We start from the raw sequence: 288,358 nt of genomic DNA on the forward strand, positions 1-288,358 counted from the left end.
AACAAAACATCAGGAGCTTATAGCTGATCTTGTGGGCCAGCTGTCTGTGTGCTAAATCAAGGCAAAGGGGCATCAGTGGTGTGCTTGCAGGAAGATTTGTCAGGGATCTGAGAAAGCAATTTTCTACTAGTGAAAGGGGATTAGTTGAGCCTGTGCCCCATAGTTCTGCCCCATAAACTGCGCCCCCTAAGATTTTTGTGCTGTAGTTTTCGAGGGCTAGCGCTAGCTGCCTTGAAAATGTATTTCTGTGTATTTTAGCCAAGTTTGCAGTCTGGTGTATGAGTTGCATCTTCACCTTTTCAATATGTTGATCCCACTTAACTGTTGGAGTTAGGCGAATGCCCAGGTAGTCAAAGGTGTCGACGTGTTCTAGCTTGCTACTGCCGGCCAGGACATGTCTTTTGTTTAATTCGGCCTTGCCCTTCCTAAAAATCATATGCACTTCTTGTGATACACATCAGATATTAAGACAAACATCTTCACAATTCGAATTCAGCTCTGAATTTCCATATATATCTATACTCAACGCACCACAGCCAGATTCTCAATAGAATAACATTCCAAGATACCCATCACGTTTAAACAAACATCTCCAATCATCACGTCCAACTCTGTATTGAAGTCCATACCATAGCAATACTCCTGCACCACACCAAGATTCCCAATTGATACTACACTCAAAGTTAAAGTTCAAACACACTATACTCCACTCCCAAATGTCAAACCGATGGCAATATTTATCCACACGCATCACCCTAATGTTCAATTCTCATCCATCTCATTCTAAGTCTAACTAATTAGCCCCAGAAATAGGAGCCAGAGTCATTGGTACCCAAAAAACCCACTCAGTACTCTAACCTGTGTGAATGTTGACATCACCACATCGCTGCGAACATGCAAGTCATATGGATATGTATTTGCGCCATACGATCGCCACTGTGGTTGCAAACCATTGACTGAATACCAACATCTCAAACGGCTTGGTGCCTGGTGTCCATACGCAGAGGCGGCGGTCCAAGTGAAGGCTGCATGCTTCCCCCACCTTCACAATCTTCATCAAGTTTTCTTTGTGAATTAAAGCTCCTGTGTCTTCAAGGGACAAAGGATGCAATTTCAACTTGTGGGAAATTCACATGGTGGTCGCTGTCCTTTGCATCGCATCATTTGGAGGCATTCAGCAGGATCTGCAAAGCCATCCTTCCTCGTTATATTGGCCAGGAATTCTGTAGATCCTTCTGATTGTCATGGTTGCATTGTGATCGATTTGTACACCTATTGCAGCATACAGTTGTAGGAGAGTAGGTTCTGCCTCTTATAGTTACCCCCACTTTTTGCTGATCTTTCACTGTTTTTCGACTTTAGTCTGGCTGGGTCCCTGCCAACCAGGACCCCAGCCTAGCTGCTTCCGCTCTAAATTGATTACCAGTAATTTAGGAACACTCCAGATTGGATTCTAGGGTATCCTTATAAGTCCCTAGTATATGGTATACTATGTACCCAGGGCATAGGTACTCCAGAGGCCTACCGGGGGCTGCAGCATGTATTATGCCACCCCTGGGAAGCCTTCCAAGATGACACCACAGGTCTGCTACTGCAGCCTGGGTAAGGTGGTGTATACACCCCTTACTGAGATATAGGTTACCTATATCTCTCCATATCACTGCACATGTAAACCTATCAGTCACCCCTATGGCAGGCCTTAACAATCCTGAAGGCAGGGTGCTGGGTTTCATGTGAGAGGGTGCCCATGCATGAGCAGAGCCCCTCTGCAGCTTTCGTAACCTTTATTCCGGGGTTGTTTGTGATGCAGCCAAACCATATATATAAATGCTAACTTTGGGATGGCGCATGGAAACATGTTGTGTTTGGTGTCAAACACCTTGGAATCATACCTCCACACCAGTAACTGGTGTGGGAGTATGATCCCACCCTTCTAGAGGGAGAGACATGACAGCACCGGTATACCCAGTACCAGCTTAACAGACCCTGGCATCACAAAATGGATGCTGCCAGCCTAAGACACGAGTCTGCCCTCCTGCTGCTGGACAAAACTCCGGCAGGGGAGGCCTGGACAATAAGTTTCCTGTCACAGGGAGGTGTCATCACCTCCCAGACAGGCTTTAGTGTATTGGGACTGGGTGGGTGCACTCCAAGAGTGCTTTGAAGTCTGCACTGGGGGCACATTTGGTGTCCCTGTGCATAGCCCAGCTCAAACCGGTTGCAGGGGCTACCAGCCCCTGCTCTGGCGTGAAACTGGACAAAGAAAATGGGTGTAGCCACCCCTTTTTCCTGACCCTGCCATAGGTGGGTCCCTAGAGTTTGTCCCACTCCTTCCTTGGGTATAAGATAGGAACCCCTAGCTACAGGTCTTTAGATTTACCAGGATGAAACTCTGATACATAATCCTGGAACTTCGCCGATTTACAAGGCGCTAGATGTCTGAAGAATCTCCCTTGGAGTAAAGGAGTTACTCTCCTGCAAGGCAGGCACCTAAGACACATCTGACCGGTTTGCATCTCCAAAGCTCCTGCCGGACTCCGAAGAATTTGCAACACAGGAGGTGGGTTCCCAGACTTCCCAGAGGCCGACCCGAGCTCCCAGCAAAGCTGAGACCTGTAGCCCTTATGGGGACAGTGGAACCGGAACCCATGGACACCATGCACATTTGCAAGTGCATAGGCTTCTCGTCGATCCTTGAGGCTGTGCTTTGGGCTACTTGCAGTCCACACCCTGAGCAGTGTTTCCACCGAAGATTACTGACCTACACTCACCGAGTGTCCCATGGGCTGGTATTGTGTGATTCCTCTTGAGGTCCCTTCGCGATCCCTGGTCAGTCGACTGGTGAGTCCCTGTGAAGGCAACTCAAACTTTAATTGGGTTTACCTGGTTGCTCCAGATGTGCCCTGACTCTCCATTGCTTTGGGAGTCCCCAGGACCTTGCTGGTCTGCACCGAAGCATCTTTTCTCTTCCTGCATGGGTTGCTGTTGCCGAGTCTTGTTGGGTGCAATCCGAGCACTGACACTGCAGCATTCGACATCCTTTGTGGGACACCTCGAATCCAGCTCCTGGTCATTGAGGACGCCTCCTGGTCCTCGTGGCTGCAGAGTCAAGCTTCACCTCTTCGCACCTGAAACACCCGACATCGGTGGGCATTCGTCTATCGTGTCCCTGGTCACTGCTGAGTGACCCAGACTCTGTCCCCTCTGCTTTCAGATTCTTCTGATCTTCGATCCAGGCTTGGATCACCCCGGACACTTTTCTTCTTCCCAGCAGCAGCACTTTGCAGCAGATCGCCATTGAAATCAACCACGATTCCCGACACCATTTGACACCTATGCACCCGGCTTCCCTGGGTGAGGTAACTCGAGTACTCCAGTGCTCCCGTGGGTTTGGCTCTAGAACCCCCTAAGTCTAAAGGGGTTTGCTCAAAGTCCTCTCCTAAGTGTCCTTAACTTCTAAAATTCCAACCGCGTCTTTCCCATAGAATAGTACGGGGCTCTCGCCTGTGTTCTCACACTGCACGCATCCCCCGTGGGTCTCCTGGGTCACTACCTTGGGTGGTTCCTTGGGGTCCCCGCGATCCTACGTGCTCTAGGCACTGTGAAGTTGTGGTTCTTCCACCACTTTCTTAATATATGGTTTGGTCCCCCCTGGGGCCCATTGTATATTGTGCTGTTTACTGTCGTTTTAGAACTGTATTATTGTGTATCTTGGACTCTAATCCCATAAAGAGATTAGTAGTGAGTGTTTAGAAATAAATACATATATTTTATATATACCTTGTGTGGTTCTCCTTTCATTTAGTAATTCAAGAGGTTATAATCTTGTAAACCAAGCTACTTTACATTCCTTCAAGACTTAGCCTGAAGGCTGCTCTCCATAGCTACCACTGGGATAGCTTTCAATAAAGGTTGTCTTTAAACCTATTCATCAATAAGGGTTGTTTGGACTGGTACAAGGTGCCCACTATAACTAGTGGTTAGCATATACCAGGCCAACTTCTCACAACAGTTATTCTCACTTTGTATTGCCGTTGCTTCACAAAACTAGTGTCAGTGCCTTTGATGCAAAGTGCTCATATAATGAGTCGAAACTACCACTGTAACCATGTTGAAGCGCAAAGTTTATTGAGACAAGATAACGCAACGTTGGGCCACCCCAAGCTGTTTGTTGGCATAGCCCCAACTTACCACCTCCCAGCATTCTAACGAATCCCTACGCCCTCATATTCAAATGTGGATCCATTGGTACATTAGAAACTTGGATAACACCAGCATAACATGTCCAAGTATCCTAAGAACACTACATCTTGAAAACTGGGGAGAAATAAACTCTTATCCTGGTCCAGGAATTGTATTCCTGTCTCAGACGCAAACAAGGCGTGAATCCATATCACACAAGGGAATGCCTGTTCCCAAGAGCAGGAGGGGGCTGTGGCATCCACTGGCGGGGGTGGGTGATGGACGGTGTCCCTAGGAGAATAGTGGGCAGGTGTACAAGTGAATTTGTCCTTTTTCTTGTCTTCCATGCACCGCAGTGGCCTAGAGGGTGTCCTCTCTGGTGCACTCCTTCCCTGTAACAGGCACGAGATGCACATGAGGCAAAGGCTAGTATGAATTTAAACTGGTCCTTGGTGAGGCCGGGTTCCTGGATGGAGGAGTAGGCTGCGGGTGAATGGTTGGGGGAGGCATAAGGAAGCCATGAGACTCTCTGAGAGAGAAAGGAAGAGGATAATTGTAAGTAATGAACCAAGGGCAGGGTAGAAGCATAGAGAACACATAGGGGTTTACGATTCTAATTTGTATGTTGGTAAATGGGGCATGTTTAAGGAGGGTGGATACCTTATGTTGATGTATTAGTATGGAGACACATCCGCGTCATGGATAACCTTGAAACCCTACGAACACCACGTGTCATTGCCTAGTCTCTGGTACAATTAAAAAAAAAAATAAAAGCTTTTTGGACCACCTATTGGACAATTTTGACACAGAGTACCGTGTGTTTTTTAATGCTGCTGTGAACACCACCAATAATATGTGTCTCCTTGTGGTGCCTGAGAACCATGACACATCAAGGTATTTTCCTAGTAGATTTTTCGGCACTTCAGTTTGTTTTCTGTGTGCTGTTGTCTCTTTGGTGTATTTGACTACAGAGAACATTCCATGAGTTCACAGATGCTAAAGACAGGAAATGTATGTTGCAATGATGGCAATTCTGGTTTGGACTATTTGCCCACAGCTGGTTGTCTAATTAAGCAGGGAATAAACGGAAGCTGTTTCTTGGTTACCAGTGACCTGATTTCCAGCATTTAGTGTGGCACAGCAGCTATCGTTTGTACTGGAAGATCTAAGCAATAGTAAGCAAGGGGCATCATGCAGGCTTGTGTGAGTTTGTAATGACGGAACCCTTTTGGCTTCTGATGGACTCCATAGAGCTGTGACATAGGCATTAGAATGTAGTGAAGTGAATGCAGGTTTAGAATATTGAGTTTGCAGCGACACGCAGTAGAATAAAAACATGTTATACTAAGCTCTGTGTATGGCATAGTCATTGGTGAGTACCCGGACTGGGGAGGATGTTATAAATGGCGATGAGATAGGGGATAAGTAACCTGAAGAAAGACAGTGCTCTCCCAGAGAGTTTGATGTGGTCCAGAAAACTGCTCATGCATGCCACGTGTGACTCTGTCGAAGAGCAGAATCGACATTTGGCCTATGTGCAGTCAAAGCGTAGCCCTGTCTGTGTAAAGTATTTGCAGTTAACAAAAGCTTCCCTGAGAAGTCTACACATTGTTGGTTAAGACCATAAAGAAAGGTACTGCACTATTATGCAACATAAAGCCATGCATCTAATGGAGTGATAACGCTGAGAGCAGAAGCACTGTGATGCAGAGAACAATCAGGCGTCAGGCAGTACAAAGAGACGCTTCCAAACAAACAAATTCAAATTCAAGAAAGGTCAACTGCTTACCAGAACTGAGCAAAGAGAGTCATTGTGCCACATTGCTGGGAAAAGTGAACCCCAGAGGAAACACCTGGGTTGTGCTTGTGGAGTTATCCATACCTGAAACGCCCCACCACCAAAGCTGATGGGTACCAGCTCAGAACAACTCCAAAGGTCTCCAGAAAGCAAAGAGCTCCCATTGAGAGCTAGAGGGAGGTTAAAGTGTCACGGACTGCTGAAGATGACCCTGGGCATTAGAGATGGTATGGGTTATGTAGGTCCTAATGAACAGCAGATGGTGTCGGACCGATGAATTGCCTTTCACTTACAGAAAGCTGTTGAAAAAGAACTTGAATCCTTACACAAACACAATATAACTGAAGATTCCACTGGTTCACCTCCATGGGTTTCCCCCATAGTGGAAGAAAACAAAAAGGACAGTGAAGGAGCTGTACGCATCTGCGTGGATATGTGTCAAGTGAACAAGGCAATTGAAAGAGAACGACATAAAGGTTCGCACATTGCTGACATGGTAACACAAATTATTGGTGTAAAGGTATTCTTTCGCCTTGATCTGAATAAAGGATATCATCAGTCGGAACTCAAGGAGAATTGCAGGTACATTAGAGCCCTTTCTCCATATGTTGGGCTATTCTGATATAAAAGTCTAAGGGCCTCATTTATGAAGCCCCTTGCACCATCGGAACGTCACTTTTTGTGACGTTCCCTGGCGCAGGAGCATTCTCCATATTTACGAGGCAGCATTAAGCCATTTTTTGGCTTAATGCTGCCTAGTAAATATTGTTCTCTTTAACACAGTTTTCTGCAATAAAGGGGCGTGCCATGGTTGTTGCTGGGTGCGTTCCCCGCAACACCCAGCACAGCAGGAAGGCCTGCGGCGCTACCCTATGGTAAAACCTCATAAATGAGGTCCTAAGTTTTGGTGTGTCATCCTCTGCAGAGCTATTTCAAGATATCTTTCAACGTATCATACAGCCTGTCATGAATTCTTTTAATTATAGTGATGACATAATAGTTTTCAGAGCTACACAGAAGGAACACAACAAGGTTCTCGCTCAAGTGTGTCTTTTGATCGCTGATGCTGGTTTAACTTTGAATGCTGAGAAATGTGAGTTCCATAAAACAAAGTTACAATTATATATCTTTTCTGATCGGGGCATGACACCCAATCCAGCTAAAGTACAAGCGCTGCCAACTGCCAGTCCCCCACAATATATTTCCATGTTACGTTCATTACTTGGCATGGCCAGCTATTGCTCTAGATACATACAAGACTTTACCACTATCTGTGCACCATTATGAGACTTGACAAAAAATAATGTTTCTTTTTTTGTTGGTCACACGAATAAGAGCAAAGCTTCCAGAAATTCAAACAAGCTACTGAGAACGCTCCTGAAATGGCATACTTTGATCCACAGCTTCATACTGAGGTTGTTATTGACGCTAGCCCTGTCGGGTTAAGCGCCATCCTTGCACAGCACAGCGAACACCCAAATGCTCGAAGATGTATGGTGGCATACGCAAGTCGAAGTTTATCCCAAACTGAATGTGCGTTTTCACAACTTGAGAAAGAAAGCTTAGTAGTGGTGTGGGCTTGTAGTGAACATTTCCATTTATTCTTGTATGGGAAGCCCTACACGCTTGTGACAGATAATCAAGCATTGTTGACTATCTTTGAAAATCCAATGGCAAAAATGTCTCCTCGAATTGAACATTGGTGTTGCAATTGCAAGAATACAACTACACCATTGTGCATCGTCCAGGGAAATATCAGAACCCTGCCAACTACTTCTCACGAGTGCATCTCCAGTGCCCTGGCACCCATTCTAAGAAGGCTGAAGCTTGCATAACTTTCAGAGTGAAATCAAGCACCCCAGCTGCCATTTCATTGGAACAAATTGTCACTGCAGCGAGTCAAGATAGTGACATGCTAAAATTGAAAGACATTATGACACATCAGGCTTGGTACCAGCACCCTCGACCTCTTACCAGTGACAGTGAATACCAGAAGTTCAAAAATGTCAAAGATGAACTATCTGTTACTCAGGAAGGTATTATTCTAGGAGGTTCGAGAATTGTCATTCTGGAGAGTATGCAACAACAGAAAATTGAAGTGGCCCATCAAGGACATCGTGAAATTGTTGCCGCCAAACGAGCTCTCCGAGACAGATTCTGGTTTCGACATCTCAACAAGAGAGTTGCAAGAGAATTGAAGGCCTGTCATCTATGCAACTGCCTGTCATTAAAAACAACTCAACACACCTTACGCATGTCAGAGTTGAGAACGCAAGCAAGGAAAAGAATTGCTGTTGACCTATGTGGTCCTCTTGACAATGGACATCACCTGATGGTGATCGTTTATGAATACTCCTGTTTTCCATTGATTGAAGATCTCTCATCTCTCAATCAAGAGAGAGACATCGAGAGATTAGACAGCATCTTTGCAATATGGTAATATAGGGTGTTCCTGCGATCTTAAAATCTGACAACAGCCCACGATTCAGCAGATGACAATTCAGAGACTTTCTCAATCATCTTAATGTGAAGCATCAGAAGAGTACACCTATTTGGCTTCAGGCCAATGGCCTTGTAAAACATTTAATGACTTCTCTTAAAATATCTGTCTAGTGTGCTACACTAGAAAAGCTTGCCCTTAAACTGTCTTAAATGTAACCCTTTGCGCTGACCGTTCGACCCCTCACTCAACCACAGGTGAAAGCTCTGCAGCCTTGATGTTCGGGAGAGCCATGAAGACCAAGTTACCTCAATGGACCAACAGAAGATCAAATACTGAGGAAGAAACTCACAGGAAAGACCTGGATCGTAAGAGGAAAACAAAGGTCTATGCCGACAAGTGTCAACATACAAAAGATAATACATTCACTAGAGGAGATCGAGTCCTTGTTCATCAACATAGAACATGAAAGTCAGGGCGTGGCTAAGACACAGAGTATGGCAGATGTGTGAGCGCAGAGCTCCGTCCCGGCCAACAAGGTATCCTGTCACTGGCGAGGCACCCGCCAGCTCCAGGGGGCTGAACGGAACCCCCCACGGTACCTAACAGTAGGAGGCCAAAACTGGCCCTTATAGGTCACCGGTGCCGCAGCATATCGAAAAGCGGCTGGAAAAGGAGATGCGCCCCTGGAGACCATAGAGGGGAAGGAGCGTCTGCACTGCACGGGCTCGCCCACAGCCTTTGCGCAGAGGGCCCCGGCTGGGCCAGTGGCTGCGGAGACGGCGGAATCCTGGTGTGGACTCTGGCGAGTTAGGCACTTCATTGGCCCATCGATAATCACACAATGCCCAGGCGAGGGTGACGAGGCCGATGAGGCTGGGCATGGCCGTGAGTTGCGGCACTGCTATATCCGGCCGACCTCTGTGGCAGCGGAGGCCTGGGAGGGCCGGTGGAGGAATCGTGCAGGACGCCTCTGCAACATTGCCAGCGTGTGAATTGGTGAGTCTACTAGAATAATTGCGAGGAGGAGATAAGCCAAGGAAAGGTTGGCGGGGGCATTGGGGTCTGGGTGGCTGACCACCAGTGATCCGCCTTGCCTTGAGAAGAAGTGGGCCGTAAAGTGTGTTGTGGCGCCCCGGAGCTGACGTGGGTCTGGCTCAATATGGGCCTTGAATGCTGCAGGGAAGGCCTAGCGGTGGTTCTCTGGTGAAAGGAGGTAAATGCTCCATAAGTGGTAGGCCTCGGGCCGGGAAGCAAAGGGGAGGAAACCCGGGGCTGCTGAAGAGAGGGGCGGCAGAAGAGAGGTCCTGGGGCACATAGTAGCGTAACAGACCGGGAGCCCCCTCCTTCCCCCTCTCATCTATATCGGGGATAGGGGCTCGAAATAGCTGACCTTGACAGAGAGGAGGGGCCCTGAGAACTTACTATCGCACAGGGAAGACCCCCTGGAGGCCCGGCCTTAGCCCTCGATAACCCTCCAGGACTTGTGAGGAAACACATGAACTGCCCAACTAGGGGAAGACAGCATACCCAAAGTCTACCCTACTTCGCATAACGAACGGGCACTGTTACCCGGTGCTTGAGGCTTTTCGGGGCAGTGATTAATGACCTACATACACAGACAGCAAGCACCTGAAGGCAATTCGCCAAAGCACTCACTCTCCTCTGACTGTACTACTTAACGTAGCGCTGATTGCAGACTCTGCCTGGACACGAGATGCCAAAACCAAAACAGAAATCTGACGGCACCCAACCTTCCACTAGGGACCCCTCGCCTGCCCCACACAAAGAGGGGGTGGTGGAGATCATCAGAGGAGATGACTCCCTACATTCACACCTGGACTGGGTGTTGGCTGCTATCTCCAACACCAAAACCGCTTTGCAGCAGGACATTGTGGCGGTCTCAGTCGGCCTGGGCCTGCTGCAGGCGGAACACCGTAACCTTGCGGATAGGGTCCGGGAGGTGGAGTCTGTGGTAACTGAGATGCAACCAGAGCAAAAATCGTTTGCCTCCAGACTGGATGAGCTCGCTTCGAGAGTAGCAATCCTTGAGCGTAGGGCGGAGGATGCAGAAGGCCTCAATCATAGAAACAACGTTAGATTTATCGCAATTCCGAAGAAAATTGAAGGGTCCAACATGGTGGAACACCTGGAATCTTGTCTGTATTCTGTTGTGGCCCCGGAACTTCTCTCTCAATTTTTTGTGCTGGAAAGAGCACACAGCCTACCGGCTCGCCCACCGGACCCGCGATGGCCTCCTCGGCCGGTGATAGCCAAGGTCCTCCATTTTAGGGACTGGGATACAATACTGCAACACGCTCGAACGCATGGACCGTATGTAATTGCAGGTTTGGGCGATTAGCAGTGCACTGTTGCTCTTGGGTTGGGGAGTTGGGGTTGCACATGTTCAAATGAGCACCCAGGAGCCCGTAAATAGACACACCCAGATAAGGCAGGTAAGACAAGACACTACGCACACATGGCAGTTACAAATATGAACATTGGAGGGATAAAAATCCTTTCCTGGAATGTTAGAGGCATGGGTTCTCTGTTGAAGCACCATAACATACATAGCTATATTTGACAGCGGGGTGCGCAAATAGTTATGCTCCAGGAAACCCACCTGTCCCTGGAAGAGGAACAGCGTCTTCTTAGACGGTGAAAAGGCCACTTGTTTACAACTACATACTCCCCTTTTCCCCGGAGGGTGTTGGTGTGGATACGTCCTGGGATCACCTTTAAAGCGATATAAACCCTGATTGACCCGGAGGGTCGATATTTGTTGGTCAAGGGGAGGCTACTAGGCAAGGAGTTAATGATAGGTAGCATCTACGCCCTCAATCAGGATCAATCACAGTTTATGCGTAGACTCTTTAGTCCACTTGCAGGAGTGGCTTCCTAAGACATATTAATGGGGGGAGATTATAACTGTGTTGTGGATGTCCATATGGATAGATCCACCCCACCACTTCACGGCACAGTTGTCGGCTCCAAAGGGAAGGCTCTCCGGGATTGGATGGAACACTGGGAATTAGTTGATGTATGGAGACTGCAACACAATCGTGTTACAGATTATGCGTTCTACTCCTCTCTGTACCAACTACATACTAGGCTAGACATGTCCCTCTGCTCATCACATATTAGCCCACAAATTGTCGACACTGAATATCTTGGATGCACCCTGTCAGATCATAGCCCACTGCTCCTAAGTTTTCTGCTGCATCCGAAACAACAGCTATACCAACCTGTTAGTGCAGCCATGTTAGAGGATACATATTTCCGGCAATCATTACACACCTCCATTACTGATTATTTTTGACAGAATCAAGGTTCTTCAAGCTCCTCCCTAGTCAAGTGGGACACTTTTAAGGTTGTCATTAGGGGTCATTCCTTGGGAAAGACTGTGGGGGCCAGGAGGGAAATAGAGTGCGAACTACGAAAACACGAAACTGAGATTCATGCGCTTGAACTGAGGTTTGGGGCACAGGAAGACATTCTTACTCAACTGTCCAAAGCCAAAAGTACATAATAAAACAAAATATTAGACAGATTACGAACTTTGGATTAAAAAAATTATCAGGAAAAACAACATATTGAAGGTGGGAAATCAGGTAAATTGCTTCCGTGGCTGATTCAGCCCAAACACAGAGGCTCCCCCATAACCAGTTTGCAGGGGGGAGAGGGGTCAAAAACCTACTCCCCTATAGCCATTAACACTTGTTTCTTAAACTACTATACAACACTTTACGAACCTCAACCATAGGATCGCATTTATGGATACTTGGGTAGAATTCAATTTCAGAAAATTGACCCTGCAGCTCAGAAGATTTTAGGGGGCGCTATCAACGCACAGGAGATCAGAACAGCAATAAAAGAGATGGCTAAGGGGAAAACGCCAGGCCCAGACGGCCTGCCTGCAGACTTTTATGCAACCTATAGCACCCAATTGACCGCCCTGTCTTGAGAAGCTGTATGCCGACTCATTAAAATCTGGACACCTACCGACAATGACGAGGGAGGCCCTGGTGGTACCCCTCCCTAAAACTAAGTCGGGCTCCCCTCACCATCACAGAATTCAGACCACTGTCTATGCTAAATACAGATTTTAAAATACTAAGTACAATTCTAGCTTGCAGACTTGCTTCCACACATGTGCACATTGGTGCATGCGGATCAGAATGGGTTTATCCCAACCAGGTCCACATCGGGTAGCCTCCGACGCTTGTTCTATGCAATGGTCACCGAGATCTCCTGAACCTCCCTGAAGCAGTGGTCATGGCAGTTGATCTCGAGAAAGCAGTACTTAATTTGTGCCGGTGCTTTCCGGTGCTTAGCACCGGCACTTATTTCTCAGAGCCGGGTCTATTACGTTTTCTCAAGGACACTGGTTGTGCTTGCCAATGCTTGATGGCAGCTAGTTACACTGTTTTTATTATGGTCTGTTTTCTATTTCGAACATCCCACTTAATTATCTCTGCCTCAGAACGAGAGCGAAAGTTGAGTTAACTTGCAGTTGAACCGAGGGGTGAAGAGGAGTTCTGATGCTTGGTGACAGGGCACGCTTACTAGAAAGGGAGAGCAAAAAACCATTGTACAGTTTCATTGCTATGTTTTGGATGGTAGGAGAGGGGGAAGAGGCACTCCGTGATTGAGGTGGGTGTGATTTTCGATGCCTCCTTGCGCTGTGAGTTCTTGTTTCAAAAGTGGGATCCGCCACTTTTATTATGTGACGCAGTGCAATATACTACAGATCTTGTGTACACAATAGTACAGAGCCGGTGTACAGAATACTATTGAACGAGTGTATCAAGTATTATTCCACTTGTGTATTGAATATTACGGAGCAGTTTGTCTGCAGAGGCTGAAGATCACGGGAAATCAATTTGCTTCATTTTTCGGCTTTCCTAATCAAGATACATATCAACCAGCAATTGTACCAGGACTACTATGGCCACGTGGTTTTTTTGCTGTGCTTGCGTAGTTTTGTTAAACTTTTAAATGTGAACGATTGACTATGTTCGAAGCAAACTCAGGTTGTTTTTTTAATTACAAAAGTAGCAAATACACTGCAATATCACTTTAATCCTGGTTTTTGGAATGGGTTCTTCATTGGCTTTGGTTATCTTGATAAAATCTCTCCAACCTGGACACATCTAAAGCAGATTAATTTTTGCATTGCCGCAGGAAAATGTCTTTGATATAGACAGGAGCACATTTTTTTTACAATTCCTTATGAAGCAGTAACATTATTTGCACTGACATTTTCACATGAGTGCTGTTTATCCAATATGACCCAATGTACAAAATGTTTGAGTTTTAATTTGGTTTGTCAAAAAATGGAACTAGTATTTAGATGTGGAAATGAATTGCATTCTTAAATGCGCGGGTAGTCCTGTGGACCGAACCCCACCAGCCTGCAGGAAAAACTCGTAGCATCCGGATAGGCCTCTTGCAGAGAACATAGACAAGCATTGGCATAGCCAATAGGTCTCGCCTTTGTGACCCTAAAAGTGTTTAGTTATCCTGCGCAATATCCTTTGTGCAACAACATCAACTGTTGCATGGCTAAACACTTATAAGGTCCCAAAGGCGAGACCTATTGGCTATGCCAATGCTTGTTTCAGATGCAGGCAACATCACTGGCATATATGACAATATTTTAGAGCAGGCAAGTGGAAGATTTGTTTAAAATAGTCGGGAGAATCTATTATATTCCACACTGACATATTGAAGCAGAGGCGATCTGCCTGAATCAGGGCTACTTGTATGTGTGATGACAAGCAGCATTTCATTTTTGCAGTTTAATACAAAAGCAGAGTTCTAAACTCTAGCAAACAAAAACAAAAACTCTGTTTTTGTTTGCACTTTGTAAAACTGCCAAAAATAAAAAGTCGAGGCCTGTCACATGCTGTAATGTCCCCCTCCAAAAAATTAATGACAAAGCGTTAGCCTTTGATATCTGGGGGTAATTCTTGGAGGGGGAGATTGGAGTGTGCGTGACAGGCACCAACATTTTATTTTTGGCAGTTTTACAAAACTCCGAATCGGGGTTCTCCCGCTTGAAACGGGAAGTGTGAAACTAGCCCTAAAACTGTTAGTCTCCCGCTTGAATCGGGAGGGTTGAGATCATTGGGTATGACAAGAAAATGCTGTAAGCGAAGGTCATACACCTATCAGACTCTATAAGACTGCAATTTAAGTAAGCATATTTTTCATTCTGATAAAAAATACATATCCTTTGGTAGCAGTACCTTTCAGAAGTTACACGTTTTTATCTTCAAAAAGTAATGGACGATGTGTTTCGAGTATTTGGAAAAATCTGCATTCTCTCAGTTTCTAGTGCATCTTTCATAAATCAATTGGTACCTGTCTGGCAGCTGTGAGAGTACCGTCCACATCAAAGAGACACAAGACGCCATTCCAGGGACTACGGAGATCAGCTGCTGCAGAGATTGGAAGTTTGTAATGGGGCTCAAGCCTAATGACTTGTGTCATGTTTTCTAAGTCAGAAATAAAGTTATACTGTACATACTTTGTACATAATTTGTCTAGCTTTGAGAGCTGCAAGTTAGTCAATCGCTGCCTCTTTTATTCAAGTTAGTCAGACACAAATAAATACGTCAAAATCTTTTTTATTGCAGAGTGTGATAAAATGCCACATTAAGTGTTGCACAGTTTAGGCCTAAAAGAGATTTATTTTTACGTTCTGTCACTAGTAAACATAAAGAACCATTTACTAAACAAGGCTTTGTGAAACAGCACATGCTATGTGCCTGAATAGCAAGCATATACAATTGAAGGTCTGCAGGCAGATCAGCAAACAGCGTGAATGTTACTTCTACAGAACAACAGATTAAATTACAGTCTAGATGTTTAATTCAATCACACGGATTGCTATTTATAAAGGACTGAAATAAAGCATCCCGACAATTAAGTGGGAAGCTCACATCTCCCTTCCGAGAGCAAAAAAATAAAAAAAAATAAACAAGAATACTGAAGGATTTTTGCAACACACAAAAGAAAATGTAAGAAATTCTTCGCTCAAAAAGTAAGCGCCATTGTAAATAATTAGAGTTAACTTACTGAGGCATGTGACTAATATTTGGAAAGCAAAGGACAATAAGCTGTTCACAGTACAGCTGCTGCCAGGAGGCGAGATGAAATTTCATCTCCACATTGTCAACCATGGCTCCTATCGACCTTGATGTCAGGATGGATCACTTGTTGAGGAAGTGATGTTAAAACCACACTCCTCAGTCGTAGGGAGGAGTGAACCTCGTTCTAGCAGTCTAGTGATCTATTCTCGTTTTTCAAACCGTTTTACTGGATCAAAGCGGCATCCTTTGGCCAATATCAACGGCCTCTAATAGGGGTTTATTAAATCGACAGGGGAGATCCTTAGTGAGGCTGACAAGAAGCCTGCGTTTTGAACGCCCAACCAATAATAAGTTATAACGACATTACTGATTTTAAACAAGCATTGGCAAAACCAATAGGTCTTGCCTTTTGGGTCTATTAGCTTTGCCAATGGCTTATGGCGATGCATTTTGGCGATGCTGTACAGCACCCACCAGATGCTGTGTAGCATGGCTAAAGGGGAGGGCAACGATGACACAGCCATGTCATTTTGTACAGGAGGCACATGTGTCATTATACATGTGTGCCCATAAAGTGAAGTGGGTGTGGGACGGGGGTGGTCAGTGGAATGGAAAGCACCACACGAGGAAGAGCAAGATGCTGGGTGGGAGGGGAGAAAACAAGCGAGGAACAAACACAGCTCAGTAGGGAGTTTGGCAGGGGGGGAAGCACGCGCGAGAGAGCTGGCAACACTGAGGAGACTGCAACAGGCAGTGCTGGAGGTTGGTAATTGGTAAGGGGTGGGACAACCACACGAGGGAAAGCACTGAAAAACAAATTCAGCCTGACGGAGAGCTTAAACAACAAGCATTCGGCCGCGTGGCCGTAAAAGTAGCGGCCGAAAACGAAAGTAATAGCGATCGCGATCAAAGCAAAAGTGATCGCGATCGCTTGGACGGGAGCGTTGTGCGGCAAGCACGCGAGTGGTGCGCGCGCAGCAGTGATTGGCAGCTGCGCGCGTGCACGCTCACGTGCACTCAAGCTTTAGGCCACAGGCAGCACTTAAAAAATCCCAACTACAAAATGTCTCTCCGAGCCAGCGCATGCGCTGGGCTCAGCGAGACCTAAAAAAGGACTTTCTTCGTCACACGAAGCCAGGTGACTGCAGAAGAATGCGATGGGATGGGCTATGGACGCAGCAGGGCTCCCAAGCTACAGAGGTCCATCATGCAGGGCCGGCCTTTAGCATGGGCAAACCGAGCACAGGCCCAGGGCGCCGACATGTAGAGGGGCGCATGGAGCTGCCTGTGTACAGGTCATGCAGCAGCCTCTCTTTAAACAGTTTAGCTGCAGCCTGTCAGTGCTTGTTTATCCTGCAGCTCTGCACTAAAGTCTCTATAAGTGAGGGAGTTGTATGACAGTTTCACATGCCAAAGAAGTAGAGGGTACGAGCAATATTTTCAGCAAAAGTTGTGTGGGGGCATCTAAGTGGGTTGCGTACGGGGTGCTAGTGGAGCAAAGGCCTGCCCTGGGCCCATGTGTGAGCAGCTCAGTAAGTCCAGGTATTTTTTGTTTTGCATTGTGGCACTGGAGGTCCTGACTTTTCAAAGGGATAAAAGTGACTACAAATTTCACAATGGAAGGAAACCACTTGCTCTGTACACCCATGGACTCACTGAGGAAGTATTCTGTTTTATTTCTGGCATTAGGGCCCACTTACTATTTCTTTTCTAGGCGTCTCTATTTCCAACTGTGAGCTAACTACGCACTTTTCCAAATCCCCGTTTCCTTGTTTACCTGGACTTGGCTGAAAGATAACGCTGCATTGTCCGAATGCTTTCCGCGCACCTATAAATCTGTAACCACCGAGACCAGCTCCTACCTTATTGAGATCCCAAGAACTGAAGCCTTGTTTGCATATACCAACCAAAGTGGACAATGAGGCCTTGTTTGTTATACAAAGCTGTTCTGCACATGACGAGTTCTCCATATACCATAAACTGAAGTGAGACTGAATAAAATAGCTCAGGAAGTAAATGCACCCTCTGCAGAAATCAGTGTGCAAATTGTAGGTAAACAAAAGTTGAATGCCAGAGAGGGCCGCTTAACTTTTCATCCATTCGAGGCCGATATATTGAGTATCATAATACTTGTTTTTACAGTGCTACAACGCAAAATCTGTGGTGTTTAGAGCTATATAAGAAAGCAAGTTCTAATTCAAGCAGTTAGCTCCTTCAGCAGAAATGCCTAGCTCTAACGGGTAAATTGGTCTAAGTGGTTGATACGGTTTCAAAAGTTCAGTTAGCATAATCACAGTGCAGCATTTTCTTTTGTTATGCACCTGTTACTGACACATGTAGTGTGACTTCAAGAGTCTTTTACATTAAAGGCACATACTTCACAAAGGAGAAATTCACCTTCAGCTCAGACTCCTTTTTAGCCACCGAGTCGAAAGAGAGTTTTTAAGATTAGGCAGAGCCAATGGCTCAAGAATATAAACTGCTGAGAGTTAGACATTGTTTGTTACAAGACAGGTAGGACTGATGTGAATTTTGCGAAGGCAAAATGATATTTTTCTGTTTGGTGTGCTCCCTCTCCCATAACCACAAATCTGTTTTTGTGACCGTTTATTGTAATCTGGCACCCTCTTGCGGCCATTTCTGTTGGCACTGTAATGCAGTAGCCAATAGTGGCCTTATTGCAGCACCAGCCTTGATGGCAGGGGTTCCTGGCACAACTTCAGGAGACCTGGGTGCATGCCAAATTATTAGGATAACCACTATGTAAATGAGTTCCAGGTAGATGCATATGATATATATTTATACTATGTCAATATCTTCAGTATCTGCCCTTCCATGACACCCTATTGTAAGGCTCCTTAGCTCAAGGACAGTGCTTAATTTGAGCCAGTGGTTTCCGGTGTTTAGCACCGGCACTCAATTGTCAACACCGGGCCTGGTACAGTCTGCCAGAAGGTGGCGCTGTCTGGTTAATTTAGAGATGGCCACAACAACAGTTAATATTTGATTATATATACATTAAAAATGGCTATTACCTGCCGCCCAAGCCATTCTCATAGCTTTGGGGGCCTGAAATAGTCCTAAGTGTCACACTTGTAGGAGTGTGAGGCTTAGTAGTTGTGTTGGTACTATCATTGGCAGCATGACAGGGGTAATGTGTGGTGGTTACTGCAGTGGCCTTCTGACGAGAGCCCCGACACTTATTTATTAAGCACTGCGAGAAAGCTTTTGACTCCTGAGGTGGGATTTTCTGATGCAGGTAATGCATGCTATGGGACTGGAGGAGGGATGGATTAAGTGGGTCAAATTACTCTATACATCTCCCTCAGCCTGAGTTAGGACAGGAGGTATAATTTCAGGTCCCTACGAGGTGCATAGAGGAGCCAGCGAGGGCTGCCCCTTGTCCCCTCTCTTGTTCGCTCTAGCTATGGAGCCGCTGAGCATGCAGTTTAGGGAGGAGAGTGGCCGGCTGGGTCTGACACTGTCAGGGAAAGGGTTTATGATGATATCCTCCTTTATTTGCAGAATGGAGACCACAGGGTTAGGGATGGATTGGGAATCTTAAGGGAATATACTACCCTAAACCCCAAAACGCACGTTTTCCCCCTCGACCCTGCAGGTCCCCGCCATACATCGCTCCCAGAGGACACTAACTGGTCCCTCCACTCCTTTAGATACTTAGGGATACAAGTATTCCATGAACAGCGGGACCTCCTGGAGGGCAACCTGGGTCTGGCGCTCCGCTCACTTAAATCGACGGTTGCATTCTGTCGCTCACTTAAGCTCCCCACCATGTCAAGAGTGGCCTTATTCAAAATGGTCATGTTGCCTAGACTACTGTATTATTTTGCAAATTTGCAAGTGGTAATCCCAAAGACCTGGATCAGGGAACTGGACACACTACTGAGGGACCTGATGTGGGACAGGGGCCGAAACCAAGTATCGTTGCCTACAGCTCAGAGGTCACCTGGGGAGGGGGGACTGGGAGTGCCGGATTTTGAATCTTACTATCTGGCTGCTCAATTGTAGTGACTAGCCCAGTGGTTGGAGGGAACGTGGTTGGAGACACTAGATATATCGCCTTGCACAGGTCTGATAGGGAAGTTCCTAGCTAGGCTGTTGCTTCCCAGAAAACAAGACCATCCCCAAGGTACCTTGTTCAAAGTGGCCTCGAGATGCTGGCGCAGAAGCATTATGCGTGTGCCTGGTACTCCTTTATACTTACCGGACCTCACCTTGGTAGGTTTACCATGAGGGAGCTCCTCTTCATTTTTCACCAGGAGCCAACTGAGGGAATGGGGCAATATAGGTTTACAGAGAACTGGACATTGTTATTTGGATGGGGTAATGATTCCATTGGGCGAGCTCATTTCTCAATATGACTTGACTCCAGGGCAATTCCTGAACTATCATGGGCTGCAGAAATCGGTTCAGTCTCTATGGGGAAGTGGAACGCGGGAATCTGATACACACGCCCACTTGTTGGCCATGATTACGATAGGTTCGGCGAGGTACCTCGTTAAATGGTTATATCGGGGCATGAGAGAGATGGTGGAAGTCCCGCTATCCACGCTACAACAGAAATGGGAAACACTCCTTGACCACAGTCAGGGCCGGACAGGCTACCGGGCGTTTTGGCATGCTGCCAAGCTGGGGGCTGATGTCACTGCGGTGGGGGCTAATTTCGTTGATGGAGATCTGCATGTGCTTCGAAATAAACAAAGCAAAACGAATTTCGTTCAGCACACGCAGGTCCCCATCAACTAAATCAGCCCCCAGCTCGGCAGCATGTCAAAACGCCCGGTAGCCAGTCCGGCCCTAACCACAGTATATCAGAGAGAGAATGGGAAAAGGCGCTTAGTTCCCCCAAGATTGTTTCTAGAAATGCCAGTTTTAAATATACCCAATTCAACATCCTTCACATGACTTACCTCACTCCTCATAGGCTCAACATAATGCTAGATAGCAATGATAATCAATGCCCAGGCTGTGCACACCAGGGCGCGGACTTTCAACACATGATGTGCGACTGCCAGACCCTGCATAAGTATTGGCGTCGTGTACTTGAATTATTACATTAGGTCCTTGCACGCACCATCCCCTGCACGATCAAAGCATGCTTGTTGGGCTTGTTCCTGAAGCCTAAAGCCCAAAAAGTAGGAAACCGGTTTATAGACCTAGCATTAATACTGGCAAAAAGAAGAAAAGCATTAAGGTAGAAATCCCCCATGGGTCCTAATAGTTCAAACTGGGAAAACCATGTCACAAGTTGGGCATGGGCAGAGGAGAAATCACTAATAGAAGAAGATAATAGAGGCGCGAGACGCCACCCCATAGCAGACCTCTGGTCGCAAGTGCTATGAGAATGGGAAACAAGGAACTGAGAGAAAAGGCTCAGCTCTCCCAAAAGCATACAATCCAGTATATCACCATGAATGTAAATTCCTCCCCACAGGCCCCCAACTGGAATGTTGCACCAGTGCCCCTCTCCCTCATAACCCCTGGGCAGCCCCTCCACCAACATCAGGACATGCTAAATGTAAGTGTGGATTGCCGGTCAGTGAAGGACAACTAGATTGATACCTGCCTAGGCCTTCTGGCCTTCCTGGGTGTTCTTGTTGCTCATAAGTTTCACAAGTAGCTGTTGTATACTTGCTATGTTACTAGTTTTTGACACAGGAATTTAATCATGGCGTGCTAACCCTGACTATGGCAAGATTGGCATTGGCCTTGACTACTAATGTTATACACACTTGCATGGTCATAATGATATATTTAGCACATGTTAATTTTCCCTTTTTTTGAGCAATTGGTGCATGGATATTGTAATTAAGTAAAGGTCTAACAAGCCATGTATGTTTAATGGCTAAAAAGATAAAGAAAACTTAATAAAAAGATATTTAAAAAAAAACAAAACCATAGAACATGAAAGTCTGATGCTCCTTTCAATGATGAACCATTTCATGTTGTGACCAGCAAAAGACACATGGTGACTGCCCAAAGTCCTGGGAAGTTCATTTCCCGAGATTTGTTGCATTTCCAACATGTGGCTCATTGCTCGTCAGGCACTGATGTCAGTGTAGAGACTGGGTCTGAAAGGACATGTGAAGACCCCCGGACTGCTGCTGTTTCTACATCCCCAACACCTGTCATGGACACTTCTACTGCCTTTCCCAAGTTTCCAAAGACATGGTCAAGATGTGTGATCAGAGCGCCACGAAGGCTGTTTGAAGAGCTATGATTGAGTATATATTTATAAAAATTAAAAAAATGTATTTAGCAGAGGGGGAGATGTAATGTCGTGTGAGTTTGTAATGATGGAACCCTTGTGGCTCCTAATGGATTCCGTAGGACTGTGACATAAGCATTAGAGTGTAGTGAAGTGAAAGCTAGTTTAGAATGTTGAGGTCCCGGTTACACACAGAAGAATAAAGTTGTGTTATACTAAGCTCCATGTGTGGTGTAGTCATTGGCGAGTACCCAGGTTGGGGAGGACGCTACACATCTCATCATGCAGTCTTATATGCCTCAGAAGAAAGGTTCTGTGCAATCCGTCTCCGGTATATTAATGCGTTGAGTACTTTGGGCACTTGGCAAACCAGCTGCAGACGGCAATGAACACGTTTCAAAATCAGCCATCCAGCACCAGAACTCTGTGCTTCAGTAGGTGCAGCACATGGAGCAGGATTCACAGCAGCAGCCGCACTGTAGAGAAGTCCCAAATAAAGTCATATTGTCCTTGTGGACGCCATGTTACCTGAAAGATCACAATATGTACAATCATCTTATTTACCGCTGAGATCTGGTCAACACATGAAAAATAGTGAATAATCTTATTTACAGTTATGCTTGTTTACAGTTTGCGCACTAGCTTTTAATTGTTCTGACTTTTGATGGGGTTTAGTTGGAAGAACTCAAGAAGCTCTTGTTTTATGTAATACCTAGACCAGGCAGGACCACGTCCTCCATCTTCCTAATCCCAGTCATTACTTTACACAAAAAACCTGCACTATATTCCTTAAGATTCTGCATGCAAAATTGACCTTGGATTAACTTTTTACTTATTTTTCCCTTCCTTGTTTATTTTGAATGCACCTCTTCTTCCCTTCTACTTGCTGCTTGTGTACTCTGCAACTACTCTCAATCTAATACTTGTCTGTTTTAAGCTCCTTTTTTTACAAACCATAACAATATCTATTCCAGTAAACATTTGCTTCTCACATGGCCCCCTCTAATGATCACACCTAAGTCACTAATGCACCTCAAAGAAACTGGAATAAATGTATGCATTGGTTTCTTTTAGCATGCAAGACCAACCCCAATAACCCACAGACTGACCACTAACTCTGGGCTCTCAGGTAGCGTGCTAATCACCGTAAAGCACCTCAATGCCTCATCCAGGGTAGTAGGCGCTATATAAATTCAAGTTTAATTTCAACACTTACCAACCCTGCCGACTTAGGACATTTTCAGCAGACTTACTGCGTACCAATTTTAGCCTTTGGTCTTGGCTTTTAATGAGGCCCGAGCATTGCTTAATTTATTTTAAAAAAATATGTGCCGGTCCAATTTTTTCTCACAAGCCACTGCTGAATGTCAGGGCTGCTGAATACTAAGGATGTATGGTCTCGATTCCACCTCATGCCTCTTTCATCCACCACTAGACGTACTCTGGCACTTTATCTCACTCTTGCAGTTTCTCTTTCATCTCTGTTTTCTCTCTTTGCCTCAGGTTTTCCATATTCCCTTTCGTCCTTCGTTCCTCCTTTGCTGCCTTTTTAGGGTCAAGCCTGGGACAGTTTGTGTTCTCACAAGATCAGGATTATTTTATTGCAAAGTGACATTGTTTTTTTCTTGTTTGCGATTTCTGAAATTGTGCATCATTGTGTAGTACCCCTGAATCAACCTGACTCCAATCCGTGCAAATCCACCCCACACCAATCCACCCCACTCAATCCAATCCACACCACACCAGACCAATCCAACCCACCCCACTCCAATCCAAATCACTCACCCCAATCCACTCCAACCCACCACACTCCAATCTCCCCAACCCACCCCACTCCAATCCAAAACAATTTGCCCACTCCAATCTTCCGCACTCCAATCTGCCCCACTCCAACCCCATACAATCTGCCCCTCTTCAACACAATCTGACGCACTCCAATCCAAAACAATCTGCCCCACTACAATCCAAAACAATCTGCCCCACTACAATCCAAAACAATCTGCCCCACTACAATCTAAAACAATCTACCCCACTCCACTCTGTCCCACTTCAATTCACACCACACCAATCCAAATCAATCTGCCCCTTTCCAATCTGCCCCACTCTAATAAGCCCCACTCCAATCTGCCCCACTCCAATCCAAAGCAATCTACCCACTCCAATCTGGTCCATCCCAATCTGCCCCACTCAGTCTAAAAACAATCTGCCCCATTCCAGCCTACCCTGCTCCAATCTGTCCCACTCCACTCCAAAACCGTCTGTCCTAATCTAATCCTCCTCAGTTCAATCTGCCCCACTCCAATCCCAAAAACTGCTCTACTCAAATAATCAAAAACAACCTGTCCCACTCCAGTCCTCCCCACTCCATTCTACCCCTATCAAAAACAAAACAATCTGCCCTACTCCACTCCAATCCAGTCCACCCACTCCATACCAATTCATCCCAATTCACCTCACTTCACCACTTTCCATCTCATTCCAATCTATGCCACCCTACAGTAATCCAATCCACCCCAATCCAATCTACCCAACTCCTATCCAATCCACCTCACCCCAATCCAATCCACCCACTACCTCCCCAATCCACCCCACTCTATACCAAAACAATCTGCCCCAACACCAATCTGCCCAACTCCAATCCAAAACAATCTGCCCCACTCCAAAACAATCTCCCCCACACCAATCCAATCCACCCCACTCCAATCCAATCCACCTCACTGATTCATCCATCCCACTCCAATCCAATCCACGCCACCCCACCCTAATCCAACCCAGCCAAATCCAATCTACCCATTCCAATTCACACCATCCTACCCCACTCCACCCCAATCCAGTCCACCTAATCCAAGTCGTCCAACCCCAATCCAGTTCAACCTGCCCCAATCCATCCCACCCCAATCCAGCCCATCCCATTCAATCCAAAACACCTTACTCCAATCAAATCCATCCTACTGCAATCCAATCTACTCCACTCCACTCCAATCCACCACACCCCGCTCCACCCCACCCCACCCCAATCCAATCTACCCCAGCCCATTTCGATCTATCGCACTCCAGTGTAACCCACCACAACCAGTCTACCCCACTCCAATCCACCCTACTCCACTGCAGTCCAATCCACCCCACTCCATTCCAGCCCATTCATCCCCAATCCAATCCACTCCGCCTCATCCCAGTTCAGTCCACCCCATCCAATCCAATCCATCCAGTCCACCACGCTCCAATCTACCCTCCTCAAATCCAATCCACCCATTTTCAATCCAATCTCCCCCACTGCAATCCAATCCAATCCACCCCACTTCAATCCAATCCATCCCACTCCAATCCATTCCCCCTCCAGTCCAGCCCACCCCTCCACTTCACTCCAATTCACACCACTCCAAACCACCCTAATCTAATCCAATCCACTCCACTCCACACCACTCCACCTCAATCCGATCCACCCCACCCAAATCCACTTATATCCAATCCATATCATCCCATTTCAATCCACCCCATCCAGTCCACTCACTCCAATAAAACCCACTCCACTCAATCCAACGCAGTCTACCCCAATACAATCTACACCAATACAATCCACCCCACTACTAACTCAATCCACTCTCCCCTATTCCTCCCCATTCCATTCTATGGCATTGCATTCTATGACACTGCACTTTACGGCACTCTCTTCCACTGAACTCTACTCCCCTCTACTCAACTCTATGACACTCTACTCCCTCTACGACACACTACTCCAACAGATCCAGTCTACGACACTCTACTCCCCCCACTCCACTCTAGGACACTCCACACCACTAACATTTAGCCATGCTGAACAGCAGCCACACTACACTGGTGTACAACATGGCAAAAACACATTGCCAATGTCAGTAGTTCTTGTTTAGGAGAGACCTATTGGCTTTGCCAATGCTTGTTCTCTCTTGTTCTGAGACAAAGCCTGATGATTAAAAATAAGTCCTGGTCCCCCCAAAAAGAGTGCTGAGGGCCCCACCTGCAACCACCTGCCTAAATGAAGCACTGGCTGTGCAGGCTCAAACACAAGCATTGCCCAGGGAAGGCAGCAAGGGGTTAAATGCATTCCTGGAAAGTGAAACTGGAAGTTCCTTATCAGTGAGTGAGATGAAAGAGCAGAGAGAGGAGGTGTAGTTTCTGCTGGCCTCCATGGGGTGTTTGCCGAAAGAGAAAGAAATGTAAGAGGACAGATTCCTTCCAATACTTGGGACAGAGGAGGAGAGAACAGAGAAGAGGAAAGGGGAGGTGGAAAGGATGGCCATGAAGGAGAGAAGCAAAGAGTAGGCGGAGAGGAGAGTCTTTTTGGAGGCAGCGGATAGGGCACAGGGGTTAAAGTAAGGTGAGTCTGGGCTCCTAGTGTGCCTTTAAACAATTGCTGCTTTGAGGGGGGTTGATGGTCTGCTCTGTTTTTGTACTGGCGGTTGGTGGTACTGCAGGTCAGGATTGAGTTGCATTAGCAGAGATACTTGTAAAATCTATGGTTCTGACCCAGTGGGATGCTGGTGCTGCAGGCCAGGCTTGAGGCCCATTGGCAGCCCCCCAGTACTGCAATAGCAGGGGTCAGGCTTGGTGGCAGCTCAGACCACATATCCCAGCCCTGTGTTTTCTATTTAGAAAACCGCAAATCATTCTGGAAACTCTGCCATTTAATTAGACTAACCCTCCTGAAAAAATAATCTTTAAAATCTCATAACTGGAATAGGTTGTCTCTAGTACCGTGGAGCTTGTAATACAACCATGGTTATATGCAAGGCCACTGTAATTATGCGGTTTTGCGGCTGTGTAGTTTTTACGATAATTGTGGTTTTCCCGCATTTGCCACATAATCCATTCTGTGCTGCATAACCTGCAGATTTCAACAAAATAAATGTTTCTAGCTCAAACAGATCAAAGGTTATTGAAAACATGGCAGCATGTGTTGCTGTGCAGTGTAAGGCCTTTTAACAAAGATTGACTGGTGCCTTTTCAGTGGCTTATTGCTTTATTTGAATGTTAAACTAGTCCTAATGCCCAGACAGTTTTTACCTGTGTAAAAATGGCAAAATAAGGAAGTCATACTATCACAAAATTTACCACAGATGTGCCTTTTTTTGCTGCATAATTCAGTCCACCTTTGCGCATAATTTCGTCCTCCTTGCCACATAATTCCAGTGGCCCCGATTGTAACATTCCTCCTACTTTGAGAAAACAATTTCCCTTTTGTGTTACAATTGACATTGCCCCCATACATGAGGAAAGAGCCATTTTTTGATTAATAGTAACGGTGCATAAGACCTGATTTCACACGCAATCCTTTCCGCTGAGGTGTCTGCGATTTTTATTAACATTAATAGCTATGTCAGCGTGTGTTTATACATCTTCCACCGGCCTCCTCCGGAGACAGGATTGCATCTCTCAGTTGTAATGAATGTGCTCGGGGCCTAGGAGTCTGTGACACTCAAGCACCCGCTCTGGGAGAGGCCCCAGGGCAAGTGAGCCTAATCCTCGACCAATGGCCCGGACCCATCTCTACCCTGCCCCTTGGGCTGTATGTATTGTGTAGTATTCTAATGTAGCAGGCATATAGCGCCTACTACCTCCATTTGGGGCACCGAAGCACTTACACCCATGAGTAGCCTGCTATGCCTTAAGGGGAAGTGGCTGGAAAGAGTGACGTCTTTGTTTGGAGCTTACGTGGGAAGTGCTTTCATGCCGTGCTGTGGTTTACGCCGTGAAACCCGAGACAAGCCGCAGGAATGATCTGCCCACTGAGGGCAATGATCCCTCCCAAGGCCACACCTGGGAAAACCTGCAACAACTGTTTTCTATTCTCTCCTGGTTTGCAATGAGAATGCCGTGGAATCGCCCGATCAAGAGTGCAATCTGCGAACCCTCGCACGATACGACCAACGGATAGAAGGGAGGAGGAGGGGATGTGGCCTAGCAGCTCGATCTGCTGCCTTTGGAACCTGGAACCAGGTTCAAATCCTGGACTCGACGCTAGACCCAACATCGTGTGATTCTGGGCAAATCACTTTATTTCCTTCGGCCTAATTGTGTGTGAAATGTGGCTGCCCGAGGCCCCCCGCAGGGGGCCACCCTAAGCGGGCGGCCACCCTTAGTCGCATTTGGCACTCCCCCACCCTCACTAATACGGGGGACTATAGGAGGAGTCCCCTGGCCAGATACGTCACTTCCGGCACAAAGAGGAGGGGGAGGTATTTATGCCTCCCCCGGCCATCTTGGCGTCCTCTTTGCGCCGGACACGCCGTCTTCCACCCTACCGCTTACCCGGCGTCGGATTGGCAGGCGAATTACTTAGGATGTTGTAATGTTTTTCTTTGTCGTTGCAGGCGGAGTTACAGGGCGATCTGGAAGCATATGGGTACAGAAAGTTTACCTCTGCAAGAGCACAATAGGGGTGCCAGAGCCAAATCACAGGAACCTCGTGTGGAGGGTCCTGGAACAACTACGTCGGCACCCCGTTAGTCCTTCGGGCGGTTGTGGGCCTGAACAACCGGGGGTTTGCCTTGCTACGCTCCGCCCTGAAAAGGGCGTGAGTAATAAGGGACCAATGTGTCACATGATCCAGTAAGGGGATCACCCGTGATCCAGTAAGGGGATCACCCCCCATAAGGGTAGCGCTGATTGGTTTCTCCCCAGTGCGTGGCTCATCAGGCGGGCAGGGCAGCATAGGTTTATACAGCTGCCTGCCCTTGGATCGCCCGTAAGATAACCCACCATATTGCATACTTTTCTATGGAATAAACCTGCAGCAATATTTTTCCCAAACAAAAGTTGTGTTGTGTATTTATTTATGCATGCATACTCTGTTGTGGTAGGGGTGGGGCCTGGTGTCATAATGGGACTATGTATCTGTTAGTCCCACTTGATGTACACTTGTGGTCTTGTAGATCGTCTCCCAACCCCACCATGTAATGTACAGCTCTCTGTTGCTTCACAGCTAGTTTCATGCTATATAAATACAATGCATAAGTAAATACCCTTTTCGAAAACTGGAAATTACAACAAAATCAAAAATCTTCCAAAATATGTTGCATCATTCAATCTCCTAAAACATTTGAGATTGGTTGGTGTGGAAAATCCATGGTAGAAGCCAGTGCCAAGCTACCGTTGGCACACAGTGCATTGATTGTGAGGGCAATTGCGGGAATAAGGAACCGAGATTACCCCAATCCAGGCTTAAGAGCTCTTTCCTGCAGCAATGCCCTGTGACAGCCCCAGGGTCAGGCGTACCCATTCAGTCAATGGGAGCCCATGTACGCGTCGTACGCCCGGCTCCCATTGACTCTATGGGAGTCCGACCGAACTGAGTCCTGCAGCATATGGCCACATCGTACTCGCTCGGTCGGACTGCAGGACTCCGGCTCGGTCGGAAAACACTCCGGATCCGGCTCGGTCGGAGTGCTTTCCGACCCGGATTGGAATCGGCCCCATTGTAGAACAAGACCGAGCAAGTCTTCTGTTTGTCCTTCCTGGGGAGCTGTGCCTAATATCAGAGGTGTTCATTGGTCTGTCGGCCGTCTGTCTGCCTGTGTGACAATATTAGTCATGGCTACTGTTCTATGTGTCATGTTTACTGTTCAACGGTGAAATATTTTATATATATGGTATGGCATGTGCTAATTACCATTAGAACATTGGAATGTCGGGAGCTCCATTGAAGACAATGAAGAGGCTCAGGGCTCATAATGGTTGTTAGAATCTTTCTGCTCCAGCGTGTTAATGTTTGACTTTCAGTTTTTTTCTTTTTAATTTAGAACACTCTACCCTCAGTAGGTTGAATGTTCTAATACTCTTGTAGCCTTTATGCCTCAGGCTATACCGTTTTTAAGAATATTTCCTTTGTTATAGGCACTCGCTGTTCAGGGCCTTTAACAACTGCTATGGCCCTCAGCAATAAGGCTATAATAATGTTATGTGGTCTCTGTCTTTCTGTCTGCGGGAGAGATTTGAGTTTTCCCAGTGATATTCTGGAGTCACTCATGGAAAATTCACAGTAATTGGACTGAACGTGTTAACTGCCAGTATGATGAGGCCACTGCTGCGCAGCTAGAGTAATGGGCACTGGGCCGGTTACACATGAAAACGTGTGCACATGCATGTGCCAATGTGTGCGGGCTGCATGCGTGAGACTTCTTTTATGTGCAGTCTGGTATCTGCGCACAGCTAGCCGGTGGCAGAGGGGACTCTTCAAGGATTGGTGCTGACCTGGGGTGGACCTTTTAATATGAGTGGGTGTTAATAATGTAGATCTGTGGTGCTCACTGGTACATCTGTGGTGTTTCTCTGTATTATACATATAGGAGAAATGTCCCCAAAAGTACAGTTTGGGTGCCACTTGGGCCTATAGTGTGTAGTAAGGTACCAAACAGGAGTAAAACATGCACACCAAGTTTGAATTTACAGTCCCCATTCATCTCAATACACGCCTTACGGGCTATAAGATTTGTTATATTTCTCTGACTCAGTTCAAAAAAGATTCCATGTCTTTGTCCCCCCTACTTACTTACTTATGCCTACTGCCTACTACCCCTACTGGGTTATAGGCTATCAACCAGGAAGCTTCAGCCACCTCTGGCCAGGGCTTTTCTTTCAGTCTGACTCCTTCTCCGTGCGGTCAGCCTCGAGGCCTTGGCACCAGGTATTTCTTGGCCTTCTTCTTTTCCTTTTCCCTTGAGGGTTCCAAGTCAGGGCTTGCCTGGTGGTGTTCGATGCAGGCTTGCGGAGGGTGTGACCTATCCAGCCCCAGTGTGTTTTCATGATTTCTTCATGAGAAGGAAGTTGTAAAGTCTGCTGCCGTAGGTGGTTTTTGCTGATGTGTTTGGCTACCAGATTTGGAGCATTCTCCTCAAATAGGTGTTGATGAAGGTCTGGACTTTGTTGGTGATGGTTACTGTTGTCCTCCAAGTTTCTGCTCCATACAGAAGGACCAATTTTACATTGGTGTTAAAAAGACTGATCTTGGTTTGCAGCGTTAGGACATTGGAGCTCCGGATCTTCTTTAGCTAAATGAAGGCAACCCTTGCTTGGACAAATATTGCCTTGACGTCATTATCTGTGCCAACCTGCGTGTTAATGACCCTGCCCAGGTAGCTGAATGCCTCAACCTTACCTGCAAGAGTGGCTCCAGTTGTGCTGGCTGTGTTAGCCTCCAGGATCTTGTTCTTTCCCCTTTGGATGTTGGGGCCCAGTTGTGCTGATGTAGTTTCTACCTTGTCGGTCTTCTCTTGCATCTGCAGATGGGTAGGGGAGAGTAGGGCCAGGTTGTCTCCAAAGTCCAGGAGGGTGAGCTGCGTCCAAGGTGTCCACTGGATCCCATTTCTTCTCCTTGCTGTGGATGTCTTCATGATCCAGTCTATGGCCAGTAGGAAGAGAAAAGGCGAGAGCAAACAACCCTGGCTGACTCAGGTGCTCAGTTGGAAAACTTCTGGGAGTTGTGCTCCATGGACTATCTTGCAGGTCATTCCCTCATAAGAGTTCCTGATGATTCTTCTCAGTTTATCTGGCACACCGTAGTGGCGAAGGAGTTTCCAAAGGGTCTCTTTGTCCACACTGTTGAATGCCTCCTCATAGTCGATGAAGTTGACTTAGAGGGGGGTGCTCCATTCCTTCGGCTGCTCATTGATCATGTACAGTGTTGCCATCTGGTCGGTGCAGGATCTATCTTTGCGGAAGCCTGCTTGCCCGTCTCACAACTGGTTGTTGACTTGTTCCTTCATTGTGTTCCGGATGACTCTTGAACATTTTTCTTCCTGTGGTTGATAGAAAAGTTATCCCTTTGTAGTTTGAGAAGTTACTCAGGTCTCCTTTCTTGGAGATCTTGATGAGATAGCCCTCCTTCCAGTCTGACGGCACCTTTTCATCTTCCCAGATACTTCCAAATATGGGGTAGAGCATGTCTACTGATGTTTCAATGCCTGCCTTCAGTGCCTCTGCATGAATGTTGCCGGGTACCTCTGCCATCCCATTTCTGAGTTGTTTGATGGTTTGCCGTATTTCTTCCTTCGTTGGTCTGCTGCAGTCGATTGGCAAGTCCTTGTCAGCTGGATGTATGCCTGCTGGAGACTGTGGCACAGGCTGGTTCAGCAGCTCTTTAAAGTGCTTAACCCATCTTTGTTGTTGGCTTTTGTTATCCATGATTGTCTTCCCAGCTTTGCATTTAACAGGTCTTTCTGGCTTGCTCTATCTGCCGGGGAGTTTCCTTGTTATGTTGTAAAGTTCTTTCAAGTTTCCATGGCGTGCTGTTTCCTGGGCTTCTGTGGCAAGATCAACAATGGATTTTCACGTGTCTGCTCTTAAACTTCTCTTTGCTTCCTAGTTGTCTTTGCTGTATTTGCCTTGAGCTTTAGCTTCTTCTGCTCTTGTTCAGCTGGTGTTGACTGCAGCTTTCTTTTCCTTTCTCTCTTGGATTTTGCAGAGAGTCTTGTGGGAGATCCATTCTTTATGCTGGTGTTTCTTGAGACCCAGTGCCTCCAGGCAGGTTGGTGTCACTGTTTCTTTGAGCTTTTCCCACTAACTTTCTACTGGGTCCCTGGTCCCTGCTGTCCTGTAGTTCTTGCAGGACTTGAAACTTTGTTACTGAGGGTCACTGTGTATTCACTCCTTTTCTGTGCATCTTTGAGGAGGGTGGTGTTATATCACTGGCGTTGGTTTCTCAGTTCCATCCATGCTTTCTTCAGCTTTAGCTTTCACCTGGCCATGACAAGGTGAAGGTCCGAAGCCACGTTCGCTCCTCTCATCACTCTCACATCCTGCAGGGGCCTCCAGAACTTTTTGTCAATGCAGACATGGTCGATCTGATTCTCTGTTAAATGGTCTGATGATACCCATGTTGCCCTGCGTATTCTTTTGTGTGAGAATACACTACCCACCTATCACCAGACTATTCAAGACACAGAGATCTACGAGCCTTTGATATTTAATATTAAATACATTTATATGGTGCCTGAATCACCCCGTACGGGGTATCTCCGCGCTTGGACATCGCGCTACAGCCATTCAAACACACCTCAGAATAGGAATGTCTTTAGCGGCTTCCTGAAGTGTAAGAAGTCCGGAGATTCGTGTAAATGGAGGGGCAGTTGGTTCCAGAGAAGAGGGGCAAGGTAAGTAAAACCTCTGCCACCCATGCATTTTTTTTTATTCTTGGGGTGCAGAGAAGTGATTTAGAGCTACACCGAAGGGGCCTAGAGGGTGAATACCTCATCAGTTTGGCAGGCAGGTAATTAGGCCCCAGGTCATTGAGAGCTTTATAAACAATGCAACAAAGTTTGAATTTCACCCTCTTATGCACAGGAAGCCAGTGGAGTTTGTTCAGAAAGGGTATAGAAGCTGTTCTGATATGAGTCGGCAAGCAAGCATGAGAGTTCCAGTACAAAGAAGTTCATTAAACAATGCAAGAACAAAAAGCAGTTCCAGGCAGTAAGCAGCAAGTTCAGGGTTGAGTCATGTTCAGGGCTGCAGAAAACATAGCCACAGATGCCTGTAATCCCATTCTCTCACATGTCCTTGAAGAGAGAGTCCAAGGTTGAGGAACTGCAAACTAGTCATTTTGAAAAAGCATTGGATAATGGATGCTGGGTTTGTGAACAATTGGAAATACATTCTGCGAAATGTGAACCATGGAAACAAGGGTGTATTTCCAGTGTTGCCCAAGATACAAATGACATATAGGCAGAAGTCATACAGGGTTTTGAAAGAGTTGTGGGAGTGATTTCCAGGCTGCAGTTGAACCATGCAAAGTGCATCCCAGAGGCAGAGAGATGGTATAGTAGTACTGCGTTTCTTCAGGACCATTGTGTAAGGTATTAGCAGTTGAGCAAAGTGAGGCTTGGTGCCCCCGCCCCCTATTACTACTCTACAGTAGTGCCCTTAGGAAATGTAGCTGATGGTTTGGGGAACAAAGCTTGACTAGGGGGATTAACAAGCAAAGCAAATCTTATCTCTCAAACCAGAACTACCCGAAAGACGCACTGCGGATGAACAATCAGAGTTCTAGGTTTCTAACTATGCATCTCGCGAAGTCCTGTGCTGAGAAATTTGCCATATTCGTCATGACTTAAACCGTAGCTGAAAAGGGGCCTTTTCAAAGAAGCTTTCACAATCTTCATGGTTCCAGAAAGACCGAATCCATCGTACAAAAGCACTGGGCCCACTTTCCCTCAAACTCGAAGCCCGGTCATGGTATAGATACCGACCTCTTAGGCAAATGATGACTTATTGGAAGAAGTCTTGCAAGTTGCTAAACCTTAACATTTGAGTGATCTGCCACTACAAAGTGGCTCCAAGTCAATCAAATAACTAAATAACTGAGAGGGCAGTGGCACTGAGGGCTCATCTCAATGTTTAGACTCTCCGGTGCCCCTGAACGAGCTCCGCTCTGGGTCCATAGATGGAAGCCTGTGGTGATGGGTTTGCAGATGTAGAAGAGAGTACTGGACCTGCTACAGGGACTCTGGTCCTTGTCCCACGGGAAAAAGTACTTAGCTCACTTCAGCATTTGCTGGGATACGATGAGAAGCGGTAAGGGTACATTCTACTCAAGCTCCTCTCGGGATAGGTCATGCTGGATAATCAAGAGGGCTGCACAGGACCGGTATATGTATCCGAGACAAAGTTGTCCTGCTCCACTCACATCAGGGAGATGCTTCGGAGGAATACGGTGTCAGATCAAGTAGGGGGTACAGAGTGTTGTGGAGCTGAGACCTGAGGGTGATGTAGAATAGGGATCACAGATTGCTATGTTCCAGGTTAGTGGTGTAACATTAGCCCCTACAGCCCCCGTGGTGAAGATGAGCCCCGACTCTTGAGGGGTCCTCCGGCACGGTTCACTGACAGCGGGCCCCTGAGCTGCAGGGGGCCTCTGGCACTGTACAATGGAGGCAGGCCCTTGGCCTGAGAGCTTGTTACTGTGTCTGGATCATGGAGGACCCCTTCCATTTAGTTTGCAGGGGGGGGGGGCTCCAGTTTTGTTACACCGCTGTACTAGGTGGGTACATGGTGATATCAGAGAGAGTACAGGTTTCCTTGCGTCAGATGGGTGAGTCTGATCCAGTCCTGTTGCTTTCTTTGCATTCTAGTTTTTGTATCCCTTTCCATTAAAATACAGGACCACAGTTATCACAATACAAAGAAATCAATCAATCAATCAATCAATCAATCAATCAATCAGGGGAATTATAAGCGCACTACTCACCCGTGAGGGTCTCAAGGTGCTAGGGGGGTCAGCAGTTCCATTTTAGTTGAAGAGCCAGGTCTTCAGCGGGTTCCTGAAGGTGTTCAGGGAGGGGGCACGTCTAATGTCAGTGGAGAGCTCGTTCGAGGTCTTGGCCACGATGTAGGAGAAGGATCTTCCCCCTGCTCTGGCTCTGTGGATGCGCGGGTTTTCGGCGAAGAGGAGGTTGGCGGAGCGGAGGTTTCGTTTGGGTACGTGGAGGGTTATTCTGTGGTTGAGGTATTGGGGTCCAGTGTTGTGTATGCATTTGTAGGCGGAGGTAAGTGCCTTGAAGGTGACTCTCTTCTCGATGGGGAGTCAGTGGAGCTTGCTTAGGTGTTGGCTGATGTGATCGTGTCGGGGGACCCCAAGGACGAGTCTGGCGGCGGTGTTGTGTATTGTCTGGAGCTTGCAGAGTAGCGATTTGTTGATGCCTTCGTAAAGGGCGTTTCTGTAGTCCAGCCTGCTGGACAACGGAAACACAACTGGACAATCTACTAATTTCTGATATTTGAAAACTCGAAAGCACTTTGGAAGTCAAAAGAATGACTTTCAGCTCTCTTTCAAATACATTGTATTGATTTATTTGGGGATATTTAGCAATTTTACAATTACTTGCATTGTTCCCAAACGATACAGACTGAGGTCTTCCACAGGTGGTGTCAAAGAAAGGGTATTCCATTTCTTTCTTTGCATTATATATTCCATTTTTCTGTTCCTTTCATTTTAATTTCCATTCAAGAAAGTGCCAGGGCCTTACATTTATTTTTATTGTTAAAAATAAATAATTTGGCAGTTAGCATATGGGACAGAGGGACTGCATGATAAGTTCCTTTACAATTTTCCATTTCCATGCTATCTTAAGATGGGTGCATTTCTGTTTACAGTGATGAGACTAGTACAGCCACATACATGTAAGCAGTGAATAGCCCAAAATGTGTTTTCCGAGGCTTTACTTATAAAGGTTGTTTGTAGTTCATCAATGATAGTCAGTTCTAGCTGTATCCCAGTTTTCTGTTTTCTTACTATCCCCTCTCAAGCTATTCTTTTGAATAAATGTTTACATTCTCCTGCAATTTTACTTGGATATGAAAAAGACGTGCTGAAACATTAGGAAATTGCTGACCTATTCAATTCAGACAACACAGTCATGCGTGAACAGTATGTAACAACAAAAAATGCCTACACTTGATTGGTTTCTGTGAAGAGAGGATGTATTTTTTAACAGCAGCAGCACCGATGGGAACAAAGCCAACACCCCATCAGTATAATATACCAGCTAAACTCTACATGTCATGGATGGGACTTGCATACCTGTCTTGATCGTTACAAGCAGTAGGGGCAAGGTAGTGCTGTGCCGAAGCTGTATTATTACCAAAGCCCTGGCGCACATCACAGTAGCTTATAGCCAATGCAATCTTTGTATGCTACCATGTTAAGTTGTCATTCCTTGTGATGCCTTCTAACACCCTGGACGTTTTGTTCTGCATTACTCAAATCTCGTTGAGGTAAGAATCCTTCTCCAGCTACAGTCATGAGTGAATGGTATTAATGTGATTGAAGAGGCACTTTTGTTCTTTGCCTTTACAAAATACTAAATTACTACATATTTAAAACAGGTGGAGAGAATGAATTGCCCTTTTAAAATATCAACTTTTTTATTTATATTATATAAATAAAATGTTGATGTTAAAAAGGATGACTATCTGTATCTATAAGTGCACACGTATCACCTGCATTTGCCAGTTATAGATGGATCTTCCATTTTTATCTGTGGCCACTTTAAAATAATTTCTGGTGATGATACAACACTTGTTGCTCCAGTACCCAAGTCTACAATTCTACATTGCACATATAGACTCGTATTCATATTTCTTTAATTCATTTGGAACGAATGGATGTCCCCAAATAAATCCAGAAACAAAAGTGGAGTGGGACAAAAGCAGGGTTCAATCAATCAATCAATCAATCAATCAATCAATCAATCAATCAATCCATTTATATAGCGCACTACTCACCCAGAGGGTCTCAAGGCGCTAGGGGAGGGGGGTCTGCTACTGCTCGAACAGCCAGGTCTTGAGTTGTTTCCTGAAGGCGAGGTTGTCCTGGGTCAGGCGGAGGTGGGTCTGGAGGGAGTTCCATGTCTTGGCGGCGAGGTAGGAGAAGGACCGTCCCCCTGTGGTGGCTCTTCGGATGCGGGGGACGGTGGCGAGGGCGTGGCCGGTCGATCGAAGCTGGCGTTTGGGAGCGTAGAAGTTGAGGCGGCTGTTGAGGTATCCTGGGCCTTGGTTGTGTAGGGCTTTGTGTGCGTGGGTGAGGAGACGGAAGGTGATTCTCTTGTTGACCGGGAGCCAGTGCAGGTCTCTCAGGTGTCCGGAGATGTGGCTGTGACGGGGGATGTCCAGGATGAGTCGTGCTGAGGCGTTCTGGATCCGCTGGAGTCTCTTCTGGAGTTTGGCGGTGGTTCCGGCGTAAAGGGAGTTGCCGTAGTCCAGACGGCTGGTGACGAGGGCCTGGGTGACCGTCTTCCTGGTATCGGTGGGGATCCACCGGAAGATCTTGCGTAGCATGCGCAGGATGTTGAAGCACGACGAGGAGACGGCGTTGACTTGTCTGGTCATGGAGAGGGAGGAGTCCAGGATGAAGCCCAGGTTGCGTGCGTGGTCTGTTGGTTGGGGTGCGCTGCCTAGGGCGGGGGGCCACCAGGAGTCGTCCCAGGCGGAGGGTGAGGATCCCAGGATGAGGACTTCTGTCTTGTCCGAGTTCAGTTTCAGGCGACTGTTCTTCATCCATTCGGCTACCTCTTTCATCCCTTCGTGAAGGTTGGCTCTGGCGGTGGCGGGGTCGTTGGTGAGGGTTCAACAGTAACCAGAAAATGGATACTCAAGAATTGTCTTGGCAGCCTAATTTTGGCCTTTCAAGTGTGCTCCAAGTGTTGTATGTAAACCCAGAAGACATGTCCAGCAGGATATGACACACACCTATTCAAATGCTAATCACTGGCTGGGAGAAGCTGGAAAACAAATGCAAATTAGCTTTCAGGAACTTCAGGCATGGAAAAGGTAACTTTTAGAAGGTACTTTTCCTTAATATTTATCAAAAATCTTACTTCACCATTGAATTGGCTTTTAGTCACTATTAAAAATAGTTGTTTAATTATTTTTCTATCTTCCCATTCCCGAGATACTGTATTAGAAGTTTAGTCTGTACATTGGTTTTCTACAAAGGATAACTAGACCTGCCACAGTGAAGAATAGCTTTTGAGTGGTAGTAACCATAAGGCAGCTTAGCATTACATTTCTACATGACCTACTTTTAAATACAGTGCATCCTCCTTGTGGGCTACAAGACCTACATAGATGCGACATTAATATTTGAATGGGAGGTTTTGACCTTCAAAAGGGTTTATTTCGATAGATCAAATTGCAGGTTTTGGGATATTGGTCACTGTGTGGGACTGAAGTATCAGTGGCTGACCAAACCATCTCTGAGTCTGACTTAGCAGTTTCCTTGACTGCAAACAAAAGGTTCCTGGTTGTGACACCAAGAACAGTTGATGACTTATAAATTCTCTGCAATAATGCAACAGCTGAACTGGACTCAGTGATCCCAAGCACTAAAGACCTCTCATGTGACAATGCTATGGGGATGAGAGCGGTGTAATGGAGAAACAAAACGGTATAGCAAAGGCCCTAATCTAGACCCTTGAATGGACTATGTTCCTTTCTCTGTCCTAGTATATGGAATTCTGTGCTTTGTTTGATGCTCCTCCTACAATTTCAAGCTTGAGAAACAAAGTGGGAGAATGGCAATGCTCAGAGGGAGTGCATGGAAACATGGGTCAGTTGAGGGTGGGTAAGGAGCCCCCCCCACTGCAACACACAAACAATACATATACACAGATGCCCTAGCTGAATAGGTGAATGTTCTTTACATGGAATGCGAAAAGCGGCGATAATATTATCGCATTATCACCAAGGGCACGCTAGCTCGTGATTCCTTGACGTATTGCCCCTTTTTCACACGCCGCGCCTCGCATCGATAATGAGATGCAAAGGAGGCGTGGCTGTGAAAACAACATGGGATAATATTGCGAAGACAGCTTTGCGATATTATCAAGGAGGGTTAGCGATATATAAAATCGCGTTAAGTATGCCTTAACGCAGGAATTTAATGTCTGTTAAATTCCTGACTAAGGCATACCTAACACAGGGGGGGTGGATTGTGTGGCTAAGACCACAGGCCCTATCATCTAGGATATCGCCGTTTTCCACCATGGAAAACGGCGATATCCCAACTATCTCTGGAATTTTTATCACCTCGGCGATACCCGTTGTTGATAACGCGCTAACCGGGCGATAAATTCCAGAGATAGCTGGCAATAAATATGCAAGCGCTAAGCGCTCTTTGCGATATTTATCACCGGCCCTTGATAACATGCCCCTAAATGCCCTAGACACCACTCCACTCAGCCTAGTGCGGGAGAAGGTTCATAACAGCACCAACCAGCATAAACTGTGGCAAGGGAGACATATGCTGCCATGATCGAGAAACTTACATATCTTAATCCCGCCGAATAAGTGTAAAGGACACACATGGCTGGTCACATACTAGGCTGGCTAACTAAACTATAGTGGATGGACACACTGATCACAGAAGTGAGGGACAGACAAGGGTTTAGCACTCACCCATCTATCTGTGGAAATCAACGAGGCCCTGAATTCCTTTATAATTGCTACCCATGTGAAAGTGGCCATTAGAGATTTGGGCAGAGGAAAAACGAGAGGATAGCATGGCTTGCTAATAGAAATGTACAGTGTGTTTGCTCACCCCTGCTGGCCCACCACCTGAAAAATAAGTCTACTGCTGCATATAAAATGGGATGTATTCCAACCAGAACTAAGAAGGCATTGCTGGTGATGGTGATTTATTTTTATAATTAAACATTTTTAATTAATACTGACATTAACATGTAATACACAAATGTATTGGGTGTGTATTTTTCAAGTTTAGATGGACCATAGCTATTGTAGGTCAGACTTTGAAATGCTTAACATCTGGTTGCCCTCTTGTTCCATGTAGTGTGTCTTTTCTTATTTCAGGAAAAACTGGAGCAGCAATCACAAATGATATATCTTTTTTGTTTTCTTCTCCCATGTGAAATGTTTTCTTTACACAATCCTTGTAAAAGGCTCTAAAGAGCACCCGCAGGGTACTGTTCGGACCATGTATGGTGCACATAACTGAAAATCCAAGTGACATGTAGAGTAAGCTCATTCTGCGGTATCTTGTGAAAATAATGAATTCATGGTATCTTCATGTACCTTAACCTTAGTCCTTTGAGTGGAAATCATGTGCAGGTGTAGTGAATGTTAGAACTGTGTGACTTAAGCTAATGCAATGAAGAAGATTCTACAGAAACTTCTTGGCTTGACCTTTAAGCAGATTCCCTTTCACTTGCCTTTAGGGTAGATGCTTTTCAGAAGCCTTAATGGCAGAACCCTTATTTCCTGGTGTGTTAACAAACCTTTTGCCCGACTTACCATAGTAGGGTACTCTCTTTATGGGTGAACCAATTTGACCTAACTTTCTTTTGAGACAGCTTTCTAATAGGTTGTCTTTGCTTTGATGACCTTGAATTGCTTAGAATATTAGCTAACACATACATGTATTGATTACAACGAATTTGATGATTTGAGTTTGTAACTTTGCTTATTCTTTAATAAACCTTCATGGTTTTTAAATGTAACCACTCTCTGTCTTCCTTGTGGACCCTAATGTGCTTCACATTATTGAAATGTAGTGAATTTGGATGTTAGCCTCGGTCAGACCTGAAGATTCATCCGAGAGGGCTTCCTGAACCAGTATTTTCACCAGAATTAGCATGGAGCAGAGTGTTCAAACACTCGTCTTTCTTCCGAAGCCCCTCCAAGTCTAAAGGAACATGGCCTCTTATAGGCCATTATTAACCCTGGGCGTAGTTCGCAAAGTAGCGCTACGCGTAACTACGCAAAGTGCACTTCGCACTACGCGAGCTACGCGTAGCACTTTGCGAACTGCGTAGTACCCTGTTCGCACTGTGCAAGATGTCGTTTTCAATGATTGCACAGTGCGAACAAGCATCCGGCACTGTGCAATCATTGAAAACGGCATCTTGCACAGTGCGAGCTGTAGTTTTCTGCCGCTCGAGTAGATTTTTACTCGAGCGGCAGCTTTCTCAACGCGGACTGGTAGTTTCTCATCGCGAGCGGCCGCGAGCATACGCGACCACTCGCAATGAGAAACCTGACGCGACCACTCGCAATGAGAAACCTGACCTCCCCGCATTGAGAATCTCGCCGGGAGGTTTATTTTCCACGCTCGCGATCGCCAACTTGATGTTGCTGATCGCGAACGAGGAAAAAGTCTCGCCGGGATGTCATTTTGCTTGCTCGCGGTCACCAACTTGACCTTGAGGACCGCGAGCAAGCAAAAAATGACCGCTGCACTACGCAACGCTACGCTACGCGTGTTTGCACTGTGCTACGTGCAATTCGCGAAGTAGCGCAAACTTCGCAAACTACGCGAGCGTAGCGTAGTGCTTTGCCCAGGCTTAGGCATTATCCATGCTCCATACAAGTTATAAAATATTGAGCAAAAACATTGCTGAGAGACTATGGGCCATATTATCAAGAACGGCGATAACATTATCGCCGCTTTAGCGGCAGGAAACTGCAGCTAAGCGGCAATAATGAGCTTGATAATATGTCCTAGAGAATTCCAATAAAAGCCCAGGTTTGTGGTCCTTCACACCAGAACCTGGGCTTCTATTGGCATTCTCTAGGGCATATTATCAAGCCCCTTATTGCCGCTTTAGCGGCAGTTTCCTGCCGCTAAAGCGGCTATAATGTTATCGCCGTTCTTGATAATATGGCCCTATACCGCTTATTGCGTGGTTCACCCTGACCATAACGGGCTTGTGCCCAAGTGCAGCACTTCACAGAACCTTAGGCACCCATTACATGACATAGAGGATTCCAGGAGGAAGCCCCAGATAAAAACCCATAGGCAGTGCTCACTTTGTAAATAAAAAAGTGCTGGTGCCCAAAGCTCTCATCTGGAACACGCGGCGGAGGTGCGAGCACAGAATACTGCGTTTGCATAATCCTAAAGCCACCTCAGGCCTCTTTAATCCATTGACAACCACTCCCTTCCCCTTTGGATCACTCTTGCAGCTTCCTGCTTTGTCATTTTGTGACGCTTTTCTGTCTTCCTCCTTTTTACCCTTTGTGCGTTTATCCCTCTTTTGCTTGCAGTGAATGTCTGATGCAGAAAAATAAGTACCGGTCCAAAAAACGTAAGTGCAGGTGCCCCCCATCAGCAACCACCAGCTCAAATTAAGCACTGCCCACCGGTGCTGGTCATCTCCATTGACTTTGAAAAGACGTTTGACACGCTGAGCTGGCGATACCTATTTGTGGTGCTCTGATCCATGGGATTCCAGTGAAACATAACCCAATAGGCCTTGCTCTTGTACGCTCTTCCTACTGCCAAAGTAAGGATGGCACAAGATAGTGGTGTCTCCTATACCATTGTTATTTGCACTGACACTACAAACGTCCTCAGATATTATATGCATGGAGGGGAGTGAATGGGGCATGTGGGCATTGGGAAGCCAACAACGGTTATGTCACCAGGGATCTTGCCACAAAAGGTCTGCAGTAGTGATACCAACACACGTGAGGAAATACAGCAGCACAACGTGTGATCCCACCTTTGCCAGCCATGGAGTAACTGCCGCTGGTGGAATCCCGCAACTGTGACATTCCAGAGGAATAGAACTCTAGAGAAAAATACATTAAAGCACTGCACAATGCAAGTGCAACATTACAACACCCCTTCCCCTACTTAGGAGCAAAGTACCAGTACTGAGAATAAAGGGAAAACCCTTCTCATGTTTGGACATAATCCTCCAAATAGCGAGGCGGTCTACGAGACCTGGGAGAACGTGCATCTCTGGCACCCAAATGAGAAGGAAGGTCACAGGGAAAGGAAGTGGAAGCATCCCCAGAGCCACCATCTCTTCTGGCCTCAGACCCACTGATGGTCAACTCCGCATCACTCATCAACATGAACCCATTCAAACTGTCACCAAAACGAACACACCCAGGTTCGGTCGCTTTAGAACTCACGCCCTCCCCCTTGCGATACAAGGCAACCTTGTGTTTGTTCCATTTGTTACCACTGTCGAGAAACACATCATTGTCAAAGACCTGCCTCACTCTGAAGGGACCCCAGAACTTAGACAAGCCCTTGCCATGTTTAATTTTGACCCAGTCACCGACACACACACCTCTGCCGTTATACTTGACACCATCCACCTGGTTGGATACCCGAAAAGGAGAGACGAGCCTTGCAAGTAAAAGTTTGGTGCCAGGCTTTCTTCCACGCATCTTCCCAAACAGGGTAAACCCAGTCACACTGTGGGCGGTCGTGCGACGGGCCCAAACCATCTCACTCACCATCTGCCTGACATCCTTCCCACTCTGTAAAGCCATGGAAATGGTAACCTTCACCAGGCGATTAGCCTGCTCCACCATGCCATTGGCTTTAGGGTTGTAAAGGACCGTGCAGTGGTGGATAATTCCACATTTACCAAGAAAGTCCCTCATCTCATGTGAAACAAGTTGAGTGCCATTGCCAGTGACGAGGATGCAAGGTAAGCCCTCTTCTTGAAAAATGGCCTTCAACTGGTCAATGGTCCTCTTCATCGTAACATCAGACATGAATCTGACAACAAGCTACTTAGAATATGCATCAATCAGCTCCAAGGCATTCCTCAATCTCTCCTCCACATCCTGCATGGGCCCAATAAAATCAAACCAAACAGTACTCCAGGGTACACCAGGGTCTTCTATGTGACCCAGAACAGCATAACTACCCATCTTGATTCTCTTTTCACTCTCCCTGCAAACGTCACAATCCACAACCCAGGACAGGATCTGTTCATCCATGCAGGGCCACCAAACATTCTCTCGCACTCGTTTCTTGGTTATGGTTTGACCGAGGTGCCCTTCATGGGCGAGCTTGATAATCTTGGGCCTCAAACCGGGTGGCACAAACCTATTATTCCTCATGAGGACTTTAGACTTTAGAGTCAATCCCACTCAATTAATCTCATCTGCTGAGAAGGCACAACCAATGCATTCTTCCACATCCCCCAAAGAAACCACAGCACCATCTTGCTCCCAAGACGAACAATGACCATCAGTGGCCAATAATGACAAGCAAGTCAAACAATCGGCTTGTGCATTTTTCCACCCCGGAGCCACACGTTACCGGTAATCCTGAAGCCTAGAAGCAAGTCTGGGCAGTCATGCAGAGCCCTTACCCGTACCGCCAGGACTCAACACCTTCACCAAGGGTTTGTGGTCAGTTTGAATACAAAAATCAACGCCCCACAAGAAGGTCCTGAAATGCCACGCTGCTGCCAAGCTTCACGCTCGATGACCAAATAGTTACTCTCACATTTAGACAACACCCGCATGCACTTGGGAAAGCACAGCCCCCAAACCACAAGCACTCCCATCAATGGTCAGCAAGGTTTTAAGACAAGTAACAAAGGGTGCGAGAATCCCTGCCTCGCAAATGTCCTTCCTAATCAGATAAAAAGCACGTTGTTGGACATCGCTTCACAAAAAAGAGCAACCTTTCCTCAACAGCATCCTTAGGGCCTCGGTATTCGCAGCAAAGCACTTTACAAATTTGGCATTTGACCCATGAACGACCGTAATTGATCCTTGTCATGGGGAATGGGGGCATCCCTGACCGCTTCTAGGAGGTACACTCTGCCGAAAAAATGGTATGGCCAAGCTATTCTATTTCTTCCACTAGAAACTTGCACTTATCCTTCCTCGGGGTAAGACCCGCCTCCCTCAGTCTGGCGAGGACCTCCCTCAACATGTTGTAGTGCTCTTCAACAGAACCCCCTTGAATACAAGGATGTCATCCTGGAAAGATTTCACGCTGTCCAAACCCCTGAAAATTTCGGACATGATTTGTTGAAAAACGCTGGCCGCAGAGGACAAACCAAAGGGCAACCTAGTGAAGCGAAAAGTGCCCTCCATGGTAATGAAGGCCGGGAGGTTTTTTGACTCCTCATGTAACTTAACCTGGTGGTAAGTACTTTTCAGATCGAGTTTAGAAAAGTACTTACCACCCTTAAGCAATAACAGCAGTTCATTGATGTTGGGGAGGGTAAAGGTATCAGTAACCACATGTTGGTTTAAACTTCGAAGGTCCACACAGAACCTGAGCTTTCCATCATTCTTTTTAGTAATAACTACCAGAGAGACCCATTCTGAGGCCTCAACTGGTTCGATAATGCCTTCCTTGAGCATGTCCTCTAAAACATTTTGACCTCATCCCTCACAATTACCGGAACCCTTCTCAACTTATGCTTGACAGGAATAGTGCCTTCCTCCAAAACAATTCCATGTGTGTACCCCTTCATTTCTCCAAGTTTCCCACTAAAGACATCTTCCATTTCACCCAAAACGTGTTCCGTGGTGACATCGGCCAAGCACAGGACCTGACCAGGGGCATGGGGATTGATGATAATGTGAAGGTCAAATTGGGGTTCCCAACCCAATATTGGAGGACCGTCCTCTGCTACTTAGATCTTACCTACCACCTGCCTTGACTTAAACACAATAGGAGATGAAAAGTAGCCTAAAACATTGATTCTCGTTCCCTGGTACCCCCTAGGATCAACGTCCTTTGGTAATAGTGAAACCAGAGACCACTCTTTCTCCCACACCACTTCAGCACAATGGTATAGAATGAACCACAATCCACCACCAGTTCCACTTGTTTGCCCAGGATCCCAAAAGATGCCTTCAGACAATGCTTTCTCTTGGTTTCTCCACCGCCAGGAAGAACCATCAACACGCGGTCTTCATTGTCTCCATCCACACTGAATTCCTCAGTAACAGCAATCCTGGATCTGTTGAAGTCTTTGCACATGCTGGCGTAATGACCTCTCCGACCACACTTCCTGCAGTCTTGCTTCAAGGAAAGCACCATTTTGAGTCACTAGCAGGGTAAGCGTTACCACACCAGAACAGCCCTTAGACTTAGCAGACCTCTGTGCTTTGATATTGAACTTGCCAACAGCGCCTTTGGTGATTCATCTTTTTTCCCAATAGCCACTACATCCCCTTTGACACCCTCCTTCTTGCTCATCTCCTTCATGCAACGTTTGGATTCTTCAATGACTTTGGCAATGGAAATAGCATCCTTCAAGGTGGGGTTCTTTGCAGTCCAAATCCGGTCCTGTGTTTCCTTACTATGACATTGGACTATCAGCTGATTTCTGATAAGTTCATCAGTCATTTGTCCAAATTTGCACTTTATTGAAAGCTCCTATAGACTAGAGACAAATTCATCCAGAGATTCACAAGCTTTTTGTGGCCTGGTGTAAAACTTGTAGCGAGATATAAAAATGTTCTCTTTCTTGGCAAACCTTTTCTACAGGCATACCTTGGAAGGGCCGGCTTTAGGGCAGTGCGACTGGTGCGGCCGCACTGGGCGCTGACTTGGGGAGGGAGTGCCGACCTGGGGGGGGTTGTCACTTGGGTCCGGAGGGGAGCGCTGTGTTTGGCAATAACTTACAATTTAAAAACACCTGAAGCAGAGTTCCTTGTGCGTCCATTTTTCAGGCAGCATTTAAATGTCAAGATAACTCTTGTGACTAATGTTCCTGCAAGAGAGAAAGAGTTTTGTCTATGGGGCACTTTTGACACACTATATAGTAGGGCAGAGGGTTAATATGCCTGCTGCAAAGAACGCATACCGTGCAGATCACAGATCTGTATTTTATGTGGATAGCTGAGTGGATTACTGCTTTTGTCTCAGAGATCCTTTTGTCACAGCAGTTCATAAGATAACCGTAATATAGAACAGTGACTGTTATGAACTGTCATCAAAGAACTGCATGCACACTGCATAAAATAGGTTAGGACATATTGTGTTTTCTACCCCCAGTCTTTCATTATCTATTCCTAAAGTTACTGAAAATTGTTTGTTTGGTGAGATTTACATTCTTATTAGTAAAAGCAGCCTTTACTAGTGATTTAAAATAAATGAAATGATTGTGAGAGATGGACTATGGAGAGATGAAGGACATGTTTGCCCGGTGGTAGTGAGGGAATCAGAGGAGGTGGTCATGAGGGGAGGAGGAGCGCAAAAAATGATTGTCACACCAGCTCTAAAGCAGGCCCTGTATCTTGGCCTCCTTGAACACATCCTCCACCGGCTGATTGTCATTGCCTAACATCTGAGATGAGTATTTTAAAATGCGATATGCTTCTTTACCAATTGTACATAACAATAACGCTTTCTTCCTCTCAGGCAAAACTCAGACCATCAAGAGCTATCATGTAATTGTCAAACAAGACAATCCACTCCTCCCACTGCATGGATGGATGGCCTGGTTGCGCAAGAAATGGGGGTGGAATTACTATTGAGGAAACAGTCATTTCTTAATGCAGGAGAAAAAGTACAAGTAATGTAGACTTGTTGCTCGGAATGAAAGCAATAATAATAAGTATGTGTAGAATTGGGAGCTAAACCCGAGTGCTCTTCAGTTCCCGTTCTCCCCCGACCTTCTCAGGGACCCCACACTCAATAAGGGACTGCCAGTACTTCGGCTTTCATTCCTCCTGAAGAGGCTGTCAGTTTCAAGGTTGAAAAGCGTCGACATTTTCAATAGTAGGAGTCTATCCAAACCTTGATCTTGTTTGAAAGACATGTTTTTTAAACACGCCAAGGATACAGAGGGCAAAACTGCCCCTCACGTGTGTACATTCCACAGATTATCTCCTATATGGACTGTGTAAGAAGCAAAGAACACAGACGTATCTGTTTAAAACAACTGGAAGACTGAAGAAGGAAATGTTCTAGTTGGCAAATTTATTGTTTGTGCAACTCGGTGCGATTATTGTCCTTTTTATATGTTTTTTTATTTTTTTTATTTCCGTATGCTTAATGTGTTTTACATCCTTTACGCACCCGAGGTACCTACTCTAGGAGTGAACAATTGTAGGCTCAGATAAAAGGGCTAACATAAATCTGTATACATTTTGAATATATCTCCATTGACTAATGTATGTAATCACTGAAAAAACTATGTGTGTATGTCCAGGTCAAGTGGAATTACTAGGGCTAACCCCTATACATTTTGTTGCCGTGCGCCACAGAGACACCTTTGCGCCTTAGTGCAAGGGTGCCCCTGTGAGTCTAGCATAGGTTTTGTACTGGAAGGGTGCCCTTCCAGTACAATATACTATGCAACGACTGACTCTAACCATTTTCCCTCTTTGTATGTGTGCTGTAAAGGGCAGCACATATACCAAGTCGGAAAAGGAAGAAGAAATGAAAGCATTTCTCCTTCCTTGCGCCTACTTCAAAAGGACGCAGTTTTGTGGTGCTATACCCTTTCTACTTTATTTAGTAAATAAACTTTAGCTTCACAAACCTTGGGTGGTTGCATGGGAATGCCCATACTCCACCCATGGAACGTCCCGTTGGGGCTAAGTAATAAAAAGCAGCACTATGCGCTGCTTTGCGTTACTTTCACGTTATTTCCAGCGCTAGCCAAGTTTAGCGCTGGAAAGTACATTAAAAAAAAAGATTTTGTGCCGATTTGTATCACCTTTGTGACGCAAACACAGTGTAAAATTTTAGTAAATGTCTCACTGGGAGTGCGGACTAGTAGGACAATAACTTTGGTAAAAAGGTTGGGTGAGTTAGCATCTCTTTTGATTCCTTACCCGTATTTAACGTTTTTTTCCATTCGAGCAATCCCAATAGAGTGACCTGGTTAGTGTGGCTGCTCTCCCGACACGCAGCTTCACCACTAAGTGCTGCCATGAGAGACCTGTGCTCTCCGTTCTGCTGCTGCAGGTTCGAGGCCCTCCTCCACCCACAGGCTCCAGCCTGCGCCTCATCCCTGGTGGTCCAGTGGGAGAGCACTCTGCTCTTCTGCTGTTCCGTCTCTCTTGGCTTTTTTTCTGTGCACTCTTTTCTCTTTTTGCTCTCTTTTCTCGTTTTTTAGGTCTCGGCTTGAAGGCTGCGCTTGCGCAGTCTCGATCCGAGATTTAATGACTTGGAGAAGAGGGGCTTGAACCCGCCCCTCTTCTCCCCTGTTCTCCATTGGCTGGCCTCTTGAATGCTGGCCAGCCATTGGAGAAGAGGTCCGTCATTCCGATTAGGCCCCGTCCTTTTCGGATTCGGGGGCGTGTTTTTTTCAAGAAGTCTAATTATCTCCTCCAGCCAATGGCAAGAGGAGAGTAAAGGAAAACACGCCCCCGAATTCGAAACCGCCACTGCGTTTCTCCGAGGCATTTCTGCTCTGCCTCGGAGAAAGGCAGTGGTGTGCTTGCCTTTTGCTCTGCCTTGTTTCCTTTCTACTCTAGTCTTCACCGGTTCTTCTCCCCCCTCAGATCCCTCCTGTCCAGCTTCTCTCCCCTCAGCTCCGCGGGACTGGCACCTCAGTGTACCCCTCTTTCCTCTCCGTTCCTAGGGCTCGGATGCCGCCTGTTCTCCCCCACTACTCTCGGTGTCTTTGGCTTGTGCCCCTCAGGTCTCCCTTCCTTTCAGTCCCTCGGGCTTGGCTCCCCTCGGTTAACTTCTCTCCCCTCGGTTCTCCCAGGGCCGGCCTCTCCCATCAGCTCTCCGCGTGCCCGGCCTTTCGCCCCTCTGAGGATCTTCGTGCGCCCGGTGTTTTGCTTTCTGTCCTTTTCCTAAGCCGCCTCCTCCGACCTCCCCGCGTCTTTCTCGGTCGCGCTTTGCCTCGCACTGGCTCCTTCCCTTAAGCTCCTCTCACTCCGGCTCTCTCCCTTAAGCTCCTCTCACTACGGCTCTCCTCCGCACCCTCGGCCTGTTCTCTCAGCCCTTCCTGGTCCAGCACTGGTCCCCATCCTCTCCTCAGCTCCCTTCTGCCTATCCCGCCGCCACCATCTTGTCTGCAGCCATGGGCTAGGATAGTGCGCTGCGCACCGAGAGAGGACGGACCGTTGGCAGGCTCAGTCCCTAGCTACCCCCGCACTACAGCCACTGTTTATTAATAATATTTGTTTGCCCTCGGCCGACGCCACGAGGTCTCCTCGAACCGGAGCTACGCCTGCGCACCGGGAGGCGGGTGCCGGGATATTGTCAGCGAACGCCGCCATGACAGGAGGGGAGAGCAGGGGGCTGGGGGTGGGGGAGGAAGGGAGAGAGGGGGTGGGGTGTACAGGGCAAGTCCCAGGCAATAAATGGCAACTCATCATTTGCCAGAGATGTTAACATTAATCGTTTTCCTTTTCTCCCTCTTTAAAAGCAGCGATCAAACCCACGCAAGCACATATATGTCTCCTTGCCACAACATTTCCCTTTAAGGTGTTGTCCAGTGTATATGTCGATGTATGGGAGCAGATACCCTAGGCCTGACTGGGGAGGAAGGGGGATGGATCAGGGCTTTAGAGAGAATAGAAGGTCCCTGGCATAGTTTATAAGGTGGCGTGGGAAGGAGGGGGAGCGTCGTTGTGACAGAAGGGGAGAGGAGAGGCAATTGGTAGGGACATGAGGCGCAGAGCCTGGAAAAGGAGGAGGCATGAGGGAGTCTACATTTTTTAAAAACAAAAACATAAACTAAAATAATGTCATGAGCAATGCCAATAGCTCTAACTTTAACAATGCCGAGACCGTTGCATTGTAAATGCTTGTCTCTCTTTTCTCTTTTTGCTCTTTTTTCTTGTTTTGCTCTCTTTTCTCTTCTTGCTATCTTTTATCGTTTTGCTCTCTTTTCTCCTTTTGCTCTCTTTTCTACTTTTGCTCTCTCTTTTTCTTCCTTTTGCTCTCTCTTTTCTCTGCTTGCTCTCTCTTTTCCATTTTCTCGCACTCTCCGCTGCTGCTTCCCTTGCAGCCCCTCCAATGTGTCCTTCCTGCTCCTATCTCCCAGCTGACCACCCTCCCCCACCCCTACTTATTGGTGACCGCTGCGTGGCAAGAAGAGCTAGGCCACTGACCTAGTCAGTGTGACTGCTCTCCCCACACGCAGCTCCACCACTAAGTGCTGTCATGAGAGACCTGTGCTCTCCTTTCTGCTGCTGCAGGTTCGAGGCCCTCCTCCACCCGCAGGCTCCTGCCTGCGCCTTATCCCTGGTGGTCCAGTGGGAGAGCACTCTGCTCTTCTGCTGTTCCGCCTCTCTTGGCTTTTTTTCTATGCCCTCTTTTCTCTTTTTGCTCTCTTTTCTCTTTTTTGCTCTCTTTTCTCTTCTTTTCTCCTTTTGTTCCCTTTTCTCGATTGCTCTCTCTATTTCTTCCTTTTGCTCTCTTTTTTCTCTGATTGCTCTCTCTTTTCCATTTTTTCGCGCTCCCTGCCACTGCAGCCCCTGCGGACCCTCCAGCGTGTCCTTCCAGCTCTTGCCTCCCAGCTGACTGCCCTCCCCCAACCCTTACTTAATAGCGACCGCTGCGTGACAAGAAGAGCTAGGCCACTGACCTGGTTTAGTGTGACTGCTCTCCCCCCGCACAGCTCCACCACTACATGCAATCCTGGTAGACCTGTCCTCTCCATTCTGCTGCTGCAGATTCGAGACCCTCCTCCAACCGCAGGCTCATGCCTGCACCTCATCCCTTTTAGTCCAGTGGGAGAGCACTCTGCTCTTCTGCTTTTCCGCCTCTCTTGGCTTTTTCTGTGGCCTCATTTCTCTTTTTGCTCTCTTTTCTGGTTTTTCTCTCTTTTCTCTTTTTGCTCTCTTTTCTCCTTTTGTTCTCTTTTCTCCTTTTGCTCTCTTTTCCTTTTTGCTCTCTTTTGTCTTTTTGCTCTCTTTTCTCGTTTTGTTCTCTTCTCTCATTTTGCTCTCTTTTCTCCTTTTGCTCTCTTTTCTCTTTTGCTCTCTCTTTTTCTTCCTTTTCCTCTCTTTTCTCTGCTTGCTCTCTTTTCCATTTTCTCATGCTCCCCGACGCTGCTGCCCCCGCCGCCCCTCCCCCCTCCAGCGTGTCCTTCCTGCTCCCGCCTCCCAGCTGACCACCCTCCCCCCAACACCTACTTAATGGCGGTGGCTGCAGGGCACAAAGAGCTAGGCCACTGACCTGCTCAGTGTTACTGCTCTCCCCCGCGCAGCTCCACCACTAAGTGCTGTCCGGAGAGACCTGTGCTCTCCATTCTGCTGCTGCAGGTTCATGGCCTTCCTCCACCCGCAAGCACCTGCCTGCGCCTCTTCCCTGGTGGTCCAGTGGGAGAGGACTCTGCCGTTCTGCCTCTCTTGGCTTTTTTCTGTGCCCTCTTTTCTCGTTTTGCTCTCTTTTCTCGTTTTGCTCTCATTTCGCTTTTGATTTCTCTTTTTCTTCCTTTTGCTCTCTCTTTTCTCTGCTTGCTCTCTCTTTTCCATTATCTCGCACTCCCCGCGGTTGCTGACCCCGTTATTGACCGCCCTCCCCCAAGGCCAACTTAATGGGGGCCGCTGCACGGCTGTGCCGCTGGCGTGCCAAAGACAAGCCCATCTGCGCCTGTCCACAACCTGACCGCAACCAGCGCCAGGGACCCTGGTCCCCGACCCGCCTCTGTTACGACCCCAGCACCCTCCGTGCTCTCAAACCGAGATGCAGCAACAACTGCTAGCTTTCGACGCAGAGCCACACCCAAAGCCCAATCTCCTGCAGACACTGCTGCTGCACCTTCACCCACCTCTGGACCCCAGTATCAGCCCCCAGCCTACCGGACGCCACTGCACACAAACCACTGAACTGCATACTCCTCAACTTGCGCTCCCTACACAGACACGTCATTGAAATTTGGGACCTCCTCAACACCCACACCCCCTATGTTGCCTTCCTCACAGAAACCTGGATCAACGCCAACTCCATGCCCGACATCGCAACTGCCATTCCAGACGGATACAAGATCCTGAGAAAAGACAGCCCCACCCGCCCAGGAGGAGGCTTCGCCATCGTGCACCAAAGCTCCCTCCGCATGACAACCACTGCCCCGGACGACACCACGACCCCCATGGAACATCTCCACTTCCAGATCCAGACCAATCCCAAAACGACTCTCCGTGGATCCCTCATCTACTGGCCACTTGGCCCCGTGCTCCTTACACCGACACCATCAATGACCTCATCGCACCCCACACCCTCACCTCCTCAGATTACATACTACTCTGAGACCTAAACTTCCACCTGGACAACCACGACTAACCCCAACACCACCTCCCTCCAAGAGAACCTTGCCAACATAGGACTGAAGCTACTTGTCACCGCCCCCACGCACACAACGGGACACACACTCGACCCCACCCCATTTCCTACAGCCACACAACTGATTTTCTTTGGATGGACCACCACTTCATCCATTTCTCCTTCAGAAACCCACCTGTACACAAGCATGCGCTCCGCCTCCCCTGCAGAAGCTGGACAAAGTCTATGAAGATCAGCTCTCCTCTGCCCTCACCAGCACTCCACCTCCAACGACGCCAGATGCCAACACCGCGGGAAGCAACCTCCTGGATCACTAGCTGCGCAGACATACCCGCCCCCCTCAAGAATTCTACAGGACGTCACAACAAGAAAGCAATCTGGTTTACCACTGCACTCCAAGAATCTAAGCGTTCCTGCCAACAACTAGAAAAAACATGGAGGAACAGCAAAACCCCGGAAGCACGCACCACCTACAGAACACCCACCACAGCACACCACCAACTCATCAAATCCACAAAGAAGAACTTTCTCCAAGACAGAATCCTCACCAATGCCCACAACTCCAAAGAACTCTTCTCCTTCATCCAGGAATTTGGCAAACCCGGCAGCGCAACAACAGACATCCCACCCTCCCAAGACCTCTGCAACAGACTCAACACCTTTTTTCACCACAGATTAAGACAAATTCTACAACCAAGCCCTCAGCACCGCTTCAGCCCCCAGCAACGCCACCCAACAGATCCTACTCACTTGGACCCTGCTCACGAGAGAAGACAACTTCAAGACGATGAAGAGCATCCACTCTGGAGCACCCTCAAACCCCTGTCCCCCCCACATCTTCCACAGAGCTGCCCTGGCCATCACACCCGAACTATGTCAGAGGATCAACTACTCCCTCGAGACCACCACATTCCCCGATGACTGGAAAAACACAGGTCAACACTGTCCTGAAAAAACCCTTTGCAGACCCGACAGACCTCAAGAACTTCAGGCCCATCTCACTGCTTCCTTTCACAGCCAAGGTCATCGAAAAGACCCTCAACACCCAGCTAGCAAACTTCATTAAAGCCAACAACATCCTGGACATCTCCCAATCCGGATTCGGCAGCAACCACAGCACTGAGACTGCCCTGCTCACCGACAACATCCGTGCCCTCCTAGGCAGGTCCAAATGGCAGCCCTAATCCTCCTGGACCTCTCAGCTGCCTTCGACACCTTCTCCCACCACACACTAGCCACCAGACTCTACGATGCTGGCATCTGAGAAAACGCCCTTGACTAGACATGCTCATTTCTCACAGGCAGAACTCAGCGATTTAGACTCCCCCCTAACCTCTCAGAACTGACAGAGACTAAATGTGGAGTACCCTAGGGATGTTCCCTCAGCCCCACCCTCTTCAACATCTACATGGCCCCCCTTGCAACAATCGTCAGAAACCACGGGCTCAACATCGCCCCCTACACCGACGACACCCAGCTTATCCTCTCCCTCACCAAGGAACCCAACATCACAAGACACAACTTCCAAGAAGGGATGAAAGCCGTCCCCACCTGGATGAAGAAGAGTTGCCTGAAACTCAACTCTGAGAAAACAGAAGTCCTCATCCTGGGCTCCACCACCTCAGCATGGGACGACAGCTGGTGGGCCCCTGCCCTCGGAAACCAACCCACCCCGACAGACCATGCACAAAACCTCGGCATCATACTGGTCTCATCACTCACTATGAATCCCCAGATCAATGCTGCATCCTACTCCTGCTTCAACACCCTACGCATACTCCAAAAAATGTTCAGATGGATGCCATCCAAATCCAGAAAAACAGTCACACACACCCACATCACTAGCAGACTGGACTACGGCAATGCCCTCTATGCTTTTGGAAGCTCTAGACTATCCAGAGCGCTGCAGCCAGACTGATCCCAGACATCCCCCGTCACAACCACATCACCCAACACCTTTGCGATCTCCACTGGCTCCCCATCGAAAGTAGAATAACCTTCAAGCTCCTCGCACATGCATACAAGGCCCTCAACAACATCGGACCAGAATACATAAACAACCGCCTCTCCTTCCACACACCCAAGAGAAACCTCCCATCAGCCAACCTCTCTCTGGCCACCATCCCACGCATCTACAAGACCAGACCGGGTGGAAAGTCCTTCTCCTACCTCGCAGCCAAGACCTCCAAACCCCTACACTGCTCCAGTTCAGGAAGGACCTCAAGACCTGGCTCTTCAGGTGACCCCAGCAACCAACAGAGCTGACCCCCCCCCCACCCCCAGCACCTTGAGATCCTCACAGGTGAGTACCTGCACTTTACAAACCCCTGATTAATTAACTCAGACCCAAGGTTTAAGCCCAAGGTACAACCATGTTTTCATTTACCTCAAGAAATCATAGTTCCAGTGTTCCAAGGCTCAGATAATGTTCCCTCTTCTCTAGATATCACAAGGTTTTTTATGACTAATTAGGGTGGTTGAAAGATTTTAGAAAATATCAGTCTCTCTATTTCTCTTATGAGTCACGGAAGAAAGGAAAGATATCAGCTCTGGCTACTATTAGCAGATGAATCAAACAGGCAATTTCTCTGGCTTACGTGGCAATGGGGGAGACTGTACCTGATTATGTGTTGGCTAGAGCCTGGGAAGAAATGGCAGAAGTATCCCTAGAGGAGATATGCAGGGCTGCCACTTGGGCAAAGCCAAGTATTTCCCTTACACACTACAGGTTGGATTTATCTCTAGATGATGATACTAATTTTGAAGCTTCAGTACTAAAGGGGCAATAAAGTAATTGTTCAATAGAAAGATATTTTTTTTGATCAGCATAAAATTGCGTCTGTCTTCCTTCTGGCTTTGTTACAGCCTCATATGAAAGGCCCATGACAAGGAGGACTAGGCGTGGAGGAACTGAACCTGTTACTTACTGGTAAACTTTGTTACCCTTAGGATAGTTCTCCTCTTCATAGTAGGTTACCTCAAGCCCTCCCACGTTCTGTGACACAATGTTTCAGGCTTGGTTACTTAACAGGAAGTGGGTAGGAGGTAGCCTTATACACCAATTACATTTGGTGTAGCAAGCAACTTTGGTAGTGATCACTATCGGAGACGCAGCGGCCTCATGTGTAAGGACTATGATGAGGAGGATTATTCTAAGGGTAATGAAGATTACCAGTAAGTAACTTGCCCATTGCTGTGGAATGGTGAGCTGGCCTGGACTCCGCAATGAACTCCGTTGAAATGTTAAAGTGAATTGGGCTAAGACACGTTCTTGCTTAATTGGGATAGAACTGCAGAGGGAGCCACCTCAACTGCAGATCTTGAGCATCTGCTGAGAAGAGACCTCAGACTTTGATCTCTATTTCCTTGCTGGACAACTCCACTGGGTAGCATGATGGCTGGGTGCGGTGCATCTTGTATAAACTGGGGTGGCTCACAAGAAAATATGTGACGGTGCCCTAACCAATCTTTTCGAAGCATAGGAAATGATAGATTGAAGTAATTCATGTCTACTCGAAGCAGCCCTTGGATACTGGAGGAGATGCAGAATTAGGACCAGTTCAATGTGACCCTCCCCAACTGTGCCATTGGTGGGTTTCCCAAAGCCCTCGAGTAATTTCACGCCTATGTGGATGAGATCATCTACTGAAGTGTGATGGAAACCGTGGACATGCTTTCAGCCAAGGATCTGAAAACTCTAACAGACTTTACAGAGGATGATGGGCTTCTAACAGGGTGGTTCCTTCTTTATGGCACAGTTAGGCTTTCTATACATGACAGGTGAGGAACTGTACATACCAACCCCCCTTCCACATGAGCAAATTGTTATTCATCATGGGTGAGGGCTTGAGTCAAGTGGCTTGGCTAAACACAACCCTACAATCCATGACTGAAGTGGACCCGACTGATGTGTGACTGAAGTGGGAAACTGCCCTGGGAAAGGTACTTGATTATAAATACGGGGGAAACAATAGAGTATGTACACAGGTTCTTTAGAAACTCCCAAGTTAAGTATATCCAGTTCAGTTTTCTACATAAAGTTTAACTGACATTCAAGAGAACCAATAAGATACCTAGGACTGATGCAAGGAGCTGCCCCACAGCAGCGAGTGGGAATGTCCCCCATCTTAATCAATTGTGGAAAGGGGTCACAGATCGCCCACCTCGAGTCCTTGGGAGAGAAAACCTGTGAGCCACAAATCCCGCAGATTCTACCCATGGGGTGCCAACTACCAGGTTACTGGAATGTCCCGCTGAACACACAGGCTTCACTGCTGCACTGAGGGGTCCATCCTCAAGGTGAGTCCAGTGGTCTGACCACTCCAGATCACAACATGGCCTGAAGGCGAATGTTATGTTTCTCACAGCATCATATCACAGCTTAGCCTGAGCTGAATTCAGGGTTCTGACTGCTCATGATCTCTTGACCTGAAGGTGAGTAGAGGGTCCATTGGTCTTGTTTTTCAATTTTGGAGACTTACAATCCAGTTATTATTGTCACCAAGCTGCGCCTCTCATTGATTGTAGTTTTTTATTTACCTGTGCTTTTCTTCACATTTGTTTTGGTTTATGTAGTCATATGTTGCCATTTTCTTTTTTTTCCAAATATATTTTTTTTGTTTTGTTTAAGGTACTAAAACATACAAGCATGACTGTGAGACAAACAGACAGTAAGTCTGCAGACATTATGGAGAATCCTTGTAGGGTATAAGATAATGAAACATACTTTTCAGGATACTTAACAACAGGGTAGAGAAAAAGGAAAAACACCGTAGCATCATTAAGATAAGTCCAAAGGAGCCTCAGCTTCATCAGCGAGTCCATAGTAGTCTATCCATCATACCCAAATTTTCTGAAATTTGCGTGGGCAGCCCTGATATATATAGGTCACCCTCTCAGCAGCCATGAGCAGGTCCATACCCCTCTACCAATCCGTGAGGGTTGGTGTCACGGAAAACCCCCAGTTCTGGGCCAAATCTTGATTAGCAAATACCAGTCCTAAATTGCATAGGAGCAGTTTCATGCGAGGTAAGTGTACATCATTAGGTATCCCCAGTAGGACATATTTGGGATCGTCAGGGATTGGTGATTCTAGGATCGTACCTAATTTCTTCTGTATCTGTTCCCAATAGGTCCATATGTTTGGACACGTCCACAGAGTGTGGATGAAGTCACCCCAGTCCCTCGCACAACGTTGGCATTCGGGTGAGGATGCTCTGCCCATGTGAAATAGGCAGGCCCTTTCGTAGTACACCCTGTGAAGGATTATCAGTTGTATAAGGCGCAGTTGCCACCTCCCAATCAATGTCTTCGAGTGAGCCTATTTCTGCTTCCCATGTTTCCAGAAGAGATCTGGCGTGTTGTTATTGATGTTTTTCGTAAGTGTATGAGACTGCTTTTTCAGACAGTTCGTCTAGTAGGAGTCTACCTTCCAAAGGTGCATATTCTGGGAGGTTTTGGGGATTTTTTTCAGCCTTCCATGCATGTGCCAATTGTAGGTATTTGTACCACAGGTGGTCTTGTAGCTGGAATTCATGTTGTAATGACGTAAAGGGCACGAGGGTACCACTTTCTAGTAAATCCCCCACTTTAGAAATATCTATAGCATCCCAGGGTGCAAAGCCCTGGAGCTGGGCGATTTCTTTTAAGGTCCTACCCAGCCATAATGGTGTAACCCGCGTGATTTTGCCTTTCCAAACAATATAGGAATTTGCCCTGTCCCATGCATCAATTGTAAGTTGAGTAGCTGGTAGGGGGTGGAATTCCCCCTGCTGTAGGGGAAGTGGTGAAATGCATGTTTTTGGGGCTGAAATCACCATTTTCCCAGCTTTTAGGGGATACCAGACTTTTGTCAGAAACCCAACATTTTTTAAACAGTTTTGGCATTTTTCTGGGACATGGCCTATTTTTGCTATTTTTTGTGCTTTCGACCTCCTTCCAGTTAATGGAAATGGGTACAAAAGCAATAATGGATCCTGGAAAGCTATACATTTTGGAGAAGTAGACAAAATTCTGAATTCAGCAAGGGGTCATTTGTGTAGATCCATCAAGGTTTCTTTATAGAAACTAACAGTTAAATATAGGATAAATTGAATTTTATTTTTAAAAAAGCGCCTTTTGTGTCAACGTTTTCACCTGTAACTTCTTCTAATTTTGACAGCTCTTTGAAAGCAATATACCGTTACATACGCTGGACATTTCTGGTTGTGGGGATATATAGGACTTGTAGGTTCACCGAGAACCCGACGAACCCAGAGCCAAAAACTGAGCAGCAACTTGCAATGGTTTTTTATTATGTACCGGGTATATAGTAATTATTCTGTAAAAATGTGTACATGGAAAAATCGGTATGAAAGACACCTATGTATTTCTGAAATGGGAACAAAATATAGAGTTTAGAAACAGTAGATATTTGCACATTTCCGAAATTGGGAATACTCATACTAGCATGAGAATTATCAGTCATTTTTTAAAATGACTTCTTTTTTACACAATGCCTTTCATTTGGGAGGCAGAAATGCATCGAAAGTCAATAGGTAATAACAGTTCCTTTACAAATCTGAATTACCCTAAGTCTCCCGATAAAAATGGCACCTCACTTGTAGGGGTAGGCATAGTGCCCACGACAGGAAATGGCTCAAAACCCAACGTGAACACACCACATTTTCACAATGCAAAATTACCCTTTTTTAGCAAAGTGCCTAGCTGTAGTTTTTGAACCATAGCTCTGCTGGCACCTAGGGAAACCTAGCAAACCTATACATTTTTGAAAACTAGACACCCAGGGGAATCCAGGATGGGGTGACTTGACTGCCTCCCACCAGGTTCTGCTACCCAGAATCCCTTGCAAACCTAAAAAGTTGCCAAAAAAACACATTTTCCCCACATTTCTGTGGTGGAAAGTTCTGGAATCTGCGTGGATCCACATATTTCCACCCACCCCGTGTTCCCCAAAGTCTTCCGATAAAAATGGTACCTCACTTGTGTGGGTCGGCCAAGTGCCCGCGAACGGAAACGGCGCAAAACGCATCATGGACACACCTCAATTTCGCAGTGAAAAATGAACCTTTTTTGGCAAAGTGCCTAGCTGTAGTTTTTGAACCATAGCTCTGCCGGCACCTAGGGAAACCTAGCAAACCTATACATTTTTGAAAACTAGACACCCAGGGGAATCCTGGATGGGGTGACTTGACTGCCTCCCACCAGGTTCTGTTACCCAGAATCCCTTGTAAACCTAAAAAATTGCCAAAAAACCCACATTTTCCCCACATTTCTGTGGTGGAAAGTTCTGGAATCTGCGTGGATCCACAAATTTCCACCCACCCCGTGTTCCCAAAAGTCTTCCGATAAAAATGGTACCTCACTTGTGTGGGTCGGCCTAGTGCCCGCGACATGAAATGGCGCAAAACGCATCGTGGACACACCTCAATTTCGCAGTGAAAAATGAACCTTTTTTGGCAAAGTGCCTAGCTGTAGTTTTTTAAACCTAGCTCTGCCGGCATCTAGGGAAACCTACCAAACCCACACATTTCTGAAAACTAAACACCCGGGGATTCCAGGGAGGTATGGCTTGCGTGGATCCCCCAACGTTTCCTTACCCACAATGCCCTGCAAACCTCAAATTTAGCTGAAAAAATCACCTTTTTCACACATTTTTGTGTGGGAAAGTTGTGGCATCACCGGGCTGACACAAATTTCCTACCACCCAGCGTTCCCCCGGGTCTCCCGATAAAAACGGTGCCTCACTCGTGTGGGAGGCCCAAGTACCCGCGACAGGCAAGGGCCCAAAACGTATTGAGGCGGCATGAAAATTGCCTACCTCAAAACGACCTAGTTTTGCAAGGGGGGTCACCTGGGTTTTTGGCCCGGTGCTCGGCGGCCACCTAGGGGAACCTACCAAACCCACACATTTCTGAAAACTAAACACCCGGGGGATTCCAGGGAGATATGGATTGCATGGATCCCCCAACGTTTCCTTACCCAGAATGCCCTGCAAACCTCAAATTTAGCTGAAAAAATCACCTTTTTCACACATTTTTGTGTGGGAAAGTTGTGGCAATTTCCGGGCTGACACAAATTTCCTACCACCCAGCATTCCCCCGGGTCTCCCGATAAAAACGGTGCCTCACTCGTGTGGGAGGCCCAAGTACCCGCGACAGGCAAGGGCCCAAAACGTATTGAGGCGACATGAAAATTGCCTACCTCAAAACAACCTGGTTTTGCATGGGGGGTCACCTGGGTTTTTGGCCCGGTGCTCGGCGGCCACCTAGGGGAACCTACCAAACCCACACATTTCTGAAAACTAGACACCCGGAGGATTCCAGGGAGGTATGGCTTGCGTGGATACCCCAACGTTTCCTTACCCAGAATGCCCTGCAAACCTCAAATTTAGCTGAAAAAATCACCTTTTTCACACATTTTTGTGTGCGAAAGTTGTGGCATCACCGGGCTGACACAAATTTCCTACCACCCAGCGTTCCCCCGGGTCTCCCGATAAAAACGGTGCCTCACTCGTGTGGGAGGCCCAAGTACCCGCGACAGGCAAGGGCCCAAAACGTATTGAGGCGACATGAAAATTGCCTACCTCAAAACGACCTGGTTTTGCAAGGGGGGTCACCTGGGTTTTTGGCCCGGTGCTCGGCGGCCACCTAGGGGAACCTACCAAACCCACACATTTCTGAAAACTAGACACCCGGGGGATTCCAGGGAAGTATGGCTTGCGTGGATCCCCCAACGTTTCCTTACCCAGAATGCCCTGCAAACCTCAAATTTAGCTGAAAAAATCACCTTTTTCACACATTTTTGTGTGGGAAAGTTGTGGCATCACCGGGCTGACACAAATTTCCTACCACCCAGCGTTCCCCCGGGTCTCCCGATAAAAACGGTGCCTCACTCGTGTGGGAGGCCCAAGTACCCGCGACAGGCAAGGGCCCAAAACGTATTGAGGCGACATGAAAATTGCCTACCTCAAAACGACCTGGTTTTGCAAGGGGGGTCACCTGGGTTTTTGGCCCGGTGCTCGGCGGCCTCCTAGGGGAACCTACCAAACCCACACATTTCTGAAAACTAGACACCCGGGGGAATCCAGGGAGGTATGGCTTGCGTGGATCCCCCAACGTTTCCTTACCCACAATGCCCTGCAAACCTAAAATTTAGCTGAAAAAATCACCTTTTTCACACATTTTTGTGTGGGAAAGTTGTGGCATCACTGGGCTGACACAAATTTCCTACCACCCAGCGTTCCCCCGGGTCTCCCGATAAAAACGGGGCCTCACTCGTGTGGAAGGCCCAAGTACCAGCGGCAGAAAGACTGTGATTATTGGGGGGTAGGGTGGGGGCATGGGCCTGCCCGTTTTGGGCAGCCCCCACCCCTATTGGTATTTTTTATAAAATTCCCTGGTGTCTAGTGGGCTTTTTGCCCCCCTGGGGGAGGCAGATTGAGGGCTGCTGCCCCCATCTACCCCCCAGGGGGGGCAAAAAGACTAAATAATGCCCAAAATATTTGGGGGGAGCGAAGGCCCTTGCCCAAGGGGCCGCTCCCCCCTCCCTGGTGTCTAGTGGGTGGATCTCTGCTTGGGGATCGCCCTCCTGTGGCGATCCCCAAGCAGGGATCCACTGGGGAGGGGTACCATTGGAAAGGGGAGATTCTCCCCTTTCCAATGATACCTCTCCCGTCTTTCTACGTGCTCAGGGGGCTGAGATGCCTCTTGGCTCATTTCAGTTTTACTTTCAGGAGAGCGGACAGGATGCATGGCCCCCTTACAGGGAAGAGCCTGGATTTATCCCAGTTTATGGTCTATCTAGAGTGAGAACAATAGTCCTCAAGCACCTGGAAGACCATTGGTAACAAGACCATGGGTTTAGTCAAGTAAAGCAGAATATCATCTGCATATAAGGCAATCTTCTCTTTCGGAATAGAAGAGCCTTGCATTCGGAAGCCTAGCACCCCTGGGTGGGCTCGGATCAGACAGGCCAGTGGCTCCAATGTCAGGGCAAAAAGAAGTGGAGAGAGTGGGCATCCCTGGAAGGTACCTCTCTTAATCAGGAAATCCATGGATAATAGATTATTAACTTTGGCCGCGGCCGTTGGTTTTGTGTAGAGCATGCTCATCCCAGTACCTGCAGGGTTTGCGTCATAAAAGGCCAATGAATTGCATCGAAGGCCTTCTCAGCATCCACGGAGAGATAAATGTGAGGGTCTGGTCTATGTTGGACTTGTACGATCCAGTTGTGAAGCCTACGCAGGTTCTCTCTTGTGGAACACCTTGGCATAAAGCCGGACTGGTCACGATGCACCAATGTAGTAATTATGCGTAGGAGTCGGGTAGCAAGGATGGTGGCTAGGACCTTGGTATCGACATTGGGGAAAAGGGATTATAGGAGTCACATGAGGTGGAGGGCTTCCCTAGTTTGTGGATTACAGTAATGGTGGCCCAGCGTAGATCTGACGGGAGGGAACCATCTTCTCGTGCCTTAAGAAAGAGTTGGAGCATATGAGGAACTATTAGAGTCGCTTGTTTTTTTTTAAACTCAGCTGGTAGCCCGTTGGGGACAGGGGTTTTCCCCGAGTTTAAATGGAGGATAGCTGCGGGAACTTCCTCCAAAGAGATCTTAGCCTCGAGAGATAACCTGTCATCGCTGGATAGAGTCACGAGTGTAGTTCCCGCAAGATAAGTGGTGATCTGTGCCGAATGCTCCAGGAGATGATTTTCATAAAGATCAGTATAGTATCTTGTGAATTACCCCAATATTTTGGCATCTGTGGAGAAGAGGGAGCCGTCCCCACTCTGTATCTGGGGAACCCATCGAGCCTCTGCCTCCTGTTGGCTCAACCACCCTAGCAGTTTGGCAGCCCTATCACCAAATTCATAAAAGCGATGCTGTGTTACAAGCATATGGTGGTGAACCTCGTTAGTGGCCAGTTCAATATATTCAGATCGCAGGGTATTGATCTTACGTCTAAGGGACGGTTGAGGTTGGGGGGTGTGTCTTGCTTCCGCTCTCAGCAGACAAGATTCGATGCACACTATTTCATGATTAGCCTTTTTCTCGGTTCTCCTAGAAGTAAAGTTCAGTTTCGACACAGATTGCATGCGTCATATTTGTGTCTCTAAGTTCCCAGGTGTTTAGTCTCCATGTGGTAGTGGCCAGGCGGGGTTTCTGACCTATAGTTACCCAGAATGGGGAGCGGTTTGAGAGGCCTCTCACCAAGTATTTTGCCCCGTATATCTGCCCCGTTTCACCCGCTGGTGTAAAGTCGGGTTGCATACTTTGTGGGCCCCTATGTATTAGGAGTAGTGTTGCAGTAGTGGGTGGTGCTTTCTCCACAGACCTGTAAAACCCAGGGAGCTAAGAAATGGGGCCAACGGAATGACCCCATCGATGTGTGACGTCTCACATGTTCTATCTAGTCAGGGAGTTACTACATCTTTAAAATCGCCCCCTAAGATGTGTCTAGAGGAGGGAATTTCTAGTAAGATGTCTCTAAGTTCGGACAGGGTATAGCCTTGGAGTCGGAGTGTGGGCACTAATACTAGTGACATCACATCTCTCCCAGAGGCCCTGGAGTGCCGCATATGTGCCCAGTGGGTGTAACCAAGTTTTCAATGTTCTTAAGGGGGGTGTTTTCCAGATCAGCACCGCTACCCCTCAGGATCCAGAGGTGAATCCTGCATGTACCAGGATAGTATATGCACCCCTGGCTAAGAATTACCATTGTTTGCCTTTAAGGTGCATCTCCTGGAGAAGGACCGCATCTGGTTTGAGACGTTTGATGGAATCGGCCACTAATCCTTGTTTCACTGTGATACCCATCCCAATGATGTTCCAGGTGAGGATAGAGTGTTGTCTAGATTCCTACTCGACTGTGCTCATTAATCTGGGAAAGCATCAGGGAGGTAGCAGCCCCTCTGGGACCAAGATCAGTTTGGTACCATCTTGTCTCTTTAGTCATGCAATGTAGAACCATCATTTGAGCAAACATGTTTTATGCTTGGTACCCCCACCCCATCTCCCCATCACCGACTCTGTGTCTCCCCGCAACATGCCAAGACAACACATTGCTGACTTGGCAGAAGATCTGCTGACCTCCCCATATTGAACAGTTAAACAGCAATGATCAACTCAACAGGAAATTGAAGTTGAACGCTGAACAGATAGTGTTGGAGAGGGGAAACGAGGGGGTGACAGGGAGAGATAGCAGAGGGGGAAAGAACGGAAAAGAGAAAGGGGAGGAGGCAAATGGGAAAAGGAGAATAAAAAGTGAATCAGGAAAGGGTATCATGTGAAACCACTCCCAGTCATCAGAGGAGCGTGTCTTATTGAGGGACTGGTCTTTCTTGGGGGGCAAAATGCGGTGTCGCTGGGATGTCATTGTGAGGTTCACCGATCAATTAAGTGTCACTCCCGCGGTCTGATGGTCAGCGGCCATGGAGGATGTCTATGCCATTGGCGTTGTCAGGGTAGAGTCTTGCTCCAGGGCCATGATAACTCTGGCCAATGGGTGTACACTCTCCGTGTCTGACGAGGATCTGGGTTCTTCCTGTGGTGTCCGTGAGGAGGCGAACGGTGAGGGATCCTGAGTTTGGCGAGCATTCAGAGCCATAGCAATTTTGGTTTCTGACAATGAGCCGAAGTTTTCCTCTTGGCTTCGTTAGAGAAGGGCTCCCCGATTTGGTCCTCTGTTGTGTCCAAGACCGTCGCCTGGTGAACCAAGGCTTACCCCTGGTTCCATTGTCTTGGGGCCATGGAGGTCAATGGTTCGCCGGTCCTCAGAGCCTGAAGCAAGGATTGGTCTTTCCTCTATACATGCCCAGGCCTCTTCTGGGGAGTGGGAACAAAATGACTTGCCCTGATAGAGGACTTTCAGCTTAGCCAGGAAGAGGAGCATACATTGGAGGTGTAGAGCGCAGAGTTTTGAGTTTGCTGATTCAAACAACCTGCGTTGGCATTGAATCTCAAAACTATAGTCTGGGTTGATTATGATCTTGAACCCTCATATCTCAGTTTAACCAGTTTGTATGCTTCCCGTAGGATGGTGTCTCTGTCTAGAAAAATTAAAGAATTTTGCAATGATTGCCTTAGGGCAGTCCCTAGGGAGGGGGGCTTTCCTCTCAGGGTTCAGGGCTCGCTCTATTACGAAACATGTGGAGAAGAGCTCACTAGAGAAGGTGGTTCCCAACCATGAGGTAAGAAACTCACTGGTGGTGTCGCCTTCCACTCCTTCGGGTAATCCTACGAACCAAAGATGATTGCATTGGGCCCTATTTTCTGCATCTTCGATCTGCCATAGGACATCAGAGTTTATTTTGCGCTGGTCCTCTGAGTCCTTATTCAGTCCCTGGACTATGTCTTCAACTTCAGAATTTCTTGCTTCCTCCATTGTCACTCTGTTTGTGACATTCCGGAGGTCTTGACGCAGGAGAGAGACCTCCAATCTCACTTCGCCAATTTTATTTTTAAGAGCTGATGTCTAGCAGTGTATGGCTTGCAGCATATCCACATTGCTCGGGCCAGGGGCGGCACTCTCCTCCAGATTCCCCTTGAAGCGGACTCTTGCATAGTGGTCTAGTTTGCCAAGTCTGACGTTCTTGGGGTCTTTGTCTATGATCATTTTGCTGGAAGTCTCTCCACACTTAAGGAACCACAGAGCAATGACTCACTAGGGACCAGGGGACAGTGAAAGGAGGAGAGGGCTCCAAGCAGTAGTGCAGAGCCTCATGTCATGTAGGGGCAGCTGGGATATAGTGTTGTTCGTTCTGTCATTCCCAGTACGTAGCAGCAAGTAGGGGCCCAGATGAGTACAGGAGCCAGTCGATCAGTGGGCCTGTTTTCACGTTGCTCCATAATTTATTGGCTCCCCGATCCCCCAGACAACAGAAAATGGTTGAGCGGAGCAGGAGAAAGTGGGGACCCACCATAGGCAGATCAAAGCAGACCAAGGTCCGGGTGGAGGAGATGGTACAGAGGAAGCGAGGATTCCTAAGTCCGTTCACCCGAGGCAGTGGCGTATAGGGGGGCCTCGTTAGAGGCACCAGGCCATCGGTCCTACTATGGGGCCAGCTGGTCAGTCCTCACCTCATGGGCACCGGGGCCACTCCCACACAGAGAAAGGGTTTCAGGGTAAAGGCACTCTCTCAATTACCTGCCCCAGAGTCTCAGTATGCCTGTGGAGGGACCAAGAAGGGAGGGATTCCTCTCTTCCCCCAGGGCGAGTCAACATCCGGCCAGCGGACTCTCCTGCTGCAGCGCTTGTCCGAGCCCCCGTTACTTCCAGCCGCACCCACCGGGAGATGGCCACCATCCAAAGGGGAACCGGCCACCACCTCACCTACCGCGTCCACCAGCAGAGTCCACGTTCAGGGCTCTCCTCCAAGGGCTAGGGAGGGCTCCACCGCAAACCGGGTCATTGCTGACAATATGAGCTCAGCCACAGCATCACCTTTTGCTCAAGGCCCAAAGCCCCAGGCCAATCACAGTGGCCCTCGGGGCTCAGATCTCAAGTCATGAGCTGTGGATGCCCAGGATCGTCTCAGCGCCGGTCCGTTGCAGTGGGCCCACGGATCTGAACCTCCGCTCCATCTGCAGCCACCGCCGCATCCAAGGAGCAGCTCGGAGACAGGGTAGGGGCGCAACTGCAGGAATTCCTCGCCGGCCCAGCTCGCTGCTCCCGGAGGCCTCAAAGATCAAGTCAGTCTGTATAGGCTACAGGGTCTCCGAACACTTCTCTTGGGGTATCGGGCCGCAATCCGCAGTCAGACGCCGTTTCTCTGCTTTGGCTCCATAGCAATGCACCGTATCTCAGCCCATTGCTCTCGCCCCAGACAGCTTACTCCCCAGTCGCCATTTTGTCCTCGGGTGCCGACGGGTTCATCTTAGCCAGTTACGGGCACCGTGGATCAGCCCTCCAACCGTAACAGCTGGAGCGGTGGAGCAGGAGTGCTGAAGAGTATAAGTGGTGTAAGGACAGGCCACGGGGTGATCGGATTGTTGTCAGAATCAGGTCCGGTGACTGGAGCTCACAGTAAGTATGTCCTACGCGGTCGTGTTGCTGGCCACGCCCCCATATTTTGTAATTTTCGAGCTTTTTGCTGGAAGATTTTGCAAAACACTGAATTGTTCTTCCTTCAAAATCTGCATTGGTTGGCATGGTAACTATATTGACTTTCTTCTTTGTGATCAGTAAACAAATACCTGGTTAAAGCAGTGTCATTGCCGATACCCAGCAGAACGCTTTCGGTTTTGCCTTTTTCTGTTTGTTTGACCTTTCTTGTGTTCTACTGTATTCTTTGAAACCAGGCTGTGCAGGAAAATAAAATGTGTGCCTCTCCTTTGGGGCACGGACAAAGTCACCGCTGCTTCGTGTTCTTCATATGACTTTATTGTCTCTGCATGTTTAGCAACACAACAGTTGCAATCACAGCAGTTGCAATCACAGCAGTCGCAAACACAGCAGTCACAATCACAGCAATTTCTAGGCAGTTGTGACTTATGCATGACATTGCAGCCCACCAGCCCCAGTTCTGAGATTTTTAAAGTAATTTTTATTAATATATACGATGCACATGAGGTGTATCTGTAGGACTGTACCCCACTGTAACAACCAGAACATTTGTGATTTAAAAACAAATTATTCATGTTGCACCTCTGGATTGTGTAATTGACAAACCAACCCCACATGCCTGTACCAGAATGTAAATGTCTTTTCTTGGCTGCTCCTCAGACACAGCCTTTGGGTAGGGATGGCCCCTTACAGGAGGGTGGTCTCCTGCCTGGAGCATCCACAATAACGGGTGCTGACTCTGCATCTGCTGTGCTGAAGACAGACAAAAGGCTGGGCTTCTCCGAAAGAGTCCCCTTCGCCTTGCACATACAGATTCTGTAGTCCCAACCCTTCCCCCACCCTTTTACAAAGGGGCAGTGTTTCAGAAGTTTAAGAAGCAACCGCTTGCTAACAAAGACTTTATTTAATTTCTAAAGGGAGCCTAGTCACCAATCTTCTCACCTCAGTCTCTGGATCTCCACCCACCACCCGCATGAATAAAGGTGATACACTTCCTCTGTGTGTCATGCCACAATCAGGGGCATCCAAAACAGGCCCCTTTTTGCTTTATAATGAATACTCTGAGTCAAACTTGAGCATCATCAGACACCCACTCCAGCATTTGCAGAATCCCCTTCTCAAGGTTTGCATTTTCTCACATTGCTATGATCTTGAGGTTACTGCTACCATCGAGCACACCCTAAAGCTCTCCATATTTCTCTACTTATGAGTCCAGGTATTACTTTATGCTTTCCAGCTAGGGCGCTAGTCAGCTGTCCTTGCTGTTTGCTTGATTCAAATGCTCCTAATATATCACGGTCTTCACATACAAAGGATGCCGTTTCTTGCACAATCGTGCATCCTCAGATTGCATACTATCTCAAAAAAGCAACTTCTACATTTCTAATTTTTACAAGAAAAACTGAACTTTACTTAAAAATTCAGATTGTCGACTCTCCTTTTCCTTTCAAATGCCCCTCTCCATCCCTTCCATCCTCTGCATGCCTACTCCTGAGCACAACCTTCTCAAAGTCACATGCATGTTTGCCTTAATCTCTCTGACTGTATTTCTGAAAATTGCCCACACCTCTTATCAATGATCACAACCACTCCTTCTTTGAAAGTCATACCCCTACAACCTAAGAATACCTAATGCCTTCAAGCTCATCCACTAACCTCACCAACCACCTGCATGACTCACATACCGCCCCAGTAATGATCCCACCTAACTCCCGTTAATGTGGAACTGGAATAAATGCACGGGATGGTTTACTTGAGTGCAGAAGACTAATCCTAATAACCAATAACACTGGACTAACCTCTAACCTTGGGTTCCGGAGCAGTGGGCTGTCCAGCATAAAGAGCTTCAATGCCTCATCAGGAGTAGTAAGTGCTATATAAATACGATTACAATGCCTACTGGGGATATTCTCGAAACCAACAAATATATGGGTCGGCAACAAAAGTTTGGACCTGGCACTGTTGCTTGCCAAGAGGATGATAAAGATGCAGGAAATCCCCAAGGGCCCCCACAAAATTCCACCCAGAAAGGAGGAATATGCGAAAGGATAGCGCTTCTTGCCCAATTGCATCACTATGGGCTGAAGTAGCGGCCATCTTTATAATTGATACACAGACAGGTCTTTTATTCCACCAGGCATTTCCCTAGTAGGCTGGAGCCCTTGAGGCCAGTTTTGAAAGTTCAGGGCCGCTCCTGGTGCTCCTGTCATATGCCCCTCAGATTACTTGTTGGAGGCACAAGAAGGTTTAAAGGGGGAGAGGAAGAGAGGGGGGGACAGTGCTTTAAATGGGCTGCTACTGTCCAGTAATCAGTACCTGCACTTCTTTGATTTGAGGGGGAGAGTACCTGCACTTCTCAGCACAACTGCTATACATTTAATGGGAGAGTACCGACACTTCTCAGGACCAAACAGGTGCTCTAAATAGTGAGTACCTGAACTTCTAGATTTCCATTTAAAACACTAGGAAGGCAGAATAAATGTGATTAGAGAGGGAGAACAGAGAGAGGAGAGAAGCATGGATGGATGGAAAGATAAAGATTGCCAGGCTAAAGGGAGGGGCTGTTTTAAGCAAGGGGGACCTGACGTCTCGATCTTTCCCGGACAGTGCCGGTTTTCAGAGTCCTGTACTGGCGTGCCAACCCTTTTCTTACGCTCAAAAAACTTTACTCATTAACAATTAATGTCAGCAACCATATTGCAGAATAAAATGTATTTGCCAAATACAACAATTATGACAGGAAGATGAGTGACTAGAAAAGGATAAAGATTAGCCAACGATACGAAAAATTTTAACCTGTAAAACAGAAGCTTTTAAACATTGTCATGTGTAAAGGGGAGGAGGGAGGTGGAAAAGTAAGGAATAGAAGTAAAAAAATATACAGTATTTAGCATATGCAAGAAAATTAAGACCAATAAACTGTAACATATAACAATGTAATAACTTTCTATAGTAAAATACTAATAATAAATAAACGCTGAAGGATAGAGAATTCAACATTTCATGGCGGTTTCAAATATCCTGCTGTTATAGAATTCGTATTTGAAAAATGTGTACAGCACTTATTCAGAAAAGGCTTCAATGGTACCCAAAATAAATCTTCAATTTCTTGGTGAAATAGAGTGAGAGATAAAGACTGTATCAAGTCTATGGTGGTGACAAACAGTATACCACCAAGCTTTATAACAAATATTTGAAGAACATTTCCAATTAACAGCAATTTGTTGAAAAACTAATGTCAATAATACATTTAATAACGTATTCTTGTGTGTGGCAGTGCAAGTATTATCAAACAACATCCTAGAAAAGCATGTAATATGGAAAAAGAGTCTTGAATATGAAGAATGTTTGTCATTTGAGACCAGACTTTATGCAAAAAAGTAAGATTAATTGGACAACAAAATAATATATGCATACGGTCACCATTGGGGTGTTGACAAGACGAAAATTTAGTGTTATCTATAGAGAATTTAGCAGTGAGAGATGGAGTAATGTACAGCCTAATGTAAAGAAAATAAAAGGATTTTGTCCTAAAACGCAATAGCCCAGGAGCTGTTCAGGTCGGATGCCCATAGAAGTTCTACTTTGGATTTAGAACAAGAAAGATATTTAGAGAAAAAGGATTTGTATGTAAGGGAGGTTTAGGGCGATAAATCTAATATAGATAAAGATACTGAGGAGGGTGAAAAGGGCGAAGGAGATTTTGCTATTGAATAAAAAGCATCTAATACAATAGTGATTAGAAGAAAGAATTTCTTTTGAAAGTGATTTAGACAATAACATGTTTTTGAAAAAGTGTGAACGATATAACAATTTAGAATTTGTTTAAAAAAAGTTATTTTACCATAGAAATGAGTTAAGAAACGTGGTACGATTAGGTACAATTGGAATATAGTAAGGCTACAACAATCAACAAGTGTTTAAAAAGTGGTGCAGAAATAAAATAGGACGAGGAGGAGAAAGAGGTCACCTCTTGGGTGGAGAATGGTTGAAGGAGTGATTTTTCATGTCAAGCAATAATGGAAGGGAGTGTCAGAACAGACAAGCAGTCTTACCTGTAGGGTGCTTGATTGGAGTTTCGCAGAGACACTATGAGCCAACTTCCCAGTACCCTACCTTATAACCTGTGTTTGCTTTAAATCCACTACGGCTATGTGATAAGGTTTAGGGAGGAGGGCCGGATACTGGACGTTGGCGTCTTCTTGCGGTCGACCTGCGATGCAAAAAGTTGAGATTAAACACTGTTTTTGTATATATCAAAGGGAATTACTACAACTCTACAAATCTCTTTTCCTTAATGAGTGATATACTACAAGTAATAGTCGTACCTGTGATCTTAAGAATTGTGGCATAGCGCCCTTGTAGTCTTGTGATTGCATCAAGTCTTACTTGGGGGATGTTGTTAGTCGTGGTCTTCGAGGGGTGCAGTCTGATACCTTGTTCTGTAATTTCTTCTGTGAGTCAATAATAAATAACACGATATAAGGTACTTAATTTCTTTTACACGCCTTGTATTCATTTTACACTATTAATTGCTCTATACTGTATTGACTTTCATTACTTACTTGCACTTTCCCCAATTAGCTTGTTCCATCACGTACTTCTGTGGAAAATATACTATGACAAACAACAACTAGAACATTTCTCTAATATACTTTTGCTAAGTCTTTCGAGTGCTTTTCTTTTAATAAAAAAGTGTTCCAAAATTGTCTTTAACTTTCAATATGCAGCTTTCTTGCGATGGGCGCCTTAAGTTAAAAGAAATTGTTCACTTAGCTTTCGCAATGTTTTTTCTTTCCAGGAACGGCAGGGAGGCTTCTGAACAGCCCACCATGATGTTTCCAGCAGAGCACCAAAGCCGAGAAGAATCCAGGCGGGAGTCGCGTTGAAAACAGGTAAGCGTTTCAGTGACTGGTTGTTTCCCTGAGCGCCGATGGAAGACTAAGCGCCTTGTAGAACTTGGGTGTGGCTATTTATAGCATGGCCACACCAAAGATGGTTGTTGCACGTAGAGCGCAATCAACATGCAGCGTCCCATAGTACCTATCCTTATTTGGCCAGCAAACAGAGACAAACTGAGTGCTGCTGTATTTTTTTTTTCAAGCGCACATTATTATTTTACTAAATAATCATGTACAGAAGTTACCAAGGCGATAACGGTTAAGATAAATAATACAATACAAATGATTCCAACGATGCATGGCATGATTCAAATAAAGATATAACATACTTTTCACACGTACACTTATGGCGTGCAGGATGAACGGGACAGGGATGGGTTTTAACAAGAGAATCAAAGCATGGTGCCAGTCTGCCTGACTGCACGTAGCGTGCAGGGGTAGTTGGAAGTTGCGTGTGTTGACTGTGTAGCACTGTCATGACGAGGGAACTTTGGAGATCCACTGAGAAGCTTGGAATAAACAAAAAGGCTATGTGATATAGAGGAAAGTCCGGAAAGTTAGTACCACCATTATTCTTAAATTGCTTCAGTTTTTCAAGATAAATCCTGGATTCTTTCTGTCTCTATAGAAATTTCAAGAGAATAGAGTCTATCTTCTTGAAATAAAGAGAAGGTACGGGTACAAGAATCATTGATAGGACATATAATTATATATATAATAATATATATATGGGAATAACTATCATTTTAATAGAGTCAATATGTTCCCACCAAGAGAGAAACAAAGGATTGCAGGAAAATAATAAGGACTCAACTTTAGCCAGACTTTCCTTGATATTAAGAGTAACAGATTCCCTAGTAGACGAGGTAAACCAAAGTCCCAGGTATTCCATTTTAAAAGAGTTCCATTGAAAACCAGAGGATTCAAATGCACAATTCAAAGTGAATTTATTGAGGGGTAGAATTTCGGTCCTATCTGAATTAATTTTGAACCTGAGACCAGGATGAAATTAAAATTGTCTGTGAGTAAAGCCAGTATCAAAGCATCAGGATTCTATATGAAGAAGAGGATGTCATTAGCATAATCTGTTAATATCAATTTATTGGCCCTGTACTGAAAGCCTGAAATTAAGAATTTACTACATATATGGGACAGGAAGGGTTCCAGGGCTAAAACAAAAAGTAACAGGGATAGGGCAACCTTGTCGAACTCCCCACTGAAGAAATAAGGAAAGGTCACCTCATTGGCTAAATCTGAGGCTTTTTGGGAAACATTTATTAAAGAGATTAAGGATTTAATCTTTGTGCCAAGACCATGCCATACTAAAGTCTTGAACATAAAATTTCAGTCAATCCTATGAAAAGCCTTATATAGCTTCTAAGGGATACGAAAGAAGGGAGGCTTTATTTAGGACATTAAATTTAATCGAGGACTATCCGAAGTAAGGCATACTTTTAAAAATCCTGACTGTTCCCTGCCTAATAACGTGGGATGAAAAGGTTCTATGCCTAAAGCTAAATGTTTAGCTAAGATTTTGTAATCTACATTTACAAGAGAAACATGCCTATAGTTTTTGCAACATAAGGATCTTTCCCCTCTTTGAATAAGTCAAACAGTGGCTTCCCGGAATGTGCCAAGAGTCAACCCAGTTATGGAGAAAAAATAATAATTGTAATAGTCGTGGTAAGAGAATATTGGGTAAAATAGAGGAACAATTCCACTGTGCAACCATCAGGGCCAGGGGGGTTTCCCTTTCTTAAGTGTTCTAAGAGCATTGGAGATTTCTTTTAGAGAGATATCTGTCTCAAGGGGAGAAAAGTCAAGATTTTTGTGAACGTGTTTGGGAGCAGTGTCTTAGTAAGAATGTATATTGGAAGAAAGTGGAGGAGCTTCAGAAGTACAAAGAGATTGATAGTATGTGGCAAATTCATTCAGTATGTCCTTATTCTTATATAAATGAGATCCATAGAAGTCACATATGGAGTCGATATTGATGGAGCGTAAATGTTATCATGCAGCCATCTTCACCAATTCCTACCTATGAAAATCGATTTACGATACCTTTTTTTTCTCTTTTCAAATGGATGAGACAAAATGATATGTTTACCTGCTGAGAGAAATTTTGTCTGTACACGTTTTAGATACTGCATCGTAACAGCATGCAGAATGATATAATATATTATATATGTAACAATGAGAAACTATGCTAAGAAACAATAAGGTTATGCTGACGCATTTATGTATTATTAGATGAAAAGATAAAAATTAAACTGCACCTTTAGAAAACTTACATTGGCAAATAATAATGTGCATTGAATAGTTTATTTCCATTTGATTTACTTTAGAAAACTCATGTATTGACAGTATTTGAGTGTAAAGAATGCATATAACTAAGAAAACTGACGTAGAATGTTATAAGGGTCCTGTAATGTAACGTATGTATTTGCACGCATTGAAGAGTGAAACGTTGAAATGTAATTATGCCTACTCATGTATATGTAAATGACTTCGAAAAATAACATTTTTAGTAGCGCTTAATACTGACATGTATTTCATAAGGATATTAAATTTGAATTAATAAGAATAGCTAAATGCATTGAGAAACGTGTGCTCTTTATTATTTAATAATTTAACTGTTTTCTGCTTTGGCCTCAAAGGATTTCTTTGCTTAGCTAATGCTAAGTAATGTGAAACTGATACCCAAGCCCTAAGAGAACTTTCTGTAAGATGTCCAACTGTATTCTCATTTGCAATGGACTAATTTCTCATATCTAACACGTTTTAGTGAATTGTAATAATTGTGTTGCATCCCAGTTGAAAAGCGCCTGGGACGGACTGATGACAGATGCCGAAAAACTGTCTACTTCCAGGATGTTACTAGACACTAACTAAAATGAATATAATGATTTTAAAGAAAAATGTGGGAAAAGGATTACTGAATTCTGCCAGATTTGTATATGTTACTGATCACCATATAACAGCCCATCATGAACGACCAATAAAACCCCATGGACTGATGAAATCAATACTTTTAGGGGTGTAAACTTGGAGGCATTGGAGTATAGTTGTCCAAATTAAGGAGGAGTCTGGTGGCTGACTGGCTGGCTGTCTGATTTCCGTGCTTGACATGCTGTCGGGTTTTCTTTGATCCACGCATTTTTCTTACCACAAGTTTTCTTTTACCTCGCCCATTTGCTGGTTCTGAGTGACACAGACTCTAATGAACAGAACTTTAAGCGAACTAAGACCTTATACTGTGCTATTGCCGGCTGGCAAGTGGGTGCAGGCAGATAACCTTTCTCATCTGATGGTTTATCCTGACTCCGGATGTGGCAAATAGAAGCTGCACAACGGACACAAACTGATTTCTTGAGGACAGAACCTGAGACAACATTGATTGTTTTGTATGAACATCACTGAACTTGAAATTTCATGTACTGAGTGGTTTTTATTTTGCAGTCTTTAATTGTCATAAAATCTGATCTTTAGATGTATTTCTGATTTTACTGCATTCTTGAGGCATTAGATAAATGTTTATACTAAATTACCTTTAGCGGTTCTGTCTCGTTCTTTTGGTGATATTCTTTGTCTCTAGAAATCTATATTCATGGCTGATAAAAGTGTTAAGGTATGGTGAAACGTCAGTTTGAAATACCAATTATCTGTTCCAGGTCCTCATAGAATAATTGTTAATTATTATAGCTCAACGCAAGATCCACGGGAGGACCTATGTGATGTTGGTAGCAGTTGTTAGAAGCTAGTAATGGTTGAGAGTATGATGAAGAGGAAATGGGCCCGATGAATTGAGTCTTAGCTATACCAGAAAGGATTAGTTGTAATAAAAGGGGGTTCACTCTGAAACAACCTGCTTCCGCTGTATCAATATATTTATGTTGTTTCCTAATTTTTAGATAATTAGATAACAGTTTGCCAACTCTGTCATGACCTCCATTGAAATGAGCACTTTGTTTAAGTAAGATTGAAGATGCATTATTCATAGAATGTTCATTAAATTGTATTTTGGCTCTGATAAGTTCCTTTAGGGCAGAGCCAGACTTCATTGTATAGAATTTATGTTCTAGTGTTTTTATAGTGGATAAAAGGGACTTGTACTCTTTATTGAAATGTCTCTTCTTTTTAGCTACAAAATCAATTATAAAACCAAGTGAAGATGCTATTAAAGTGTCCCGAAAAAGTTAAGGGGAGATTACTGTATCATTATGAATTGTAAAGAATTCCATAGCAGAAGAAGAGAAAGATGAAGAGAAGTTAGGGTCTCGTAAAAGAGAATGATTAAATCTCCACCAACTGGATTTGGGCTGAGGTGGAATAAAGTCAAAGTCTTTTATTACTGATGCATGGTCAGAGATTAATATAGGAATTAGTGAAGAACCAATAATATTTTGGGATAGAGATTTACCTATAAATATATGATCAAGCCAAGAGAGGGAACCATGAATAGGAGAATGGAAGGAGTAATCTGAGGAAGCAGGATTGCAAAGCCTCCATGAATCAGTTAATTGTCTTTGTGTAATAGGTGAGTGAAATTGTTTGTACATTTCAGATGGTAGACATTTTATTGTGGATCACTGATCAAGGAAAGAATCAATATTCTAATTGCAGTCACCTCCTAGCATAAACTAATCATCATCCTTTTGCAAGCATTGTTTGATATATCTGGCCAGAAATTGAAATCTGATTGAGTGGGACCATAAACATTATTAATAAGGAATTACACAACAATCTATCTCCCATCAGTATCAGTTGTTTGAGAAACAATTGTCACATGCAATTTTTTTATGATATAAAATTTCATTTAGAAGGGATCAGGATGTTAGACCTGTAACCACCCAACTACGTTTGAGCTTTAAGGCTTCAGGTTCTGTGAGGTAAGTTTCTTGAAGGAGAATCAAATCTGGGTCATCCTTGGCCACATGAGACAGAGTTGTCTGTCGTTTTATAGGATTAATAAAGCATTTGACATTCCATGAGAGTACACTGAATGTTATAAACAAACACTAAATAAAATAAATTCATGAGGTCTTCATTAGCTGTAAAGCAGAAAAAAGTCTTGGAAAAGGTTAAAGGAAAGAAGGTCATGCAAAAGATAGAGCATATAAAGGAGAACTCAAATGAAGATTGAATAAGAAAGGGATAGAAAGAAGGGAAAGAATGGGAAGAGGATCTGAGCAAAAGAGACAGTACATGTCAATGTAATGACAACTAAAACATACCTTGGTAAAGGGCATACATGAGGATGGGAGTGGTGACAGCACAAGAAGACGATGGCATAGCAGGCGGAACATGATGCAACGGTGACAGGGTATATTGTCAAAAAAATCTGACTGGACAAGGACAGGGAAGAAACCTGTAATGAGAAAAAATATAATAAAGTTCAGTACAAAGACAGAACAAAGCTGGAACTCAACAAGAGTAATACCATTGAAATACATGTAACCACCAATAAGATAGAAGAAGACAGCAATGTCTCATATGGTGAATATATATTATTAACTCTTAGAAGGAGTATCAGAGGAAAAACATTTTAGGAAATGCTTACGGTCTGCAGGATTTTCATAGGTGGAAGTCTTATCTTGGATGGTGACCTTAAAAAAGCATGGATGAAGCAGACCATATCTAGCACCCATGGATCGCAGTTATGGATAAAGGTGAAGGAATTCCCTTCTTCTGGTAGCTGTAGCTCTGGAAACACAAAGGGCCTCATGTAGGTAGCGAAATACCGGTCGGTAACGGCCTATTTTCGGTAAATATGCCGTTACCGACCGGTATACAGACAAGTGAGATGTAGGAGTCCAAAAACCACTTTTCGGTAAATATGAGGCGGTAAATACCGATTCATAGTTACCGAATTCTAAAATACCGATTCATACTTACCGAATACAGAATTAACGAATCGGTAAACATGAAGTGGTAAATATGAAGTGGTAAAAATTTAAAATGACATGTAGGAGCAGTCGGTAATTAAGAAATCCATTAAAATCGGTAATTAAGAGTCGGTAATTAACACGGACTAAAAGCAGGTGGTAACCATCAACAATGGATAAAAGCAAACCCAAAATTCAACAGCGTGGACAACATGGCCGCTATGTACGTCATTGCAAGGCGCCTACGTCTACAGGCAGCAGGACTGAGGGTGTGGCGACGGGAGGAACAAATCTACAGACAGCGCATCACACTATTCCAGCTGACTGATGCAGAGATACATGAGAGGTACAGGCTACACCCCGAAACCATCATGGACTTAATCAGGGACCTACACCCACTCCTGGACCAGCCAGTTAGAAGGGCGCACGCCATACCCCCACATGTGCAGGTGCTCTGCAGCCTACATCTGTTGGCATCCGGCAGTTATCAGGTGGTGATAGCTGCGGTGGGTGGGGTATCCCAAAGTTGCCTGTCCCGTTTCTTCAGGAAGTTCCTGGATGCCATGATGCAGAGAATGCACCACTACATAAGCTTCCCGAACTCACAGGCTGCACTGCAGAAAACAAAAACTGACTTTTATCACATGGCACAGTTCCCCCATGTCCTCGGCTGTATTGATGGTACCCACATCCCAATCTGTCCACCAGCAGATACAGAGCACATCTACAGGAACAGGAAGTCCACCCACTCCATCAACGTGCAGGTGATCTGTGATGCAGGGAACATCATCACAGATATTGTTGCAAAGTTTCCTGGGAGCACCCACGACTCTTACATCTTCCAGAATAGTGGGATTTACACACGACTGAGTGCCGGAGAATTCGGAGAGGGATACCTGCTAGGTAAGTAACAGTGACGCCCCTTGAAACATGCAAACATAGTGTATAGAGGCATGTTACTGATGGTTCCCTTTCACCCATCCAGGCGACAGTGCATATGCATGCCGGTCATTCATCCTCACTCCCTACCTACACCCAGCTACCCAGAGTGAGAGACGATACAACGTGGCACACAAAACAACACGCAATGTGGTGGAGCGCACGTTTGGACTACTGAAGAGCAGGTTCCGCTGCCTGCACAAGAGCGGAGGCGCACGCCAGTACAAACCCATCACCTGCTGCAAGATCATTGCCACTTGTGCAATGCTGCACAACCTTGCCACGAAAAAAGGTACAGATGTGGAACTAACATATTTTGAGGACAACGAGGATGAGTCAGGCCAGCCAGAGGGCAACGCAGCTAGAGTGCCAACTGCAATCGATGGGAGAGAGAGACGGGCAGAGATCACATCCAACTATTTCTGAGTAAGTAAGGGGACACAGCGAGTTGTGAGCAGTCATGACGTAGTTTAATGTGGCACCACGCCATGAACACATGATCAGGCCAATCTGGCAATATATCATCTATACAAGGAGTATGTCCAGGGTTACGTCACCCATTGTGAAGTGGCTAGGCAGGGCGACATCAATGTTTGCGCATACGCGCTGCAGTGGTGGATTGCACGGCCTGTGCATCCTCACTAGAGCCAACCCCAAGCCGCCTGCTGCTCCTGCGTGTTTCTGGGACGGGGGGTGTGATGCTGCTGGTGGTGTCGATGCTCTCTGCAGGATCCCCTGCAGCAGTTGTCGACGCCTGACTCGTCAATAGCACCCCTAGTGCACTTGTCACCTGCACCATCCCCCGAGACAGGTCGCTGCAGCACTGTGTTAGGCCCTCCTGCATCGTCACAGAGCGCCGGCACAGTAGGGAAGTGGCAGTTGCCAGACGGTTGAGTGCCCTGCTGGTAGTGTCCCTTCTCTGGCGTTCCCGGCGCCGTGCTTCGATGTCAGCATCTAATTTGCTGCACAACTGCTGGATAGACTGGGACATGTCCCGAATGCCCGCAGCTATGCCGCCAATGTTTGTGTCCATGTTGACTATGCTTGTCTTCATCACCCGCATGTGCCTCTGGACTGACATGACTGCCTTTGATTGCAGGCGCTGTTGCTTTAACATTTGGCCCTCGAGCCCCAAGAAGACACCATGGCCGTCAGTGGGTGCTGGTGGACTCTGGACACGCGACCTGCGGCGCCCTCTTGTTTCCGTCTGTGCTGCCTGTGAGGTGTGGGGCACAGTGGCATGGCTCCCTTCCTGGGGCCCGGTGCGGTCTTCAGGGCCCATGCTGTCGTCTGACGAGGTGTCCAAGGCTCGTAGCCTGGCTGCTGGACGCCTCCTCTGTCTCACGCATGCAAGCGGAGATGTGGCCGGTGAATCGAACATGAGTGGCGAGGCTGGCTCTGGTGGTGGTGATGCTGGCTCACGGTGAGGTGATGCTGGCTCTGTGTGCGGCGATGCTGGCTGTGTTGGTGGTGCGGCTGCCAGTGGGCCTGCTCCCCGGTCTGTACTTGTGCTGGCTGGAGGTGTTTGATGTTGCCGTGGTGCCGTCTCTCCTGCAGCATGCCCTGTCCTGCATGATGTCACATCTGTGGACAGAAATACAACATTGGCTCAGTGTCCCCGAAGGGCTGCATTGCAAGCGGCACAATAAATAATTTCACATTCCAACATGTCCCCTGTCTCCTTGTGCCTCGAGTGCGTGACATGCCTTGTTGCCCTGTAACATTTACGTCATGGTTAGTGTTGCCCTGACTACATCTCCCGAAATGCATTGCCTGTCTGCACTGACACGTGTGGACTGCAGTGTGATTCTCGTTTCACATTTGGGGGATGTGGGATGGGGTAGGGGGGGATACATTGCTGTGCTTTCGTCTTACCTTGGTGTGTTGCGGCTCTGGCAGAGCTGTCGGCGTCCCCAAGACCCACGACGCTCTCTTGCTCGATTGTGGCCGCCACCAGCTCCTCCAGTTCGGTGAGGGCAGGTGCCCTGTTGGTTCCACCTCCGGTCTGGCTGGCCTCCTTCTGGATGTCGCCCATCTTCCTCTTGGTTACAATCCTCAGGTCATACCAGCGCTTTTTGAGGACCTCAATGTCCCTGTGGGTCACTCCCACAGCATTGACCTGCGCCTGGATGGCCAGCCATATGTTGCGCTTTTCCACCTCAGGCACTTGCAGGGATTGCCTGCCGAACAGCTTCTGGTGCTGCTTCACGACCTCCTCCACCAGCACCTGGAGTTCCTTGGGGCTAAATTTCAGCTTCCTCCTCCTTTCCCCTCCGTCTTTCTGTGTTCTCTGGCTGGACATGCTGTTCGTTTACCCGCTCGCACATGCAACTGCTCCCTGCCTCTCCTCTGCACTCCAAGCCTCTCCAGGGTCGGCTAATTATGTCCACCTGCCTGGGTGTGGCCACTTCGGCTAATTGAGTACACCTGCCTGGGTGTGGGCAGTTCCAGGTTGGGTGGGCTGTCGTTGCACTGGATTCGCTGTTTCGTCAAGTCATGTGATTTTCTTTACCGACTCCGTACATACCGAATCGGTATTTTCCGAATCGGTAACTACCACCTCGGTATTTTGCGATTCGGTAACTTCCACCTCGGTATTTTCCGATTCGGTAAATACCACCTCGGTATTTACCGATTCGGTGAATTCCGATTCGTGATTACCGAATGTTACCGAATCGGTAACTGTTACCGAATTTTTACCTACATATAACTTACCGATTCTAATTTACCGATTCGGTACGGCTCGGTATTTTAGAACCGGTAAAATTTATTTACCTACATGAGGCCCTCAGTGAGGAAGAGTTTATTTCCTGAACAAAACAATTGTTTTTTCGATTTTGCAGCATCAAGGATTTTCAGAAGGTTCATGAATTCCAGAAATAAATGAAGAACTCCACTTGGTTTAGGCCGATGTGCCGTGTGAAGATGTGGACAAAGCTGATGTACACGATGAATATTAATGACTGTGGAAGATGGTAAGTCCACTAGTTGAGATAAAAAAAAAGATGAGAAGTTACTGGATTCGTGCCTTCAATGCCTTCCGGAACACCATAAAGGCAAAGATTGTTCTTCCTAGTTCTATTGTACAAATCTTCTGTCTGAAGTTTTAGTTGCGCCAACTCCTTCTCTAACTAAGTGATTTTATGAGTGTCATCCTGAACGTTGCTAATATTTTGTTCCATCATTGATATTTGCACTTCAATATTAGACCATTTGTCATCCGAGTGCTGCATGTGAGCATTCGTTTCAGTAGCGGCCCGTGGAGGGAGTTCCGTGGGGAGGGGAGGCAGGGCGGGAGAGGGGCAGGTTGGGGGGTAGTAAACACCGAAATATGAAAGAACCAAGGTAAGTAAACAATTAAATAGCGCACGCACGAAATTCATTTTATTTATTTAATTGTTTACTTACCTCCGTTCATCCATATTCTGGGGTTTACTACCCCCCCTTCCTCTCCCCCGCCCCGCCTCACCGCCCCACGGAACTCCCTCCACCGACCGCTACTATTTGTTTCTTCTACAAAGGGACGTATTGCTCTGATTTCATCAAGCAAGAGTTCCAATGAACTCGGTTCAACCGAGTCCCAAGATGAATCCAATCCTTCCTGGTTTGAAGTGTTGGCCAGCCAATCAGATCTCAGCACAAGATCGGGAGGGGTCGCAGAGCCTTCACATCATTATATATGCATATTTGGATTTAGGTTAATAGCTCTAAAACTACTGGACGGATTTACAACAAATCACAAAAAGGCACTTCCCTGGACCAATATCTACCTTTCTGCCGAATTTAGTGTAATTCCGTTCAGCAGTTCAGGCTGTAGCCATGTCTAAAGTTCCTATGGGAATTAACATGGGGAAAACGCGTTTTGGGAGCCCCCCTTTTTCTCGGCACCCGCTTGACGTAGCACCCCAAAACTTTCAGGATAGAAGCTGAAGTGAGCTTCATATTAGTTTTGAACATTTTGCGAGGATTCGTCAAACAAAGCCAAAGTTATTGGCAAAGGAAAATCGCTCTTCCTATGGAAACTAGGTCTTAACTATCGCTACACACACAGACATATATATATGTTACCTATCGGTAGTCACCAGTAGGTAGTTATAGCTAGGACCTAATTCCCCATAGACAAATCGCTTTTTGTTTTGCTAATAACTTTGGTGCCTTTTAAGGAATCTTCAGAAAATTTTCAAAACTAGTACGCCAAACACTTCAACTGCTGTCAAGAGTTTAGGGATGATTTGTCAAGCAGGGGCCGAGAAGAAAGAGGGGGGGGGGGGGGTCCCAAAACATGCTTTACTCATGTAATTTCCCATAGGAATTTTAGACATGACTACAGCCCAAACTGATGGACGGAATTACACCAAATTCAGCAGAAAGCTAGCTCTTGGTGCAGAAAGGGACCTATTTGTGATTTGGCATAAATCCATTCAGTACTTATGCTGTTATTAAAGAAAAAAGAAAAATGTATATCTAGGGCCGCAAATCCTCCGCTGATCTGACATATCTCATGCTGATGTCTGATTGGCTGCCAACACTTAAACGAGGAAGTGTTGGCAGCCATCTTAGGACTCGGATTCAGACGAGTCCCAAGAAAGAACGTAAAAAAAGACAAAGGGGCAGGGTAGTAATACCCTGACCCCCTGGGACTCGTAGTCGGGTCCCAATCCGCCGGGGGCAAAAAAAGTTTTGTTTTTTTAGTCTTGCTGCGGAATCGTGGTGAATCCATGAATCCACAGCAGAAATAGAGAAAAAAACAACCGTGGGCTCCCTCACATGTTTGGTATTTGTATATATATATATATATATATATATATATATATATATATATATATATTTCATTGTTAAAAAGTAGTAAGAAGTGGAAGAGGCCAGGTAGAACTGACCATGACAGAGCCACCTCGCGTTGCCACAAGTTCAAAGGTTAAAGACTATTGATTGTAATAAAAGCTCCTCCCCTTATCTCCTGTGAAAGACAGATCTTGATGCCTGAAACCTGTGCGCATAATGAAGCACAGTCGAGAGCACCTCTCCAGGCAGAAAATGTCTATGAAATCAGCTCCATTAAGCTTCGATATTATTTAATGTAGGGAAAGAAGTTATTATTTTCATTGCCATATACATATGCTATATATATATATAATCAGCGATGTCTGGTTTATCTTCCCTGTGCCGAGAAATAAAACGCTGATAGCAGCATAGATTAACACCAACAGAAAATAATGGCTCAACCTCCCCAGCGAAACAGGAGAGACAGCTGAGCCTGCGTTGCAGCCAGGAGGTGATTATGGAGAGGCGAGCAGCGCCTGCGAGCGGAGGGAATGGCAGAGGGTAATTGTTAAGAGCACCTCCTAATGAGAGAAATTAACGAAATGCGCGAAAGTGGCTCTTTAGGGAATTGGGCCTCACCTGCTTGGCTTTCGAGGAACATAATAGTCTGTTTATGTTGTCGTATGTCCCGAGCAGTCTGTCATTTCCCGTGCTCGGAGTCCGAGAGAGATCAGAGCGACTCGTAACTGAGCTTGGTGAAAGAATAAAAGTGAAGGATGCGGTGAATGTGTTATGTGTGTGTCTTTCAGAGTTAAGTCTGATTCCTGGGCATGCCAAGGCCGCGAGACTGCGCGCGCCCTCCCCTCGGCTCCTTTGCTCTGACCTAAGCCTCGTTTCTCAGTTCATCTCTCTAAGCCTGCTGTGTCCTACCTTGAACACCGTTTGGCTTCAGCCACGCAGGCTTTTGCATTCTCAAGCCGTCCTCCAGCAGGGGCTGCTGCCAAACTACAATGGTAGGGCAGTTCAGGGGCAAATAATAAAAAAAACACACACACTTACCTGCTTCTTGCGCTGCCTCCCTCTGCCTTTTTTCAGTGAGTCACCAGCAGGGGCGCAACTAGGTCTTAACTTGGGGTGGGTGCAGGGGGGGCTAACAAGGCAAACAAAGGGGCGTGGTTAACATGTTAATCAATAGGGGCGGGGCTAACATGGCAGACAATGAGGCTTGGGTAATGCTCAGGCCAAGCTGAGAAAAATAAGTGGCAAATTCTGCATTCGAGACTGGACAACAATCAGTTTTATGAGAATTAAATTGGAGAACAGAGGGTAATGTGAACAATTTATATAACAACAGACAAGGGATTTGTTCATCTTGCAATAAAGTGTCACTCAAATACATTATATTGTCTTACAACGATATTATGTAGACGGTTAAAATTGCACCCTTTTTTCTAATGGAATGCCCATGAAACTGGGTCAAAAGAGCCCAGAACAACATGCTACTCTCTGAAAAACCTAGACTGTTCACAGATATAATTCACACAAAAAAAGGTGTCTCTGTCCACCCCCAAAGACACAGAAGGAATTTCAGATTTTGCATTGTGTCCATTTGCAGTGTTACAAACTATAGCACCAACAAACATTAATTTATTGGCAGTCCAGACATTAAAGCATGGTGCTTTAATGTATAGGCAGTGGAAGTAGGGGTGGGTGGGGTGCTGTGCACCAGCACCCCCATAATAACCATGCTGGAATTCAGAGGGTGCATGAGAAATAATAAAGCATTTACATTTTGATAATATGTTACATTTGCTGTTCTTCAAAAGACAGGTCAAATGCCAGGCTGCGAAAAACACAGAACTTGGGGGCATATCAGCAAGGCGAGGCGATAGAATTATCGTCACTTTTGCGGCCGTTTTCGGCCGAAAAGCGGCGATAATTTTATCGCCTAATTAGCAAGCTCACGCTAACGCGTGAAAACTTGCGTTAGCGTAGGAATTTCTAACGCCCAGCTTTGCATCTCTAATGAGATGCAAAGTGGGCGTTCCTGACCTGACATGACAGGAGAAATGTCACTAAGCGACATTTCTCCTATCATCAAGCCCCACGCTATGAAGCATAGCGGTAAGAAAAGTAGCGATAACCCCTGTTATCGCTACTTTCCTTACGCCTGCTTCAGGACTGACTTAGCCATGATATCCTATGGAAGGTGGATATCATGGCTAAGTTTGTGAGTCCCTATCATCAAGCTAACGCCACATTGTGTGAGATTATCGCTGGGTTTCCAGCGATAATCTCACGTTAGGCAGTTAGCGTGAGGAATTTTATCGCTTTTGAGATCAGCGTTGCTGATAGCACGCTATCTCAGCGATAAAAATCCACGCTAGCCGGCGATAATTATCCTAGCGCTAAGAGCGCTTAGCGATAATTATCGCCGGTTGTTGCTGATATGCCCCTTGGTCATTATATCCCTGTCAAAGTTCCAATCCTCACCTCTTCAGCTGGTGCAGCTCCTATTGTAATTGCATTTATATAGCGCTCACTAACCCTGACGAGGCGATTAAGCGCTTTTTCGGTGAGTAGCACACTACTCTGGAACCCATAGAGGATCAGTGGTGAATTAGTATAGTGAAATTTGAAAGTAATTTGAGTGGTGGGCATGAGCGTCTGTTATTTGGATTGAGAAGGATAGTGGAGGGATAGAAGAGGGAAAAGGATCGCATTTATATAGCACTTACTATTCCATACGAGATGTTGAAGCTCTTTTTGGCGAGTAGCACGCTACTCTGGAACCCAAACAGGACTAGTGGGGAACTGGTATAGGGAAATACGAAATTAACCTGAGTGGAGGACATGTTAGTCTGTTATTTGTATTGAAAAGGGATAGTGGAGGGATAGAAGAAGGAAGGGTCTAGAATGTGTTTTTTGGGGGCGGGGTTCATAGCAGTAGGAGAGGGTTTGGGATGGAGGGGGAAGAGTCAGAGGGAAGGGTTTAGAAAGGCTTGTTTGGGAGATCTGAATAGTAAAAGAGGTATGAGATGATAGAAGGAGGGGTAGAGGAGGGAAGAGTATGGGGGTTTAGGATGAATGAAAGAGTGGAGACAGAGAATATACTGATAGAGGTATAGGGTTAGAAATAGGGCAGTGCATTGGAGAGAGTAGTAGAGTGAGGCTTGAGATGAGTCAGAGTGGAAGTAGAGAATATATTGCAAGAGATATATGGTGAGATCTAGGGTAGTGCAAAGTAATAAATATAAAGATACATAAGTACATGAAAGGTATCTAAATGCATAAGGAAGGTAATCTATGTAGAATAAAGTTGCATTTAATAAACTAAGACTTTCAAGTGTTTTTGTACTTGTGTGTTTGTGTTAGATCATTCCATACCATTACAGACCACTATCCCACCTGAGATAAAGGAAAAAGCGAAAAACCTGTATTTTCACACTATAATCCCTTCCATCAAGCTGAATCTGTTATCAGTTTCATATCTATAGCACCAAGAGGCACTTAGCGTACACGTTTAACAAATGGCCAAATAATACTAAAGAATGAAGAAAATAACAAAATGAGACCACACCAAAGCCAAATTGTGTACTAAACGAAATATGAAATGAACCTAAGAAAAAGTAATTATCCTAGGCTAGACCCATGGCCTGGGAACAAGCCTGGTGTTATATATCAGCTTCACACATTGGGCCTGGCTTCAGACGGAGGAAATTCTTACAAAGAACTGCCGGTTACTTGCAAGAGGCATCTTAAAATGTGTATTATGATGGTGTAACAATTGAATTACAGCACAGTGAATGTTTAAGATTGGCAGGTTTTATCAGTCTTTATTGAGATAGAGGGTGAATTGAAGAAAAACTTGAAAATAAACTAAAAATCCACAAATAAACTTACGAAACTGTCTGCAATACACATACTACCAATCCAAACTTAGGACATGGTAGACATATTCGGCCATCATCTGTTGTTACAGTCCTGCAGACTACTTTAGAAAGGCCAACCTACCCCTTGACTGGATGTATTAGAAATGGGCCCCATCTGCTTCAAACAACATCAGAGACAGGGACCCCACCCACCCGTGGCACCACCGGCCGGGGCCACTCAGCAGATAAAGGGGCTTGTTCTGCTTCACATCAGCATCTCATCTCTTGCAAGGACATGCCAGGGGCACTACTGCCTCAAGGCCACTTGCTGAAAATGAGGCTGCGATCTGCTTCGCAACAGCATCACTTGCAAGTACCACCCGTCCATAGTACGCTGTCCGTTCCACTCAGCAGACACGGGGGCAGGTATCTGTGGCATCACTGCCCCAAGCCCACACAGCTGAAATGAGGCCTAGCACGCGCCCCTGACCACCACTTCCATCACACTTGTGGTGTAAGGTGAGGACACACCAGGTGTCGCACAACTTCATAGCCATCATTCTCAACACAGGATCTCTGCTCTCACTTCAGCATGTTACCCTACAGCCCACCGCGGAGTGCAGAAACCGAATCCAAGCCCCTACATCCATCGATGAACAAGCATTGTGGAGAACCAGGGTCTAACATGTTATTTACAACCAAGTAACGCTATTCAGTGGCAAGATTTGTTAAAAATGATAAAAACGGATTGATCATAGAACGGACCAGTCAAGCATTACATTAAAGAGTTGCTTTCAGCTCGGCTGCTACCGCCTTCCTATTTAAAGATGGGCCACTGTTGCCAGCTTCTGGCGACAGCGCCTCCCCAGGCACCAACTGTAGGTGCTTCCATGCTTCCTACCTCAATGTGTCACTTTCATAGCCAGCACGAGCACTGCCACCAGTGCCAAAACCCACTAGGAGCTATATCCGTGCTTACTCACATTCACAGCTCCTCTCCACCCCAACAACCACTTCCAACCACTAAAGGGGCCATAGGACGCAATGAGCAGCACTATTGCGCGCCCCTATTCACTGTGTTCAGTCAGGAAACTGATAATGCGTGTAAACCTGGAATGTACTGTGCGCACAGCAGCGGGTCACACGAAGGCCAGTACAGTACCCACAGGAAGCGCGTGTGGTGCGCTTGACACAGCCCTCTAACAATTACCATTGAAATGTGTCTCCTCCCCTCGTGCAGATCTGCGGATTGAGTGCGTGCTGCATCAATCTCATGTGTAGCCTACGCATCACAAGCTTGATTCCCTGCACAGCCACTCAACTTTTTGTTCTCCCAACAACAAAACGAATCTAACAACGCTCCACATACAGACTGGATACAAGTAAGGGCAGCTCCTGAGAAAAAATCAGTTGAGGTGCTCCTTGAAAAAGTGCGCCAAAAATGCCCAGGGCAGGCGGGGCCTCACTTGAGAGGTCAGTCATGAAACTCAAGCTCACACAACAGGACTCTTGGCGCAGGGAGTGGGAAGATGTGCACAGCAGAGGTAAAGGGATGGCCAGTGCAGGTGACGCTTTTCCTTTATAAAGGAATTTCTGCTGGCGTCATATCCCCCTGCTGAGCACATCTTTACGCTCCATGCTGCACAGCACATCAAACGTGCTTAGGTGAAATCCCTGCTTCAGGCAAGGATATCACCTCAGTGGCACCCTTCTCAAAGAAAACAAAAGGTGGGGGGCAGGGAGGGTTGCTGAAACCTTCAGAGGCTGGCTGCCTCTGGCTGGTTCTGGGCCTCTCAGAAGGGGTCATTAAAATCCCATTCTCATATCCAAAAGCATCCGAGAATAAAAGTGGAGCCTTAATACAAATGAAAGTGGGGAAACGGTTTTCATACTTTTATTATTTTAGATCATTGTAAATCAGGAAAGTGAACCTTGGCAGCCCTGGCTGAAGATGACGTCGGGGGGGGGGGGGGGGGAGGCAGGGGGGGCTGAAGCCCGTTCAGCCCCATGGGTGTTGCGCGCTTGGTCACCAGTTATTTCACCAAACCCATATTTGATTTCCTTTCATCATCCTTTCAGACCGTGACACTTTATAACCACGGTGCACATTTTTTAACTCATCCATTCTTTGGCTGTTAATGAGCAATCTAGTAAAAGACAAAGTCCAAGTCGCCTTGCTCATTTGTGCATCACCAACAACCACCAACAGCGCTGATTCCAGAACCTGTATACGCTTTTATAAAAATCATGTAATGCACTGTTTAGCATCAGTACGAGAAGGATGCTTACATGAATGCCACGTGAACAATGCCACCACATCACAGCCTTATCATATCAAGAGAAACCTAGTCAGGTTCAGATTTTGCACACATAAAACCATAGAAATTCAGCAGTTACAGTTATACTTATCTGAAGAAACTATAACTCGTGCCCTCAGGTAACCATATCTCGAACCCCCACCGCGCAGTTTTCTCATCAATAATTTTATTGCAAATGTTGCAGTGATATTATCGATGATGTTATAGAAGATGTGGACAATCCGCTCCCATTAGTAAACTCTCTTGATTGTGAACCACCCCCAGGTCATGATGACTTTGGGCCAGTCCATGTTTTGCAATAAGCACTAGGCACTCTGGGACTCCTGGGCTCATATTAATAAGGGAAGCGTTGAAACTAGGGAGCTTATTTACAATCCCCTTGCGCCGCTGTATGTCACTTTTTCCCAGTGCTTCCCAGTGCTTGAAATGGAAAAATAAAAGTGCAGGTACTCTGTACCAGAGTACCTGCTTGTTTCTAAGAAGTGCCGGTACTCTGCAATTGAAAGTATTACATTTCTCTTGAGAAGTACAGGTACTCTCCCTCTCAAAATAAAAAAAAAGTGCCAGTACTCAGTACCGGACAGTACCCACCCATTTAAAGCACTGCTTTTCCCCATATTAAAAGTGACGCACTGGCGGCGCGAGAGGCTTGTAGATAACCCCCCTAGATGTGCCAAAATGCTTAATGCTACCGGCTTAAGATCAGCAGTGGCTGAAAGTCGCCCTGGTGACACGGGGCCAACCGAGAGAGCTCTGTGCTCTGGGCGTGGGATCTCTTTTGGGCAGAGACCAAGCATTGTTGTCCTTTTTCGTTCAGAAGCACGAGTTGTGCAACATCGCTTTGTTTTGCCAACTGAATTGCTTTTTCTAGTTCTTCCGGTCTGTTAGTCCCCCGGTGCAGCTATTTCAGCCTTGCACCAGGAGCTCTGGGTGGCACAAGGAAATGAGCTGGTGAACTTAGATCAGCAGAGGTGCCAGCATAGCTATAGTCAATTATGTCAAGATCTGCAGACACATTATTACATTTCTATGGAAGAAAAGGTCAAATCTGTGCGAAAAAAGCCCCAAGAAATATATGTTGGGGGACTTCCTTTGAGAAGTTTGGTACATATGTGCCAATGGGTGGTGCCATCCATGTTTAGGGTGACCAGACGTCCCAGATTTCCCCGGACAGTCCCGGTTTTGAGAGGTCAGTCCCTGTGTCCCAACCCTTTTAACAATTTTAAATACATGCCCCGGTTCTTAGAAGAAAGTGGAGTGAGCTTTGCAATTACTACACAGGCTCTCGCTTCCACATGTGCCTCTGTAGTATGAAGTAGAGGTAATGAACCCTGACACTGCTCTGCATCAGCCACATTCAAGCAGCACAGCTGGAGCTCAGCTGGACCCTCAACTCCTGGTCCCAGCAGAGGGGGCAGGGAGGAGATCCTGTGCCGTTAAGTGTTTTAAAATCAGTGGCACACATTGTCCGTGCATGTGTGTACATATCATATCTATGGACATGTAAAGCATGTAGAAGTAGAGGACTGAAAACATGTGTGTGTGTGCGTGCGTGCGTGCGTGCGTGCATGTGTGTGTGTACATATATATATATATATATATATATATATATATATATATATATATATATGGCCTTTCAGTCCTTCTTCTATGCTTGGCCTGTCCCTGTTTTGAATTTCAAACTCTGGTCACCCTATCCATCCAAGCATCACACAAACACACGAAGAATGATTATAGGGGATAAGCCACACCCATTCAGCAGGAGAATGGTAAAGGTGTGGTACGTAGCTGGCGGTGCACTCTGGAGTGCACTTTCACAAATATATTACGAAAGCATGGTGTGGTTTGCACAGTGTCATTTATAGACAGCATATTTTCCATTGAAATGGCCACAACATTTGCACTGACACGGTTTTACTGATAAAACTATACATATGACGCTCAAAATATGTGGAAATCGGGTTCCAGCAAATAGTTATCATATGCACAAAACCAGGTAAAGTGTCTTGAATTATCTGATCTGACTAAAATCTTTGTTTCTATCGCACTCAGAATTACAAAAAATGAGCTTCATTTGAGCTTTCCTGACTGCTATATTTTGAAATATGTGTACAGTTCATTTACAGGTATTTAAATGCTGTTGTTTGTTAGAAAATAAAACTGACATCCTGCAGCCTTTCCTTTTACACTCCCTGTATTGTATACTGACGGTACATAAATACCACCAAAATAGAACTCGGCCCTAAGTTCCTTCATGTAGAAAGGTGTTTGTTGCAAAAAAAACACTAGTTGAAGGTTACAATCATGAAATAGGGCAGATCCTTTGAAGGTATTTATGTGTTTTGTTTCAGACAGAATCGGGACGGATCTTATTGACCAATCAGAGGGCTTCAAATAGTAGATATGCAATGACATCTGCCCTACAGTAGGACAGAGTTTGCATGGAGTGTTCACTGAGACTAGATCGCGTGCTTGGTAGCCCTGGAGTGCGATACTGGGCACCTGAACAGCAATTCTAGGAATGCCAAAGGCAAAGTGCCCCAGGAAACCCGGAAGTACACTGCATCCTGTTTGTCAAGAAGGATGGATGAGGTCACCAGTTATGCAAGGCTGGGTGAGTGGCAGTGCCTGCAGGTGCACGAGGAGGTGAGATCTTGCAGGGTAATGCATGAGTGTGAACCTGATGAGTGCTGCGGAAGAATCCATCTCAAGTCTCAGGGGGAGGCAGGGCTTGCAAATCGTCTGTTTGCAGGGCGGCCAAGTGACCTACACATGGCGAGCAGGGAAAGAACCATCTATTTCCAAGGATCGTGGATGGTGCCTTCTGATGACAGACGATGGACTGCGATGCGGCCCAGAGTAATTACCAGTGACTGAGAGTAATTCAAGCATTCCATCCATCACTTGCTTGTAAACATGTCTGAGGACAGACAGCACCGCTGGCGACCCGAGGTCTAGGCAGCCTAGCTAGAAGTTAGTGTCAAGCCACCAGTGTGAGGAGAGTCCTCACAGACATCCTGGCGCCCAGACTGTTTACACAAGGCACAGCGATGCAAAGGACAAAGGGGAGAGGCCCAAACCTAAAGATTTCTAAATGGTAGTGAGGGTGGAATGCACTGAGGTTCCCTTGCTAGGACAACCAGCCCTGATGAGTGAGAGAGGCCACTGGGTGGAGCCCCACACCACTTCCCAGGGCACAGCTTTACTGCAGAGTTTGCCCTCTGCTAAGCAGTGGGCACATGCTTCCAGGAAAATGACTCTAGGCACGCCTGACAGCCGGTGGTCCTGCAGTGGATGGGGAAGAACCTCCCATTGCCTCACTTGTCCCCGCTAACAAATCTCTGGTTATAGGTTGTGACGAAGAGAGAATGTGGAAGACACTCCTGGGTTCCTGCTAGGGAGGATGCAGGTTGCCCCACTCCCAAAGCGAGCAACACAGGCATCAGTAAAATACCTTAGTGTGTCAGAAGCAAGAATGTATGAAATTTACTCTATATATCCCAGAATTAGTGATATGTGTCTTATTTCTTCACCCAATCTGATTCAGCTTTTTCCCCCTGTAGTCATTGTGGTGGCATAAAAGATCCCTGTGTATTAGGGGACTCCTTCTGGGAATAAAAATCAGAGAATGGCATCCAGCCAACTGAATGTGAGTCGTTATTGAAGCAAAGTGTTGTGTACCTCATTTCCAGCCAGCAGGTGGAGGCACCTGTATTATAATTAGGCTGTCCGGTTTTAGGTTTAAACCTATAATAACTGATAAAACCCCACTGAAAGAGAAATAGCCCTCACCAGTGAAAACATATAAACACTGAAAAAACACCTGCACAACCACAAACTAAATGCCATTCAAGAGAGTGAAAGAGTCATTTTTTTTCTTCCTGAAGGGGCCAATACAATGTAACTTTGTTATACAAGCTAGCAGTAAGAAAGCCTAGGCTAACATTGTTCTGCTTGAGTTTTGTTGTTTAGGGATGCAACTAAAATATTGTTTCTTCTTCTTTTTGCTTTTATTTCAGTCTTGTGGTCGTTGGTCTAAAGATGCAGGGTTTAGAAGCATGTTTTAGGTCTTGTTTAATTATTTTATAAACTGTAGAGAATCAAGAAATATCAAAATCATATTTGATATTTTGGCTGCCTTTGATTCTTTCACTGATAGGTAAAATGGCTGGTTTCATAAGGCTCTTTCCTAATATGTGTCATCACATTTACCCACAGAGAATGGGTAAAAACCTTTAATACATTATCCCCCAGTATCTAGTGAATCAGTATTGATAGTAGGTAAATTGCCAACACCTCAGGCTTTAAACATTCAATGCAAGGTATAGTAACAAGTATATGTGAAAAGAGCACTATCACCAAGCATCTCGAGTAGTGTTGAAAACATGACACCAGACATTTGGAAAACACGGAACGCAGTATCACTTGGAATGCTCTGTAAAAAAGGTTCTTTCCAAGTTCAACAAAGATTGGAGTGATATTGTTCGTATTTGCAGTGATTCAGCTATATATGTGAAAAGTTTCTGTGATGACCTGTCAAAATTGATACCTGATCTGAAGTGCTTCCCTGTAAGATATCCTTGCCACTTGTTAGATGGTATGCTGAAATCATCTTTACAGTCTTCAGAGTTAATGAGGAATGCTATTGACTTTTTAGTCCATTCTGGTGCACTGATTTCTTATGCACAGGAACTAAAACGCAAATATTTATCATTTCATGCTTTGTGTGGCATCAAAGAAAGAGTCATGCCAACTGTGTCCCTTAGCTGATGGTTCTCAGTCCAAGGGGCTATGAATGCTATATTATCCATGTGGCAATGATTTACAGAATTTTTGCTGAGTGATGATGCCAAAGGCAAGAAATGTTAGGATCTTTGGTCGCATATTGATAGTGATGTGAAAAAAGTACACTCTACTGCATTCTTAGATTTTTACAGGGAAACATAACTGCTGTAGTGGAAATAATAAAAAAAACTAGAGTCTGAAAACACCCTTGTCTGCCAAGTGTTCAGCATAATTGGTGTAGACGTGAAACATCTCCTGGAGAGTAGGCTGGGCGACACCTTTAGTGACTTTGGCACTGCAACATGTTCCATGTTAGAGTGCTTGCTACTTGCTAAGCAAAGCAAAGATGAAGAGCGATTCAGGAACATTTATTTTACAATGTATGAGAAATGGCTTGCAATGATGCATAGAAATGTCTCATCACCACCAATGGCAATGAAACCTCACTGCGGTACTCTGTACAAGTTCTAGATCCCTTCCATAAAGGGGAATTCCCTCTGTAGTTTCAAAAGTGCTGCTTCATTTTTTACCACTACCATAACTCTGAGGGCATAAGCGCCCATCTCAATGCAATTGTTGCAGAACCTGCCCTGAGAATTGCAATCTTCAAGTGCACCAATATTGTAATGGAAAGCTATGTCAGTAGCCAGAGTTAACACATTGTTTTGATGTTGCCCTTCTCAAGTGCCAATGTTGAGAGGGCCTTTTCACAGAAGTTTACATGGGAAAGAAAGAGCGAGCACACATGACCAAAGACTCACTGAAGAAGTATTGTATGGTGTACTACAATAAGTGTAATTTTCAAAAATCTATTTGGACCTCATATACACTATACATACACTGTCTATATACCATGCACTATCAGTGCAGAAAGCAAGCGATAATAAAACAAAATGTTCCATAAACACCGGAAAAACACTGTTTCTGTTGTTTATAATGATTCAAAAATGTGTAACCACTGATAACTACTGTTTTTTAACGTATTGAAATCACTTGAAAACACTGAAAAAAAACCACCAGAATTTACCAAAAATAGAAACTGAAAACAGGAAAGCCTAATTATAATGAGAAAGGGCATAGGTTGAGATGTTCATGCCAGCAGCGTGTTCACATGAAGGGGGCCTGTGAAAGGGTGCCCATCTACACCGTGAACAAGGATGTGTGCCCATTCATGTACAGGTAAAAGACACACAATTGATGGACGGAATGTTTGCGCACTTAGGGCGAGAAAGCAAAAGAGGCACAGGGTCAAGACTGATTTGCATAAGCTGGGTTCAAACTGGAATGACATGGTGAGCAAAAAAACGATGGATTTAGGCCCAGATCTATGTACTGGGGTGAATGTATGACATTGTTCTGCATTCTTTCCATCAACTGTTGTTTTTCCATTCATGTACAGGTTAGCATCACAAACGCATGTGCCACGCTGGTGTGTGCACATCTCCGAAGTGAGTTAACTGGACTTCGCATATATACAAAAACAAGACTATGGGTGTCTGGGATTTGCATAACTGGTTCTTGTGCAAATAAGCAACATTCCACAATAAATTTGCAAACGATGAAACAGTGTTGGAATGGAAAAGTCCTCTGCATGTTAAAATTAGTGTATCCTTGGCTTGAGTGCCCAACTGTACTCTTATCTGGATCGCTAATTCAGAACACAGATCATGCGTCTGCGCCATGACAAAGGCCTGTCTCACGGATTGGGGTTTTGTTGGACCGGGAGGGGTCCTCAAAGCTGTACCCTCTTAGTAGTGGAAGGCTGCCACCTTCACCATGTGTTAAAAGCACAAGCGCGGGGTGCCAACATGCTGTGTAATGATCAGTCCTTTTTACCCTTTGTCACTAGGAGCGATGACTTGTAGACCTTTTAAAAATTCCGCTTCTGTGTGCTTACCTGACTCTTGACCTGCATCAGGGAGATGTGGAGTGCTGCACAGTGAAGGAGTAGTGATTAGTGCGCTGGATGTATGTGTGCCTGGGAAGGGTACAGTACAGGGTTAGAGCAGTGCTGTGCAGTACATGTATGGTTAGTGCATGTACTGTATGTATGTGTACCTGCTGGGAATACATGACATGAAAAATGTAGAGCTGTGCAGTGCACGTACAATAGAAGCAAGTGCTGGGTGTATGTGTTCTTGCATGAAGTACAATACATGAAGGGTGAAGTGATGTGCAGCTCGCAGATGGTGAGTGTGTGTGTGCTGGCAGTGGTGTGTTTGTAAATAGCAAACCCTGGTACAATGCAGCCAGGCTACAGTACTGAGCAGTGCGTGCAGACTGAATGTGTGTGCTGAGTGCATGTGTATCTGTAGTGGCACAATGCATGGAGATGACAGTCCTGGAGAGCAGTGTGCTGTGAAGGTTACTGAGTGCAAGTGGGCCTGGAACAGTACATTACATGGAGAAGTCTGGGTTCCATTTTGGGAAGCCCAGGCCTGCCTGGTGAAGACATGAGGAGTACAGAAATTCCCCTAGACAGGTTTGTGTATTGCTGCATTTCCATGAGTTTGGAGGGACACACACTAGAGGCAGGGCAGGGCCGGACTGGGAACCAAAACAGGCTTTGGCAAAGTGCTCGGCCAGCCCCCGGGGGGTTGGGGTACAGCCAAGCTGTTTGCCACCGCTGGTTTCAGCCGATTTTGTAACAGGGGCCGATTTTGCAGCTAAGCTGTGAAACGGCCCTGTAACAAAAACGGGCCCAGGGGCCCAAAACCAGTCCCCACCTTGGCGACCCACCCGGGAAATGCCCGGTGCCCGCTACGGCCAGTCCGGCCCTGGCTGGAGGAAGAGACGTTCCCTTTACACTTCAAAACGTTGCTCATTGATTCAGTGATAGATCACAAGGAAGGGGCCTGGACACATCTCAGGAAGGAGATGGGGCTGATATGGAAGCCTCAAGAGCATAGCTGGGAGCCCAGGATTAAGATTTGGATACAAATATCACTGTAACTGACATCCAGATGTGAACTCTGTTAACTCCCATGAACTGTGTTGTGGCACAAGCAGCTTCGGAGTTATTCCTGCTGTGACAGACAGCCTTTCAAGAGGGAAGATGGAGAATGGGCCGGCAACAGAGACCCAGTTCGGCCCACTGAACATAGTACCTTCAGAACTAGTTTGTGGAGCGTTGTGAGGATAAGGTCAAAGATGTGTCGCGCAGCCAAAGAGTGCCGTTGGTTGCAAGATGCGGTGAGGCTGAGATGCGAGGTCCTGCATGGTTGTCGAGGATCCCGTCAACCAGTGCTTGCGATACGAAATCTGGCATCCAGGATGCGTTGTGTATTCAGAGCAAGGCGTTGGTTCTGAGGAATTGCGAAGCTGCTGTGCGGAGTCCGGCATCGTCAGAGGATGCGTTGCGCATCTGCTGTTCCAATGGGGCAAGGGGCTGCAATGCGATGCGTTTTTTTGCTGCAATTTCGATCCATGCAGCAGTGGTAGAGCACCCTAGGCCTAAGCACCCTAGGCCTACTTCCAAGGGGCCAGGGCTAGGGTGAAGCTTCTAGATGTTTCTCTTTGATTTCTACAGGCATCCTTTCTTCCCTGTCCTGGCTCTAGAATAACTATGGGGTATTCAGCTCTTTGTGTCGAGGCAGGACACAACCTTTTCAAGTGTAAGAAGGGCTGTGCTCAGCTACGCCTTCCCATCCTGCCAGTGAGGGCACATTCAGGTACACCTAAGCTCTGTATTGTGTGTGGCTGTCTAGGATGAATACACATTGCCCAACTGTCAGCTACACACAGTCACAGAGGCAGGCTACAGGCACCAAATGGCTAAGGCAGGAAAATGTCACCTTCCTAAAAGTTCAAATTTCAAAATTGTAATTTCAAATCCGACATCACCATAAGTTAAGATTTTTCATTACAATTCCAAAGACACCAAACATGACCTGGTGATCTGTTCCCATTTGGAAATTACAGCCTATTAAATGTAATAAGGTAACTCCAATATTATCTTCTGGAAAAGGTAGGCCTTGCAGTAGTGCAAAACGATTTTAAGAGTAAAGAATAAAACTTCAAAGTATATGTCCTAATTTTTAAATACACTGCACACTGCCCTGTGGGCTGTCCAGGGTCTACCCCAGGGGTGACCTATGTGGATTCAAATGGAAGGTTTGAGCCTGGCAAATGTTTGTTTTAAGGTAAGTGATAGAATGCACACCGTCTTTGTTTTCCCTTTATTCTGAATTGTTCTAGGTACAAGTAATTTCCTCATGCGTGCAAACTTGGCCAGTGCCCTGCCCCATTGGCACAAAAATGTCGATCTAAGGAAAGTGGAGTGTGGATCCGCCCCGATATCAATCGCACTGCAAACTCCTTCTGTACTCAAGGGACTTCTTTCTTAACTAAATAATCCCTTATTTTTCAATTTAATTCAATTTTTTGTCAAATATTTCTTCTTTCTTTTCTCCAACCACATGTCAAGCTTTATGCTTTCCCATAACTTCTAATGCTTCAGATATGCCTATCCAGGCCTTTTTCTGAAGCTCGAGGGAATACAACGTTTATCCTTGACAGACTGATTGGCATAAACCCAATGCATTTCGTACTCAAAAGCCCTTCGTCAGGGGAAACTACAAGATTAAAATTAAAACCACTATGCAATTATTCTGCTTTAAGTATACAATGTAAAATGTAAACATTCACTTCATGCATTTTAAACATAAAAATAATTGACTTTTTCTTCAATAATAAGTGACAGCATAGTGCCCCAACTCAAATTATATTATCCTATACTTGTCCCAAATCACCCCATGTGGCCTCTTTGGACTCCATGTGTTCCAGATTATTGCTTCCACATTTCTCATTCCCACCACGAAACGAAAAATAACTCCAATGTGTAGCTACGAAATCTTCTTTCAGTGCTTCACCTAAAAAGTTTGTTTTACCAGGTCGAAATGGCAGTTTAAACCTGCACACACAGCCTGCAACAACAGGTCTGAGACAAGTTTAAAGGGCTACTTACGTGGGTGGCCCAAAAAATGCTGCAGGCCAACTTGTAGCATTTAATTTACAGGCCCTGAGTACATGTAGTACCACTTTACCAGGGACTTTTAAGTAAATTACATATGTCAATTGTGGATAGGCCAATGTTACTATGTTTTAAGGAGTGAGCGCACTAGTAAGCAGTGGTAAAGTGTGCATGCAGAGTCCTAAGGCCAGCAAAAAGGAGATCACCAAAAGGTGGAGGATGAAGGAAAAAAAGTTTGGGGGAAGACCAACCTAAGGGTGACATGTCTAGCAGTCACCTTTTACAGCCCCGTTTACTAAGTGCAAGTTGCAAATAGAGGAGGATGCACTTCCAAATTAATATTGCGGGCTGAGCCATGAGTCCGAGAGTCCATGCACGAGCCGAGCCATGAAAATGCTTGGCATGTTTATTGTGCAACAAACATAATGTAAAAATACAATACAATCCCTTCAAAATTCAATTTTTTTTATTTCTTTAACAGGTAGATGTGTTTCACCTTATTACATCAGATTATATCACTGTATAGACAAACATTTATTAAAACTAATACTATTTAACAACATTCAAGGCTCACCCCCAGTGACAATACCATTAGTAAACTAAGAGGCAACTCAGTAGTCACGTAAACCTTAAATGACCTACATTCTTACCATAAATGGAGCAACATTGCAGCCTACTGAATCAAAGAGAAGAGATGCTTGTGCAGCGCACATCCTGAACTTTAAAGCATTTAAAAGCCTGCTCAGATGTGATAATAAAGAAAAAGGAGGCTTTGAAATAAAATATTTGCCTAGGATGACACACTTTGGCCAAGCAGGGATGTCGGTATTGATTCCTGGCTATCTAGTCTAACATTTAAAAATTCAGCCACCACATGAGTAGCTCTGTCACTCTCTCCTGTTCACAAATAAAAGGTCACTGTTTTGTCTTTCATTCTTGGTTTATGAAATCTGACTCAGACATAGCAGACTCGACTCAGGTCCCCCAGACCCAACTACCAAGCAACAAATGCATTTGTTTGGAAGGGTGTCACACCCCAAACACCACCGCTGAAGCTACGCCTCTGCACGCTGTTCCAGGGCTCCCGCACTCATATTTTTCCGTACATGGCGTCATTTTGGAAATTCTGGTAACAAGCCTAATGCAAAATTACATGAGATTACACCGGCTTAACAGAAAGTTTGACAGGGTTTAGACATGACACAATAATCACATATTGTAATTTGGATAGATAAGGTGTCATTCCCCCAATTAATAATGCAATTTCTTACACCTGCCATCCACATGGTGCTGCGTGGGGATCGCCCTCCAGAGTCTTTAACGTCGTATTCCAGGAATCTCACCCTTTCACTGAGGTGCTTGACTTGTTTTTGGAGGGTACTGGTGTTTGGTTGCCCGTCTGTCACCGTGTCATCTGCTGGCTTCACCTGGTCAGAAATCAGTCTTTGATGGTAACACAGTTGACCAATATCAACCACAACCGTGTCTATCTTTGCTTCCAGGGCTTCCCTTGTGAGTCTAAGCGTTTGTCGAATTTATCCCGCTGTGGAAGCAGCCATGCGTTTTCATTTTTGGTTGGTAGTGGTGCTGGTGTAGGCGCTGCATGGCCCAATGACAGGGTTGTATTTTATGCTGTATGTTCACCTTCTTCTGGCCCTTTGTTTGTCCATATGCTTCCCATTCTGCAAGTTAATTTTTATATCTGATGGTCTGGAGGCTGGGACTAGGCCGTGGGTCCAGTTGACGCCAGGAGGCCGACATTGTGCTATTGATGTTCAATCAATGGGATTCTTTTTGGTTGAGCCCAACCGTGGTGACTGCAATGCCGCTCAATGTTCCTCCAGTTCATGGTTAGGTCCAATCAAAGTGGGTGGTGCAGAGCGAGCAATCCCTGAATCGCCGTACTCTGCTCTCTTGGCCATCTCAACTCAAAGCGAATGTGTCCAAGATCCATCACTTCATCTTACTAGCCTGCCCCCCAACCCCCACCCCCTCTTGCTATGCCACTGGCTGGGTTAGCAGTACATCCAGCCGAGACGGGGATCCTTGACAGTTAACTTTAATGCCTTGTAGTGCCCTATCCCTAGTTCACCCTTCAATCTCTGTGCCTGCTTCTTGCAGATTGCATCTGTGCTACCTCTCAATTCACATGCCTCGTTCTCTCTCGCGCAGGGGGCCACCAGTCTCTTGCGTTGGGGGGAAGGGACTCCCTGTGCTTGTGTCCTGCTCACATTTAGACTCACTGGACGTGCAATCGAGCCCCTGTTTACCCTGCATGCACATCTTCATCTCTGGGGAGTCGGTGTACCATTCAACAATACTTCTGTGCTAATATAGCTCCATTGATGTTTGCTATATTTCATAACCCACATGGGTGAATCCTTGCAAAGCAAACAGTGAAATAGGGTTTATAATCCTAATAGAAGACGGTGAAACAAGGGCTATCGAGTTTGTAAACCCTGTGAATGACTTTATGAAAACAACAAGCCCAAATCTATTGCATGCAAGATGTTTCTCTTGTTCCTAGATGTTTTTAGTCGACTTCAGAGAAGAACAGATGACAAGATTGCAACATTGAGTCCTTGTTGCAGCAACTATGGATCACAATTGCCTTGCAAAGATGTGATGGGCTGACCTAGTCAGTGAACTGCTTCTGCCTGGTAGCTGCTGCCCCTGACCCTTGCAGGTCTGCGAGTTCGAGGCCCTCCACCACCCGCAGGCACCCGCCTGTGGCTCACACCGGGTGGTCCAGTGGGGAGCATCTCTGCTCTGCTGCTGCTCTGCCCTCTGTCTCTCTGCTTTCTGCCTTGTCTCCTCTCATCTTTTTTTTCCTTTAATCTTTTCTGCTCTTTTGTCACTTTCTTTCACTTTCTGCATTTCTGCACTTTTCCACTTTTTCACTTTTGCGTATTTTCCTTGCCATGTCCCCGCTGCTGCTTGTCGTCCGCGGCCTGTCCCTCTCCAGCACCGCTTCCCGCTTTCTTGCCTCCCAGCTGTCCAGGCCTCCCCATCTCACTACTAAACGGCGGCTGCAGTGAAAGGAGCGATCTCACTGACCTTGTCAGTGAACTGCTTCCCTTCCTGCACAGCTCCGCTTGGTAGCTGCTTCCCCTGACCCTTGCAGGTCTGCGAGTTTGAGGCCCTCCTCCACCCACAGGCATCCATCTGCGACTCATGCATTGGGGAGCATCTCTGCTCCGCAGCACACAGAGAAGGAGCAAAACACTATTAATGATTGTTTTTGTGCAGGAAGGTGCCACTCGGTCAATCCTCACTCAGGGCCATATGTAGGTAGGCTAACATTTACCACTTCATAAATACCGAATTTTACCGATTCGGTATTTATGAAGTGGTAAATGATATGTAGGTAATGAGTCGGTAATTATTACCGATTCGGTAAAATTCGGTAATTACCGAATCGGTATTTACCGATTCGGTAATGAGGCATACCTTCCCATTGATGGGAAGGTATGCCTCATTACCGATTCGGTAAATACCGATTCGGTAATGGGGGGAACACATGCAAGGGTGACAGGGTGTCACAATGACACCCTGTTGCACCCCTGAAACGGCCATGTGTGCACATGTGGCACACATACATGCCCTAAGGGCATGTATGTCTGCCACATTGCACACTTGTAGGCGCTTTGTAATGCATTTCCACATCCATTCTTCATTTACCACCAACTATTAGTTGGTGGTAAATACCGACTCTAAACATCACCCACACACTCCCCCTACATCTCATTTCTGTATTCAGAATTTACCGATTCGGTAAAATTACCGATTCGGTAATTTTACCGATTCGGTAAATTCCGAATACAGAAATTGTCCCCCTACATACCAAAAGCCTAAATACCGGTCGGTAACGGTATAATTACCGAAAATCGGCCGTTACCGACCGGTATTTGGCTACCTACATGAGGCCCTCAGTCTTCAGGACAAGAACTTTGTTAGTGCATATTTCACTTATGCAGCCTGTTTAGCGGGCGGGGTCGGCCTCTTTGCGGCTTCCGCACTGTCCACACATTGTGGAGGCAAAGGGGCCATTAGAGCTCCCCGTGTTGTCACACGTCACGGTTTGGGAATGGTTGGATGCATGCTCTGCCCCTTGGGGAGGCCTCGTGCGTTTTGATTCACAGTGCATGCATGGTTGTGCCAGTGCAACATATTCTATGCGGAACACAGAGCTGTAGATTTACTTGTTCGGTTCCGAAGAGCAAGCGCCTTGACAAATCTGCCCGGGATGATTTATTAATGAGGCCGGGCCTCGAGGCATTTGCCCCTCCGGTTATCAGCACAGAGGGGAAGCTGCTGCGTGCTGGACCTGAATTTGCTTCTCTTGTGATGGCGCCTGGGGGTGTCAGTGTGACCAGGAATTAGTGGCGCCAGCCCGGTGTGTGCTGAACAGACCGGATTATGGAGTTGCACTTGGCAGGGGTGGACTTTCCCGTGGGCGTTTTCTCCATGAAACCACTTAATTAATTTGGTGAAGGAATTAAAAGGTTTCTAGAAATGTGAGACAGCAAGGGATTTTAACTATTGCAGAGGTCTTTGGTTTAAGGCTACCAGTAATTAAGGTGACAGTTCTACAAGTTGCTTCATGGAAGTTTGCATTGCACTGAAAATTGATGCACTTGAGGGGACAAAGAATAAATTAAATACGCAGCATGCACGTTCCAGTTGTCCCGCGATTTGGCAGAGCTCGAAAACCCCCACACCCCCAATAGTGGCTAGTTGCCCAAGGGATCCGGCGCAGTTTCGGAGGGGTGCACACGAGCGGGCGGAGCATCATGGGGCAGGTGAGCGGCACTGGGCCCCTTTTGTGGGTAGTGGTGGCCTAGGTTTGACCTGGTTTTGCGCCCTGGAAGGTATCCCTATGCCTGGAAGCGGAGGAGGAGCTTCCCCCCATTTCATATTTGTTTATCCTGCGCATCGCTAGGGGGAGGGGTCCCGTGGGGGTCGCCTTGCAGGCCAGGCCTCGGTTCAGGTCTCTACAAGCACAGGCCCCTTCAATGCACAGTGTTTGGTGCACCCGCCGGCTGTAGACTCAAAGGTGCCGATTAGGATCCTGGAAAAAATTTCCCCAACCGAATTGAATCTGGACTTTTTTCCGTACAAATGGTAAAAGCGCCGTACAAACTGCCAATTACGATTCGTATGGGAAAAAGTCCATACAAATCGCATTGGGAAAATTCCCCCACACGTCCTCGGGTCGGGACAAGTCTCCGACACGCACGTCCCCGGACATTTTTACGTACAAATGGGAAAACTGAAGTCCCAATGCGCAATTACGATCCGTCCCATCCGTCCGATTGTACAACTGTATGGAAAAAAGACCGTCCGGAGCGAACTCCCATAGCAACCATGGAGATGTCCAAACAAGTGCCTGGTACGCGCCGTACCCCCCCCCCGCCACCCGTATGTTCGCGCCGTACCCCCAGCCCCCCCCGCGGATGGGCGCGCTGTACCCCCAGCCCCCCGTATGTACGGAGCGTACCCCCGTACCCCCAGCCCCCCGTATGTATGGAGCGTACCCCCACCCCCATATGTACGGAGCGTACCCCCCAGCCCCCCGTATGTACGGAGCGTACCCCCATACCCCCCAGCCCCCCGTATGTACGGAGCGTACCCCCGTACCCCCAGCCCCCCGTATGTACGGAGCGTACCCCCACCCCCATATGTACGGAGCGTACCCCCCAGCCCCCCATATGTACGGAGCGTACCCCCGTGCCCCCCAGCCCCCCATATGTACGGAGCGTACCCCCACCCCCGTACATACGGGGGTGGGGGTACGCTCCGTACATACGGGGGGCTGGGGGGTACGGGGGTACGCTCCGTACATACGGGGGGCTGGGGGGTACGCTCCGTACATACGGGGGGCTGGGGGGTATGGGGTACGCTCCGTACATACGGGGGTGGGGGTACGCTCCGTACATACGGGGGGCTGGAGGGTACGGGGGTACGCGCCGTACATATGGGTGGGCTGGGGGGTACGCTCCGTACATACGGGGGGCTGGGGGGTACGCTCCGTACATACGGGGGGCTGGGGGTACGGGGGTACGCTCCGTACATACGGGGGGCGGGGGGGGGGTACGGCGCGTACCGGGCCCCCTGATCAGCTCGCATCGCTGCGTACTTAGCTTTTCCGGTACTTTTTAGGTGCCGTAAAATTTTTCCCATCCGGACTGCAGTCGGTGCGAATCGTAATTGCTGGTACGTAAAAACATGCCTAACTCCGTCCGGACGTCACATCCGCGGTGTCCCGGATCACATTTGTATGTATTTTTCTGTCGGTTGGTCTTTTTTCCGATTCGTACGGGAATGGTGTTTCCGAACGAATCGTAATTGCATGTTTGTAAAGTTTTACAACCCGGTACGAGTCGGACGGAGAAAAAGCTCCGACCCACGGTTTGTACCGGGTTTTTCCAGGATCGTAATCGGCCCCAAAATCTTCACTGATCGTCTCCATTCACTGCAGTGAGCCGATCGGTCGTCTGCTCACTCCCCTGAGTACTCTTCCACCCGGGTTTGGGATGCCGGATGGGAGGGTGGGGGTATTAGAGGAAGCGGGGGAGCGAGACGATCCTTCCCCCGCCCTAGCTTACCCTTGTTGGTGCGCAGGACAGCAGAAAACTGCTTGCCCTTTCTTTTCCTGGGTGTTTAAATCCACGCTGCGGGTTGCAGGATACATCATTACGGTCACGTAGCTTGGAACGATCAAAAGATGGTCTCTTCTTCGGTGAAGGTGAATCTGGCTTTACCAACAACTGATCAGTGGTAATAGCTTGCCCTTTGGAGTCTGCCCGATGGCGTGGGGAGGAATAATCTGTCCGGTCGATGGCGAATTCAGCGTTCAGTTAACGCTCAGAGTTCATCATAATTTTAAGCCTTATGGGGCAGTTCTTCAGTGGAACACACTCTTGTCGGGCCCGGCACTTAAATGTGGGCACCGGCACTTTATAATCCAACACATTTTCAAAACAATTAATACCTGACAAACAATTCTTAAAGCTTGGGGGGGCTCGACCAGTCTGAATTGTCACACTTGTGCAGTGTGGTGGTTAGTAGTTGGAAACGGTCAGGCACTGGCAGCGCTGGCAGTGGCAAGGTGTGGCGCAAATTGCGGTGGCCTCATCACAAGGACAAAGCCCCAGTCCTGACTTGCATCGAGAGTACTGCTTATTTACATTATGCAACTAGCAACCATTGACAAAGCTAATAGTCATGACTTGCTGCAGGCATGTTACTTGTCATTCATATATCCGAAGGCAATGAAGGAAACAGACACTGGAAAGTCGGGCGGCTCGCTAGTCTAGGCACAAATGCTTAGTGTACGTGTGTTATGCCACGCCCTTATTTACATTGGCCACGCCCCCTTTTCTCATCCTACCTAAAACATGGGCTTGTACATAATACATACTTGATATTGCATGCTTGCAGATTGGATACTGTTGACTGTGACCTCAAGCAGGCCTGCTCCGGGGCACGTCTCCTCGAGCTGCGAGTGCAGGTTCGAACCTGGCGAGGATTCGTGATGCAGTGTAGGTGCCTTGACTATGCGGACTGCGGACGTGCCTCGACTGCCTATCGTTTGCGGGGTTGAATGGGGGCGAAGGCCACTCTCCTCCATCGTTCTACAGGTGGACTTAAATTAATGTAAAAATTGTTGCGACATGTAAAGTTACGTGAGCTCACTAAATATGATTGACTCAGTCAGCTGCCCATGGCCTGGAAGATTTAAGGTTGGTTTGGACAAAAGGATCACAACCCCTATCACATTCCCTGTGTCAGGTTGGCAAGTTTTACATGGCCCCCACACCAGCGGCAGCGGGAGGTTCGTACATGGTCCTTGGTGACTTCCACCAAAGGGTTGCTAAGTACTTCAGGGTCACACTGTGTAGAATTTAGCACAGCTTACGGTGCACAATTGTGCTGGAACCAGTAGATGGCATCGCAGGTCCAGCGGCATTAGAGGGCCCATCCCGCATAGTGCATGAGGTGCATGGTCTGGGGGGGTGACACAGGGAAAGGCATGTAACAAGAGAGTGAGCTCCCAACGACATCCCGAGATCTCACACAGCACAGCACAACACCAATTTTACGGGCAATACTCACTGGTATTGTACGGGCAGGGGCCTGTGTTTGATCTCACAGTCACAGGTTCAGAGCTCGGCAGGCACACTCAGCCATTATCCTCCTATGGTCGATAATGAGTACCAGTAAGTTGGGTTTCAATACACACCTGTAAGCTGGTTTTGGCTGAAAGTTGAAAATGAGGGTCATTTATGTCCTAGCGCGGGGACACTCCTGTTGGAGTAACCATAGCGCTCTATAAGCTTTCCAATAATAATAATAATAAATGCTTCATGTGTATGGGTCCATATTGGCCAGGCAAGATGCCAGTTAAAGGTTTTAATCCAAGGCAATGGAAGCCCCACGGTGCGGGCCCGAATCATTGGGACAAGGGCTGGCTTTATTAAGTATTTCAGCGTGCATGTGGCACATTTGATAATAGAGCAGGACACCTACTGTTTACTTTAGGAAACGGGGATCTTATGCCCAAGTTTGTCTTTCTTTGCCATCGGTCACCAGCCCAAGGGGGGGAAGTTCAATTCTACACTTCCCCCGGAATGTTTGCCAGGTGGCCCTTCAGGGTGAGGGTTTCCATATTCTGTTTAGATGACGGTAGATTGTTGGAGAGGTCCCCAGGCCCCACCCCTATCACAAACTGATGGAAGGCAACCATCCCTTTAGGATTTCTCACTTAATTTGTTACTCTGTCGAAATAGTGGACCCAGTTACACCCGATATGCCAGGGAGCAAAGCCATATGGGGGCTTAGTGGTCTTAGGCAATTAAACAGAAGCCTTGAAGCCAGTAGTACTAGCTTACAGGTATAGGTATTTTGTGGATACATATGGACAATTTCTCACCACGCAGTCACTAGCTATGGCTTTTCCCTTAAGCAACTTACAACCATTACAAGGTCAACAGCCATTGGCATGCTGTGGAAGTAATGTTTAGGGTGGATTACAATATAGGGACACATATTCACAAGGGACAGAACCATTCATGCTATAATCGTCAGGCCACATGGTGGCATGACGAACTACTTTTATAGGGCACTGCTGAATATACCATGGCACCTAGTAGCAGTCAATTGGTGGATGACTTGTACAACAGACAAGTTGGCTGGCTCGAATCATCTTGTTTCACTTAGAATGGATGTATTGCTTAAGTCATAGTTGCCCCTGACAATTGTGCTGCAGCTTATAATTGGTTATTTAAACAGAGCTGGGGGCAGGTTAGCTATCTCGCCTTGTCTCTGCAGGATGGAGGTGTCTTTTGGGGTTGTTATGACCAGGTAGAGCATTATCGCTTTGTATAGCTGGGCATAAACGAATGCCAGGCAAGAATACAGGGGACTATAAGGCAAGGTTTGCCTGTCCCGAGCATAGTATATGCAGGCGTGAGCAACATTAATGGCCACCAGGTCAACTGTGCATCATTCTCCCTCAAGAGAGCAGGCATTCCTTGAATCCGTCATCCATTGAAGGCGTATAATTAATTTTATGACTTTTCTTGATCTGATAAAGTATCACGGATAGGGGGCATAGTAGTCTGACAGTGGTTGTGGCTTCACACACAAATCATAGCCGGGCACGCAGTGGAAGATGCACGATAGACATACAGTCACACAAACCAGAGGGACGCCATTCATTTGTTCGACACAATTCAACAACAGAATTGCCTGTGCAAATGTCTGGTCGATGCAGCAGAGCAGGTGCACTCTGTACACAAGGGCATGCTACCAGTTGCCCATGTGAGACAAAAACACCCACCCTATACCCAGGGCAGCCAGGCATTTGCAGAAGTTGCCATCTAACTAATGGGTTGTGGTGCAATAAGTTGGGGGGGACATGGGGTCGGAGCACAATTTGGCTACAATGATTGAAGAATGATTGATTTGACGTTCCCAACGCTCAAGAAAGGGCAGGTATTCGTACATGTTGTTCCCCCTCTCATATGTCAGGTACACGAGGACACCCGTGCTTAATGACACATATCCCAGGGCAGGACTGGGCATCTCTGACCAGTTGAAGGTTCAGCAAGCAGGGTGGGCTGAGTAAGTTGTCACTCCACGAAAGGGTGCAGTGTCTAATAACGGGCACCATACACATATTTCCTCAAACCTGTTTTGACACCATTACCATGTTCTCCAGGGAGCAATCGAAAAGAACTGTGAAAATTGTCTGGTCAATGTGGCGAAGTAATGCACCCTAGAAGAAGACCATGAAGACCACAATGTGCAAAGTAGCAACCAGTTGGGGACAGGTGAACTTTAGTGGTCTGAAATCACCCCCCAGCTCCCGTGGCATGGAGCTCGGTCGGGTGAGGCGATGGAGCCTGCGCGCAGGAGGGTCATCTGCGCTATGCGTAAATTCACTGAGCAGAGGGGATTTGGCTTCATTAGACATGGGTTGCTACAAGCCAAATACACAGGGTGTTTCGTGGATGATGGGGTACATCTGTCCAGAATAGGCATGGACCTGTTCTTGCTGGGTCTCGGAGAGGCCCTAGAAATAGCAGGATGTAAGTAGGAATGCCGGCCTTGGTGGGGGGCCCTGGCTGCGATGGTCGCCACACACAGGGCTGTGGCGGAGTTACAGGGCGATCCAGAGGTGGAAAGGTATTCAGAGGTACCCTCTTCAGGAGCACAAAGGGTGCTGCGGCCTAATATCCCCAGGAAGTCTTCGCAGTGGACCCTGAGGTGCGACGTCGCCCCGTCTGTCCTACGGGCGGTTGGAAACCTGTACAACCGGAGGTCGCTTGTACGCTCCGCCCCTCGTAGGGGGGGTGAGTAATGGGGTAGACCGACGGTTCACCGGAAGTGGGAGGGGCTATCCCCTCACCATAACCGCTAAGCACCGATTGGCTAAGGCCACGATGCAAGTTGGCCCATCAGGTGGTAGGCCGCGAGGGGCGTTTTGCCTTTGGATCACCTGTAAGATAACCCACCATGTTGGCATATTTGGTTTTTTAATAAACCTGCAGCAATTTTCTCCACGAAAACAGCTGTCTTGTCTGTTTATTTATTGGGTATGATGCAGCATGAGGGGTGATGAGTGTTGCCAATATTGGCACTATGTGGGCTGCCCGACGTCCACGAAGGGAACCTCCTAAGAGGGGGGCCCCTTTAGTGCCACAGGATGGCACACAACACAGCCCAGCGTCACGAGACCCCTTTGGGGTCCCGCTTGTCATTTCCGGCCCAGGTGGGGGAAGGGGAGAGGTGTAAATTCCTCCCCCGCCCAACTAGCGGCCTCTTTGTTCCTCACCACAACGCAGTTTCCCTCCCTACCGCTCACCCGGCGTAATCAGGGTTGGGGGGGGGGAAGGAATTTCTAATCTGTTATTTGTGTTGCAGGCGGAGTTACAGGGCGATCCAGAGGCGGAAAGGTACTCAGGGGTACCCTATTCAGGAGCACAAAGGGTGCTGAGGCCTAATATCCCAAAGAAGTCTTCGCGGTGGACCCTGAGGTGCGACGGCGCCCCGTCTGTCCTACGGGCGGTTGGACACCTGTACAACCGGGGGTTGCTTGAACGCTCCGCCCCTCGTAGGGGGGGGCGTGAGTAATGGGGTGGACCGACGGTTCACTGGTAGTGGGAGGGGCTATCCCCTCACCATAACCGCTAAGCACCGATTGGCTAAGGCCACGATGCAAGTTGGCCCATCAGGTGGTAGGCCGCGAGGGGCGGCTTGCCTTTGGATCGCTTGTAAGATAACCCACCATGTTGGCATAGTTGGTATGCTAATAAACCTGCAGCAATTTTCTCCACGAAAACAGTTGTCTTGTCTGTTTATTTATTGGGTATGATGCTGCATGAGGGGTGATGAGTGTTGCCGATATTGGCACTCAAGCAGTTGCTTCTCTGAAGATGCCACACATGTCATGGGGTCCACTTGAAGCTCCAATCCTTGCTTCCTGCAGTTCTGGCTACGTGTGTCATTTGTTGCTGAAATAGTGTGGTTTAATTAGGGCCTCTGGGATATAGGGCAAGACACAGAAGAGCCATCTATTTTTGAAACGAGTGATTAGCAAAACTGTGCAAATGTATTCATGGTGGTTTTATGCTTAACGTTGTAAAGTTTTTACATGACAGCAATAAAACTCTCCACAAAACGAGCTTCAGTGGGAACTAAGGTTGTTTACACAATGCTTGTGGTTGAACATATAAGCTCCTGGCAACGAGCCGTGCGGCGTGATTGGTGGAGGCAAGCCACTTTTTTAGCAAATCACAGAAAGATAAAAAGTTCAGAGACTCGAAACTAATCTGATTTATGTTGCGTCTTCGATCTTTGCTGGAGATTTTACTTCACCAGTTGCAAATGGCTTCCACTATATACAACAGTCACACATTTATTTTTGGCCACTGGGCATTGATTGGTCCAACAGAAAGGAAGGGATGTTCTGCTGGCTTAATAAATATAATCACCAACTAGGATCTATGTGCAATGTTAGACAGCCGTAAACAGTGCCAAGGTACCGCTAGAATGAATGAGATGTGTCTCCATAGCAACCCAGTGGATGTCCAAAACCACATGAGACCACTTGGATGCAGTTCAGATCTTTAGAAACTGGTCAGCTGGAATTCCCACCAGTGTGTGATGACGGAGAATATGCAGGAGAGACTGCAGAACGGTTGTTTCAAACTATGGAGCGGACCTTGCACGGGTGGACGAGGATTTGTCAAAGATGAGATCATTCAACTTTTACCTGTGCATTAAAAAATAGCATTTTAAATAAATAACAGAAAAGAGGACCAGGCAATAAATCAAGAAAAGTAAGAACAAAAATAAAATGGTAACAAATGTATAATTCAAAATAATGTAAGTAATCAAAAATGAAATAAGAAGTATTTTCATCATTAAAGGAGAACCAAGCAAACTTTTTTCTAACTTGGAGATGCTCAGCCTATAAAATATAAATACTGTTGCATTTGATGCAGAAAGCTGCACAGAATAAGAACTCTAACGAGCACTTTCTTGGAACTGGATGTGATTCTTTACCTATGGTGTGGACTGTTAAAACATCAGTCACTCTACAAACATAGACATCAATTACACACAATGCCAGGGGTAGAAAAAATGGCACCGCACACCATTTTATGCCTGAATACATCACAAGGTTGACCCTTAATCTAATCTTTAGCCCTGCAAAAAACTAGGATTTGCTTGTTAGAGATTCGAGAAAGGGCAAGAGATAACATTTCTGTCATGGGCCTGTTTGCTAACTGTTCCTGCCATTGCCTTTGTGACTTCTGAGACCTGGGGGCAGCAAAAACTATGCCAGTCCCAGTATCCAAAGATAAGACTAGAACCTATTGCCCCTTGCTAGCCCTAACTGATTTTTATGACCATAAACTGCCACTGGCACTTTAAAGAACCACCTTTGTTATACAACCTAATGATTTCATTTGATCCTGAAAGGATGAATTGCTGAACTTGGCCCACTCGGTATGAACCTGTGATCTCACAGTTGCATGCGACAGAGGTAGCAGGCACTTACTGCACTAAGGGGCCGATTCCGATCTCGGCCGGAAGGGCACCGAATCGGGTTAGGCCGTAGCGGATCCGATTCCGATGCTTCTTTTCCGACCAATCCGTACACAGGTCCGGACGATAAAGTACGATGCGAAGACGCGCGAATTCTCCGACCAACTCGTTCCCGGCTCCGATCCGTCCGACTCGGTCGCACGCAAACCGACGCGCGCAATGGAGACGATTCTCGACCTAACGAGTACGATGCTCGAATCGGACAGCTTGACCGAGTCAGAGCGTCCGGCTCGCAAAAGCTCCCGGAGTCGGACTTCGGGGGTCCACGTCGGACCCCCCGACACCCGCAGCTGTACGACTCGCACACAGGGGGAGACCCTTGGGTCTCCCCCTCACAGGCATGTACGGCGCGGATGGCACCGACGCGTACCCACTGTAGGGGGTGCACTTGTTCGAGACGTACCTATTCAGTCAATGGGAGCGCATGTACGCGTCGTACAACTGGCTCCCATTGACTTCTATGGGAGTCCGACCGAACCGAGTCCGACAGCATACATGCGCATCGTACTCGCTCGGTCGGACTGTAGGGGTCCGGCTCAGTCGGAAAACACTCCGGATCCAAACCAGATTCGGTGCCCTTCCGACCGAGATCGGAATCGGCCCGTAAGTAGTAAAATCACATGGTGAAAGCATTATGCTTTTGAATTAATTGTTGTTCATTAAATAAAAGGTAGAGTTCTGAATGATAGAAGCCAGGATTCCATAGGAAAGTAAGTGCAGTGGTGATTTCAGAATTTAGAGTTAGTGAAGGGAAAGCCATTAATAAATGGAAAGACATTATGGATATCTTTGGGATCTGATTTTCCTCAAGGCACTCAGACTGGAGAAGCTGGCACACGTAGAAGTCACAATAGATGGACTTAGTGTTTTCTGAGGCTCAGGAGGGAGCACTTGGTATACATGGTCATAAGAAACACATCCTTGGCCTGGGTTCCAGGACCATGAGGCATTTAACGTCATTCAACCTGCCCCGTGTTCAAGGGGTCTGGAGTTGCCTTTGGTTGGATGAAGCGGTACAAAAGGGGGTGGTCAGTTCAGTTGACTGGGGGTGAGTGCTTGCAATGTTCAACACTCCGTCCATCATTTCCTTTGGTTTTTGCTTTGTTCGCCATAAGTTGGCAGGGTATGCTCAGACGTGAGTCCCTTGTTCACTTTGCCACTGGATTCAAGCAAGCCTGGCTGAAGACGGCTGAAATGCCAGAAACCGGTCCTAGGAAGCTTGTTTCCGGTCCAGGGAAGACATGGCTTGGCAGTTCGGGCTGGACTGTTCCCATGAGGCACAGGGTCAGACTGATTTGCATATGGCCATGTCTGAACTGGGGTGGCAGAGTGGGCTAAAGAACGGTGATGGATTAAACCCAGATCAGTTGACTGGGGGTGAGTGCTTGCAATGTTCAACACTCCGTCCATCATTTCCTTTGGTTTTTGCTTTGTTCGCCATAAGTTGGCAGGGTATGCTCAGACGTGAGTCCCTTGCTCACTTTGCCACTGGATTCAAGCAAGCCTGGCTGAAGACGGCTAAAATGCCAGAAACCGGTCCTAGGAAGCATGTTTCCGGTCCAGGGAAGACATGGCTTGGCAGTTCAGGCTGGACTGTTCCCATGAGGCACAGGGTCAGACTGATTTGCATATGGCCATGTCTGAACTGGGGTGGCAGAGTGGGCTAAAGAACGGTGATGGATTAAACCCAGATCAGTTGACTGGGGGTGAGTGCTTGCAATGTTCAACACTCCGTCCATCATTTCCTTTGGTTTTTGCTTTGTTCGCCATAAGTTGGCAGGGTATGCTCAGACGTGAGTCCCTTGCTCACTTTGCCACTGGATTCAAGCAAGCCTGGCTGAAGACGGCTGAAATGCTAGAAACCGGTCCTAGGAAGCTTGTTTCCGGTCCAGGGAAGACATGGCTTGGCAGTTCGGGCTGGACTGTTCCCATGAGGCACAGGGTCAGACTGATTTGCATATGGCCATGTCTGAACTGGGGTGGCAGAGTGGGCTAAAGAACGGTGATGGATTAAACCCAGATCAGTTGACTGGGGGTGAGTGCTTGCAATGTTCAACACTCCGTCCATCATTTCCTTTGGTTTTTGCTTTGTTTGCCATAAGTTGGCAGGGTATGCTCAGACGTGAGTCCCTTGCTCACTTTGCCACTGGATTCAAGCAAGCCTGGCTGATGACGGCTGAAATGCCAGAAACCGGTCCTAGGAAGCTTGTTTCCGGTCCAGGGAAGACATGGCTTGGCAGTTCGGGCTGGACTGTTCCCATGAGGCACAGGGTCAGACTGATTTGCATATGGCCATGTCTGAACTGGGGTGGCAGAGTGGGCTAAAGAACGGTGATGGATTAAACCCAGATCAGTTGACTGGGGGTGAGTGCTTGCAATGTTCAACACTCCGTCCATCATTTCCTTTGGTTTTTGCTTTGTTCGCCATAAGTTGGCAGGGTATGCTCAGACGTGAGTCCCTTGCTCACTTTGCCACTGGATTCAAGCAAGCCTGGCTGAAGACGGCTGAAATGCCAGAAACCGGTCCTAGGAAGCTTGTTTCCGGTCCCGGGAAGACATGGCTTGGCAGTTCGGGCTGGACTGTTCCCATGAGGCACAGGGTCAGACTGATTTGCATATGGCCATGTCTGAACTGGGGTGGCAGAGTGGGCTAAAGAAAGCTGATGGATTAAACCCAGATCAGTTGACTGGGGGTGAGTGCTTGCAATGTTCAACACTCCGTCCATCATTTCCTTTGGTTTTTGCTTTGTTCGCCATAAGTTGGCAGGGTATGCTCAGACGTGAGTCCCTTGCTCACTTTGCCACTGGATTCAAGCAAGCCTGGCTGAAGACGGCTGAAATGCTAGAAACCGGTCCTAGGAAGCTTGTTTCCGGTCCAGGGAAGACATGGCTTGGCAGTTCGGGCTGGACTGTTCCCATGAGGCACAGGGTCAGACTGATTTGCATATGGCCATGTCTGAACTGGGGTGGCAGAGTGGGCTAAAGAACGGTGATGGATTAAACCCAGATCAGTTGACTGGGGGTGAGTGCTTGCAATGTTCAACACTCCGTCCATCATTTCCTTTGGTTTTTGCTTTGTTTGCCATAAGTTGGCAGGGTATGCTCAGACGTGAGTCCCTTGCTCACTTTGCCACTGGATTCAAGCAAGCCTGGCTGATGACGGCTGAAATGCCAGAAACCGGTCCTAGGAAGCTTGTTTCCGGTCCAGGGAAGACATGGCTTGGCAGTTCGGGCTCGACTGTTCCCATGAGGCACAGGGTCAGACTGATTTGCATATGGCCATGTCTGAACTGGGGTGGCAGAGTGGGCTAAAGAACGGTGATGGATTAAACCCAGATCAGTTGACTGGGGGTGAGTGCTTGCAATGTTCAACACTCCGTCCATCATTTCCTTTGGTTTTTGCTTTGTTCGCCATAAGTTGGCAGGGTATGCTCAGACGTGAGTCCCTTGCTCACTTTGCCACTGGATTCAAGCAAGCCTGGCTGAAGACGGCTGAAATGCCAGAAACCGGTCCTAGGAAGCTTGTTTCCGGCCCCGGGAAGACATGGCTTGGCAGTTCGGGCTGGACTGTTCCCATGAGGCACAGGGTCAGACTGATTTGCATATGGCCATGTCTGAACTGGGGTGGCAGAGTGGGCTAAAGAAAGCTGATGGATTAAACCCAGATCAGTTGACTGGGGGTGAGTGCTTGCAATGTTCAACACTCCGTCCATCATTTCCTTTGGTTTTTGCTTTGTTCGCCATAAGTTGGCAGGGTATGCTCAGACGTGATTCCCTTGCTCACTTTGCCACTGGATTCAAGCAAGCCTGGCTGAAGACGGCTGAAATGCTAGAAACCGGTCCTAGGAAGCTTGTTTCCGGTCCAGGGAAGACATGGCTTGGCAGTTCGGGCTGGACTGTTCCCATGAGGCACAGGGTCAGACTGATTTGCATATGGCCATGTCTGAACTGGGGTGGCAGAGTGGGCTAAAGAACGGTGATGGATTAAACCCAGATCAGTTGACTGGGGGTGAGTGCTTGCAATGTTCAACACTCCGTCCATCATTTCCTTTGGTTTTTGCTTTGGTTGGATGAAGGCTGGGATCGGCCTGCGATGTATTGTTAAATGTTGTTACTGTTGTACTGAGTGTGCTGCTCCAAGGATTTACAAGGTCGTGTGCAGCACAGATCAAGCCCACATGAGCCGCAGAGACCTAGACTGGTGAAACATAAACAAAGGATCTCCATGTTTCTAGGACATCATTAACAGACAAATGCCCTTCACACTTACAGCGCATATTCAAATGCAGACACTTTCCAGATTTCCAGGAACAGGATCAGACCGCCAAAGCAGCCGAAACAGTGCAAAGATTTTCAGAGCCCGATCCAAATAGAGATATATCTGCTCCCTATTCAATTTCCAAGCCCATTTTTCGGGTCATTTGCATAGTTTGGTGCCACCACTGGATGGTGTCCTAAGGCTGCAGCTTTACTATGCCTTGTAGAAGTTCTGACCCTGCTGCATATGCATATAATGGGAGCATTGTAATCCAGGGAATGTAAGCTGGTGTTAAGGAATGGAGAAGACGTCCGTTGAGTTCCTATCCTGAGTGCTCGAAGAAAGTGCAACTCCTTCCAGTCGCCACAGTGCAACGCTGCACAAAACAAATATATGTGAAAGCAGCAAAATCTTTGCTTAATAGGATTTCTTGTAGGAGGTAAAAACACAGATGATAAAAAACCTCCTTCAGCAAACCTATAGTTCTTGAACGGAGATGAAAATAATAGTGGAGCAATTAGCAAGGCGGCAAACTCCTCCTGACATCAGGAAGGCAAAAAGAGGCAGGTAAATCCAGAAGTGGATTCTAGAATAAATGAGGGAGAGGTGTGGCTCAGCGGCCAGATCGGCTGACTCCGGAATGCGGGGCTCGCGGTTCTAACCCCGGCTGCAGCTCAGCTCAGCACCATGTGACCATGTGACTCTGGGCAATAGCCGACTTGGGGCCATATGTAGGTAGCATCACATTTACCGATTCAAAAATACCGAATTTTACCGATTCGGTATTTATGAATCGGTAAATGTGATGTAGGTAATAATTCGGTAAATTTTACCGAATCGGAAAAATTTGGTAATTATGAATCGGTATTTACCGATTCGGTAATGAGGCATACCTTCCCATTGATTCCTATGGGCCTGAAGGCCCATAGGAATCAATGGGAAGGTATCCCTCATTACCGATTCGGTAAATACCGATTCGGTAATGGGGGGTGCATATTCAAGGGTGGCAGGGTGTCACATTGACACCCTGTTGCACCCCTGAATCTTGCATGTGTGCACATGTGGCGCACATACATGCCCTAAGGGCATGTATGTCTGCCACATGGCACTCTTTAATCTGCAAAATATTGCTTTTTGCAAGGTATTCGTTATTTATCACCAACCTATATTTGGTGGTAAATAACGAATTCCTAATACTAATTTTCACTCTTCAGAGTGCTCCCTACATCTGATTTCTGGATTCGGTATTTACCGAATCGGTATTTTACCGATTTCTTAATTTCCGATTCGGTAAATACCGAATCCAGAAATCAGCCCCCTACATAGCAAATGCCTAAATACCGGTCGGTAACGGGATATTTACCGAATTTCGGCCGTTACCGACCGGTATTTGGCTTCCTACATGAGGCCCTTGATCTTTCCGGACGGCCCCCAGTACCTGAAACCCTTAAGGGGGAGATATGTTCATGCTTTACAAATAAGAATTATTATCCAGTCTGTTAGATTCAAATATCAGGGACAAAAATAGAAGCAAGAGGTAAAGACAGCAAAGAAAAATCAGGAAAGGAATGTGTTGAGGTGCATTTTCCTTTCATAACTGCTTCCTTAATATATACTTCAAACACTAACTGACATCACATAAAAATACTCTCCTGCTTCTTGGACTGGGAACCTCAAACATCCTCCTATGCATGGACCACCATCTTTGAAATTTTCGCTTATAAGATTTGTTTCTGCCTGTTTTCAGGATCTCATGGAGTTTGTTCAGCAATGAAGCAGCCACAATGTAGCATCCTTCACAGCAAGCTGGTGTGTGAAGCCTCACCGCTGGGCTCCACGCTCTGCTTCTGACGCAACCCACAGAACCCTCCAATCCTGTATGTTCCCCGGACCACAGAAGCTCAGAATTATCCAGACATCAAGGATACCCAGAAATAGATCATGCACAACATCTGGCAACGCACTAATGGAGAGGCCTTGGGGTGCTCCTTCCTCCTCTGAACCCCAGTGGCTTCTGAAAAGCTCTTGGTACTGCCCTCAGAACAGGTCTCCCCACGCATGTCACTGGACTCCCCTTCTGAGGCTGTGGGTTTAGCAGGGTGCCTTTGACACCAAAGATAGTAAAGGAGCATGAACAGAAGAACCATTCTCTGGAAATCACAACTCTCTTTAACCCATGTACCATGAATGGTACCTTTCAGCAAAAATGAGCAGGGGGCAGGATCTTCCCTAAATACATATGATGTCTTTATGTTTTCACAACCCTCAGCTGTAGGCCCTGGATCCGCAAATGAAATAAGATGACCTTGTTGCTGGTGGCACTTATGGAACAACAGACCACTGGGTGGACGGTACCTAAAAAGAAGTTGTTCAAAAGGAATATTTTATGTTCTCTAACAGAAACTCTGGAGACATTTGCTTCTCTATTATCTCTAATAAAGCATTTCAAGGTGAGCCACATCTGTCATGTTCCTGGTCAGAGGATTGTTAAACTTTTCAAGCGGTAGGGGAGATTCTGACCCACACTGGCATTAGGTCCAGATTGTGGAAAAGATGAAAGTATCATTATAAATGACGGGCGCTCCGAGCAAAGGGATGCCACCACCCACATCAACCAAGATGTGCCCATTCCCAAAGGCATTTTGAAGTACAAAAAGTAACACTCCTGTAGAACTCCTTTATGTACTCTTAGAAGCCTTCATAAATTGGCCCTAAACTATCTAAAATTGGAATAAAATTATACCTTTATTTTTATCTTCATGAAGAAAGACAGTTGAGAAGGCCAGATATTGGTCTACTTAGCTCTTCCTATAAATCATAGTCAATATGCTGGCAAGTTTGCAGACTTGTATTATTCAATGAGAAGAGTTGTTCCAACACGTTTTATTTTTAACTGTAATGTTTGCTGTACATCAACCTTTTTTTGTATAGATGATGGTTAAAATCAAGTGTTTGAATTCTTTTAGAAAATTCTTACCCTGATGAAGGGCCACACGCGATACGAAACGCATTGGGATTGATACATATAGTGTGAACTTGACCCGAAGTGCTTTACACGAGCACCAGTTACATTGCTTACACAAGCAGGCATTTTTCTTTTTTGGTAGGCACAGAGATTAAGTGATTTGCCCAGAATCACAAGATGTTGAGCTGAATCTGAGACTGAACCTTGTTCCCCAGCTCCAAAGTCGGTATCTCTGCCCGTTAGTCCACATCCTCTCCCCTGACGTAAAACATCAGGTTGCAGGTCTCCTTTAGCTCCCTCTTGTGCACAAGGCCTGGTTTAGGAAGGCACGATCAGTGCAGCAGCACCTGGTGCTGAGAACAGGGTACTGTGCTTAGAAATAACTCATGGGTTTAAAAGGACCTGGTCAGAGTTCCTTGTGTGTCCAGCAGTTTTCAGGCATCAACAAAAATTTCAAGATAACTCTAGTGATTAAGGTTCCTGCCGAAGGGGAGTTTTGTTTCGTGGCAGTTCTGACTCATCATGAAGCAGGCAGTGGGTTAATATGCCTGCTGCAAAGAATGTGTAGCATGCATATCACAGAACTGTATTTTATGTGGATAGCTCAGTGGGTTACTGCCTTTGTCACAGAGATCGTTTTGTTACCTGCAGTTCTCAAGTTACAATTCCAATATTGCACCGTGACCAAAAACTGTCATCAAAAAGCTGCATGCAAACTGCATGGTATAGGTTAGAACATTATGTTTATTTCTCCAGTCGTTCATTAACCTAATGTTGCTAAAAAAGGGTTTGTTTGTACAGAAATACATAGTTATCCCTGCTATGAAAACCGCGCTGGCGCGACCGCGCAGCGTGTGTGACAAGGTGATGTGCGTCTGATAATAGTGCACGTCTGTTTTGGGATTTAATTTGCACATTGCACTTTAATAGAACAGATTTTAGGTGTCTCTAGAATCCACATTGTTCTTAAAAGATCATTGTTTTAAACCTTTTGCCGACCCGCGGTGCCCGTCGGTTAGAGCGGGCCTGCCATGTCTAGGGTCAGCGCTCTAGCTTTAATCATTCCTGCTATAAAAACCGCATTTGTGCGACCGTGCAGAGAACGCGGGCAGTGGGCACGCCAAAGGCGTGCCAAAGGCAAACCCGTCTGCGGCAGTCGCGCGACCAGCGCCAGAACCGCTGGTCCTTTTGTGTCCCAGAGTCTTACGAAAAGTCAGCTATTTGCATTCAGGAGAGGTGAGTGCAGCACACCTGCGGTCTGTCATAAGTGGGAAACATACTGTGATTTCAAATGCTCTAGCTGTGATTTTCGCCTCCGTATGGCACCAGGCACAGACCACGTCACTGCGGATGCCGCTATGTCAGGGGCCAGCGGACGGGAGGGAGAGACTGCTGCCCCGCCTACGAATGGCTCAGACACTTCAACCAGTGGTGTCACCCATCCTGGCAGAACTGCTAGGGCGCTTCAAGATCAGTCCCTTCAGTGTCTATTGCTCAACACTCGCTCACTGGTCAAACACAAATACCAGTGTGCATGTCTGCTACAGCACTCTTATCCTGGTCTAGTGTTCCTGACTGAGACCTGGACTAATCTGGCTTCTGACCCTGGCTGGAATATTGCACTTCCGGCAGGCTACTCGGCAACTAGCCAAGACAGGGGAGGGAACAAAGGTGGGGGGATAGCTATAATCCATCGGGCCCACATAAATGTGTGAGTTGAATCAATCTCACTGCTCCCGGCGGAGGCAATGCGTTTTACGCTTACATTTTATAACATTTCCAATTTCCAAGGCTTACTCCTGTATCGGCCAATGGGTCATATAGCTGCCTTCACTCAAGCCCTTCAGACCTTACTTGAATCTTGCTTAGAATCCCATTTCCTTACCATTTTGGGTGATTTAAATTTCCATCTGGAGCTAAATAATAACTCAGACACTAGCAGGCTGGTTGATAACCTAGCAGCCTTTGGTCTAACTCAAATAGTATCTGAACCTACCCATATTGCCGGCCATACGCTTGACGGCACATTCACTAATAACCCTGATATTACGCTGACTAAAATCTCCCCACTACCATGGACAGACCACAGGGCTATATATTTTAATATCAAGCTGAAACAGCCTAACCATGCTATCCCAAGCAAGCCATCCATGGTAAAAACTCGTTAATGGAATAAAATTCAAGGGAACGAATTAGAACAGGCCCTAAACATCAGCCCTCCCCTACTGGTTACTATAGTAATGATGCAGTCTACCAGTTTGATAAATGGATTCAAACAGCGGTCAATCATGTAGAGCTTGAAAAAACTGTTAGAATAAGAAGATCTCAGGCAACCTCGCTATGGTATGGCCCAGATCTTAAAAACATAAAGGCCAGATCTAGGAGAATTGAACGAACATGGAGATCGGATTATAGTAAGGAGCACAAAATAGTATATAATTTAGCCCTAGAAGAATACAAGGAGGCCATTATAAAAGCCAAATCTGCATATTTCACAGTAAAAATTGAGGCGGTGAACAACTCCTCTAGGGAGTTACTAAAATCTATCCAGTCACTATCTAAGCCGCAGCAGACTAATCAGTTTAAGCCCGACCTAGCCTTTTGTAATAACTTGGCTAATTTCTTCCAGACTAAGGTACAACTGTCTGGAGCGACCGACTAGCTTGTGTCGGGACGACCGTAACAGGCCACCACTGGAGGAGAAGGCATCTCAGTGCCAACTAACCAGTTTTCGGTTCTTCACTCACGAGGAAGTGAACAATATTCTTCTTACCATTAAATCAGGATCTCCGAATGATCCTTGTCCACCGGCCATTATGCTCCTGGTCTCTAGGAAGATTAGTTTACATCTTACCCTATTATTAAACAAAGTGTTAGAGACAGGCATTTATCCGTGTGCCTGGAAAAAAGCGTGTATCCAGACGATTCTGAAAAAGCCTACCCTTGACCCTACTGAGGCTAAAAATCACCGACCTATTTCATGCCTGCCAATAGAAGCCAATATCCTTGAGAAATCAGCCAACAGGTTAATAACCCAATACCTAGACTTCAATAATCTGCTGGACACAAGTCAGCATGGATTTCGGTCATGTCACTCTACTGAGACTGCTTTGATTATGGCTACGGAGGAGATTCGCAGACAGGTGGATGGGGAGGCGGAGCTGTCCTTATCCTCTTAGACCTATCAGTAGCTTTCGACACCGTAAATCATACGGTGTTAGTGCGACGGAAGAAAGCTATGGGGATTGAGAACACGGCTCTGGCCCTTCTCTCTTCTTTTCCAGCCGGTAGGGAGCAAAACATATACTGGGAAAATCTACAATCCGACACATTTCATCTTCCATGAGGAGTGCCACAGGGATCTGCCTTGTCACCGACTCTATTTAATATCTATGTTACTCCACTGGCCAGACTCATCAGAGAGCATGGCTTTATTTTGGTCTCATATGCGTATGATTCGCAGCTTATCATTTCCGTATCCAAGCAGCCAGAGACCACCGCCATGAGCTTTCATACCTGCTTGACGGGAATCATGAGCTGGATGAGTCAAAATTTTCTTAAGATCAACACTGATAAAACGGAGGTAGTGGAGTTCGGCAATGGCCAAGCCCTGGGGAATCAAATCTGGTGGCCGACTGAGGCCGGTGAATGTCCTCGTCCAACAGCTAAGGCCAAGAACCTAGGAGTGATCTTTGATGATCAGCTCAACTTCGCAGCTCAGATCAATCGTCTAACCCCCACCTGTTTCTTCTTATTGAAGACCTTATGGAAGATTTTCCAATTTATTCCTCAGGAACTTCGGTGAAAGTAGCCCTTATTTTTTTCAAAAATAGACTACTGCAATGCACTCTATGGGCATTGACAAGGCACAGAGGACGAAATTGCAATCATTACAAAAAGCTGCGGCACAATTGCTACTAAACATTCCGAAAGGCCATTTCACCTCGGCTGGTATAAGATTGCTACATTGGCTCCCTATCCAGCAACGAGTAGAATTTCAGGCCCTCTGTTTGGGGCACACAGCACTATATGGAGGTGCATCCGTGGATATCCAGAAACTGTTCTTGTGGTACACCCCTACCAGAATTCTTAGATCCACAAATGTGGGCCTCATTCATGTCCCCAAAATTCGTAAAGCAAGATGGGGAGGTGGGAGTCTGTCACATTGTGCAGCTAGACTGTGGAATCAGTAGTCCATCCCGATGAGACCGCAACCCAACAGGCTGCTTTTTAGAAAACTGCTAAAATCCTGTTTATTCCCCACGAACTAAGTCACCGCTGTCAACGTTATAGTCCCTTCGTCACACTCTCAGCGCCAAGACTCCGCGGCATTCGAGCGCTTTATAAAATGTATCTTATCTTATTAGTAAAGCCAACCCTAACTTCTGTGGTACGTTCTAAATCCTGACGTTGTGCTTCTCCAGACCAAATACTCTTAAAATATATGACCTACTTTTATGGACGACGTGATTCCTACACCTTGAAATTCTCATTGCCCTGAGTAACATTTCCTATAAACGGATTTATACACTAATGATTAATTTTCCCTGGTTAATGTGTGTGTGATGTAGAGTGCTCTGACACCCTACATTGGTATGCACAGCGCTATAACGCAAATGAAATGAGTGTGAGAGAAGGGCTTTGGAGAGATGAGGGGCACTGTTGGAGGGTGGTAGTGAGGGAATCCGTGGGGAGGGAGGTCATTGGTGGGGGCGCCAATAAAGATGTTGGCACCGGGAGCCACCAGCGCTAAAGACGGCCCTGCGCGTGCCTGAGTGGGCAAATAATCTATTGGAGATGGGAGGGCGGCTGGGGAGGAGAGGGGAGGAGAGGGGATGTGTGCTTCCGCAGTGAGGTCTGGATGGGACACTTGTCCAATAGTTGGAACAACAAAAAGAGGCTGAGTGAGTTGTGTGTATTTGGCGTGAGGTCGTGAGTGCCCCCGGGCGGCGTCCGGTACGCCTGGCCCTCGGGCGGGGTCTGCCTCGTGTGAATTGAGAGGGGACGCGAAGGAAGTGCTTTCTTGGGTCGTCTGACCCTAATCCACATCTGACCCAGACTCTTCCACGTCCACTCCCAGCACAGTCCTGACATTGACACAATATGCACCATTGTAGTGCATTTTCCAAAGTATTTCGGGACAGAATGTTACGCTGTAGCGCCTCGAAGTCCAGAAGAAGAGCACTTTTTAAATAATATCCAATTCGTTATGCTTTTTACGATGTCTTTCTTGTGCGCAAACTTGCACCCAAAGGACATCGACTGCACCACATGTACTGGAGATCACTGGCTCATTGGCATTAACTGGGCATCCAAATGGCACCACAATGGAATTCCAGAATTCATCTGGGCTTCTAGGGACGTCTCAAAAAAGGGGTTTTTCATGGTGAGATGGGAGTCCTTTCATTTCAGATGAACGCACAGATTGTAATGGATTTAGTTGTGAAATGTGAATGACTATCAGGAAACGTCTAGCTAACATTGTGAATACAATCCTCGAGACAAATAAAAGCTAAGATAATACAATTATAGAGCATTTACCCCCTCCCCCCGCCCCTTTCATCGTATCATCTAGATTGCTGGTGAACAGTGGAGGGAGTGAGTAGAATGTCCTTCACGTTAGCAGCCTCAGAAGGATTAAAGGCTGTGTCACCTGCAGGACTATTTTTATCGACCTCGGAAAGATGACATGCCTAATTTGAATTATGATATTTATTATCTCCTAGGCCACACGAATGACGCAGAAAGGGAGGACCAAACTATGAGGCAAGAAAGGCAAACATGCAGTATAATGAGGCACTTTTTTATGGTATTGCTTCATTATTTTGTGTTTTTTTTATACTTGCTAACACTTTCTGGCCAAAGATTTTACCTCATTGGTACCAGTTTAACAACCAAATACGGTCATAAACAACTGAAGGATGGATGACCAGTCAACCTTTGCGGGTGGCATTCCATTGTGCGGAAACAGGGGTCGCCACATATTTAGTAATGCTCGATCCGATTCAGGTAGACGCATTGTTTGGTTAACATCTGCAGATACAGCAGTGGATGGATCAAGAGGCAAATGCGGCAAATCTATAATTATGTGGAAAACGCTGCGGCTGCAGAATCGTATAATTCAAGTGGCCCTGATTATATCGACCTCCGAAGGATAACAGGTTGAGTTTCACATATGGCTGTAAATATATCGACCTCGTAAGGATTGCGGCCTGTATCTGCCCAATCATGACAGCATGGGTTTAACGGTATTCTTTGCAGTAGGGTCCCAACACACTGAGCTGCCTTTAGAGGGGTGACCTATAGCGCCTTGCCCATCACACACGGGCACTGTAGGAGGTGCCAAGACTTGAAGGCTCGCCACCGCAGCGCCTCATGAATAAGGCACGTCCTCCCAGCCTGGCAGAGTCTGGCGGCTCTTAAATTGCATCAGAAGCTTGTTAGCAAACAATAGAGCACACAAGGGGCTGGGAGGGCCCGCGGGGGGTGGAAATGACACTGTAATTGGATAGGGCGGATGCACTGTACTTAAAGGTAGGGGGGAGGATCCGTGTCAAGCACCGGTACTGTGCCATAGCTGAGAGCTACGTAAGGCTAACTGCAGGGGAAGAAGGGTGCACCTGTGGCACCCCACACACTCACCTCGCACTCCCAGCTGGACCCGTGTGGACCCGGGGGTGCCAGGGCACCGCGCCCACTCTTCAGCGGAGCCTTCGTTCTCTACCCACTGCCGCTGAGGGTGCACAGAGGAGGCAAGGGCGCATAAGGAGCGGCGCGGCAGGGACGGACCCTAGGCTGTGACCGCCTTTCTGCAGCTCTGCCAGCACCAAGGACATTCTGGGGGTACGGGGGACCCCAACAGTGCGGCTCCAGTGCAGGAGGATGCAGTCTTCCAAGATAAGGCTTAATATTGGAGCTTAGACTGTTCCCGGGGAATCCGGAACTTTGCACCGGGAGTTAAAGTGGTTTTGCGCAAGATCACACGGTTGGTGTAGAGTGGAGAAACCAGGATTTAAACGTGTTATGGTTTGTGACCTGAGTTGGAAACGTAAACATCAGAGCACACCTCACCACAAGCTCCAGGTTGCAGTGACTGTAAGACGTGTACCTGCCAGTGAGCTCCTAGGCTTCTCGAAGTCTGCTCCGGGGCAGGAGGCGCTGCTAACACCCCCAGTAACTCATAGCGCACTGTCCTGGACAGAGTGCAGTGTGAGCGTCTTTCTAGTGCTTGAGGCCAGTGGCCCTCTGCAGAGCCCCTGTTCATCGCCCACTTACACCTGTCGCAAGAGGAGAATGGGGGATCCGGAACAGCCGCGCCTGAACACCGTGAGCACCACGTCCAGCACCCCGAGTGAGACCTTCTCCACAACCGCCAGCATCGCTTACGACCGGGGTTTCTTGAAGACACCCCAGGGCATCCTCCTGCTCGCCGAAATAGTGAGTACCAGCACACACCTCTGCTGCACGCGTCTGTCTTTATAGCGCTGCGCGGAGAACGTCTCTTGTTACAGTGCTTGCAAACCATGTCGTTTCGTGCCCTTGTGAAAAGTATATATGTGTTTCCTGTTCAAAAGGGAAGATACAAGGAGGAGTCAACCGGCCGGTATTGTATTTGCGACCTGTTGATTGCAAACTGATCTTTGTATCTGCAGCAGTTTATAGAGCTTTGAAGTCTTACTGCACAGGCGCTAACACACTGACACTGATATACTATACATAGGTGTCAGTGTGTATATATATTTGCGCGGGACTTTCATTTGGGTACACAATGTGGGAGAGGGGTTCTCTAAAAGGGACGTGTGATTAAGGGTATGGTTTAAACATGTCAACTATATTTCTGTGATTGCCATACTCTGCCACCACCCATCATTTTTGTTCCTCTCTGAGCTTTCTAACATCGCATCAAGCTATATAAAAACACTGAAATATACCGAACACCAGCCAGGACTATTTGCTTTGTCAGTGGTTGTTAGCTGTTTCAGATAAATGAGTAGCAACAACGATTTTACTGTACATCATATTGAAAATGTTTCTATTGTGAAACTGAGACTGACTTAAACATGACTGAGGCCTGTGGAAGGGATCGCGGTCTTTAGAGGGCCTCGGTCCCTCACTCCTGTTATGTTCACTCTGTGTCAGACGTGTACGCCCTGCTGTCCTCACATCTCGTCTTCTACATATCTTGCCCCACATCTCTTTCCTTTTCAGGACCCTCTTTTCACTGTCTCCTGAATGCACCTCCTCACACCCCCTTCTTACACCACCACCAAACACACAACACACCCAATCACCTGTAAACACGACATTTTCTTTTACTTTTGCTTGTGAATATTGTGATAACTGTGTACCTCCTTAACACACAGAAGCACAAATGCAGCCAGAATGCAGAACTATTGCTCTGTAGAGGGGCCCAGGAGTGAATGACCATGTAGTCTGAAAACCTTTTGGGCTCACTCCCAGGCACGGTGAGAAACTCGCACTGCCTTCATAGAACCCGGACACCCCCCATCTCGCCCCTGCTCCCCCTCCATCCCATGTACCCACAAAGTAACCTCACTCCTGATGTGGGAAAAACAGGCCATGTTTAATACAATACATCTTCACAAACATGACAGTCAAAATACCATTTGACAATTCTTAGGTCATGAAGTTCAAGAACATCACACAATTAAACCAAGTGTTCATATTTCACAACCTAACTAATACCCTCCAGCACTAAGGGGCCTCCCGGCTCGCGTCTCCGCCGATTGAGAACCACGCAAGGCGCAACCCACCTGCGTCCATGAGTGGTGAGCCCCCAATGCCCTAGATCCTTGTCCGTGTATTACCGGGGGCCCACCCCCTCGCCACCAGGCTGTTCAAGGAGGCCCGTGTGACCTGTCGCCCTTGCCTCCCCAACAGCCGGTGTCCCTGTTCTCCCTGCGGAGAGCTTACCATCTCTCCCCTCAATGCTGGGTTCAGGAGTATGCCAACAGGCCTCCCGTTGTCTCAAATCACAACCCTGTGACCTCTATTCCGCAACCCACTAGCCCCAACCAACCAGCTGAAGCTCTAACTCAAGGGACGGGTGGGTGGGAGATTCCGAGGTCGTCGTTATCCCCGTAGGAAGAGAGGATGAGTGAGGGTGCAAAGCGGGCCTAAATAGCCCCTACGCCCCACCTCCACTCATCACGACCGGAAATTCACGTTCGCTCGACGTAGCTCTGACCCGGAAGGACACCCGCCGCCCGGCAACCAATTAGGCTGCCGGCCAGGCTGACGCCCCCTAAGGGGGTGTGTCGCACGGGGCGGGGGGGAGCCGGGTCCTAAGGGCGCGCTTCCGGATGGTCGCGCTTGGCATAGAACCCGGACACCCCCCATCTCGCCCCTGCTCCCCCGCCATCCCATGTACCCACAAAGTAACCTCACTCCTGATGTGGGAAAAACAGGCCATGTTTAATACAATACATCTTCACAAACATGACAATCAAAATACCATTTGACAATTCTTAGGTCATGAAGTTCAAGAACATCACACAATTAAACCAAGTGTTCATATTTCACAACCTAACTAATACCCTCCAGCACTAAGGGGCCTCCCGGCTCGCGTCTCCGCCGATTGAGAACCACGCAAGGCGCAACCCACCTGCGTCCATGAGTGGTGAGCCCCCAATGCCCTAGATCCTTGTCCGTGTATTACCGGGGGCCCACCCCCTCGCCACCAGGCTGTTCAAGGAGGCCCGTGTGACCTGTCGCCCTTGCCTCCCCAACAGCCGGTGTCCCTGTTCTCCCTGCGGAGAGCTTACCATCTCTCCCCTCAATGCTGGGTTCAGGAGTATGCCAACAGGCCTCCCGTTGTCTCAAATCACAACCCTGTGACCTCTATTCCGCCACTAGGGTGACCAGGGGCCATAGGTCCTTCACCCTCCCCACCAAAGAAAAGGTTCTGCACAAAAGACCAAATCCCTTTGATCCATAAGTCCGTGCCGATGTCCGATAAGTGCACCCCATCAGAGTGAAACATCTGCTCACCAGAAATCAGTCTATGAGGGATGTGACATAGACGGCCCGATACTGAGCACAGCCTAGCCAACTCCCCATTCAGGCGTCTCACCGAAACGTTCAGGGCACGGGATCTGACCCCTCCCGACCATACCCGTCGGGGGATCATGCACGACCAAGCGATCCTGGCCTGTGGGAATGTCCTCCCTAGCCAAGCAAATTCCGTCAGTAAGTCCTCTCTGACCGCCATGCGACCCAAATCCACCATGTCGTTGCCACCCACGTGCAAAATGATCAAATCCGGGGACGGAAGTCCCTCGCTTTTTTGAATCTCCAAAACCAACTGGCGCAACTGCCGGATCTTCAAGCCACCGACGCCTCGCCACAAAAAGGATGCCCTCTTCAAACCGGCTGGTTTCACCACTCGCCTCTGCCGCAGCCGAACCGTGGCGCGCCGCACGAATGAATGCCCCAGCACCCAGACCACCTTCGTCGACATACTAATAAATGGGGGGAAAGAAAGCCATGTCAGCGTAAGACAGTCCTGAATCAAACAAACCGTCACAGCAACTCAGGTCGCACATAGCGTTTGAAGCATGATGAAGACCAGCGCCCCACCTTCTTAACTGCCTCAGTCGTTAGACCAGCCCCCGCTGCGAGAGTTGCTGCCCCTATCCTGAAAGAATGTGAAGAATAACCTGTGGGTTCCCGCCCCAGAGCGCTCAACGCCTGTTTAAAAACTGCCTTGAACTGAAATTTCGACAAACAGGCGCCCTGCTCATGAATAAACAGCGCCTGCCCAACCCCGCTGGGGCGTAATGACAGATAAACTTCCATATTGGCTACCGGACAGGCCACGTCCCCTGAGGCTGGAGATAAATAGATAATGGATCCCTTCCCCAGAGGGTCAGTTTTTGAACGCCTCAGAACCACCTCCAACCCGCCGGAGACTAATTTTGTGTCTTGCCATTGCAGTCCCCCTGTCTGATCCTCCTTAGAGGCTCCCACCAACTCCCCTAAGCGGAAGGCCCCATAAAAGGCTAAAGAAAAAGCTGCCCCGAACAAGGCGCACTCATACCGTGATGTGCAAACAGTCTGCAGTATTCCCAGAATGTCCCTTAACAACTGCACGTTAAGAGGCCTGCGTGTATCCCTCCTAGACCCCTCAAGTCTGGCCCATCCTGACAATGCCCTCCTCACCATGAAGCTAGCCCCAGGGTCCTGGATCCCCGCCAACTTTGCAAAGAAGCCTATCGCTGTTACGCGCGCCCTGGCATAAGACGCTGCTTTGCCCTGGTTCCTCAATACCATTAAATATTCACAAAGCGTCACAGCTGAAAAAAGGAGGGGGCGATTTGGGCTTGCATGCCCCACAAAATTCCTGTAATCCCTGAAATGCTGCTGATAAGTTCGACTCGTGTTTCTGCTCAGAGATGCTCCCACCAGCCCTGCTAATCCGGCACTCCAATCCTCCATAGCGAAGCTGGAAAAGCCGTCATCTGCTCGTCCGCCAGCGGATGGTACTTCCTGAAATCCTGCAACTTGAGGCGAGACAAAGCATCAGCGGCCTGGTTATGTACACCAGGAATATGTGCGGCCCTGAACACCAAATTCAATTTCAAACAGGCCAAAACCAGATGCTTCAATAGCCGCAGCACATGCTTACATGAAGCCCCCTGCCTATTAATAGCTTCCACCACCGACATATTGTCAGACCAGAAGACCACAGTTTTGTTCCTGAAAAAGGGGGCCCAAATTTCCACTGCCACCACAATCGGGAACATTTCCAAAAAGGCAATATTTCTGGCCACCCCGTTCTCATGCCATGCCAATGGCCAATCGCCTCTGCACCACTGGGTTCCCAAGATCGCCCCAAAACCAATGCTGCCCGCTGAATCCGTAATTAAGCCCAATTCAGCGCAAGACCGCGCCGGTTCAGGCCATATTACCTTACCATTGAATCCCTTCAGGAAATCACGCCATACCCTCAGGTCCTCCTTGACCTCCGCCCGTAATCTTACATGATGGTGCTTCTGCGTGAGCCCAGTCATGGCCCGAGCAATGGACCTTGAGAATGGGCGGCCCATTGGAATAATACGCAGAGCAAAATTCAACTGACCCACCAAAACCTGGAGTTGATGTAGGGTTACCTTGGGGCCCGCCAAGGCGGTGTCAATGGCCTGAGAGAATGTCCTTACTTTGTCCAATGGCAGTCTGCACTCCCCCGCCACGGTATCTATTTCGATCCCCAGAAAGGACAGGCTAGTCACAGGACCTACAGTCTTCCCCGGGGCCAAGGGCACTCCCATTTCGGTCAACAAAGATACCAGCTGACCCAAAGCCCGCCCACAACTCTCAGACCCAGGCGGGCCCATGATCATGAAATCATCTAAGTAATGCACTATCTCCTTATGCCCAGTTTTTTCCACAAACAGCCAGTGTAGCATCGTGCTGAACGTCTCAAAATATTTGCAAGACACAGCGCACCCCATAGGCATGCATTTATCAAAGTAATAGCGGGAGTCAACCTGAAAACCCAAGAGGTGATAGTCCTCCGGATGCACCGGCAGGAGCCGGAATGCAGACTCAATATCAGTCTTTGCCAACAAAGCGTGTGGCCCCAGGGCCCGCAGTTTCAGTAATGCTGCATCAAAGGAAGCATATGTCACCGAGCACAATGCTGGGTCTATTGCATCATTTACTGATGCCCCCTGGGGGGCTGATAAGTTATGAATCATCCTGAACTGCCCAGGCTCCTTTTTAGGTACTACCCCCAAGGGAGAGCACACAACCCCGGGCAAAGGAGGCAAACCAAAGGGACCCGCCACCCGCCCCAGTGCCAATTCCTTGCCCACCTTACTTGTCACCACATCTGAGTGCATCCGTGCTGACATTAGATTCTTACAGTAACCCACCGGTGGGACCCCAGCGGCAGGAATGCGGAACCCCACTGAAAAACCTTCAAACAACATTCTGGCTGCCTTCCTGTCAGGGTACCGATTTAGCCAGAGCATCAGTTTCCCTACGTTGACCGGCGTCGGTAACTCATTGTGCAGGTGGGGGCTTAGCTTCTCTCCCTTTTTCCTTGGACTTTTTGATACATTTGAACTCGGGATGGGAGGGGTGGCCACAGTAACCACATGCATGCCTGAACTTGCATGTCCCTGGAGCCCATGAGCATGTTTTCCTGTTGAACGCCCAACATGTGCCCTTCTTTTCACCCGGGCCTCCTTGGGAAGTCCGAAAGGGCTGCCTCACATGCAATTTGTTCACACTTTCTAGCCACACGTTCACCTCCGTCTGGTCCCACCCCATATCCGGATCTTCAACCTTCGCCCACCTAAAGTCCCTGTCGTAATCTAACCAAGCGCCACCCCCGTATGTCACCTGTACCTTCAAGATTTTATTTGCATAGCAAATCAATGGCACTGCCAACTCTGGCCTTTTTTCAAGCAGTATGATTGAAAACACGTTAAAACCAAACAGCCAGTTAGAGATGGATTCCTCCACCTTTGGCTTTCTATCCTTAAAGGACCCTTCCTTCTTGTCTTTCTCTCCAGGGGCCTCATCCCTTCGCTTTGGTCTGATCAGAGAAAATATGTCCACAAAGTCACCCTTCCAAATCTTTTCTTTCACATCCTGCGCCACATGCGCCGCCAAGTTCCCTCTCTTTGACAGCACCGTTTCAACACCCCTTGGCATTTTAGGGTCATTGCCTCCCCCACTAATTGAGCCTTCCCCTGCCTTACCTGCAGAGGTCACCTCGGGCACTGCATGCGCGGGGGCCGCTTGACCCACCGCTGGTCCAGGCGCATTCGTCGCTGTCTCTTGTGCCTTACTTAATAGCGCCACCTGTTTGCCCAGCTCTGCTAGGACCGCACCCCCCGCCTGTGGAACCCATGGCGCTGTCGCTGTATTGGTTGTTGCCGGGGCTCCCAGCTGTGACAACAATGTTGCCACGGTTGCCAGAATACTGGAGTGAGCAGTCTGACCGCCTCCCCCCAACGCACTAGGCACTTGCGCCCCCACTACCTCAGCTTGTCCAACTGGTATCACTGCTGGTGGTGAACACACCACCGGAACTTCCGGCACGGGGGGGGCAAGGGTACTCGCGGGCGGCGCTAAGGTCTTGAGAGCTCCCCTAATTTCCGCCAAAATCAAGCCAATATCATCCCTAGCTAGCCCTGCCCCCTCTTGTGTGGCCCCTACGGGCTCAGGAGTGACCGGAGGTGGCGCAGGTGGTAGTAGAGGAGCCAGGGAGGGTACCACAGGAGCGGGGGGCGCAGGTGCGGGCAGGGGGGCTAACGGGGTAGGGAGCACGGCTGGCGCAGGTTCTACTGGCAGCTGCGGCGCATCTGGCTGCAAATCTATCCTCTCTGGAACAGCCCCCTCACTCCCCTTCGTCACCTTCCTCCTCTTGCCCCCTTTTGCCTTCTTCACCAATGGCGGGAAGGCCGCCTTCGGTGGAACCATCGTCCTTCGTGGGCGCTCGGGCGCTACTGGCGCTGCCTCCCCTTCGCTATCTGACTCGGGAGCCACACCCCCTTCATCATCCGCCTCGCTGTCCTCATCCCTACTCATCTTTGCTAGCACCAATTTCAACAATTGTGCTATCTCTGAATCCCCCCCTTTTCTCTTCTGGTTCCTCTTGGGGGGCATATTGCAGCAAGTGGATCTGGCTGGCTCAACCCCTGGCAGCTCGACGACGCTAGCCCCCTCACACGGCCCAGAGGATATGGATGCACAATAGCCGACCTCCCCCAGCGCCCTGTAGCAATTTGAATGTGTCGTGCCTACGCCCCCCGAGCTCGCAGTGACCTTTATCTCACTGTGCTGATATCACCCCCGGGCTTCGCGTGCGCACGCCGACCAAGGTCTTAAATCACCAGGCCCTCAAGTCCACGAGTCCACCTTCCCACCTGGTAACCAGCCCACTCGCCGCCAACACCCTCACTTCAGCGTTTACAAAAAGGCAGCTCTCCCCCGGTCAAACAGCAGGCGCGGGTAAAACACCACCTATACCCCCGCTCGCACAGCCAGCAATACTGTAATACCCTACAGTACGGTCAGTAGCGGAAACCGGACAATACTATTCACGACCTAACCACACAATGCGCAACACGAATCGCCCGCGAATTCTTCGCGCCCCAAATTACCGCCGTTTTCGAGACAGGCAGATACGCTGCCCCTCACTGCACAGTTAACCCCCAACCTCTCCTCATACGTTGCACGAACGCACGCGCCTCGATCCGCACACAGATGCTCAGGGGAGCAGGCCCGCAAGACGCCCAGAGCCCCGTGGGAGCAGCAAACAAATATACGCTGCCACCCGCAGAACCCCGGCGGCCGAGCCCGAGTCCACACCCCCCCAAGCACCTTACCTGGCAACAGCCCTTCGAAACGAACGCCGGACACAGACACCGTCGAAGCTCCGAGTCCCCACCAGCATGCACCCAGCAGCACAGCAACCGACGAACAGCAGTCCCGACGACCGGCAAAGTTCCAGACCCAGCCCCAACGTCTCGCCAACGAACGCCTACACCGCTGCAAATCAATAGATCCCGAAGAAGATTCCGAAGAGATTCCGAGGTCGTCGTTATCCCCGTAGGAAGAGAGGATGAGTGAGGGTGCAAAGCGGGCCTAAATAGCCCCTACGCCCCACCTCCACTCATCACGACCGGAAATTCACGTTCGCTCGACGTAGCTCTGACCCGGAAGGACACCCGCCGCCCGGCAACCAATTAGGCTGCCGGCCAGGCTGACGCCCCCTAAGTCAGCCATGACTCAAGAGCTCTCCATTGCGGTCTATTTTACACATACATAGGCAGGGCCACTGGAATTATGCGATTGTATGGCCGTGGCGATTTTTGCATTGTTATAGATTTGCCACATAACCCATCATCTGCTGCACAATCTGCAGATTTTAACAACAAAAAATATTTTCTAGCTCAAACGTTTTACTAAACGCAGCAATGTGTGTTGCCGCACAGTGGGAGGCCCTTTGCAAAGCTTGACTGGTTACCTTTCTGTTGCTCATTGCAATATTTGGGTGTTAAACTGGTACTAATGAGGTGCAAGCAATGCCCAGACAGTGTTCACAAATGCGAAAAGTACAAAATAATGAGGCAATACTTTAAAACAAGTGCCACATTACTACGCATAATTTGGCTTTTCTTGACGCATAATTTACTCAACCCTGCCACATAATTTGGTTCTCCCCTGCTGCATAAGTTAAGACGCCCTGCATATATGGCGCTCACCTCATTGCATCTACGCGGCACTATGTGCAATACGGCCCCTAGAGGTTAAATAAATGCCCTCGTTCTGCAATCAGCAGTCATTTCCTCCGCTTGGAAGGAAGCCATTGTTACTCCACTGCTGAAAAAACCGAATGCGGACCCGGAGGATCTTAAAAACTTCCGTCCTATATCCTTTCTTCCAGCGTCGGACAAGATTCTTGAAAAATGTGTTAACCAAGAACTTATCAAATTCATGGAGGCTCATGATATACCCGATCCTTCGCAGAATGGCTTCAGGAGCGGCCACAGTACAGAATCTGCTCTTCTTGTGGCTGCTGACAGCATTCACCGCAGGAAGATCGGAGGGGGGGGTGAGGGGGGCAGCCATTCTTGTGCTGCTTGATTTATCAGCAGTATTCGATACCGTTCCTCCGTTACGGATGCTTGAACGGCTGCAGCAAATGGGTGGCGACGGGTCTGCTCTCAAGCTGCTCCGCTCTTTTCTCACCAACTGGTTAACTATGGAGGCTTCAAGGCGGAGTGCCTCAGTCTACCATGAGGAGTCCCTCAGGGCTCTTCCCTGAGTCCGATTGTTCAATATTTATGTTGTTCCTATGGCTGAATCGCTGCGCTCGTTTGGGTTCCAAATACTGTCGGACGCGGATGTCACCCACATCATGGTGTCTATTTCCAACGACCTGACTTCTGTAGCCGCGAAGTTCAATCACTGTATGCCTAGCATTAGCAGGTGGATGAAAGACAACGCCCTTAAACTTAATGCTGACAAGACAGAGGTCTTCGTCTTTGGCACTCAGGAGTCTATTTGGTCTAACATCTGATGGGCGGAGGATTGGCGACCGCTTCCCACCCAGGTCAGAGCCTCCAAAAACCTGGGCGTCATGTTTGACAATACCCTGAGCTTTGGGTCTCAGGTCAGCCGTAGCACGAGTACTTGCATTCTCATTATAAGGGCTCTGAGAAAGACTTTTCCCTATATTCAAATTGACTTGCGCCAATCAGCTATTATCGCCCTTATCACCTCACGATTGGATTATTCCAACTCTTTGTACCTCAATATCAATGTTTATTGTGTTAACAAACTGCAAGTTACTCAGAACGCGGCTGCCCGACTTATCTCGTACATCCATTGGCAGCTTTCTATAAGAGAAGGGATTCGAACCCTTCACTGGCTTCCAGTAAAAAAAAGATTATGTTTAAGTGTCTCTGTATTATTTTTAGTTTTATATAGCGCGAACCAGACCCGAAGGTATTAGAGAGCTTTACATGAGCACCAGTTGTTTTATAAACAGATGCATTCATTTTGTTAGGCACAGGTAAATTAAGTGATTTGCCCAGAATCACAGGACGTTGAGCGTCCCTGCCGAGATTCAAACCAGATTCCCCAGCTTCGACGTCGACCCTCTAGCCGTTAGGCCACATCCTCCCTCTTTGCATCAGAAAGGCTCTTGCCAGCCTAATTCCCTTTTTCAGTAGTATTCCCCCGAGTAGGTCTCTTAGATCTTCCTCTCGCAGGCAGGTGCTAGTTCCCAGATTCCACAAGGCCAGACGGGGAGGTCAGTCCATCTCAGCGGCTGCTGCCGCAACTGTGGAATATCCTGCCCACCTACATCCCAGAAGCGAATTCTTTTGTTGCATTTAAAAAACTGCTGAAAACGTTGCTTTTCTCTCTCCATCTTCCTTAGTCATGGGGTCCTTTTCTTTCTGTTTGGCACTGGGTGCTCTCCGCCAGTGCATTGACCCCGTAGGGTACAGTGTGCTCTATAAGTTCCAATAACATAACATAACAAATGCACTAAATAAGAGCAGTACAGAAAAAAAAGAAACACAGCATCCTAGAAACAGCTAACGCTCTTAGCGAATACAAGATGAAATAAAACGTGAAATAGGATCAGAAACTAAATTGCTGACACAGATTAATTTACATTTTGTTTTACATTCATTGCTCAGAAATTGCTCAGTGTTTCTGCCAGTAATGTTAAGGACAGTGATAAAGGGCCCAATGCGGACCTGTTTCAATGTCCATTTTCAAATTACTACCGGGTCTGACATTCGGGAGGACCCGGCCCACTTAAAGCACTATATTTCAAAGTTAGGTTTAGCAACTTTTTAGTTAGGGACACACTGTGTGGGTCAGTGAGCTTGTGAAGCATGTGAGTGAGAGAGTATGTGGGCTGTGTGGGCTCCTGGAGTGTGCGGGTGAGAGGGTACGGGGAAGGTGTGGGTGAATAGGCTCATGGAGTGTGCGGGTGAGAGGGTACGTGGATAGTGTGGGTGAGTGGGCTCACGGAGTGTGCGGGTGAGAGGTAGATGGACAGTGTGGGTGAGTGGGCTCATGGAGTGTGTGGGTGAGTGGGCTTGTGAAGTGTGGGGGTTAGAGGGTACATGGACTGTGTGGGTGAGTCGGCTTGTGAAGTGTGTTGGGTGATACATGGAGTGTATGGATGAAGGAGGTACATGGAGTGTGTGGGTGAAGGGTACGTGTGGGGTGAGTGAGTCAATACGTTTTCTGTGTGAGTGGGCGAGTGCGGTGAGTGAGCGAGTGAGATAGTTTGAGCCATGCCAATGTATACCGCCCATTCTGCAACTCTGTGACAATAAAGAATGCACAAATGAAGAGATATCTTTGTGAAGAATTGATTATGAAGAAAACTTATAAAGAATCTAAGAGTTAAGAAAATCAATGAAAATCATATTAAAACTAACCGTTATCCTTCCCAAATCCTCAACTTAATCGTAATCTTCGAAGTAGCCCAAATTCAACTCAAACTCTGATCCTGAACATATTCATGACCGAACTCTGATCCCAACCCTCCCCCTACCATAAGCATAACCTAACATTCAAACTAGCACAGCCGGCCTAAGGCTAACCCTAAATATAATCATGGCCCTAACCATCACCATAACGCTCAAACTAACAGACCCTTAATCCTTAAATGTAATTATAACCCTTAGCACAACCTGAGCACCAACTCCAATCTTAAGAGCCACAAACGAACGCAAACTTAACATTAACACTGATCGAATGCGCCAACACCCTCGCCCCGCTCAAGAAACCCCCAAACAGCCGCACCAGCAAGAAAGCCTCCTGGTTCACCGAAGAGCTACTGACCTCCAAACGAGCATGCCGGAAGCTGGAGAAGATATGGCTCCAGGAACCAACACCGGACAGCGACGCAGCCCACAAGAACGCCACCCGCAGGCATCACCACCTCATCAGATTAGCCAAGAGATCTTCCTTCAAAACCCGCCTGGACAACAACGCACACAACAGCAAAGAGCTCTTCAGTATCGTGAAGGAACTCTCCAACCCCAGCGCCAACACCAATGATATCCCGCCCTCACAGGAACTGTGCGACTCGCTGGCTACCTTCTTCCACCGCAAGATCACTGACATCCACGGCAGCTTCAACATCTCGACCACCCCGACAACACCAATCCCCACCCGCCCGACGAACCCCACCCGCATCAATGGCCTGACCTCCTGGACCAACGTCAACGAGACACGCAAGATCATGAACTCCATCCACTCAGGATCACCATCAGATCCCTGCCCACACTACGTATTCAACAGAGCAGACGCAGCCATCGCACCCCAACTACGGAAGGTCATCAACATCTCCCTCGAGACTGCCACATTCCCGGGAAGCTGGAAGCACGCCGAGATCAACGCCCTCCTTAAGAAGCCCAAGGCTGACCCCAAGGACCTCAAGAACTTCCGGCCCATCTCCCTGCTCCCATTCACGGCGAAGGTCATCGAGAAAATCGTCAACACACAACTGACCCGCTACCTCGAGGACAACAACATCTTAGAACCGTCCCAGTCCGGATTCAGAAGAAAGCACAGTACCGAGACAGCCCTCATCGCCACCACAGACGACATCAGGTGCCAACTAGACAACGGTGAAACATCAGCTCTGATCCTCCTGGACCCATCAACCGCCTTCGACACGGTCTGTCATCGCACCCTAAAGACACGCCTCCAAGAAGCCGGAATCCAAGAGAAGGCCCTCGACTGACCGCATCATTCATCTCCGGCAGAACACAGAGCGTCCGCCTCCCACCCTTCAGATCCAAAACCACCGACATCATCTGCAGTGTACCCCAAGGCTCATCCCTCAGCCCGACACTGTTCAACGTCTACATGGCCCCCCTTGCACAAGTTGCCCGCCAACATCATCTCCTACGCCGACGACACCCAGCTCATCCTCTCCCTCACCAAGGACCCGCACACAGCCAAAACCAACCTCCACGAGGTAATGAAGGCCGTCGCCGAATGGATGAGGAGCAGCCGACTGAAGCTGAACTGAGACAAGACGGAGATCCTCATCCTCGGTCCGACCCCCTCAGCCTGGGACAACTCCTGGTGGCTGACTGCGCTGGGAACAGCACCGTCACCCACTAACCACGCATGCAACCTGGGAATCATCCTCGACTCCTCCATCTACATGTCCAGGCAGGTCAAAGCCGTCTCCTCCTCCTGCTACAACACCCTCTGCATGCTCCTCAGGATCTACAAGTGGATCCCCACCAAAACAAGAAGAACGGTGACACAGGCCCTCGTCAGCAGCAGGCTAGACTACGGCAATGCACTCTATGTAGGAATCCCGGCCAAACACCTGCGACGACTGCAACGCATCCAAAACGCCTCCGCCCGACTGATCCTCAACGTCCCTGGCTGCAGCCACATCACCCCTCACCTGAAAGACCTACACTGGCTCCCCGTCGACAAGAGGATCACCTTCAAGCTTCTCACCCAGCACACAAGGCACTCCACAATACCGGACCAGCCTACCTCAACAGCAGACTCAGCTTCTACACCCCCACCCGCCAGCTCTGCTCCGCCAGCCTCGCCCACGCCGCTGTCCCCCGCATCCAACGAACGACCTCCGGTGGCAGATCCTTCTCCTTCCTCGCCGACAAAACCTGGAACACCCTCCCTACTCACCTACGGCAGACCCAAGATCTGCTCACCTTCAGAAGACTCCTCAAGACCTGGCTCTTCGAGCAGTAGCAGTACCCCCCTCTCCACAGCGCCTTGAGACCCTCACGGGTAGGTAGTGCGCTTTACAAATTCATTGATTGATTGATTGATTGATTGATAAATGGATTCAAACAGCAGTCAATCATGTAGCGCCTGAAAAAACTGTTAGAATAAGAAGATCTCAGGCAACCTCGCCATGGTATGGCCTAGATCTTAAAATCATAAAGCCCAAATCTAGGAGAATTTAACGAACATGAAGATCGGATTCTAGTAAGGCGCTCAAAATAGCATATAATTTAGCCCTAGAAGAATACAAGGAGGCCATTATAAAAGCCAAATCTGCATATTTCACAGTAAAATTTGAGGCGACGAACAACTCCTCTAGGGGGTTATTTAAATCTATCCAGTTACTATCTAAGCCGCAGCAGACTAATCAGTTTAAACCCGACCTAGCCTTTTGTAATAAATTGGCTAATTTCTTCCAGACTAAGGTACAACTGATCTACAGCGACCTACTGAACACAGCTAGTGTCGGGACGACCGTAACAGGCCACCACTGGAGGAGAAGGCATCTCAGTGCCAACCAAATAGTTTTCGGTTCTTCACTCACGAGGAGGTGAACAATATTCTTCTTACCATTAAATCAGGATCTCTGAATGATCCTTGTCCACCAGCCATTATGCACCTGGTCTCTAGGAAGATTAGTTTACATCTTACCCCATTATTAAACAAAGTGTTAGAGACAGGCATTTATCCGTGTGCCTGGAAAAAAGCATGTATCAGGACGATTCTGAAAAAGCCTGCCCTGGACCCTACTGAGGCTAAAAATCACCGACCTATTTCATGCCTGCCAATAGAAGCCAAAGTCCTTGGGAAATCAGCCAACAGGGAGATGACCCAATACCTAGACTCCAATAATCTGCTGGACACAAGACAGCATGGATTTCGGTCATGTCACTCTACTGAGACTGCTTTGATTATGGCTACGGAGGAGATCCGCAGACAGGGGGATGGGGAGGTGGAGCTGTCCTTATCCTCTTAGACCTACCAGCAGCTTTCGACACCATAAATCATACGGTGTTAGTGCGACGGCTGAAGGCTATGGGGATTGACAACACGGCTCTGGCCCTGGGAAAATCTACAATCCGACACGTTTCATCTTCCATGCGTAGTGCCGCATGGATCTGCCTTGTCACCGACTATTTAATATCTATGTTACTCCACTGGCCAGACTCATCAGAGAGCATGGCTTTATTTTGGTCTCATATGCGTATGAATCGCAGCTTATCATTTCCGTATCCAAGCGGCCAGAGACCACCGCCATGAGCTTTCATGCCTGCTTGACGGAAATCATGAGCTGGATGAGTCAAAATGTTCTTAAGATCAACACTGATAAAACGGAGGTAGTGGAGTTCGGCAATGGCCAAGCTCTGTGGAATCAAATCTGGTGGCGGACTGAGGCCGGTGAATGTCCTCGTCCAACAGCTAAGGTCAAGAACCTAGGAGTGATCTTTGATGATCAGCTCAACTTCGCAGCTCAGATCAATCGTCTAACCTCCACCTGTTTCTTCTTATTGAAGACCTTACGGAAGATTTTCCCATTTATTCCTCAGGAACTTAGGAAATCGGTGAAAGTAGACCCTTTTTTTTTCAAAAATAAGACTACTGCAATGCACTCTATGGGCATTGACAAGGCACAGAGGACGAAATTGCAATCATTACAAAAAGCTGCGGCACGATTGCTACTAAACATTCCGAAAGGCCATTCCACCTCGGCTGGTATCAGATCGCTACATTGGCTCCCTATCCAGCAACGAGTAGAATTTCAGGCCCTCTGTTTGGTGCACAAGGCACTATATGGCACAAGGCACTATATGGAGGCGCATCCGTGGATATCCAGAAACTGTTCTCATGGTACACTCTCACCAGAAAACTTAGATCCACAAATGTAGGCCTCATTCATGTCCCCAAAATTCGTAAAGCGAGGTGGGAGTCTGTCACATTGTGCAGCTAGACTGTGGAATCAGTAGTCCATCTTGATGAGACCGCAACCCAACAGGCTGCTTTTTAGAAAACTGCTAAAATCCTGGTTATTCCCCACGCACTAAGTCACCGCTGTCAATGGTATAGTCCCTTCGTCACACTCCCAGCGCCAAGACTCCGCAGCATTCGAGCGCTTTATAAAATGTATCTTATCATATCTTATTAGTAAAGCCAACCCTAACTTCTGTGGTACGCTTTAAATCCTGACGTTGTGCTTCTCCAGACCAAATACTCTTAAAATATATTACCTACTTTTATGGACGACGTGATTTCTACACTTTGCAATTCTCATTGCCCTGAGTAACATTTCCTATAAACGGATTTATACACTAATTATTAATTTTCCCTGTAAAATGTGTGTGATGTAGAGTGCTCTGACACCCTACATTGGTATGCACAGCGCTATAAGGCAAATGAAATGAGTGTGAGAGAAGGGCTTTGGAGAGATGAGGGGCACTGTTGGAGGGTGGTAGTGAGGGAATCCGTGGGGAGGGTGGTCATTGGTTCGGGCGCCAATAAAGATGTTGGCACCGGGCGCCACCAGCGCTAAAGATGGATGTGCGCGTGCCTGAGTGGGCAAAGAATCTATTAGGGCGGCTGGGGAGGGGAGGGGATGTGTGCTTCCGCAGTGAGGTCTGGATGGGACACTTGGCCAACAGTTGGAACAACAAAAAGAGGCTGAGTGAGTTGTGTATATTTGGCGTGAGGTCGTGAGTGCCCCCGGGCGGCGTCCGGTACGCCTGGCCCTCGGGCGGGGTCTGCCTCGTGTGAATTGAGAGGGGACGCGAAGGAAGTGCTTTCTTGGGTCGTCTGACCCTAATCCACATCTGACCCAGACTCTTCCACGTCCACTCAGCTCAGTCCCGTCATTGTCACAATATGCACCATTGTAGCGCATTTTCCAAAGTATTTCGGGACAGAATGTTGGCGTTTTTTTTCAGTGTTACGCTGTAGCGCCTCGAAGTCCAGAATAAGAGCGCTTTTTAAATAATATCCGTTTCGTTATGCTTTTTACGATTTCTTTTTTGTGCACAAACTTGCACCCAAAGGACATCGACTGCACCACATGTACAGGAGATCACTGGCTCATTGGCATTAACTGGGCATCCAAATGGCACCACTATGGAATTCCAGAATTCATCTGGGCTACTAGGGACGTCTCAAAAAAGGAGCTTTTCATGGTGAGATGGGATTTCCTTCATTTCAGATGAACGCACAGATTGGAATGGATTTAGTTGTGAAATGTGAATGACTATCAGGAAAAGTCTAGCGAACATTGTGAATACAATCCTCGAGACAAATAAAAGCTTAGATAATACAATTATCGAGCATTTACCCCCTCCCCGCCCCTTTCATCGTATTATCTAGATTGCTGGTGAACAGTGGGGGGAGTTAGTAGAATGTCAATCATGTTAGCAGCCTCAGAAGGATTAAAGGCCGTGTCACCTGCAGGACTATTTTTATCGACCTCGGAAAGATGACATGCCTAATTTGAATTATGATATTTATTATCTTCTTGGCCACTCGAATGACGCAGAAAGGGAGGACCAAACTATGAGGCAAAAAAGGCAAACATGCAGTATAATGGAGCACTTTATTTTATCGTATTGCTTCTTTATTTTGTGTTTTTTTTCAATACTTGCTAATACTTTCTGGCCAAAGATTTTACCTCATTGGTACTATTTCAACAACCAAATACAGTCATAAACAACTGAAGGAAGGATGACCAGTCAACCTTTGCGGGTGGCATTCCATTGTGCGGAAACAGGGGTCGCCACACATTTAGCTAGACGCAAAAAGAAATATCCACGCAGCAGGAAAGTAGGCAAAGGTTACCTTTGTCAAAGAAAGGATTTGTCCCTTTCGCCATGTGGAGATAAAGGGGTGAAAAAATAAAAACAAAGCCTCATTAACATGTAAATGTACTCGGGTGCGGCTGCAATAATTTCAAAAACTGTCCGTGTGTGTGTGCGAGACCGGGTAGCTGTCTCAGCCCGGGCGCGCACACACGACTGGGGGTTGGAGCACTCGGAGCCAAATGGCCTTGCGCCCCTGCCTTCAAGCCCTCACTGCGAGGTCCCGTTTGGGTGGACCGGGCCTGTTTAAATCTATAAATAAATAAATCAAGGGACATCTGAATGGAGCCGAACCCACCGCGGCGCCACCCACGAGCCCGCCTGGAGAGCAGTGAGCAGAGCTACAGGCTGGGTGTTTGTTTGTCAGGCGGTTAGTTTTAAAACTTTTTAATAATAGTACCGCAGTGAGCCACGCAGCGGTCTCTCCTAGATGACAGTCTGTGACCTCTCTTCTCCGAACAGGTCCTGTCGCAGGCACCGTACCCAATTCGGCACAGGCACCAGTGAGAGACTGCCACTTAATCTACAGAATCAATTCGTAACTGCCGCCTGCTCGGACTGGGGCCCGCCCGCCTGCCTCAGCAGTACCTTAACTTCCTGTCTCCCCTCAAGAGCAAACACACTGTGCAGTCCTGACTCATGTCACGTGAACGCAGCAGCCGCAGCCCGCAATAGTGAATCCAACAGCCTGGTAACACTCGGCAGCGCATGATGACTTCTGCACAGTGTCAGTGGTGCAGTTCAGCCCATGGCCAAATAAATTATAGAGGCCGCCCTCAAAATAGTGCCGCCTGGTTGCGGACCGCCCCCACCGCCCCCCCCCCCCCCCCCACGCCGCTGACGTATACCTGCCAGTGAGCTCCTAGGCTTCTCGAAGTCTGCTCCGGGGTAGGAGGCGCTGCGAACACCCCCAGTAACTCATAGCGCACTGTCCTACAGAGCGTACTCTGGACAGAGTGCAGTGTGAGCGTCTTTCTAGTGCTTGAGGCCAGTGGCCCTCTGCAGAGCCCCTGTTCATCGCCCACTTACACCTGTCGCAAGAAGAGAATGGGGGATCCGGAACAGCCGCGCCCCAACACCGTGAGCACCACGTCCAGCACCCCGAGTGAGACCTTTTCCACAACCGCCAGCATCGCTTACGACCGGGGTTTCTTGAAGACGCCCCAGGGCATCCTCCTGCTCGCCGAAATAGTGAGTACCAGCACACGCCGCTGCTGCACGCGTCTGTCTTTATAGCGCTGCGCGGAGAACGTCTCTTGTTACAGTGCTTGCAAACCATGTCGTTTCGTGCCCTTGTGAAAAGTATATATGTGTTTCCTGTTCAAAAGGGAAGATACAAGGAGGTGTCAACCGGCCGGTATTGAATTTGCGACCTGTTGATTACAAACTGATCTTTGCAGCAGTTTATAGAGCTTTGAAGTCTAACTGCACAGGCGCTATCACACTGATATACTATACATAGGTGTCAGTGTGTATATATATTTGCGCGGGACTTTCATTTTGGTACACAATGTGGGAGAGGGGTTCTCTAAAAGGGACGTGTAATTAAGGGTATGGTTTAAACATGTCAACTATATTTCTGTGATTGCCATACTCTGCCACCACCCATCATTTTTGTTCCTCTCTGAGCTTTCTAACATCGCATCAAGCTATATAAAAACACTGAAATATACCGAACACCAGCCAGGACTATTTGCTTTGTCAGTGGTTGTTAGCTGTTTCAGATAAATGAGTAGCAACAATGATTTTATGTAAATCATATTGAAAATGTTTAAATTGTGAAACTGAGACTGACTTAAACATGTCTGAGGCCTGTGGAAGGGATCGCGGTCTTTAGAGGGCCTCGGTCCCTCACTCCTGTTATGTTCACTCTGTGTCAGACGTGTACGCCCTGCTGTCCTCACATCTCGTCATCTACATATCTTGCCCCACATCTCTTTCCTTTTCAGGACCCTCTTTTCACTGTCTCCTGAATGCACCTCCTCACACCCCCTTCTTACACCACCACCAAACACACAACACACCCAATCACCTGTAAACACGACATTTTCTTTTACCTTTGCTTGTGAATATTGTGATAACTGTGTACCTCCTTAACACACAGAAGCACAAATGCAGCCAGAATGCAGATCTATTGCTCTGTAGACGGGCCCAGGAGTGAATGACCATGTAGTCTGAAAACCTTTTGGGCCCACCCACAGGCACGGTGAGACACTCGCACTGCCTCCAGCCATGACTCAAGAGCTCTCCATTGCGGTCTATTTTACACATACATAGGCAGGGCCACTGGAATTATGCGATTGTATGGCCGTGGCGATTTTTGCATTGTTATAGATTTGCCACATAACCCATCATCTGCTGCACAATCTGCAGATTTTAACAACAACAAATATTTTCTAGCTCAAACGTTTTACTAAACGCAGCAATGTGTGTTGCCGCACAGTGGGAGGCCCTTTGCAAAGCTTGACTGGTTACCTTTCTGTTGCTCATTGCAATATTTGGGTGTTAAACTGGTACTAATGAGGTGCAAGCAATGCCCAGACAGTGTTCACAAATGCGAAAAGTACAAAATAATGAGGCAATACTTTAAAACAAGTGCCACATTACTACGCATAATTTGGCTTTTCTTGACGCATAATTTACTCAACCCTGCCACATAATTTGGTTCTCCCCTGCTGCATAAGTTAAGACGCCCTGCATATATGGCGCATACTCCATTGCATCTACGCGGCACTATGTGCAATACGGCCCCTAGAGGTTAAATAAATGCCCTCGTTCTGCAATCAGCAGTCATTTCCTCCGCTTGGAAGGAAGCCATTGTTACTCCACTGCTGAAAAAACCGAATGCGGACCCGGAGGATCTTAAAAACTTCCGTCCTATATCCTTTCTTCCAGCGTCGGACAAGATTCTTGAAAAATGTGTTAACCAAGAACTTATCAAATTCATGGAGGCTCATGATATACCCGATCCTTCGCAGAATGGCTTCAGGAGCGGCCACAGTACAGAATCTGCTCTTCTTGTGGCTGCTGACGGCATTCACCGCAGGAAGATCGGAGGGGGGGGTGAGGGGGGCAGCCATTCTTGTGCTGCTTGATTTATCAGCAGTATTCGATACCGTTCCTCCGTTACGGATGCTTGAACGGCTGCAGCAAATGGGTGGCGACGGGTCTGCTCCCAAGCTGCTCCGCTCTTTTCTCACCAACTGGTTAACTATGGAGGCTTCAAGGCGGAGTGCCTCAGTCTACCATGAGGAGTCCCTCAGGGCTCTTCCCTGAGTCCGATTGTTCAATATTTATGTTGTTCCTATGGCTGAATCGCTGCGCTCGTTTGGGTTCCAAATACTGTCGGACGCGGATGTCACCCCCATTATGGTGTCTATTTCCAACGACCTGACTTCTGTAGCCGCGAAGTTCAATCACTGTATGCCTAGCATTAGCAGGTGGATGAAAGACAACGCCCTTAAACTTAATGCTGACAAGACAGAGGTCTTCGTCTTTGGCACTCAGGAGTCTATTTGGTCTAACATCTGATGGGCGGAGGATTGGCGACCGCTTCCCACCCAGGTCAGAGCCTCCAAAAACCTGGGCGTCATGTTTGACAATACCCTGAGCTTTGAGTCTCAGGTCAGCCGTAGCACGAGTACTTGCATTCTCATTATAAGGGCTCTGAGAAAGACTTTTCCCTATATTCAAATTGACTTGCGCCAATCAGCTATTATCGCCCTTATCACCTCACGATTGGATTATTCCAACTCTTTGTACCTCAATATCAATGTTTATTGTGTTAACAAACTGCAAGTTACTCAGAACGCGGCTGCCCGACTTATCTCGTACATCCATTGGCAGCTTTCTATAAGAGAAGGGATTCGAACCCTTCACTGGCTTCCAGTAAAAAAAAGATTATGTTTAAGTGTCTCTGTATTATTTTTAGTTTTATATAGCGCGAACCAGACCCGAAGGTATTAGAGAGCTTTACATGAGCACCAGTTGTTTTATAAACAGATGCATTCATTTTGTTAGGCACAGGTAAATTAAGTGATTTGCCCAGAATCACAGGACGTTGAGCGTCCCTGCCGAGATTCAAACCAGATTCCCCAGCTTCGACGTCGACCCTCTAGCCGTTAGGCCACATCCTCCCTCTTTGCATCAGAAAGGCTCTTGCCAGCCTAATTCCCTTTTTCAGTAGTATTCCCCCCGAGTAGGTCTCTTAGATCTTCCTCTCGCAGGCAGGTGCTAGTTCCCAGATTCCACAAGGCCAGACGGGGAGGTCAGTCCATCTCAGCGGCTGCTGCCGCAACTGTGGAATATCCTGCCCACCTACATCCCAGAAGCGAATTCTTTTGTTGCATTTAAAAAACTGCTGAAAACGTTGCTTTTCTCTCTCCATCTTCCTTAGTCATGGGGTTCTTTTCTTTCTGTTTGTCACTGGGTGCTCTCCGCCAGCGCGTTGACCCCGTAGGGTACAGTGTGCTCTATAAGTTCCAATAACATAACATAACAAATGCACTAAATAAGAGTAGTACAGAAAAAAAAGAAACACAGCATCCTAGAAACAGCTAACGCTCTTAGCGAATACAAGATGAAATAAAACGTGAAATAGGATCAGAAACTAAATTGCTGACACAGATTAATTTACATTTTGTTTTACATTCATTGCTCAGAAATTGCTCGGTGTTTCTGCCAGTAATGTTAAGAACAGGGATAAAGGGCCCAATGCGGACCTGTTTCAATGTCCATTTTCAAATTACTACCGGGTCTGACATTCGGGAGGACCCGGCACACTTAAAGCACTATATTTCAAAGTTAGGTTTAGCAACTTTTTAGTTAGGGACACCATCATTCTATAGAATGATGACTAGGACCAGACAGATGGATAGCCAGACAGACGGACGGCGAGACAGATGGACACATAACAGTCCACACGCTGGTAAAATGTTTTAGTAGCAGGTTTAGGGAGAGCCAAGCAACACTTGTGTAAACGTTGTTTGGCGCAAAACTGTTCTTGTGTAAATCTTACCCAGTAAAAAGTGGAGGAAAAGTGTCTGCAGTGAGTGCGCAAAGCTTGCACCCTTCATTAATGGGACACTGAGGTTTGATAAGACAGGTTTGTAGATCTTGCACCGTTTAAAAGCAGGGGAGGAGTTGGTGTGCAAACACTGCCCTGTGTGGAGGTGGAACGTGCGGATGTGTTTGTTGTTCGCCGGCTCCTTGTGGAGGCCACTTGGGTAAACAGAGCACTGTTTGCACACACCTAAGAAGCTCCAAAGGTGGGCTGCCATTGGCTCCTCTGCGTTTTTAACAGGTATTTAACATGTTCTGCATCAGCTCAATGAGGTATAAATGTGAATGAGTGAGATAGTGGGTGTGTTGGCTCCTGGAGTGTGTGGGTGAGATGGTATGTAGACTATGTGGGTGAGTGCATACATGGACCGTGTGGGTCAGCGGGTTCGTGGAGTGTGTAGGTCAATGGGTGTGTGGGCTCGTGGGTTTGTGGACTGTGTGGGTGAGACAGTACGTGGAATGTGTGGGTGAGTGGGTTTGTGGGCTGTGTGGGTGAGAGAGAACTTGACTGTGTGGGTCAGTGAGCTTGTGAAGTATGTGAGTGAGAGAGTATGTGGGCTGTGTGGGCTCATGGAGTGTGCGGGTGAGAGGGTACGGGGAAGGTGTGGGTGAATAGGCTCATGGAGTGTGCGGGTGAGAGGGTACGTGGACAGTGTGGGTGAGGGGGCTCACGGAGTGTGCGGGTGAGAGGTAGATGGACAGTGTGGGTGAGTGGGCTCACGGAGTGTGTGGGTGAGTGGGCTTGTGAAATGTGGGGGTTAGAGGGTACATGGACTGTGTGGGTGAGTCGGCTTGTGAAGTGTGTTGGGTGATACATGGAGTGTATGGATGAAGGAGGTACATGGAGTGTGTGGGTGAAGGGTACGTGTGGGGAGAGTGAGTCAATACGTTTTCTGTGTGAGTGGGCGAGTGCGGTGAGTGAGCGAGTGAGATAGTTTGAGCCATGCCAATGTATACCGCCCATTCTGCAACTCTGTGACAATAAAGAATGCACAAATGAAGAGATATCTTTGTGAAGAATTGATTATGAAGAAATCTTATAAAGAATCTAAGAGTTAAGAAAATCAATGAAAATCATATTAAAACTAACCGTTATCCTTCCCAAATCCTCAACTTAATCGTAATCCTCGAAGTAGCCCAAATTCAACTCTACCTCTGATCCTGAACATATTCATGACCGAACTCTGATCCTAACCCTCCCCCTACCATAAGCATAACCTAACATTCAAACTAGCACAGCCGGCCTAAGGCTAACCCTAAATATAATCATGGCCCTAACCATCACCATAACGCTCAAACTAACAGACCCTTAATCCTTAAATGTAATTATAACCCTTAGCACAACCTGAGCACCAACTCCAATCTTAAGAGCCACAAACGAACGCAAACTTAACATTAACACTGATCGAATGCATACTTATGACCCTAAACCTACCCAAACCCCAACCCTAACCTGGAAGTAACACAAACGTAACACTAACACTGACCCGAAACCTAATCACAACCCTATGCGCAAACCTAACTCTGATCCTGACCCTAACCTTACATAAACCCCAACTTCCATCATAACCCTAACAGACTAACAAGAACCTTACATTTAAGAGTAACCTAAGCACAAACTTAAAACTGACTCTAACTCCAGAGGTAATCATGACCCTAAAAGGCTAAATCAAACCCTAACTTTACAGATAACACTAAGCACAAACCTAAATGTTGCCCTAATCCTAAACTGAAAATAACCTAAGCACTTTGAAATACTAACCCTTAATGAAAATAAAAGCCTAAACACAATCCTAATTCCAAATCCAACTTTAAATAAAACACAAAGCACAAGTGTAACTCTAAACCTAAACGTAAACCAAACACCAAACAAATACATAACACTAACCTTAAGCATCAACCTAACACTAAATCTAACTCTACGTTTAAACATAAGACTGAGCGCAAGCCTAACCATAATGCTTAAACGTAACCCTAAACACATGCGCATCGCCAATACCAGTTGTAAATATACACAAGGGGCGTGCAGAATGCTACTTCTGGCCTAAGTATGGCCAGCAACGCAAGCCTTACACTACCTGAATCTCTAAAGATAACCTGAAACCTAATGCGAAACACAAGCCTAACTCTAACTCAAGCCCTATCTTTAATTTTAGTACTAAACCAAAGCCTAACGCAAACTCTGACCCTACACATAACCATAAGCACAGGCCTAATCCCAACTTTGAAGGTGTCACTGGGTACAAACCCAGTGCTAACTTTAACCTTAGTGATAATTGTAAACATACCCTAAATACACTTCATATTGTAACTATACGCCACATTCCAACAAACCCATAACAGTAATCCTGAAATACTGTGATACCAGGGGTAGAAGGGTGCAATGTAAGCATCAAGCAACGTAATATAACATAATGTGGAAAACAGCAATCATTTCCAGTGAGCATCTCCTGGGTCTTCTATGACCAGTTAGCACTCCCTTGCCAGCTCTCTAAACTATTGCAGTATTCCTTATGCCCAGTTGGCACGTTGTCAAATTCCCTTGGATCCAATATTTATCATTTCTCTTCCCCGTTCTCCATTGTTGTACTTCACTCCTTTCCCAGCCATCGACTCTCATCTCTTCACTCTTCTGAGGCATGTGGGTTTATGTCTGATGACCTGCAGCCAGAAGGGTGCCCACGCAGCAATAATTAGCCTTCTGTGTGCAGCCCATCAGCTTTGCCAATGATGACCTAGGTCTGTTTGCTGAAGCTGTTCACCATCAGCAAAACAGCGCCAGACACATATCCCATCACGCATGCGCACGTGTGCTATGTCACTAGTGCCCATTGTAGTTCCTGAGGCGGAAGTTCACTACGTCACTGAGTGATGGTTCTGGCCTCACAGAGCTATCACCGCCTGTTGCCCGGAGGGCGATGAAAGATCACCAGAGCTTACAGAACAGGGCGCAGCTTGGCAGCCATGTTTCCTCTGTGCGCACCCAGCTGAGTGCTTGTGTGGTCAAGCAAGGCTGGAACAGGATCACCCAGGACATTTTTGTGAGGTAGTTTTGTTTATGTGTTACTATTTATCACACAAAGTGTTTGTAGCTCTCCACAATGGCTGGCTCCAAAAAGGTAATTGAGCTGCACAATGGATAAAATTACAAAAAAACGTTTTCAGAACACACTATTTGCAGGCGCGGCTGGCACAGGCAAGAGCGGTGGGGCAGGGCAGGTAGGGGTAGAGCGGCGTGGGGGGAAGTTGAGAGACAACAGGATAGGTAAAATAAAATATAAAAACTTTAAAAATCTCTTACCTTGCGCTCGCCGCATCGCCAACTCTTTGATGTGGCGAGCGCAAGGTAAGTGGTTTTTAAAATGTTTTAATTTAATTTTACCTATCCCATCGTCTGTCGACTTCCCCTCCCCCACCCTCGTGCCCTACCGCTTTTACCTGTGCCTGTCGCACCTGTCTGTTTCCCCTCCTGACATGTTTCAGCCTGAAACAGTGTTAGTCTGCGGACTTCTTTGGGTTAGAATGAAGAACACTCATGGTAACCACATGAGCAGAGGTGTCTGAAGTGCAAATATTGATCTCAGTAGAGTCAGAGGTCTTTTTTCTTCAGAAGTTTGTAAACATATATGTTGCAAACGTTTTCTGAGTGCTCTAACCAAACCCGCAAAAGTGGACTTTTTGTGAAAAAACCTCAGCAACAAACTGATGTTTTTATATGTTTATTAAATTTTATCATATACATAACAATTCTCAACAAGTATTGGAAAAGCCAATAAGTTTCGCCTTTTGGCTTTACCACTGCAGACCTATTAGCTTTGCCAAAGCTTTTTGCTGAAGCTGTTCACTATCGGCAAAAAGGCGGAATGATGCATGCAGACACATGTTCTATCACGCATGGGCACATTTGCGGCATGATACTACGGCATCAGCATACATGCATGCACGTATCATGCACCATGATGCTGCAGCCATTTTCTTTCAATTCATCAATCCAAGATGGCAGACACCCATCTTGGAAAGGTAAACTAATAAAACTTTAAAAAGTGTGCCCTAACACTTTTTTTTGTTTAGAAATTGCCCATGAAAAAAACAATAGGATGAGACAGGGAGCGGGGAGCAACGGTGGAGTGGGTGAGGGGTGTTGGTTCGATAACGTGAGAACCGACGAGTTGTAGAGGCAGCGAGAACAGAAACAATGGAGAAGCAGGATAGCGAGTGCAAAAAAAAGGGGGAACCAGCATTGGCAATGCCAATAGGTCTGACTTTAAAGGAATTTTGTATGTTAATGAGTCATTGCAAGTCAAAAAGCATCAGAATGGATGTTTTTGCATCAAAACAAAGAACTGTAGAATAATGCTGGTGTAGGTTAAAAGGTCAGATGACAGTTGTACTGTTGAGCCAAAAATAAAGATCCATGTAGGTTAGTGACTGCCCTCCTCCCATCTGCGCTGCTGCCAGATTAAAACACCATACACTATCTAATTTTCTAAGATGCTTTATTAGCATTCTGATGTCATGTGTGTTATGTGTGTGACCCTGACAGTTCAAGCTCAGACAGCTGCATAAATAAACAAACTGATCACAGCTGTGTGATAGGCAAGAACTTTTTTGTGGTAGCACAAAACTTCTGTCCAATCAAAGCACGTCCTGGCTCCCAACATGTGGGCAGATCCAAAGCCCCTCTCTAGTGATGCTCACATAATTGTCTGCCAACAGGCGTGCGGTTAAGCCAGACTATAAATACTGAGCATGATGAGGGAGGCAGGGGGAAAGCAGTGCCGTAACATAAGCCCCCGTGAAGCTGGGGTGAGGGTCCATGAGCTCCATGGGGCCCCCTCAGGAAAAGTGCTAGGTGGTGGACCATGGAGGGGGGCCCTCCGTGTACTTTGCAGGCGGGGCCCCCACACGTTTTGTTACGCCACTGGGGAAAAGCAATGGGAGAGATTGGTGAAAGTGCAAAATGTTTGAAAAAAGACTAAACCCAGTGGCATGGGCATGGGCAGGGGAATCAACAGATGAGCTAGAGAGGAGGGGTGAGTAACCCAGAAGTGTGGTGTCTGTGTAGAGAAGGGTAAGCAATTGGCTGAGCCAAAGAAGACTTAAGTACTGGTATTGTTCACAAGAGTCCTTTGTAAACAGGCTGCTCATCATTAAAACATGCTGTAGCTAAACAAGAATAAAGCTGATGGAGAAAGAGCAGGAGAAACAAAGGCGGGAGGGCAGACAAGAAAGTGAGGTGATTAAAAACAACTCATCAGACAAGTACAATTTCCTTCTCTGTGGCGGCTTGCAGAAAAACTGCAAAACATTTTTGCAAGAAAGCAAAAATTAGCAACTCGGAAAAACTTCACGGTATCAATCAATCAATCATCGCATTTATATAGCGCGCTACTCACCCGGAGGGTCTCAAGGCGCTGGGGGGGTCCGCTACTGCTTGAACAGCCAGGTCTTGAGTTGCTTCCTGAAGGTGAGGTGGTCCTGGGTCAGGCGGAGGTGGGTGGGGAGGGAGTTCCATGTCTTGGCGGCGAGGTAGGAGAAGGACCGTCCCCCTGTGGTGGCTCTTCGGATGCGGGGGACGGCGGCGAGGGCGTGGCTGGTCGATCGAAGCTGGCGTTTGGGAGCGTAGAAGTTGAGGCGGCTGTTGAGGTATCCTGGGCCTTGGTTGTGTAGGGCTTTGTGTGCGTGGGTGAGGAGACGGAAGGTGATTCTCTTGCTGACCGGGAGCCAGTGCAGGTCTCTCAGGTGTCCGGAGATGTGGCTGCGACGGGGGATGTCCAGGATGAGTCGTGCTGAGGCGTTCTGGATCCGCTGGAGTCTCTTTTGGAGTTTGGCGGTGGTTCCGGCGTAGAGGGAGTTGCCGTAGTCCAGACGGCTGGTGACGAGGGCCTGGGTGACCGTCTTCCTGCTCTCGGTGGGGATCCACCGGAAGATCTTACGTAGCATGCGCAGTATGTTGAAGCACGACGAGGAGACGGCGTTGACTTGTCTGGTCATGGAGAGGGAGGAGTCCAGGATGAAGCCCAGGTTGCGTGCGTGGTCTGTTGGTTTGGGTGCGCTGCCTAGGGCGGGGGGCCACCAGGAGTCGTCCCACGCGGCGGGTGAGGATCCCAGGATGAGGACTTCCGTCTTGTCTGAGTTCAGTTTCAGGCGGCTGTTCTTCATCCATTCGGCTACCTCTTTCATCCCTTCGTGAAGGTTGGCTCTGGCGGTGGCGGGGTCGTTGGTGAGGGAGAGGATCAGCTGGGTGTCGTCGGCGTAGGAGATGATGTTGAGGTTGTGCTGGCGTGCGATGTCTGCGAGGGGGCTCATGTAGACGTTGAAGAGGGTTGGACTGAGCGAGGAGCCTTGAGGGACGCCGCAGATGACTTCGGTGGCTTCAGATCTGAACGGAGGGAGACGGACTCTCTGTGTCCTTCCGGCGAGGAAGGAGATGATCCACTCCAGTGCCTTCTCCTGGACTCCGATGTTGCTGAGGCGTTGTACTAGGGTACGGTGGCAGACAGTGTCGAAGGCCGCGGAGAGGTCGAGGAGGATGAGGGCCGCTGTTTCTCCGTTGTCGAGTAGCGCTCGGATGTCATCGGTGGCTGCGATCAGGGCGGTCTCGGTGCTGTGGTTGGCTCGGAAGCCAGACTGCGAGGGGTCGAGGGATCCGTTCGTTTCGAGGAAGGCGGCCAGTTGCTTGTTGACGGTCTTCTCGATGACTTTTGCTGGAAACGGGAGCAGCGAGATGGGGCGGTAGTTCTTGAGGTCGGTCGGGTCGGCCGATGGCTTCTTGAGTAGGGCGCTGAGTTCAGCGTGCTTCCAGCTCTCAGGGAAGGTGGCGGTGTCGAAGGAGGTGTTGATGATGTCCCGCAGGTGGGGTGCGATGACAGCGTCGGCCTTGTTGAAGACGTGGTGAGGGCAGGGGTCGGTCGGAGATCCGGAGTGGATGGAGTTCATCGTGCGGACGGTGTCTTCGGTGCTGATCTGAGTCCAGGCGCGGAGGGTGGTGGTGGGGGGCGGTGGTTCGGTCGTGGCGTTCGTCGGTAGAGAGCTGAAGCTGTTGTGTATGTCCGCGATCTTGTTGTGGAAGTAGGCGGCGAGGGAGTTGCAGAGGTCTTGCGAAGGGGTGATGTCGTTGTTTCCGGCGTTGGGGTTGGAGAGCTCTTTGACGATGTTGAAGAGTTCCTTGCTGTTGTGTGCGTTGTTGTCCAGTCGTTCCTTGAATGCAGTTTTCTTGTTGGCATGGATGAGTTGGTGGTGTTTTCGGGTGGCGAGCTTGAGGGCAGTCATGTTGTCCGGTGTTGGGTCTCTGCGCCAGGTTCTCTCGAGGGCTCGGCAGTTCTTCTTGGAGCTCTTGAGTTCGTCGGTGAACCATGGGGCTTTCTTGCTACCGGGTCTGCTGGGCGGGGTCCTCAGGGGGGCGAGCTCGTCTGCGCAGTCGCTGATCCACTTCGTGAGGTTGGTGGTCGCCTGGCTAGGGTTCGTTGTGCTGGTGGGAGGGTTCATGTTCAGGGAGGTCATGAGCTGGTCGGCTGTGATCTTGTTCCAGCTCCTGCGTGCAACCTGTTGCTGGTGGTGGTGGATCGTGGTCCTACCGAAGCTGAAGTGGACGCAGCTGTGGTCCGTCCAGTGGAGTCCGGTGGCGTGGCTGAAGGCGATGTCCTTGCTGGATGAGAAGACAGAGTCGAGTGTGTGTCCGGCGTAGTGGGTGGGGGTGGTCACCAGTTGCTTGAGTCCCAGGTTGGCGAGGTTGTCCAGCAGGGTGGTGGTGTTGCGGTCGTTGTTGTTCTCCAGGTGGAAGTTGAGGTCCCCTAGGAGGATGTAGTCAGCGGAGCAGAGGGCGTGTGGGCTGATGAAGTCGGCAATGTCTTCGCAGAATTGTGTGCGGGGTCCCGGGGGTCTGTAGATGAGGGTGCCTCTGAGGGTGGTCTTGGGGTTGATGTGGACCTGGAAGTGAAGGTGTTCGGCGGTTGTCAGGGCGTCGTCGGTGTTGGTCGTGATGCGGATGGTGTTCCTGTGGACGATGGCGATGCCTCCTCCGGTGTGGTTGATGCGGTCCTTTCGGATGATCTTGTAGCCGTCTGGGATGGCGATGGCGATGTCGGGCGCTGAAGAGGCGTTCATCCAGGTTTCCGTGAGGAAGGCGACGTCTGGTGACGTAGTGTCGAGCAGGTTCCAGAGCTCGACGGCGTGTCTGTGGACGGAGCGGGTGTTGAGCAGGATGCACTTCAGGTGGCTGCTGCTGTTGCTCGTCTTGGTCTTGGTTGGTGCAGGTGTAGTGCAGGTATGCAGTTAGTACATTTTGCAGCTTTTCACTGATAAAATTGTAATTTTGTGCACAAAACCTGTGACATAACACAAAGCTGCTAGCTGTGTTTCTTTAATATCTCTCTAAAACCCAGGTATTACAGCACTGGAGCCTTATATTCACCATCAACAACCCATCCTGTAATCCTCTCGTCATTGTTCCACCATTTCATCACTTGCTCTGCTTATACTCACTTTTAGCAATCTTCCTCCATAGTGGTCATTTAATGTGACATGGTTCTATCCACCTTGCATTTTCCCCTGAACATCCTGAATATAAAGGTTCCATTTCACATACACTTCAGACCTTTTCTTTTTCTCCCACATGATATACATCTCCTAAAGACATTCAATGATCACTTTTCACGTTGTAGTTACTGTTTTCTCACCCACTTATTCACTGCTTCCATGTTCTTCCCCTTGTCTTTCTCCTTCCTTGGACCTGACGTTTTTGTCCCAGTTGAGCACAAACGACTCATCCCTCTGCTGTTAAATAGGTCGATAATATCTCTTCCAACACCTATTTTCATGGCAACCAACGGGCATTAATTTGTTCCAAGCCATTCTCCATGACTGTTTGTTCTCTCGTGTGATCCATTACTTTGTGGGTTATACATTCAAGTACATCTCTCTAAAATACTTGTGCATCTCAACTGAGTACAATGGCAGATCATTATCCCCACAATTTGAACTGGATTACCTTGTACAAAAACTCATCTACTGTACGTGTTGCCTAACCCAGTGTTGCTGGCGGTAAGGGTGTCGAGAACCAAAAACAAGGGAACCCTACTCACTTGGAACCAGGGTACTTAAATTATTATCAAAAAACAATGGATCCTGTGGACTAATGGCAAAACAATCTTAATGTATAATTGCACAATGGCAATGTAATGGGTTAATATGATGTCAAAAAGAGAAGGAGTAGAACACACCTTAGATTTGTAGATCATAAACAATTATTTATATAGTCTTTGAAACAAAATACATACATGGTAGTTAAATAATCATCAAGCTATATGAATTTTAGAAAAAGTGTAAAAACCTGGTTGTTCGACAAATAAGTGCTTTAAATGCTCTCTATCCAGTTGCGTTTTGTGTTTTGCTGGTCCGGCGCCGGGAAACCCTTTGTGGGTAGCTGTGCGCCTTACAAGTGTTATAAAATAAATAAATAGTGAGTGGTGTCCCAGTGAAAAAACGGAACCTAAAACAATAGTGACATATTTGTGACATATATACAAGGTTTCCTATACTTCATAAAGACGACCATTAGGATTTATATACTGTATGAACCGTGCTTTATACAATAAGTGCTGGTGTTTAATGGTTCGCTTTTGAAAACCGTCGACGGCGTTTCGACCCTGTGTGCAATGTAGGGTCTCTTCAGGACCTACAAGAAGAGGAGGGATAATGTCAGTATGTGGCTATGATGAAGCAGCTATGCTTGTGAAAGAAGAAAGCAGTCTGTAAAGTATATGTGAGAGAATGAAGTGTGTTATTACCAGACTCCTATATGTAGGGATAAATTATATACATGACTGTACTACGGTGATGCACAATGGTGAAAAACTTACCCCATGTGAGGGTAGAGGTAGGCTGTCAAGATTCAATTTGGCACCACAGGAAAATTCCACATAAAAGGTTTTGGAAGGCACGATCACTGTGCAGTCCAGGCGTGTACTCTATAGAGAAAAGGGGGAGATTAGAAAACAAAGAGGTGAAATTAAACACTACAAGAAGTTAGACACAAACCCACTAGCAGACATTATAAGAGAAAAGATTTTGAGAATAACCACGGAAGGGAAAGAGGAAGGTTTTATAAGCAAGAAGGAATTTGAATTTCTTAATGCAGAGAGCCCGAGAACCCCAGTCCTATATACCATCCCTAAGATTCATAAAAGCACCACAAATCCTCCTGGACACCCGTTACTATCGGGTTGTGGGTCCATCTTAGAACCGATTGGTAAATATATAGATTTCTTTTTCAAGGATTTTGTCCCCTCACAGGAAACGTATGTAAGAGATTCCATGTACATGATCAACTTAGTCGAGAACAAGCCATATAACATCGAGACTGATTGGCTAGCCACTCTCGACATTTCCTCTCTCTACACCAACATACCACAAAATGACAGTATTCAGGTGATAGAAACTCTATTAGACACCAGACCTAGATCAACCTTAGTACCTACTACATTTATCATCTCCCTTCTAAACATTGCCCTACGATCTAACTATTTTGTTTCAGAAGGTAGCTACTATCCGCAATGCTCTGGAACCAGCATGGGAGCAATTTTTGCTCCGAAGCTAGGAAACATCTATATGGACCATGTAGAACAAAAATTTGCCCTCAATGCCATGAACACGTACCGCTCCAACATTAAATGTTGTTGGTGTCCCTACAATCTTAGGTCCTGAAGAGACCCTACATTGCACACAGGGTTGAAACGCCGTCGACAGTTTTCAAAAGCGAACCATTAAACACCAGCACTTATCATTGTATAAAGCGCGGTTCATACAATATATACCTCCTAATGGTCATCTTTATGAAGTATAGGAAACCTTGTATATATGTCACAAATATGTCACTATTGTTTTCGGTTCAGTTTTTTCACTGGGACACCACTCACTAAAACTAGATGATTATTTAATTACCATGTATGTATTTTGTTTCAAAGACTATATAAATAATTGTTTATGAACTACAAGTCTAAGGTGTGTTCGGCTCCTTCTCTTTTTGACATCACATTAACCCATTACATTGCCATTGTGCATTTATACATCAAGATTGTTTTGCCGTTAGTCCACAGAGGCGGTAAGGGTGTGGCGTGTGCTGTAGAAACTACCAGATAAATTGCCGACAGCTTGGCAGGAGAATAGCCAATAAAACGCTGTTTATTTTATCGTTTTCTTTAAGCAAGTAGCATACTTCTAAAGGCAGTCACAGGTTCGATTGAATTAAGCCAGGCTACAACAGTTGGCAACAAACTGTTGAATTTTTCTACCTTTCAGATTTATTTGTACAATTGTCTGCCTGCAAACTTTGTGTTTTCTGCTTTAATTCAAACATGTTCATTGAGATATTAGGTATGACAAAATGTATATAAAATCAGAATTAAGATATTTTTGCAATTATATATTGCATTATGTGCTGATTTAAAAACTCGGTCCTCGTTGAAAATGATTTGGCAATGGGCAGCGCCGCAAGTCTTTTTGCTGCGCTGCCCCGATGCAAAATTGAGAGGGTACGAATGCACCGTAATTACGAGATAGAGTGCATTCCTGTCCTTTCAGCCGGTGCACAATTTGGTGCCTAGCGACAACATGGACGCCCTTGCAACATGGTGCAAAGGTGTCTGCATTGTTGGCAGGATTGTTTTTGTGCAGGAAGGGACACCTTCCTGCACAAAAACAATCCATGAAGGTGTTTTCCTCATTCTATGTGTGCTGCAGAATGAAGCACACATAAAAAAAGAGGAAAACATGGAGAAATAAAGATATTTTTTATCATTGCACCTGTCCTGGGGAGGCGTACAGTTTTGACACATTCCCAGGTTTACAGATCCTTGTTATTCTGGGAATGCGTCAAAACCCAGGAGTGTTGCGTGTGAATACCCACCGTAACACCCATGGAACGCATCCCTGATGCAGCGTAAGGCAACCCAGTGATTTGCGCTGCTTTGACTTGCACCACATCTATGAGACCATGAAAAGCCATGCAAAGTGGCTTTGCGTGGCCTCGGAGATATGGGTCTGAACTGTGTGCCGTCGGAGTATCATAAAAAGTGACGAACAGGCGGCACAAGGGGCTTGTAAATAAGCCCCTTAATATATTACCACTAGCAGATCAGGTGAGACAGAACCGCTGAATGCTCCAGTGAGACCGGAGCTCACATACTAAGCACTGTCAAAAACAACCCAAGACACATTAAATAAAAGCTAACTCTACAGCAATGTATTCTTTTTCTTTCTCAAATGTCTCCTATTTGAGATACAATTGATTCAACTGCAGATCCAAAATGTAATGCTTTGTGTGACATAATGGGCATGACTGACAGATTTTATGTTATCTTTACGCAGACATGTAATTATGGTCAGCAATTTCATCCTGAGATGTCCTCATTATTTTCATTACATATTCTTTCTTGCTTTATTTATTAATTTTAGGCATTTGATAACACACACACCAACATCCAAGGAGAGTAGAGCATTTTATAGTGAACATGTTGTCGCAGCAAGGGGGCCCCAAACATGAGATCATGTAAATAGGACAGTGGGCTGTTTTACCCAAATCTTTCAGAAAAATATAATTCGAGATGCACTGCAGGGACCCATGCTTTGATAAATGTTTTTGGAAAACCCTCCACATTCAAGATGGGGCTAGTATGGATTATTCGCTACTCTACATAAGAGGAAGCAACTTCTAACAGAGTTTCAGAGAAGATGTGTTCTTTCCAGGCTCTAAAATATATTTTGAGATAATATGTTTCATAAATAATACTCTTAATAAAATAATGGTGTCCGAGTAGCTGGTGATAGAGATTTTCATCGATAGGATCATGCTAGCCCCTAAAGTGGGTTCAGTAGAAACCATTTCTAATTGGTCAACTGGAACTTCCACTGGAGTCAGAAAAGATTGATTGGAGAAGTCCTCTTGGCTACTCCCAGCCAGCCTCTGCGTGAGCCAGACACACCTGTAGCCACGCACAGGTACGCTGCGCGCCACAGATCAGGCGTAGCGTCACCTCAGGTAACAATGGCTGACACTCGCGCCTCAGCTCTCTTTGTTTAGGTGAAGAGCTCAGGTCTTCTCTCCTGGGATTACCGTCGCGGAGTCACATTTCTGAAGATATATTTACTGTACGCAGCTGAGACGTATATAGTTTTAGTGAGGAGCTATGTCCTAGGCCTCACCTTCATGACATGGCGCGCATAAGAAGAAACAAGGGCCATGTTTACACCAAAATAAAATGCATGTTTAGAAGAGACACTGTGCTGGGCTGCTTACAAACTGAGGTCAGACGTGATTAAATATGGTATTTCATCTGTAGGAAAGAAAATCATATTTCCAAGAGGTAAGCCTATATAAGTTCTCCGATTTCACAGCATGCATGTATAATTTAGCAGAAGGCCAGGCAGGAGTTTAAAAGGCTGTATGTAAATGTTGGAAACATGGGGGGGGGGTAAGGGAGGTTGGGGACGACGTGTCTGTAGTCACGTGTAATCCATATGACTGCCTTTATAGCCCCTGGCACTATTACTAAAGCCACGGGACCAGATAACACAAATTTGCCCCTATGAAGGGCAGTGTAAAAAATTAAATTTTCACCAACTGTCCAGTGAAAAAATATGTTTTTGCGTTAGCGCTCTGTGCTTATAAATGTTATGCCTATGCGTCTGTGCAAAAATGCCTTTTCACTGTGTACATTTATGTTATTTTCAGGTTGGCGTTTCATGAACGTCACAGGTTTAACCTGCGAATTTTCCGTCTTTCTCATATTTTGCGGTAACTTTTTTTTTTAGTACATACAACTTTGGTATTCGTCCCATTGATTCAGTTCATAATATATTCATGTCGCAACGCTTCCGATGGAATAAAACACCCCTCACGTCAGTTGCGTCGGTGAGCAGCACAAACGACACAGTGTGTTTTTTGCCTCCTTCACCCTTCTTACCTTTCCTAGTGACACACGTGGGCGCACCCAGAAGTATTCTGTAAACAACAGAACACACATCTCTGTAAACAAAAGAATGACATCGGAGCGTCTCTTCCTCCTTTCGTAAGATGCCCTTTCTCCTCAGAGTCTTTCTTCCGCGTTCCGGCTGTCCGTCCTCTCTTTCTCTCATCCGTTGGTTCTACCCTCTCTGCTCTTCTGAAGGCCGGGAGATTTGAATCTAGCCAGGAAATGATCCTTAACTAAATCCTGGGGAAAAATATCTTAGGTGCAGCGTTGCCCTTCGTCAAAAAATAGTAAGATGGCAGTTGGCACACAATCTCACTCACTACCTGTCCCTGACTCTCACTTACATAGAGACACAAAGTTCCCTTTTCAGGTGTGAGCTTCATGTGTTTTTTACTGTACCTTAGTATTAGTGGGCTAAAAGACGGGCAGAAATTTTTGTTCTTGGCACTGATTTCGCTACCTCTGAGGCCAGCAGGGGTCGCTAAGTCAGTTCTTTAAGTCACAAGGAGCAAGCCAGGGGTCGCAGCTGCGGCTCCAGGCGATCCCTATATGAGGTCTGTGATTTAATTATGCTGGAGTGAATGTCTTCTAATGCTTAAAGTTTGTCTCACAAGTGAGATGCGTTGGGGTTCCCTTTTGTTTAGCATGGCACAGGATGGCATCATGGCAGTGAGAACAGCTTTCCACTCAGTGGAAGTGTATTATAATCATTCCTGTAGCTGTAGGGAGGAGACCCAGACGCTGGCAGGAGGAGGGAGGGACAGGGCTAGCTTTAGAAATGTTCATACTTCAATGTGCCCATGTTGTTGGTGCTCCAGTTTGGAGCCAACGCCATTATTTGCTACAGTGAAACATAGCTTTACACAGGTTATTTAGGGGTCACCAGGGGACACAGCTGCGACCCTGGCTTAGCCCTTGTAACCCCTGCCACTGCCTTTGCGACCCCTGGCCTCAGAGTGGCAAATTCAATGCCAGGAACACAGGGTCAGCTGGGGATCCACTCTCTTTATTTTCTGTCAATTTTTATGACACTAATAGTGAATAAATAAAATATATTATTCACTGACAGTGTAATAAAAATAGAGTACAATAAGCTGGAATAAGCCCTTCCATGGCAGCCGAGGTAAGTAAAAAATGCTTTTAATTTTATGTTGCGTGTGTGCTTGCGGGTGAGAGTGTGTTTATGTGTGAGAGAGTGTATATGTGTGAATTTATGTGTATGTGTAAGTATGTGTGTGTGAGTGAAAGTGGAGGTCAAAGGGCATGTGATGTCACTTCCGCTAACCCAGGCATTTTGTTGAATTGACGTCCATGACAAAGGCTGTATCTCCAGTGTAGCCTCAGAGCGTCACTTGAAAGAGAATCCCACCACCCCAGGGTGCTGTTTACAAAGATAAAATATGGAATCCACACTCAAACGAGGAAAAACACAAATGTTCTAGAGAGGCAACGAATATCACAGGCACAGGTGTGCACAGTAACCAGCCACCCACACTATCTATATCAGACAGCTGGGCCAGTATCTGTTACTGAAGTGCAGCCATTATTAACATATTGATTATTTCTTAATTTCCATAGTACCAGAATCTTATAGCCATAATATCACCTGAAAGAAATATGGACCCCTAAATATAGTTTACAAGACTATTTCCCCATTGAAGTTAATAAAAGAAAATATACACCCAATTTACCAATATGTTTGTAAATTATATTTAGGATGCAATACTTCTGCCGGATAATATATTTGCTAGCAATATTGTCATAAGCAACCTCTTGATTGTCACATTGTTGTATAAAACTGGTCGTGAAAGTACTTATTGAATCATATCCCTGACCATGCTCACATTTTGTGAAGTCTGTGACTGTAAATTAAAGCTCTCTTTAGCCAGACCAAAACAAATGCATGGCTACTGTACAACAATATGTCAAACTGGAAAGGAAGCACAGCTCCTGTGCACCTCAAAGCCCTGCTACATCCTCTAATCCCAGTTGCCTTTTGATGAAAAATTACCTCCGTCAAGGAACTCTCTTGGTGCCCTGGATTTTAATTTTTAAAATACTTCCATCTGTCTGATCTATTCGTTGCCTTGATTCTTTTGTTGTTGGCAGGCATACCCCATTTTAAGGTCTGGCTTGACAGAACAGTTATCTGCCACCTATTGTTATCAATTCCTTAAAATATTCAGAGCGGGCTTCTGCTCCGCCAGGAAGGGTATAACCCACTCACCTCATGCTGTTGAATGTTTGGTGTATCAATCCGCCTCTAAGAAGTGCTCCTGTTGGAAGGCATGAGGGACTATTTTACATCTGAAAAATACACACACTCATCGCACACTTTTTAGCACATCTAATTTTTTATCTTCTTTATGCATTTTATCAGCGTGCAAACCTATCCAGAGTGGAATCCTTGTTACAGTGGCGGAACGCAAATTGATGGGGCCCGCTTGCAGAATGTAATGAGGGGCCCCTGAATCTCCCATACATCACAGATAATCATTAGCCTAGAGCTGAATGGAGGCCTTCTGATGGTTGAGTCTCCCCTAAAGGGTTGAGGGCTGCGCTGCTCTGCAGAGCTGCAGGTTCCTGCGTTACGCCCCGGCCTTGTTATTACTTTTTTTCCGCAGCATAGGCAAATTACATGAAATTCATGCAAATAGCATTTGTGAATCCGCGATACCTGCATTATCACATCAAAGCCACAGCTCTTGGCCATGCTAATGCTAGTTATATTAGAACCCTGTGTTTGTTATGAACAGTCAGCAAAAGCAAAAAACAGAGACATATGTCTATTTCTGCAGCAAAAAGAAGGAACTCAAGTTGTTGTTGCAACCTGCCGTTTCAGCAGACACAGTGTACACTGCTGCCTTTGAGTAAATATTTGCAGGTAGGGGATATGTGGATCAAATATTTGTAAAGGCTTTAGAGCAAAAGATACGTTTGTTTCCACGTGCATTCATGAGAAATTCTTGGTTGGTGTGCATCCAGAATAAACCGAGTAGCCACTCATGGCAGTGGCCGCTTCGAAACGTGTGTACCAAAGGTTTGCCACTCAAAGGCACATACGTCTGTCGCTTGACTGACACAGATCCAGTCATAGCTACATTACAGGTCACACGTACATTTAGAGGTACAGACAACACTCTTATTGTGAGAAAGCGTCCACCCTATTGCTATGTCCACCATATCTGGGTCTCCACTAGACCCTCTCCCTCCCAGACAGTGGAAAAAGTGCAGATGAGGTAATGCCGCCAATGCCGCAACTCTGTACCCAATCCTTGAACTCTGGTTTGGTACCACGAAGTTGGAAAAAGGCTAGTTGCGCCTTTGTTGAAAAAGCCGTCAGCAGATCCGGCAGTTCTGGGTAACTATAGGCCAATTTGTCTCCTCCCATTCTGGGTGAAAATACTGGCACGCCATGTCAGCAGAATTTTATCTCAATATTTGGAGTCTCATTCTCTGCTCGAGGAAGAACAATTTGGCTTTAGACCTGGCCATGGCACAGAGACGGCCAGTGCTGTAACAAAATGTGAGGGTAGCCCCCCCCTGCAAGGTATGCTGAAAGGGCCCCTCACACTTGCATCACTAGGGGCTGAGGAGCCTCCCTTCAGTATGGGTAAGCCTCGGATGCTGCCGGGGCCCTTGTTACACCCCTGGCGATAGCTCTATTGATTGTTGTTGACGAGATTCGTATGAGGGTAGATAGCGCCCAGTCCACAGTGTTAATTTTGCTTGATTTGTCAGCTGCCTTTGATACAGCCAACCACGACACCCAGCTAACAAGACTAGCATTCTTGGGTGTTGGTGGTACCGTTTTGAAGTGGATGGAATCCTAGCTGCAGGATCACTGCCCGGCGGTGGCTTTACCTCCTTTCTGCTCTGACTTTAAATGCATCCAACTTGGAGTGCCACAAAGCTCGGCACTTAGTCCTGTGTTGTGTAACATCTATATGAAGCCACTAATCTCTCTGATAAAACCCACAATTTCACTTTAATTAATTATGCAGATGACACACAGCTGATCCTGTTACTTAACAATAGTCAGCAGAATGCCGCAAAAACCTTTCAGACCTGTTTAGGAGATATCGTAAAATGGATGAATGCAAACTCCCTCAAACTAAATAGGGATAAAACAGAATTCCTCTGCTGCTCGGCGAACAAGATTCCGATGCAATTACCCCCACATTTTTGGCCAGTACCTAGAGAGACTGAACTGCGTCCATCGGAGGCTGCACGCAATCTTGGAGTCACCTTTGATGAACATCTTTCCCTAGAGAAGCATGTTAATAAACTGACCGGTGTTAGCTTTGCGTTGCTTTGTGGCCTTAGAAAGCTGTTCCCGGTACTATCTGTCCATGCTAAGTCCTTAATTGCACGGAGTGTTATACTCAGTAGACTTGATTATTGTAATGCTCTCCTCCTTGCAGCCCCTGACTACCTGGTTAGGAGACTGCAAAGAGTCCAGGATGATGCAGCTAAATTGGATGTAAACAGATCTCGTAGATTCTCTGCATCTTATGCCCTTATGGAAGTCCGTTGGCTTCCCGTGGAGCAGAGGATCCTTTTCAAGTCTACGTGCATTGTGTTCAAGGCCCTTCAGAATAAGGTCCCTCTATTGCTGCGATGTAAATTGAAAAGATATGCCAGAGGAGGTCTTTACGTTCTGCTACTGCCAATCTCATTCAGGAACACGGGTTCCGAAAGGTCCGACAAGGTGGCCGAGCCTTTTCAGTCGAAGCTGCTCAGTTATGGAACAGGCTTCCGCCTACTCTGAGAGCACATACAGACCTGTTGAAATTTAGGAAAGCTTTGAAGACATGCTTGATCTCTGAATAATAGATGCTTGTACTGGTGTGTTACTCTCTGCCATTACCTTCCACTAAACAATTAAAGCTCTTAGCGCCAGGATACCAGTCTGGTCACAGTGCGCTCTACAAATGCCATAAATATTACAAAAGATAAATGTTTATTGCATCATCCACTGGAATAGAGTATGTAGCAATCAGAGCCGGGGGGCATGGGGATCGGGATGGTCGAGTCCCAGCAAGCCCCAGTTCAAAATGAGCAGCACGGAGAGTTTAATTAGTGTGCAGCAATCTTTCCAAAATACAGAATCTGGAGATCTTTCAATAAGAAGTTATCATGGAAGCAGAAGAGGGTCAGATGTTGGAGGGGCAGATACAGAGAGATACAATGATCCCCCTTATAACAGGGATTGGCCCAGAGCATTTTTTTGTTTTGAACATGCACCAGATTGCGGCCCCATATGACATTACTGCTTGTTCTAGACTAAGAGAATTGGGATTCTTGGTTTTAGGGATTTTCCCTAATAGGAAAGATGAGAGTCTATGATTTTAAGGCGCTACGCAGACACCAGGTAGATATAGTGATGTGGAACCTATATTAGGAGCTGAGAGAATCTTAACCATTCTAGGCGAAAAGGGGAGATCTGGGCAGGTTCATTGGGCACCTGCCCCGCCCATCTGTAGGGCAGTTCCTGCAAGCCCTGCGGGTTTCGATGTGCAGGAAAAACAGAATTCACAGAAAGCCGCAGTGGGTGACGTCAGTGGGCCATTCCTGTCTCAAGGAAGTAGGGAATGAAAGCCCTTTTGTTCGGACGAGTTACTGAGCATCTTATTAAAAAGTCTTTGAACTTTGGGAACTAATACGTGGAGCCAAGAGCAATAGCGAGACTGCAATCCTGGCTGGATACCTCCAGTCACTGAAGCGTTGAGGGCTCCCTCTAAACACACAGGACAGGAAAGCGGCCTTTCTGAGCAGAGCTTTCCAGGGCGTGTTGTAGGAAGAGAACTGCACATATAATGGGTAGTGGGAAAGCAGTTCATTGTAAAAGGTATTAAACTTCTTGACATTGCACATTACAAATCTGTTGGAAGTTTGGAAAGATGAATAAAAATAGAAAATTGCTTCAAAGAATCTCCCATCATACCGGGCCTCCTGTTACTGAATGTAAAATATCCATTTATCATGGCAAGGACAATTGAGTTACTAATGGGTTTATTCAACAAAACAGTTGTGAAAACTTGCACAATCTAGTCTTTTCCATCCTCAGTGATGGATGAACACTCATAAATGTAATCATTTCCCCTCAAGTTAGAGTAACTCTACTAACTGCACCTACATCTGGCCTCCAGAATGTTGGCCTCAAATATTTTTACGAGGCTAAAATAACTTCAGAGAACAGAAAGTGTTCCAATATATCCTGATAAATGTCAGTTAGTCGACATCAGCCGTTATAATTGGGAGCCACATGCTGGCGCGCAGTGGAAGACACTTCATAGAGGTTGATTGGTCATCTTTCTGTTACTTTTTACTGTTTTTGGGTGTCAGACGGGTACTTAGGAGGTGAATCTTTTGTCCAGATAGTGTTAATCTGTGTAAAAGTGACAAAATAATGAAGCAATACTATCACAAAATGTGCTTGCATTATGCCGCATAATTTGGCTTTTCTTACCGCATAATTTACTAAATCCCGGTGCATAATTTGGTCCTCCCCTGCCGCATAATTCCAGTAGCCCTGGTTATATTTTACAACAGCATGCCAAGAGTCCTCAAACTGCGCGTCAGTGATGCAATTTACGTGTTCTGACCGCAGCTTGGTTGGTTTGATAACAGAATCAAAGCGTTTTTTATGAGACCAGGCACTTGGTTCACATTTGCATGGGAACATCCGCCATCAAGATCAAGGAGTGGACATATTGAAGACAGTGAAGGCTGCTGCCCAGAGCCAGGGACCATGAATGCGCACGCATTGGTGATATGAAGCCAGGGGAGTTAAAATTAAGATTTACACTAGACTTGATCACTTTTAACGTAAGCTAGATCTCAAGAGAACCTTCAAATCAAAACAGTGCAGACTCAAGTAAATAATCATTGGGGAAGCAGAGAAAAGAATCATTGGGGAAGCACAGGACTGGAAAAATAATTCTGCCACATCTTGGCAATATAAACTGACCAGAACTCATATATGGGCATCCAAAAATGTAGAAAATCAGTTTTAAGATTCTGTAGCAGTGCTCTTAATATTTACATCATTTTATAATTTATATAGAGTTATGAAGCAGAAACTAGACGTGTACATATATATCTCGATGATCTGCAGTTTATACCAGTAGCTAGCGCTTGTTGATAGCGCCTAAAATAGTTAACCGTAATTGAACGAATAGATGAGCGTGCAAATGTTTTGTTTTGGAAATACAGAGCAAGTCATTTCCAAAGTCTCGTCGCTTGGGAGTGTCGATATCTTTCAAAATTCAAACGCTGCTCTGTCTGGAACTTGTGTATAAGTGAGAGCTGTAGTAAGTCACAGGGCCAGGGCCCTGATGTCGTAATACAAGCCCCTTAGACACACATGGGTAAAACCTTTCATGCAGCAGGCCCCAGGTGGGCCCACCAGGCTCAGCTCAGTCTCAGTGCCAGGTTCTCAGAGAGTGGCTGTGCTTTACTTTTGAAGGAATTGTTACACCGCTGCTTTTTCTGCCTGGAAACTATTTTCTACCTTCAATGTTTAAAATCAGCATTTCTAGGCCCATAGCCTAAAAATCAACCATATAAAAAGGTGAAGTATTTCAATTTTAAATTTAATAATAAAGATATCATGTATATATGTAATATTATTATATAATACACCAACGTTTTTGCCATTTTAATTAGTGTAAATATCATGTGTTACAACTACTCAAATTAATGGTATGGTTCTCAATTTATCAACCTTAGAAGGATGAAAGGGTAGCTTGGGACTGGTGACCTAAAGATCACACTTTAACCTTCAAAATGTATCACGTTTGTTAAAAAAACACTAGTTGGCTAGAACCTTGTCTTCCTATTGACGCGTTTTAGGGGTGTGTGTGTGAGTGTCTTGTTCACAGACCACTTCACAAATGGTGCCTGGCCCTGAATCAAATTTCAGACATGGGTGTTTGGGATTGTTAGCTTCGAAACCAAGCATTGTCATAGCCAATAGGTCTCGCCTTTGGGACCGTATAAGTGTTTAGCCATGCAACAGTTGGTGTTGTTGCACTAAGGATATTGTGCTGCATAACTAAATACTTATAAGGTCCCAAAAGCGAGACCTATTGGCTATGCCAATGCTTGTTCATTTCTTGCTTCCCGATTACATGAGGTTTAAATAGGCGAAGGATAGACTCAGTTTTAACTTCACCTCTTCAAGCTTGGGCAGGGCGGCTGATGGGTGGCAAAGCTATTATCATGTTGTCTTTATACCGCTGAGAAAATATTGCAATTCACATAGAGGGTGTCAAGTTTTTTTTCTCTCAATTTAAAGGAACGTACATGTGTACTGACCCAATCTCATTAAGGCACAATCAGAATAAACACACGTACCAACCCTGGTAAACCGGGTGATGAAAATGTGGTTGGGTGTGGAATGGATCCAATTTTGGTAGTTTGCTGAAGGACAGGAAGACAACTGTCTTAACCCGGTAAGGATAACCTAATGGAAATCCATAAACGACTACTGTCAAAAGTAGAACACAGTAAGTATGAGAGGCACTACAATAGAACTAAATAAATAAAACTGGGCACATTTTGTATGTGAAAAATTGCCAGAGGTCGGTCATAGGGAAGTACCTGTTTGGAAAAATTGGGCTCTAATGACTATACAAATCATTTTATTAGCATTAAATACATTTTCAAATATCCTGCTGATACCTCTATTGCAAAAATACTGCGCCGTGATGGAAGATTAGCAAAAAAACTCACCAGTTGGTCAGGATAAAGCACCAGGGGCAAACAGGGGCTGGAAAATACGAGGCGGAGACTGTGGAAGCTTGTTGTCACCATAGTTACAGGGACTTACCATGGTCCGAATTTGACAGATTACTTTCCATTGAGGCAACTATTTTTGGCAACACAACTTCTCTTGAGAAATAATGACCGCAACAAGCAAGCCATAGCAATTGTCGAATAATTTTCCATTTCCGACTGATATCTTTAACACTACTCGAAATCAAATACATATTATTTCTTGCCGTTTGATAAATCGGCAAGATCTGACATAGAGAGGCTCCCAGACGGCCTTTCCAGCATTGCGTTCCACACTTCATGCATTACCTGACTCAACTCTATCCATGTGATAAGGCCTTGAAAAAGTCACCTTAGTGACGAAACACGTGTCGGCTGTTGTTTTTTCACCGAAAATTGGCTGTTGTTTTTTCACTGAAAATGAATGTACTGCTCTGGACTTGGAAACACCACCATTTAAAGTGTTCAGTCCTTGTATAAACAAGCATTTGCAATGCAATAGGTCTCGCATTTATGCAGTTTGAGCTATTGGCATTGTAAATGAGAATGCCCTTTATTTATGTTTTGGTTTTCAAAACATAAATAAAAGGCATTGTCATTTACAATGCCAATAGCTTGAACCTGCGTAAATGTGAGACCTATTGCATTGGAAATGCTTGTTTTGACAGTGCCCGGGCCAAATTGTGATCCCAATCTGACCCTGCCTGACTCCTGAGAGGCAAGGAAAGGATCGGCAGCCCGGGTCCAGGGCAGGGGAGGGAAGCCACTCCTCTGATCAGACCATTCACTGATCTGCCAGCTGCTCCAACACCTTCCGGCTGCCGCTTCTCGTGCCCTCCCATCCATGGTGCTGGGTTCTTAATGCCAGAGGAATAGAATGTTAGAACGTTTATGAATTAGAAAAGTGGTATTCGAATGTTTCCTTTGGAACGGTGGCAGTTGCTGATCCCTGCCAGGGCTACTGGCCGCTCTTTGATGCTCATTAAAGACTTCCACAGATTACCTTTGGAGCTGCCTCTTTTTACAAGCACACAGACAGTGCATAAATGCCTTATTTGCATGACCATAGTTGTTTGAATCGCGTAGCCCGTCATTGTGCTGCAGCACCCGATGTGTCGTTTCTCTTGACACTTCTATACTATTCACTTTGACAATATCATGTTTAGTGCAGTTCTGCGTGTGCCTGATACAGCCACTCTAGAGTCTAGACGTTGAGCTGGCAGAGGGCAAGGTGGCAGTGCATGGTGAGGGGAAACACAGGGCTGGCAGTGCACATCGGAAGCAGGCACTGGGCTGAATTCTGGTCTGACACTCTGTGGGACTGGTACCATATATAGATAACATGCAGAGCACAGGGCTGGCCGCCTCTGGTGCAGGAAACCAGGATTCGAGTCTCGAGGTCGCGTCCATATCCTGTGATTCTGGGCAAATCACTTAATCTCCCCGTGCCTGAATGTGTAATGTAAATACGGTGCTCATGTAAAGCGCTCCAATACCTTCGAGTCGAGTTTGTGCTAAATAAATATGCAAAAAAAAGCCTGGTAGTATGCAAAAGTGAGGAGTGTCAGGTAGGCGGCAGAGCACTGCATACCGGGCTGAGAAATGGGCTACTTTGTGGTTGCCAGTGTTCAGGGTTGGCAGTAGACCGAACTGGCAGTGTTCACACCTACAGAACAGAGCGGATTCAGGCCTTGGTGGACAGCATGTGGCTTCTCTGCTGCATAATGAAGTTCTGCATGGCTACAGAAGAGGGTGTGGTCCATCGGCTAGATTGCCCACTTTGATGCTGGAAACCAGGGTTCGAGCCTCGGGGTCGCATCCACATCCTGTGATTCTGGGCAAATCACTTAATCTCCCCGTGCCTGAATGTGTAACGCAACCGGTGCTCATGTAAAGCGCTCCAATACCTTTGGGTCGAGTTAGCGCTATATAAATCTGCCTAAAAAAAAAAAAGGCACGGCTGCTCACTAGGACTGTATGCGCAGCGAATCAGCTTGGCGGTTGGTGCCCAGTTTACCTGTGCACGTGCCTGTCAGAGCGCACGTGTACTAGGAGGGCTGACTGCGCAAGAGCTGCCCTCCCTAGGGCTGCCGATGCACAGGGTTCTTTCTCTGTGTGTAGGACTGCCGACAGAGCGTTCTCAGAGGACATCTTTATTTGTAAGGCTGCCATTGCACAGGGCTTGAAGTGCACACGGCACCCACTCACAGGGCATCCTGTGTCGAAGATGCCTGTGTGCAGGGATGGACGTAAGCTCTTTATGCAGGGCATACATCTGTTAATGTGACAACCTTTCCTTAGTGCGTGTGTAAAACGGCACGCACACACACTGCTGTTAACGTGCAGTCCTGTCAGTGCACGGGGCTATGTGCAGGCCCGGCCACTGCAGAGAGCTCTCTTGTACAAACATTGGGAAAGGAGGGCGTCACTGCAGGATGAGGAGGATGGCGCTTGGGTGGAACGCAGAGAGTGGAAAACAACAGCAGCCGACTAGGAATGAGGAGTATTTGAACTGAATGCGATGGTGAACAAAATTATTTTTTTTAGTTCAATTGTTACCCAACATGGTTGTTCTGCCCTCGGAAACCCAAAGAGGAAATCAACATAGAGCCTCGTTAAACCGGCAGCGAGAAGAGCCAAGTTCTGGGCTGTTTACAGAAAGTCAGAGACAGGGTTGAAAGCAGAGGGCAGGGAATTCCAGTCGTGTGCAGCAAAGTAGGACAAGCCCGGCGGAGCGGAGCGCGCGCGCTTGGCGGGGGCAGGGGAGCGCATTCCAGGCGGGGGAGCGGACCCTTTGAAGTGTGATGCCAAACGGATTGCATGGCGGCACGATGCGCGTGATTGTGCGTGTGCTCACCATGCAATCCGCTTTTCGGAGCACTTTTGGGAGCCCCTTACAATAGCCTCGCCCCACACACTGCTGTTAACGTGCAGTCCTGTCAGTGCACGGGGCTATGTGCAGGCCCGGCCACTGCAGAGAGCTCTCTTCTACAAACATTGGGAAAAGAGGGCATCACTGCAGGATGAGGAGGATGGCGCTTGGGTGGAATGCAGAGAGTGGAAAACAACAGCAGCCGACTAGGAATGAGGAGTATTTGAACTGAATGCGATGGTGAACAAAATTATGTTTTTTAGTTCAATTGTTATCCAACATGGTTGTTCTGCCCTCGGAAGCCTAAAGAGGAAATCAACATAGAGCCTCGTTAAACCGGCAGCGAGAAGAGCCAAGTTCTGGGATGCTTACGGAAAGTCAGAGTCAGGGTTGAAAGCAGAGGGCATGGAATTCCAGTCGTGTACAGCCAAGTAGGACAAGCCCGGCGGAGCGTGGCACGCGCGCTTGGCGGGGGCCGGGGAGCGCATTCCAGGCGGGGGAGCGGACTCTTTGAAGTGCGATGCCAAACGGATTGCATGGCGGCATGATGCGCGTGATTGTGCGCGTGCTCGCCATGCAATCCGCTTTTCGGAGCACTTTTGGGAGCCCCTTACAATAGTCTTGCTTTGCGATCGCTTACGCGATAGCAAGGCGAGACCTAAAAATGTTGTCTAAAATTGAAATTGATAAATTGATATCAATGAGTTTATTAAATCATTGAACATGAGTGACTTCTCCTAGTATCTGTGTTACATGTGAAAAAGTAACAACATTTGTCCAGTAAATCTGCTTAAACAATATATCACTAAAATAGCATTAATGTTTGAAGTGCCAGGGTATATGTTGTATAATATGCAAAAAGTGGATAGTGTACCACCCAAGTTTAGAGATATGTTGTTGCAATCACATATTATGCGTGTGGTTACAAATCAGTTGTGAACCCGTGGTCCTGCTAGTCTCCTTGTTGTGTTCATTTAATTTTATAACTGGAGTACTAAACTTTAGCCTGTGGGTAATGTGGAAAATATGGCAAAGTAAATAGATTGACTCAAGAAATTGAGACATTTCATTTAATAACAAATGTATATTTTTGGTCCTGCAAATGAGAGCTGTAGACCTGCTTGCAATATTATAAAAGTGCCGATTTCAATATTCCGACCACCATGTTTGCTAGCCATTCCCCTTTTCGTTCTGTCTCGCTGAACCAACGCTCCACAGTTTTTTTGTAAGCGGCGTGTTCGCGTGGACATTTTTTAACAGGACTTTGTCCTGTGATGCATCATACTAGTTTAAGTTTAAGTTTTCTATTGAAAACTGATTTTTTAAAGTCCCTTAGTAATTATGTAGTCCTTGGCTTCTCCACAGCAAGCCGACTTGTGCTCGTCTGCACCCAGACAAGCCATGAAGCAGATCTGCTGTCGGCTACAACCCAACTACAAAGATGCCCCTTGGAAACACTTCACATCTTATGGCCACCGGTGGCTCTTCTTGGATCTGATAAAAGTCAACCATAGAGAGATGCCTCCTGCGACACCCATCAAAGCTAGAGGAGCCCTGCCCACTCATAGTGGTATCCATGAGCAACTTCATGGACCTCTCCTCTCCTACAAGGTCAAATAAGGACCCCATAGTACTGTGCCAGGGTTTTGGTGCGGTAATGCAGCTGAGGGGTAATACTGATACCAGTACTTCATTTGTAAAACAAATAAGTGGCGGGCCCTTGTCAAGAGCAGCTTGCACCACCCATTGCCCCTGATAGTGCTGCCAGTGACAGAACTAACACAGCTACTGCCATTCCTCACCTGCAAGTGTGACTACTGAGACTATTCCCGGTCTCCGAAGCTATAAGAATGGCTTGGACGGAAGGTATTAGTAATTTGTAATGCATATTGAATTATTAAACAACTGTTGCTGTGCTAATCTCTAAATTAGACAAAAAGCTCCACCATGTGGCAGACTGTCATAACTGCGGTATTGGCACAGTGCCGGTGCCGAGCACAGGAAACCACTGGCTCAAATTAAGCACTGACTAATACAGCATGGTGCAGTATTTACCAAGATCATGATTCCAGGCTAACTTCTAGTTCTGGAGGTAGGAATGAAGCAGTGAATGAAATATCAGACTAGGTGTACCCAAATTACTCACACTTTGCTTTTTTTCTGACACTCTGCCCCATGCAAAATGCCAGCTTTTCCTGGTGTGATTTGCATTATCAAAACAGCTTTGCAGTGTGATAAATCAGCGCTATTTGTAATATCAATTTGGGCGCAAATTCCCATATGTGAGCGAAAAGGGTCATAATGAGGTTCTCTGTGTCTTTTATTTCACTACAGATTTATCTGCCGACTCATGAATATTATTAATAGATAATTGTCATGCTGAAGTTCTCATAACTAACTGAAGGTTAGTTCCCCGATGCTTTAAGTTCCTACTGCATCTAAAAAAGGAGGTGTCCTAACTCTTATCCATAATGAGATAGACTAATGCAAAATACTGCCTTGTGAATCCGTTTTTTGGGGGGGGGGGGGGGGGAGTTTTATATAGCGCAAACTCTACCCGAAGGTATCAGAGTGCTTTACATGAGCACCAGTTGCATTACAGATAGACACATTCATTTTTGTTAGGCACAGGGAGATACGTGATTTGCCCAGAATCACAGGATGTTGAGGGTCCCTGCAGAGACTCGAACATGGTTCCCCAACTTCGAGGTTGACTGCTCCAGCCATTAGGCCACATCCTTATTTGATAAGTTTGAACTACTCTTGCATCTCAGTGAAGTTACTAGTCAAACACTTCCTGCTGCTGCATCATCTTCCATCACATAAGACATTTGCAGGAAATGTTTGAGATCTTATTACTAAATTGACCTTAAAATTCACACTGCTTCCATTTCTTAAGATAATTTAATCCCTGGGTAGATGCTTCCAGCTTCATACTCCAGCCTGAAGTGATGAAAATCCTGGTTATTCACAGAAAGTTTTATACAATCCTTTGGCAGTAATTGTTAGAGCCAGAGATGAGTCCTTAAGGATGCTTCCCTGTTCGGCATGATCTAGCCTACCTTTCTTATGTCTGATACCTGTGATTACCAAACATCCTCTGCATTGCAAAGTCTAGCCAATCAGACCTGAAAGTCTCTAGATTGTTTACACCCATTAGAGGCCATTCTTCGCAGGTCAGGGGTTCACCCAGAATCCAAGACTTCAGATTCCATCGTGGGCACATTCAACGTCATGGTTTCATATTCCACTCAAGCCATTCATGAGCCGAACAATAATCCAGTAAATAAGTGGTCCACCCAGAAGTTACCAGAAATTAAATTAAGGTTGGCAAAGGCAAGGCATCACCAGCCTCTAAATTACACACTATCCATGCTCGCAAAGACTCCGTTGATTAGAAACGATCCAAAGTTTCTTCTTCTTAGAAGTATTTTATGTAGATTTGGAATGAGCTCCATCATCAAGTAGCATCCCAGGCCAAGAAGGAACCATTCCAAGAACTGTTGATATATATTTTTTTGTGAATATTTTGAAGAGTTTTATATAGCGCTGGCTAGACCCGGCGGCATCAGAGCACTTTACAAGAGGATCAGTGAGATACAAGTTGCAAACATTATATCAGTTACAAGAGCACATTAAAAACATAAGACGGCAAAACAGTGTTACACTGCAAAAACAAGTGTTAATCACAACAACAACAACATATACAGTGGAGAGACGAGGAGAACTATGTCCAAAGTCCGGCTGGGGAGGTGACGGCCAAGGGGGTGACCCAGAGCCGATCTCCTCTATAGCTGTCTAGGCAGCTACACCGGACATCGGCCATGTTGATCAGTCTCTTGTGTAAAATTTAGTTTGTGGGGAGGCTCAGGCACACTCTTTGCTTGCATTCTTTGCTGCTGTGATTGGGTAGTGAGTTGATTACTAAAGTTCGCCGAGGGCACTTACGTAGCTGATCCCCATATTCGGTCATGCATTCAGCTGGGGGTAGGCCGCCATTTTAGGGTCAGGCATGATCCTTCTTGGACCCGGTGTGCTGCTCCTTTTTAGGTGTTTGCCTGGCTGGCTGGTGACTGCCGCACTCCCGCTGCCATGTGGCCTCGTCAGATCACCTCAAGGCGTCCCTGCCTTGCCCATTGGGAGGGCCGAAACCTGCTTTTGGCGGGGGGTCGGTCGCCATTTTAGGACCAGGTACGATCCTTCCTGGACCCCGTGTGCTGCTGCTTTTGGGTCTTAACTAAGAGATAGCTCCATGTGTCAGATGTCCCCAGTGGTGGCCATCTTGGGGTCAGGCATTGGGCACAGCTCTATACTCTCCTCGCGTATGGTCTTCACTCTGCTCCTCTGCGGTCCCAGAGGCCTCCCGCTTGTGACCTCCCTCTTATCTGGTGCCTCCTGGGCCTCTGCGACAGAGGTTTGCCCGCTTTGGTGATACACAGCTAATGGCATTTCATAAAAAGGAATAATAGGTTATTTGTCAATATCGAGTTGAAATCAAATACCCGGAGCCAAATTGAATGATCCTCTCTCAGTGACAGCTTTTTGAACCGTTTTTCGCGTCTTTTGACCAACTATCTGACTAGCAATTTACCAGTCTGTTTAAAGTAAGGCGTGCTCGGCCCAACTAGGCTCTGTCCAGTTGCAGTGCTGTAGCTTGTTCCTTCATTGACACTTATTTCATTCCATCTTAGCTAGCTTCTTAATTCCTCTTTAATTTATAGATCTGTTTTGGGAACGCCAAAGATCACTGTAACTCCTTTGCTCAAAAACCTCAGGCAGACTCATGCAATCTAGCTCACGACCAGTTTCGAGCTCACCTTTCCCAGCTAAGCATCTGTACAAGCTGGGAAAGTGAAGCTGCATGGATTCATGGAATCCTAAACATTTTAACAGGGTTTTCTCCAATTATATGGTCCCAGTGATATTGATCCTCAACGCTTTGGCCCATGCATAATTAAGGAAAAGAAGTACATTTTAAACATCTAGGGTAGTGCTTAATTTGAAAAAACAAAAATGCCAGGGCCCAAGGTATTTCACAGGGGACACATAAAGACACACTGTGCCACTATATGGTGTTCTCTCATAAATATGTCCCCGAGTTTAGCAATAAGTGCCGGTGCCTAGCACCGACAAACACAGGCACAAAATAAGCACCGATCTTGGGCCAAATTTATCAACACTTTGCACCGTTGCTGTGTCACCATAAGTGGTGCAAACCATCATAAACTGTTGATTTAGGATTTATTTTCCCATGCAAAACTTGTTCTGTACTAGTAAATATCACTAAACTAACACAAAGTGCACCAATGAGCTACTTTGCAGTAATTAAGGGTGTCCAGTGGGTGCTACACGGACTTTCCAATGCAGCCAGCCATGGTTTTGAGGCAATGCCCTTTCTTCTAGCATTTGTAGTCAAGGCCTTTCGCCAAAAAAATGATGTCTCTTTGAAACAGGCATAATGTTAGAGAATAGGTTTTTCAGCTTTCAGCAAACTTTGCAAACTGCATGTGTACTGTTACAGTACACATACAAAGATGGAAAGGGTTTAAACTATGTCTAAGCATAGTTTTTGTGCCAACACCTATGCTAGACATCACACACACCCCCTGCATTAGGGTGTGTGTGTGGCACATGGCAGGGTAAAATGCGGCACCACCAAGGAGAGAGGAATTGTGCCTTATCTTGATAAATATGGCGCTGTCCTGCTCTCTCCCTTTCAACGATGCAGTGCCGCCCCTTGAGCGCAGACCCTAATGCAGGTTTGAATATGGTGGGCCTGGTTACCCTGCTTCAGGGTGCTTCATCACACGGGGATCTGAGATCTCCTCCCGCACAGATCCAATCCTTTCTCTCCAGCAGGGACCAACGGCCGTGATTTTACCTGGTTTTGTAGCTGATGTGTAAGGCGCGATATTTACGTTAGATGATATTCTGACAACGATATTCTGGTACCACACCCACTTATGGTTCACTATGATCCCCTCTTCTCTGTAACCTGTATCTTTCCCTGTGATAGAATTGTTTAACCTATACTTGTACAACTAGGCCGACGATACACAACTTCAGCCGAAGCTAAAGCATTCTTCTCCTGGACTTAGACAATGTTGACACATGTTGATAAAACAGCCAGGAGACAGTCACTGTGTGATGCGTGAAACACCACACAGTGATGGGGGGGATGTGGGTGTGTGGTGTGTGTGTGTGTGTATGTGTGTGTGTGTGTGTGTGTGTGTGTGTGTGTGTGTGTGTGTGTTGCATTGCACAAGTCAAACAGCAGCAGGTGGGACATTTCCATCTTTAAACTTGGGTCCATGACACACTGGCTACGCTACTGTGTGAGGCTGACAGATAATAAACGTCATACTAGAAATATATCTGTATTTAAATGCGTCTCAAAAAATTGATGGGGCAGAGGTCCAAGCAGTGGTGCGGGGGAAGATATTTAGAGCTGATTTAAAGAAAAAAAAGCACAGTGTTATCTCCCTTTGTTTACTTCCAGCACCGACTTCCGGTGGCTGTAGTTAAAATTAGCCACTTTGTTTATGCCTTCCAGCAGCGGATGGAGTTTTAATAATACCAGCACAAGGGGCATCGCCCACAATTGTGTTTGTTGCAGGACTCTTCCTGCAGTGATCACACAATGCAATCAAAGCTGGCTTCCTACACATACCCACACAGCATCAGTGTCCCCCCGCCTCGAAAACAGGCGGGGCAGGCGCAGTATACGGTTTAATTTTAGGTAGGTCAGCGGCGGTGACCTGGGGCATGCACGTGAACTCTCAAAGAGTTTAGGGTCAGCTCAACTCCTATTATTTTGTGTCTCACTAGCTGTGCCTGTGGGGATCTTTGGATTCAGTGACTCAGATATATACATTTGAAAGGATGACACTAATATGGCAGAAATGTACATAAAGACCACATATACCAACCCAGGACGAGGTCCATTGGCCCTGAATGTTGCAGAGAGGAAGCAGGAATGGGGTTTCACTGCTCCAGGCAAAACACACACCAAGAATAGCATTTTTTCAGCTATGCAGTAACTAAACACCACCAATGGGTGGCGCCCTAAGTCTGCTGCTTTAGCTCGGTTTATGAAAGCGGTGATCCTGAGATTAAAGGTCCTTACATCAGGCACAAGACATGCAAAGAGTAAAGGACTTTGATACCAGCAGAAACTAGCACCCAGAGCCACTGGGGGCACCAAATTGTGAGTAGGGTTAACTAAATTATGCGGCAAGAAAGACAAATAATGCAGCATAATCCGTCAAAAAACGTATTTTCTCATTCTTAGGTCGAGCCTGGGGAGCGCATGTGCTGCTCTGTGAGCCATGCTGTATTGGAGTACGGAATAGAAGCCCCGTCCACTCTCCGCCCATATTTGTCACTGTCCTTCGTAAATGCTGGCTTCTGATTCGTTAATAGGCTTGTTAGTCCCTCCTTAGTACCGCGTTGTCTTCATTCGTAACCTCCCATGACGACTGGCCCTTTTACTTCAGTTGTTACACTGTGAGGCTTTTTTAGTCTGTAAGCTCTAGTTTCTTTAAATAGTTTCTCCTACTGCAGACACGACATGCTTAACTGCAACATTCAGCTCGCTATGTGTGCTTTCACTTTCTAAGCAGCCCAGGACAACGGCAACCACTTCTTTGAATAGGTCTTGTATTTACAAGAGTTTGAGCTATTGGCATAGTACATACAATGACTTTTATTTATGTGCTAATTATCAAAACATATAAATAAAAGGCATTGTCATTTACAATGCCAATAGCTTAAACCCGCGCAAATGCGAGACCTATTGAATTGCAAATGCTTGTTACACAAGGCAATACTGTCTGCACAAAGATTTCACCTCATTAGTGCCAGTTTAACAACCAAATGCAGAAATCAACAACTGAAAGATAACCAGTCAACCTCAGCGAAGGGCCTTCTGCTGCACGCAGTCACATGTCAATTTTAGTAACTTTTGATCCGTTTTTGCTAGAAACAATTTTTTTATTAAACTCTGCATATTATTCATCAGATGATGGATTATGTGGCGAATGAGGCAAATCCATAATTATGTAAAAAAAGCCACAGAAACGCATATTTCAAGTGGCCCTGCTAGCACCACAACTGCTGCAGTCTTCTCATGAAAAGATCATTCAAGCAGAAGAAAAAGACGCAGAATCCTAGCAATCCCGAACCCCATGGCTGTGCAATGCGTTTGCACCGTAACTTGAAGGGAGCCTCATACCACATGTGCTGAAGGAAAAGCCTCAAAACTAAAATTGATCCAAGTTTTCTACGACTAAATTACACACGAGTCACTAGACATGACCCTCAGACAACAGACCACCATTCCCTAATTGGATCACTAACCCTTTTTCATGATGAAAATACCGTGCTTTGAAGTGACTCAGAGGTGACTTAAATAAGAAAAATACAAGTTGGCAAGAGTTTATGGCCAAGGCAGTGACATCACATCACTCAGAAATGAGCTTGTGACTTACAGGCTTTACTTATATTCTTTATAACTCGCCAATGGTCAGTAAGGATTTTTTCTGTTTAAATGCATGGAGAGGGTTACTGGCCTAATCAATTGCAGATCAAATGATTATTCTCTTGGTTTGATGGGGGAGGCTAGCAACATAGAATATCCTGCATAGATGGGAGCCATTTACCAATGTAAGAGTGTGGGTGGTCAGCAAACTAAGAAAGAAATATGGTGCATTGTTCCAGATGCAATACCCTGTGCACTTTCACATTGTGTTTAAAACTGAAAATCGGCACCTACCCGACCCGCTGCAGCGGGGGGAACTGGGCACTCGAACACGTCCACGAGTACCAGCCTCCATCTTAGGGCTGGCTCGGGACGCGTTCTAGCTCTTCTCCACTTCCGGGAGAGAGCTATATAGTCCTCGCTCACCCAGGATGCGCAGCGGACATGCGCAGCGGGCGCGCGCCGAAGACGCGCCTATGACAAGCCCGTCTGCGCCCGTCCGCGCCAGATCCGGGCCCAGGGCCACCCCCCCTGGTCCGGCTGCCACTCACGAAGCCATCTCTACCCTATGCTACACCTCCGCACAGCTGAAACAGTGGAACACAGGTGTGGATAGGTCTTGTAAAGTATTATTGCTATGTAAACACTTGCCTACCGCACCTATATCATGTGTAGGTTGCGCTTTTTCTTTGCCATCTCCACGGCTTGCGACAAACACCAAAGCAGCATTAATCAATGTACGCTCACTCCCTCAACATAGTCTGGTAATAAGGGAGACTATTATTAACCAAGAACTGGATATACTTCTTATTACCGAGTCATGGGGAGACGATGCTTCCAGTCCTGATTTTGTACTGGCTACCCCAGAAGGCTATTGTGTAGCTAGACAAGATAGGATCTCAGGGCGAGGTGGAGGTTTAGCCATCATTTATAGGGACACCTATCGAACAAAATGTGATCCTATTCACAGCGCTAATTGTGAAGCTGTTGCATTCACTATCAATCTTACCCATAAACAAGCTTTTAAAGGGACACTTGTGTACAGACCTCCAGGAACACGTACCAAATTTTTAGCAGCTCTTACAGATATTACGGAATCAGTAATAGGTTCACCATACTATACGATTCTTGGGGACTTTAATTTCCCGCTTGAAAACATGGATAATCATGATACAATCCAACTTATCGCTGACATGCAGGCAATAGGACTGCAACAGCTAGTGAGGGGCCCCACGCACAACGCTGGGCATACACTGGATGGTGTATTTACTAACGACCCCAAAATTGAGACATCAGTAGTACTTCCTTTGATATGGACTGACCATCAAGCTATAATTTTTAGGATCAAACTGTTACCTCCCAAACTCTCTCAGAATAAAGTCCGCCTGCCAGTGGGGGCACGGACGTGGAATAAGGCAGATATGCCGTATTTTATTAATCTCCTGATGTCATCTATTCCAGAAAACACAGGTGATACTGAGACCATGTCCACAAAGTTTCAGGAATGGATTTTAAAGGCAGCCAACCAAGTTGCACCTGAAAAATATCATCGCCCCAATAGAGCTACGCCATCTGCTCAATGGTACACAGAGGAACTGCGCCTCCGTCAGTACTGTAGAAATCTTGAAAGGCGCTGGAGGAAACATTACAGTCCCTCTGCTAAGCAAGATTATAAGAGCGCTTTAGCAATCTACAAAAAAGCCATCAACACGCAAAAGAATCTCTTTTACACTGGCCAAATTGAACAAGCACACAACTCAGCCAGGATGCTCTTTCAAGTTGTGAATTCTCTTTCTAGTCCAAAGGGACCTATAATTGAGAACTCGCAGGAACTATGTGATTCATTAGCCACTTTCTTTAAAACCAAGGTGATGGACATCTATTCCACTTTTTCTAATGAACAGGCAGGAAAAACTGATGCTACACCCATCATTTATCCAATACCCAATAACTCCTCTTTTGATCAGTTTCAGCCAGCTACTGAAGATCAGATCAGTGCGCTGATCTGTAAGATCAAATCAGGTTCCCCACTTGACACTTGCCCACCTACAACAATGAATAAACTACAGAACATTATCACACAGCCGCTAACTGAAATATGTAATTCCATATTTAAATCTGGTGTCTACCCAGCAAGCTGGAAGAAGGACATTGTTAAACCTTTAATTAAAAAACCTTCCTTAGACCCCACTATTTCGTCCAACAACAGGCCTATTGCCTGCCTCCCCTTCACGTCCAAAATTATAGAGGCAACTATGAATAAACAGCTCTCAGAGTTTATTGAACATCATAAACTCTTAGACGACACTCAGTTCGGGTTCCGGAGGGAACACGGAACTGAGACAGCACTAATAAAAGCCTCAGACGAAATTAGAGAGATTATGGACTCAGGAGGAGTTGCAGTTCTTATTCTATCGGACCTGTCGGCGGCCTTTGACACGGTCGACCACACCATCTTGGTCGACCGTGTCGCAACCCTTGGGATCAATCATCTGGCCAAAGATCTTATAGCCTCCTTTTTAGCCAACCGTAGACAGGCAGTAAAGTTGGGCAATTATTATTCGCCCACTACTGAATTGCCTTGTGGGGTCCCTCAAGGATCCTCGCTAAGTCCTACACTTTTCAACATTTATGTTTCGGACTTGGCGAGGGTCATTAAATCCCATGGGATGCGTTTAACCACCTACGCCGATGATACCCAGCTCGTGTTGGCGGTGTATAAGAATGGCCCCGTGGTAGCAGCTAAGTTTCAGGAGGGTTTACTGGATGTACAATCATGGATGCACAGTAACTGCCTGAAACTTAATGCGGAGAAGACGGAGGTTATGACCTTCGGCACAATTTCTCCAGAATGGTCTCACACATGGTGGCCTAGTCAGATGGGCCCGCCTCCGGTGCCAGCCACCAAAGTCAGGAATCTGGGAGTGATTTTTGATAATAAGTTATCTTTTGGATGCCACGTTAATAAGGTGGTTTCGGCTACTTTCTTTGTACTGAAGAAAATTAAAAAACTCTTGCCGTATTTACCAGTATCTGCAGGAAAAACGCTAGTTACCACACTAGTATTTTCAAAATTAGATTATGGAAATGCTCTCTTTCTTGGTACACACAAATACATCTTAAACAAGCTTCAGTCCGTCCAAAACATGGCAGCACGGATCCTGCTTAACATCCCTAGGCGTCATTCCACTTCTGCAGCCATACGCCATCTTCATTGGTTAAGGGTTGAGAGCAGGATCAAATTTAAGGCTCTTTGTATAGCCTATAAGTCCATCCACCAGACAGGACCAAAGTTTCTAAAAGAGGCTTTTCAGGTGGACATCCCCAAAAAGAATCTAAGATCAGCAGCTAGCTATCTTTTGACTGTCCCCCGCACAAGAACGGCTACCTGGGGTGACAGGCGATTCTTGGTAACAACGCCTGTGCTCTGGAATTCACTTCCTTTGCACATTAAAACCGCTCCCACCCTTATTAACTTCCGCAAATTACTGAAGACCTGGCTTTTTAATCAATGAGAACGCGCTCTGATCTGTGCTGTAATCTAGAGTATCTCGCTGCGCCTAGACACCTTAGGGTATTAGTTGTGCACAAAAAATCTCATAAATAAAATAAATAAATAAGAAAACAATACTGAAGCTATGGACAGACGCCCTTCTCCCACAAATAGGTGTTATTCAGTACAAAGGATTCAACATGGATGACCATACCCAGTTACCTCTCTGAACTTTCCTGAGTGGCTGACTCCATTTGAGGTCTCGCCTGGGTAGAACATGTGCTGTCTCTTCGAGGCATGCTGTATCTACTCTGTGGGTTTGGAGCATGCCCATTGTTTTTCATTTGTTAAATTCTGTGACCTTCTGAAAACCTGGCTTTTCATTAGTGCACAGGCTGCATTTGTCCCTCCTTTTGGTGTATGGTTCCCTACCATGGCTACTGGCCCTATTACATGTACCCCTCCCTTCCTGTCTATTTGGGTTAGTTTTGGAACACAATTGTTTTATTCTGCTCATTTCGGTGGCATTGGAATGCCCCCCTTAGCACAGCTGCTCCCCCTGCATTTCCATTTTGTTTTGAGCGTAAATGAAAACAGGCCTGTAAATCTTACTGCGACACAGATTTCTTGTTTCACCATTGCGCACCTTTTATTTGATCAGGAAGGCAATCCACAAATGCTCCCGATTGCCGTACGGCTCAGAGCTGTGGAGACAGAGTGATTTTATTGTGTCTTTGTGCTTTCCTTTGCTCCGATCGAGCGTGCACTTTACAGTGCTCCTGTGCCAGAAGCAGGGACCAACTAGAGTGTTCCTGTATCAGCACGCTCTCTGTGGGTGCGCTTTTATTTTGGACGTGTGTGCTGTGACAGCAGCCTGCTACATGGCTGAGAGCTGCGCCTTGCTGCTGGTGCTCAGCTGAGTCTTTATCTGCAACCCCTTCAAAATCCTGCTCCCTGTTTTTCCTCTATAGTAGGTGAGACCGGATGTGGGTGCTAGTATGCTGAAAGACTTATACAGTGGCGGCTCCTCCGCTAAGGTGAAGGAGCATCGCCCCACTGCTTTTTTGCAGTGTCACAAAGGGAAAATAAAATGATAATAACTTGCGTTATTACCATATTATTTTCTCCTACTTCTGCCCTCTTTGTGTTTGGGGGTGGGGGCGGGGGAGGAGTGGTAGCACCCACCTAAAGTGCACAGTGACTGCTTGGCCAGCCCTCTCGGGCTACCCAAAACAGTCTTGCGCACTTCCCATGTTTTCCATGCAGGCTCCATTACAGCCTACATGGAGAACAAGCCCAGGCCCCCAGTCAGCGTCTGACCACTGAAACACGATGCTCAGACCAATCATGACGCTGCTAAGGCAGCGTTGTGATTGGCTGACTGGTCGTCTGGGTGTGCTCCTGGTAAGGCAGAGTGTGGGAAGACTACGGAGGCGAGAACGCGTCGAGACAGTATGTTTTTATTCAATTATTTTTCTTCCCGCTTCCCCCAAGTCCTCCCCTCCTGATGCCCCTGCCCCTTACCTCCCGCGTCCCCCCTCCGCACCACCCACTACCTCCGATCAGTGCCGGCCATGCTTGACTTTTCATGCTTTTCCCCTTGTAGTTGCTTCCTCCTATTTGTTTGCACATGCCCGCCTCCCGTCTGTAGTGTCCTGCGGGACACTTTCTAGTGTCCCACAGGAAGCTGTACTCCCAGCCACTCCCCTGAGGGCTGGACACACTGCACCCACACACACATCCATCACGGGTGTCACGAGTGACGTGGGCCCGCCAATAAAAGGGCCCGGGTGCACGTGCTCGTGGCCAGTTACTGCACTACGTTACCTGTTGTCTGTGTCCGTCATTCCTATAATGTGGGCCTGAGGCCCAACACCGCATTGGCGACGAGGCGGGTAGCCAACCCCGCTTGCCCACTGCTCTGCACCTCATCGTCCGTCGTGGGGGAGGAAATGAGCCCCGGCAAACGGCACCCCCACCGAGCCATCCTTGGTCACCCGTATCTGTGGTAATCTCCAAGTCCAGGAAGCAACGACCGGAGACCAGCCATGCCTCATTCCCGCTGGCATTAGAGGTGAAGCAGAGGATATGCGACCCTGGTGAAGGTAAGTGCCCCGCGATGCCAACTACGCACCCGCTGCCAAGCTCACCGGTTCATCCACCGGTCCCAGCAACTGCGCCCACACCCCCACGACAATGCCTGCCCTATACCCGCTGCTGCGCCCTGACTGCCGCCTCCACAAGTAAGCCTGGCGCCAGCTGCTCGCAGCACACCTCAAAACCCGCGAATACTAGAGAGGCCGCCGCAGCCAGTGAGGGGACCTGTCGTTCAGCAGCCCAGCCTGCAGTGAGCCTGAGAACTGCACAAAGGTAGGAAAGGCCATCCCACCATTAATGTGTGCCTCTGCCGCACTCCCATGCCGTCATGACACTCACCCTGTAGCGGGCGGTGAGCGAGAGCCATGCCTGCCGAGCCTCCAGCCCCTCTCAGCGCCCGCTCCTGCGAAACTCGTCACACAGCCAGCGGCAGCTGAGCAGCCGCCGAGACGCGGAAAGAGGAGGCCCCGCAAACTCTTTTCACCTAGCGATAAACTGCGGATACTGCAACCCCCCCCCCCCCCCCCCCCCCCCCTCGGTCGCATCAAGTTGGCCTTCCTACCCTGCCAGCCTGGTGCACATCCAGCCAGTGAGGGAAGAAACCAAGGCTGCTACCGCCCGCTGTGAAGCCTGTCCCGTGTGAGCCGGGACGCGGAGATGCACATGCCGCATGGCCCGTGCTCAAGGCACCTACGTCACTCCCAGCAAGCCGCCCAACCATGTGCACCGCCCCTACTGTGCCCCCCTACCTTCCTCAAGCGATCAACACGGTCCGGAGGTAGGCGCGAGGCTGTAGGTTCCAAGTTGCCAGCAAGCGTCTAGGCCCAGCACCGGATGCCGCCAAAGACCAGCTCTAAGCTCTAACAGCTGGGGAGAAGCGTAGCAACCCAGCAGCCTTTGAAAGTTACCCGCCAGGCGATCTCCAGTGTGCAGCGTCAGTCAGCCTCGTGTGGACTGCTCAGGACTGAGGCACTGCAAGTCGCGAGCACCGGCAGCGCCACCTAGCGCCTGCTGGTCGCACTGCACCCAGACTCACTTCAGGCCAGCATAAATGTGTTACAAACTCCAGCGGAGCCTGCATGTGTACCCCCTTGCAGGCTGAATGCCACTGGCAGAACTACGCCAATCCCTCACCCACACTCACCTGCTATGCAGCATGCGTGGCTGAAGAAGAGGCAGTAAGCGGTGCCAGCCATATCCTGTGCAAACTGTCGGTAGCAACACCCAGCCAGCAGGGGGCCCAAACCGGCATCTTCAGCCCCTTGTGTATATTGTCTCCTCAGCAACCACAGCGCCACCTGGTGGCCCCCCTGCCACAGTGCATCACACAAGCTGCACAGAAACCCTAGATAGGAGAAAAGACTGGCTGCAGCCCGGTGGAGGAAGAAAGGAGATCCTCCACTTGGGGGACATGAATCTGAAAATCCCAGTGAGGGAAGAAACAACACCAACACTGACAGCGGCACCACCCATCTGCTTAATGATGTCAGCCACACAAGCCCCGTGGCTACAATGAGCACAAAAGAGAGACTGGTAGCCCAGCAGAGAGCTTGCAGGAAGCCCAAACCTACGCCGCCAAGTAAAGTCCAGCCAGAACAGTGCGACCAAAGGCCCAAAGCAGCACAGCCAGCGCAAGAACTGATTGCAGCCAGCTGCCCTGCAAGAGAAAGCACATGAGAGGCCTACAGTGTCTGTCCCTATGCAGCGAAACCCAGTCAGATGGCAAGCCCCAAAAGAAGCACAGGAAGGCGGGGTGCATTGCGCGCCACCCCAATGGGCTACCTAGGCTTTCAAAGGAAAAAATATGGTGACACAACACCAAGGGCCCCCAGGAAGCCCGAAGTTTCTCCAGGCTAAGCAGCGCTGACCAAACTCAAGCAGCAACACCAAAGACAACCCCCACTAGCAAGAGTGGATGACCAGCCAAGACAGCAACGTCTCAAGGAAGTGCCCCCAGCAACGGCGCAAGAAAGACTGGTGCAAGGCACGCACCACACGTGGCTGCCCAACGCCACCGCCGGTGAAGAGGTCGCATCCCCCGCTCCTACTGGTGAATAGGCACAACCACAAGCCACACCACAGGCACACCAAGTGCCAGAAGAGCACCCAAGAAGAAAGCAGAGTGTACTAAGTCAGAGACGCACAGAAGGCCGCGCCAGCGAATTTGACAGCACTGGCAGGTGCCCGGGAGATAGAGACATCTCAACAATGAAGCACGGCTGAACGCAGCACAGAGAACGACCACATCTCTGCTGCACCAGCAAAGCCCCGCGGTGCGCCAAAGACAACGCAGAGTGTCCTCCCTAGCACTGCCTCCAGATGGAGTCGGCAGTGACCCACGACAGGCAAGAGAGGATTTGCATGCTCCACGTGGCGGGCCGCCAGAGCAATATGCGCTCCAACAACCAGCGACACGTGACCGGACGTCACGTCGCCCAGCAAGCAAAGAGCACGTCACAAAGTAACCAGTCCAGACAAGCACGCCGGAGTGAAGGCAGAAGCCGGCACCATGACAGTGCCACCTCGAGCTCCAAGCACAACGCCCTCGAAGAAAGAAGAGAGTGACAGCCCTTTCACCCCAAAAACCAGATGAACACAGGTGTGCTGAACAGACCAACAAAGGGAGAAGACCGAGGACTCGCCCAGCAAGCCAAGAGCACACCCTGACACACCAGACAGCCACCAAGGCGGACCGACGTCCCCGGATACAGCTCCACGGGTGAACCGAACATAAGCCGCAGCAGGCGCAAACCGCGTCTCTTCCCTAAGCTTCCCCAGGCGACCGTCCATCCCCAAGTGTAGGCGGTCTAAGTCAAGTGGCAAACCTGCTCCTGTCCGCAGATGCCACGGGTGAAGATCAGCACTGAGTGTCCGTCCTCACACCACCTCAAGATGGAGTCGGCAGTGGCCCCAAGCCAGGCAAGAGAGGATCCACACACTCTGCGTGTCAAACCGCCACAGACACTCAACCTCAGCAAGTCGGAGACACTGGGCTGCTAGGTCCCTCCTGACACCCGATTCTCCCAGCAAACCACCACCACCTGTCATCCCGACTCACCACACTGCTGACAACCGCCATCACGCCAGCCATCAGCACATGCGTCAAACACCACTCGCCGAGTACCGATGGACTGGAGTCCGACACCATTGCCACACCAGCCTACTAAAAGAAATCGGAAGTCACCTGTGAACCTGGCCTACACCGGAACCGCGGCAGCGAGTGCAAGTCTTGGCCAAGGTTCAGCCACCCGTGAGAGTTGTGCGTGCGACTAAGTAACGGCTCCTCTGCGGTCCTGCAGCTGCCCCCAGACGGCGCACAAGCGGCCCCCAGCACAGCCCTCCTACAGTCCCGCAGCAACCCCGATGAAGGGCCTCCCCAGGCGGGAGAGCGGGAAGAGACATTGCCCCACTGACAGGTTACCAGTCACAGCCAAGCAGTTCAGCAAAGACAGTCGGTCTAGCATCTCCTCGGTGAACTCTCACCTGGGACTCCATCCATGTCCATTGCGCAACCCACTATAAAGAACTGTTAGAACTCACCACAGACCATCACCGACGTCAGCAAGGTGGGAGCTACGCAAGACGTGTCATCATCAGTGAACTGACTGTATGCAGCGGACGTCTCCAAGACAGCGGTCGTGTCCTGACCCCTCAGGTTAAACTACGGGTGCCCGCCGAGAAGATCCTGCTGCAAGCAAAGTCACCAGCTCATGTCTGACATTGTCCTGCTACCTGACATAGAAGACTGATGGACCCTGTGGTATTTAGTTAGCCGTTTGTTTTGTCCCCACAGGTTGGACTAACGTTTTGTTTGTTCTTCAGTAAAGTTGGGGAGGAGTGTAGTGTCCTGCGGGACACGTTCTAGTGTCCCACAGGAAGCTGTACTCCCAGCCACTCCCCTGAGGGCTGGACACACTGCATCCACACATTCCACATCATGCCACAAAATTCAACAGTACACCACAGAATTAAACTCCACTACATACCACTCCATAATACACAATATCATCCCACATAATTCCACTCCCTAACACAATTCCTCTCAAAACAATTCCAGTACACTCAATACCACATAATTACTATCCACATAATTCTACTGCACTCCATGCCACATAATTCCGCTACACAAATCCATTCTACACCACACAATTCCACACCACACAATTCCACATTTAACAATTCCGATTCAACCCACATAATTCCACTACACACCACATACATATACTCAATAACACATGGCTAAAATACATTGTCATTTACAATGCCTATAGCTCTAACTCAAGCAAATGTGAGACCTATTGCATTTTCAATGCCTTCTCCCCAGTTAACCACTCAGAGCAACTCAAAATGGGGGCTTATCTGCCCAAGCTTTGTGGTGTCACATATGGTGACCTCTCTTTTAGCGTTTTTTGGTCAGGGTTGTCTCTTTGTAGTTTATTTGGTCCCTCAGGGGCCGACTCTGTCACATGTACTCTTCACTAGCTTTCTGTGACACCGGCTTAAGGTCATAAAAAAACACAGCCTACTCACCACTCCTAGGTTTGGTTCTACTTACCTATCACCAACTATCAAAACCAATGCAAACTCAAAACAACTGTCCCTCCACATCAGACAATGGGTGACAGGAGCTTACTCGGAGTAAACATCTCCAAAACAACTGTTGGTCCACAAATCTAGAGAAACCACAGGCCCCTTCGCCATCTTTCTGAACATAGGAGAGGCCATCATCAGGAGCTCAAAGCAAATGATCCCTCCAGCCAGTGCTTAATTTGTAAAATAATAAGTGCCAGGGCCCTGACCAGCAGGCCACTGCAGCTTTCACCACTCATTGCCCCGTCATCGCTACCAATGATGGTACCAAAACAACTACTAACCATCTCTCTCGCCTGCAAGAGCGACAGTTCAGATTATTCCAGGTCCCCGAAGCTAAAGGAAAGGTTGGGGAGTCGGATATTATTTATTTTTTATTTATATTGTATTCATCAACAAATATCTAAATTAGATGAGCAGTGGCACCATGTGGCAGACTGTCATAAGTGTGGTGCTGACAATTAACTTGCTGAGCACCGGAAACCAATTAGGTGCTGGTGCCAAGCACCAGAAACCACCTGCTCAAGTTAAGCACTGCCTCCAGCTGGGATCATGAGAAGACTTAAAAATCAAAAAATTTAAGAGGTAAAGACTGGAATCATGGCAAGACACTTAGACCTTGCTGTACTGTCCCCTAGCAAACCTCCAGGGCCCGCTCTGAGGAACCGCGCTTCCTGGTAGGTACCCCGATACAACAAGCCCCTGTTGCACAAAGGAAGTCAGGCATCTCTGCATCTATTCTGAATTTTGGAATGCATGTAAGTCCCATGGTGAAAGATGTTTAAGGGGAGTTAGATCTTTTTCAAGGTCCTCCTTAGAAAGAAATTTGCTCCTGTTGGGTCAAGAGACAGAATGAGAAAAGAGAAGTGTCTTCTGTATGAACGTAATGCTGGTTGTTACATGCACGTCATATTGTTCTGCAGAAGAGGGTTGAGGCACTGTGCAAAGCTTTTATTATACAAGAATCAGGTTGGAATCTGACTCTTGCTCCACACCAAGTATGCTGGAACCACGTCTGTCCACCTTTGGAAGTGTGTCCTCTCACTAGTTTTTCTACTTATTCCAGGTATTTTCACAGGACCATCATGCCACCTCCAAAAGACAAGTGGGATAATGTAAAGATGCAAACTACACAAACAACTGCAGAATTTGTAAAGCACAAGGCGGTCACATTTAACAGAGTGTTCATTGGTTAGGAAGGGTCCCAGCGAGATGGTCAGCAGAGGGCGTGTATCACCGAGTGCAGAGATGCAGTCCTGTGCCACATACATTTGTAGGGAGTAAGGTCAGGAGAGCGCTGGCCTCTTCGGGCTGCCCATGAAAGTGAAAGAAGTGTCTGTGCTTCATAGTCCCTTGGTCGGACCCAACTACGAGCTTCCCTCACATGGTATCCCAACCAGGGCTACACACAAGCTTCATGGAGAACATAGCACATGTTACTGCATTGATACGCTGTGGCCAATTCGCAGGAATTTAAGAGTACTTAAAAGAGTCCTCCAGCAGTATTCCTTTCCATCCTCTTACATGCCTTAGTAAAAAGCCCCCAAAATATGTAAAATAGGAATAAAGTGGGGATATTCATGGAATATTCATATACAGTTAGGACCACTAGAAAGCACTGTGCCATCTTTGCCCTGTTTACTAGACCTAGTTGTTTCGGGCGGATGCACAAGGGCATGTAAGAGTACGTAAACGACTAGTCCTGCAGCACTACTTCCTGGACTCATAGTTCTGTGATTCAGCCCATAGTGTTCACTCCACCTTTGACGTCATTGATAAGGATCATGGCTCCTCTGTAGGCAACTACAGGACATGCCCTGTCGTACTTCAGTGCTGTCAGCGATGTGCTCTTTCTTCGTCACTCCAAGTCACTGGCACCGCACCTCTCTGCGTTACAGCACTTCGACGAGCTCTTGCCTAGCTGGCCTTTCATTGCAGGTAGTGAGGCAAGGTTGGGGTTCGGGCATGAGACACAAAGTACTAAAGTGCAGCTCTGGAATGTGTTCAGGGAAATCCCTGATCAACGTGTGATATGTGTAATTTATTGCATGGGTCCTGGAATGGAGAGGTAAGTATTACATTCAAAAATGGAATCCCTCTTAAAGACTAAAGGTACTGCCTGCTCCTAGTGATAAGATGTCCTTCCACAGACAGGTCCGCTCTGAAAAAGTGCTGGCAAAGCCTACGTGTTAAAGCATGAAGAGCGAGGCAGGTGGAAGGGAGCCCGCTGGAGCCGACAGAGCAGGCTATAGTGGTAAAGTCGTCCCTCATGCAAGATATCAAGTGGAAGCAGGATACACTCAAGCAGCCAATAGCAATAGGTGGGAGATGACTTCTTCACTGGTCTAAGCCAATATGTGACTGACAAAGACTCAAGCCAATGACGGAAAGAGACTGGTCTAAGAAAGCCAATGGTTGAAAGGGGCTGACCCAGAGCCCTCTCTGTATATCATTAGCAATAGGTCATTTGGAAACTGTGCTGTCAAACCCAGACCTAGAACACATCAGTTTACAAGCTAGAGCATTGTCAAGCCACCTAGTTTATGCCCAAATGGATGCAGATAAGGCACTCTACCTTCCCTGCCAAAATGGGGGTCGTCACATAGGGAGGCTCTCTTTGAAGACCTTTGGGTGGTTTCTATGGAAATAATTTGGAAAATTCTGAACATTGGACTGAAAATTCCTTGGCGCGTGCTAAGCACAAGGCTGGATATTGTTCTGGATGCCTTCCCTTCTGTTTTCAAACATCAGAGCACAGATCTTGAATCTAAACTAGTTTGTCCACAATGGAGACCAAGGCTTTGTTTGCTGTTCAATAACTAACCCTCTGGCTAGGGAGAGGGCAGACAAAGGCGGTCCTTCTTCGGTTTCATATCCGCGGCCTTACATCCGGGTGCTGAAGAAAGCGTTGATTTAAAGCAGAGGAAGAGCAAGCTGAGCACGGCGTGTAACAAATGGATAAATTCTAGTTTACAACCGTAACATAAAGATGCACGTGGACAAGTTGCAAAACAAGAAACAGTGCTCTGTCGCGAGACGCCCTCCCCTCTGTTTTGTTCATTATTATTAGGTCTCCTGGTTTTATGGTATTTATGTTTTTTAACATTTCCATCTGTATTTATCCAAATTTATTTTTTGGGACATTTTAACTGTATTTATCCATATTTATTTTGTATTTTGTGTATAAATGAAGTTGTAAAACTGTACATTTGCATATTTATTTAACTGATAGATGCACTCATACTTTAATGTCTATTGTGATATAGCTGTTTAAGCTGCCAAATATTACGTAACAATAAATCCACTATATATTAGCATTGTACCAATGTATGTTCACATATGCCATTATTTAAAGAAAAAATATCCAGTTTTTTTTATTTCACATGCTGTCGATTTACTCAGCTATTGGGCTACAATTCATGAAAGACAACACAGAGAGTCACTTCAAAGTAGCAACATTTTCTGTATTTATCCACTTTTAAAAATAAATGCAGACAGAAAACACATTGTTTTCTGTCTGTATTTATCTGTAAAAATGCGCAAAAACTGAAAACAGAGAGCCTTAATTATTATCCACTTCAATGAAGTTGTTGTCAGTGTAATCTCACTGAGCCAGCTAACCTCGTAGAATAATATTTAGGTCTGGTTCAACAGAGCTTCAGATCTATATCTCTGAGGATTTTGGCCTTTTGTTAGTAGAAGCAGGGGCGTAGCTTGATCAGTAAGGGGGGGGGGGGGGGTGAGCTCCAGATTTCCCCAACAATCACGCTGGCATATAATGTTAAAATACATTATAGGATGGACAGGGTGCATGAAAGGGGCTAAATGGGGTGGTGGAAAGGGAGAGGAATGTGGATTGGTAGGGGCATAAGTGGGAGAAAACACATGACCCCACGGCCAATACTATGACCTCAGCGCTCTTTCTATTGTGCCGGCCAGTTCAAGTGGTGCCTTTCAGGGCGGGGTCAATGCTGGCAGAAGAGAGGGCAAGAAATAGACTTGGTGAATGCATCTGCAGTGTGCATGTCTGGTGAATGTCTGTTGTGGCTGTCCAACCTGACATGCGCACTTGAAGTCTCTCAAATACACTCTATATTAGGAGCTGGGGAGAACATAGATGAAGCTCGCCAGTCTCCCATGGAGCGCTGACTTTGTCTGAAAAAACCAATCCTGGTGCTGCTCTCAAACAGTATGAGAGTGGCATCTGCATTGGTTGCAGAGATTGGCATGTATTCTCAATGGCCAGGGCTCAAAATGCAACGTGGGAGCAGGAGAATTGCGCAACATGGCCAATCACTGCGTGACTTTGTTTTGAAGCCACACAGTGATTGGCTATTCACCTGTGACAGCCTCTCTTTCTCTCTCTGGCTGTTTGCTCCCTCCCTTTGCGCTGCACAGCTGACAACACCAGCAGTGGCCGGCACAAGTAAGCAGGGTGGGGCGGGGTGGAAGTGGGGGGAAGTCGACAGACGACAGAATAGGTATCATTAAATAAATAAATACTACCTAGTCTGTCGTCTGTCGGCTTCCCCCCTACCCCGCACCGCCCCACCGCGCTTAACTGTGCCGGCCGCGGCTGGACAACACTGCGAGGGAGTGAAAATGAGAGCAGTGCCGCTGAGAGGGCTGTCTGTTGGCCGCTGTTTGCGCGGGGCAGGCCCAATGAGGCATTCCGCCTGCCCGGACTGCAGCGCGTGAGTTTCTATTGGCAACTTCAGAGTCTATTATATAGGAAATTGAATTACACGAAGCATTTTAAGATTGAATAGTGTTTCTTCCAGAGTGTTGTCGTTGAATTGATGAGTTTTGGACTTCTGAGAGGCGGCTTTCATCTTAAACATGCCTGCATTAGTACAGTCCATGCTTTCCATCCGAAGCTTTGTTTGATTTCCTTGGGCAGCCATTTTGACTCCTATTTTAATGTTACTCAGCTGCTGTCCCTTGTGTAAATAGTATTAATATTTTAAACACAGCATTTTCCTTTCTTTCTTGTCTTCCAGTGATAGCGGTTTTGTCTGCTTTATTTTACTTTGTTGATGAGAGTGAGTTCTCTTCACTTTATATGTCCTTAGCTTGCGCAGATTCCTTTTGTGAGGTCTTCTGCACATAAACTAGACTTCAAGTTCAGGGCATACAGGCTGGCACACTAGTGCAGTAGTTATTGGTGTCTAAAGGTCAGCACCTACTTCTTTACACTACCTGCTTTTACAAATGAATTTTTATAGAGAAATTAGCAACTCACAATTGGTTGTGCTTTTTAACCAAATATCTTTTCAACAATGATTGTAAAATGCATCATTTTGTCCACATTAATTCCCCAATTGACACTAGGACTTGCTCATTTGGTTTGTTCTATCGACAGCCACGTTTACGCCTTACCACTTTCTTAAGTCACCATCCGCCACTTTACAGAGCTAACAAGAAATGAATAGCAGAGAAGGGCCAAAAGACCCCTGCAGTCTGGTATGCACTATCTGGTATCCAGCCACAATCTGTTTTTAAGAGGAGCACACAAACAGATAAAAAATGTAATAGACATTAAAATCAAAATAATACTAGCTTAGCCAGGGCTGGCTGGAGCAGTGGGCGGGGCAAACTGTAGGGGCCTCTGGTTAAATACCTTGGGCACTGGCGCTTATGATTTTACAAATTAAGCACAGGGCAACTTGTGCAATTCTCAGTTTTGCTTATTCAACTGAGGTGTGTTGTGATGAGTAACCAGTGTTAATAAAATAATACATTAAAAAGACTACCATTGTCAGAGTGATTAGGTGTCCCCTGGCACAACTAATAGCAAGAGAATTGTTCCTGCTCATTCTCTGTTTCTCACACGATATCTTTGACAGTACTGTTTTCTGCAAGTGATTACGTTGCACAACTGTAATCTGGCACAAACTAAACACAAACAGATATTCGTGTCCAACCCACAAAGCTGTGCACTATAAGAGCAGTGCCAGGGCTATTGTTGGCTCTGATGAGCTCTGTTTTGGTGTGTGTTTAGATTTATTCGTAGACAACGAGAGGCTTGAACCCCTGCCAAAGGCAACCACAGGCAAAGCAGGTAATTCCTTGCCGTCCTCGCCCACGTCGACCACATAGGCTCAGAAAGGTGCACCACAAGGGTTTCTGACGCTTCAGAATTCTGCAGGGTTTGAAAACGGTTCTCACGACCTGGAATTTGCAGGGATTAACACATATCTTTCTACCGGTATGCAAAGTATATAGGGGACACTTATGTCTAGCGAGGAGGCTGCAGCAAGTGTGGAACATGCCATCTAGAATGCTGAAAAGAGTCTTGATTCAAGTGTATCCCCCACACAGCTCCACTGTCATTAGTCCACACTGGCTGCCTGTGTATTTCAGAATCAGATGCAAGATGGATGCCATCTTGATTCAAGTATATTACTCCCTGAGCTCCACTGTCATTGGTCCGCCCTGGCTGCCAGTGTATTTCAGAATCAGATGCAAGATGGCTGCCATCTTGAGTCAAGTGTATCACCCCCACACCTCCACTGTCATTAGTCCACACTGGCTGCCTGTGTATTTCAGAATCAGATGCAAGATGGATGCCATCTTGATTCAAGTGTGTTACTCCCTGAGCTCCAGTGTAATTGGTCCGCCCTGGCTGCCAGTGTATTTCAGAATCAGATGCAAGATGGCTGCTATCTTGATTCAAGTGTATTACCCTCACAACTCCACTGTCATTGGTCCTCGCTTGCTGCCAGCATATTTCAAAATCAGATGCAAGAGGGCTGCATCTTGATTCAAGTGTATCACCCCCACAGCCCCACTGTCATTGGTCCGCCCTGGCTGCCAGTGTATTTCAGAATCAGATGCAAGAGGGCTGCCATCTTGATTCAAGTGTATCACCCCTACAGCTCCACTGTTATTGGTCCGCCCTGGCTGCCAGTGTATTTCAGAATCAGATGCAAGATGGATGCCATCTTGATTCAAGTGTATCACCCCCACAGCTCCACTGTCATTGGTCAGCGCTGGCTGCCAGTGTATTTCAGAATCAGATGCAGAGATTTTCTTTCCCTATTAAATATTTTTTTAAATGAGGCCAAATAATTGGAGTTGTAGTACAATTTTCAAGCTATATTGGCTAAAAAGCTATATATTTTGCAGCCATTTCTGAGGGAAATGGATGCGTTATTCAGGTTCGTTGGTGCCTGACACTCTTCCTGTGACCCTATCCCTCTGCAGCAGTAGTAAGTCATGCATGTGCATATAAAGAAAATGTGGGCTGCTCCCACATGACTGCTTTTGTGGCTGGGTCAGACTGATTAGCATATGGCCATGTCTGAACTGGGATGGCGGAGTGAGCTAAAGAATGATGATGGATTAAACACAGATCAGTTGACTGGGGGTGAGTGCTTGCATTATTCCATCATCCCCTCTGGTTTTGGTTTGTTCGCCCTAAGTTGGCAGGGTATGCCCAGACGTGGGCCCCTTGCTCACTTTGCCAGTGGATTCAAGCTGCCTGGCTGATGAAGGCTGATTAGCCAGAAACCGGTCCCAGGATGCTTGTTTCCGGTCCAGGGAAGACATGGCTTGGCAGTTCGGGCTGGACTGTTCCCATGAGGCACAGGGTCAGGCTGATTTGCATATGGCCATGTCTGAACTGGGGTGGTGGAGTGAGCTAAAGAATGATGATGGATTAAACCCAGATCAGTTGACTGGGGGTGAGTGCTTGCATTGTTCAATACTCCGTCCATCATCCCCTTTGGTTTTGATTTGCTTTTGTGGCTGGGCAGTTAGAGCACGCTCAAGCACACTTTGTCCACAACCAACAAGGGCATTTTCTGGTTTCATGCGACCAGTCCAATTCTGAAAAGAGCTCTGCCCCTCTGACCTGTCCAAAATTGAACTTCTCTTTTTCAAAGTATTGAGATTCTGGAGGGCATGTCCTGGTGTGAGTGAGACCTGCCCAATCCTTTCTGGTCCTTATCAACACTTGGCTTCCATATTTATTGTAATTGTACAGCCAGACAGGGCAGTGCCAGGAGCTGTGTATCATAGTGATCCACTGGCTTTCCGGTAGTACTAGTCGCAGCAGGTCAGGGGGGTAACACCCTTTTTTGAAAATTCTTTCCTGACCAGAAGACGTCACCCTTCCAGATCCACAAAGCATCCTCCTTTTGCCTTTCACAAACCAGAAAGGCAGTAAGATGCTCACTGAGTTAGGAATAGAGTTGGGCTCATTGAGGCACCAATCAGTAAAATCCAATCATGTTTTCAGAATATCAGCAATGAATGTGAATGGAGCGAATTTACATGCAATTATTCTTAGGTGAGATTATTTGCATATTTGTGGGTCCCTCTGAAAAGTGTGTTGGCTGTTAAGGTTGTTTATTCATCCGATACCCAAAGGTTGTCCTAATGCTTAAGACAGAATGGGGCATATGTATGAAGCTGTTTTCCCGTTCGCAAACGGGCCGATTCTCAGAATCGGCACATTTGCGAACGGGAAAAAGCCTTTTGGGTTGTATCATCCCAAAAGGCTCTCGCACAACAGGGAATCGCAAAATTTGCGATCCCCTATTCTGCTAATGCATTTAAGGAATCGCAAATTGCGATTCCTTAAATGCAATTCTGGAAGCACCCAAGTTGTGCGATTTTGCCTTTAGAAATCGCAAATTGGGGGCGCTAGAGAGCGTCTGGCAAAATGGCCGCACTGCCGTGAGGCTCTGCCCGGCCGAGTTACAATCCGGAGGCTGACCCGGAGCTGTGATCCTGCCCCTTGCTGACTCCTGCTGGTGGAGACTGCCCTGGTGTCCGGACGCCCGTCGGTGCTGGCTGCGGTGAGTGAGGGCTGGGGGACCGGTTGAGGCTCGGGCTGCGGAGGCGGGGTTGGGCCTCGCGCGGGACCCTGGCCCGCTTACAGCGGCTGGCGCGGGGCGCGACGTTTCTGCCTGAGCACCGAGGATCGTCTGCGTCCTACTGTGGGTAATACCGACCTTGCGCCCACTGACACCTGTCGGCGATCTGTGTGGCCCCCGGACTAGCGAGTGGTGTGCCCTGGCACTGACTCTCCGCCTGGCCTGCTGATTGACTTGGGGCCGCCGTTTAACACGGAGCGCTGGGGGACTGCATAGGTGCGCTTTATGGGCCCTGGCTGACTCGTGGATGCCACTGTGGAGTGGGATGCTGCCGGTTTTGCCGCGGGGGGTCCACTGCTGCCCGGAGTAGATGCCTTTCATGTACAGCTGTGTGTCAGGGCCCGTATGCTCGCTGTGGGGCCCTAGGAGGTCGGTGCGTGAGCTGCTTCTGAATTGTTCTGGACCTGAGTGGAACTGGCCGTTACTGGTCTCTGGGGTCCTTCGCCGCCACCAATTGCAGACTTACCTTGGGGGTGGGCGCCGTCCTGTTGGTGCGGATTATCTGGGGACTGGGGGCTGCGCTAATCCCCCCTCCAGTTGACGGCCTTCTTCGATCACTGTGGTGTGGTGCACGTCCACCTGTGCGTTCTTTCTTGGCCCCGGTGCATGACATAGGAGGCGCTGGGCCTGGGGTCATGGGGAGAACTGATAAGTCGCAGTCGCGCCTCACTTTTGAATCGCACAAAGCTAGCAAGACTGTGCAGATGGCTGCGTCGGACTCGGAGGCATCCTCCTTAATGGTGGGCCCCCCCACGTTGGAGTCCACGCTACTGGCTATGCAGCGCTCTCTTCAATCCATTGAATGTACGATGGCTGCAGTGAATACCCGCCTTGATAACATGTCTTCCCAACTAGAAAAGCAGAGTGCCCAAGTTGATGCGGTGGAGCAGAGGGTTTAGTTCAGCGGCGGGCAAAATCTCCCGCATGGAGAAAGTACTCGCTCTTATCCAGGCCAGGAATGAGAATTTAGAAGCGCACTCCCGGCGCAACAATATTCGCATTACTGGGCTGCCGGAGTCCACCAATGTGGGCAAGATGGAGACGTATATCGAATCCCTCATTGCGGATATTTTTGGGACAGACCGTCTCTCCAACATGTTCATAGTGGAGCGTGCCCATCGCTCTCTGGCTGCTCGCCCGGTCCCGGGTGCGCCTCCTCGCCTGATCATTGCCAGAGAAATTACAGGGATCGGGAAACTATCCTCAAAATGGCAAGAGAGAAAGGTCCTATCGTCCATCAGGGCACCTCATTGTCCATCTTCCCGGACTTCACGGTGGCTGTTCAGGCGGCACGCCGCGAATTTGGTGCTGTGAAAAAGATCTTGCAAGCGGAGGGGGTTCCATATGCGATGCTTTACCCGGCCAGACTCCGTGTTGGGCCGGATGGCGACTGCAAGATCTTTTCGAATCCAAGGGCCGCGATGGATCACGCCAAGCAGCTGAAACGCAGGAGAAATGACTCGCCTGCGGCTCCCGCGTCGGAGGGGTAGGAGCTAAGAGTGCTGTTGAGCCCCTGCTATTTTTACGTTGCAGTTTACAGTGCCTCATGTCCTGTAGGCCTCTCTTCTGATCCTGTGGCCTACCTCTCCTTGGTTGAATTGTGCGCCCTCCGTGGATTGATGGTCAATGGCACTAGGTTGCTGGCGGGGTGGCGCCTTCATCTTTCAAGTCCCTGACACCCGGGAGCTCTGGACTTCCGCTTCAGACTTTTTTGTTATGGTCGTTTTCTGTATGCAGATTCATATGTTGCCCACGCTCGGCCACCTCCCCTACTCGGGAGGCTAGTAGCTCTGGGTGCCCACCTGACAATGGGTATACCCCAAATTGACTTGTGTGTTGTTGGGTGGTGGGGGGGGACTTGGGATGGGGATTGGGATGGCTTTGGCATGTTGGGGTGGCTGAAGTGGGTGGGGGTGGGGGGAGGGGGGTGGTCTGTTGTTACATAGGCAGAATGTAGTTTACTTCTTGTCGGACTAATGCCAAGAGTATTTTTTCTGGATGCCATCTACCGGATATCTAGACATAGGTCCATTTTTACCAGGCCCTCCAGGATGACTAGTGGGATCCGATTTCTTACCTGGAGTGTTCGAGGCTTAGATACGCCCCAAAAAATTAGAGCGGTGTTTGCACATTTACACCGCTTGGGCGTGCAGGTTGCCCTTCTACAAGAAACTCACCTGTCTGGGGCATCGGCTTCTAAAGGGGGTGCTCGTTGGGCGGGTGTGCGGATCTCCTCTTCCTACTCTACCTATTCTAGGGGTGTGTTGATCCTGGTTAAGAAAGGGGTCCCCTTCACGGTGATTGGTTCTGAAACGGATGGCTGTGGTCGAGTTGCGATAGTGCATGGGCGATTGGCTGGAGAGAGTGTGCTGATTGTAAATGTTTACGGGCCGAATGTCGATGACCCTGCATTTTACTCCGATGTATGGCGTCGTGTGTCGCTGTTCCCCTCGGCGTCGGTCATCTGGGTGGGGGGGACTTCAATTTGTGTTTAGATGTTACTATGGATAGAACTGGTAGTTGCGTGGCCCGTCCCAGACGAGCGACGGATGTGTTGTTGGGGCTTCTTGACACTGGCCATTTACAAGATGTCTGGCGTTGGCGTCATCCCACTGGTCGGGAGAGTACGTTCGCGTCCTCTGTGCATGGGTCATTGATTTTTGGTTGGTCTCGGAGAAGGTTAGTACCTGGACGACTGCTGTCTCACATGAGGCTCGCACTCTGTCGGATCACTCCCCGGTGCTACTCGTATTACAGCTCCCTGGGCATAGCACTCCACCCTTTACCTGGAGGCTGCAGCCTTTCGAGCTCAAGGATCCAGTGTTTAAGCGGTCTATCGCAGATGCCATCAAACATTTTTTTTGTGAAAATGAGGGTACGGTGGACAGCGCGGGGATGCTCTGGGAAGCATTTAAAGTTACTGTACGGGGGCGTGCATAAGTGCCCAGTCCGGGGTGTTGAGGGATATTCGGCGCCGGATAAGGAAATTAGAATCTGACATCTCCGAGTTGGAGGGCGATTATGACGCTGACCCAACTCCTGCTAAACTTGCCGCGTTGCGGGAACTGGTCACAGACCATAATGAGACGGTGGACCAAGAGTTACTGCATCGCTCCCGGCGTTGCACTGCACGATACTATGGTGAGGGTGGCCGCCCCGGTAGATTATTGGCGCAGAGGCTGTCTGAGCCGCGCAGTCAGGAAAACATAACTGAGCTCCTGATGGAAGCAGGTGAGGCCCGGCACTCGACCGCTGACCTCTGCGATATAGTCTTGCAATTTTATACTCGCCTGTATTCCGCTGGGGAGTCTCCACCGGAGTAGGAGATACATGAATACCTTGATGATGTAGCGCTTGGATGGCTGTCAGTTCGGCATCAAGAGTACTTGGTGCGGCCGTTCGACGAGGAAGACGTTAAGGAGGCCATTATGGTTCTACCGACCTGCAAAGCTGCAGGTCCGGACGGCCTCCCCAGCGAATTTTATAAGGCCTATGTAGCTGATCTGGCTCCTTGACACCTGGAAGTCTATGCTGAGGCCTACGAGACTGGGACTTTAACGCCTTCGCTCCGGGAGGCTCTGCTGGTCACACTGCTGAAGCCGGATAAGCCGGCCAATCAGTGCGCGTCGTATCGACCTCTTTCAATTATCAATATTGATGCCAAGATCTTGGCAAAAATGATAGCTCTCAGAATCCAACCTTTGGTTCCACTGTTGGTCTTGCCGGATCAGTCTGGGTTCGTCATGGAGCGCTCCACTACGCATAATCTGCGCACGCTCTTCTCTACTCTGCATTATTTTGAGCCGGATTTTCAAGCTGTGGCTGTGCTGCTGGACGCAGCTAAGGCCTTTGATTCTCTGCAGTGGCCGTTTATGTTTACTGTTCTGAGTAGAATGGGATTTCCCCCTTTCTTTTTGCAGTGGTTGCTAGTACTGTACAGTGACCCTGTTGCCCGAGTGCGGGTTAATGGGTGGGTGTCATCCTTATTTCCCATCAGGAGAGGTACACGGCAGGGGTGCCCGTTGTCACCTATGCTTTTTGCTCTAGCACTGGAACCACTTGCCTGTAAGCTCTGTCAAAAGCACGCTGCAGCTGCCCTTCGGTTCCGACAACGGCCACTGATAGTCTCCCTTTATGCGGATGACATGCTACTATATGTTCGTGAACCGGCGGTCCATTTATCTGCGCTGCACCGGGAGTACGTACTGTTTGAGCGCTTCTCTGGCCTAGGGATAAACTGGTCCAAATCTGTGGTGTTTCCGTTTACTGCCGGCACTAAAGAAATAGAGCTGGACTTCCCATTGATGTGGACATCTGATCCCGTGAAATATCTGGGAGTCTGGGTACACAGGGACTCGGATATGGTTGTCACTGAGAATTACGGCTGCACGATCACCCGTATTTCGGAATTGGCCACGAGATGGGCACATTTGCCCCTCTCCCTGGCTGATAGGATTGCGGTTGTCAAGATGGTGTTTCTGCCCAAGATGCTGTATTTGTTCGTCAATATTAATATAAAATTGAACATAGCGTTGTTCTGCACCCTTCAGTCTACATTGTTAACATTTGTCTGGGGAGGTAAGAAGCCCAGGTGTAAATGGGAGACACTGGTACAGCCTTTTGATCGGGGAGGCTTCGAGGCTCCTGATCTTCGTCTCTATTATCTATGTGCCCAAGCGCAGTGTGCGCACTATTGGTACTTCCCGCCGAGGTAACATCCCCATGCGGCTATTGAAGCGGACGCGTTGCTTCCTGGTTCATTGCAGGAGGTGACCCTCTTGGGCGGGTCGGGCGGTCCACGGTCCAAGATCAACCCCACGCAGTGTACGGCATGGGCCTGGCGCATGCTTGCTGCGAGAGCGCGGCTTCCCTATATGTATGCGCCATCTCTACCTCTTGCATCGCACCCTGATATCTCTGCGGCAAGGGAGTTGCCTGCAGTACGGGCATTGGCTGCTGCGGGCATTACTCGCTTGGGTGATTTATATGCGGGGGGACGCTTTAAAACACTATCAGAGGTGCAGAACGGTACAGAGCGTGATTCTATGTTCACCTTCACATATGTCCGGGTCCGTCAAGCGGTTCGTGCAGCGTATCCAGATTACCCTGCTGAGCCCACTGCTCTGCGAGCATTGCAGGTGCTGCTGTCTGGGGAGAGCCATAAAAAGCGAATTACACGGCTCTATAATGCCTCCTTGCGTGAACGTGATCTGGACGAGCATCCCTCTTATGTGCGTTGGCGGTTGGTGCTGGGCGCTACACCGGAGATCTGGAAAACGTGCTGTCAACTTACAGGCCATCTCACTGCTAATTGTAATCTCTGTATTATCCACTTTAAGTTTCTTCATCAGGTATATTACTCCCCCCTTCAGTTCGACAGATATGGTCTCCGAGATACTGCTAATTGTGTGCGGTGTGGGGCGGCGGACGCAGACTTTATTCATGTTGCCTGGGTGTGTGTGAGGTGTATGCGTTCTGGACTGCGGTGGTGGCTCTTCTTTCGGATGTGGTGCTAGAACCTGTGTGTTGCTCTCCTGAGGTCTGCTTGCTAGACTATATTAAGCGCCTTAAGCCCTGCAATAGACGAATTGTTGCAGTATCCACTCTTCTCGCTAAAAGGCTGGTGGCGCAGTGCTGGGGTGCGACAGCGTCGCCTACTATTAAGAAGTGGCTCCGTGATTGAGTGTATTGTAGGAACCAACTACAGATTTATGAGGAGGAACTACCTGGGTCCTCGCGTCCTAAAGATTTTTGGGCCCGCTTGACAGAATATCTGGTGTCTCACCCAGATCTGCTGTAAGTTTTTTTGTTGCACTGGGGACGTTTTTTAGGCTCCAATGATTCTTCAACTCGTGGGAGGTACGGAGGGGTTTGACTACTCAGTGGTCGCTTATGGGTTCTGGCTGGGCCTGGAGTGGGACATCGTGCTTGCCTCTGGACTACTCGGAGGGGACAAAAGTTTCTTATGGACCTGGATTTTGGCATTAGGTGGTATAGATGGATGTCTAGTGGTCCGACATGTATTGTAATTGTGCTTTTTAGTCTGCCTGGGGGGAGGGCTTTGGGAAGGGGGGAAGTTGCAGGTTTGAGGACAAAATCCTGAAATGTTTTTCATTTTTGTCTGTCCACATTGGTTTAAAATCAATAAAATAAATAAAAAAAAATAAAAAAAGAAAGAAATCGCAAATTACCACCAACTTCAAGTTGGTGGTAATTTGCGATTCCTTTGAAAAATTAACTTTTTTGCATTTTATCAAAGTGCCATCTGGCACACATGCATGCCCTTACGGCATGGATGTGCGCCATATGTGCACACATGCTTATTTCAGGGGTGCAACAGGGTGTCATTTTGACACCCGTGCACCCTTGAAATCCCATTTGCAATTTGCGAGTATCTAATGGGTACTCGCAAATTGCGAATGTCTTCCCATTCCTATGGGCCCCTAGACCTGAATGGGAAGGTATTCCTTAATTGCGAATTGCACTTTGCGATTCGCAATTAAGGAATACGTAGGAATTGCAATTAATGTTGTGAATCCTACATACATTGCCTTTTGCGAGTCCTTAATAGCAAATCGAAAAATTCGCTATTAAGGACTCTCAAAACGCTTTCTTGATACATGTGCCCCATTATCACCAACATACATAAACTGAGCACAGGAAAAAAAAGTTGACATTTTTTGTGAAGCCAAGTCTTAGGGACTGTTCTGAAAGTTATATGATCTGACGTCATTCTAAGAGATTCTGGTAGAAGCTTCTGTCCCTTAGTACATACCTGCCAGGACCAGAGCTTAATTTGTGTTGCTGGTTTCCAGTGCTCCACACAGGCACTTACTTGTCTACACCCGCGCTTGTGACAGTCTGCCACAAGGTGGTGCTGTCTGGCTAATTTAAAGATGACCACAACAACAGCTAATTATTAATTCAATATACATGAAAAATGACTATTACATGCATGGAACCACAGGCAGGCCCATCCTTACATCCTTCCAGATCACAAGAGTAGGGCAGAAACATGTCAACCATATACGTCATGGGTAGAGGAGTCATAATAAAACCATACCCCATTCTCAGTGTTTTTGATCTTGTATAAGAACGGAGGCATATAAAATAGAAAAATTCTTCCCCTTTAGAGAATACAACCTGCATCACTTAGGCATGAGTCTCAGATTTAAAGAAATGGCTGTCCACAAAATCGATATGTTGTCTAGGGCACAGACTGCAGGAGGGCGTGACCCAGTGATTAATTTACAAAAAAAAGAAATTGCCAGGGCCCTCGTCAGGAGGCCACTGCAGCTTACACCACCCATTTGCGCTGCAGGTAAAAGTACAAGCACACCTCGTAACCATCACACTCCTACAGGTGTGACAATTCAGGCTATTCAAGGGCCCAAAGCTATAAGAATGGCTTGGGTGGCAGGTATTAGTCATTTTAGATGTATATTGAATTAATAAACAACTGTTGTTCTCCTCATCCCTAAAAAAAAAGAAACAGTGCCACCATGTGGCAGGCTGTCATAAGAGCTGGTGTTGGCAATTAAGTGTTGGTGCCCAGCATTGGAAACCACCGGCTCAAATTTAGCACAAGGGTGACCAGAGGTACAGGAAATAGGATGGAGACGCTTATCTGCAAAAACTTGAGGGAAAGTCGGATGATAGACCACCGTCAAATCCTGCGTCGTCTGTACAGGTTGCTGCAATGCTTATGAATTATGTACGTTTAGTTCCCACAATCATGGAGGGCCATCTAGCGCTCCACTGCCTATTGGAGGGAGCGGATGCCACGATATATAGCATAGGACTATACTGTGGATGCGGTTTGTCCTCTGGTCCTGTTGATTGGCTGCATTATTTTGTCTTTTTCATTTTGTTATATATGTGATTCACCATTTAGTTTACACAGAAAGAATCGTGGTCAGGTATACTGAAATTGCACTGGACCCATTAAAACACATTTCCCTGTTTAAGAACTTTGCAATGTTCATCACTCCTTGTAATACACTGCAGTGCCTGCCAACTTGCAAAATATTTTTGCCGAGTGAAGAGGGGGCGGGTCTTGAAGGGGGCATGGCCTGGTGCAGAGATCTAAGAGGCACTCTAAGCCCTCCACCCCCTTCCAAAAAATAAAACGGTCATGGGGCTGTTGCTGATGTTTTTGGGTGTTGTCATATCTTTTATGGACGTCGGCTGCTTACAGTCTCCAAAACCAAGCTGGAAAGCCACTGTGTGATTTCAGCTCCTCACGTGTGAAGGGAGCCGAAACCGTGTGACACACGGTGGTACGCAATGTTGACCGAGTATGCATTTTTGTTTGTAATAACACAAAAAGACAATAAAGAAATACTAAGAAGAAAAACATTAGATCCTGGTGATGGAGTGCATCTATGAGCCGGGACTGGTGGCTTAGTGGACTAATGCATCCACTGCAGGGGCCTGTGTATGACATCATAGGCACAGATTCAAATCCCAGCGGGTTCCCTCAGCCTTTCATCCTGCTGCGGTTGATAAAATGAGTACCATTGAGTTGTGTAACAATAAACATCTGTTATTCAGCGCCAAGATGCCCTTGGGTGAACATGCGCTTTACAAATAAACATGTTATAATGTGACGAAGAATGCTGCAGGCTCGCGACCAGTTTTTTTTATAAAATAATTTATCCAGAGGCAAGGAAATCCGATTAACTCTTGAGGACTTCTAGGTAGGGGGCTTCTTTCCCTAAAGTGAAGCAATAAAATATTTTCAAGCAACTTTCTTGACTCCCCATAGGCCAGTCTGTCGCTTGACCCCATGCTGCACCCACCGGCCCTGGAGCCTGCAGACCCTTGCTCCAGTCTGAGAGCTCCGGCGAGCTGGCATCCATGCCAAGACTAGAAGCATCCGCTGGGAGACAATGCCAAGGGCATGTTTACCAAGAGAGCTATTAAAAGCCAACAATACACACAAAGGTCAGGCAGGGCCAGCGCTCCCAGATTTAGCTCCGTGAAGACAGGAGAAGGGAGCTGCATTGTTCTGCTGATTACAGCTGATGTTATCTCCACCCACCCATCTCAGGAGCGGATCAGGGTCCAGACAGTTTAGTATTATATATTTCGAATGAATGCATGATGATGTATAAAGCTCAATAATGTAGGAGATGCCATACATGATAGACGGTACCTCTGCTGTGAGAACTCACGTAGAGGCGGGCACCATATGCCACACACACACCTCCGCAACGAGGTGCCTTTCTGTTTCCATCTTCTTTGTCTCAGGGTAGTTATAGTTACGGATGTCTCTCAGCCTTGCCAAGTGCATTATCCTATACATATAGATGGTACCTCTACCTTGACACTCTCATGTAGATTCATGCACCCTATGCCGTATATACGTGCAGCACTCTCCAGTGCTGCTCCCATTCTGTTTGAACCTTCTTTCTCCAAGGCCAGCAGCAATCAATCAATCAATTAATCAATCAGGGGGTTTATATAGTGCACTACTCACCCGTGAGGGTCTCAAGGCACTGGGGGGGGGGGGAGCGGCTCCGGATAAGTCAAAGAGCCAGGTCTTGAGGTTCTTCCTGAACGTGTGCAGGGTCGGGGAGCGTCTGATGTTCACAGGGAGCTCGTTCCAGGTCTTGGCTGCGATGTGGGAGAAGGCTCTCCCGCCAGTTCTGTTTCTGCGGATGCGGGGGACCTCTGCCAGGGTGAGGTCGGCAGATCAGAGGTTCCTCTTGGGTGCGTGGAAAGATAATCTATTGTTGAGGTATTTGGGTCTGATGTTGTTGAGGGATTTGTAGGCGTGGGTGAGGAGTTTGAAAGTGACCCTATTCTCAACGGGGAGCAGGTGGAGGCCTCATAGGTGTTGGGTCATGTGTTCGTGACGCGGTGTCCCGAGGACGAGTCTGGCTGTGGCGTTCTGGATGGTTTGGAGTTTGTGTAGAAGAGTTCTGTTGATTCCGGCGTAGAGGGCGTTGCCGTTGTCCAGTCTGCTGTTTATGAGCGCATGGGTGACGGTCCTTCTGCAGTCGGGAGGGATCCATTTGAAGGTCTTACGGTGGATGCGCAGGCAGTTGAAACTAGTGGAGGCAACGGCGTTGATCTGGCGGTTCATGGAGAGGGAGGAGTTGAGGATGATGCCGAGGTTTCGTGCGTGGTCTGTAGGGGTGTGTGGATTTCCGAGGGCGGAGGGCCACCACGGAGGTGAAGGGTCCGAGGATGAGGAGCTCGGTCTTCTCCGAGTTGAACTTCAAGCAGCTGTCTTTCATCCAGGCTGCCACGTTCTTCATACCTTCCTGGAAGCAGAGTCTGGTGTCTTTGGGATTCTTTGTGAGTTAGAGGATGAGCTGGGTGTCGTCTGCGTAGAATACAATGCTGAACCCACGCTGTCTGACGATGGCGGCGAGGGAGGCCATGTAGATGTTGAAGAGTGTGGGGCTGAGCGATGATCCTTGGGGTATTCCGCAGTTGATATCGGTGGGTTCGGAGAGGAAGGGAGGGAGTCTGAACCTCAGGGTTCTGCTGAAGAGGAAGGATTTGATCCAGTCAAGGGTGGATCCTTGTATCCCCGCGTCGTGAAGTCTGGCTGCGAGCGTGCGATTTGAGACGTGTCGAAGGCTGCGGAGAGGTCTAGAAGGATGAGGGCCACAGTGTGTCCCTGGTCAAGTAGCATGCAGATGTTGTCAGTGGCGGCGAGGAAGGCAGTCTCAGTGCTGTGGTTGCTGCGGAATCCAGACTGGGAGGCGTCTAGGATGGAGTTCTCCTCGATGAAGGCAGTCAGCTGGGCTTTACCGAGTCTCTCTGTGGGCCCGATTCACAGAACTAACTTAAGACAAAATCCTAAACTTACTACTTTTGGTATTCACAGAAGTTAGGATTTTGTCTTAAGTTTGTCTTAAGACAAACTTGAGACAGACTTAAGACAGACTTAAGACAGTCTTAAGACAGACTTAAGACAGACTTAAGACAGACTTAAGACAGACTTAAGTTAGGATTTTGTCTTAAGTCTGTCTTAAGTTTGTCTTAAGTCTGTCTTAAGACTGTCTTAAGACTGTCTTAAGTCTGTCTTAAGACTGTCTTAAGTCTGTCTTAAGTTTGTCTTAAGACAAACTTAGGACAAAATCCTAACTTCTGTGAATACCAAAAGTAGTAAGTTTAGGATTTTGTCTTAAGTTAGTTCTGTGAATCGACCCCTTAGACTTTAGCCGCGAAGGGGAGGAGAGAGATGGGCCGGTAGTTTTTCAGGTCTGTTGGATCGGCTGTTGGTTTCTTGAGGAGGGGTTTAACCTCCGCCCGCTTCCAGTCGTCTGGGCAGATGCCGGATGTGAAGGAGGAGTAGATGGTCCGTCCTGGTTCGGGTGCGATGGCGGCGGCGGCCCTGTGGAATATGTGCGGTGGGCAGGGGACCTTTGGGGCTCCTGAGTGGGTTTTCTTCATGGTCGCGGTGATGTGTTCGACGGTGGCGGGGTCCCAGGTCATGATGGTTGGCTTATCGGCTTCGGTGGGTAGGGGGGTGGTGTCTGGCGTCGGTTTGCTGAAATTGTCGTACAGGATCTTGATCTTCAGATGGAAGTAGGAGCTAAACTTGTCGCAGAGTTTCTGGGAAGGTGTGATGTCCGTGGCTTCGCTGGTGGGTTTTTCAAACTGCTGTATGACGTTGAACAGTTCCTTGGCGTTGGTCGTGTTGGTCAGGACTTTGTCTCTTATGAAGGACTGTTTGGTGTCTCTTATGCGCTGGTGGTATTCCTTCAGGGCGCTCCTGTGGTTGTTCCGTGCTACCGTTGTTTTCTGGTTTTGTCAGGTTTTCGCTAGGCGTCTGCAGAAGCGTCTGGCTTCTTGCAGTTCTGTGTTGAACTAGGCGGCCTTTAGAGGGCATTGTTTGGAGGGGTGGCAGAGGGGAGTAAGCTTGTCGGCGCAGCAGGAGGTCCAGCGGTGAAATTCTGTGGCTGCAGCGTTGGTGTCGGACGTGGCTCTGGGGCGGTTTGGAGGAGAGTGGTGTTGAGATGTTCCTCTGTGACCTTGCTCTAGTCTCGTCGCGGCGGGCGTGGGGCGGGCTTGGGTGCGGTGGTGGTGTTGAAGATGAAGTGGACGCAGTGGTGGTCTGTCCAGAGGGGCTGGGTGGTGTGGCTGAAGTGGATGTTTGTCCCTACCGCAAAGATGGGGTTAAGGGTGTGTCCAGCTCTGTGAGTGAGCGTGTTGACCAGCTGCTTCAGTACGAGGTTGTCGAGGTTGTCAAGGCGAGTGATGGAGTCGGGGTCGTTGCAGTTGTCATGGTGGAAGTTCAGGTCCTCGAGTAGAATGTAATCCGTGGAGGTGATGGCGTAGGGTGTGACGAGCTCGGCGATGGTAGTTGCAGGCTGGGTACGAGGTCCTGGCGGTCTGTAGATGAGGGTGACACATAGTGTGGTCCTGGGGCTAGTCAGGATCTGGAAGTGGAGGTGTTCTGTGTTGGAGTGGGGGGGCACTCGTGCCGGATGTGGAGAGTTGGAGGAAGGTCTTGAGTACGATGGTGATTCCTCCTCCTGGGCGGTGGGGGCTATCCTTTCTCTGGATCTTGTAGCCGTCGGGGATGGCAGTGGCAATGTCGGGGCTAGAGGATGCATTGGTCCACGTTTCCGTGAAGAATGCGAAGTCGGGCTAGAGGGTGTCATGTCCCAGATTTCTATGGCATGTTGGTGCAGGGAGCGTACGTTGAGGAGGATGCATGTCAGTGCTGGGCTGGACCAAAGGTCAGAGCTTAGCCAGTAGCATTCTTCCATACACACTAAATGGTACCCTTGCTTTGGGAGATCTCCTGTAGAACATGCTCCATAAGTAGTATGCACACACAGTACTCCCTAGAGCTGGTAGTAGTATTCTTCCATATATTCTAAATGATGGGGATATCATGTAAAACATGCACCATAAGCAGTATGCAACTCTATGCTCCCCAGAGCCGCTCCCATTCTGTTTGCATTTAAACAGAGTAAAGAGAACCCTATATGCCCAGGAGAACCAGGGAAATTGTATTATATTCCAACAATAGTCCTGTGGGGCTAATTTATATATTGTACTTCAACTTATTGAAAAACAAATGTGTGTAGACTCAATTCTATTAGTCAGAAGAAAGGCACAGGACACCTTATTTGAATAGAAGAACATTTGTTGTCTAGGAACAATGTAGCTCATAAATCGCAAAATCGAAAAAATACTCTTAGGTAATGAAAGATGTAATGAAGATAAACTGAAAACATCTACATCATTGACTCAGTGCTTTGTGCTGTAAACATGAACAGCATTGCTGGCATGGATTACCTTAGGGTTTTATTTTATGGCCATTATTGAGAAAGGTGTATATATTTGTTCACACTTTGAGCAGTATTGAGAAATTGATCCATGCTTTTGCCTTGAAATTCAAGGACCTGAATGTAGATTCCATTAGTGATCCATTGCAAAGTCAGTTCTAGGAGCTTCTCTGGTTAAAGCCATGGGTGGCTGATGGGTTTAAAGGAGTTGCACAGCCTAAGGAGATTTCACTAATCAGTGGTGATATGAGAGACCAACAGTGAAATGGAACTGAATGGGACAAGTAGAGTGATGACAGTGTCATCCGACTTGAGGGAGCAGTACTGTTGAGATTTTGGGTAACGGTATTACCTAAGGTTTTGGGAAAGAAGTATTTTTTCTGTCCACTCCAGTTGATTTAATTTGGACCCCACACAAATCCATCTGCTTCTTGCCAATACTGGGGCCTTTAGTCAAGCCTTTGCTGGAACACAAGGCAATGACATAGGTTCTGTTTAACTTTTAGTGTCACAGTAGATGGTCATGGTGAAAGACTTTGAAGTGGAGGGCAGGCAGTAATCAGAGTAAGTGACTCTCCTATTTGGCCTTTGTACATTTTAACTGAAGGGAGTGGGCCTCAAATTGCAGCTTGCCAGACAAGTTGTACTGAAATTGCTTTAATGCCAAGGTGGTTACTTTATATGTGCATCATGGTGTGGTGTTAATCTTGTGAGATCCACGAAATACATTAAATGTCCTGTTTGAGAAGCTCCATGACATAGAGTTTCAACTTTTCAGCATTTGGACTTCACTAAAATGGGTTACAGTCTGCCCTTGTAAAGTTTGTTCATCAATGCCAGGTTCAGGTATGGATTTGTGGTGAATAAAGCAACAGGTCCTAATGGGACTGATCTTCAAAATCAGTAGTTACTAATCGAATTGGATTAGGATTGCAGAAGTGCATAGGTGCCCATTGAACCTCCTCCCACTGTAAGCATATTGAATAGAAATTAGGAGTATGCGTAAAATGTTTCCTGAAGGCTGATTTTGCATAAATTGAGGGTGGCAACTTTGGGCTGGTTTTTGGGCTGAAACTGGTCTGTGTTGGGCTGAATTTGGACTTAAACTTGGACAGCATTGGGCTTGGGAAGGGTATCAAAATCTGGCAATACTGTTCACAGCTTGCAGTTAGTGCAGACGAGCAATGGTGACGAAGACAAACGGACATATCCGTGTGTGTCTTGGGCCTAACCTTGAGCTAGCCAGACCTAGCAGTTTCTAACCCTGGTTTGCCCCTTTGTACCTTTAGCCTTGCCCTTGCTGCCCCTGGCATTAGGAGTCATGTACACAGAATCGGGAAATGAAAGTCAAGCAAAGCTCCGACACACCCGTGTAATATCCGTATTTGGTGTTCTACCACAAAACCAGGATTTTAGTATCGACCCGCAAACATATCGACCCCAGATTTAAGGTAAATATATTTAGGTCAAGTACAGATTTACTGTTCAAAACTCCACATCTACGTGTCTTGATGATATCTCTTCCACATCCATAGGTAGGTACCTTAAGGATATAGATATGTCTATAAAATACACATGGATATCTTTAAGGTACATAGCTTAGAAGTGGAGTTAAGAATAGTTAATCTGTACTTACCTTTATGTACTTGCCCTGAGAAAATACAAGTCGTCGATATTGTGATGTCAGTATTTTGTACCTCAGTGCTGTGGGCCTCACCCAGTTTTGAACTGTCTAATTGGCAAGTCATGCATGTGTCTGCATATGTGTGGGCGCAATGTGTGTGCACGTGTGTTAATGAGTGTGATTCTACATGTGACTGTGTATGTGTGCCTGTCCATCCCCCACCAACGCATCCTCAGCTCTTTTTGCACAGTAAGTGGATACCAAATTGGGCTCTTGTTATGTCCACATTCCACATGCATTAAGACCATAAAATTTCACAAATCGAGTCAGTAAACAGTGAACAGGAACTATCTGGAGTATTTATGTTAATAGTCTCTTTCCACTGTTTATTTTGTTTTTCGGCTAAGTGCATGGCACCGGACTGCGTCTCGCGTATATATATTGAATTACACTAATAATACACAAGCTTTTCCCATGAAAATCTGCACACACAACTCTCATTCAGTCAGACTAGCTTTCAGATGTTGCCATCTCCTTTATATTGCCTCATTGCCTGCTGTGTACACTCTTTTGTCCAAATCTGGCACCGGCAGTCACCCAGGAGAAGGAAGTGTTCAGTGAATGTTTACATACTCTGCAGCCCTGAATTTATAGCAGCTTTGGTTGCCTGGTGTTCCTGTTTTGCCTGGCACAGGGTTTAACTTCTGACAGCACCAGTATGAAAGCAGTGGCATTCATCGCCCTTATTTGTGGTTCAAGGAACTAGAACATGGGGTCCATGAGCCGGACTGTTCTATTTCATCGAGTCCGTGCCCTGGACTCAAATCTAGTGAGATTCCTACTAATTGAGGTGTTTTATCGAAAAACTCAGGGCTCAATTCACAAAGGTAAACTTAGATCTGAAGTCTGAGTTTAGACTAGAAGTCTAACTCTAAGCCTGACGTCTAAGTGCACAATCCACAAAGGTAAACTTGGGTCTGAAGTCTGAGGTACGTTTAGACCAGTGTTTCCCAAACTGGGGTCCGTGGACACCCAGGGGTCCGTGACACATTCCCAGGGGGTCCGCAGGCAGCAGTTTTAAAAGCACTACAACGTTCCTTGTAAAATTAGCAGTTTTTGAGCAACAATAAAAGTGTCAAGATAACACCAGTGATTAATTTACCTGCTGGAGAGAGATGAGAGTGTTTTTCCAGTGGCAGGTTTGACTGATCTAATGTAGCACAGAGGGTTAATATTCCTGCTGCAAAGAACCATGTATTTTAAAAAACAGTATTTTATGTGCATAGGTCAGTGGGTTACTGCTTTTGTGACAGATATTCTTTTGTTACTCTGCAGCTCATAAGAGACAATCATAATCTAGCACAGTGACCTATAAACTGTCATCAAAGAGCTGCTTACACACTGCATGGTACAAGTTAGTAATTATGTTTTTCCCAGTCTTTCATTATCCTGATGCTGCTAAAGGGGTTTCTTTGGTTGGAAATACATTTTTATTGTTAAATTCAGTGCTAGCCACTGTGTTATGTTCTGAATCCTGAGTTTGTGCTTTTCCAGACCAAGCACTCTTTATAAATACCTACCAGTATGAATGACATGTGACTCCTACACCTTGTAGTCCCCTTTGCCTTTTGTAACATTTTCTCTGCACTGATTCACACGTATGATTCATTGTCTCTATATGTGTGTGATGTAAAGTGCTCTGACTTCCTACAATGGTATGAGAGATGCTATAAAACAAATGAAATACACGTGACAGAGGGGCTATGGGGAGATGAGAGGCACTGTTGAAGGGGTATAATAAGGGAATCATTGAAGAACCCCAACAATGATTGTTGTATCCTGGTGCATAGTAAGGTCATCATTTACTATTCTTTAAAAGCTAATACAATTCAATATATAATGATAAATGTGTTGTAGAATGCACCATTGTATCCTAAATTTTCTTGAGGGGAGAGCCTTCCAAAGCCCCCTTTGTAGTGATCAAGCTCACTCACTGCACTTGGTGTGCACTGTCTGGGGACTGGTCTGAAAACATTTGCCAGGGCTGCTTTGGGTTTCCACTCTGGCCCTGGCAGGAGCAGGAGCCTTGTACTGCGAAATAAAACTAACCATTTAAAAGTTAATCACAGAGATGCAGCACCAACCTTCCCATTAAATATTTCCATTTTTTGCAAACTCTTTCAATATAAAATACTAAAATCCTTAGTAATTAGAGTGTTTGTTTTGTGTGCACATGTTTTTATTTTTTTCGAATTACTCTTTTCATGTTTGAAATTTAAATGATACAAATTGCTGGGGGTCCCCAGCTTCCAGTGGTGAGTCAATGGGGGTCCTCAGGAGTCAACATTTTGGGAACCACTGGTTTAGACTAGAAGTCTAACTCTAAGCCTGAGGTCTAAGTTCACAATTCACAAAGGTAAACTTAGATCTGAAGTCTAAGTTTAGACTAGAAGTCTAACTCTAAGCCTGGAATTTAAGTGCACAATTCACAAAGGTAAACTTATATCTGAAGTCTAAGTTTAGACTTGAAGTCTAACTCTAAGCTTGAAGTCTAAGTGCACAGTTCACAAAGGTAAACTGAGATCTGAAGTCTAAGTTTAGACTAGAAGTCTAACTCTAAGCCTGAGGTCTAAGTGCACAATTCACATCGGTAAACTTAGATCTGAAGTCTAGGTTTAGACTTGAAGTTTAACTCTAAGCCTGGAGTTTAAGTGCACAATTCACAAAGGTAAACTTAGATCTGAAGTCTAAGTTTAGACTAGAAGTCTAACTTTAAACCTGAAGTTTAAGGGCACACTTCACAAAGGTAAACTTAGATCTGAAGTCTAAGTTTAGACTTGAAGTTTAACTTTTAAGCCTGGAGTTTAAGGGCACACTTCACAAAGGTAACCTTAGATCTGAAGTCTAAGTTTAGACTTGAAGTTTAACTTTAAGCCTGGAGTTTAAGGGCACACTTCACAAAGGTAAACTTAGATCTGAAGTCTAAGTTTAGACTAGAAGTCTAACTTTAAGCCTGGAGTTTAAGGGCACAATTCACAAAGGTAAACTTAGATCTGAAGTCTAAGTTTAGACTTGAAGTTTAACTTTAAACCTGGAGTTTAAGGGCACACTTCACAAAGGTAAACTTAGATCTGAAGTCTAAGTTTAGACTAGAAGTCTAACTTTAAACCTGAAATTTAAGGGCACAATTCACAAAGGTAAACTTAGATCTGAAGTCTAAGTTTAGACTTGAAGTTTAACTTTTAAGCCTGGAGTTTAAGGGCACACTTCACAAAGGTAAACTTAGATCTGAAGTCTAAGTTTAGACTTGAAGTCTAACTTTAAACCTTAAGTCTAAGTGCACAATGCACAAAGGTAAACTTAGATCTGAAGTCTGAGTTTAGACTAGAAGTCTAACTTTAAACCTGAAGTTTAAGGGCACACTTCACAAAGGTAAACTTAGATCTGAAGTCTAAGTTTAGACTAGAAGTCTAACTTTAAGCCTGGAGTTTAAGGGCACACTTCACAAAGGTAAACTTACACTTTAGGTCCAAGTTCACCTTTGTGAATGAGGCCCTTAGACTTCAAAGGCTTATAAGCATCTAAGACCCTCCATATGAGTGGCCCGATGATGGGTGTGAAATTCAGCACAAATGATAAATAACAGTACTGTGAGGTGCATTATTTATCGAGTATGATAAACAGCACCTACTAGGATTTTCTTTCTATAAAATGAGGCATAACATGGGGATTCTTGTACTTAGCACAAAAAAACATGCATCCTGCTGTTTTCCTGGGCCTTTTCTCTCTTTAAATTGTGGGAGGTTTGATTACCTAAAATTTGAACTAGGATGCAGTTTTTACCGAGTGCAATAAAAAATACAAAACCCAATATATCGATATGTGCAATGACAGGAGCTACTGCCGTGCTGGAAGTTATCGACCACTCTTAATAAGGGCCTAAGTCGTCAGTTTAATTGCACCAAAAACGTTCCTTCTTTGTGCTTTAGGTCTGGTCCCAGAGCCCTTCATCCTCCTGAATTCAGATATAGGGGGTACCCCACAACTGGTGCAGGTCTCTGAACTTCTCACACCAGGTAACTGGGATAGAGTGCATTAGCCAGAAGCCTCAAATGGGTCTGCTCCTGACCCATGAACCAGCGTTGCAGCTAGGAGCACCGCCAGACAAGCAGCTGTTCCCAGTGTGCATCGCTCACAGGGGCATATTATCAAGAACACGCGATAAATATCGCGCTTAGCGCGCTTCTCATTATCGCCCTCTATCGCTGAATTACATCGCCGTGTTAGCGGCGTATTAGCAACGCTTTGCTAACAGGCGAAGTACAATCCAGCGATAGAGTGCGATAATCATCATTAGCGTGTGAAAGCCTGCGATGATTTCACAGCGCTAATGAAATGCTTGTTGATAGGGGAGCGTGTACCTAACCTCACAATCCACCTCCCATAGGCAATACTGCTAAGTCAGCTTTTTTCCAGGCATTAGAATCATGCGATAATGGGGGCTTAGCACGCGTTTTGTTATCGCTTCGCTGTTCAGGGGCCGTGTTGTTGATACAGCGATGTCTTGTTTGCGACTTTTTACATGTTGCTTTTCGTAGGAACGCCTATTTTGCATCTCATTAGCGATGTATATCGCTAACATGAGAAGCATTACAAAAACGGCAGCTAACATGTGCTGATGCATGTTAGCGCTGCCTTGTTAATAGGGCGATAAGAATATCGCCGCTTTAGCGGCAATAAGTGCCACTAAAGCAGCGATACTGCCCTTGATAATATGCCCCTAAATCTGCTGATGGATCAGGTCAACAGGCTGTCTTTCCTAGTTCTTTCAAGCAGATCTTGGGATGAGCGACTGAAGCCAGAAGGGGCGGTTCACGCAGGTTCGAATTAGTGGTGGGTGGAATTATTGATTTCGCCAGCGGAATTAGAGGAAGCTGAAGGGTTAGGCACAGTTGTGCATATCCCTCGATGGCCTCCCTCGGCCCCCATACATACTCTGCACTGATTACTGCAAAGTATGTAGGGCCGCTGAGGGGTATCTAAAAAAGTGCCAAATATCAAATCCTGCCAACTTTGCCCACCCCTAGTTCCAATCCCATCCTCGTTGCAAGTGATAAAATTAAAAATAAGATACCAGCGTAATTTGAAAAGTGTTTACTGCCATCTATCTCCAGGCTCTCCTCTGTAGGGGCTGAGGTACAGCATGAACATTCTAAACTGTCAAAACCGTGTGGAACATTCAATGAGAAGGGCAGGGGTGTCAGAGAGAGGGATAAACCATCAAGGCACATATATACATGCAGTTGAAATAAAGAAAACCTTCATGAATGACAACACCTTGCATTGTTGCTCTAACAGGCAGCATGGGTTCTTGTTTCACAGCAGGCAGGAGCCTTCTGAAGTGTTAGTGGGCTAAGTGTGAAGTTGTGTAGGAACTTTCTCTTTTTCCATTGGCCGGTGTCTGTAGTAAAATCCCTAGTCGACAATAAATGAAACAGCAGGAATTTTCACCATGATTACCTACTGCAGCCACCTTTTAAATTAGGACAATAGTAACAATGTTTCAGATGATCGCAAATAAAAAATTTGAAATATTTCCCTCCTAGTCAAAGCTCTTCTAAAAGTAGTAATAAAGTTATGTTCAAAGTCCTCACCATGTAACTTTATTGGGAGGAGACTGCATCCAGGAAAGGACTGCTGCCTAAAAACTCACTGCCAAAACCAATAGGTCTGGCCTTGGCAAGCTGGTGACAGATTTCTATTTTTTTATAGATCTGGCATAGAAACAGTTTTAGCTGTGCTTGCCAGCTTAATATAATAAACAAACTATAAAATAAAAATACATCCACCGATAGATACATGACAGGACTTTGGTTGAGCTCTCTTCATCCATTGGTCTATTCAACTGTTATTCACACTTTACTTCTGATAGCCACAGCATACAGGAAAAGGGTCACCCTACTACAGCCACTGTCTCTCTTGCACTGAGTGGCAGTACTTTTTTTTCTTACATGTGCACATTGATCTATGAAAATGCATGTTAATGCTAGGGATTGTAGGCACACTCTTTACTGACCTTGCCAATGCTTTTTTTCTTTCCATTCTTTATCCTTGTATAGGTCTGCCAGCCCTCTTTAACCATTGATCTGTTGTTGCCATTCACATTTTTGTTTCACCAATCACAGAATACAACATGGGGCAGCCCAATTATTTTACTGTGAGTGAGGGCAATCTACTCTTTCACAATAAAGTAGTTCCCGTCAGTGCAAAGGACTACCATGGGAATGTGCTTTTTGAGATCAAAAATATATTTTGGCTTTTAGTCAATATTTTCTTTATATTGATAAGCAGCTAGCAGCTCCCCAACAATAAAGTACAAATATCATGACAAAATAAAAAAAGCCCAAAGTGCCGGATCTATTGGTTTTACCAATGCTTGTTACTTTTTTGTCATCCTTGTGTGTTTAAACTTTGTCTTCAGGTTCTACAGTAGTTCAAAGGCAATACTACATTTTCTCTGCACCATATGAATCATATTTTCTTGTGGTGTTCATCTGTCTGGTACATTTTTTAATAAAGTTAACCTTCTATTGCAACGTTACAGCCACAAGGTTTGGGTGGCATCCTTCTTTTTTCCCTTTTTCTTGCTAGCAGTAACAAAATACAAAACTAACCATCGCTTCACCTTGCCAGGGTCAGACCGATTGGCTTTGCTGGTGTAGCGCCTATTTTTAATTGCAAGAATATGACACAAAAATATAAAGAAGAAAAAAAGAAACATGCCACCGCTGAAACGTGCCAGTTTAAAAGAGCAATCAATGAAGAGGGCTGACCCAAAGCCCTCTATTTCTGTGTAAATATATTTATGCATTTTTGATGTTTTTTTTTTTATTACCAGGAGGTTGACAAAACAGCTAAGGCTGTTTCTACTAAACTTACGAAGACGATTGCAATGTTGGCATCTGTCAACTGATCTCTGGGCTCCCTCTAGAGTTTGGATCGGAAATGTCCCTCCATGAAATAAATACTATTGGAATTATTATAAAAAATAAGTGACTATCCAGGAATACTGGGCTATCGCACGTCCATGAGAACTAAAGCAGGCTAGTTTAAGGTGATGGAGGGGGGGGGGGGAGGGTAGAGAGGGGCAGGCTCCTGCACGTCACCTTTTGATTGTCATTTCACCACCCCTGAAAGCAAACACTTGTCCATCTTACCCGAGATTCTGACCTGGGAACCGACTGGTGCAAATATTTGCTGCGCTCCCCTCCCAGCAGGTCTTATTTGGAAACCAGCGAGGATTACCTTCTGTTTACTGGGCAAGGCTGGACTTTCTGTGGGGTCCACGGTGGAAGAGGCTGACTCTCACCCGGGTAGTCTTGGCCTCGCTGTGAGGAGAGCATGGGACCCGAGGGGCAGGACCAGGGTGGGGACACCTGGGGTCGGGGTTGAAGAGGACTGAACACCGGCTTTCTCGAACATCCCACCGACCAGCAGCTCCTAAGCATCCTGGCACTCAAGTGGCGCGTGCCTGTCTGATCACAGTACGCTGTGGGCATCAGGCAGACACACGGGCACCTCTGAGGCAAGTGACTGTGAGCCCCAGCTGCACAGCCACACAGATGCACAGGCACCTCTGTGGCTTGGGCCTGTTTCAGTCTGTACCATACTCTGAGCTACATAAAGGGACTGAGTGGGTAAAGTGTACTGTGAGTACCAGACAGGCAGATGCATGGATATCTCAGTGGCAAGTGAGTGAGGGGCACATTTATGAAAGAGTGGTGCAGCACGTCACCTTACCTCGCTGCACCCTGCACCGCTTCACTGGGAAGGGGCAGGAATGGGCTGTATTTAAGGCATATGCAGCCTTCCTGAAGTTCTCCCCTGCGCTGGTGCTCAATGGGCTGCCTAGCACCAACGCAGGCATCCTTGCACCATGGTGCAAGGGTGCCTGCGTTGCATGCATGATTGTTCCTGAGAGGAATATTCGAAAGAGGAAGAAACGAGAAGAAACAAAGTTATTTCTCCTTGTTACACCTCTCCTGGGGGACGTATGTTTTTGGCGCATTCCCAGGTTTACACCCACGCAATGCCCATAGGGCGCCTTCCCTGGGCAGAGTAACACAACACAGTGATTTGCTCTGCATTCCGTTAGCCTAGATGTTTTGGAGCCGTTCAAAGCTATGCAGTGGCTTTGTGTGGCTTCAAAAATCTGACTCAGAGGTTTGCGTTGCACATGTACAACGTTGTGTGGTGCAAACATGACGCAACCATCTCATAAATATGCCCCTGAGTGCACTGTGAGTACCAGCCAGATACACAGGCACCTCGGTGGCAGGTGACCGAGTGAGTAAACTGCACTGTGAGCATCAGCCAGATGCATTGTCACCTCGGTGGCAAGTGACTGAGTGAGAAAAGTGCACTGTAAGTGCCAGACAGACAGACACAAAGGCACCTCAGTGGCGAGTGCCTGTGTGAGTACAGTGACCGGTCAGCAGCAGGCACACAGGACGCCAGTGCCATTCACTGTGAACAGCAGCCAGACACACAGACAACACACTGGCGAGTGAGGCAAGAAGCATTTCCTCATTTTAGGGATTTGGAAAATAATGCCCCTAAAACTGTCCATGACATATATTGAGTTTCTTTTGCCCTACTAAGAAACAATACAATGGGGAAAACATATATTTGTGTAGTGCCATGTTATCTTATACATTTTGTGGTCTGAGTCTCGTTACTTTGTGTGGTGGTATGTTATGGTATGTAATTTCTTTTTTTTATAATTTTTTTTTTTTAATGTAATTGTTACCTTATGGCATAAGTTAACGTTTTCTTATCTCATTTCATGAGATCATGCTGTCAAACATCACGCTGTCATGTGTGCCGTTGTCTTGTGTCGTGATGTTGTGTAATGCTCTCATATGTCACTGTTGTATGACATTTATATGTGCTGTTCTTATGTAATGTTGTCTTGTCAAACTACCACACAGGCTTGTACTTAAGTCGCCCTGGCATAATATATACCGTAGTCTTATATCATACTGTTAACTGTGCCGTTCACCTTCTTTTCTGTCACACTTTCATGTTGTGAGATCCTGTGGTACACCATGATCAGGACTGCTGGGATTATGGAATGTTGCAGCTGCGTCAGTTTCCACATAATTATGAAAAAGGCAAATTATATGGCATAAAACTGCATATTTAGTGGCAGTATCACTTCATTACGTTGTCATTTTTACCCATGTTAACACTGTCTAGACACAGATTTTACCTTACTGGTACCGGTTTAACTCACACACGGAGCAATAAACAACTGAAAATTGTCAGTCAATTTATGGAAACGGCCTTCCACTTTTCAGAAACACGGGCCACGTTTTTAGTAGCTTTTGATCCATGTTTTTTAGAAACAAGTTTTTGTTCACCACTGCAGATTATGCAGAAGATGACGGATTATGCAGCAAATGTGGCAAATCTATAAGTAAACAGAAAACACCGCAGTCACGGAATCACATAATTCAAGTGTTTCTGGCGATATTAGAGCCGGAGTCCTAACTCCGTGGCATAACTTGCTCACTTCAGAATCCTACAGCCGAGCGTGCTGTTTCATTGTTCTTAGCGGTGAATCCATTTCTGGAATCTGCGGGGTGTGTTGGGGTTTCATGCTGCCTGTTATTATATATACCTATGGTTGGCTTCGTTCGGCCAACAGCAAGGATGGGATCTTCTGTCCTGTCTTACATTGAAAATATAAATGAAAAGTGTCTCTCCCTAGAAAGAAAGTCTTTGCAAATGCCTGTTTCCTCTTCTCTTCTCCAGGTGCTGGGCATGCTGGTGTGGGCACTGATCGCGGGCACGGAATATTTCCGCTTTCCTGGCTTCGGTTGGGTGATGTTCGTAGCTGTCTGTTACTGGGTCCTGACCGTCTTCTTCCTCATCCTTTACATCACCATGGCTTACACCCGGATTTCACACGTGCCGTGGGCTACGGTGGTGAGTACAGAATACAATCCCTCTCATCATTATTTACTTATTTATTTATTATATTTGTATATCACACATTTACATGAAGTCATCTTGGCTCTGACCAGACCTAAAACCACAGATACTAGCACAGTGACTAGCAGAGGCAGCTAGGCTGCAAATAGCGACCTTTTTACTGCTTCTAAAAAGTTAGAAGGCCCAATGGCAGATGGAAGGCTGCAAGGAATGGAGTCCCAAAGTTGAGCAGTTTCGACCCACCTTCTGCTGCCATTGACTGCTTCAGGTCGGGGCTGGTTAGACGCCTAAAACAAACCCATCCCCTTTATGTGCCTACCCGTATTCTATCAATTCTAATACTTTATATCTACTTACCAGTGTTTCAGCACGTTGAGGCTATTTTGCTCTTGTAAAAATATATATATTCTAGTCTGCAAGAGTGTGGGAATAGAAAAACAGAAGCTCCATTTAAGAGAGTTATAATGGTATCTGTAGGCCCATAACTATGGCATCAGCATTTATGACATATTAGAACATTGGAACGTTGGAAGCTCCATTGAAAACAATGGAGTTGGTCCGGGCTTATAATGGCTGGTATAAGCTAGGAGCTCAAATATTCCAATGTTTCTTTGTTCACAGCTGTGGCTGTGTACAAAGGCTTCAGGGAGCCTGAGGGGATTTCAATCCCCTCGCGCACCCTGAAGCCTTTGATTTATTTGTTAGACCATTCTGCCCTCTAGTGGCAGAATGATCTAATAGCCTTATATCCCTTTGCGGCTGGGCTATACCGGCTATTAAAGTCCTGCTCCCTTGTTAAAGGCCTTCGCCTTCGGCTCAAGCCTTTAAAGCTGGAGCGGGCCTTTAATAGCCGGTATAGGCTGCTACTGCGGGCTATAAGGCTATATTAGAACATTGGAATGTTGAGAGCTCCATTGAAGACAATAGAGTAGCTCTGGGCTTTTAATGGCTGGTATAAGCCCGAAGCTCCAACATTCCAATGTTTGTCTTCATGTTTTTTCCCTTTTTAATTCAGAACATTCTACCTCTAATGGGTGAAATGTTTTAATAGCCCTTCTGCCTCAGGCTATACCAGTTATTAAAAGCCCTCTCCCTCGTTATAGACCCTCACCTGTGGCTTGGGGGCTTTTAACAACCGGTATATAGCCTTATAGCCCTCGGAAGTGAGTTATAAGAATATAATAAGAAACCCAACACACCTTGTACGGGTCCTATGGGGCTGAGATGAGTAGGATGCAGAATAAATATGTTTGGATTTCTGTCCTGAAACACATTATCTGTCTTATTTAGAATTTGGTTGGAAACTAACATCCTCCAGTTTTATGAGTAGAATCCACTGGCTGAATTTTCTTCACCATAGGTTGTTTTCTACTCCAAATGTAGAGTTCTCTTCACAAATGAGGCCCCAATTTCCTAAGTTCACTAATGGAATCAGGTAGCTATTTACAAAGCTGAGGAGCTGAAACAGAAAATAAACAACCATCAGGTCAGGAGTAAGTTCTTCAAGAGCCTCTCTAAGTAAAGGTTTCATGTCAGAATATCAACCACAAAAATGTTGCGTGCGATATAGAGGAGTCAATATTTCGGAAATACACCGAAAGTAAATTGTTTCCAAAGCCTAAGGTTCTTGTGGAACTTTAAATGATCAATTGATAATTTCTGTTTTAGGCGAGAATAAATATTCAAACCAAAGTCAATGTCTTAAGTCAATGTCCTTTGCACTGCCTTCGCAGTGCAGTTTGACAGTAAAATATAGCACTGCCATAAATTCACCGCCAGACTGCACCCAGGCAGTTTATGACAAGTCTCAAGAAAGAGAGAGAGGGGCCCTGTTACACCAAAGGAGTAGGGCGCCAAATAGACCAGAGTCACAAAAACAGTCCCCTTTCGGTAGCTACAATTCCATCACATTCATACTTAAAATAAGAACCTTTTATCACCAGAATAGGAACCTTTTATCAACAAAATATAAACAACGTTAATCCCACAAATCCCAGAAATTCAATATGGGTCAATTGAACAATACGGGCCCGATTCACAGAACTAATTTAAGACTTACTACCATTTTGGTATTCACAGAAGGCACTTACTCATTTTGGTATTCACAGAAGGCACTTGCTCATTTCAGTATTCACAGAAGTTAGGAGTCCTAACTTTAGGACTCCTAAATGCCTTCTGTGAATACCAAAAGTCTTAAAATTTGGATTTTTCTCAGTTTAGGAGTCCTAAAGTTAGGACTCCTAACTTTACTACTCCTAAACTGAGAAAAATCCTAATTTTAAGGCTTTCGGTATTCACAGAAGGCATTTAGGAGTCCTAAAGTTAGGAGTCCTAACTTTACTACTACTAAATTGAGAAAAATCCTAATTTTAAGACTTTCGGTATTCACAGAAGGCATTTAGGAGTCCTAAAGTTAGGAGTCCTAACTTTACTACTACTAAACTGAGAAAAATCCTAATTTTAAGACTTTAGGTATTCACAGAAGGCATTTAGGAGTCCTAAAGTTAGGACTCCTAACTTCTGTGAATACCAAAATGAGTAAGTGCCTTCTGTGAATACCAAAATGGTAGTAAGTTTAGGATTTTGTCTTAAGTTAGTTCTGTGAATCGGGCCCTACATATTGATTTTTCAATTATTAAAAAACGTGAAATCATATATATATATATAGACAGGATTAATTCTGCAGTTTTTTTATAAAAAAAGGAGTGTTAAAAAATCATACACATTTCAATACAGCGTCCAAATTAGTACAAATACTAAAACACAATATTTCAGCAGCAATACAATTTGGTATTTCAAGCAAGAAAGTTGTTTCTAGTCATAAAAGCACCACACCAGTCTGACACAAATCAATTGTTATATATAGAGATAATTTATTCTCTTATAATTTGTCTCTTATAACAGTTGTCCCCAAAGATCTAGGGTGGGCTTTATCATCAGAGCATCGAGGCGTTTCGGTGGGTACTGTTATTCAACCACCACCTTCTTCAGGAAAAGAACAATAAGTCCCAAAATTCAAATCCCGGTCTGCACTTTAAAATCTTCCTGAGAAATATATGATCCACGAACATTTCCTGATACAAGGAAGGGAATATGTCTTTGCCTCTCTGTCCCACGAATGCCACAGGAATCTCCAACAGCATTTTTTAAGAGAAACCCAGTAAAACTGGAAGACACTAGATGATTCCAGTCCCTTCAAGGCTCTCGTGGGATCGAAAGGCTGTTCTGGATGATAGCCTTCCTCTCAGTTCCTTCCTCCAAATTAAAAAGTCGCTAGTGACTTATGTAGCGGTCCTACATTAATATCTGCATTCAGCGGTACACCCCGTGTTTCTACCACTGAATGCAGATATTAATGTAGGATCTGGGATTTGTGGGATTAACGTTGTTTATATTTTGGTGATAAAAGGTTCCTATTCTGGTGATAAAAGGTTCTTATTTTAAGTATGAATGTGATGGAATTGCAGCTACCAAAGGGGACTGTTTTGTGACTCTAGTTTATGACAAGTTCCAGTGTAGCAGGGCTTTAAGAGCTGTAACAATACTTTAACAAACCCTTAAAATAAAAATGGATTTGTTATATTGCCATTTTGAAATGTGCAGCAGTCGAAGCAATATATCATAATCCAGACTGAGGAATTTGGGGCAAATTTACTAAGGCCTTGTACCGGTGCTGTACAGTGCTTAATTTGTAAAATAATAAGTGCCAGGGCCCTGACCAGGAGGCCACTGCAGCTTGCACCACTCATTGCCCCGTCATCGCCGCCAGTGATGGTACCAAAGCATCTACTAACCTGCTCTCTCTCCTGCAAGTGTGATAGTTCAGATTTTTCCAGGTCCCCAAAGGTAAAGGAATGGATGGAGAGGCAGGTATTAGTATTTTTTTTAATGCATATTGTATTCATACACACCCATTATTTTGCTCATCTCTAAATTAGATGAGCAGCGCCACCATGTGGCAGAGTGTCAAAAGTGTGATGATGAGAATTAAGTGCCGGTGCCGAGCACCGGAAACCAATGAATTGCCCGTGCGGAGCACCAGAAACCACCGGCTCTAATTAAGCACTGGTGTTGTTACGCAAAGTGGCACATGCTATTTACTATCCGGTGCAAAAAGAGTTTTGTGCTGGAAAGGTGTACTTTGCACTGCAGGAAAAACAGTTTGCATCACCTTATGTCAAGGGAGTCAATCAGCACGCACACCCATAGGTTTTGATGCAAGTCCAATCTACAAAGATCGCCAGACCTGGCTTCGCATCAAAAACGTAATGCCTACTTGAGGCAGACGCAAACAAGGGTAAATGTGTTCATTTCTCAAACAAACAATGCATTGCATGTGTGCTGCAGTGCACAGCACACATGCACACATTCAATGCGTGGGAACCTTCGGAGTTTGCCTAAGCATAGGAATTTGTACTGGAGAGGTATGCCTCCAGTAGGAATACTATGGCAGCTAGTGCACACTCACCGCTGCATGATGGTGCAAAGCTGTGCATCGTGCAAGGCAGCCCTGTTTGAGCGGCAGAGCGTGGTATGACACCAGCAGTATACCCGTCTTAGTGGATACGGCTCTGCGTTGTATTTTCATTGGCACAATTTGGTAAATCTGGGCCGTAGTTTCTGCTGATCCATTACATGGTTTTGCATTTAGAAAATGTCAGGTTTATTCCAGAAATACCACGATGCGATAATTGCTTTGGCACAACCACTAATCGTAATATTATCGCTTTATGGCACATTTTGCACTAAATGGGAAATAACATGCAAAGACACATTTCCTGCACTTAAAGTGGCGAATTTAGCACTAGCTGGTGCTAACATCACAGATATTCTATGCCTCGAAGTAGCATTTCTCCATTGTTCGATGCATTAAATGCTACTTTAATTTAAAATTGAAATAACATGCTAAATTCACAGAAATCCACCCACTCCACATTTAACATGTTCTTTTTCCACTTTCCACATTGTCTGAGTGAGGGTTTCAGCTACTTCTGCGTTCTACTCTACATGAGCTGCTCCCTGTCAGGCACTCCATGTCAGCCACTCAGGCACTCAGGGTCAGCTACGCTGAAACAGCTAGCTACTCCTGCCTATTGCTGTCCAGGCACTGAGTGTGTGTCAGCCACCTAGTGTCAGCCACTCTAGCATCTCGCTGATGTAGCCTGATGCTCACCTAGCTGCTCGGAGTCAGCCCTTTCTGCCATTCACTCTGGGCCCACACTTTTGTGTAAGTTTACTATTTTTTTGGTATTCACACACTATGAGTTTAATTTTACAGATAGTAATTTTACAACTGCTTAGACTCCACACTGGTGGCGGAGACTCCACACACAGATAGATAAGTCTGTCCTATCTTTTTGTGTGCAGAGTTCTCATCCCGACTGCAGAGTCTCCGCAGTCATAAAGCTACTTTTAGTAAAATTAAACTTGTAGTTTGTGAATGCAAAACAAAAGTAAACTTACACAAAAGTGTAAGTTTACCTTTGTGAATCAGCCCTTCGTGTCAACCACTCAGTGTTAGCTGCACGGTGCCAGTATAGCTACTCTGGCCTGCTACTGTTTGTTAACTACTTTGTGTCAGGCACTCTGTGTCCTTTTTCCACCGTGCTACTGCTTATAAATGCTTTGCCAGGCACCTTTCTTGGTCATTCAGTACTCCTTTCTGTGTCAGCCAGTCTGTGATTTTAGCCTATGATTGCCTGCAAGCTCCTCTGAGTCAGGCACTCTGAAGACACTTTTAGCATCAGGCACTCTGTGCCAGTCACCGTAAGCCCCACCCCCATGCACCCCTAAAGATTACCTTCTCTCTCTGCTTTGACGGGGTTCTGGAGACACCTCACCAGGTCCGGACTGGCTGTAGCAGGCATTGGGCGTTTCCCCAGGAGGCTGGAGGGGTGGGGGCCGGTTTTGCAGTGGTGGAGGCAGGTTTTGTTACTGGGTGCGGTTTTGCAGGGGTGCTGCAATATCGACCCCCAGTAAAAAAAAAAAAAAAGCAGTAGTGCTTCCCACTTTCTGACCAGGGGCTGGTCTGATCAAATTGCAAGGGCTGCTTTGGGCTCCCAGTTTGGCCGTGCACCTCACTGTCATCTTTCACACACCACTCAGAAATGTGTCATGGGGTCACAGAACCTGAGATCCATGAACATAAACTCAAAATTACATTTCCCAGACTTCCCAATGACTCTACATAAAGTGCTGCAGCTTTAGGGCTGATGCAGGGTACACTGAAGGGGGTGCATGGTCTCCAGTGTCATGTGCATGGTATGATCCATTCTGCTCTTCTCTCCTCTATTTCTCCCAGGATCTGTGCTTCAACGGAAGCGCCTTCGTTTTATACCTCATCGCGGCCATAGTGAACGCGTTTTCCGTCACTAGGGGGAAGTCGCACGGACACCACAACTACAACAGCTGGGCAGCATCTACGGTGAGTGGCTACAATAGTTGTATATTTACATCTGTTTTTACAAACCCCACCATGGCAACAATGCTTAAAGGGGCAGCTCATCTTTGAAGTGACTACAGTAGGCACATAAGGCTGAGGATGTCCTGATCTTACACATTAGAAACAAGTCAGCATTTTCTAGCTGTGTTAATAATCAGAAATATAGTGCCTAGAAGAAAATATAGCTATAAGGTGTCAATCCACGTCCACTCTCCTGTTACCATTGCTAACACCACTAATGGAACCTATCCCTATATATTCCTCTAAATGCACCTAAATGCAGCTGCCTGGGGAAGAGGTTAGGATTTGTGTTATAGTTTAAATATAATTGGCTGTAAACAATTCTGTATAAAGCCTTTCACAAATACATATGTATTTCAAAAAGGCAAGAAGTCCACCCTGCTACTTGTGCATGCATTGCAAAGGCTGGAGTGGGGCCTGTTCTGTTACTGCGATATGGAAAGCGGCTGAGTACTGAAATGCCAAGGGGTTGATATGTTCATGCGCTCTTCGTGTCTCCCCAACGAAGTATATTTCTGATTCTGACCATAGTTCTAAAGCAACTAAAGAGTTTTAAAAAATGGGGCTCATTACGATGTCAGGCAGAAAGCCTGTGACCAGCTGTCGGAGGCTTTCCACCCGACATCGTAGGCTTCAGTCTGACAGGTGTATTAGGATGACAGCGTTCGGAGTGAAACGGAACGTCGGAAGCCACCATAATCCCATAATGATGGTGGAGCCAGGCTTGGCCCCACCATCAGGATTATGATGGCACTTTCCGGCAGCCTTTTCATGTCGGCCTTTCCGATATGGGTTGGCTGTCGGAAAGTGTCTTTAGGGGCCCCTAGCAGGGCCCCCTACCTCCTGGCCCTCTCCTATGGGGCCTTGCTGGGCACCTATGGTTCCCCCCTAAACTTCCCTGCACCGTGTGGCAGGCACCTTATGGTGCAGGGATGTTTAAAAACATCGATTTTGCAATGGCAGCTTGTGCTTGTGGGTGCCTCCTCTGAGGTTTGTAGTGTCTTACTACAGGGCTGAGGCAGTTGCCTCATCTGAGTTGTGTAGGGTTATACGATTAACGGGGCTGGGATGGTTGCCTTCTCTGAATTATATAAGATTATACTATAAACAGGGCTGGTTGGTTGTCTCTTCTGGGTTGTGTAAGGTTGTACTATAAACAGGGCTGGTGTGGTTGTCTCTTCTGGGTTATGTAAGGTTGTACTATAAACAGGGCTGGTTGGTTGTCTCTTCTGGGTTGTGTAAGGTTGTACTATTATCAGGCCTGGGTTGGTTGTCTCTTCTGGGTTGTGTAAGGTTGTACTACAAACAGGCCTGGGGTGGTTGTCTCTTCTGGGTTGTGTAAGGTTGTACTATTATCAGGCCTGGGTTGGTTGTCTCTTCTGGGTTGTGTAAGGTTGTACTATAAACAGGCCTGGGGTGGTTGTCTCTTCTGGGTTGTGTAAGGTTGTACTATAAACAGGGCTGGGGTGGTTGGCCTCTCTGAGTTATCTAGGGTTCTATTATAAAACAAAGTTGGAGTGGTTACCTTCTAAATTGTGTATATTTGTACTATTAACAAGGCTGCGGGGGGGGTTGCCATCAGGGTATACTATAAAAACGACTTAGTTAATTGCCTCCTGAATTATGTAGTATTTTACTATAAGCTGGACTGGGGTAGTTGCTTCCTCTGAGTGATGTAATGCTATACACAAGGCCATTGGAATTATGCGACTCAGCAGTCATGGAATTTCCACATAAGTATGCATTTACTTATTTGCCACATAATCCACCGAACGCATACGCAGATTTTAGCAAAAAGAATGTTTAGCTTAAACGGTTGAAAAGTTACAAAAATAATATGCTGTACATGGTACCGCACTGCAGCAGGCCCCTTGCAGAGGTGAGCAGGTCACCCCTAGCCTGTGGAATATTGTATTCTCTGCTAAACGTGTACTACTGAGGGAAAACCTTTTCTCAGACCATATCATGAGTCTTAAGATGAGGGTGGGTTGATTCTCTGCTCAGAGGTATAGAGCGTTATACTATTATTAGGAATAAGTGCTTGTCACACTTGAGGGGAGCCACGGACGATTGCAAGAAAGAATTTGCAAAATGTTCTGTTCTCTGACAAGCTGTCCTTTCATTTATTCTTCTCCTTTCTTTTCAGTTCTTCGCCTTCTTGGTCACCCTCTGCTACGCTGGACATACATATTTTTGTTTTATGGCTTGGAGATCAAGGACTTGAACCGCCAGGCAAAATTATTTCAGATTCTGATCTCTCCACCAGTGAAACCACATCAGAAGGGGATGCAGACATGTTTTAAAAAGGGATGCTGCTATGCCGCATTTTTATTTTCTTATATTTTTTTGAGTGTGTTACTCCTCAGGGACAATTGCCTTCTCCTGTTGTGACGAGCAATTTCGAATGATCATGTTGCTGCCACCTTGAACAGGACTCAAAATGATTGTGCTGTGTCACTGGTGCAATATGTGGTGCACAGTTTGTCTGAGGGGCATAAGGCATGAAGCATCCAGAACATACTTCTTTGCACAGAATGTGCTACATGTTGAAACATAGGATGGAAGATCCTTTAAAAGACACAAGCTTCTCTCTGCAGGAAGGTGTGGTGAGCGGGCTGCTTCTGAGTAGGTCTGGTGCCGGTAGCACACTCTCTCACAAGTTTTTTTAACTTTCTGATTGTGCTCTCTATGACCCTGATCACCTCTGTAAGAATACGTTACTGTTATGAGAATAAGACAATGATGGGATGCTGCTAAGGTTGTGCCTAGAGGAAACATGCACACTTTTACAACAACACAGGGCCTATAAAGAGAAATCACATTCAGATGCTGCACGAGTGATCTTTGTGTTGCAGGTTTTGGGGGCATAGGCTCGTTACTCCACCTCTTTCCTATGACTATGCATGTTGGGTGGAGGCGATGGGTCAAGACACCAGGTCTTCAAAATGTAATTGCTTATGGTAAGATGTTATGCTTCGGTAATATTTTCTGGAGAACTGTGGTTACTGCACAGTACTGAGTTATTGCTCTTTCCAAGAGTTGTTTTGAGACTGACACACCTCAACGGGGGGCTGATTAAGCACAACAGAAGGTGGTATGCTTCGGTTGTGGTGTGTTCGTCTCAACAGAACTCCATGATGGATTACTCAATTTGTTCTTAGGAAAGTCGCATCAGCATCAATACACATGGACAGAGACACCGGGAACTATTATGAACACGAATGTATAAAATGCAACATTTACCAACTAGATAAGATGTTTCACTAACAGGGTCATCGACATACAATTGAACAGTGGCAAGTAGACAACTTCTATTTGCCAAGTAATTGCCGCCCATCTCTAAGGACCTAGCTCTGGAAACTTTTACAGATCTCTACTGAACAGGTTGAACACAGCAATGCCACCCATCCCTCTCCTGCCAGGATTAAACCTCCTCCTCAGCAAACATGAAGAACAGATTAAAATATTCCTGCTCCTCCTACCTGGGGTCACCACAGTCAATGTGGTGATCTCAACACCAAAGATGAAGGTTTCAAACTCTCTGCCCAGACCACTGCTCCAACCCTGTGTGATAAACCTGCCTGGACTAGAAGCAGACCAGGTCTCAGTCACTCGATACTTGCTAGCTCTTCGCCTGAAGTAAGGAGGCTGCATCTTCGCCTGATGTTTACAGTCTGGCATGCCACCCCACTAGCACACGAGTAGCAGAAAAACAACTAACCTTTATCTGGGTCTTCTGAGAACAGTAAATCAATATGTTATGGTTGGTTCCCAGGCCTGGTCTTCCCCACAGTCGTAGCCTACTCCATGGACTGTACATTTTCAGTATAAGCAAATCTCACCAGAGCGGTTGTCACTGAGACCCACACTCCAGGCTAGCAATTGCCTACAAATGTGGTTTTGGTTAACTGAGAGTCCTCGCAGTTGTGCAGTCGGCCCTATAACTCTAGAGCCCCCTTATCTTGTGTCCTCAGTCCTTAACACTGCCACCTATTCTTCATGTAAGACAGCATTGCAGGAGCCGAATATCCTCAGAATACAGTCTGTCCTATCTTTCCTGTTAGACAGAAGACCCTTTGTTAAATATTCAACATTGCCACCGTTTGCCACTGAGTTTGCCTTTTATATCCATGGGTAGTTGGGAATCGTGATATAGTTTCCTCACTGTTTATGGCCTCAAACACAGTCTTTCTTTCATGTTCATTAATCCACATTAGCATGAAGATTCTTCACACTTTTACCAGGTAAACATTATATCTGATTATAGCTTGGGATAAAACGTCCAACAGGTATGAAAACCAAGAGACACCAGGAGATAACTGTTCACAAGTTCAAAGAAAACTTTTGGATCTAGAATACTCTTCAGTAAGTGTTCAACAGAGAAAATTCAATGAGACCAAACAAGGGCCTATCTAGCCTGTTGCCAACTGCTAATCATGTCTTCACATGTTGCTATTCTTAAACAACACTTTTTCTGTGGGTGAACATTCCAGTAGGCTGCATCTGGTTTAGAATCTTGTCATGTATGAATGCCAATGTGGATGCATGAACATGAAAGAAAGACTGTGTTTGATGCCATAAACGGTCATGTATGGTGAAACTGAAACTCGCAGATGGCTTCCCCGAAGGAAAGTCTCTTGTCTTGAGCGCAGTCTGACGACACAAATACTGCAATACGAACAGAGGCGGAGTTGCTACTGGTGCTGTTTTACGGTGATTGTTCACATACAGAAGCTACAGCGATATATAGCGAGATACAGTTGCTGAAAATATCCTGTGTGGGGACACACAGATTCGTCTGCTAGCAACAAGTTGTAAAAGCTGATCAAACACAGAAAAAGTGCTGCCCTAGAGGTGCAGCAGGTATAGGCCGAAAGCGCAAATCACATAGGTTTTTTATGTGCAGGCAGGGTGGAGTTTGCCTTGGAGCTAACCTTGGTGATAAGACAAAAAGAGCAGACAGTTGAGGGTGTTGAGTTACACCTGGAAAAAGTAATGCTATGAACATAGCAGCAGTCAGAGCCTTCTACAACAGAAAAGCATAATGGCCAGATACAAAGAGGCAGTTGCGGGTGGTAACATGGACCCAGTCAGTAAAATTCCTACCGAAGTACATGAAGAATATTTAAAACAAGAAAACAATGTACACTTTCTTTAAAATTGTATTATTTGTTTTTAATGTCATGATTGTAATATTTTTATTTTTGTTGTAGAAAAAGAAATCCATGTCGCACAAAATTGGTCTGATTCTTGTGTCAAAAGGGGGTTACGCAATGCAGGCAAAACATTTCAATAGACGAATATAAAACTCTGCAATGCACAACCCATTTCAAATGCTCTCATAAAATTACTACCATCGCCAAAACAGCGTTTTCTTTTGTTGATTAAAATGTTTCTGATACAAGGTGAATATTTCCTTTTGTGTTCTGTAATCCTCTATCGTTTGGCCTCTGCGGGTTCCAGCTGGTGCATGTACAGGTATTTGCGACATCATTATACTTCCAAAGATTTGAAGGACTAGATAGATAAGACGTGAAATCTACCCCTGACTTTCTTTGGACGGACTTCACTTTTTCATTTTTTTTCTTTTCTTAGCAGAGGAGTAGAATTTAGTTAGGTGCCAATGTCTACAAACAATTTGATATATATATATATATATATATATATTACCTACTGGCGGTCGCCAGTAGGTAGTTATAGTTAGGACCCCTTTTCCATAGGAAATCCGCAACATTCTATTTTGAATAACTTTGGCGCCGGTCGATGAATCCTCGCGAATTTCTCAAAATAGGTGGGGCGCTACGCTCCGCTCCTACCCTGAAAGTCTCGGGGGGATACGTCAAGCGGGGGCTGAGATAAAAGGGGGGTCCCAAAACGCGTTTTTCCCATGCATTTTTCCATAGGACCTTTAGAACGAGCTACAGCCCGAATGGCTGAACAGAATTACTAGAAATTTGGCAGAGAGGTAGTCCCTATGTCAAGGAAGTGCCTTTTGTAGGTTTGGTGTAAATCTGTTCAGTAGATTCTGAGAAAATAGCCTTTAAATCAATATATATATCTGAGCCCGCTTACGGTACGCTTACCGTACGCTTACGGTAAGCTTACGGTACGCGTACGGTGGCGTGCGCGAGCGCGATTCTGATTGGCTGTTAGATCTTAGTAAACATTCGAATCGGCCGAAACCAGGAAGCGGCGGCCGCCATTTTGTGTGTTTCACTCAGAAAAAAAAGAGTGAAAACAAGAAAAGGGGGCAATGAGGAGAGTTACAGACCCCCTTACATTTGTGAGGGGGTCAAAGAAGGACAGAAAAGTACAAAGAAAACATTTATGGATTTTAAAAAAAATCACGGGGTACGCGTACGGTAAGCTTACGGTAAGCGTACGGTAGAAAAAAAAAATTAAAAAAAAATGAAATTCAGATTTAAGTGTTTAGATATTAGGGGGCTCTAAAAAGAGCCGTTGTGTTTATGAAATGATTTTTTAGTGGTACCTACAAGTAAGTACCGATGCAGAGTCTAAGGTTCAAGAGGAAGACTCTGTTCCCTTCATCATTGAAGTGCACACCATCTCCTCCACCCCGTGTGCAAATGGTGCCCGAAGGGCACCATTTGTGCATGGCTTATAAGCACCGTAAGCACAGTAAGCACCGCGTGCTTACTGTGCGCGCACGGTGCGCGAAGCGCACCGTGCGCGCACGGAACGAACTGCGTTAAGTGGGCGTGCACGCCACGAATGGCGTAAAGTAACTTAGCATTTAAAAAACCGTACAAATTCACTGAAAAAACCATAGGTTTCACACACGTTATAGTTAGGAATTAGCATTAAAAAAACCTTGCAAATTCACTGAAAAAACCATAGGTTTCACACATGTTATAGTTAGCGGAAATTTTACTGATAAAAAACCAGTGAAATTCCCCCGTTATAGTTAGTGCAGGCAACTATAACTCATGCGACCGCAATCTTCTGCTGATGACATATGTGTCTTTATGAAAAAAAAATATTTGTAATATATGTATAGCTAAAAATGTATGGAAGAAGACATGGGCAAATAAGTGTCTAAATACAGTATTAGCATCAGCAGAGGATTGCGGTCGCGTGAGTTATAGTTGCCTGCACTAACTATAATGGGGGAATTTCACTGGTTTTTTATCAGTAAAATTTCCGCTAACTATAACATGTGTGAAACCTATGGTTTTTTCAGTGAATTTGCAAGGTTTTTTAAATGCTAATTCCTAACTATAACGTGTGTGAAACCTATGGTTTTTTCAGTGAATATATATATATATATATATATATATATTAAACCACAGTTTGCTCAGCAAATAAGGGCGCACTCAGGAAACAGTAATCATCCTTTGGATTATGGGCTCCACGGACGCTTTGCCGGCTCATTGAAGTGCCGATTCAAATGATTTTCCGTCCCATACAAGGGTGAATGTAGGCTGCAGCACTGCAAGTCCCAGCAAGCGCTGGGGTCTCATCTGAGAAGCCCATTGGAGGGCAGGTAATTCAAATTCAGTGCTGCAGTAACGCGAGACTTTGGACAAATGCCTATGAATAAGGAAATGTTTTCCGAAACGCGTCAGGCTGTTGTTATTATTAAAGCTTCTGCAGAGCCCAGAGGATGATTACTGTTTCCGGAGTGCGCCCTTATTTGCTGAGCAAACTGTGGTTTAATATATATATATATATATATATATATATATATATATATATATATATATATATATATATATATATATATATATATATATATATATATATATATATATATATATATATTACCTACTGGTGGTCGCCAGTAGGTAGCTATAGTTAGGACCTAGTTTCCATAGGAAAAGCGTTTTTGTTTTCCCAATAACTTTGGCACCGGTTGACGAATCTTCACTAAATTTTCAAAACTAATGATCAGGTCCGATCAGCTCCTGTCTTGAAAGTTCCAGGGTGATTCGCCAAGCGGGGGCAGAGAAAAAAGGGGGGGTCCCAAAACGCTTTTTCCCCATGTTATTTTCCATAGGAATCTTTAGACAAAGCTACAGCCTGAACTGTTGAACGGAATTACACCAAATTTGGAAAAAAGGTAGTGCTTGCTTCAGAAAGCGACCTTTTTTTTAAATGGTGTATATCCGTTCAGTAGTTGCTGAGAAATAAAAAAAATAAAAGTCACTGTGACTGGCTGCCAACACTCCAAACCAGGAAGTGTTGGCAGCCATCTTGTGACTCGGTAGAACCGAGTCATATGAAAACAGTGAAACAAAGGTGAAAAACAAGAAAAGGGGGCAGGGTAGAAACACCCTGACCCCCTAGGCCTGCTCAGGGGGTCCCACAAAGACCCCCAGGGCCAGAAAAAGCCCACTTGTCACATCAGGCCCCGCCCCCTGCCTTCACCACTGTGCAAACGCACCCCGTGGCTCATTTTAAGTTGGGGGATTAAGTCCCCTTGAATCCTGAGGGTCCCTGGGGGCCAACTAGCTCACCAGGTACGTCCAGTAAGTGCCACAGAGTTGCGTTGCAGAGGTATAACAAGCATTTACAATGCAATGGTCTCGGCATTGTTAAAGTTAGAGCTATTGGCATTGCTCCTGACATTATTTTTGTTTATGTTTTTGTTTTTAAAACATTTAAAGAAACTGCATTGTTATTTACAATGTCAATAGCTTAATCTCTCTCAAATGCGAGACCTATTGCATTTGCACCCACACACAGAGCCACACACACAAAGCCACCCACACACACAGAGCCACCCACACAGAGCCACCTAAACAGAGCTATTCACATAGAGCAACCCACACACAAATAGAGCCACCCACACAGAGCCACCTACACACACAGAGTTACCCACACACAGACAGAGCCACCCACGCATAGAGCCACCTACAAAAAAAGTATAGCCTTAGGGAAAAACCCAATACACCCTTGAGGGCTTGGGCAGATTTGATTGAAAAAGTAGTGTGCCAACAAGGGATTTTGTTTGGAAAGATTATATCTTTTTGTAGATTATGAGAAATTAATTTTTAAATGAGTTCGAAGCTGATACTCAACCACATATTATTTGACTGAATTAATCAAAGATATAGAACACACACGGGGTATCTTTTTCGTGAAAAAATCACCGATCTTTTTATATAAACAATCAATAAAAAGGAGTACAAATAAACAATTGAATGTGCAGTGTAACATGAAAAGAGAAAAAATTGAATGTTATCCACAGTTCATGAAACAAGATATCCAATCCAATAGAGAACACAGAGATCTATCTCATATTAGGAGAGCAATCAACTGTACAAAGATGTTGTGGATGTGGATAATGTAGTCGACGTTTCGGTCTGTGAGGGCGTCAATCCGTCAGACCATCTTCAGGACAGTGGAAATTTCTAAAAGGGACTCTTATGAATCATTGAATTCAGTTAGAGGTAATTTCATCTCCTCGTCGAGTTTGGTTATGCTGGTTCCGATCTTGGTTGGATAAAAGTATTCCTTTCTGGTATCTACGAATGAATAATCCAGCACTGGAAGGCAGTACTGTGAATGTACTGCTCTCGTGCATCAAAAGGAGGAATTTGTCCTTCCTGGATTGGAGTTCTTAATTTTGCACAATGTTTCTGTCCGAGAAGAAACGAATTCAAATACCGTCCGTAGGCACCTATACAGTTATACACACACCATCTCACTTATTCATACCGATACTAACACATACTTACTCTCTTATATAATCACTGATACAAGTACACACTCATCCATACAGCCACTCTCACAATCACTGACCCACACACACACTCAGTCTCCCATACAAATACTCAGGCAACCAATCAATAACCCATATATACACTCATGTAGCTACTGACCAACCCATGCAGCAGCTTACAACAGACAGACTGATACAGACATTCACACAGTTTAGAAACTAACCCATGCATTCAGTAAAACACATTTAATCACTCACTTATACAGTCAGTCACGTACCTACTAAATCCTCCATCCAGACACTTATACACCCACTCATTCTTCAATACACCTTGGCATATTTATAAAACATATTTAAACTTTACAGAAACACACAGTCACTGGATGATGTCATCAGTGATGTCACTGACCATGTCATGAGTGATGCAATATGTGACGTCATCAGCAGTGCATTGCGGGGGCACGAGTTATAGTTAGCTCAACTAACTATAATGGCCGAATTTCTCTGGTTTTGTACGAGTGAAATGTCCAACTAACTATAATGTCCCTGAAACCTATGGTTTTTTCAGTGAATGTCAAAGGTTTTTTAAATGCTAATTTCTAACTATAACGTCCCTGAAACCTGTGTTTTTTTCAGTAAATTTCAAAGGGTTTTTAAATGATAATTTCTAACTATGATGTCCCTGAAACCTATGGTTTTTTCAGTGAATTTCAAGTGTGTGGGTAATGCCTGGTTCATTGCATGAGTGCATGGGTAGTGCCTGAGTGATTGCATGAGTACATGGGTAATACCTGGGTAATTTTATACCTGCATGAGTAGTGTCTGTGATGATGATGATGATGATGATGATGATAATTTATTGTGCAGTTAATTAAAACCTTTACAATCGTACATTACATTTTTTTTTCCTTATGCTTAAAGTTATTCGTTGTTAAAAAACAAGTTAAAATGAGAAAATCTCAATTAAAAAAAAAAGAAAAGCCCAAAGGTAGCATTGGAATGCAAAGGACGTTATTAGACAGACTAGGGATGTGGATGAGGAAAGTGCAGGGTGCGGACCTAATAATAGCATTTTAGATACATAATGTAAAAATCTTTAACGTTTACTAAAATGTCAGTTCTACAGCAGCTGTACAGTCCTTTAGAGCGCGAGATCTGCTAGTCCCGATATTTCTATATTTCCTGGCTAGGCCGGCAGTGCAAGCGTTAGCCTGTGTAGGATAGCTCAAGGAGCCGCAAGCAGTTCAGCTATGATTCAATCTGTGACTAGGGAACCTGCCTTTTTCATGGTTGATTCTGCAACACATAGGTATTTTACCAACCGACAGCTTAGATGGACATCCTCACCGGAGAAGGATGCTTTTACTGCTTGTCTACAGGTTCGAATGGCTTTCATGTTAAAGATGGGTCTTAACAGAGATCGTCGAGCCGATTTTAGGGCCTTGCAGATAGTCAGTAGGTGCACTATATCCTCCTCCCCTTCCCCGCAGAGGCGGCAAATTGCAGGCAACGGGGGATGCAGCCAAGGAGGCATATGATATGCAGATGGTAGTATGCCTAAGCGGAGTTTCAAGAATTTCTCTTTTGTCGCTCTTGAGAAGCTGGTGAGGAGGTATGCTTGAGGTGAGGCCGTGTTGTAGGTCTGTAGGGTAAACCAGCCATGAGAGCGCTCTGACAGTGCAGCTTTATCCTGTATAAGTGACTCTTTTTTTATCACTTTATTTACAATTTTTTTAAAGCTAGCAGTCGTTGTTGGTGGCTCCCAGAGTTCCTGCAATCCCAGTTGGCTGAGTGATTTGTTCATATAATTTCGGGCTGGGCAAGTCCCCTTGTTCTTCAGTTCTTTCCATAGGTGCATGTTTAGTGAGTCCGACGGACCCCTTTTGATTTTAAACCAGGTTTTAATGAATGCCCCTCTGCGGGCAAGCTCTTGCCTTTGAAACCCGAACTCCAGCCTCAATTGTGCGGGGAATGTGTACCTTGGAAGCCCAAAGATCATTTGAATTGCTTTTGTTATTGTGTGGTCCAGTATATCTGCACCTCTCCCTCTCATGGCTTCGCTTCCGTATGTTATCGACGGTAGAAGTTTTGCCTGGATCACTCTAATTAAGGGAAGGAGGTTTGGACCAGAAATGTTACTCTTAAATTTCTTAGCGCCACAGCGATCATCAGTCCCCTCTTTTTTTATGGCCTCAATTTGCGCTGTGTACTTCCCTTTGCCGTTGATCATGATTCCCAGGTACTTATAGCTTTGAACTGCCTCCAGTTTCCGTGAGGCCAGAAACCATTGTGGTTGTTTCTTTTTTTTGCCCCAGTTCACACAGAGTGTTTTTGTTTTATCTCTGTTGATTCTGAGTTTGTTCTCCTCAGAGTACTGAGATGTTAAGTCGAGCAGGCGCTGTAAGCCCACCGGTGTCTGACTTATTAGTACCAGGTCGTCTGCGTAAAGTAAATTAGATAGCTGGAGCCCGCCTATTTTTGGTGCATGCGAATTGTTTCCGTTTAGGGTGGTTGAAAGCTCTGCCATAAAAAGATTGAAAAGTAGTGGGGCAAGTACACAGCCTTGCTTTAATCCGATGGTTGTTGGGATCCTTTTTGATAGATGATCTCCTCTGCCCAATTTGACTTGGACCCAGGTGTTGCTATGCAGAAGGATTAACTGATTTAGGAGTAATGGTGGAATATTCATTTTTTCCAGTTTCTGCCACAATAAGTCCCTGTTTATGTGGTCAAATGCGGCACTATAGTCAATAAAGCATAGGTATAGGGGCTGTTTTTTGGCAAGTGCGGCATCTATCACTACTGAGAGGGTCATGATGTTCGTGGTAGTGCCCATGTTCTTGCAAAAACCTGTTTGGTTTAACGGGATTGCAGATGTTTCCGCCACCCAAGTTGTTAGTTCTTGTAGGAGCAGTCCTGCGTAGTATTTCGCTTCATTATCAAGTAGTGCTACCAACCTATAATTTTTTGGGTTGTCCCGGTTGCCATTTTTATAGATGGGGGAGATGATTGAGCCCCTCCATGAAGGTGGTATCGTAGAAGTTCGTAAGATTGATTCAAAGGTTGGTTTTAATATGGATGCCCAGTATTCTGGGTCTTGTTTGTATAATATGGGCGGGATCCCGTTTGGGCCAGGGGCTCCCTCGCGCCTGCCTTTTGAGATTCTTTTGCAGATGTGTTTATGCGTAATTTTGAAAAATTGATCTGGAATTGGATCAATGGATGCCCAGTATTCTGGGTCTTGTTTGTATAATATGGGCGGGATCCCGTTTGGGCCAGGAAATTGATCTGGAATTGGATCAATGGATGCCCAGTATTCTGGGTCTTGTTTGTATAATATGGGTGGGATCCCGTTTGGGCCAGGGGCTCCCTCACGCCTGCCTTTTGAGATTCTTTTGCAGATGTGTTTACGCGTAATTTTGAAAAATTGATCTGTAATTGGATTAATGGATAGTTGAGATGTTAAGAGTTCGCTTTCGGGTGAGGGAGCGTTAGTATAGGATTGGGTTTCCAGGTCTTTATTGAAGTGAGTGTGTAGGAAGGTTGTCCAAGCCTCTTCAGTAACATGTGAATTAATGCCTGAGTTAGGAGAACTGTCAAGTGTGTTGACCTTTAGCCAGAATTGGGCGCTATTGTTATTTTTAATATCATACAGGAGTTTTGCCCAGAAGGCCCCTTCAGCCTCTTTTTTTAGGCACCATAAAAGTTTCCTTCGTTTGACTTTCAGAGCCCTCAGTTCTTCTAGGGTCGTGTGGTCCGGTTGATCTTTCTTTAGTCTCCGTAGTGTGCGGTTTATCGATGTTCTAAGGTTTTTAAGTTGCACGTTGTTTTCGATATGAAGGAATGGGCATTTCGGTTGGGCGAGGCCTGGGCTTCTCTTTGTGTATGAATCCTTTTTTGCACCATATTTATTTCCTAATTTCCTTGTGAACGTCTCCCAACTTCTTAGGCTGTCAGAGTCTGCAAGTTGTGCCTCTTCCATCAATAGTTTTGCGAGGATGAGAAACCCTTCAGGGTCGTCTATTTTGCATTTTATTCTCTTTTCCGTGGCTATGAATTCTGAGTTGTGAGCGTTTGCTGGCAAGATATGTGGTGTGAAAGTTGAGCAAATTGTAATTTCCTGTGGTAGATGATCGCTGTAGTCAGAGATTCCAATGTGATAGTCAGTTATTTTTGAAAACATGCAGCGAGTAACAGATGTGAAATCTATTGTAGTGCTTGCTGTTGTGTTGTGAAATGTTGCTGTCTGTGGCCGGTCTCCTGGAAATCTTCCATTTAGTGATCTAAAGCCCAGCTGCTCGAGGATTGCTAGAAGCTTCTGAGGTGTTTTTGATGTTTTTGGTGTTTTTGTGTGACTCCCGCATGCGTTGTTATCTTTTGTTATTGCGGACCATGCAAAAGGGTCATCCCCCATGTCGGTTTCTTCAGGTGTTCTCCTGAACATGTTTGCGTTGAAGTCTCCAGTGATAATCAGCCTATTGGACTGCTGTTCCGTTAAAATGATTTCTGGCTTCTCCTTCAGCTGCAGGGTCCCTTTAAATCTACCGCGCGGATGTAGGTAAAGATTTATAAGAATTACCGGCTCATTTATTTCCTCCCCTTGTACAGTTAATCTGAGTACTTGCATAGCATTTGGAAGAGTTAAGTTGTGCGACATTGGCTCCAGGGCGTAGATCCTCTTTATGGAGCTGTATGTGGCAAGGCCTCCCTTGCTGTGTCCAAATTTGGCACTTCTTGTTGCAGGTGAGGAGAACAAATTGAATCCATTCAGAGCTGGCGGAGTTTCACACCAGGTTTCCTGGAGCAAAATTATATCGAAGCCATCTAGGTAAAGTTGCAGTTCCCGGTCGAAGAACTTCTCTCCAACCCCATTAATGTTCCACGAGCAGATTTTAAGGGTTTTGTTTTTTATTTCAGCATTGGGTACACAGAACTGCGAGTTTCACGGGTTTTGAATTTTTGTGTTTGTAGTCCTCGATAACCAAGTCCACTCTTGTGGGGATGTGGATTTTATTACGTTGGGTATGGGATGACGCTGGTCTCTTATCTCATTACGCTCTGGGCTTTCGCTGTGGGTTCCGCGTAGCACTGAGTAAGATTTATTGCTCAGTTGAGTCCCCCCGGATCCTGTTTGGTTTAGCAAGATGTTAGTTAGTGGTTCCGGGTATCTTGGTTTGGAGTAAGGCCGAAGCTTGATACCCCAGGTGTTAAATTTAGCGTGTTCTTTTAAAATTTTATCTGCTACCGTGGATGAGGCCCAGTCTGTTTTAGTTGCTTCCACCCCCGGGTACTCCGAGGACTCCACAAATTCTATTGATTCTAGGTCCTCGGATCTTAGGGACTTCAGGCTATTGATCGAGTGTATTAGACGTAGAATGTTTCCTCTATTGAGTGTGTCTATTCTTCCCCTGGACTTGTATTCTGGGCGGAACATGATTGTTGTAGGATTCAGTTGCGCAGTTTGGACTATAGATGGTTCTTGGATGATTTTAAGTGTATCCACTAGTTCAGGAAGTTCTCGTGGGGTGGGTGGCACCGTACCGCCGGTTATGCCCTCTTTAGCGTGACCTTCTTTTCCAGGGGGGTGGGTCTTTTGAGCTTCTCCCCCACTAATGGGTGTTCTAGGGGCATTACTTCCCTGCGCTCCTGTCCCCTCGTCCAAGTGTTCTGGAGATTCCTGGTGGCGCTCTATCGCCTCGCCCACCTGGGCTGAAGTAACTAGAGGATCTGTACTGAGATCTTTCCCCGAATCTCGGGCCATAGCCCTACCAGGGGGGTTTATTTCAATAGGTTCAGTAAGTTTCTGGTTTCGCCTCTTTCTCTTCAGCTTCCTTCGCTGCTTACCGGTGAGCGAGCTAGATGGTAGGGGGTTCATTTTGTTGCACTTTGTTTGCCCCGGCGAGGGTGTCCGAGGTCCAAACCTTGTTTGGTTGTTTTCCTCTGCGCTTGTTGGGGCGAAGGCATCTTCGCGGGGGCTGGGGTCTGGTTTCTGGTTCGTGGTGGCCTGCCTTACGTCCCCAGTTGTCAGTCGTAGTGGTTGTTGCTCTGCTTTACTTGTTGTTATGACTGACTCTTTCGGGGTTGCCTTCTGTGACACGGTGTCTTTTATGTCAGATAAAAGATTGTCCATTGCCTTCGGAAGGGTAGCCAGCTTATCTATAAGTGTTGCACAGGCACAGCTGGCCTGTGTTATTCGTGTCTCTGCCTGTGCTCTTCTAATCAAGTTATTAAGGTCTGCCAGTTTGTCATCGATATTTGCCACAAAAATGGAGAGGGAGTTCAGAACTGATAATTGAACATCCATCTTATCTGAGTGATATTGCATGGCGTTAACTGACATTTGCATTGTGTGTAGCAGAGTAGTCCAGATGTCTTGTTTCTCCTGTTTTTCCTGTTCTTTTTTCTGTTCTTCCGCATGCTCCGCAAGATCTTCCGATGGATCCCGACCGAGACCAGGAAGACGGTCACCCAGGCCCTCGTCACCAGCAGACTAGACTACGGAAACACCCTCTACGCCGGAACAACAGCCAAGCTTCAGAAAAGACTTCAGCGCATCCAGAACGCCTCCGCCCGACTCATCCTAGACGTCCCCCGACGCAGCCACATCTCGAGCCACCTGAGAGACCTACACTGGCTCCCTGTCAACAAGAGAATCACGTTCAGACTCCTCACCCACGCACACAAATCTCTCCACGACCTGAGCCCAAGATACCTCAACAACCGCCTCGCCTTCTACGCACCCACTCGCCAGCTACGATCCGCGCGCCTCGCCCTCGCCGCCGTCCCTTGCATCCAGAGAGCCACCTCCGGAGGAAGATCCTTCTCCTACCTGGCGGCTAAGACATGGAACTCTCTGCCCATCCACCTTCGGCTGACCCAGGACCACCTCGCCTTCAGGAAACAGCTCAAGACCTGGCTGTTCGAGCAGTAGCAGACCCCCTCCCACAAGCGCCTTGAGACCCCTCCGGGTGAGTAGTGCGCGATATAAATGCCTTGAATGATTGATTGATTGATTCTTTTAAGTGTTTTGTGTTATTCCTTGGCGAGCTGTTTCTTCGTTGGAGTCCAATTTGAGGGCCGAGAGTGTATGAGGCAACTAATTCCTCCCATTCCTCCGGTGTCAGATAAGAGCATTCAGGTTCTGCTTCCTGTGTTATTAAGGAGGATTGCCGTTGTGTGTTGTTTTGTGTAATCGAAGCGTCTTGTGCAGATCTTGTAGTCAGTTGGTCGTCACTGCCTTGCGGGCATTCCTTTATGGATTGGAAGAGTCCTTCCAATAATACCTTTGAAGTGGTCTGAATTTCCCCCACCGCCAATTGAGTTGGCCTATGCCAGGGGTCTTTATTTCCCGTCGTTGCAAACTTGGGCCCAGGCCCTGGAAGAGGTGGGAGGGAGATTTCTTTTGCCATGTGTGGATCTGCGTTTTGCCTTTCCGTTACTTTTTCCTCTTGTTGCGGCTGTAGTTCAGGGGTAGCTGAGTCGTCCTTTTTGATAGTAATTTTATTGTGAGTATCAGCGAGGCTGTTAGCCAGGCCACCTGGATCTTGCACCTCACAATCGTAGTGCGTTGATCCCTTTTCTCTCTGGTTGTGTGGTGGACAGTCAATCACGGCTCCTTCTTTGTTGTTGCTAAGAAGTGTGTGAATATTGTAATTTATGTTCTCTCCATCTTTCATAACCCTTGTTAGGCTGTGGGACCAACCTTGGCCAGCTGTTTCACTTGCTTTAATTTTTTTGGTCTTTTCCTGGGTGTTTACTTTTGGCGTCAGAGTCAGCACTGATTGATTCAGTTTGGTGTTTTTTTCTTCCTCTTGTGCCTTATCCCCCTGTTTCATCTTCCCTTCATACGTCTCGTGCCTCTCATCTTCTGAGCTTGTTTCGCACAGTTTTGTAGCACCTGGCACTTTCCTACTGGGCGAAGGCCCCTCATAGCCTTTATCTAGCTGCTGCTGCTCATCGGTGAATAATGTTTTGATGGGTTGAAGGGGCGGTGGGAGATTCTTCCCTTTGTTGGTGGCTAGGCATAAGACCGATCCTGCGTCTTTTAGAAATGAGAATTTGGTATATATTTTTGGCTGGTGATTTTTGAGTTTGGTAATCCCTGTGGTTGAACTGTTTGTGTTAACTGTCGGCAGTACCTGCGGGCTGCTGAAGAATGGGGAGATCAAGAGAGTTTCCCTTTCCTCTGTCGAGTGCGCTTCTGTGCTCTCTAAGTTCTCCATGGCCAAAGTCTTCTTTGTCCTGCGCGTTTTCCTGCTAAGGTTCGACGTTGCCTGCTGTCTTGTCTTCCCTGATCTCATTGTTGCGTTCGGTGTGAGTTACGTTGCGTTGCAAGTGCCTGTTTTAAATTATTATTATTTTTTTTTTTTTTTCGCTTTTCCTTGATTTGGTTTGGTTTGATTTGATTTGGTTTAGTTCCCTCGTGCAGTCCCAATTACCTGGTGTCCCAAGTCCGAGTCCCAGTTTCCTGTTGGCAGAGGATCCTGTAACCTGGAGCTTGTTGCTTTGCCTTCCGCTCTCCCTCCTTGGTAGAGACTCGGAAACCTGGATTGAGGGGAAGTGTCTCAAGTTCTGAGTTTGCCAGTTAAAAAATTGAAAGGCGGTTGAATCCTACATAAACAATATCTTAGGAATCGCTTTTTTTGAGAATGATACAGTCATTGCAGTCATTAACACCAGCACGCCCGTCCGCCTGCCCTGCCTGCCTACCCGGCCCCCCCACCTGCAGTACCACAGCATTGAATCTCCTTCGCTGAGTCTCCTCCGCTTGCCGCCCCGCCTACTCCCCCTAAGCCCCCTTCAACGAGAGCGAGCGGTAAGCGGGGTAGAGTGCACGGATGGCAGCGAGTAGCGCAGGAGACCAAACAGGCTGGGATGGACGAGGGGGACGGAGGGACAGCACCCTCCGCACGCACGCAGTCAGCCCTCGCCAGCCAGTTACCTCTGGTCCAAGCGTCAGGCAGCGTTCCGCTTCCCTTCTCAGTATGGCGTGCGGGCGTTAGATGACGGCTGCTGCAGCAGTAGAGTTAAACGGCAGCAGTGGAGATGATTGGTGGTGATTGACGCAGAGTGATGGCAAGGTAATGCGTCAGGCGGACGCTTGCTGCACGCCGCGGATTTCCACAGAGTCCGTGCCCGTGGCCGTGTCAGCTGCTGCAAGTCCACGATCCATTACGGAGTACAAGGCTCCGTGGTTTTCCCCCACGCTTTAGCCCGCTCCAGGGCACCGGCTGCTTTCTGGGACCAGCGGCTTTGTGGAACCAGCGGCTCAATGGCGGGTCAGCGGGTCGGCGGGGTGGGGTGGGTCGGCAGATCAGCGACAGCGGCGATTGTAGCAGCTTCCATGAACCGTTCCACAGCTAGCACAGGCTCCTCCTCCTCCAACTAACCATTCACCTGTCTGTGTGATTGTATGAGTACAAATGTAGTCCGTGGTGATTTTTTAAGTGCTTGGATATTCGCGGAATGTTTGCATGAGTGCATAGGTAGTGCCCGGTGATTGGAGGAATGCATGGGTAATGCCGGGGTGATTTCATGAGTGCATGGGTACTGCCTGAGGGATTTGAGAAGTGCATGAGTAGTACCTGGATGATTGTATGAGTGCATGGGTAGTGCCTGGATGATTGGAGAAGTACAAGCATAGTGCATGGTGATTTTTTAAGTGCATGCTATTGACTGAGTGATTGCAGGAGTGCATGGGTAGTACATGGGTGATTGGAGCAGTGAATGGATAGTGCCTGGGTTATTCCATGAGTCGATGAATACTGCCTGGATGATTGGAAGAGTGCATGTGTAGTGCCTGGGTGATTTAAAAAATGCTTAGTTACTGCTTGGGTGATTGCATGAGTGCAGAGGTAATGTATGCGTGATTGGAAGACTGCATGGGTAATGCTTGATTGATTGTATTAGTTTATGAGTAGTGCCTGGATGATTGCATGAGTGGATGGGTAGCGCCTGTATGATTGTAAAAGTGCAAGGGTAGTGTATGATGATTTTATAAGTGTTCAGTATCGGTGGAGTGTTTGGATAACTGTATGGCTAGTAGGTGGGTGATCGGAGGAGTGCATGGGTAGTGCACAGGTGAATGGAGCACTGTATGGGAAGTCCTTGAGATATTACATCAGTGCATGAATAGTGCCTGGTTGATTGCAAGAGTGCTTTTGTAGTGCCTGGGTGTTTTTGTAAGTTCATGGGTATTGCCTGGGTGATTGCATGAGTTTATGGGTAATACCTGGATGATTGCATGAGTGTATGGGTACTGCCTGAGTGATTGCATAAGTGCATAGGTAATGCCTGGGTGATTGCATAAGTGCATGACTAGTGCCGGGGTGATTGGAGGAGATCATGTCCACTGGCTGGTTAATTGAAGGAGTGAATGAGTAGTGTCTGGGTGATTAAGTGCCCATGTGCACACTGGTAGACCCCGGCGCAAATTAAGCAGTAGTTTAAAGTCTACAATTGCCAAACTGATGTAGCAGCATGGTTGCCTGCTTCTAAAAGATGAAAGGCTGAGTGCTAGAACACGTGGTCTATGCAACAGGCTTTCTTCACACTGAGCTGTCCGTCCATGTGTGCTTGTGCCTTAGCATCATCACATTCGCCGGTTTGTGTGTTGTGTGTTCTAAAACAGAAACAGCATATTCCCTTACAAGTCTGTTACACAGCACACCCAAAAAGCAAGTGCTAATAATTAAGTGCCCGTGTGCGCACTGGTAAATCCTGGCGCAAATTAAGCAGTAGTTTAAAGTCTAAAATTGCCAAACTGATGTAGCAGCTTGGTTTCCTGCTCCTAAAAGATAAAAGGCTGAGCGCTAGAACACATGGTCTCTGCAGCAGGCTCTCTTCACACTGAGCTGTCTTTCCATGTGGGCTTGTGCCTTAGCATCATCACACTTCCCAGTCTGCCTGTTGTGTGTTATAAAAGAGAAACAGCATATTCCCTAACAAGTCTGTTACACAGCACGCCCAAAGAGCAATTGCTAATGATTAAGTGCTCATGTGCGCACTGCTAGCCCCGGCACAAATTAAGCAGCAGTTTAAAGTCTAAAATTGCCAAGGCGATGAAGCAGCATGGTTGCCTGCTCCTAAAAGATGAAAGACTGAGCGCTAGAATAGGTGGTCTCTGCAGCAGGCTCTCTTCACACTGAGCTGTTCGTCCATGTGGGTTTGTACCTTAGCATCATTACACTCGCTGGTTTGTGGGTTATGTGTTATAAAAGAGAAACAGCATATTCCCTAACAAGTCTGTTACACAGCATGCCCAAAGAGCAAGTGCTAATAATTAAGTGCCCATGTGCGCACTACTGGTAGACCCCGGCGCAAATTAAGCAGTAGTTTAAAGTCTAAAATAGCCGAACTAATGTAGCAACATGGTTGCCTGCTCCTAAAAGATGAAAGGCTGAGCACTAGAACAAGTGGTCTTTGCAGCAGGTTCTCTTCACACTGAGCTGTCCGTCCATGTAGGCTTGTGCCTTAGCATCATTACACTCGCTGGTTTGTTTTTATTTAATTACAGGAGGGGGCCGCGTGGCCCCCCTTCCCTGGGCCACTTCTGGCCCCGGGGACCCCATCCCCCGGGGCCCAACTTTAAGAAAAAAAAATAATGGGGAGGGGGGCTGCGTGGCCACCCTCCCGGGCCACCTCTGGCCTTGGGGACCCCATCCTCCGGGGCCTGGCCTCATTGTTGGGGACAGTGGGGAGCCCCTACGGTCTCAGCCGGCTCCCTGCCTCCTGCGGGAGCCGGCATTGCTTTTGCACAAGGGGAGCTGCTAACATGCAGCTCCCCTAGTGCAAAAGCAATTCTGCTTCGGTTTTTGGAAGCGAGAGCAGGTTTCCTGCTCTCGCTTCCAAAACCCAAAGCAGAGTTTGCTATGACAGGGCAGGAGCCGTGCTCCCGCCCTGTCATAGCAAACGGCAATGTCCCGAGGGTGGGCACCCCGGGACATTGCAGGCCCTCCGGTCCCGGGGTCCACCGCCGCCCCGGAGCTTTAGAAACGTTGGGAGGTGGGCCACGCAGCCCCCCTACAGGTTCTCTTGATGGTCCTGGGGACCACCACCCCCGTGGCTCTGGGGGTGGCGGTCCCCCTCCCAACATTTCTAACACCTCTGGGAGGTGGTGGTTCCAGGGGCCGGGGGTCCGTAATGGACCCCCGTATTTAAATAAAGAGTGCCCCGGGGAGATGGTCCCCGGGGCAGTGTGGGGGGACCCAAGCCCCCCCACACTCATTACATGTTACAGCCCCGGGGAGGTAGCGGTCCCTGGGGCTTGGGGGGCCCGTGAGGCCCCCGTACTTATTGAATTAAAGCCCCTGGGAGGTGGCAGTCCCCGGGGCTTGGGGGGGCCCGTGATGCCCCCTGCCCTTATTGATTTGAAGCCCTGGGGATGTGGAGGTCCCAAAGGCTGCGGGGGGCGTGTGCCCTCATGAATAAATTAGAAAGCCCCGGGGAGGTGGTAGCCCCCGCTACATAAATAAAATTGCCCCTGGGACCTGGCCCACCCGGGGGCTTTTAAAAATGAAGCGTGGGAGCCCACGCTTCGTTTTTTAAATGTTCGGACGGATTTGCGCACCAGCGCGACCCCGCCATAAATGTTTTTTAAAAAAATGCTTTTTTTAGCAGGCCTGGGGGGTCAAGGTGTTTTTACCCTGCCCCCTTTTCTTGTTTGCAATGTATCAATGTATGTGTCACCTTTTTGATTTTCACTCGATGTGAGGCACAAGATGGCTGCCAACACTTCCTGGTTTGGAGTGTTGGCAGCCAATTAGAATGAAGCTCATGCTGGGGAGGAGATGTGTGGTTAGGCTCTGCCCAGATATCTATATGTCTTTTTCCTTTAATATTTAAAAAACTACTGAACGGATTTACACCATTTAAAAAAAGGGCGCTTTCTGAACCAAGAGCTACTTCTTTGCCAAATTTGGTGTAATTCCGTTCAGCAGTTCGGGCTGTAGCCTGTTCCAAAATTTCCTACGGAAATTAACATGGAGAAAATGCACTTTGGGACCCCCCTTTTTTCTCAAACCCCGCCTCACGAATCACCCTGAAACTTTCAACAGAGAAACTGAGAGGGCCGACCTATTAGTTTTTAAAAGTTTGCAAAGATTCATCAAACGGCGCCAAAGATATTGGCAAATCAAAAAAACGTTTTTCCTATGAAAACTAGGTTCCTATGGAAACTAGGCCACACACCCCTTCCTCCACCACTCTGCAAACGTGCTTCCGGGTGCACTACTGGTTGGGAGGTAAAGTCCACTTTACTCCTTAGGGACCTTGGGGGCCAAGAAGCCCTCCTGGTACCTCCTGTAAACCTTATGCAGCGGAATTCCTGAGAGCTGTTTGGATTGCACGCCCCCTTTCTCCACCACTCTGAAAACATGACTGCTAGTTAAAAAACCTTAGAAATGCACTAAAGAAACCAAAGGTTATAGGGACCTTATAGTTAGGAATTCGCATTTTAAAAAACCTTAAAAATTCACTGAAAAAACCAAAGGTTACAAGGACATTATTATTAGCTAATAGAATTATAAAAACTTTAGAAATTCACTAAAAAAAAACAAAGGTCACAGGGACGTTATAGTTAGGGTCAGATTTCACTCATACAAAACCAGAGAAATTCAGCCGTTATAGTTAGCTGAGTTAACTATAACTCACGCCCCCGCAATGCACTGCTTATGACCTCACATATTACATCACTCATGACAAGGTCAGTGACATCACTGATGACATCTCAAATGACATCACTCATGAAATCAGTGATGACATCAGCCATAGCATCTCTGATGCAACCACTAACACCACTGTGAAATATTTTATACACCCACTACCACTCCCACAAAACCATTTACAAACCCATTCACAGACCCATACCAGTACTTACAAACTCACTGTTTGATTCATAGATCTACACACACATCCACTTGCTCACCCATACTGCCAATGATAAACCCGTTCACGCACTAAGACAGCCATTGACATATCCACTCATACATCCATACAGGGACCACACACTGAGTGAGTCACCCATTGAACTACTCACACACCTACACACTCACCCATGCAGTTAATCACACAGGTATGTACTCACCCAAACAGTTACATACACACCCACTTACTTACTCATACAAACACTAACACATACTCACTCACCTAGACAGTTACTGACAGAAGCATGGATTCATCCGTATAGCCACTCTCATATTCACTAACTCATGCATACAGTCACTCATATACCACGCCACTCACCTATACTGCCTTTCACATACCCAGTTACTCAACCATACTGATACATGCACTCAATCACCAACACAGACATACAGACACTCACTCACCCATACAACTTCTCACACACTCACTTACTACCACATACAGCCACTGACTCATCCATACAGGCAGTCAAACACCTCCTCACCCACACACACAGACACCCAGACAACCCAGTCAGACAACCAATCAGTCACCCATATAGCCATTCACGTACCCACTAACACACGCATACACCCACTTAGACGTCAACTGACAGACAGATACACACATCCACACAACCAGTCACTCATCCATACATTCACTGAGACTCCTAATCACTCACTTATACAGTCAATCACGCACCCATTGAGTCATCCATACAGTTACTTATACACCCACTGCTTCACCAATACACCTTGGTATATATACTTAACACTCATCAACCTTTTAAAAACACTCACAGTCACTGGATGATGTCATCAATGATGTCATAAGTGATGTCATTTGTGATGTCATTAGAGATGTCACTGACCATGTCATGAGTGTTGTAATATGTGAGGTCATAAGCAGTGCATTGCGGGGCTCCAGTTATAGTTAACTCAGCTAACTATAACGGGTGAATTTCTCTGGTTTTGTTTGAGGAAAATCTGACCCTAACTATAACACACTTTTAGCCTTTGTTTTTTTAGAGAGTATATATATATATATATATATCTTTGTGTGGATATAATCCGAGAAATCTCAGTAAATAATCCAGCGGCACACCCAGGACAAAACAATAAGTTTATTATTGTTTCAAACGAACAGAACTACGCGTTTCGGCGAAGCCTTTGTCAAGTTAGTGACCCGTGCCCAAATTGCCCTAGAAATACAGGTCAGGGTTGATAGATAGTGAAGAAATACTATCGCGGTCAAACATTTCATTTGTATACGTTTTCGTGATTTGAAACAATCCATGATAATGTTTAAAGCATACTAATCATTATAATAATATTTATACAATTATTTACAAGTCCATCAAACAACGGAAAATTATAATACTGTCAATTGCCATATTAATACGATGTCTCACTGATAGCACTAATTCATGTATGCACCTGGTAAAGGTACCCAGAGTACACAAAATGATAGATAGTAAAGAAATACTGTCACGGTCACACGTTACATTTGTGTACATTTTCGTGATTTGAAACAATCAATGATAATGTCTAAAGCATACTGGTGATTATATCAATATTCATACAATTATTTACAGGTCCATCAGACAACGGAAAATTATAATACTGTCAATTGTCATATTGATACGATATCTCACTAATGGCACAAATTCATATATGGTAAAGGTACCCAGAGTACATAAAATGACGTACTCACATAGTGTCAGTTACTAATACAATTACGGACCTATCAGTGAAAGAGAAAAGCAAGATACTTGTTAATGCAGGTTGTAGGCCAGATGCCACGTACTGTACAGATCTAAGACCAAAGTCTAAATTCAATCCCAATGTCCCACACGATAACATTGAAACTTTCAACCAAACGATGATTTGGGAAATTAACAAACTGAAGGAACAAGGGAAAAAGAGAAAAGGTGACAATCTAACAACAACTCAAAGGAAGGCCTTGAGAGCTCTCTCAAATGACACCAGCATAATAATCAAACCCTCGGATAAGGGTGGCAACGTAGTCGTTATGGACATCGCCCAGTATAACCAGGAAGCGTTTAGACAATTAAACGATACCTCATGTTATGAGGAGATAAACTGGGGGATTTACAAAGCATCAATTACTGAATACCATCTACTATTGGAGGGCTGGCGGAGGGATGGGCTCCTATCTATGGATGAGTTGGCATTTTTGAAAACTGAAAACCCACGTATTCCTTGCTTTTATCTATTACCAAAGGTCCACAAGCATCCTACTAGACCACCGGGAAGACCGATCGTTTCATCAAATGGAGGACTATTGGAGAACACCGCAATTTACCTAGATCTCTTTCTTGCACCGCATGTTATCAAACTAAGATCATACTGCAGAGACAGTACGGATTTTCTACGCAGAATACATGACATTACATGGGAAAGTAACTATCATATGATAGCACTTGATGTGTGTTCCCTATACACATCTATAGATCAACAAAAGGGTGTGGAGGCTTGTATGCATTTTTTGAAACAAAGACATATATCACTATGGGAACACACCCAAATGTTGGAAAAAATGATGCTTTTCTGTTTGGAGAAAAATATGTTTATTTTTGGTAAAACATTGTTTCGCCAAAAGACGGGTACAGCGATGGGAACATCTTTCGCGCCCAGCCTAGCGAATCTCTTCCTAGGGTGGTGGGAGGAGTGTATTGTATGGGTAGACGAAAATGAGCAGTATGTACAACACATCCCAATCTGGATCAGGTATATTGATGACCTGTTCCTGATTTGGGATGGTCCCCTAGATTTGGCTAAGGAATTCATAAATAAATTGGGGGACAATAATCTCAATTTGTCCTTTACACATTCCATCAGTACCTCACACTGTGAATTTCTGGATGTAGCCATCAATATAGAAAACAATCAAATAGTTACTACTCTTTTCCGTAAAGAAACCGCAGGGAACACCCTACTTCATGCAAACAGCAACCACCCCACACCACTCCGTAACAGCATTCCCTTTGGAGAGTTCCTTCGGGCTCGAAGGAATTGTAACACTGAAAGTGGTTTTGCGAAAGAAAAACACACTATGGAAATGAGATTCGAACAAAGAGGCTATTTGCCCAAAGTGATCTCAACAGCTATAAAAAAAGTTGAGAATATCTCACGCAATGAGGCACTGTTCTCTTCACGAAAGAAAGGGGAGAAAGAGAAAGGGACAGTCATACCCAGGCTAATTACCACCTACAATAGCAGGTCGAACACTCTAAGATATCTCATGAAGAAACACTGGGGATTACTTGAATCGGACCCCATCATTGGTACTGAGATAGGTCCTGCGCCATTAATAACATATAAAAAATCCAAATCACTTAAAGACCAACTTGTGCACAGCTATCAGAACACTCCTGAGAACATCACATGGCTAGGAAGTGCCAGGGGTTTCAAGAAATGCGGCTCGTGCAAAGCATGTGAGCACAGCAAAAACTGTGACAGCTACATCGCAGGAAAAAAGAGAAAAATGATCAATAAATTTATAACCTGCACCAGTGACTATACCATCTATGTCCTGGAATGCCCCTGCGGTTTGAACTATGTGGGCAGCACGAAATTACAGCTTAAGACCCGCATTCTACAACACATGAGAGCTGTGACCAATATTGACCTCAATTACCCCGTAGCGAGGCATTACCAAGAGAAACATCAGAGTAATGCCAAATTGGTCAAGTTCTATGGCATTGACAGGATCTTACCCCTCAAAAGAGGGGGAGATCGCGAGAAACTTCTAAGAATTACTGAGTCAAAGTATATCATTGAACTCAACACTAAGATTCCCAATGGGATGAATTATGGTGAAGAACTGGCCACACATATAGGGATTTAGACTTTTTCCTCTAATGTGTTCTCCTCATATTCATATAACATTTTTACACCGTTTCTTTTAATACCGGAGTCAAGGGCACAATATAATAATGACCTGAGATGATATTAGGTTGACATATTATTGTTTATTTCTAGCTAGGTTTAGCAGAATGATAGGTTGCCCCAATCCTCCGGTGACATTTAGTTTTATTGCACTTAATTTCTCTTTCTATTTTCACTGGGTGTATGTATTGAAATAGATTTTATTTCTCACGATTCTTACCACGAACAGTTGATGGCCCTGCCCCGCAATATCCCCTTTTCTTTCCTTTTTTGGTAAGCGGTAGAAGAATTTATCGCTGTAATAAATTATCCATTTATTCCATGGGTTATTTAAATATATCATTTCGATCATGAAATAGTGCCGATATGCTGTTGAGGCTATGGTCAATTATATGAAACTGTCTCTTGAATAGAGTTGGGGTACATCACCCGTAATCTATTTTAGCACTATAGTACCAGGTTGATACTTTACCCAAGCACCCTAGGACTTCCCTTTCGATTAGGAAATAATGCCGACATGCTGTTGAGGCTATGGTCAATTACATGAAACTGTCTCTTGAATAGAGTTGAGGTACATTACCCGTAAGTATTTTAGCACTATTGGACCAGGTGGGTACTTTACCCAAGCACCCTAGGACTTTCCGTTTGTTGTTTTTTGTTTGGCTAGGTATAAGGATAACAATTAATAAGTTGTATCACATCCAGGAGATATTGCACCTTAATATGGATAACCTGTACTGTGACTTGTACTATTCTTGTCCTGACCGAAGCTAAATGTTTATGATTTATGATGAAAGTCCATGTAGTGTATTAGTAACTGACACTATGTGAGTACGTCATTTTATGTACTCTGGGTACCTTTACCATATATGAATTTGTGCCATTAGTGAGATATCGTATCAATATGACAATTGACAGTATTATAATTTTCCGTTGTCTGATGGACCTGTAAATAATTGTATGAATATTGATATAATCACCAGTATGCTTTAGACATTATCATTGATTGTTTCAAATCACGAAAATGTACACAAATGTAACGTGTGACCGTGACAGTATTTCTTTACTATCTATCATTTTGTGTACTCTGGGTACCTTTACCAGGTGCATACATGAATTAGTGCTATCAGTGAGACATCGTATTAATATGGCAATTGACAGTATTATAATTTTCCGTTGTTTGATGGACTTGTAAATAATTGTATAAATATTATTATAATGATTAGTATGCTTTAAACATTATCATGGATTGTTTCAAATCACGAAAACGTATACAAATGAAATGTTTGACCGCGATAGTATTTCTTCACTATCTATCAACCCTGACCTGTATTTCTAGGGGAATTTGGGCACGGGTCACTAACTTGACAAAGGCTTCGCCGAAACGCGTAGTTCTGTTCGTTTGAAACAATAATAAACTTATTGTTTTGTCCTGGGTGTGCCGCTGGATTATTTACTGAGATTTATCGGATTATATCCACACAAAGATACCAAAAACGGAGTTGCGACTGAGGCTGGCACCGGCGTCGATAGGAAGGAGAGCGGAGGTTTGCAACAATCTTCTCGTAAACGATATATATATATATATATATGCCCAGGTCGCGGAGAGCCCCCCCTGCAGAAGAGCGGGTCCGGTGCCGTTACTTTGAATTGCACCATAGGAGCACCGTGTTGTTTTCCCGGGGTGAAAAAGGCACAGCAATTCACACAGACTGACATGGCAGCCCACTGTGGCTTTCTATTCTTTTAACGGAGAAAGGGCAGCAGTTTCTACTAAAGTGACACTTGTGCTTAAGACTACATATACCATGCTTCACTGCGCTGCCACGCCCAGAGGCGTAACATTTAACTGACCTGCGGCGCTGCCTCTCCAAAAATGCCATTTCCCGAGAAGAAGGGCGGAAGGATGCCCGAAATGCGTTGGAACTTGACGGCGTATGAGTCCATGTTGAGGAAGGTGAAAAGCTGTCGTCTGTGAAAATAAAGTATGCAGAACATGGTGCGTGTGGGCCTCCAAATTGGGTGCTTCTCTGTTGTTGTATTGAAATATATATATGTGTGTGTGTGTGTGCGTGTGTGTGTGTATTTATATGTGTGTATATATATGTGTGTGTGTGTGGAGATATATATATATATATATATATATATATGTATACATATATGTGTATATATAGATAGAAGTCTCAAACATTTAACAACTTTATTTTTCGGTTTTTGGGGGAAGATGGGCAAAAGGGGACAAAGCACATGTACACAATGCATTTGCAAATTCATGTTACAATGGTAATCATGCACGTGAAGTGTGACAAAGGATAACTTGCAACAAAAAAGGCATTGCAAATGTATTCTAGTAGGCCTGCAGTTTTTTGAGAACTGGGCAGTACTCAAAGATCTAAGAGTCGAATGTAGGGCAGGTCTCTAGATCTCTATACACAACCAATTGTTTGCAATCATGTGGTTTTCGACTAAGGAGCCTTTTCATGAAGGCATCTTCCATTACGTAAAATAGTTCTTTTGCAGAACTCTTGTATGTACCATTACAAACCTTTGTTAATTGTCCCCAAAACATTTAAAATGGGAATTTTCATATACGATTGGTATAGTATGCCCTCTTTACACTTTTACTAATATGGAGTTGGACGATTCAGGGCTAGTTGACAAAGCCATGTAAGAGAGTATGCAAAAGAGTATTTCTGTAGCACTGCTTCCTGTACGCTTAAATACTTTTGTGAATTGGCCACTACGTTCTTAATTTACATACGTTTGAAAGAGTCCAAATACTATTGTATTTCGATAGTATGTCATGAGCCACTGCTCGCAACCACTCCATTGCACACAAATGCTCCACCATGATCCACCACAAATGGGAGGGTTGTGGGCTATCCACACTTGAGCAATTGTGAGCCTTGCAGCAAAAAGCATAAAAGTATAAAGGTGATTAAGTTGCAAAGAGGCTCCATCTTAACTATAGGAGCTTGTGCTTAGCTGAAAAACTTGTATATGTTGCCGGGGTGGCTCTTCCGTTATGGCAGAGGAGCATCGCCCCACTGCTGGAACCAGCAGACACACGTAAAATAAAAGGATAATACAGCAATTAATAAAACTGCTATATTATCATTTTATTTTACATCGGAGCAGCAGCCGAGTCTTGAGGGCGGGGCCATCCTCTGAGGGAGAGCAGAAGGAGCAGTGGTGGGCACAGGGCACTGCAAGTGCGCTTGTCGGTTTGGCCGGCTGTCTTAGGATGGCCAAACCGACATGTGCACTTGGATATCTCCAGGCTGTTGCTTGGAGATATCAGCAGGGCTCAGGAGCACAGGCTCCCAGTCCCTGCTGGAGCGTGAAACCAGCCCACTCTCCCCAATCCCTGGGCTTCTTCAATGCTGGGTATTACCAGCATGAGAGCAGGGTCTGGATTGGCGCAGGGGAGTCTGGGAGCCTGTGTGTGCATTATCGGGAGCTGAAGAGACGGTCCCCCACCCTGCCCCACCACTTTCCCCTGCTAGCGGCTGCCACTAGTACACTGTTCTTAAAACCCTTACAAGAACCCCCATCCTTTGTTCCAACCAATAGGACTGGTTAGCATTTTGCTTGCTTCCAGTGCCTTATAGAGCATAACATAGAGTAGTATTACAAAGCCTGCCGTGATGTAATATAGCACAGGAAGACATCTTACCTTGTACAAAAGAAACTCAGAAAAATCTGTAATAACAATAAATATAATGTACAGTATTAGTTATTTTTCCTTTCAGGAAATATCAATTGTTCAACTGGCTTCCAATTAAAGAAAAGATACTTGGATGTTTTTCATTTACCTGTACACAACAGATATTTGTGATTGATTCTTTTGATGGAGAATGTATTTAACTAAAGAGGAAATTAAGCTTCAGAGCATTCCTAATTGATTAGAGTGGCCTAACTTACCATCAGTGGTAGGAGATACCCATACCCGCATCCCTCGCGCACCGGTACCCCAGCACACAGCGGGAGAAGGACATTCAGACCTCCTGGAGCACTAGGCAGTCCCTTCCAGCTCACAAACGCTGCTGTTACTTGCTTGTCGTGTGGAGCCAGATCTGTAGAATACCCCTGACTTCACTAGACATCTCCCTGGTAGCATTTGCCTCTGTCCTCTGTACATAGATGAGGACAAGTAACAAGAGAATTTGCTTAATACAGTGCTGGCGCAGAGTACACTTGGTCCTGAACCCTCCCCCAACATAGGAGCTGGGAAATGTAGAAATCTGTGGCATTACACAGCCTGTAAATAAGATCGACAAAGCATTGTAGGGGCTCCATTGATCAAGTTCTCTTCCCATAGGGTTTTTGTTTTATAAATTTTCTGCATATGAGACCTTTGAGCGGGTACAACATGGTTAGTGGTCCTAAGTCCTAACTTTGGGCAATTTGCCAGCAGGTCCTTGTGAGGTCCATCATGCTGAGACCCCGGGCGGTCTTTTACTATTCAATGAACTGAATTAAGGTCACATACTCTAAGCGAAGCACGAAACCAGATCAGTTACCCAGATCTTAGAAACAAGTACCACAAGGTGGTGTAGGGACACTCACTGGCTTTGCTCAAGTATCTTGTTCTGTTGTCTTATGGTCATATCCATAAACTTTGTCCAACAATTTGTACTCCATTTCATTTTGTTAGTTCAATAAAGATCCTTACTCGTTTCAGAAACATATTAACCACGTGAACCCCTTTCGTGTAGAAATAAGGTTAATAAAAATAATGACAACAGGCCATTGGATCTTTCAAAAACTTACATTCGTATGAACCCACAGTGGATCAATGTCTGACAAAATATGTAATTTATCACCATTAGAAAATCCCTCAAAACAAACATCAATATATATAATTTGCTTCACACTCAAAATACTGCATTGACCCAATACACGGGATAGACGTGGTGGTCAGATTTAGAAAAAAACTGGCAAATCTTTTTCCTATGAGTTAACACCGATTTTTGGAGTGGATTTAGAACTTTTCTTAACTCACAATATATTTCAGGAGATGTAAGCTGCAACAATTGAGGGCTCTAAGTCACAGGTTCAGATTTCTTTTGTTAATTTATAGTTCCACCAATGCAGTAACAAGTTTACACCAAATCACAGGAGAGTTACCCAATATTGCCGAAAAGGGCAGGGCAGAGTACACATAAACAATCACATCTCCCTTTTGTGCACCCTAGTAACCCAGAACCCATTGTTGGTTCTCCTAAAATCAATATGAGAATGGAAATGCACTGATGGTTTATAAAGATTTTTAAAAATAAAATGAGCGAAAGGATGAGACAAGAACAAGAATTAAAACCCGAAGAAGTGTACGATTCTGCAAAACATTGATTGGCTGGCTGTGGCATCAATTGTGATCTAATGGACTACAAATTAACATAATGACTGGTTCATGGACGTCATTTAGGACTCTCTAAGGGTCGCAGCTGCAACCTCTGACTTGCCCTTTGTGACACCTGGCATCAGAGGTGGCAAAATCAGCGCCCAGAACATAAGCGTGGCTTGCTGTTTTCGACCTTGGAGTTCTGCTTTCCTTGTTTGCTGCTCATTTCTTATAATACACTAATAGTTAATAATACTTTAACATTCACAATGAGTGTAATAAAAAATGGAGCACCTGGTGCTGGAACTAGATTTTGCTGATAGCTAAGTTAAGCAGATGTTTAAATGCATGTTGTATGCATGTTTGCGGGTGCAAGTTTATGTGTGAGAGTGAGAGTAATAGTGACTGCAAGTCAGTCAGAGTGGATGAATGGGAATGAATGAGTAAGAATGAGTGTGAAGGAGTGTTAGAGTGAGCAACAATGAGTGAGTGTTATCGTGAGTGACAATGAGAGAGAGCAAAAGTGTGTACAAGTGATTGTAAGTGTGCGTGGGAGTGAGTTTGAATGAATGAGGGTGAATGGGTGAGTCTAAGTAACAATTAGAGAGTAAGTGAGAATGAAGGCGTGAGTGTATGAGTGTGAGTGAGTGAGGAAGTATGCATGGAACATAAGAGTATCTCATGGCATATAGATAAAACTAATGGCAAAATTATGACGCAGGCCTATTGCATGTAGTTTTTGGCATTCGGGGCACCAGTCACTTCTAAGGGGGACCCATGGCAAAATGCTGCCATGAAATAATTGACATATAGGGGCACCAAGAGCATGTTTTGAAAAAATGGGATCAACCCCGCAGGAGCGTCAGAATTCTTTGGCTCGACACAACATGAAAGGGCTTCAATATTTAATGAGAACAATTCTCACTAAATAGTCAAACCTTTAATTTACATAAATGTAACACATTTATGTGAAAAAATGTGCATTAAATGCACTTTATTGCATCATGTTGTCCAAATGTTCTTAGGTAAAAACCCCTTGAGCCCTCCTGGAAGAGATCCGGTTCACTCGCTTCACTGTTTGCTACTAATTAGGGCAAGAATTGCTCTCCACCACGCTAAAGAACAATGACGGATACAACTCAGTTATATGTGACTGGGGGTGAGTGTCTGAAAAGTTTCGGCGCTCCGTCAATCATCTCTTTGTGTTTGCTTTGTTCGCCCTAAATTGGCAGGGTATGCCCCTTGCTCACTTTGCCACTGGATTCAAGCTAGCCTAGCTGATGAGGGGTGTTACCTGGCTTTGCAGTTCATGCTGGACTGTTCCCATGAGGCACATGGTCAAGACTGATTTGCATATAGATGTGTCTGAACTGGGGTAGCGAAGTGAGCTAAAGAATGATGATAGATTCAACCCAGATCTGTGACTGGGGGTGAGTGTCTGAAAAGTTTCAGCGCTCCGTCCATCATCTCGTTGTGTTTACGTCATCAAGGTTAACCCCTTCGACGCTCATGACGGAACGGTTCCGTCATGATCGTCGGTTGAGCTGTGCTCATGACGGAACCGTTCCGTCATGACCACGCCCGCGCAGGTAACGGTCAGCACAGCGGGGGAATCCGCCCCGCATGGAAGGGGTTAAGATCATGTGACATTACGTTCTGCAAGGAGTCAGGGTCGTAGGTAATATGTCACTTCCAATGATGTCATTCAAGTCCAAGGGTGTGTGATGTCATTTTTACTACCCCAGGCATTTTTGTGAATAGACGTCCATGGACTGGTTGCTTGTGAAGATAATTGTGATCCAATGACCTATAATTGAATGAAAAGAGTGGAATAGAGGACACTTGGGGCCTGATTATGAGTTTGGCCATCTTACCACCATACTGCCACGATAGGGGTCCCAAGTGCACCGGTAAGACGGCGGTCTCCCGCCTGCCATATTAGGATGTTCCCACTGGCCCTGCGGCGGTGTTTCGGACGGCGGAAAATATTTTTCAATATATATCAATGCACCTATGTACATTTTGACTGCACAATTGTTAATTATACACATATACATGACCCGTGTACAAAATACCTGGTACGTGTACCTTGCCATTGCTGGGGTATTGACCATATGTGCCCAGTCCAGTCAATGGGTGACAAGCGCAAAACAGACTTACCTGTATTTCGGCGCCGACAGGGTTGTTTTCTTTGGGGTCAAGTTGCTGCTGTGTAGAGGGGCCCTGGAGGAACAATTCCATGTGAAAGACTTAAGAGAAAACAAGAAATGGGTGAGTTTGCACCACTGTTCCTTCGATTACGCCGACTCAAAGCAGGCAGTCTCACTGTCAAGGTCAGCTTGATGGAAAGGCAACTCATAAACGTACAGCGGCAACCTTACCTGTACCACCCTCTGACAGCTGCTTATCCTCTGCCACCGAAGCGGCGGTCTGTGAATGGCTGGTGGTGTTGGGTTTACTCCGGCTGTCTCCCCTCCAGTAACCCACCAACATCATAATTCGGGGAGCAGATCGCCAGCTAGGCAGGCGAGGAATCCGACACCACCACGACGGCGGGGCCATCCCCGTCAAACTTGTAATCAGGCCCTAAATGTGGTTACAATCGAAGGATATGGAAGGGGTGCAATTTTTAAGCCAGTCATACTGGTTTTTAATGGTTGTTGTGTCATAAAACTGTTTTGTACTTTTGTAATATGAGAATTAAATATTATGTATCTTTTATATACTATGTGAAAACAAGCAATTTTTCCTCACCTAAGTAACCCCTTTTCTTTTTGTTTGATTGCTTAAACCAGTTGAATTTCTGATATTCTTTGGCTGAAGATGCACAGGGCCAGGAATGGTTAAATAAATCCAAATTAATATGATGTTGAACTGTAGGGAAATAGGTGCTTTACCAAGAGCCTTAGTCCCACCTACCTCCTGGGTGAAATATAGGGCCTAGCTAGGGATCTGTGACGTGTGCATTGGAAAAGGAACAAGGGAAAGTATAGAGCAACCCAAGTAGTATGTTCATTGTCCCCATGAGTGTGTGATGCATTCTAGGTATGGTACCTAAACATTGTGGGCTAAAAATTGTATGACAATATTACCTTGTCCTAAATTTAGTTTTCAAAAATATACTCCTAATTTGAGGACAATTTTGTAAACGGTATTTTAGAGACAATGGGGCACATGCATCAAGCTTTTTACCGGTCGCAAACGAGCCAATTCGCAGCCAGTAAAAAGGTATTTCCGATACATCAAACCAAAATGCATTTTCAAAATAGGTAATCGCAATTTTTGTGATTACCTATTTTGCGGGTGCATTTTGGGAATCGCAATTTGCGATTCCCTAAATGCAATGCATGATGCATTTGAATAATGCGACTTTGCATTAAGAATTCGCAAATTAGAGGAGGAGCCTAGCGCGCACCCAAGATTGCCGCGTAGGTGCGAGGCTCCCGAGGACCTCCGCGACCTCCTGCATAAATCCTGACCGAATCCTGTCCTAGATGAGGGGACTGTGTTTCTGAACCCGAGCTGAGGTGACGCCCGTTTTCCGTTTTCAATTCGGACCTCGGACACCGGCGGGAGCACCGATTAAGGTTTGCGGCCTTCTCCACGCCGGCCCCCCGTACTGGAGTTGTGGGGCGATCCGGCGACAAAGTGAATAACAGCGGCGGGCAAGGCAGGGCGGCTCGCGCACCCCGCACTTTCACTTTCGCTTTTGCGCCCTCCTTGCTGCCAGGCGAGGTTGGGTTGCGAAGCGGTGTGCGGTGGTGTGGCCTCGTTGGGGTGCCCTGCCGGCCCGCCGGCTGCGGTCCGTCCTGCGGAGCGGTTGTCGCCCCCCCCCCGAAGCCTTTGAACGGGATTGTCTACCCCCTTTTTGAGGAGATTGGCTCGATTTGGGACCGCGACCATGGCCACAAAACAAGATGGCGACCGGGCTAAGGTGAAGTCGACCCGTCGTGGCGCGGCCCATCAATCCAACAATATGGACCGCTACACCCTCCAGAAGGGATCTCCAGAGGTGCTGCGTAGATCCCCTACGGGCCCGACTGACGCTCCTGCTCTGCCCACGGACCTGACCCTCCGGGATGTCATGGGCGCCATCGCCGAGATGAAGCCCTCGGTGGACCAGCGCTTTGACACTCTGGCGCAGAAGATCGACTCGGTCCTCGTGGACGTGGGCCTCGTGAGAGCCGACCTTTCAAAAACAAATGACCGGGTCGATTCTTTGGCCCACTCTACTTCGGGCCTCACATCCGACGTGGCGGCCCTCCAACAGGAGGTGCGCAGGCTTGGCCAGGCGAGCGCCCTGATGCATCGTCGACTGGAGGATTCCGAGGGTCGGGCCCGGAGGAATAATGTCCGCATTATCGGGGTGCCGGAGGGACGCGAGGCAGAGGCAGCGGATCTGTTCGTGGAGGAATTGGTCCTCACCCATCTCCAGCCTCGGGGGCTGAGTAAATTTTTTGCAGTGGAACGTGCCCACAGGGTCCCCAGGGGTAGGCCTAAGGTCGGAGCCCCTCCGAGGCCTCTCATCGCCCGGATTTTCAATTTTCGGGACAGGGACGCTATCCTGCAGACCTCCAGGCTACAAGGGCCGGTCAGACTTGACAATATGGATATCAATTTCTATCCTGACTTTACTCCGGCGGTCCAAAAGCAGCGCCTGAGTTTTCTCGGTGTCAAACGTCGCCTACGGGACCTGAATATCAAATATGCGATGCTTTTTCCGGCTAAGCTGAGGGTGGAGGTGGATGGCCGCACGCACTTTTTTGATCGTCCCGAGGCGGCCGGGGACTGGCTGGACACTCTGCCCGGAGATCGGGGCCGGGGAGGTGGGGGGGGAGCGGTTGGTGGGGAGGGCCCGCCGGATCAGGACTGAGGGACTAATGGTAGGCCTTGCTCTGGACTGTGTTATTGTCACCATTGACTGTTAGGGTAAGTTCCCCTCCTGCGGAGGTCGTGTGGGGTCTCTTGGGGGATCTCCCTCCTCCTCTGGGGGACTAGTTAGTTTTCTTCCATGGGGCGACAGGCACACTGCACTTTGGGGGGGCTATTTGGGCTCATGCAGGGGTGCAGGGTGGGGGGAGTTCTGTTGGGATGGGTGGGTTGGGGTGGGGTGTGGTTCGTTTCTACCGCAAGGCAAACCCTTTATTGTATTGGTTTTTTTGAGATGCTCTCGGGGGGACACATGATGGCTTCTGTATGTGATGGGGGGTAGGGACCTGACTTTGTTGTCCTGGAATGTTAACGGACTGGGTGATAGGATTAAGCGGGGTGTGGTCCTGCAATATCTGAAACGGATTTCGCCTGATGTGGTCTTTTTGCAGGAGACACACCTCATTGGTAACTCCTATTGTGCCATGAATAGACGTGGTTATCGTTTGGTGGCCCACTCGGGCTTCACATCGGGCTCGCGAGGGGTGGGCATTATGGTCAAGACCTCGCTCCCGCTAGAAATAGACGAGGTGCGCCATGATGAGAGGGGACGCTACACTGTCTTGGTGGGGAGAATGGAGGGCAAGGTAGTCGTCTTTGTCTCAGTGTACGTCCCACCGGGGTTACAGTCCACCACCTTTGCGGACCTGGGACGCCTCCTGCTTGACCTTCCGGGGGGGCTTCTGGTGGTTGGGGGGGACTTCAACGCGGTGGCTTCAGGGACTCTGGATCGCTATCCCCCTAGGGACCTCCCCCGGGCACAAGCGTGGCTGTCGGGCCTTTTGGACACGCTGGGATTGGTGGACTGCTGGCGTCTAAAGTATCCCACTCAGCTGCAGTACACCTTCCATTCGGGGGCCCATGGTAGCCTTTCGCGGCTGGATTATGTCCTTGTCCCAGCGGCCTATGCCGGGAGAGTGGGGGAGGTGCGCCACCTGGCGCGGGGTATTTCAGATCATTCCCCACTCCTGTTGCACTTTGATGTCTTCCCGAGGGGGGAGGGCAGGGTAGCTCCAATCAATGCCTGGTATCTGCGCGACCCCACTATTCGTGCTGACTTGATTAAATCCTTGCAACGGTACTTTGAGGAGAATGTGGGGTCTGTCCCGTCTGCCATTTCCCTGTGGGAGGCTTTCAAGACTGTGCTTAGAGGGGAGGCCCTCTCCCTTATTTCCCATGCCCGGAGGCGCGCACAGGAGGAGGTCTGGGGAGTGGGGTGACTGACGCTGCGCTGCATGTTCTACACCTTAAGCAGGCGGCCTATAGGTCCCTCGTCACAGAGGTGGCCAGGGGCCTCAGCAGAGAGCAACAGGGGCGATTGTATGATGTGGGCGATAAGGCTGGTAAGTTGATTGCGTGGTTGGATAAGAAGGAGAGAGCTAGTCGTGTGGTCCCGCTGATTGAAAGAATGGATGGTGTACGTGTCACTGAGCCGGAAGGCATTGTCTCCTGCTTCGCGGATTATTTCCGCGAGGTATATTCCCCGGTTTCTCCCTGCCCGGAGTAGGACTCCCATGCCCTGCTGCGTGACATTGCGCTGCCCTCCCTCTCAATGGAGGACAGGGAATTGATGGATGCCGCCCCCACCTCGGACGAAATTGCCCTTGCCATCCGCTCGGTCGCTTCTGGCAAGGCCATGGGCCCGAACGGCATTCCTATCGAGCTGTATAAATTGCGACCGGACGTACTGGCACCCCACCTCCGCGCTATGTTCCTTGCGGCTCACTCGCGGGGCTCCCTCCCGCCGGACCAGCGTCTGGCTACCATCGTGGTTATCCACAAGGAGGGCAGACCGCGGGACCGGGTTACATCCTACCGGCCTATCTCGCTCTTAAACGCGGAGCCTAAAATCCTCGCCAAGGTGCTCGCTAACCGGCTGGTCGGCGCGGTGGGCGACTTGGTCCACCAAGACCAGTCCGGCTTCATTCCCCATCGCAATACGGCCCTTAATCTGCGGCGCTTGCACGGGGTGCTCGCGCGTGTTCCGTTCGTGCGGGAGCCGGCCATCTTGGCGTCCCTGGACGCCACCATGGCGTTCGACACGCTCGAGTGGCCCTACATCTGGGCGATGTTGGCGAAATTCGGATTTGGCCCGGGATTCATCAGTTGGGTCAAATTGTTGTACTCGGACCCATTGGCACAGGTGGTGGTGAATGGTCGAGTCTCGGCCCCATTCGTGCTGGGACGGGGCACGCGACAGGGTTGTCCCCTGTCGCCGCTCCTTTTTGCATTGGCCCTGGAACCCCTGGCGGAGTGGCTGCGGTGGCACCCTTCTATCCGAGGTCTCCGTTGGACCCCCGAGTATGAGGACCGCGTGTCCCTTTACGCTGACGATATCCTTTTGTACCTAGCCTCCCCGCGCAAATCACTTATTGTCCTGGTCGATGTTCTGCGCTCCTTTGGCCGTAATTCTGGCCTTGTCATCAACTGGGCTAAATCCTGTGTCTATGTGCTTTCCGGGGAGGCTCCTGTCCTCCCTCGGGGCTGTCCGATCCAGATTGCCTCGCAGGGATTTCGATACCTGGGGGTCTATATCACGCTGGACCCGGTGGCCCGCTACGAGCGAAACTTGCTTCCCCCCCTCCAGCGCTTGAAGGAGGACGTCGCGCGCTGGCGGCGCTTGCCGCTTTCGCCGCTCGGCCGGGCGGCATTGTTCAAGATGATGTCATTGCCGCGCTTTTTGTACGCTCTCCAGAACACTATGGACTTGGTCCCGGCGCGCTACTTCCGGGAGGTGGAAAGCTTACAGCGCCGTCTGTTTTGGGACGGGAGGCCGCGTATAGCCCTGGCAAAATTGACGCTTCCGTGGTATGACGGAGGGATTGCCCTCCCGGATATTAAGCGGTATTACTGGGCCTCCCAGTTAGCTGCAATTAATCACGGCCTCTATGGGCCCGCCCTAAACCCGGCATTTGAAATGGACAAAATGCTCCTGCCCGGTGGCGACTACAATCGAGCGCTCTACACTAGCGTGCCCGATTCCCGCTTGACGGGACCCGCGCGTGTCATGGTGCGAGTATGGCACGCGGCTAATGCAGCTATGGGATGGAAGGACCGTTTGACCCGGGCGTCACCGTTGTATGCGTCGGAGAGGCTTGGCTCTTTGTGGACCTCGAAGGGCTTCGAGAGGTGGGACATGATAGGCATCAGTACAGTGGGAGATCTCTGGACGAGGGGAGGATTCAAGACATTCGAGACGCTGCAGGCGGAGTTTCAGCTGCAGGGCAGTGAATACTTTCGCTACCTGCAGGTCCGTCACGCACTGGGTTCCGTCTTCCCAGACGTGGCCTCCATCCCGGAGTCCTCCCCCCTGGAGGATAGAGTGCTAGATGGTCACGTTCCGGACAGCACGATCTCCCTCATTTATAAGAAATTGATTAATGACCGCTCGGGCTTACTGACTGGCCTCCGCGAGGCTTGGGTTGCCGATGGGCTGGAGTTGGACGACGAGGACTGGATTTCCGCGGTGGCCTCTCCGAAGGAGGTGGCCATCCCGGCTCGCCTTCGCTTCGTCCAGCTTAAGATACTCCACCGGGTGTATATGACGGGGCCAAGGCTTCAACGTATGGGCTATGCTGAGGATGGATTGTGTAAGCGTGGGTGTGGTGCTTTGGCGACTTTTTTACACATTCTGTGGGAATGTCCGAGGGTGGAGCGATTCTGGCGTGGTGTGCATGAGGTCCTGCGAGCGGTTACACAGGTCGCGCTGTTGCCTGAAGCGAGGAGATGCCTGCTGAATGTGTGGGAACCGACTGATTACTCGGTTCCGCAGACGCGATGGGTGACTCTGGGATATATGATAGCTAAACGTGACATTGCTCAGCTGTGGGGATCTCAGAGACCCCCGGCGGTGTCGGCTTGGAAAGAACATATGGATTGGTGCATGTTCCGAGAAAAGGTGGTATACGTGGCGCGGGGTAAGCCTGGGGCATGGGTGAAGATATGGGGCCCCTGGAACGCTTACCGCGGGGGTATTTGCGAGCCGCCGTTGTTGCCTCCCGCTTCACCAGCTCCATCCCCATAGTTGACCCCCTCCCTCAGCCCTGGGCACATTGTTCTCCCAGTCCTGGATCAGTTTCCCTCCCCCCCTCTGGATTTCTTTAGATGGTTGGGGTTCCCCACTTGAGGGGCACATGTCGTCATTTTTGATCGTGGGTTGCCTTGCGGGTGTGGTTTTATGTTGTTGTGTTGTAGAAAACGAAACCGTATTGTGGGTTCAGAGTTATGTGGCCCACGTTGTTGATACCTCCTCCTTTATCGTCTATGCAAAGCCAAGTGCCTTATCGTATGTATGTCATGTGCTTTTGTCACTTTAGCGGCCGGCCGGAAGGTTGTAGGCCCATACTTGTATATATTTGAGATTGCAATAAACGGTTTCAAAAAAAAAAAAAAAAAAAGAATTCGCAAATTACCATCAACTTCAAGTTGATGGTAACTTTCAAATCCTTAGAAAAATGCACAAAATGGCATTTTTCAAAGTGCCATGTGGCGCACACGTATGCCCTTAGGGCATGTGTGGGCTCCACATATGCACACTTACCTGTTTTGGAGGTGCATCAGGGGGGCCTTAGGCAAATTGCATTCGTAATTTGCAATTACCTATTTGGTAATTGCAAATGCTTTCCCATTCATTCCTATGGGCAATTTGCGATTCGCTATTAGGGAATGTGTAGGAATCGCGATTTTTGTGTGATTCCTACGTGCATAAGGAATTGCGACTCCTAAATAGTGATTCCTTTAAACTTGCTAATAAGGAATCGCAATTCCTTATCTTGATGCATGTGCCCCAATATGCATGTTTATTTTTGTCAATGGTATTATGACATGCAGCCACATGAAGTGACCACACCTCACTGTCATAATAAGAGGAGCCTGTGGAGAAGTAAAAAGCTCTACATGACCCTGGGCAGTGGATGGCCTTCGGAGAGACAACACATTACAAGCATCCGCTTGATGGTGAGAGAACTGCTGGAAGAGAAACAGCAGACAGGCGCAGAGTGCATCTCTGCAACTCTCTGCCCTTGGTGTTGCTCAAAATCCCTCACACAAAGGGCCATATTATCAAGGAACGGTGATAACATTATCGCCTCTTTAGCGGCAGGAAACTGCAGCTAAAGCGGCGATAAGGGGCTTGATAATATGTCCTTGTGAATTCCCATAGAAGCCCATGTTCACACCAGAACCTGGGCTTCTATGGGAATTCACAAGGGCATATTATCAAGCCCATTATTGCCGCTTTAGCTGCAGTTTCCCGCCGCTAAAGCGGCGATAATGTTATCCCCGTTCCTTGATAATATGGCCCAAAGTTCTCAGAAGTTTTTTTTCCGGTGTGTACAGATTATGCGGTTCTTTGGTGAGTTGATGTGCACTTCTAAAACCAGGGTCCGAGTATTGGTGCTGTTGAAGAGCAGCTGAGGTGACATCATTCGTAAAGGTAAAAAAGGGAATTAAAATACTTAACACGTGACTTTATGACACCCAGTACTGCGGCTGTCCCTGTGCCCTTCCATCCTTATTCAAGTTGGCTTTCCGGGCACCAAAATGCATAGTACAGCAAAAGATACCCTCACACTACAATTCAAATGAACTGATGTACGGTTCTAATGGATCCACCGTATCCTACAACTGAACTGTTAGAGTACCTTTTACTTTAAACAAAACTTAGATTGCTCGTTTTTCAAATAGTAGAACAAACTATTTTGCACCATAATCAACAATACAACTCTGAGTGCAGAATGTGTGTCCAATATAGCATTGTGCTGTGTATAGTGCAAATTCATCCAAAGTGAGTCACTGTGTGAGTGCATAAGACATGATTAGTCTTGCTAAAACTAGTAGTAAAAAAATCAACACAACCAGAATTTCTTAAGAGAAATAAACCAGTCCTTTGTCTTAGAGTCTAAGTCATCACAACCATTAAAAGTGGGACCATGAAACAAGACAGATTTTTTTTTTTTTTTTTTTTTGAAACCTTTATTACGGAATGCAAAAGATATACAAAGATGGGCCTACAACCTTCAGGCCGGCTGCTAGCAAACAGTGAGAGCATAAAATACAGTTATTAAACACAAGCGGCAAGTGATAAAGGTCCCAGAAGTCGAAGGAAGCGTTGGCGGCCACACCGTCCGGACCCCCCAAATGGCGGTTCCATTTTTTATAAGAAACTACAAACAAATCCACAAGGCAGCAAAAGTCAAAGCAGCATTATAAGCTCCCCTGGGGAGGACCCTACCGATCCACAGGAATAGGGGGGGGGGGGACAGGCCGGGACAGAAACAAAGTGGACACAATACCCAGAACCAAGGTGACAAGCAGACTAGGGAGACTGGGCCACTGCCAAGTCAGGCGTCAGCGGCGGGGTACAAATCCCGCCACAATAGGAGTTCCAGGGGCCCCACACTTTCACCCATTTCCCAGGCTTACCTCTCGCCACATACACTACCTTCTCCCGAAACATACACCAATCCATGTTGTCCTTCCACACCGAAACCGTTGGTGACCTCTGGGAGCCCCACAATTGTGCTATGTCACGCTTGGCCACCATATATCCCAGAGTCACCCACCACGTCTGCGGCACCGAGTAATCAGTCGGCTCCCACACATTTAGCAGACATCTCCTAGCCTCGGGAAACAGCGTCACATGCGTGACCGCTTGCAACACCGCATGTACACCACGCCAGAATCGCACCACCTCCGGACATTCTCACAAAGTATGGATGAAGGTCCCTAACAAACCACACCCACGCTTACACAGCCCATCCACGGCATATCCCATACGCATCAGACCCAGCCCCGTAACATAGACCCTGTGGAGTATTTTGAGCTGGACGAAGCGAAGGCGGGCCGGTATGGCCACCTCTTTCGGGGAGGCCACCGCAGACACCCAGTCCTCGTCATCCAGCTCCAATCCATCGGCGACCCATGCCTCACGAAGGCCAGTCAGCAGTCCCGAGCGATCGTTGATGAGCTTTTTATAAATCAATGAGATAGTGCCATCCGGTACATGCCCGTCTAGCACTCTATCTTCCAGAGGGGAGCACTCCGGGATGGAGGCAACATCCGGGAATACAGAACACAGCGCGTGACGGACCTGTACATATCGGAAGTTCTGTTTATATCGGGCCTCAGCGTCTAGGGTAATAAAGATACCCAGGTACTTAAATCCCTGCGGAGCAACCTGGATAGGACAACCCCGCGGAAGGATAGGAGCCTCCCCCGAGAGGACATACACACAGGATTTAGCCCAGTTGATGACTAAGCCGGAGTTGCGGCCAAATGAACGCAACACATCCACTAACACAATCAGTGATTTACGCGGGGAAGCAAGGTATAAAAGAATATCGTCCGCGTAAAGGGATACGCGATCCTCATACTCGGGGGTCCATCGGAGACCACGAATCGAAGGGTGCCACCGCAGCCACTCCGCCAGGGGCTCCAAGGCAAGCGCAAAGAGGAGCGGCAACAGCGGACAGCCCTGCCGCGTGCCCCTGCCCAGTTCAAACGGAGCCGATACTCTACCATTCACCGCCACCTGCGCCAGCGGTCCGGAATACAACAGTTTCACCCAGCCAATGAATCCCGGGCCAAACCCAAACTTAGCCAGCGTCGCCCAAATATATGGCCACTCAAGCGTGTCGAACGCCATAGTGGCGTCCAAGGACGCCAAAATGGCTGGCTCTCGTATGAACGGGACCCTCGTGAGCACCCCATGCAAACGTCGCAGGTTGAGCGCGGTGTTGCGATGAGGGATAAAGCCGGACTGGTCCTGGTGGATCAGATCGCACACCACGCCAACCTGCCGATTAGCCAGCACCTTGACGAGAATTTTCGGCTCCGCATTCAACAGCGAAATGGGCCTGTAAGACGTGACCCGATCCCGCGGCCTCCCCTCCTTATGAATAACCACAATAGTGGCAAGACGCTGGTCCAGCGGGAGGGAACCCGCCGACCGGGCCGCGAGGAACATAGCACGGAGATGCGGAGCCAGCGTATCCGGTCGTAATTTGTACAATTCGATGGGAAGGCCATTAGGACCCATGGCCTTGCCAGAGGCGACCGAACGTATGGCGAGGGCAATCTCCTCAGATGTCGGGGTCGCGTCCAACAACAATTTATCCTCCTCCGAAAGGGAAGGCAGCGCAATGTCTTTAAGCAGGTCATGGGAATCCTCTTCCGAGCGGGAAGATACCAGGGAATACACCCCACGGAAATACTCAGCGAAACAATCAACAATTTCCTCCGGCTCAGTGACACACACACCATCCAGTCTCTCAATCGACGGGACAACTCGACTCGCTCTCTCCTTTTTATCCAGCCACGCAATCAGTTTACCAGCCTTATCACCCACATCATACAGTCGCCCCTGTTGCTCTCTACTCAGGCCCCTGGCTGCCTCCGTGACTAGGGCCTTGTAGTCAGCCTGTTTGAGTCGGAGAGCATGCAGTTTGTCATCCGTTACCCCACACTCCAGATCACCCTCCAACTCAGTTATCTCAGATTCGATACGGGTCACCTCCTCCCGCTCGCGCCTCCGGGAATGGGAAATGAGGGATAGGGCCTCCCCCCGGAGTACCGTCTTAAACGCCTCCCACAAAGAAACCGCAGATGACACAGACCCCACATTGTCTTCAAAATATCGCTCAAGAGATTTAACCAAATCTGCGCGGATTGTGGGGTCACGCAGGTACCAGGGATTAATCGGGACCACCCTCCCCTCCCCCCTCGGGACAATGTCGAAGTGCAACAGGAGCGGGGAGTGATCTGAAATACCCCGAGCCAAATGTCGTACCTCCCCAACCCTCCCCGCCTGTGCTGCTGGCATCAGAACATAATCAAGCCTCGAAAGACTGCCATGAGCCCCGGAATGAAAGGTGTATTGTATCTGCGTAGGGTGTTTCAGCCGCCAACAATCCACCAGCCCCAGGGTATCCAAGAGGCCAGATAACCAAGCTTGGGCACGGGGGAGATCCCTGGGAGGGTGACGGTCCTCAGTTCCGGAAATTACAGCGTTAAAATCCCCCCCAACCACTAGAATCCCCTCCGGGAGGCCAAGAAGAAGGCGCCCCAAGTCAGCAAAAATAGTTGTCTGCAACCCTGGCGGGACATAAACAGAGACCAAAACAATCACTTTACCCTCCAGTCTACCCACCAGAGCCGTATATCGTCCCCTATCATCATGGAGCACCTCATCAACCTCCAACGGGAGCGAGGTTTTAACCATAATGCCCACACCCCTCGAACCAGACGTGAAGCCCGAGTGGGCTACAAGGCGATAGCCCCGTCTGTTCATGGCACGAAAGGAGTTTCCAATGAGGTGTGTTTCCTGCAGAAATACTATATCTGGTGAAATTCGTTTTAAGAACTGCAGGACCACCCCCCGTTTTATCCTGTCCCCCAGTCCATTAACATTCCAGGACAAAAGGCTCAGTCCCCTACCCCCCATCATAGCCGAAATCGATCAATCTCCCCCCAGAGAGCACTTTAGAGATAGCACAACAATACTTCTGCCTTGTGGTACAAATAAACAATACCCAACCCCAACCCAACATCCCAAACAAAACTCCCCCCTCCCTGCACCCCTGCATGAGCCCAAACAGCCCCCCCAACTTGCAGTGTGCCTGTCGCCCCTGTGTAAACTAAACTACAAAGACCCCCTAGAGGAGGAAAGAGAACCCCCTCGAGACACAACACCACCTCCAATGGAGGGGAAACAAGACACAACAGTCAAGAGACCCTAAGCTTGGCCGAAAAGTGGCATCATCAGGAATGAGCCCCAGTGTCAATACCTCATACCCGGTCCGGTGGGCACTCTCCTCCCGCCGCCCCCATCCCATTCCGATCATGTCCCCCAGACAAAGTGTCCAACCAGTCCCCGGCCGTCTCAGGACGGTCAAAAAAGTGAGTGCGACCATCAGCCTCCACACGCAGCCTGGCCGGGAAAAGCATGGCGTATTTTAAGTTCATGTCTCGAAGCCGCCGCTTGACGCCCATGAAACTCAGTCTCTGCTTCTGGACCGCCTGCGTGAAATCAGGATAAAAGTTCACCTCCATGTTCTCCAGCTTAAGCGGCCCTTGCAGTCTGGAAGCTTGCAAAATCGCATCCCTGTCACAAAAGTTGAAGATACGGGCAATAAGAGGCCGCGGAGGAGCTCCGACCTTCGGTCTGCCGCCAGGAACTCTATGGGCCCTCTCCACCGCAAAGAATTTATTCAGTCCTCGAGGCTGGAGATGGGTAGAAATCAGGTCCTCCACAAAGAGATCCGCCGCCGAATCCTCCCGTCCCTCGGGCACTCCGATAATGCGAATGTTATTCCTCCGGGCCCTGCTCTCGGAGTCCTCCAGGCGCCGATCCGTGAGCGCACTTGCCTGCCGGAGCCGGCGCACCTCCGTCTGAAGGGCCGCTACCTCAGTCGTGAGGCCCGACGCGGTATGGGCCAAGGAGTCAACCCGGTCATTTGTCTTAGATAGATCTGCTCTAACAAGGTTGACATCGATGAGGACCGCATCGAGTTTGTGCGCCAAGGTGTCGAATTGTTGGCCCACTGAGGTCTTCATCTCAGCAATGGCGCCCATGACGTCCTGCAAAGTCAGATCCGTAGGCAAATCCGGGGCATCCGGGGGGCACTCGGAAGACTTGTGCGATCCGCCGGGAGACCCCTTCGGGAGGGTGTAGCGATCCATAATGTTGACTTGATGTTCGGTGCCACGCCGGGTTGATTTGGCCTTCAGCCGATCTCCATCCTGCTTCGTGGCCATCGTCGTGTATCTTGCACCCTCACCAGCCACGCAGTGGAGAGCAAGCAATCAAGGCCGAGAGCCCCGGGGGTCACCTCAGGAAGGCGGAGCGGGTCCCCGCAGGCAGGCAGGCAGGGTCCCCCAGCGAGGCCACCACCACACAAAGAAGCGCCGTAATCCCACTCGCGATGACGGCAAGGGGACTCAAAAGCGAAAGTGAAAGTGTGGGGTACGCGACTCGCCAGGCTCGGCCTGCCGTTGTTATTCACTTCGCCACTGGGTCACCCCCAAACTCGAGTCCGGGGTCAGGAGAGAAGCAGGCCGCAAACTTCAGTCGGTGCACACCCCGGCACCCGGGGTCCGATTCAAAAACGGAAAACGGGTACCACCTCGGCTCAGGTTCACCGACACAGTCCCCTCAACCGATTCAGGATGAAGACAGGATAAACGTAGGAGGTTGCGGAGGTCCTCGGGAGCCTCGCACCTACGCGGCCATCTTGGTTGCGCGCTAGGCTCCTCCTCTCACAAGACAGATTTTTACTCACTTGGCAGCACTGCGTAAGATTTACCTTCAGTGCAATGCGGATTCTCCTGTTTGGCAAGGCCAGAAGCCTCTGGACTAACCACAGTTGGACACGTGACAGTCCTTCTCTCCCCCTCCCCCCCATACAGTGGTAGCCTAGAATCTGGGAGTAAAAATAGATGATGAGCTATCTATGGACACCCAGAATGGGTCTGTAGTTGGGACTTGTTTTTGCTCTGCTGTGATCAATAAGAACATTTCTGGACCACCTACCAGTTGTTACCCGCAAAACAGTGGTCCACGCTTTGATTACATCGAGGCTGGATTAGCCAAACTCCCTCTATATCAGAGTGCCTGGCTATAAGATCAGGAAACTGCAGATAGTCCAAAATGCAGCGGCCCTGCTCATTTTGGGTTTATCTAGGAGAGAATCGGTCTCGTCCCAATTGAAGGGAACTTCATTGGTTATCCATCAAGAAGAGAGTTTTGTTTAAAGCGTTGACTAGCACTCTTCGTGGCTTTTATAATGGTGGCACATTTACTTGATCTGGCGAATCCTCTATTACAATCCTCCCAGAACCCTTCGCTCGGCCACGGCTCTGCATGTCAAGATTCCTAAATTTCACCTGGTCAGATCGGGAGGGGAGTCTTTTTCGCGCTGGCAGCAGTACTTAATGACAATTCAGATTTTTTTATAATAATATATACATTAAAAAAGACTAATACCTGTCACAAAGCTATTTTTGTAGCTTTGCATGACTGGTATTAGTCATTTTTAATGTATATATAATTATTAAACAACTGTTGTTGTGTTCATGACAAAATTGCCCAAACAGTGCCACCATGTGGCTGACTGTCAGAAGTACCGGTGTTGACAGTTAAGTGGTGGTGCCAAGCACCGGAAACCACCGGCTTTAATTCAGCACTGACTGGCAGGCAAGGCTTGGAATGATCTTCCCCTCTCACTTGTTTGCTCGGGGTGAGACGCTGCAGGAAAGATTTGAAAACTCGTTTATTCTTGATGTTCTGATTGGGAATGCTAAATGGAGGGTTGGCTGGGTAGCGCCAGGACATTCCAGCAGAGTAGCTGCATGCTTCATGCATTCATTCATTCGCTACAACTGATCTAAGCGATCTAGACAAGAATTAGTGCAGGAACTGGAGGATAGCTGCTTGAGAGGTATCTTGTAGACGGTTCTGCGGACAAGACAAGGAGCTTGCATTGCATTCTGGTCTTACCAGCTGCCAGTAGAGAGTGTGGTGTGTCTCTGAGACGTGGTTAAGCCCCTTGAGACCACAGACCAGACGCACCACCATCTTTAAAATTCTCTGGGTTTTTGCAATATGGTAGTCTGAGGAGCAAAGTAGAGGGTGTCTCCGCAGTCTAGGCAGACAGTATTGTAACACCGGGTAGGGAATAAAGAAACATAAAACGTTTCCTCATTTATCAAAAAAAGGACAAAACATGATGTGCAGGTTCTCTGTATCTGGGTATTCAGGGATAGTTTGTGGTCGAACTAGAAGCCCAGATTTTTAACTTCACCTGCCAGGCTGTGAAGATTGCCCAACAAAACAGGTCAAAGGGTTGGTTCCAGACAGAGGGATTGTCCCCAATAAGGAGAACTTCCATCTTGTTCCCTTATGTAGCCAGTTCTGGTTTTTTTCATGCAACCCTACATATCGAATATAAAAAATAGTTTCTTTCAGAGTGTAAAGTAATAGAAACAGGTCTGTGTTGCCTAATAGTTCAACAAAAGTTCTGAAAAAAATACAACATACATGTTCTAAATTCAAGTAATTTAACACTCCTTTAAATGTATTCACAGAGAATAACTAAACCGCACATTCAACAGAAAATGCTGTCTAACAGAAGGAACAGGATGAAACCAGTTCTCTCAGGGACCATCACCAGGAGCAAAGGATTCCTGAAATAAGCTGTTTCTTTTGCAGTGGTAAAGCTGATAGAAACAGGGCAAGCCATTAAGCCACAGGCAACCTGGGTAGTAATACTCACAAAATAAATGTTCAGTATGAGAGTAATTCAGTTTCAACCTGTCAGAGCGCAATCTGCACAGCAGCTATAAATTGGAAAGCCCATATAGTCCATAATCACTGAGCATTATCACAATAAAGAACATATTTTAGAAAAATCAATATGAATGGAGGACTTGTGGCAATAAACATATGGCTCAGTGCATAAAGTCAATTAGAACCTCATTACAATGTCGGTCGGAGTTGCCTCCGACTGACCTCATCGCAGATGCAGAACCGACCGGGCAACGGTCGCCGGTCCCGACCCCGTAATTCGGATGCGACCGCACATGGTGCGGTCCCAAACTACCATGTTACAATGGTCCACAGCACAAGCTTCCATTGTACAATCGAAGTTTTTGCACATCCCTTCCACACGGTGCAGGGATGTGAAGGGCCATGACCAGAGGGCCAGTGGAACAGGGAGCCCTGTTAGGGGCCACAAACGTCACTTTCCAACAGCCTTTCCATGTCGTAAAAGTCAATATGGAAAGTCTGTAGGAAACTGGCATCATAATCCCGATGGCGGAAACACTGTCCTTAAAGGATTATAAGAGGTTTCCGATAGCTGAAGGACTCCTTGAGCCCATCGAAACTGAGTCGGTTTTGTGGCACCACAGGCCTATAGCAAACCTGTACCCTGATAAATTCCACAGGAACGAAGATGCGTTGCCCACACTCCCTGAAGACAGCATCTGGAGGAATAGTGAAAGACTCCTTCACAGGTAACTGTCTCCTAAGAGTTGGGGGAAAATACATAGAGTGACCACCACTCTTCCCGACTTGAGAAACTGACAATGTTCATGTAGAAAGACAGGACACAATGAGGGCTGCAAAAAAAAAATAGAGAGACCTTTAAACACTGAATCTACTGTGACCCGTACTGCATAAGGTTGTGGTAATGCATGTCAAATTCAAAGAAATAAATCCACTTACCGGCCAAAAGAGCCTAAGAAGCTTCCGTTAGGGTGGAGGAGTTACTGTCACTCCCCTTGCAGCAGCAGGAGCAGGAGTCTATTTCCAAACTTTAGGCAGTAAAATACAAAACAATATAAAGGTAATCTGTCCTAGG

General features: G+C 46.8%; 3 protein-coding genes across 3 annotated transcripts; 1 reads left to right on the forward strand and 2 right to left on the reverse strand.

Moving 5' to 3' along the window:
• Positions 1 to 21,320: 21,320 nt before the first annotated feature.
• Positions 21,321 to 165,803, reverse strand: LOC146788991 (uncharacterized). Its single transcript, XM_085630579.1, has 4 exons — positions 165,683 to 165,803; positions 161,582 to 161,689; positions 78,399 to 78,532; positions 21,321 to 22,274 (listed from the first exon to the last, which is right to left on the reverse strand). Exons 1-4 carry the CDS (start codon positions 165,740 to 165,742, stop codon positions 22,271 to 22,273), a joined length of 306 nt encoding a protein of 101 aa, XP_085486705.1. The 5' UTR covers positions 165,743 to 165,803; the 3' UTR covers positions 21,321 to 22,270.
• LOC146788992 (uncharacterized) lies at positions 134,566 to 135,222 on the reverse strand. The gene has a single exon (XM_085630045.1). It carries the CDS (start codon positions 135,220 to 135,222, stop codon positions 134,566 to 134,568), a length of 657 nt encoding a protein of 218 aa, XP_085486171.1.
• CMTM8 (CKLF like MARVEL transmembrane domain containing 8) lies at positions 147,359 to 241,637 on the forward strand. The gene is made up of 4 exons (XM_085630577.1): positions 147,359 to 147,851; positions 229,585 to 229,758; positions 236,066 to 236,188; positions 238,374 to 241,637. Exons 1-4 carry the CDS (start codon positions 147,708 to 147,710, stop codon positions 238,449 to 238,451), a joined length of 519 nt encoding a protein of 172 aa, XP_085486703.1. The 5' UTR covers positions 147,359 to 147,707; the 3' UTR covers positions 238,452 to 241,637.
• The last annotated feature ends 46,721 nt before the right edge of the window (positions 241,638 to 288,358 follow it).

This window comes from Triturus cristatus, chromosome 10 (genome assembly GCF_964204655.1).
Source record: "Triturus cristatus chromosome 10, aTriCri1.1, whole genome shotgun sequence".
NCBI classification, from domain to species: domain Eukaryota; kingdom Metazoa; phylum Chordata; class Amphibia; order Caudata; family Salamandridae; genus Triturus; species Triturus cristatus.

Coding starts and splice junctions, on each gene's coding strand:
- LOC146788992 (XM_085630045.1), bottom strand. CDS start 135,222: ATGCCAAGGGGTGTTGAAACGGTGCTGTCAAAGAGAGGGAACTTGGCG.
- LOC146788991 (XM_085630579.1), bottom strand. CDS start 165,742: ATGTGTGTTCTGTTGTTTACAGAATACTTCTGGGTGCGCCCACGTGTG. Junction 161,690..165,682: donor CACGTGTGTCACTAGGAAAG/GTAAGAAGGGTG, acceptor TTTTCTCTATAG/AGTACACGCCTGGACTGCAC. Junction 78,533..161,581: donor TACCTCTACCCTCACATGGG/GTAAGTTTTTCA, acceptor TTCTCATTACAG/GTTTCTTCCCTGTCCTTGTC.
- CMTM8 (XM_085630577.1), top strand. CDS start 147,708: ATGGGGGATCCGGAACAGCCGCGCCCCAACACCGTGAGCACCACGTCC. Junction 147,852..229,584: donor TCCTCCTGCTCGCCGAAATA/GTGAGTACCAGC, acceptor TCTCTTCTCCAG/GTGCTGGGCATGCTGGTGTG. Junction 229,759..236,065: donor ACGTGCCGTGGGCTACGGTG/GTGAGTACAGAA, acceptor TATTTCTCCCAG/GATCTGTGCTTCAACGGAAG.